At 42.4% G+C, this 288,358-nt stretch overlaps 2 protein-coding genes across 5 annotated transcripts; one reads left to right on the top strand and one right to left on the bottom strand.

Annotated features, from left to right (window-relative positions):
* Window positions 1–68,913: 68,913 nt before the first annotated feature.
* Window positions 68,914–128,746, top strand: neurl1aa (neuralized E3 ubiquitin protein ligase 1Aa). The gene is made up of 6 exons (XM_049567404.1): window positions 68,914–69,192; window positions 89,266–89,516; window positions 89,628–89,949; window positions 108,164–108,892; window positions 122,475–122,624; window positions 125,895–128,746. The coding sequence occupies exons 1-6, from the start codon at window positions 69,159–69,161 to the stop codon at window positions 126,134–126,136; spliced, it is 1,728 nt and encodes a 575-aa protein (XP_049423361.1). The 5' UTR covers window positions 68,914–69,158; the 3' UTR covers window positions 126,137–128,746.
* An 11,027-nt stretch (window positions 128,747–139,773) lies between these two features.
* Window positions 139,774–288,062, bottom strand: sh3pxd2aa (SH3 and PX domains 2Aa). Of its 4 annotated transcripts, XM_049567372.1 has the most exons (16): window positions 287,486–288,062; window positions 266,357–266,437; window positions 243,197–243,272; window positions 240,441–240,517; window positions 236,853–236,944; window positions 212,876–212,901; window positions 198,078–198,122; window positions 191,588–191,716; window positions 169,856–169,969; window positions 163,303–163,386; window positions 154,764–154,881; window positions 151,605–152,008; window positions 151,454–151,468; window positions 150,863–150,912; window positions 150,256–150,375; window positions 139,774–148,516 (listed from the first exon to the last, which is right to left on the bottom strand). In XM_049567372.1, the coding sequence occupies exons 1-16, from the start codon at window positions 287,579–287,581 to the stop codon at window positions 146,498–146,500; spliced, it is 3,546 nt and encodes a 1,181-aa protein (XP_049423329.1). In that variant the 5' UTR covers window positions 287,582–288,062; the 3' UTR covers window positions 139,774–146,497. The 4 variants fall into 4 exon arrangements, with proteins under 4 accessions (XP_049423329.1, XP_049423337.1, XP_049423346.1 ...); XM_049567380.1 differs by lacking the exon at window positions 151,454–151,468; XM_049567389.1 differs by lacking the exon at window positions 198,078–198,122.
* Between the last annotated feature and the right edge of the window lie 296 nt (window positions 288,063–288,358).

Raw genomic sequence — 288,358 nt, 5'->3', positions numbered from 1 at the left:
CTGAACCCTGTCTGGATCTCAGAACAAAAGCTTTAAATTATTTACTCTTTGACTCGGGTTTGCTGTGAACTATCTTTGACTGTGAGAGTTCACGACCAGGGCTGCCGACTCTCACACATTGAGCGTCAAACTCACGCAAGCGACACTTTTCACATGCTCTCACATCAAACGTCCATTTACTCAATACGAGACAGAGCAGCACAGTGGAACAGTGAAACACTGTGGTTGGGTGAGCCGTCCTCGACAAGCCTGCTGCCGCTTTGATTTATGCTGTCATGGTATTGGCGCTTGGAGCAGCCAGGTTGGACTAAGAAAGATTTTATAAAACCATCACCAAGAAGTCCTAATTTGATGAAATAGCTTCCATAATAGGTTTGCTCAAAATGTTCTGACTATGCGCATAAATAGTTGGGTACAGTAAAAATCAGCTCAAATAATATTCCAACACTCCAGCAATGACCTTAAACTTTCATAAATTAAACAAATACATTTTTCTTTCTTAAAAGGTTTGCTGAAATTTTCATTGTAATCCTGTTCAGGATGACACATTGTGGCAGCATGACTCATCAATTTAAAGTCATTTACTCTACGGTAATTATTAAAAGAATATTCAATCGGAAATCACCACAAAATGCATTCTAACACATAGAAAATGTGCTCATGTTTAAACTTACATAAAATCCATTCCTGTGGAGGTTTGCTGAAGTTTTCAATACAGCCTTAATCAGGATGACCTTGACCATGACCATGAAAAATCATTTCACTATCCTGCTCACTACTTATGAGTAATGGGGTGGAGAGTACAAACTAACTTAACATTGGCAGATGACTTAACCTGTCTTTTGACACACTCACATGTCTCCTTGAATGTGTTTGCCAAAAAGCGACAACAAAATTAAAGTACAGAAACAAAGTGTTGGGAGTGGTGCGACAATCTTCACTGGAAGTAGTTAGCTTCAGCAACATTTTGAAAGCAAAAGCTACACAATAAGCTACTCAGAAAAACCTTGCATCATGAACGTAATCATGAAATAAATAACATCTACCATGAGGCAATATTATGAAGAAATGCATTCATTATTTGAGGTGTCCTAACCTACACAACAAAACAAATTTATTATGATCTACAGTAGCAGTCATGCTAATGAGCTACTTAGCAGGGAAAAAATGCTTGTTTTACAGAAACATTAGATGCTATTCTAACTTAACTACTATCCACAAGAAACTGTGAGATGTAGTTATGATAGTAGTGCTTCACGTAATGGGTGATTAATACCTAAGCGTTGAATCAGCACTGCACACCGTACCCTATACCATAACCTGACGTGCACCTCCCCAGAAATGTAACTACTCATAGCGTTGACGCAGAACTCTTGTCTATTTTTGTATGCTGAAACCATTCAGTGGAAACGAAGCTATTATATACTTTAATTTCAAAGATGGAAAAACAATAAATTGTGAAGACAATAAAGGGATTTATCGCTTCATAGTAGAGGAATGCTCCACTCGTTGCTAGGCTAATTTATACAGTGTAAAATGCCATATGCTTGTGCTAATAACGTTAACATGTTATATTTGTTTGGAAGAAGACAGTTGTTTTATCGATGAACCTTGTGAGTTGTAATGGAGCCAAATTTTGTAACATTACTGTTGTTAAATCTTGCTGTTTTCCTTGGCTTCATATGAGAAGAAAAATCTGCTAGCCATTGGGCTAATTTATACAATGTAAAATGCCATAGGCTTGTGCTAAAAACATTAGCATGTTGTATTTGTGGGGAAAATGTGTCCAGCAAAAGACAAATTCTTTGTTAATGCTGTGAGCTATACTGAAGCTGATTTGTGTACTTGTGTTTGAATATTGTCACTATCAAGGCACTTTTAAAGTGTGTTTTGGGTGTGTTTTGAATCAACTAAACTTTACAGCACTTTACAGAAACCCCGTTGCCGACTAGTCTTTTGGAGGTGTAACTGCAGAGTGACACAGACACACCACCGCACAAGTATAAATGCTCACTATGTTGTAGGCCACGTGTGTAGGCTACAGCGTAGGCTTTGCATAGAGCTGATGTACAAGTATAAATCCTGCTTAATGTCTCTCGTACCCAAGATATGTTCATTCAGAAACAGTGTCTCCGTTACATTGTTCGTCCACCAGAGAGCACTGGCACCTTCTCACTGTATCTAAGTCACAATTCTTTGATAAGCTAAGTAAAATGATCCCTATCAGTGACATTTTTTTTTATCTAATTTAAAAAAGGGAAGTAACAGCCGACATATTGATGTGTATGTTGTTGTTGTTTTAATTCAAATACCTAGCATCAAAAAATTCCATATCAGTTCGGCACTTGTGCACTTCACAAAAGTTTGATACGACAAGTCAGATGCTCATTAGCTCTGTTTTTGCACAGGACAACACACAACACACTCAGGGCTGCTCACACACTCCTGCGTCTTTTAGCAAGCCAGAGTGTGGCGCAATGCTGCCCGAACCAATTAAATATGAATGGGCACTCATCTCCTTATACACAACAACGCTACAATATTTAGCACATGATGATCTGTGTCAGGAGTACTCTTCTTTCCCTTGCATCTCATATCAAGAGCCTTGAAGAGCAATTAGGGCCCTTTTCTCAAGAAGAGGGGAGACGGCTGGGACTTTGTTTTAGAAGTAGCAATACTCTAGATCAAAGCCTGCCTGTCAGAGCCTCTTATAAACCATTTTTGTGCTCCAGCTTATGTCGTGTCAATAAAAAGTAGGCCATTGGTCCGTACTTCTACAGCAGCTGTATATTTCTATATATGTGTCAAAATAAGGGGAAATCAAGAGGCAGCACAGTTTCCCTCTGGATGCTGCAGTACATACAGTACACACAAAACAAAAGCTGTGCTTTGGGATTCTGGACGCTACAAGTTTCATGGGATGGCTAAACCAAATTACAAGAACATAAATTTGGTTTAGAGATTTCTGCCTCCACCTCAGTACAATGGAGATCACTTGAATGCACTGACTAATTATATTTTAAAATATCCAACAATGTGTTAAACAATGTCCTCATTATTCTTGGTCATCTACAGAACATGCTGTCAGCAGTTTCCATAAGGACTATTGCTTTGGCCAAAGAGTTCTTGTAAACTGGTCCAGTGGATTATGCAGAGTAACCATAGCCTGATAATTAGAGTGACCCGCCATTTTGTTTTCACTTTATTATTCAGTCTGACATTGTGATCATGTTAACCGTATTCTTCATGTTCTGTCAGCCCGGTCTCAATCAGGTGCTACTGCAAAATTTTAAATCTGCTCTCTCCTCTGCTGCTGTCAGCTGTCCACCCCGTACACATCCAGCCATCGTATCCAGAGTCCAGGACGAGCTCAACAAAGACTCGTTCCTCTACTCATCCAGATCATCAGCACTTTTCCACATCTTCTTCTCATCTCATCTTCACCACCTCTACCACCACCAGCGTCTAGACCCTGGGGAGGTTGCCCTTACAACTATGGATTCATCACCCTCTTATCATACTATCTCAATGGGGTCTAATCGCTAAAGCCTCAGTATGCCTTCACAGTGGTTGGAGTGAAAGACATTCCTTTGCTTTTAGTGCCTAGAACTGTTTGTAGTTTCAGTAGTTAACTACATTTTAAAAAGTGGTTTAGAATAAAGTAATTTAACTAACTGAATCTCTTTGCAAATATGAGTGTAAATGAACTACCAGCAAGCTACTGCAAAGTGTAGTACTAGTTTAACTACATGTAGTTCACAACTCCCCAACACTGATTATTTTTGTCCTAGCCTGTCCTATTGTCCCTTTTTTCTTCGTCAGCAATGGTTTATTGGCACCTGGCTTAATTGTTTATATTAGTGCACAAACTCCTTATATTCACACTAAGAATGGATGTAAACACAGATCAATCCACATTTGCTTCCATAGGTTTTCTGGAAAGTTTGTAAAAATGTGTGTTAAGTTTAGATAGACACTGCACTATTTTCAGTCAACAAAAACAGTTAGCAGTTATCAGTTTCTAGGGCTCTTAGCTCAACGCTTACTGTGCCTATAAAAAAATACTCTGATTTAAGAGTTTTTATTTCTGTAAGTCCATTTACAGAAACTTATATGGCCATGTCAGTCTATTTCCTCACTATTTTTAGTGCATTTCTCTGTTGCCATTTTGCTAGCTCTGTCCCAGAAAGATGACATCATCATTCCTAATCCTTCAAAGGGGGCATATGCCCCCTTTCAGCTTGTTAGTACTGGACCTTTTTCCAGTTGACCTATTACGTCACAGACCATTTCGTCCGTCCAGAAGTGAACGGCTCTGGATGTAGATTTCACCATGTTGTGACCAGCTTCTTCTTCTGTTGTGCATTTAATGCTATTCGACTTTTGAACAAAGCTGGGGTGAAAACTGTGGAGCACACACAGAGCGACGCATGTATGCATGCAAGTAATTCCATTCCCAATTGTATTATCTGGGTGTGTCAGCGTGACTTTGAGAAATTCGATTTGAGAAACAGGTTAATCTGTATTTTAAAAGTCCGGTTTCAGTCAGATTTACACAATAAATCGATTTTCTTTAATTTCATCTAAATGTGCTGAACAAAAACAATGCTAGATATGCATCAAGGGAAAAATAATGAGATGAGGGCATTGTTGCAGAGGCGTGAAACAAGGCTAAAGCGTAAGAAGTACACTGGGAAATGGATGCTGCTGTTGATTTTTTTTTTCCCAAATGTAATTTTTTCAGTGAATGCAACAAACTAAATTCCCTCCTCCATTATATTGGTTTTGGCAATAATCTCAGTGACAGACATCTCAAAATAGAGGCAAATGAAAGCAACACTCTCTGCATGGCTAGATAGAGTAAACAGGTACATTTATGTTTGCTGTTCTTTAACATTTTTGTAATTTGTGTGAACTGACCCTTTAATAAAGAATCACCCAGTCTGCAGATGCAGCACAGAGGAAACACACTTACAGACGCTTTACTGCATGTAAGTAAGAGCTATATGTGTTCCCGGGGAACACATTTAATGACAAGCAGCTGGATGATATGAAATTTGACGCATGATGTTGTGCGTGAAATAACATGCCAGGTAGGTCTTATTGTAGCGCGGCAGTTACGTCACGGAGCTGCAGGATGTGTGACCTTTAGTATGAAACACGAAGGGTCTTCATATGGGCTCAAACAGGAAGAGGTAAATAGAAGTGACAGGCTCATATACCTCGCACCACTTACTTCAGAAACCTGCGGTTTATTCAACATGTCTCTTGGGCCTGCTTCTCTGTCAGCCTTGGCTCTACTTTTGGGGGTTCTCTTCAGGGAGGGTGACAGGGAGTATGTATTGTAGTCAAAACAATTTGCTTGTGACATTTTGATAACTACTATTTTTCTTGCATGACGAGGAGTATGCCAGTATGCCATTTGATTTTGTAGCAGGATGCGGGCTATGAAGTCTGAAAGAAAGCTTACAGTGGTGAGAAAAATCCTATTATTTTTTATGTCTAACAGAAAATGATGAGAGTATACATAACAGAAACAATACAAAGGGAGAGGGATGGTAAAAGCAGGGACGCAGCTGAAAAGCACAAATCTTTTGAAAAAGTAAAAAGGTGAGAGGTGTAAAAAACAGTCGGGAGCAAAAGTCAACCTGGATAAAAACGAAGAGATCTAAAGTACGACAGGTAGATAGATCAACATGAAGGTATGGAGGGGAGAAAGAAAGTGAGAAACAGAATAAAAACAAGCCAGTGATCACATCAGCAACACACAGAGAGAAGAGAACATTGCTAAGTGCGCACAGTGTCAAAAAGCATGAACATCTGGGTTGTCATAAGAAATGGGCATTTCGTGTTCTCCCCTTGGTCGCTGTGCAGTGGATCGTGGCTGCTGACCTCCATGTCAGATCCTGGGCTCCCGTCCATCACCTCAGGGAGACATATTAATGTGGCAGCATGTTTTAGCTCATCCATCACAACATCAGATGGCCCACACAGTGCTCAGGTAAGGACAGTCTAGTCACTCAGACAATTGATTAATCAGACCTCGTCTGACTCTCTTAAAAGGAAAGACTGTGGCGTATTGAAATGGTTATTCAGTCTCTGAGTAGCCAAAGTAGATGAGCTGAAGTGTGTTTATTGCTTTTTTTGTTAGTAGCTGCACCACAAGGTCAGTGTGAATAAAAAAAGAAACGGACAACCAAAGAATAGAAACAGAGTGTGTAAAGATACTTTATTTGGTCTTCTTGCAGGTATAGAGTATGACAGTTCCACAGCTTCCACTTGAGAATCTGTTCCTCAGTGACCTTTTTCCATGACGAAAACCAGACGATGAAGAGCTTAAAAGAGATCTTAATAATAAAAACTAAGATGAAATCTATGTTTCATTTTTGTTGATGAGACGAGGTGTGACGAAAATGTTTGTAGTGGACTATCGGACATTGAAAGCCGAGAATGACCATCCTTGCACTGAATGCCGCGTTACCAACAGGTTGGTAAACTCCAGTAAATAGTTGGCGCCACGGTGTTCCGCTAGCCAGCGAAAACACTCACACTAGAGCAGTGTCAGTGGTTGTTGCAATTTGCAGGCTGAATTTCAGCAGTGTGTGTCTGACTGGATGGGGGAGCTGTTGAATGAATTTGTGGAGGTTGTTAGTTGCAGCAGTGGCTGTTAGCACCTCAGCTTGTTAGCCGCTGAATGGCAGCGGAGCAAGCAAACACCAGCCGCCGGACTTCACAGCTGATCCCCGCAGAATTCCACTTAGAGCTGAACTGTCTTGAGAAAGTTTATGGGTTGATGCTGTTTAACAGCCAGGTAGGAGATTTAGTTATCTGTAAGTGTAGCTGTGCTGTAGAGTTAACAGTCTGAACTTAGCTGAGTTTTGTCTGACAGAGATGAAAGTTTAGTTTTAATCACCAACTCTGTGAGAGGACATAAATCTAAACCTCCAGATTAACATGTTGCAGATAAAGGAAGAATTCAGGCTTTAAATGTTTTTCTGCTTCTCGACAGTGAGATTGATAGGTCAGAGTTTATAATGAACCTGGGTACAATTCCCAGTTGTCTCAGATTAGTTATTTGTGGCATCAAAGTTTCTGAGACCATAAATAGAGCGATGTAGAATTAATCAAATGATAATCAAAAGTGTGTGCTCGTAAATCAGCCCTTAAACCTGTCAAGCACTGCTGGAGAAATTGCAGTTTGTAAGTGTGTAGTAATTATTTGTGGTTGTAGTAAAAAAAAAAAAAAAAAAAAATGTCTTAATGAAATTTGTATCTATTTTATACAACCTATCACCTTGATTTCCAATACATGAATTACCCTCACTGGATTAGTTTACAAATATAAAAATATATAGAAAACATAATGACGAAAAGTAAAATGTAATGAACATTCGTTGACTAAAACTATGAAGGATAAAAATGACTAAAATCTGAGTGTGAGTGTGTGTAAAAGTAACAAGCATTTTCATCTCAGCACTAAGACTAAATCTAAAATAGCTGTCAAAATTAACACTGGGCGCAGCTGGCGTAGTTGTATGATATGATTATTGACGTTGATTGACGTTTGCTCATAGACTCTCCACGTGCAGATACAATGTGCAAGGCACCCTGGGTGCGTTGGTTGCTGACGTTCTGGGACGCCGTGTCAGGTTCTGTCTGTTACATGCATTGTCTTATTTCAAAATACACTTCTGTTTTCACAGGAAGTTTACTGTTCCTTTCTACCGTTTCCTTCAACAAACTCATGTGGTTGGGTTTCAGAAAAAAGAACAGTTTGGCTGTATAATCTTGCAGGACACGAACACCTCTCCCAGGTAAAAGTCCCATCCACCACCCCTCTTGCCCACCATACTCAGACTTTCGCCACCTTAACTTTTGTTCTTGTCCTACAGTGCTTTCCCCTGATGCCGCAGGCCGCATATCATGCCATGCCAGGTGTCTGATGCTGCGAGTCACAGCCTAAGCATCGCATATTGTATATTGTAAGCTCCCTCTGTTAACATACCATTACGTTAGCTACCTCGCTAATCTTAGATATTACTATCAAAGATATTGTTGTGAAAACCTGTGCATAGAGCGCCATTTTAAAAAAGCATTGGGAATGCTTTTTTATGCAGCGCTGGGATTAAGCAGCCTGTTCTCACTCACACCTCGTCAAATACTGCTGCTTTGATGGTGATGTCAGCATCAGAGCGTGATGCACAGAGGCCCTTTTCATGGTGGTATGATATGCACCGTGCGTGTCAGTTTTGGATTCAGCAGGCAACATCCAAGTCTTCAAATACTGCTGCTTGGTCAGTAGACATCAGCATTGGACATGGAAGCAGAGAGGCATCCTTTTCTGCGGTATGATACCGTTACGGGCCGGAGCATCCCCTTTAAGGAGCTGGCCTGATGGGTAGTGTGTGTGACGTAGCCCTTGTTGTCCTGTGTAGGCTCAGACAGATCGTCTTTTGACAGTCAGAGTGATAAAGGCCAGTGCTACAGCCATGAAAACAGCCTGTAATGCTTGAAGGACGAGAGAAGCCAAATAAAGTGCCGGCTCTTGTGTTCAAATACTCCGTATCTACTCCTCCTCTGTGTGTGGGATTAGCTCGGACTGCTAGTTACCAGCACCCAACGAGGCAAGCTAAAGCAAAACGCGACTTAGCATTAGAAACCAGCGGTTCCGTACTACGGTTAGGAACCACAAAGCTGAAGAAGGTAATAATATGCTCTGGTCAACGTTAGTTTGTAAAGCTGCAACTCCTGTGATGTAAAGAGTGAAAAGTCTGTTGAGTGGACAGGAGTGTTGGTGGATGGGTGAAACAAACTCTGGGCTTTCAACCTGGAGCCCACTGTTTGGCTCTGCCATGTGAATTTTCAGCCAAACCATGATGTGTTTTTTAAACCTAACCACATGCTTCTGTTGTCTAAACCTAAAGAAATAAACCAAAACCCCCCCTCCACCCCACTCCTCCGTGACTGTGATTTTCAGCCTGGCAATCTCCTGGCACATCTAGTGCACCTCGTCTTCTTTAATATGACACCTACATGGGAGGGGCAGGGGAAGCTCTAAAGAGGGGGAGAAAGTTATTAGGCTTATCGCTGTATTTTCTTTGTCTCTCTCTTTGACCCCGTCATTTTCGAGAGGATTTGCTCGAGGACGACAGCTATCACACTGGTTTGGAAAAATGTTATCACTTTTTTTTTTCCCTCCCGTGTTTCACCACCCTCCCTTGCCTCTCCTTTCTCCACCTCTATGTCTATCTATGTCTCTTATCTTTCCCTTTCTCCCTTTCATAAATTACTACCTCCAGTTCACAGGAAATGACAACAATCCTGCAGCAGCATGAACAGAGCTTCTCATGTGAAATCAGAATGCATGTCATGTGCCAGCACATCAAAAGCACGCTGTGTTGGCATGCTCATCCGCCTCACAGGACACATTAAGGATGCTTGCTTGTAAAGCTTTCCAATGGTGGATGCATTTAAATGAAATGTAAAGTTAAATAGAATTTTTTTTTTTTTTTTATCATGCTCAAGATTAGAAATGATCTCCCATCTCCTGGTAGTGGAATACAAGTGTTTGAGCAGATGTGGTTGTTTTGTCTGGGGCCATTACATAATAAACTGTGTCCAAGCAGTGCCCCCTTGTGGCTGCATGTGACAGAGTCCTCCTGTGACAAATTATCAGTTGAAGCCTTTAGACATGTTTTCATTCAGAGGAGGAAACAAATCAAATCTTGCCTTGTGCACACTCGATCTGAGAGTCCACTGCCACTTTTAATATCTGAAGTTAAAATGAAATGATTTAAAGGTGTGTGTGCTCCTGAGGGCATAAAATGAGGAATCCAGAAATCTGCCTCTCGTCATAATTTTAAAATGCATACCATAACGTAAAGATGGCAGCAATACTGAGCATATTTAGCTGGGTTTAAATGTAAAATCAGTGGAGGTGGGTGTGGTTGGGTGGGGGGCTGAGGACAGTTAAGCTCCAATGAAGCATGAATCATACCCTACAGAGCAGTTATTTTCGAGCTCGACATGATACAAGCTCACAGTGCAGCAGTTGGATGGCTCCGAATGCCAAACCAAAAGCTTTTCTTCTCACCATCCTGTCGCCTCGGGCTCGAGGAGGCTTCTTTTTTTTTTCGATGGAGGTGAGGTGAGATTTTTCCGAAGAGGAATAACATCAGAAGCTTCTCCACCCTTCCAAAAAGGTCAAATATCATTCAGTTCCTGCCTAGCTGAAAGCTAAAGGAGAGGCAGCACCTAAAAAAGCAATACTGGACTCCCAGGACTGCTTAGTTCTCTCTGCTGGCAGCGCCACTGTCCACGCTTTGAAGTGAGAGCGTTGTGTGTGTGTGTGTCTTTCATCTGCACTGTGTGAACCTATAGTCAGATCTGTTACTCCTGCTCCTCTTTCTCTCTCAGGCTCTCACATTCATAAACACATGTGCAGGCATTGGAACACACAGAGAGAACATCAGAGTCGAGGTGTCCCTCCGATGCACCTACCGCCTACACACTTACACACCTGAGCGGCCTCAGGTGTGTAAGTGTGTTGGCGGTGGAGAGATTACCTTCAGGTCATTTACTGACACTCCATCGAGAGCCGCTCATTGGCCGATGGGAGCAGCTTGCCCGGGCGTTCTCGCTTGTACAGTAACCGCTCGCTTTTTGGGTGATTCAAGATCTGTCAGATGTGGAGGAGGGCCGCAGAGGGGGGCGGGGGGTAAACAACACAGGGCAAGATGACATGTCCAAATGGCAGGTTTGTGTTACTTGTGTGGTGTTTGAGTGCAGGGGCAAAGCAACAAAGAAAAGATTAGATTAGTTTGTTTAACGGTTTTCAACAGCGCGCTCAGCAGTGGCCATTTGCAAAATGTCACTGAACACTTCAAGCTATGGCAAACCACAAATGTCAACAAAAAAAATCAACTATGGCACGCTGACTCAGATTGAGTGCAGCCAAACGATAGAGGCAACAGCTGAGCGTTTATCACTCTCCAAGCCAGCAACACATCCGATTGGCACGGTGGGTAAACTTGGCTCCGCTACGCCTCACCACAGCCACGGGAACAGGCGGGAAGAAGCAATCGACTTTGAAAAAGAAGAAGAGGAGCGGGAAAGATTGGGAGACAGACGGGGATAAGGGGATATGTGTGTGTGTGATTGCACGAGTCTGATCAGCTTTTTATCTGTACTAAGCTAGAGAGTAATTTCCTGTGGTTACAGTGTTGATGTGGTAAAGCAACACACGCTATGTACTTTCCAGAGCCTTTCTTAGTACCTGTTGCCAATGGAGACAGTTTAAAAGGAATTCTGGTATTTTTCAACCTGGGTCTCATGCTCATGTTTTGTCCATCTGGCAAGGGCGACAACAACTGGGACGACAAGGAACACTTCTCTTTGAGTCTGACTAAAAGTAAACACTGGTAGTCCCCTGAGCCGTGGCAGCAAACTGAACAGAATAGCATATCTGCTTCCAGGTGAAGTTGCCAGCTGATGTACCTGCTATATTTGTTCACACATGCTTAAACTCTTGTACCTGACAAAGCGGGCTGTTTTTGTGTTAATCTTCGTTTTGTCATTTTTTTGTCCTCTCTCTGACCATGCCAGTCGTCTGCATCCATGCATGTCTTGAGTTCCAAGTGGATGCACAATGCCTAGTGGAAAGACTGGAGGTGACAGCATAGTCAGTGACCACTAGCTGACTATTCCCCATCAGATATTGCTGTCTGATGGTCAGGGAATGCAGTGCAACTATTCTAAATATAGGAACACTTATATTGATTGATTTTTTTAGCTGGGACTTTATTTAGATGGCTATAATACGTTTTGTTGCTGATCCCTCCACAGCAGTACATTACTTAGCTTCTGTGTCAGCACTCCTGCCTGCTTTTACGAACCAATTACCATCTACGATACAAGATACACTGACTATGGATAAGTACCTCATACAACTCCACTTTAAAGGATCCAAACTATTCCTTTAAAGGGGAACTAATGTTTTTTTCAACCTGGGCCCTATTTTCAGATCTACTTTTGTCTAAATGTGATAGGATGTTCAATATGTGACATTTGTGCATTTTTTTCACACAGATAGGCTCGGATTGTTAGTATAATTATCCGACAACATAACGGAAAGGAGAAATGAACGTCTGTGTTTACCTTTACCTGGATTCGGACATGTTCCTCTGCCTGTTGCTGCTCCTTCTCTCTCCTCGCACGCTCTTCAATTTCAATCAGAAAATAGGGCCCAGGTTGAAAAAAACATTAGTTCCCCTTTAACTGATCATTAAAAGCTGATGAAATAAGGCAAAAACAGGTTTCAGGTCTGGTTCAGGTCTTGCATTTGTCTGTCAGTAGTTGTTGGATTCAGCCTGCATTCTTTGATTTTTTTTTTTTTGACACTGACAAATGATCACCATATAAAGTTGTTGTGGTGAATGTTTTAGCAAATAGCTGACAGTTTGGTTGTGTTTCAGGCTTACCTTTTAGCTCTCTTGTGGTATCCACGAGCACCACAGGAAATATCTGGCTCTTTAGCTGCTAAATGCCCCACTTTGTTCACCAGCTAGTTGCTGGCTTTGTCTGTCTTCCATCTGATGCTGGGCAGGTAGGGTACAATCAGTCCGAGAAAGAGCTGTAGGCTCGATATGTCACTCTGCATTAAAATCCTTCTAAATGATCTGGGAGTCGATGCTTTTAAAAGCAAAGAGGTTTAACCAAAAATGTAAAGTTTTGGGCCACAAACCAAATCAGTGGGCTAAATGAAGCAAAAAAAGCTTTGTTGAGATAAGGGAACTACAGCTAAGTTTGGTTTGTCACAACAAACAGCCTCTTCTGACATTATAAATCTGTAATTTCATCCATTGTTAACAAAAGCAAAAACATTGATTCAAATAGCCTTAAAAATCACAGGTACAGGCTGGGTTGGGGGTCTCGTTTCAAGGAAGTGGAGAACTCTGGAGTATACCAGTGGGTTGTATTTCATGTGAGGCTGTGGTGTGCTTTTGAGTACCAGCTGTAACACCTGCAGAACAGACACGGTGCGACACGCCTTCTGCAGCAGATCGCGTCCATTATAATCAGTTGACGCTGCTACACTGAGCTTTGGCTACTCATTTTTAATTTTATTTTTTTCCTACACATGGTTGGCAGCTCTCCAACAGCTAAAAACTACACAGAACTCTGTAAAAGACAGCACAATACATTGAAAACTGATTAAAATAAATACCCCATTGTACTGTACCAGAGGCAATGCAATGTAGCAGAGCAACGTTGTGGCTGTTTTTACATTTCACAATAAAATCAATCAAATCAGTGCTTCCTGCAGTTAAAATGATCCAGTTGAAGGAGCTGTATCTAAGTCTGGAGAAAGACATCTGATTGTTGAGTGTCATTCCCAGGTCATCAAATACCAATGTTTTGGGCTGGTGGTTCAGTTGGACTGTGAACCCAAAGTGTCAAGTACCAGTTAACAAAGCCTTTGCTTCCAAACCCTGCATAATCAATTGCATTATCACTTGGCAAAACTCAATATGCATACAGTAAGGCTGATCCACATGCTACAAAAAGAGTCTGTGTAACATGTGGAAAATACCCCCAGGTATTTCAGCAGTTAGCCTGTGTGCATATTAGAGAAGCAGCAGCAAACACTGGACGAGGTTAAGAGCCTGCAAGCTTCTGAACTACAAAAATAAAGTGAAGGTACGCACCATGTTTTATCAGTGCAAAGGAATCCATGATACAATTTATTACAGCAGCTATGTAGATTTCCAGGGGGACTACTTCCTGTATTTATTTTCAGCTGTCAGAAGTGTTGAGTTTTCCGTCCACCAATCTGATACATCAAAGTCAATTTACAGCTGCTGGGGAGTAGCCTACTACTGAAAGAAGATGTTTAAGGTCTTCAGTGTCTCCGAAGGGGGCTGTGAGGTCGGATAAATGTCCTCAAGTGATGTCACCTACAGAAGACTAGAAGTTTGAAAATGATAAACAAATCAGAAGTCAGCTTACCAGACCTCTCCTTATCTCTGCCTGAGGCTACAGGCTTGAGGCTACATTAGCTGCTGTTAGTATAACACACCCAAATCTCTGGCCAAAATCTAATGTTTGTGCCAGGTGTTGTCAAGGATGGAAAATATGCTTTCTCTGGTTGCGCTGCCTCAATTTTGATAATTTTTTATTTAAACTGTTCCAAGTTAAGGGTCTTAGGATGAAGGCTGCCCTTTGTCCGTTGATAGAGATGTGCAATTTTGAGCTGTATAAATAAAAGTGCCTTGACCAAAGGTTATATTTGACAAAAATATCATAACAAAACCCAGTTTGACAAATACAGAAATGTCCTTTTCTGACTGGCAAAGATCATGCCCCCATGCTTTCCTACTGTGTAATAAGTGCTGCTATGTGAGTGTGTACAGTACACAGTGAAATGACCATTCCTGTGTGTGAATCTGTGTTTGTCTGTAAGTGGGCCTGTGTCTAAGGCTGCTTTAACACCTGTGCTGTTTGATTCGGTTCAATCGAACTCGAGTTTCTTTGCCCCCTTATTGCGGTTCATTCGAGCAGGTGTGAACACAGCAATCCCACTCAGGTGCGCACCATAACAACCGGACCAAGACCTTCTTGACGAGGTGGTCTCAGTCCAGTTACAAATGAACTCTGGTGCGGTTTGTTTGTGGTTAGAACATGTTCCGACCTGATCTGAACCAACTGCAGTCACATGACACATTGTTTGGGTTAAACATGAGTATGTTACAGTCCTGGAGGATTATTAATGTGCACCTCCTCCTGTACTGCCTTAATATGCACATTCAGCACATCCAATGCATCAAAACATTGTTTTCTAGTTGGAGCCGCGCCTCGTTTTCAAACTGTATGATTTGACTAAAATGAACAATGACAGCAATATAGTCCACGATGAGCAGCGCTAAAATCAACCTGCGTAGTTGTCCCTCCATTGTGACATTAGAAAGCGTCACATTTATCTTGCACGTGTACTCTTCTTCAACGATTTCTTTACTTCCTGGATTTGTCCCACATGGAAATTCTGACCAATCAAGAGCAGCTTTCTTACGCAGGCATTTGATCTGGTCCGCCTGCAGATGAACACGAACCAACTCTAGGCAATTATGTAACCTTGTAACAAAATGAGTCCCTGATTCAGACCAAAGCAAGACAACTCTAGGTCTGAAAGCAGCCTAAGTATCATTGTGAGTGTGTGTGTATGAGTGTGTGTTTCTGCCCTCTTGTCGCTCTATTTACTCACTTTTAGCTCCATCACTGGCGGCCTCAGTCTTGTGCACTCCTCTTGGCCCTGCTCTGTAAAGGCTTTTGAAGGCTGTCGTTGTGGCCTTCTCACCGGCAGCTGCTTCAACTCCTGCTTCTTCATTTCTCTGGAGGACCCGACAGACCTGGAGGTCCTGTTCGAGCTGAATTTGGAAACACCAAAGAGCAAGGGGATGAAAAAGATGCCCAGATTTGGTGTGCTTCACTTCTGGAGTTATATATGCCAGTGATGGCCAGTATGACTGTATCCTGCTGGGGCTTTCTACCTTTCTGACTGCATTCTCTTCAAAACAAAGTATCCTTTCTCCGTGCCAGTGTTCAGCAGTTACTCATGTGCAAAGTAACATTTCCCTTATTGATTTCGGGGTGTTTGTTGAGCAGAAAGCCCAGTGGCACTGTCCTTTATCTACCTCCTTTAAAAATATAGTAAAAGCAAGGTAAAGGGTGGTGCTGATGCAGAGTTATGAGCGGAAAATCAGATTCTCGGCACGTCTGATTTACTGCATCTACATTGCAGTGCTGAGGTCAGGCTTATGCCAATATACTATGATGATTAAAAGCCTGCAGCCACGAGCTCTGAAACGTCTTCACTTTCTACCACTCACTTGAAGAATAATCTACGAAAAAGGGAACTCCACTGATTCAACACGCGACAGTCTAATAAGGAGTACTACTGCTTATGTGGGAAAAGTATTAAAAGGTCTTTTGTGTCTCCAGACGTAGCTGTGTGAAGTCAATATGATAAATTGCCTCAGGTGATGTCACCTGAGTCAGCGTCGGTTGGGTTTCAAGACCACAAGTTAAAAGGAAATAAAGCTGTGGAGTTCGAGAAAGGTGAGCTTACAATACCTCTGTCGCTTGCTGCTAATCTCTGCTCGAGGTCAGCAGCATGAGGCTAGATTAGCTGCTACTAGCATAGCGTACATGCAGATCTGCAACCAAACTGTTGGTGGTTGAGCTGTATCGTGTTGGTGCCAGGTTTTGAACTAGAATGTGCAAAATAGAAAAAGAACGATGTTTGATTCTGCTGCTTCGGCTTTGATCTTTTTAAACTGTCCACCATGAGCTTGACAGTGTTAAGGGTGTAATGCTAAATCAGTGCTTAATATTTAAATCTCTCTTCAGGTGTCAGTGGGTGATTCTTCTTCTTCAGCAGCACTTAATCGTCTTCACTGGATCATCAAAATGCTCATTAAATACAGTAACGCAAAACAGTGAAAGGAATTAACTGTAATATTCTGTAAAGTTTATGCTCATGTTTTTGACCACTTCCTGTTTTATTTTGACATGTGTTCTCATTGTGTTTAGTGTTTCTTTAACTTCCTGAGTTTTCCCGCCTTTCTTCATTACCTCATGTGTCTCACCTGTGTCTTGTTCCATTCAACTGCATGTAGTTAGTAATCAACCCTTGTGTATTTAAAGTCCAGTGTTTCCCCCATTCAGTTGCCAGATTGTCGTTGTCGCCCTAGTGTGGTCATAGTTTCCAGCCTTTTCTTTGTGTTTGATTCCTTGGTTTTCGACTGTGCTTGGATTTATGGACTTTGGTTTTGGTTTGCTTTTCTCATTCCATTAACTTCATCTTTTTGGTATGAGAATAGAAGATACCAAGGACTCACTGGACTAGGGATGATGACGGTTAACTATTAATTGGCAACTGATACATGTTAGTCCATAGGTTCATTTTTCTACTCCTCAGTTCACTGCACTGCACACCACCCATGTCTGGTGGGAGCTAACGTTAACAGCAGAAAAAAAGGCAACGATTAAAAAAAAAAAAAAGAAATTAATAAAATTATAAACATGTACTAAAAGGAAAGGCCTCTTGTATTTAATGTCATTTTGCTTTTTTGTTTCTTTGTTTATAACAACTGTAGGTCATAACTATTGTTTTCCAATATTTTCTCATCTCTTTAAATGCAGAGGAGAGAAATATCCAGAATAATAAGGTGGAATCCCCAAAAGATCCAGAGTGCCTCTCTCCAGAGACTTAAGAAATGGAGTCACAAACTGTCACTGTCAGGCTAATTGTGTAGGAACCACAGGCTAAATCACAGTCTGTCCTCATGCTCATAGAAAAAGACAAATCATACACACCTGAAATTACTGTGCATACGTGGATGCTGCCAGTCCAGTCATTTTTACTGCAGTATAATGATGTGTTGTGAATACCTGAGAGGTCACGTGGACTGTTTATCACAAAATGTTTTTCCTCTTTTCTCTGTACCTGACGCCAACAGCTTTAAAGACAGTCATTTAGCTGCCAAATTACACTACTGCAGTTATGTTGCTGATCTGACACTACATCTGCTGAAACATCTGCAGCTTTTATTGTGTACTCACACTTTGAATTGCAATCACTTTCAGCTGGTTTAATGTAAAATAAAAAAAGATAATTACATGTTGGAAATATGATGGAAAAAAAGAAGTTCAATTCAAATTCATTCAAATTCAACCTCACTGGTTTTTGTGGGGGTTGGCTTTCCTTTTGAAGTTGTAAAGCTAGTGAATAAAAAGTTCAATTTGAAAACTTTTAACACATTATAGGCACCTCCCTGCAACCAAATCACCCAGAATAAAGGAACCCAAATCTTTTAATGCATTAGCTGTGATGGATTTCAACATTGGCGGAAGAATAATGTAAAAGTATGCCATTACATAAAGGTCCTGCATTCAAAATCCTACTTAAATAAAGTATGGTAGTATTACCACCAAATAAACTTAGGCCCACAGTATCCAAAGTAAAAGTAATCATGCTGTAGAAAAAATGGGCACTACAACTGATATACAGTTGAATTAAAGTGTTAATATTGATAATCCATTTGAAACAGCATTTTTCTGGTAGAGGTAGAGGTGTAAAGTAGGTCAGACTTTACATACAGTTAGTTTTTGAGTCCAGTGGTTGCCAACCTAGGGGTCGGGCCCCTAAAAAGTGTCACAAGATTCATCTGAGGGGTCATGAGATCTAGGCAACATGTTTTCATTTATTACCATTTTTTTTTTTTTCAATCAAGTCTCACTCTGAAGTCGTCGAAATCCAATGCCTCAACAGTGGCTTGCAGCGTCAGACCCAGATGAAAAAAGCCAACCCTTATTGTTGACATGCTACGCAGCCGGTCACTGTTAAGTGCAACACACACTGCCACCGGCGCGGCGCTGTGGCCGCCAAGTGCCGCCCCCCAACACACATATTCCCACCCCAGCCCGCTAGGTGTCTGTACCTACACTAGACGGTTGCCAACTGCTAGTAACGGAAGAAGAAGAGGAAAAACTCTAAGGCAACAACAACTTGGATTTCACGGGTGAGTTTCTTATCAAAATCGTCTTATTAAAAATTTGGAAAAACTTAACGTTAAGCATCCAGATACCCCTTTGAAAGCTAAATATCGTCTCTCCTAACAACCGGAGTTGATACTACGGTGGCCGAGACGTACATAAAAGGCTTTTCTTGCAGCGCCAGCCGCAGTGGAAAAAGAGCAGTGGGCTGAAGCAGAGCAGCGTGGCGCATCGGCCGGCACTGGTGTGGGTTTGTTCATAGAATATAATGGAGGCACGGCGTATGGCGGCGGTGTGTGTGGCACTTTATAGTTTAATAGCGTCTGGCGGCATCAGGGGGAAACACAGCGGGACAAGAATAAAAGTTAAGGCATGAAAGTCAACTGGGGTGAGCGAGAGGGGTCCACAAACACCGTCCTTCAACCAGGAGGCTGGTGTTCCCATTTCGTTAGATTGCAAAGCCAAATTCTGTTATCTTATCCTAAACCTAACCATGTGCGTTTGTTGTTGGGGGGGGGGGGGGGGGGGGGAGTCATTTTGCAGTGTTGTACTGATGTGTTGTGTATTTATTTTGAAAGAGACTGTATGTAAACTGTACATTTCCTGTGAAAACTGAAGTGTATTTTGGAAGAAGACAATGCATGTAACAGGCAGAACTTGACACGACGTCCCAGAACGTCAACAACCAGCGCACCCAGGGTACCTTGCACGTCATATCTGGATGCACAAAGTCATGACCAAACGTTGATATGTGATGAGGTCGGAGTGAGAGTGTATTTTTTTTTATTTATTTATTTTTTATTACATTCAAAAAGCTCAAGCAGAAGAGAAATGGTGGAGTGTATGAGGAGAGCCTTAGCGTAAGAGAAAATGAAAAAGCCACAGCCATCTGGGGAGCAGTTCAAAAACAAGAAGAAGACAAAATATGCAAATTTGCACAAACCATATTCTCTATTACTGTTTATCATTATTGTTTGTTAATTAATTTCTTTGTGTTGATTTCTCATCAGCTCTTGATCTTGCTAGTAATAAATACAACAAATATGATAATATATTTTGGGGGGATAGGGGGCGTCTGGGGAGGCTTGCTGAATGTGCTAGGTCCGGCACTGAGGCAGGAAAGAAGAAAAAAACACAAATTTGGATCCAGTTTTTGAGGGAATTGTTTTGCTGTTTTATTAAATATTGAATACTTTCACCCCTTTAGGCCTTGAACACTTATTTGAATGAAACATCTGAGAACTTAGGAGGGTGAACGTCTATTTGGCGGAGTTACTAACAAGGCAAGGCAAGGCAAGTTTATTTGTATAGCACAATTCAACACAAGGTAATTCAAAGTGCTTTACAGAGACATTAAAAGCAACAAGACACAATTTAAAACAATAAAAACAGTCGATTAAAAAGGGAATGATAGTGATAATAAAATACAGTAACATAAAATAAAAACAGGCTCAATACACTGAACAGTCAGGATAAGAAAGAACTCAGAAGAAAGAAGAAGAAAAGAACTAAGAAGAAAACAACTCAGACATCTGAAAAGAGGTCCCAACTACAAACCAAAAAGTTCAGGAAGGACTGGCTTAATCTTTTTGCAGTGTTTTTGTGTATTTTATGTTTTATGTAAGATCTCGATCTGAAAAGTTACTTGTAAACACAACTGTCAAATAAATGTATTGCAATAAAAAGCAAAATATTTTCCTCTTAAATGTACTGGTGTGAAAGTTTAAGCATGAAATGGCAAGTACGAGTACGTTAAAATTTGACTTCAGTACAGTACTTTTAATTTCAACCATGAAACACTTATTTACAGAACTTTACCCAACTGTAGCCTACTTAATGAAAAAAATATACTGTGGAGTCATATTTCATTCTCATTTTTGAGACATAAACAAGACATGAATGTGACGGATGAAGGTCAAAAGTATAACTATTTCTTAAACTTTCAAAGTAATAAGGGCACGTGGAGCTGGCACAGATGACTCACTCATCATTATTGTCATTGTGACTTTCTTTCATTAATCAGCACAACAAGGTCAACTCCAAACTGTCACTGGCTTCTTTTGTTTTGTTGTTTATTGTTTATTTACACTAGATGGCAGCTTTACACAATTCATGAACCATGATAAAGCGCTCATTAGACGTGTGCTCTGCATTTGTTTGATATTTCAAACAGGCTGCACAGAACACTGTGGCTCCACACTGAGCTGTGGATCTACATTAGGCTACAAAGTGCCAGCTGATAGCCAGGCCTTTACCTGCATATTATTATTTTTATTTGTCATTTTATTGCGCAAATTCCACTTTATTAACCGGAGCACTGAAGGAGATTATAATAACGAACTACACTTTAATCTCCAAAATGCAGCACCCTATATCACAGCTGCTGTGTGGTGAACTTTTGACAGTGTGTCTCTAATAAAACAATGTAACAGTGATCTCAGCTGTTGTCCTGGAACAAGAGGAGAGAAGAGGATTATTCAGTCCCGCTGATGAAAAAAAAAAAAAAAGCCAAAAGCTCCATCCAGGATTCAACATCCTCACATCATCGCTGCTCTCTGACTCCACACACCTGTGCGCCTGTTGCCTCTTCCGCTTCAGGCGCTTGCTGCTGACTGCAGGAAACAACAACTACACGTTCACTTCGACTGAGGAGGGAAAGTGTTTATTTCTCTTCTTCATCATCATCATTATAAATAGACCTCCGTCAAAGCCGCGTTGAACTTGTCAGCATCTTGTCATGGGCAACAATGTGTCGGGTATATCGACGCTGCAGAGAGGACAACAGCAGGGCTTTCACAGACTCCGAAACTCTCAGAAAGGTCAGTAACCACCGCAAACGCACCACAAACTCCATTACCGACATCTAAACGCATCATTTCGCACCTAATTATGAACGCGTGTGGTGAAAACGAGTGCTTAATGTGTGTTATACATCCTCAGGCAGATTACTGAAACTTTAATACGGTATGCAGAGGTGTAAGCTTTATATGAAAGGGTGATAAAGTCCCGTGTTGCTGCTGCTGAGGCTTCTGGATATGTTGTCTGGAGGTGCTGAAGAACAGCTCCCGTCTCAGGCTGCAGGAGGCGGGCCTGCTGCTTGTTTGGGTGGAAGGTGGTTGTAGTGACGGGGGCATGTAGGTGAGGTGTGATCTGCAGCCAGTGACAGCTTATCACGAGGCAGACACACCAATGTAATCAGAGTATATCTTGGCTGGATTTAGATTTGGTTTTAAAGTTTGCTAGACTTTGATTATATACAGAAGAAATTAAGAACTGACCTTTTTTTCTTTTTGGTTTTATCATTTCCTTTGACTACACCCTCTCACTCCCCTGTCATCTCCACATTGCAAGTACATATACACAGCACACGGGGCTCCAGTGTTTGTTTGGTTGTTGGTCGTTTAATCAAAAATAACACTTGCATTTGGAGAATATGTATTATACCTGAAAGTAATATTTCAATCAGGAGAGACAGAAGAATGAAGGAAAGACAATATTTAATACAGAAAAGCAGTGTACAGATGTAACAGGGTCAATTATACTGCAGTAATATGTGTGACATGTCAAAAATACATTTGTAATGTTGAGTATTTTAACTTTACAACATTTGGTTCACTTGTTATTACCTGACATATTTAGGCCACTGTACTCAATATATGGAACATCTGATACCCAGTTTATGTATCCCTATGTTCACCTTTGGGGGTACACCACCTATAAAGGTGCGTCTCCTGCCTTGCCTCTCCCCTTTTGCTGTTGTGCTCCATGGGAGAGGTAAGCGACATTGCTCTTGTGGTAATATCCGTGTTGTAGTGCTGTTAAGCTATGTTTATAAGTTCATTTTATGCTAACATCATCTTGTGTCGCTTAATTTGTGTAGGGGCTGGAGTGTGTATGGTTGTGTATGATAGGGGATTTTGTTTTTGCCACTTGCTGTGAGTCAGGAGAGGAATAAACAGCCGGGGCCTCTTTATATCTACACAACACAGACATCACTAGAGTCCACCGGTTGCACAGATTAACAGATGATTTGTGCTCGTATAGATTTACAGAAGTCTTTGGCACTTGGACACCAGAGGGAGATATTTTGTGATGGTGGGACATCTGAGCAGCAGCAGGACAAATCCCCCCCATGGAGTTCGGACACTGGTGGTGGTGGTGGTGGTGGATGAGGACTCTGAGACTGATGGCTGATGAGGCATATGAGGCTGATGAATCTGTAAAGACTAGGTAGTACTAGGGAGGTGGAGAGTGTGCATGATGGCAGCAACAAAGACCTTCAGCAGACAACGAACCATATTTAAAATGAGGAGCAGTAAGATGACAGGCTGACAGAGAAGGTGTGTCGCTGTGCTATTGGTTGATTGTGAATCAGCTGATGACTCAGTTGACCTACCCAGACAATGACACATAGACATAGTGAGTGAGCATACGTGCAAGGAGTGAATGAAAGAAACTTAGAGCCTGAGCATGAAGTATTGTCTTCCTGACTGAACTTTCACTAGAGCTTCATTTGGTGATACTGCAGGATCCGTCGAAGCTGGCATAGTTATATAATCGAAACAAAGTTACAAAGTACAAACAATAACAATACAATATTTTAAATAATGTTTAGAGCTCAGAAAAATGGTGCACACAGCCCGTGAACCTTTAGTTACCAACCTCAATCTAGGGATGACTAGCGAGGGTTGGCTTAAGGATCTCAGGTCACAACTTGGAGCATAGGTAGTGAGAAGTTCAGCTTTATAACTGGCGGATAAACCATGTTGAGCTTTAAATGTTTTTAAAAGAAGTAGTAGTAGTAGCCTTCACATTTTTCATGGAGACATTTTGGCACATCACAGTAGGAAAAGTGGAAATAATAATAATAATAATAATATGAATGATGGCTGAATTCCATTTACTTGGAACACAGTGAATCTGGGGCTTCTGGAGACCCCACCCCACCCACTGCTTTGCTCAGGAACAGTGTTCAAATAATATTAATACCATTCAGAAGGTACAAGTGCATATGTATCACATGGACCTTGTGATGAAGAATATGAGCTGACTTTGTCATTGTGAGGGGGAGAGGAAGTTAAATGGTATGGCACATTGGCCAGATGCCTGCCAAGCGACATACAACTTAAGACCAATAAACAATAAACTGGTTGTGATTTAATGTCTCTCTGCTGTGCTTCCAACAACTTTTTAGGCACCAAACATTGGTATTTATAGCAACCCTTTTGCTGTTTTCCCAGAGGGGATAGTGGCATAAGAAGCAGCTGACTTTGCTGCTTCTGCAGCCAGGATCGTACCCCAAAAGTGGGTATTTTAAGCCAAACTGCGATCCTTTCTTAAATATAACCACGTGTTTTTTCTGCCTAAGCCTAACCACACATTAACCACAGCACTGTTAAAATGTAAAGTTGCAATGTATCAGCTACATAATAACATGCAAATGGCAAATGGTCTGGCCCCATCCTACATCACAGACCTTCTAACCCCCTATTCTATGCCCGGGTGCCTCGGGTCAGCTGACCTGGGGCTCCTGTCTGCCCCACGCTCTCCAGACTTTAGCTCAGGTGTGATCATGCCTTTGCTGTGTCTGCCCCCAAACTGTGGAACAGCATCCCCCTTCCAATCAGATCTCCTCCCTCCATTAACTCATTTAAGTCCAGACTCAAAACCTACTTTTATTCATTAGTGTTTGAGTCCCCCTGATTTTTTATATATATATATATATATATATATATATATATATATATATATATATGTATATATATACATATATATACTTTATTAATCCCCGAGGGGAAATTCAATTTTTCACTCTGTTTGTCAATTACACACAGGTCCGAATATACACATGTACAAACTGGACCTATACATACACTAAGTGGAGAGATGTCAGAGTGGGCTGCCCATGACAGGCGCTCCGAGCGGTTGGGGGGTTCAGTGCCTTGCTCAGGGGCACCTCGGCAGTGCCCAGGAGGTGAACTGGCACCTCTCCAGCTACCAGTCCACGCTCCATATTTTGATCCAGACGGGGACTTGAACGGGCGACCCTATGGACTGAGCTACTGCCATGGTCTTCCCTGACTCGTGCCCGTGTGTGTGGTGTCTCTAAATGTGTGAGCTTATGGTCAAATCTGTCTGTAATTTAAAAAAAAACCCAGTACTTTATGATCCAATTAATTGCTGTTCTGGAGCTCTCTGACATTTCACATGATCTTCATCAGCAGATGTCCATTTCTTGTGGAATTGATCAAAGTTGCATTTTTCCAAGCACCTCTCATCCAATGTGGCTTAAAAGTTGATCTTTAAAGTTTTATTTTTGACTTCTGAAAAACCAGCTGACAAAATGCAACTTTGAAAAAAAGTGCTCAGAAAAAAAAAAAAAAGTTTTAGATCTTCTTCAGCAATTGCACTTGTTAAAGAAGATCATGTGATACGATCTAAAGCTCCAGACTAGCTATGGATTTGAGGCGAGGTTGTTTTATCAGCTGCTGCTTCCAAGATCAAGAATGAACTTGGAAGGTGTCCATAACTGTATGGATGTGATGCTGCATCAGACTTTTGTTTAAGATATTTCCAATGTGTTTCATTGGAGAAATATCCCACTGACACTGTGACCAAAATTGTTGTGATCACTCATGGGGATGTTTCCAGCTCTGAACTAGGACCCTGTTAGCTGATTGAAAGTGGAAGCTTTAGCGTCATAATTACATCACAAGGTGATGCTGACTAGTTTCATTGGTTAGATATTGTAATTACTTCAATGTTTTCTCCTTCTCTTCCCTTTTCTTTTATGGATTGTGTGGGTTTGTTGGAAAAGATGTTAATTGGATCCTCCAAATAAAACAGGGATTCGTCCGCAGCAACAAGAACAAGAGTGGGAACATATACTTTAAATGCAATCCAGTTAATGATCACAGTCATTAGCCGCAATGTGAGAGTGTAGTTTCCAGTGCATATGGGATTAGTTGGGATGCATGCTAAAAATACATTTATACACACGGGGAAATAATGAGCTTAGGCAGGTGTTTATAAGTACAAGGCCGAGCTAAAGTAACAAAATCCATCTGAGCACTTAAATAAAAATTCAAACAATAAAATGTGCAGCCAAACTCGTTCTCACATAACCACTCTTGTTCTAGGACCTTCTGGGCTGAGTCCCATGTGTAATACAATCATGTAAAGTACAAAAAAAGTCCACCTCCACATCCCCCCGTCCTGATCCCCCTGTTACATCTGGATTACAGAGGGGGAGATGAGCCTGGGGGAACATTTTAAAAAGGAGCTGTCATCGGGATAATCACCATAAGTACACAGTTTGCCCTTTCACATCCTCTTTCTCTATCTCGAACACACTCTCTGAGAGCACACGGCTATTTTCACATCGCAGGAACACAGCGCAGAACAAGTGTGTCAGGCGAAGAGAGGCAAGGCGGTGCATGAGAGAAGAGGGACCATTATTCAGCCAGGTTGTCTTGACAACCACCCATAACATGTTCAACAGTTCCCATGGTGATGGTTTGCAGAGTGCGTTATCAGCGGGAGATGATGGCTGATTGGGATGAGGACCAGACGACGTCACTGGCAGCCGTTCAGTAATGAAAGGACAGGGATGTGTTTGTGCTGCTCTGCATCCCAGTTTATTAGGCTGGCATTCGGACAGTGCGCAGAGATCTGCAGATCAATGCTTAGCTGAGGAGATGATGAATGCACTCAGTCACATATGCAGCTTTTAACCCAACAATACACACACGCACACACACACACACACACACACACACACACACACACACACCCCTTTAACTTACATCTGAAAGACACACTCACGTCTTTAGTACAGACATTCATCCATTTTCAGCTGGATAAACGACCTTCTCTAAGCTCTGCTGACTCAGCTTTGTGGTGATGACTTTCAATACATTGCCAGCAATCTCATTTCTTAGATAAACCGCAAAAGTATATTGAAATACTGTGTAATACTTTAACTATGGGCAGTTTTTTCACTTCTGCTGTAATGGGGTTATGCGCAGGGCCTGATACTGTAAGAGACATTAGTTTCAATAATCAATTCTTGGATAAGGTTCAGTTCAGTTTAGCAGAAGGCAACATGGATAACATTGTATGTTTTTAATTAGCTGATAGTGGAAAAAGTGAATGACATAGATGTTGGGGGTTTTATGCTATATAAAGAAACAACCAGTTCTCACTCTCAGGTCATTACTTTGTCATGCCCCTTTGGGACTGAAAAATAAAGCCAAGGTTCCTCAAATGGCGACTTGAGGCCACCTCCAGAAACAAGTTAATCCCCATAGACCCTCCTGTTAATACCCCCAACTTTACAGCAAATTAACATGTTTACAGGCTGTACAAAAAAAGTTTTTGGTCTCTTTAGCTACTTTCAACATTCATGACAGCTGTACACAGAGTTGATTTCTATATAACTCACCTGCCTAAATGTTACTGAAGCTTAAAATTATGCATTTTTAAGGGCCTAACCACTTGAGTGACAGGCTGTCTGTCACTCCATCCTCTCATCCAAATAAGGTCACTTCTGGCTGTAAATAATAAAGCTGGTGAAGGCCAAAATGCCAAACTAGAGAATTCAAAATGACAGTCTACAAACCTGTAACTATGATGTCACACTGACTACATTCTTCACTTTGAGTACTGTATTTTGTACAGTTATGCAGTGCCCTCTGTGTTTATAGATGCACAGGGCACTCTTTGGTGTTTCTATGTGACGCACAGCTGAAACGCATTGTAACACATGGCTGATGTTGTGAAAGGGTCACAGTTAGGTTCAGGTAACAAAAGTATTTTTTGCTTAAAATACAGTTGGTCTCAGCATCAAGTGTTGCCATGGATGGGTTTATACTAGACTTGCATTAAGGCCTGGTGCATCTCATAAAGACGCTAAAGGGTGCCTTTGGCGTCGATATCACACATTGAAGGATGTGACAAAGTGTCGGTATTTGATGCCTTGGGAATAAGAATGGGCTAAAATAAACTTGGCTTGACTTTACAATGGTATTGCAGATGGAAATTGCAAAGTCTTGGTTGACAAATATTATCTGAAGGTACATATTGGTGCTAATACGGTTGAATCTTATGATGCCTCTGTGCATACTCAAGGTTTTGTGGTATTTTTTGGCCTCTTGTGGATCATTTAGGCCACAAGAGCTGATGGCTTATAAAATCACGGAGTGGTTTGCTGTGTTGTCTGTAATAATTGTGCTGTTTCTACTTGTGCATTATTATTATTATTATTTTATTTATAAAATTTATTTTAACAACGACTCAAACGACAATATAAAAACAAGGTGCTAATATGAAAGGGGGCGCTGGTATAGAGCATTTTTAACCTGAATCTGCACCTTCCCTTGGCTTTATGGAGCTTCACAGTGAGTTTCAGCTCATTGTTTTGGTATTCTGGCCCACAACTTTACTATTTTGGTTCAGTCAGTGTCAGGTTCACTGCAAGGCTGTCGCTATCTCCTGAAACCAAACTTGTACTGTAATTATTCCCAAAATAATAAGAACATAACATGCAATGATTTTATTCCTGTGGCAGTATTTTTTGGCCTTTGTACTGGTTTTGTTTCCTCTTCAGTGACTTATTAATGTATGAGCCAGTACTGTAATCTACGATACTTTAAATGCCACAAAGCACAGCTGGTTATGTGACAGAGAGGTAGTGGGACAGCATTTAGACAAGAGTCTTCCTCAGGGATGCTGCAGCACCAAATGCACTTGAACATGGTGTTCAGTCACAGCTGCTGACACAAACATAACGTCTGAAAGCACACGCCGCCGTATGTTCACACTAGGTGCATGCAGACAGACAAGGAAAACTGAGACACAAACAGGTGTAGCTGAAGACGACATGTAGTGAGGCAATGTTTGTGTGTGTGTGTGTGTGTGTGTGTGTATTTGTGTGTGTGTCTCCCTGGAAAAAACAGAGTGAGTGCTAGACAAAGAGAGAGGCTGACATGGGGAATGCAAATGTACCACCAAACAAGATGTAGAGTAATTCCTCATGGGTAAACAACAGTTTAGTTCCAGCCCATTTCTCCATCTTTTTTAGAGCTGAACCCCACCTCACTCAGAAAAGTAATAACTGTGTAATATCAGCAAACTGAAAAAGCAAATTTAATTATCCCTGTTAAGCAGGTTATATGAATAGAATATAGTTAATTTAACCAGCCAGGAAAATGACTTAATTTGATGTCTTCCTCAAGGACATGTTAACAGGGAGACAGAGGGAGAACCATCCACTGTCAAAGCTTTGGAATGGCAGTCGTAACACTAAGAGGTCAAATTTCTGCGGTTGCTTTTCATCCTCATCATCTCGCAGCACCTATGACAGGACAGGAAATGCGCTTGTGGAAAGTGTTTTATAGGTTGGCATGGTTTGCTTCATTGAGTTGTGACACAGCCCATTTAGACAGAGACAGGAGTGCGGCGTTAAACAGCCAGTCTGAGCTGTAGATCATCGCTTTTTCATTAGAGCAAAACTGACTCCAGCTCAGTTCATTCTACTACATGATACTACTGCGAGGGCACCACAAGGGCATGCTGTTACCTCATACACACACTGACACACACTTACACACACACACTTGTAGGTGCACAAACAGTGTGGACTAGTTCACACACTGCACAGCACATATTAGTGACTAATGGGAGCTACTGTCAAATCAAACCAAAGATCAGATCAGATCAGTTTTATTTACACTGCCTGAAATCACAAATCAAAACTGTGCCTCTAAAGGACTCAACACGGAGACAAGTAGACTTAAATCCTTCCCTGATCAGATCACTCAGTGACATCAGATGTTTCAGTGAACTGACTCAACTTCCAGTGTGCAAAATGTGAGTAATAAACTCTTACATATGTGCTGTCTTTAACATATTTTGCCTCATCACGACTCCCAGTTTCCATATATACCTCAGTTACTATGGTGACTGGGCTGATGTAGACTGTTTTTTTGTTTTGTTTTGTTTTGTTTTAATCATAAAATATGTAGATGTTAGTGTTGCATTCAGCTTAAAGCACACACCCAATATTTTCATAGTTGTAGTGGATCGAATGACCACACCTGGTGAGTTTCCTAAACCCATCTCATGCGGAGAACGACCTTTAGTAGCCTACATGGGAGAAGTTTTCCTTACAGGTTTTCTCCAAGAAAGCCCTCTCTGACAAATCGATTCATAATACCCAAACCACGACCCCTTTAGTTGGGGCTGTGTGTCCCATCTGCAGACCTTTAACATCTTAATGTGAGGTCTCCTGGGTGAAACACATGGTTAATGATCTGAAACAGTTGCAGTTAGGTTTAGACAACAGAACTACTTGGTTAGGTTTAGGAAAAAGATCACGGTTTGGCTTAAATGAAGTGCTTTTGTAACTGGGTTATGGTTAGACATAATATAATGCAAATGACATGATGCCCGTACAAATGTTACGTAATCTTACGTTAAAGAAAAAGGTTGACTCTTGGTTTCACACAGGACACGAACTACGGTCTCCTGGATGAAAGTCCTGTGTTTGTTTGGCCAGTCCACCTCCCCTTCCCTTCCTCGGACATCATTTGCTCTCAGCTTCAAGTGTTGCCACTGACAGATTTACACTGGAGTTAATATAAAACCTTGTCTCATAAACATACCTAAGGGTGCCTTTCGCATTTGTATGACACAGTGAGGGTTGTGTTGAAATGTAAATATTTGACATCCTGGAAATGAGAACGGACTGGTTTCCTTCAGTGCTACAGAACTTTTTAATCTCTTTTAGGTCATTGTTTTGAAAAAGGAAAGAAGCTTGATAATGCTACTTTCACACTATGTCAAAGATATTGGAACAAGAGAAAGACAGCCCCATTACAGTGACGTCTTCCACTGTAGTTGCTGTTCTGCTCTGCTGTTCCAAAGGATGAAAACTGGTTATCTTCAATGAACTAAACTGATGATATTAATATGGTGAGTCAATGATGTTGGCATTGACTCACAATGACTTTATTTAATGAAACTCCCATGACGGGCTGTTGACACGAGATTTTCTCCAACATGGCGGCCCATAACTGTGGGCTCAACTGTACCAACATAGCATTAAGACACTGTACACAATATGTCCAACAAAGCAGCCAGCTAAGGCTAGTAAATAGCTGATGACATGGATGTATGGATGGTTTATTTAATGGGCCTATCAAGCACAGGCCCAAAGTTTTAGGCCTCTCCCTGGCCTCTACCCAGAAAATGTCACTTGAAGACCACATACTGATCAGAAAGAGACTCAAAATGATCCCTATGAGACACAGAATGACTATGAAGAGATATAAAGCAACTGCAAAAAGACACAAAATGACTAGAAAGAGATACAAAATGGTGACAAATAGACACAAAGCAACTGCACAAAGACACAAAATGACTAAAAAATTGATACAAAACAACTACAAAGAGACACAAAATTACCACAAAGGGATACAAAATGACTACAAAGAGACACAAAATGACAACAAAGAGACACAAAGCAACTGCACAAAGACATAAAATGACTAGAAAGAGATACAAAATGACTACAAAGGGACACAAAATGACAACAAAGAGACACAAAGCAACTGCAAAAAGATACAAAATGACTAAAAAAGAGATACAAAGCAACCACAAAGAGACACACAAAATTACCACAAGGAGATACAAAATGACTACAAAGAGACACAAAATGACAACAAAGAGACACAAAGCAACTGCACAAAGACATAAAATGACTAGAAAGAGATACAAAATGACTACAAAGGGACACAAAATGACAACAAAGAGACACAAAGCAACTGCAAAAAGATACAAAATGACTAAAAAAGAGATACAAAGCAACCACAAAGAGACACACAAAATTACCACAAGGAGATACAAAATGACTACAAAGAGATACAAAATGGTGACAAAAGAGACACAAAGCAACTGCACAAAGACACAAAATAACTAGAAAGAGATACAAAATGACAACAAAGAGACACAAAATGGTGACAAAGAGACACAAAGCAACTGTACAAAGACATAAAATGACTAGAAAGAGATACAAAATGACAACAAAGAGACACAAAATGGCGACAAAGAGACACAAAGCAACTGCACAAAGACACAAAATGGCGACAAAGAGACACAAAGCAACTGCACAAAGACACAAAATGACTACAAAGAGACACAAAATGACAACAAAGAGACACAAAGCAACTGCAAAAAGACACAAAATGACTAAAAAAGAGATACAAAGCAACCACAAAGAGACACAAAATTACCACAAGGAGATACAAAATGACTACAAAGAGATACAAAATGGTGACAAAAGAGACACAAAGCAACTGCACAAAGACACAAAATGACTAGAAAGAGATACAAAATGACTACAAAGGGACACAAAATGGTGACAAAGAGACACAAAGCAACTGCACAAAGACACAAAATGACTAAAAAAAATACAAAGCAACCACAAAGAGACACACAATTACCACAGAGATACAAAATGACTACAGTGAGATACAAAATGTCGACAAAGAGACACAAAGCAACTGCACAAAGAAATACAAAATGACTAGAAAGAGAGGCCTGTTGTGTCTTAACTTAATCGCTAAATAGTTCTTTCTAAGTTGGTGGAGACCAAAATAGAGCTAAAAGGAGAGTGAATATTCCATTTACATTCATCATGAGGCCAGAAACACAGCGCTTAATGAATGCTAATGTATTCTGTGATTGCTGGATGTGTAAATTTGCAATTTCTTGCTAACAATGTGGTCATAACAATAATATTTCTGTGTTTACAGTTAGTTCAGCACTCTGCAGTGCTTATTTGTGGTCCCGGTTCAGCAGTCTGTGCTAAGCAGGAGCTACATTAATATAAACTAAATCTTTGTTTGATAGCATTTCTTTAAAAAAAAGTGGAAAAAAGCAAACATCTGGTGAAATGAGTGATCTTCAGAGTCTGGATGTAAAAGGAAACTGTTAGTCATATGAACTTAGGACAAAGCCTAATCAGAACTCAGTGTTCTTACTCTTTAGGGAGATGTCGTTAAATGAAATTACACTGTATTTGTTTTGTAATTAGAGAACCTTAGACCATATTTCAAGCGCTGCACAGTCGCGTGGAGTCATGACTACAAAAGGCACTAATAATACACCACAGGAAATATTCAGAAACCATTTCAACCATTTTCCACACTTCTTGCCGTAGCAGTGACCTCTCTGTTTTCTATTTGTGACGGTCGACCCCGCTTATGCAATGTTGGCATCGACAGTACAGCTGCCTGCCCGGGGTGTTCTCGAACATCCTTAACACCTGCCTAAATAAGAAACACAAATACAGAGAGGTGATACAGGCACATTGTCACTCCTGGGAGGATTCAAGCTCCTCGGGCACTGTAATGCAGCATTCACACTTTGTAAACAGGAGTTATAAAAACACACTGCCTGCATTTTCCAACCCAGACAGTTGCTTGTGCTAGATGAGCTCATCAGGTTAGACGATGTGTCATACTTATATAAGACAATGCAAAGGCAAGGAGCTACTGCAAGATTGTTATTAATGCATTTTGAAACTGCTTAGGAGTGCCTCGGTGACACTGATGCATTGTTTTGCTCTTGAAAACACAACAACCTGTTATACCTCAGCATATTCATGTCATGTACTGTCAGAAATATTCGATGGGAATGAATAAATTATGCATTTTTATACCTAGAAGTTTGAAACAGAGACAAATGTATTCATGTAATGGCTCATAGGTGAGTCAGTTTCTTGCTTTCATAACAATATTTGTGTTCCTGCCCTTACACCATGGTAACCAGGACAGAGTTATGGTACTTGTAACTCTTGTAACTGTTATCCAAGAGCACGAATGTATTGACTTCCCCCCTATAAAGATGGGAATATTGCCTGCTTGTACGCACAGCGACAGATGTGGGTTTTAATGGTACTTTGTGTTCTCTGCAGCTCCACGGATTTTATAAGGGAAGAAGAGGAATAATTAATCTCAGCTTGAATCACGATCATGTGCCTTTTCTACATGCACAGAGTGAGTTTTGTAAAAAAAAAACAAAAAAAAAAAAAACAACCTCAGAATAGATGCAGGAAATGGTTTGTTAAATTCAGGAATAAAAGAATGGTGTAAAAGGCTGCTTGTGATTTTACGAATGCTTCTCAAATAACAGCATCAAGGTGAATTGCAAAGTCACAGGGGTCAGCGGGAGTGTCTGAGATCCAGATGGTTCTGTAGTGCTGAGGTTTTCCAGACGGCACATTTTCAGCATTCTGGGCTTCAGGTGCAGTGGTGATGTTTTGTGGGAATGGAGCCATAACTGTCCTACTCGTAGTTTTCAGGGTGAATTATGACTTTCTTTTTGTTTTGTTTTGTGTTACATGTTTTGCCAGTAAAGCTATGATGCAAAGTCTGTTTATTCATTAGCATGAGTTTGGCATTACAAGGTTTTGTCGAGGTAAGGTCTGACAAGCAACCGAAGACGCCAGCAGCCTCGGGGCTACTTCAAAGGCCCCAGGTTTCATTTGCAATTGCAAATGCATTTTTAAATACACCTCTGTATTGTTTTTATCAATATAATGAGGAAACATTCTTTATTTATGTGTCTGGCAAGTATCAAAAGGTTCATACTAAGAGAAAATGCACTAACACAGTATTTTATTTATATTCCCTACAATACAATATCTGCTCTCAGCCACTTGGATACAGTTTGGGAAAGAACGCAGACATCTAATATTAATAAAATCATTAGCATAAGACACAACTTTTTTTGTCTTGTTTTTGTGGCCACTTGGGGGCAGCAGGAAACACAACACTGACCTACTGTCACCTTTTAAATTAAAATGGAAAACTTGTGAGCAGTCTATTTAGGTATTCAATAAGACATGGAGCAACATTAGCATTCATTCACCTGATAAATGTAAGTCCTATATACATTTTTTGAGCTCTGTTTTTGGTCTCCACCACCTCCAGAGAAAATTATCTGCTGCTTAAGCTGCTCAGTGCTCTACTATGTTCACGCACTAGTTGCTAACATCTGCTGTTTGAGACTGAGCAAGCAGTACAGTCAGTTTCTAAATCTGCCTTTGCTTTTTGTGGCTCCTGATGAGGGCGATCAGAGTGTAGCAAATCAGTGAAGTTGTGGGCCAGAAAACCAAAACAGTGTGTGAAGCAACAGCCCATATTGCGACGGGATCATTCCAGCTGCGATACAGCAAACCCCCGACGGAAAATGAATGCACGCCAGGGGCGTAAAGTGGGGGAGCCAGTCTTCATTTCGCACGGTTGTGACACGTCCATGGTGGTGAAATCTGTCCACAGACAGACAGACTTGGACTTTAACACATGGAAAACTGGTCGAAACAGGGTTTCTGTATGTGTTTAATAATGAATTGTAACAGACACTGTAGTACAGCACTTGTGTCAAAATCTAGTTTTAATATCTTTAATTTTTCAGTTGATATTACATTTACATCCACACTCTGAAATCAATGTAAAGTAAATAAATGGGACACAAAAGAAAAGAGTGGGAGAAATGGGGGGACATGGGGGCCCACAGCTCATTTTTGCCCCAGGGCCTCTTCAAAAGTTCATGTATGTCTGCAAGTTATCCACCTATCTGTAATCTCTGACCTTTATATTCTCCTCTTAGAACTTTCTGTTTTTGTTTTTAGACATGTTGACACTATTCAGATGGAACAGTGTTGACCAAATGTTAATTTTTTGGCTGTTGAATCAAATACCTAATGATTTGTGAAGTGGAAATATTTTATGGAGGTTTTTTGTTTTGAATCATGTGTGTGGCACTGCTAATCACTTAATTCATGTTAGATCAAATCTTGCTACTCAACTAGGATCAAATGAAATAGAACATAAAGGCATTCTGTGGTGAGCCGCTGTGCAGAGTGGAGCCATTGTGGTTGGAAAATGAACTGATTTAGAGACCCAGTACCTTGTCCCAGTGTGACCTTATGCTTTAAATGTCAAAAAAAAATAAAGTGTTGTTTTTCTTTCCGACCAGACCACCAGACAAATAGCTTTTCTGTATGGCACCAGATCAAAAGAAGCATATCAACTGCACAAATAGTTTTGATTGCACAATTAAAAAAAGAGAAGAAGTTGGAACGGTTGTCAGAAATGTGAAAGTAAATGTTGGCAAAACGACAAAGTCAGGATGTTAAGTGATGCTTTGCGTGTTGTTGCGTGCTAGCGTCGAGAACATTGTGACAGAAGGTGATTAATTTTAGATTAAAAAGGTTAAATAGCAGCTCATTTAAAATTCATTTTGGATGCTGCTGCATGCTGAAAAACAGTGTTACTATAGTGTGATGATTTTAAAAAGGAAAATATGAGTGTAAAGGAAAAACAACATCTACATAGCAATTAAATACATTACATAAACAATTTCCACTGTGTGCAGAACAGTGCAATTAAGTTGCAATTCAAAGAATATGGTACTGAATCACCGCACTGTCACTGTCTTTTTTTTATCTTTCTTTTGCAGGCAAACAGATGGCTTGATGTACGGTTTTAGCAAAACTCGTTATCTTAGCCCAGAGGGGCTAAATGTACTGATAGTGTAAGACTACAAAATTTAGCACAGAGACTCAGTGTTTGATTGGTAAAGGTTTCGTCAAACTCTAATTAAATTTGCTACGTGGACAAAATGAATGAATGCAGTACCACATTTCAGTTGACAGCGTTTTAATTATGTTAACTTGTGATGAGGTTTATTGACTAAAAACTTTTTTTCTTCTTTTGGATGTGGCCATGATGCTTATCAGAAATAATTACATTGGCCATAGAAGCTGTGACAGCAGATTAGCCAAACCCACGGAAGAGAAAACCAGGGCTGCCAACTTTTCAAAAAACCTTGGAGTGAGATTCAGAGGGGCCGACCACAATTTTGTCGTTTAGGCCTACACATAAATTTATTGTTTGTCAACTGATTTGGTAGATGCGATCCTGATCCCTAGCATCATAATGGATTTTTGGGGTGCCTGCTGGAGATGGATAGGGCCTAATACCTTACATACAAATACCATACAGAGAGAGACAATGGTGGTATAGTGGGGGTGTGGGGGTCCTCCCCCAGAAAATTTTGGATGTGGTAGATGTGATTTCCTTCCTCTGGAGATGGGCAATACCTACATTCATTCAAAGCCACCCTTACTGAACTAGTTAAATCCAGAAACTAGGACTTGCCTATGTGGCACATAGCCTATTACTTTATAGACACAAGACCCATTTTGGATTTAAAACAAAACTCGTGGTTGAATTGGTTTAATTTAGCTGCTGACATAACGTACTCTTTGCTGCTAATTTAGCATTTTTGGCATTTACAAAACTCCAAATGCCTTTACATGCTCTCACAACACATATAAGAAACTACATGTAAAGTTTAAAAAGCTAAGGACTAACTACTTCACAACACACATGCCACAAGACTTGAAATATTTCTTCTTCCTCTTCTTTCTAGCAGGAGGGCATCATTCGTCATTGTAGGTAGTAGTAGCCTAGTTATGTAAGGTGGTGCCACCTACCGTACAGGAGTGGAACGACTACCAGCATTTTTTAAATGTTTTTTTTCAAGTGAGAAATCGGAGGTGTGGCGTGAGACCATGTGAAATCAACCAACTGCATGACTCACACGGCGAATACGTGAGAGCTGGCAGCTATGGCAAACTAAGGAGATCAGTAACATTATTACCAGGTTTCTGTCAGACATTCAATAACCAGCTGCCTAAACCTTGAGCTAGTGTTGCCAACCCTGTGGATGCACACAGTTTTCCTGTTCACTGAGGGATTATTAGCGACATTTTGAGTGTACTCACTTCAGTTTCACTTGCAAAACTGAACTGTTCATTTGTTTGTTGTTGTGTTTTTTGCCATGACAGATATCACTGTAATCATATTGCTGTTTTCCAGGGACTTTCTGTATTGGCCCAAATTTAAGAAGGTATTGTGGAAATAGACAGTTAAATAGTCACATTTGACCAAAAGCAACCCTTCAGGCATGGGACCCTAGCGTTTCCACTGCAAACCATACCCTTAAATGTGCTCCTTCCAGCACTCACTGTATTTCCTCATTTCCAGTGACACAGATGGAAGTCTGCACCTCGTTTATCGAATGAGGACGAAGCAGACACTTTCAGAACAAAATAAAACAGGCTGCTGTGAGAGTCTCTCTCCATGGGATATTTAAAAATAGTGGGTTGGTGCATTTAGTCCTTCTCAGGCAAGCTCAGGGGGTTTAGCGTTGCCATAGAGAATATAGAATATTAGAATATATGAGTGATTTGAATCGGGAGAGGTCGGTGCATTCTTGAATGTGTTTGGGGAGAGTGTTCCAGAGGGAGCGGCTGGCTGTGGAGAAAGCTCTGTCACCCCAGGGCCAGTGCAGGCCCTGAGTGTTGTAGTCAGGAGGTTGGCATCAGAGGAGCAGAGACTCTGGGAAGGAGTGTGGAAGAAGGGGCCCTGGTTATGGAGGGCTTTATAAGTGAGGAGAAGGACTTTGAATTGGATGCGTTGTGGGACAGGGAGTCTGTGGAGGTTCTGGAGGACAGGAATGATGTGATCGCTGGAGCAGGAATAGGTGAGCAGATGGGCAGTAGGGCTTTGGATGTATTAGAGTTTATTCAGTGATGTAATATCACGAGACATACATCATTACCGCAGCATGTGACGCATGATAGCACACTGTGTTGTTCATGAAAAACCTTAATTTACTTCTGATTTCACACAAGACACAAACAGCTGTCACCAGGGGAAAAGTCCAGAGTTGATCCATCCACCTCAACTCTCACCAACCCTTTGCAGACTCTCAGTTCCCGCACTTCATACTGTGGCTGGTGCTCAGAATGCCAAAAACTGACGCCACTCGGTGTGCCTCATACCGCCTCTAAAGGGTGTCTGTGCATCAGTATCTGGCACCATGGGCCGTTGACCGAGAATCAATTTGTGACAAGTTGGGAGTAAAACCAGGTTGGCTTAACCTACCTGAGTTTTTGATAGCCTGTGTTTTGTGTTTGCTGCCACAGAGGAAATATATTTGTAACAAGGCCTCAAGGGTGAAAACTCTTGTGGAACTTTCCAAAGAGAAGACTGAAAGTGTTCCTTATCGTCAAAGATTCTGTGATATTGGTGGGTGAGGCGGTTGATATTCAACTAGCTGTAAATTTTGTGGAGCTGCTGAGCACACAGTGGGCTGTTTGTTTTCATATCACAGAGTGGTAACTGTAAAACACATCTGTCGCCTTGTGCATGTTATGTTCCCATCTTTATTGGGGTAAGTCACCACATGTTTGTGCTCGCACTTACAAGGTGATTCTAAAAGTGTCATAATTGTATCCTGGTTGCCATCCAAGTAGAAAAGTCCCAAAGAGGCACCGAAATCAAGGAACTAGAGCAACTATAAACCACTTAAATGTGAACGGTTTTATTGTTATTGATTTGTGAATCTGCTTTGTGCGCTGATAGATGGGAGCTCTTTATTCCACTAATGATCACATAAAAAAATAAGTAGTCATATGATTTGTGATTGATTTGCCTCTCATCACCTCTGTCACTCATAAAGCACAGGCAGTCGTTCAAACATGCACAGGCACAGCTTTTAAATAATTTTATATGCACACAAAGGGGGATCTCCCCTCTGGCCTGCTGCTCTGCTGTAGTGTTTCTGATGGGATAATCTCTGCGTTGTGCTACGGCCCATGTGAGGAAGGGATTACATATTTATTTGGGGAGTTTTCATCCCGCCTTTACCATCTGTCACCAGTAGAGTGGCCATGGGACATTTACAAGAGCTTTATAGTGGAGTGATAGGATGAGAGTGGGTGTGAGAGAGATTGGATATGAGTGAGTGTGCATGAGTAAGAGTGAGAGGAAAAGAGGAAGTACAGAGAGGGAGATATACGGTAGCTTACTTGCATATCCCAATGTCCTGACTGCGAACCCAGAGGGCATAAAACTACCTGTGTCTGCTGTGGGGGAATATTCAGTAAATGTGTCTTTTTCAGCAGTACTGTCTGGGATGTTTCCCATGCTCTCTGTTGGGAGAGGGAAGTCTCTCCATAGATCCTCTGTTTAGTCCCAGGGTGATTAAGAGCCAACTCAGCGCTGATGTCATAATCCACATCACTGTCGCTTACATTATAGCTGCAGCTTGATGAATGGTCTGGCTTACTTGGCCCTGAACACCCTGGGAATTTCTTTTTATTATATACATTTATACATATATTTTTGAAATCATACTGTATTGTTTTTAAGTAGGGCTTTTATTACATCAAACTCCATGTTTCTGTGTTCTGTAAGTGCCTCTCTGTATAGTACTTTTCATCACTAATGACAGAGTCCTTCTTTCCCATACTAACACATTCTCACTCCGACCTCATCACATATCAACGTTTGGTCATGGACCTTCCACGTTTAGATACGAATTGAAAGGTACCCTGGGTACGTTGGTTGTTAATGTTCTGGTATGTCGTGTCAAGTTCCGCCTGTTACATGCATTGTCTTCTTTCAAAATACACTTCCGTTTCCACAGGAAATTTACCGTTTGCACACAGTCTCATTCAAAATAAATGCACTGTGTCAGTACAACACCGCAAATTGATGTTTTTTACCCCCCAACAACTAACGCACGTGGTTGGGTATAGGGGAAAAAAAAAATAGAGTTTGGCTTTATAATCCTACGGGACACAAACACCATTCTCCTGGATGAAAGTCTGTGTTTGTTTGACCCAAACACCACCACTCCCACCCAAACTACTCGGACTTTCACCACCTCAACTTTCGTTCTTGTCCCGCCACCTACCCCCCAACGCCACTGAGCACCATTAAACTGCAACAGCAACAGGCCACATATCATGCCGATGTAAAAGGACGGCTTTTTTCGTCAGTGTCCGTTACTGCCCAAGTGCCGGATTTTGACGACTTTGGAGTTAGACCAGGTTGCACATGCTGGCTGTGCGCATGTTTTGTAATGTCTGACTCGCTGCTGACCATCTAGGTGCCCTAAGCGTACTTGCTTTGTAGTACAATCATATAATAAGAGTTCATACCAGAGATGAGGCAAAGTCATTGTTTCAAATTTCAAATTTCAAATTTGTAAACTCAAGTCTCCAGCCAAGACTGACAAGTCCTAAGTCAAGTTCCAAGTCCCACACATTAAGTTTCAAGTCCTGGACAAGTCCTGATATGCTCCTCAACAAATGTAATGCCTTTATAACAACAGAGTTCAGTTAAGGACTGGATGTTACAATCCTTGATTCACATACTTGAGCCTAAGAGTGGGAGTAATACTGCCGTCTGGGGGTCCGATGGAGCCAAAGGGTGAGATGAATAGAAAAGTAGGAAAGAGCAAAGGTAAATAGAAAAGTAAGTAGCAGCATACGGAAGGCAGAGCCAAGGTGAGACATCTGAGCTGAGGGTAACAGCTTCACTGGGGTCATCAGATGAGTACCCTCTTTCACTGGTGTTTCAGTGATAGGCCCACGACACCTCCAGAGGGCTCATGGGCAACACCTGCCGTCCCAGGTGCACCCCTGTCTGCTTTTACTCCCTCGTACTCTGCAGTTGTGAGAGGTATTTTGGGGCTCAAGGGGTGTCTTTAGTAATGATATATTAAATTTGCAAAAATCGTAAATGCTTCTCTAAATGTGTTTCTATTTGTTGAAACGAGTTTGTTAAAATGTGTGACTGAACTTAGGTATTAAAAAAGTAGCCTAAACCAGTACCACAACAGAATGAATTTTGTATGATTCTGTCCTGTCTTGTTGTATTGAACTCATCTCATATTGGAAAAAATGTCTATAACTTTCAAGTAAAGTCACGAGACATTGGTGCTTAAGTCCAAGCCGTGGACTTGTGATTCAAGTCCAAACCACTTGTATATAGTGTTTATACTGTATACCACACTACACACTAAGTGTGTTATTTTTGCCCCACAGCAGGGGTGCCAACAGAGAATGGGACCCTCAGTGATTCAGAAGCTTGACCGAGGTCCTGAAACATTCCAGGGAGAGCCCCTGCTCAGCAGTATGCCTTTGTGGTTACAGTCACTGTGCAGCTCTCACAACATCCCTTTTATTAACTTCAAATCTGTTCTGGCAACACAAGAGGGTCCCTGCGCAAAATGCCTAAGCCATCTCATGTTGTTAGCAAATATCTTCCATGTCCCTTTACTGTAAGTTCCCACCTTTGTCACTCCTGAGCAGTGAATCTGCCTCTAATACAGGATTACTCTCAAAAAAACTTTTATTCTAAATGACTTTCAATGAACAACTTTTCCTTAATCTCTTTAATAAGATATTCTGTTGTGACTGAGATCTGGCTCAGTGTCGGCGAGTTAAACCCACTGTGTGTAGTCTCTCTGCCAGACCTTAACTTCTTTAGCCCCTCTAGCAGCCCTGGCTACAGCCCGGGATAAGCTCATATTCTGCGAAATTGTTTGAAATGTTGCCATTTGCTCTGTGACTCAATTTTAAAGGTGTAACTGCTTAAACAGTCTAATGCAGTGATCTGTGCTGTTGTGCAGCCCAGAGGCATACCATGTTTAACAAGGACTTTTAGTAAGGACTTCTCTGGCACACCTTTGACATTCAGATTTCTCTGCTATTCTAGGTTGTTTGACGCATATTTGCCCTGTCAGCTGTCCAAACTCTGTGTTCCTCTTTGTGTTTTTGCATTTTATTAACACTAAAACTGCTGGTCAATTCTCAAACACTTACATATCTCAAGAGAGCAGAACTTATGTCTCGGGACTTAAAGGGCCAGTGTGTAATATTTGGCATGGTTTATTGTCAATCTGAATCTGAATCTGAATATTCTACCCATTAATATGTTTATACAAGTGTATAATTGCTATAAAATAAAATTTGTTTGGTTTTCGTAGCCTTATAATTATGCTTTTATATATATATATATAGCAAGGGCCTTACTTTAGAGAGGTCGCCATCTTGCGCCGCCATGTATGTAAGGCAGCCCGAGCGGACAATCCAGCCAGCCAGAGAACGCGTTTCACGTGTATAAATGAACCAACGAAGACAGCGGAAGGAAGGAAGAAGGAGGAGGATGAAACAGCAGACCGTGTTAGTAGTTCATCGGTAGAGAGTAGTGAAAAGTTTTTTTAGTTATAAAGTTTGCGAATGGACCACACTTACCACGCAACAGGAGAGAATGGATGAGTTCCTCATCTGTATGCTCCGGCTCAAACAGGTGTGGCTCTGGGTCTGTGTCCGCTACAAGAAAGTCTTCAAAATCGCATTCAAAGTCGTCCATTGCAGCTACTATAGTCCGGAGATATTGCTAGGCTAAATAAACAGCTGAGCTCTGTTTACAGGCTACGTTGTCAGTCAGTGTGCGGGCTGGAGATTGGTGGAGCAGAGAGGGGAGGGGGGTACGCACTCGGTATGGTAAACGAGTATGTGTGTATGAAGTGTGTGTGTTACGCTAGAAGAGTCAGAGTTTGGGACGGAGTCTTTTACCCCCTAGAGTGTTACCGGAGTTGCTGGAGTGCTCAAATAAACTGGCCTTTTTCCCGAACGCTCCTCTGGTCTCCTGCTCGTGAGTGATTCATTACAATAACGTAACATGGCTTAGATTTCTAAATAAACATTCACCTCGTCGCTAGATAGACCTACTCCTGAAAAACTCGTGCGCAAGGCTTTTTGTCCCTACGAGCCCACCGTCATTTACCCGACGGGAGGGGTGAGCGAGTGAGCCCTGCAATCTAGAATTTGACCACTGATGTCACTGTTTTCAACCCATTTTACACACTGGCCCTTTAAGGTCTGTGGGACAGTGAGACTGTGGGCAAGAGGTACGTCACTTCTTAAGGCTCCTCAGACGTAAGGCGCATCATTCCTTTTCTGCTCCAAAATTCATTCATTCATTCATTCATCTTCTAACCGCTTCATCCTCTTGAGGGTCGCGGGGGGGCTGGAGCCTATCCCAGCTACATCGGGCGAGAGGTGGGGTACACCCTGGACAGGTCGCCAGACTATCGCAGGGCTGACACATAGAGACAAACAACCATTCACACTCACATTCACACCTACGGACAATTTAGAGTTACCAATTAACCTAGTCCCCAATCTGCATGTCTTTGGACTGTGGGAGGAAGCCGGAGTGCCCGGAGAGAACCCACGCTGACACGGGGAGAACATGCAAACTCCACACAGAAGGGCTCCCACGCCCGGGATCGAACCGGCAACCCTCTTGCTGTGAGGCGAGAGTGCTAACCACCACACCACCGTGCCGCCCTGCTCCAAAATTATAAAAGCAAATATCCCACTAATTTCATCGTTAACTAATTTTTGCTCAGAATGATATGATGTAGTCTGCTATAAGGGCCCTGACACACCAAACTGACCGTCTGCAGTTATTCAATGTTGGGTCAGTTGCTGTAGTTTTTGTGTTGTGTCCCATGTTGTTGGCCCTTCACAGCTTTTTTTCAGCCCATTCAGCATGTTGCATCAGCATCTGAGACACCTTACGAGAAAACTGAGAAAACCACACAAAAAGTGAAATGTTCAGATATTACTCAGCAGATATAGTATTGTCTCCAATCTGTTATAAAGACGTTTGGAGCTAACATTAGCAAGATGTTAGGGAATAAAAGAAGAGGATGCAACTTAATGCTAACGCATTAGTTTGTCAGCTGATGTCAACAGCTAAAGATTGGCTCTTTATATATGATGATTTTGGGTCAACACATTCTCACTCTGACCTCGTCACATATTGACATTTGGTCATGGACCTTCCGTGTCCAGATATGACATATAAGGTACCCTTGGTGCTCAAGAGAGGTTGCACTACATCAATGCGACTACGCAAATTGATGGGGGTTTTTTTCCCCTCAACTTACGCATGTGGTTAGGTTTAGGAAAAAACACTATGGTTCGGCTTTTTAATCATACAGGATGCGAATGCCGCTCTCCCAGGTGAAAGTCTGTGTTTGTTGGACCCACACACCACACCTCCCACCCGACCTACTTTGACTTTCGCCACCTCAACTTTTGTTTTTGTCCCGTTGCGAATCCTCCTGATGACGCTGAGCACTATTAAACTTTTCCTCCAACTAATGCACGTGGTTGGGTTTAGGCAACAAAAACACGTGGTTAGGTTTAGGAAAAAAGAACAGGGTTTGGCTTTGACGCGAACACCACTCTCCTGAAGGTTGGTGTTTGTTGGCTGCCTTAACTTTTGTTGGTGTCCCTGATGCTGCTGAGTGCCGTTAACCTATAATGACAACTGTACAAAGATAATATATATATTAGAATGAGTTTCCCATAGTTTTATAGGGACTTCTGACATCCACCTCTGATTTCACATCTTGACCTAAATGGCTCAGGGATGGAACGTGGTTTCTCTTTGAAAGAGCTGCAGGAAAGCTGTAGGGAAATGAAAAGAAGATAATCTCATGAGTCTTATGACGGTCCTTGAAACATTCTGATTAAACACCACGAGGCTACTAGAACAGAGCAAACAGTGCAACTTTCTGGCATCTGTTAATGTTGTTGGAATACACTAGTATTTGCTTAATCTTGAAATAACATAATCAAATAAGACTGTAGGGGCGGTTAATGCTGTCACCTCACAGCAAGACAGTTCAGAGTTTGAGCCCACTGATCGGCTGGGGCCCTTCTGTGTAGAGTTTGCATGTTCCCCTCATGTCAGCGTGGGTTTCCTCCAAGTACTCCAGCTTCCTCCCACAGTCCAAAGACATGCAGGTTAGGATAACTGGTGTCTTTAATTTGCCTGTAGGTGTGAGTGTGAGCTATATGGTTGTCTGTTTCTATGTGTCAGCCCTGTGACTTGTCCAGTGTGTGCCCTGCCTCTCGCCCAGTGTTAGCAGGGATAGGCTCCACCCCCCGTGACCCTGAATAGGATAAGAGGTCACAGATAATTGATGGAATAAGATTGTAAACCCCCTCATTGTCTACTTCACATCTCTGACATTGTTATTTTTATCCAGGGTCCTTGAAAAAGTGGCCTTGCCTCAACTACTGGCCTTTCCCGGACCAAAACAGCATGTATGATCACTTATAGTGCGGGTTAAGTGGTCATCGTGTTACATAATCAGCTCTTTTATAAGTGCTTAATGATTATGTGCTGATTGTTGATTGTGTTAATCATGCCACTCTCACTGACAGTCCTCAATACTGTTTTGAATTTCAGGATACAGTTAAAAATATTAGGAGGCTTTCATCCTGTTTGTGTTGTTTTTGTATGACTCTTGTAAAATGTTTATTATATGTGCTCCCCTCGGGGCATATCATTGAGAAACACAATGTCTCCTTTCATCGCTTCACTGATGATGATGTAACACAATGACATTATTTCTCTGTAGCCAAAGCAATATTACACACTGGATGGAAGCACATTTTTTCAATGAATAAAATCATTCTCTGGCTTGTTCGAGTCTTTATGAGGGATATCTCGGATTGCAATAGTCTTAAACTAGATGCCAAAAATTACAATGTCAGTTTTCAACTCCACCCTCCAATTTGTTCAGGACTGTTCACTTGTGTTGGTCACTTCTCCTTGGACCTGGTGTGTATTACCTCCACCAAGAAGATCATGTTTTCACTTAAGTTTGTTTGTTTGTCAGCAGAATTACAGAAAAACTACTGGCCCGATTTAAACGACACTTGATGGAAGGGTGTAGCATGGACCAAAACAGAACAATATGGAGCGGATCCGAATCAAGGGGTGGATTATATTTCACTGTCTTTACATTGCTGAGCAGGGCATTTTGCCTCGGTGGAATAAATGCCATGCATCTTAAAATGAAGCAAATCGTAGTAAAGTTCAGTGGTGACAAAACAGAGCCAACTGAGGAACTTTTTTTCTCAAACTAAGTTGTGGCCATGGAAACAAAAACACATATCATGCAATTAATTATACTCTTACTCATACATTGTGTGTACAGAATGTCATTAAAGAAAGTGTTATTTTAATGTAGCCCTGGGATGAAGCACTTACCAACACCCTGCAACCTCTTTTCTGCAAAAGAAAAATGCTATGTGGACACATGCCCACATGCTTCAGGTGGGTTGACTGAGGTGTGACCAGTTAATGAAGCATCGTAGCTTGGGTTAAGATGATTTTTGCATTAAGCATAGGGGACCTTTGTCGTCACTAGGAAACGCTCACGGTCATGGGTAAAACAACAGAAAATGAACAGCAGCCTCCTGTGTCCATGCACCCAACCTTGTCACTCTGTGATAATATTGCTTGACTTCCTTCACTTTAACATCAATGTGACTTTACAGAAACAGTGTTCGCATTGGTCTGGATATACAGCTGTCCCTGTTAAAAGCTTTCTTTGGGACTGTTTTCTCTATAGTGAGTGCTTCAGTTTGGTTCAGGTCTATGGATTGTTTCTGAAGGGAACTGTTGCTGTAAAATTTTAAAGACCTATACATACGATACTAATTTTAAAGAACTTGTGGTGACGGGGGCCAGCTATTGTGTCGCCTTTGTCTCGGCCAAAAAGTTACAAAGACTACAGCCAATGGCCAACTAGCACGTACGTTCTGCACCTGTGTGAGAGGAGATACTCTGCATCCCAGAAGACAGCGGTAGTCTGCATACATCATTGAAAAGGTAAACCGGAAGACTGCCGGGCCGGATTCAAGACGCTAGTTAGTCAGTTAGCACATTAACAACACAACCCGATATAGAAAGAATAAGGATTGCGCATGACTGAACAATAACACACTTTCTAACCATTTCTTCAAAAGAACTTAAAAAATAATGTTAGCTAATTATCTAATATATCTAATATAACAAGTTCAGTCTCACTCCCTCTTGACTTTAGCTGTTTATTTACTTGTTTCTCTTATCGGGCAAAGAGCTGAACCGATAGAGTGATTTCATTCACGGATGGGTTCCACCATCTCCGCCTCTGAACCAACATGCTGAATCATCCGATAAAAAGCCATCAAGTGCCGACTAGTGCCAGCAGTGCAGGACACACCGCAATAACTAGGGTTCAGACACTCACCGATGGCCTGACCAAAGTCTGACTGTGGGCTGCGTGGGTCAGGGCCTGAAAACATTTGCACCAAAAACATTTTTGGTCATTTTTAATAGCTCTTTTTCTTTCTTCCTTCATTCCTTTCTTTCTTTCTTTCTTTCTTTCTTTTCTAAGACAGTTTTAAAAACCGTTTTAAAACAGACACCCTGGAATGAAGTTTCTCGGGGTCTTGTTCACGAGTGAGGGTAGAATGGAGTGTGAGATGGATCAGCGGGTCGATGCGGCTTCTGCAGTGATGCGGGCGCTGCGCCGGTCTGTTGTGGTGAAGAGGGAGCTGAGCCAGAAGGTGAAGCTTTTGATTTACTGGTCCATCTGTGTCCCAACCCTCACCTATGGTCATGAGCTCTGGGTAGTGACCGAAAGAATGAGATCGCGGATACAAGTGGCTTAAATGAGTTTTCTCATTCTCGGGGCTCAGTCTTAGAGATAGGGTAAGGAGCTCGAACATCCGGAGGGAGCTCGGAGTAGAGCCACTGCTCCTTCGCGTCAAAAGGGGTCAGTTGAGGTGGTTTGGTCATCTTATCAGGATGCCTCCTGGACGCCTCCCGTTGGAGGTGTTCTGGGCACGTTCCACTGGTAGGAGGCTCTGGGGCAGACCCAGAACACGCTGGAGGGATTACATATCTCATCTGGCCTGGGAACGCCTTGGGGTCCCCTAGGAGGAGCTGGAAAGCGTTGCTCAGGAGAGAGATGTCTGGGGTGTTTTACTTGGCCTGCTGCCCCACCAAATTAAACCAAAAGCACTGGCAATTTACAAACTCTCCTCCCTCTTTCCTTTTTCTTTTCTTTTTCTAACTGTGATTCAGAGGCATACATTTCATATGTTGTACTATTACTGCATAATAAGTGAGCAATTGTACCAACTTTCCATGGATGTTCCCTAACCTTATGCAAATACTGCAGAGCATGTTTTTCCTGGGAAATGACTGTGTTTTTATCAAGCATGCTGTAACATATCTTGCACCCTGCTCCTCATGACTTCCTGATTCTTGTCCCCCAAAGCTACCAGATCTCAGCTAAATCCTGTGACTCCGATTTCCTTTTAGTCTTCCATCCGTCTCTCAGGCTCAGAGCAAAGCATGACACATCTTCATGCGTTTTTCATGCTGGAAGAGAGACTGAAACTCGGGTCTGAGCTGTGGGAACAAGAGGAAAAGATGCCCTTAAAACTTATCTCTGTTATGGTCCCCAGTGAGACGAGGAACAGATTAGCCCCCGGTAATATCTTTGGTGGCCTCTCTTGTGTCTAATTAAAAGGGCCATTGTTTTAGTGAGTACATATAAAGCAGTGATTGAGGTGATTTTCATTTTGAGGTGTGCCAGCTCTATGGGACAATCACAACACTTTGAAGAACTCCATTTCTTTTGATCTCGCTCAGCTCAGCAGCTCCTCAAGGATCTAAACGCAGCATAAAAACCTGGAGAGGGAAGACTAACGCAGGTTGTAAATGTGATAAATGAGAGGCACGATAAAGCGAGGGCCACAGAAATGGATAAAAGAAAGCTCTGGTAATCTGTCTCAGCGTCTGGAAGTATCCGTTTGCCAAACGTGACATGAGCCAGTGGGTGTCAAGAAGGATACAGTGCGCTGATTCACAGAGGGCACGGTTTGGAAACCACTAAACCAGCAGGGCCACTGATTGATGGCGCCAAAAATCTATGCAAACACATTCATATGTTTCCCCAAGCAGCAGCTGTCCCATATTAATCTAATGTAATGAACAATAAACACCCCATCATGATCGGAATTGCAATTTAAAAGTCGCAGTGATCTGTTCTGAGAGGAATTACAACCACATGTATTCCTGCCCGTAAGAGAGGGGAGAGCTACAGGAAACAATGAGTTTCCTCATAAAATCTATCTTTTTTCTGTGGACACAGGGTTTCAGCTACAGCTTGGCTCTAAAGATGACAATGCTGGTCACTTGTTCAGTCGGTCAGTTGGTCTCTTGGTCAATGCTCCACTTTGGTCCAAACTAAAGTATCCAACAACTATTGCTGTTAATTCTTTGCAGACATTCATTCATGGTCCCTAAAGGATAAATCCTACTGACTTTGGTGCTTCCTTGCGTGGACATTTTTTTTAATGAAATATCTTGAACACTGAATTAGATGAGAAAGATCGATACTATGAAATATGAAGCCACTGCCAGCAAACACTTAAGCTTAGAGAAAAAACACTGGAAACGGGGAAACAGCTAGCTTTGCTCTTTCCAGTGGTAACAAAATTCACCAACCCAGTCTCACTCCCAATTCGTCAAATACTGATGCTTGGTCTGTGGCTGTTGGTGTCAGATAAAGATGCACAGAAGCACCCTTTGACTGCAGTGTGAGAGGCACCGGGAGGCTGCATTTTTTGATGCTTTGAGTAACTGATGTAGTATATAGAGCGAGAGAGTCTGCATAGGGCCGGCGGGTAGTGCGGTGGGTAGGTTAAACAAACTTCGGACTTTGACCCGGGAGACTGCTGTTTGTTTCCCAATATTTTAAGCCAGATCATGAATTTTTTTCTATAATAATGAATAATAATGTACTTTTTATATTTACATTTATACTTATACATATGGGCGGCAGAGTGTGGCAATGGTAAGCTTTGTAATCTCACAGCAAGAGGGTTCCTGGTTCGAAGCCGGGGCGAGGGGTTCAAACCCGGGGTGGGGGAGCCCTTCTGTGCGTAGCTGGCATATTCTCCATGTGTCAGAATGTTTTTTCTCCAGGTACTCCAGGCTTCCTCCCACAGTCCAAAGACATGTACATCAGGTTAATTGGTGACTCTAAATTGGCCGTAGGTGTGAATGTGAATGGTTGTCTGTTTCTATATGTCAGCCTTGCAACACTCGGGCGACCTGTCCAGGGTGTACCCTGCCTCTCACCCAATGTCAGCTGGGATAGGCTCCAGCCCCCCATGATCCCTACCAGGATAAGTGGCTACAGAAAATGAATGAATTAATGAATTTATGCGTGTATCAAGCATAAATTGATAGGCCATCCCTTAGTGTCCAAAACGAATGTTGGAGGGGTACCTAGAGCATCATACTTTGACATATAAGGCCACTGACAAAGTGTCAGTATTTGATGAGTTGGGAGTGAGAATGTGTTGAATCCACCTATCAGCACCTGTAAAGCACCTCTAGAGATTAATCTTGTTGAGACTTTTATTTTATTTTTTTTTTTCTACAGATTACACAAACAAGATATAATGTGTTGATTGGTGAGCTGTGGAAGTGTTAACAGGGGGATTTTGGACAGAGCCAGGTCAGCTGTTTCCTGTTTACTGTACAGACATGAGAGTGATATCAACCTTCTCATATTAATCTCAGCAAGACACTGAAGTGCATTTTACAAAATGTGAAACTATTTCTTTGATTTAAACTCCTGCCATTCTTGTCAAGCACAGCTGTAGTTTGTGATGCTGTTTTTTTATGACTAATGCTAGCATGCCAACACCCCAAACTAAGATGGTTAACATGGTAAAAACTGGGGATGGGTATTTAAAAAACAGTTGAGCTCATCAGTTCCTTTTATCAGTGCTGCCGTGCTTTTCTAACAGTTGCACATTGGGAAACAATGACATCAAACTCATGTGTCTACGCTGCTGGAGACTTGCAACATGAAGGTCCAAAGTGTGGTTTCAATTCATCAAGAAAGATGACAACAGTGCTGCTGGAAATGTCTGTAAAATGATACTTCCAAGTGAGGGTGTAAACACAAGCAATATGCTGAAACATCTTTCTACGCAGCATGGGCTTAAATTCCAGGAACGCCATGTACAGTATTTGACACTCTACGCTCGAGTGCCATTGCTTCCCAACCGAGCACATCCATGACCGAGGATACATATTCTCTGTCATAATAACATTAGCACCATGCTGAGCACATTTTTTCACACACTAAGAAAACAGTTAAACAGTGGAGGTTTTGCACACTTAAGTCACACACACTTTTTTTCTGGGCTGTTTCTACACTGTGTTCAGGCTCTAAGATAATAAAACAATAAAACAGCTGCATTGACGCTGAAAACCTGTGAAGGTCAACTTTTTTCCACACGGGAATCAAAACAGTATCAAACCAATATGCAGAATTGATAATGGACTGATTCACTTCCCTTCCCTCGTAAACATTATACCTGTTAAACATCAACAATGTTAGCAGGCAGATGTTAGCATTTAGTTTAGACCGCTACTGTGCAGCTTTAGAGCCACGAGCGCAGCTGTAGACTCTTGTTTAACTGATAACACAAAATACAGTACTGTACATACACCAGGCAACATGTAGACCGTATTAGATTACCAGCTTTACTGATAATTCAAATCCTTTCATACCACAGTGTTACCCCACTGAAGCCCATCACTCCACACCAGCACATTTTGCGGCAACATATCAGACATAGAAAACGGTATTTTCAGCTTTCAAGCAGCAGAGACAATGAGGCGTTTCTTTGCAACAATCCAGCCCAGGGCCGAGCGGGTCTAAGAGATATTAAAGCAGAGTGACAGATCTAATTATCACCTCCCCACTTCTTCTGCTCCAGCTCTGATGAAAAGTACTACATTACACCAGACATCCTATGCCCTCAAACTAACTTTCACCTTTGCTAATAACTAAAGAGTGTAGTTATTTGGAATACCTGCTGAGGGCATGTCTCAGAATAGACAGAAAGGGATTTGCAATAAGGCTGGATTTATGAAAGGAGACCATCATTATTCCAATGCTTCCTGCTGTAACTGTGCAAATGCCCCCTACCTGCTAAGTCTCACCTTTCCCGCCTCTCTTTTTCCATGTTTCTCATTTTCTTGCCTTCAGATTACATAATGATCCAAAGTCACTTTTGCGAAAATAATAGTATCACAGTTCCCCTGCAGTTCCTTCTCCTCTCTTCCCACCTCTCTTCATATTGTCCTGTTTCTGGACAGGATGAGGTACCACTGTTACTCATATTGCAAATGGCCTTGTGATGGGGCTCCAGAGGGTTTGGTGAATAGGGGGGTTTTGTTTGCACACACACACGAGCCGAGCAGCACTCTCAGACAATACCAACTGCAGAAAACCCACTCCGCTGACCTCGTCGCCACTCAGCATCTGCTGCCAGATTCCCTTTCACTTCCATACAAATCACTTAGAAAGAGGCAGCAGGCCCCATTCTGCTGGCAGGATGTTATGTCGCCCCTGTGGATTGGTATACTTGTGCACAACTCACACCTTGCTGTGCTATTGCTCCTCTAAATGGATTTCTGTTGTATATGGTCCGTATGGTTACTGGTCATAGACAACTTGTTTCATTGGACTAATGGACTCTGTGTGTGTCCCTGTGTGCTTACATATGCATCCCTGTTTGCCATACGTAATTCCTTTCGAGCTGTGGTTGTCGTGGAAACCTTGGTCAGGTCTGGTCTGCAGCTGCTGTCAAAGACTGAGGCATGCTGGGACATGTGGTGAAGAGGTCGGTTAATCATCTGCCACCATGTCGGATCTGTGGCCACATGATGTCTGATGGCTGCACTCAATTTCAAAACCATTAAACTCTTCAGTTTATATGCAGGGACACACAATATGTCAAAGATGTATTTAAATTTGTTTAATCCTCGTTTTTTGCCCCATCTTTACTGGGTATGAACTGAAGATGGAGGCCTGTGGGTGGGAGGACACCACATTCCACTAACTATTCACACTTTGATGGCAATTTGCATTATTCAGCGAATTAGAAATGTAAGTCGAAGAGAGAAACTGAGCAGCATGCCATCATCTGGTTGTACTTGAAACTAGGACGATAATAATAAACCCATGTACAGTATATGTGCCATACAGTGAGTATTTACACCCTTTTGGCATTTTTGATTACTCTCTTTATTTGTCTTTACTCAACTTGCTTTGATTTTAATCATTTTAACTTAAACATAAAAGGGTGCTATGCCACTGTTCCGACGCCCCAAAATTCCAAAGCCCCATTCGTCCAAAAAATGTCCCATTAAACTGAAAACGTATTGCTCCAACTGCCCCTTATCCCAAAAACAAACGCCCATTACTCTGCAGTCCTGTTTTTCCAAAAATACACATTTACTGCAGTTAGTTTCAGTCTCCCAGTAGTTTAAGTCACCGATCCCAGATGTTTTTACCAAACCTTTGTATCATTTCCAAGCAGCATTTGAGCCACTGAAGCCAGGTGTTTATCACTGACCCATCCCTGCTTTTCCAGCAACTCTTCAATCAATCAATCAATTTTATTTATAAAGCCCAATATCACAAATCACAATTTGCCTCACAGGGCTTTACAGCATACAACATCCCTCTGTCCTTATGACCCTCGCAGCGGATAAGAAAAAACTCCCCAAAAGAAACCCTTTAACGGGTAAAAAAACGGTAGAAACCTCAGGAAGAGCAACTGAGGAGGATCCCTCTTCCAGGATGGACAGACGTGCAATAGATGTCGTACAGAACAGATCAGCATAATAAATTAACAGTAAACCGTATGACACAATGAGACAGAAAGAGAGACAGACAGACAGAGAGAGAGAGAGAGAGAGAGAGAGAGAGAGAGATGCAGGACAGATGGTAATGACAGTAGCTTACAACAACATTGTTGAAAGTAATAATATTATAGTTATAGTTCTGGCTACTGTGGTACAATATGTTGAAAGTATGTATTAATATCTGTCAGTATACATGTGTGACAATAATCATATGTGTATAATAACAGTAGAAGTATGACTAATGATAACAGCAGCAGCAGGAGGCATCTGGCAGGACCACGGCAGCAGCACAACCACAAACGTCACACCATCCAGGCACCGCTGCGATATGAGTTAATCTGAGAGACAGTGGAGCACAAAGGCTCCGGAGAAGAAGCCGAGTTAGTGACATCCAGAATGGCCGAGTTAGCAAGATGCAGTAATAAGATACGAGAGAGAGAGAGAGAGAGAGAGAGAGAGAGAGAAGGTGCCCGGTGTATTATGGGGGGTCCTCTGGTAGACTAGGCCTAAGTCAGCCTAACTAGGGGCTGGTACAGGGCAAGCCTGAGCCAGCCCTAACTATAAGCTTTATCAAAGAGGAAAGTCTTAAGTCTAGTCTTAAATGTGGAGACGGTGTCTGCCTCCCGAACCGTAACAGGAAGATGATTCCACAGGAGAGGAGCCTGATAGCTGAAGGCTCTGGCTCCTGATCTACTTTTGGAGACTTTAGGGACCACGAGTAACCCTGCGTTCTCAGAGCGCAGTGTTCTGGTGGGATAATATGGCACTATGAGCTCTCTAAGATATGACGGAACCTGACCATTTAGAGCTTTATAAGTTAACAGTAGGATTTTAAATTCAATTCTGGATTTTACAGGGAGCCAGTGCAGAGAAGCTAAAACAGGAGAAATATGATTATGTTTCTTAGTTCCTGTTAGTACACGTGCTGCTGCATTCTGAATTAGCTGGAGAGTTTTTAAGGACTTACTAGAGGTACCTGATAATAGAGAGTTACAGTAATCCAGCCTTGAGGTAACAAAAGCGTGGACCAATTTTTCTGCATCTTTTCGGGTCAGGATAGGCCTAATTTTTGCAATATTACGCAGATGAAAAAATGCAGTCCGTGAGGTTTGTTTTAAATGAGAATTAAAAGACAAATCTTGATCAAATGTTACTCCGAGGTTTCTTACGGTAGTGCTAGAGGCCAGAGCAATGCCATCTAGAGAAACTATGTCATCAGATAAAGAGTCTCTGAGTTGTTTGGGGCCAAGAACAATAACTTCAGTTTTGTCTGAATTTAACATCAGGAAATTGGTGCTCATCCAGGTTTTTATGTCTTTAAGGCAGTTATGGAGTTTAGATAATTGATTACTTTCTTCTGGCTTCATCGATAAATACAACTGTGTATCATCCGCATAACAATGGAAATTTATAGTGATTTCTAATGATGTTACCTAAAGGAAGCATATATAGAGTAAATAGGATTGGTCCGAGCACAGAACCTTGCAGAACTCCAAAACAAACTTTAGTACGTAAGGATGATTTATTATGAAAGTCAACAAACTGAAAATGATCAGATAAATAAGATTTAAACCAGCTTAGTGCAGAACTTTTTAGGCCAATTAAGTGATCCAGTCTCTGCAGTAGAATTTGATGTTCAATAGTGTCAAACGCCGCACTAAGATCTAATAAAACAAGTACAGAGACGAGTCCTTTGTCTGAAGCAATCAGAAGGTCATTTATAATTTTAACTAGTGCTGTCTCAGTGCAATGATGCACTCTAAATCCTGACTGAAATTCCTCAAATAAATTATTATCATGGAGAAAATCACATAGCTGGTCTGCGACTACTTTCTCAAGGATCTTTGACATAAAGGGAAGATTAGATATTGGTCTATAGTTGGCTAACACCTCTGGATCCAGGGTGGGCTTTTTTAGTAGAGGTTTAATTACAGCTACCTTAAAAGACTGTGGTACATAGCCTGTTAATAAGGATATATTGATCATACCTAATATATGAGTGTTAACTAAAGGTAAGACCTCCTTAAGTAGCCTAGTTGGGATGGGGTCTAAGAGACATGTTGATGATTTAGATGAAGAAATCACTGCGGTCAATTCTTGAAGAGAAATTGGGGAGAAGCAATCTAAATATATATTAGGTCTTACAGCTGTGTTTGAGGTTAGATAGGTACTATCTGAGGACAGGAGGTCATGAATTTTGCCTCTAATAGTTAGAATTTTGTCATTAAAAAAGCTCATAAAATCATTACTGCTGAGGGCTAAAGGAATACAAGGCTCAACAGAGCTTTGACTCTCAGTCAGCCTGGCTACAGTGCTGAAAAGAAACCTGAGGTTATTCTTGTTTTCTTCTGTTAGTGCTGAGTAATAGTTTGCTCTGGCATTGCGGAGGCCCCTCTTATAAGTTTTGAGACTGTCTGTCCAGATCAAACGAGATTCTTCCAGTTTGGTTAATCGCCAATTCCTTTCAAATTTTCGCGATATTTGTTTTAACTTACGGGTTTGAGAGTTATACCAAGGAGCAAACTTTCTTTGCTTTGTTAACTTCTTTTTAAGAGGAGCTACAGAGTCGAGTGTTGTTCGCAGCGAGCCTACGGCGCTATCAACAAAATGATCAATTCGGGAGAGGTTAAAGTCGGTACGGGAAACCTCTGTTACTGAAGGACATGGTATTGAATTTAACGACGGAGTAATCATTTCCTTAAATTTTGCGACAGCACTATCTGATAAACATCTAGTATAGTAACTGTTGCTGAGTGGCGTGTAATCGAGTAAAAAGAAATCAAAAGTAATCAGATAATGATCCAATAGCGAGGGATTCTGTGGAAAGATTGTTAGGTTATCAATTTCAATTCCATACGTCAGAACTAGATCGGGGTTCATGTACACCCTGACTGAAGCCAATGGAGTCTAATAATGAGATAAACGCGGTAGCCAGGGAGTCATTATCAACGTTGACATGAATGTTAAAATCGCCTACAATAATAACTTTATCTGATTTAAGAACTAAACTGGATAAAAACTCTAAGAATTCAGATACAAATTCAGAATACGGGCCAGGAGCACGGTACACTATAACAAATAAAAGTGGCTGCGAGGTTTTCCAGGTTGGATGTAAAAGACTAAGAACGAGGCTTTCAAATGAATTATAATCTAGTTTAGGTTTAGGGCTGATTAACAGGCTAGAGTTAAAAATGGCTGCAACTCCGCCTCCTCGGCCACTGCCTCGAGGAATGTGGGTATTATTATGACCGGGAGGAGTGGACTCATTTAGACTAACACATTCATCTTGACACAGCCAGGTTTCAGTGAGACTGAGTAAATCAATATGATTTTCTGATATTAATTTGTTTACTAACACTGCTTTAGACGATAGAGACCTGATATTTAACAGTCCGCATTTAATTCTCCTGTTTTGTCTTTCTGTCACAGAAGAGGTTTTAATTTTTATGAGGTTGTTATGCACAACTCCTCTTTGTTTAATTTTAGATTTAAATAATTTAGGTGGTCGGGGGACAGACACCGTTTGTATAAAACTATGAAAACTATGGCTGGGTAACTGCACTAGAAGCTCAGAGAGGCATATAGGACTGCGACTCTGAGTCCTGGTCTCAACTCTGGGTTGTCAGGGATTTGAATTACCAATAAAATTTGCCAGGTTCCTGGAAATGAGAGCAGCTCCATCCAAAGTGGGATGAATGCTGTCTCTCCTAATAAGACCAGGTTTTCCCCAGAAAACCCACATTGTTTGCCGGATACCACCTGGACAGCCAGCGATTAAATGATGACATGCAGCTAAACATGTCATCAGTGGTCAGATTTGGGAGGGGTCCAGAGAAAGCTACGGAATCTGACATAGTTTTTGCATATTCACACACTGAGGCAATATTAATTTTAGTGACCTCCGACTGGCGTAACCGGGTGTCATTGCCGCCGACGTGAATAACAATCTTAATGAATCTACGTTTAGCTTTAGCCAGCAGTTTTAAATTTGATTCAGTGTCGCCCGCTCTGGCCCCAGGGATACATTTGACTATGGCCGCTGGTGTTGCTAACTTCACGTTCCTCAGAATAGAGCTGCCAATAACCAGAGTTTTATCATCAGCGGGTGTGTCGCTGAGTGGGGAAAAGTGGTTGGAAACGTGAACAGGCTGGTGGTGAGCCATGGGCTTCGGCTTGGAGCTACGCCTCTTGCGAACGGTTACCCAACCTCCTGGCTGAACAGGCGTTACCGGAGGACCGCTAGCAGAGGCTAAGGCTATACTATGTGGCTCCGCAGCGGCTACAGGGGGCTGGCTAAGTACCGCAGCTACCGAGTGGTTTTCCATGGTGCAGAGCCGCGCTTCTAATTCACTAAGCCTCGCCTCCAACGCAGCAAATAAGCTACACGTATTACAATTACCACTGTCGCTAAAGGAGGCAGTGGCATAACTGAACATTTGGCACACCAAGCAAGAAAGAGCAGAGGGAGAAGCCATCGCTAACTGTAAAGCTAATGTAGCTACCGAGGCTAGTAACGTGCAAACAACAGCCAAGAGATTAGCAAGAAAGTCGTAGGAAGGAGGAGAGCTGTAAATGCTTAAACACAACTAGTGTGGGTTAAGACTTGAAGTAGACATTAAAGCAACTGAAGTGAGAAAGCAGAAAGCAGGCTAGTAGAATTCACCAGAGCAGTACAGAGACGCTGTCACAGAAACACCGGAAATGACACAACTCGCTTACCGCAATACGTCAGCACGTCAGCACTGTACTTCTGATCTGTAATGTTGACTCTTGAGCCACAGGGAAACCAGGACATCAGAGCAAAGGATGTTTGTTCTTGTGGGATTTGGCCATCGGCAAAATGGGCTTTCAGTCCAATGTGACATTTTTCAGACTGATGGGGCTTTGGGATTTTTGGCCATTGGAACAACGGACAGTCCCCCATAACAGAAGCAGATACCTTAATCGAAGCAACTTTACTGGATAAGGAATTTGACTCCAGTTTCCAATAGGCCTCAGTGTTTAATTATCTTATCTTCCTATTTGTTCTCTGCACTGTGTCATAGGAATAAGATACAAACAAAAAAGTCACCAACACAAATTAATACAGATAAAAAAACTAAACAAAAAATCATCTGTGTAAAACAGACATGTTCTGTGAAAATATCAAAGAAGCACATTATATTTTCATTGTTCTAAAAATTAAATCTTTTTTATAATCAAAACAAATGACTCTGCATCAGCATGGACTTAAAATGATGTTAGATTCAGTTGGATACCTTCGTCTCTAGTGACTGATTGAAGAAAATCGAATCTCCCCCTCAGGGAAATCAGTGAAAGTGGACACAATGTCAAGCTTAAATGGAAGCGGAGGGTAACACGTTGACAATTCTGTTTGATATTAAAGAAAGGAAATGGCGATAAATGTCACTTAACTAACAAGTCCTCTGACCTAAATGACAAAATTGCTTGTCATTGCCTCCCAAACTGATGAGAACAGGTGTTTGTGACCTGGCTCTCATCAACAATGATCTTTTGTCAGTGTATTCCAAAACCACTACCATCACAGAGAAACATGTTCTAATCCCAAGTCGTCACATATAGCCATTTTGTCAGTGGCCTTTTACATGTACATATTAGATGCTAGATATCTTTCTGTGTCTGCTTTTGACATTCTATGATGCCACTACCAATGCCCAGGTGTCAACAAAAGCACATGGTTAGGTTTAGAAAAAAACATCAGGGTTTAGCTTTACAGTCATACATGAAGCAAACACCAGGCTCCCAGGTGAAAGTCCAGCGTTTGTTGGACCCATCCACCACCCCTCCCACCTGCCCTATAAGAACTCTCCAGCTATTTATATGACATAGTTACTGGCAGCATTGCGTTGCATCCAGTGGCCTATCATACTGCCACGACAGATGCCATCCAGCAGGCCAGCTGTGTATCATACCGCAGCAAAAGGTGGCTTTTAGCATCAGATGTCTGATGCCGAAATCACTGACGATGATTTGACGACTTCAGAATGAGAATGGGCTGCATAGAAACTATTCATACAAGCCATTTCTGATCTGCCACCTGTAGTTAAGGTTTATGTGGGGAGAAGTCAACTAATACTGCTTGATAATGTTGGGGAAAGATGGGCTTGGTCAAAAGAGGTTTATAATTAGGGTAAGGGTCAGTGGTGGCTTTGATTCACCCTGCAGTCTCTACAGTAACATGACAGCACCTCCAGCTTCACTATTAAAAGACTTCTTGAGAAAACTGTTCATGTAATAAAAGCATACCTGCTCTCAGAAATCCACATTAATATCCAAATATCTGCAACCTTTATTCTAATAACTCTAAAAGCATCATCAGAAATCTTAAGTATCCAGTGCTCAGCGAGGGCACTGCAAACCTAAACGGAGCAGAGCACAATGGCATCTGTTATATGCATGGTCCCCTCTGATACTAGTTGACCTGCGACGAACCATGAGCTCACTGCATTATCTGAGTAAGTTATGTAATGCAATTTTATGTACAGACACTCAGAAATGCACCTCAATCATGTTGCAGAGAGGACTGCAGGGCCAAAGGAGGCTTTCATGTTTAAAGGTTTAGGCCAACAGGGTGCTGGCTGCATTATTAAAACAGGAAGTAAAACATTCTGTGCAAAGGAAGGATGTTCAAGCAATGCATTCATGTACAGCACCAACGTCAAGCCAGGCAAGGAAGTGCACTTTACTTGAGGCCTTTCCTCTGCCATGTATTTACAAGGTTATACGACATAGCCACGGTAAAACCCGGTCTGATGTTTCTTCCTGAAACTCGTCTGGCCAGAGTCCAGTTGTCGCTCTTTATACAGCCGTGTCCCTTGCGTGCCAATAAGCTGTTATACCTTAGTGCAATGATGTCATCCCTGGGGAGACATATAAGACTCTGAAGACTTTCTGGTGTCACTTTTATCACAGCTCTTTGTCAGTAAAGTCAGACCAGAGCATTTTGTGTCTTGACCTTAAATACTTCCATGCTGTTAATCATTCCTACTCCAACTTATCAAAATTAAAAACAATTGCTTTCATATTTTGACACAATGGTTTTCCTGTGATCCAACGCATAAATGATAATGAATGTGATCGGGAAGTTAATTTCAGTGTGGTGATGTCTTTAAAGGCATTGGCATACATCGACGAGGCTACAGTTGTCTGCAGAGGTGATACATAAAACCGAATGTGGTTAGCCTCTCATTGTGCTCTCAGTACTTTCCACCAACTGTCTTCACCTCAAATGTGCGCACCATGTGTGTCTACAGTGTCTCATTTAGCAAACCAAACCTTGAGGTTGTGGTCCTGATTTCATTTTGATCAACATCCCAGGCAGGCAAGAGTGTTTGTTATGGTTACACGGTCGTAATCATTAAAAGTGATGGGGAAATGCTGACATGTAAATATTATTACCGACAGGATTTGCTGGGTAATTCTTTAAACATAAACAAGAACCCACAGTGTTATTCAGCTAGTTGTTTTTCACTTATTATGCCTCTCTGTCTCTTTCACAAAGGGATGGTATTTGAGCAATTTCACCATGTCCCTGAATAACTTATGAGTGCTTTTTCCCCCCAGGTTTTTTAAATTATGTTTTCTATTTTTAATTATTGTACATAACAGGACAAGGGAAAAATATGATCACATCTCAGGGACCAAACATCCGAGCGAAATACATTTTCTATTAATGAAACAATGAAATGGTGATAATTAACATATCTGGCAAGTCGCAAAGTTGTTGATGCTGATAACGCATTTTAGCTGTTTTTCAGCAAAATGGGCAATATTGCAATACAGTATGGTAAATTGTAAATGTACTGCACTCAAAGTGCTTTAACACTACATGTCACATTCACCCATTCACACACACATTCACACACTGGTAGCTGGGGCTACTGTACAAGGTGCCACGTGCTACTCCGTAACCATTCACTCGCACTCACACACCAATGGAACAGCCATCAGGAGCAATTTGGGGTTCGGTGTCTTGCCCAGGGATGCTTTGACATGCAGGCTGAAGGAGTCAGGGATTGAGTCGCCAATCTTCTGATTGGTGGACAACCGGCTCTACCTCTGAGCCACAGTCGCCCCAGTGTCCAGTCAAAGTGACCACAGCAGTATTTTTTTTATAAACATTTAACCAAAGTCACAGTTCTTCCATGAACTTACCCAAAGTGCATTTGTTGCCTTGGAATCTATGTCAGTGAAGATTCTCAGTCATCCAGGTCATGGTAATCGTAAGTGCTAATATCGTAGGCAACTGGACTTGCTTGCGTTTCTTGAAGACGTTTCACCTCTCCAAGAAACCTCTTCTTCAGTTCTAAATGACTGGTAAGAAGTTGCAGGCTATAAATGTTGTGTGGTTGGGAACCATTGCAGAGTCGTAGGGGTCACATGAGCTCTTAGTTTCAGAGTCGTTAAGGTCACAATGTGAGTCGTTGACCCACCTGGCCACCATGTGAGTCATTAGGGTCAGGTGGGACCAGGGGTGAATGGGTGTGAATCTATGTAATTAAATTTTTTATTAAAATGTGACCAAAATCAAGATGTTACCTGAATCTTAAAGTGATTGTTTTTGTTGCCTTTTTAACCTGAGACAGGAGTCTGGATGTGAACCTGAAATTCTGATGTCATGGTCCTGCACTTGGTACGCCCGCCATCCTGTCCCAACCTCCTCTTTGCGAAGCCTGCGCTGCATATGAATGTAGTGTTTTGTTAGCTCAAAAAATACATTGTCTCCGAACACAAACCAGTCACAACATTGTAATTAGGAAAGCAATTTAGCAACATACAAACGATAAAGACGACGATAAAGATGACGATATGTCCTTAAGCCACAAGGAATGCATGGGTGGGGCAGCTTCCTTCCATTTGAGACAAATTGCACAACATGCTAAAAGAGAAGCGAAATCAGCGGTGCTACATCTTACAGCCGAAAGTTGCAATTCCTCCCTGAATGCATGACTTCTACTTGTGAGAGAATATTATAGTTAAAGGTGTGGTAGAGCTACTTTTGCTCAAAGGTTTAACATTTTGTTGAATATGCTTTTCTGGGGGAGAGTTGGATGAAAGGATTAAAACCATTCTCATATCAATGTGTTTAATATAAGGCTACGGCCTGTCAACAACTGGGAGAGCAGGTAGCAGGGGAAGGACCCAAGATCAGATGATAAGCATGGACTGGCGCAGTTCAGTGATTTACTGTATGAAAATGCTTTGAGGCAGGTGTTAGTAGGCGGGCTGGTACAGGTACATCTACTAGTTGACAGACAGATTCAGGTCCAGCAGCAGAGTCAGAGTCAAGTTCGGGTTGTTTGAAATACAGAGTACAATTTACACAGCAACCAGAATGAACTGGCAAAAGAATAAAGGAAGTGCACTGGTATTCATCATGAGTGACTGATGACAGGAGTGAGAACAGGTGAGCAGGAGGCCATGTGACTGCAGGGCTGATGAGGGAAGTGAGAATAGGGCTGCGGTTGAATAGTCAGAAAAATGACTTCCTCTGTTGTTTCCTAAACATGTTTCCTTGACCTTGATTGAATACATTGTGAGGTCAAGGAAAGGTGTGTTACTAAGAGAGTCTGACTGCACTGTAATCATGTGGCAGGTGATGGTGCTGATGCTGTGATACTCTGCTGTGGTGACACTTCAGTGTTCTGACTAAAATATTGTTTAATGCAAGCTATAGAAATGTGGACAATTCAGTTAAAAAAATTACTTCATTATCACGGTTGGAATTGAAATATTAAAGGGAAATTTCAGTTTATTTCAGCCCGTCTCCTATCGTCCTAAATTTGTTTCAAGTGACTAGTGACATAGAATTATAATAAATAAATAAATTATAAATAGTTAGCATGTTAGCCATTAGCTTAGATACAGCCATAGCGTCAGACCTGTTGAAACGTAAGTGAACGGGCATCCCTTCAAGTGCAAAGTTAGTCCACTAAACAAGCTTTTTTTTCCACAAAGACTGCCTCATATCATTAGGATAAATGTCAGAGAACATATAGAAAACGATATGTAAACGTGTTGTCTTACCTTACCGGTGTGCTGCCATGTTTGTTTACCATCTAGCTCTGCTTTCCAAAGCGTGGCCGAAATATATCTCGCCAGCTCTAGATAAAGCCCAGCTGGATACTACTCCAGGTGGAGGTGTCTCGTCCTCGGTCACATCCAGACCTTGAAAATAAGGCTGCAACCGGTTCCATTCCTTGCAACAAAGGCATTCCTCTTCTGTGGGCACTGGGGCACAGCATTCACAGGTACACCACCAATCTCCAGAGCTACGCAGCCTTGCAGCAGCCATTCCTCCTCTCTCGTCCTCTACCTGTGGCGCCTCTCTCTCTCCTCCTCCTCCTCCATTCTTCAATTTCACGAAGCTCTTCGTCAGTGTATTCTGGCTCAAATAAATAAGGGTGGCCATTAAACTCCGCAAAATCAAATTCCTCCTCCACAAAGTTGAAGTCTGGCAAAAAGTCAGCCATTATTCTATAAATCTTTAATAAAATAAATGAATGAACTTTTCAGGCTACTGTCCGGTTCTGCCTTGCAGCTGCTGCTGCTTGTTCAGGCACGCTATGAGATTGCTGCTTGTTCTCGCGATATTTCGGCTGCGCTTTGGAAAGCAGAGCTAGAGGGATAAACAAACATGGCACCACACTGGTAAGGTAAGACAACACGTTTACATGTCGTTTTCTATATGTTCTCTGACATTTATCCTAACGATATGAGGCGGTCTTTGTGGAAAAAAAGCTTGTTTAGTGGACTAACTTTGCACTTGAAGGTTGCCCATTCACTGACATTTTAACAGGTCTGACGCTACGGCTGTATCTAGGCTAACAGCTAACATGCTAACTATTATTTCTATGTCACTAGTCACTTGAAACAAATTTAGGACAATAGGAGACGGGTTGAAATAAACCGAAATTTCCCTTTAAAAGGAATGTAGGCTACCAGTCACAAAAGTGAGTCTAAATGGTCACTCATGCTTTGCTTTCGTGAATGGACAAATGGTCCGTTGCTTTTCATGTTAGTGCTGCAAGAAGTTGTACTGGACTGGCAACATCTTCCAGCCAATAAATAGTCGTGTGGCACTCCCATGAAACAGCACATTTTTTGACATCTCAGTTTTTGCACAGATCACAAAAAACAAATTACATGTTGTGTCGTGAGGTTTAGAGGTGCTGATACATTTATTTTGTTATTAGTTGCTAAAGCTAGGCTAGTTGTTTGCCACTGTTCCCAACCTCTTTGCTAATCTAAGATAACCAGCTGCTGGCTATAACTGAGTATTTAACAGACAGATATAAGAGTGGTATCAGTCTTCTCATCTAACTCTCTGTCAGAGATCAAATGCTTATTTTTCATAATGTTAAAACTATTCCCTAAATGTTCACTAAAAGAAAAAATCTGTAATAAAATATTTTTGTTCATTGAAAATATGGAGTAGAGATCTGGGACTCCATCACAACATCATATTTGATTACTTTTTTACCTCTCACAAGCTTGGACAGGAGCTTCTCAAGAGGAAGCTGATAATGGTAGAAGTATTACCAATAAATCGGCAAAAGAAAAAGAAAAGCTCGGCTGCCTAACTCAGCTGCTGAGTGCGCAGAACAGACCAGTCAATGCCTCTAAGTTTGTGTTCACAGCTGACACATAGCAGGTGTCCTACATGCCAAACACAGGCAGAAATATGGCGGTCATGTGCATGTTGCACTGGAATGGGAGAATCTGTGATCAGGAGCATCAAAAACCAACAATAATAGCATGGTCACACATGAGCAAGTGGAAGCAAGTGACCATCGCCTGTGGAGGTGATATTCGTGCTGAATGTGGGCAGTACCTGGCGTGTCGGACACGAAAATCTAGCTGGTAACCTAATGTTTGCAAGCTTGCTAATAAATACTACATTTTCCCACTCTGTCAGCCATGCAGCATTTCTCATGTGTTGAAGTTTATATTTTTCATGGCCAATATCAAACAATATTAGCTGCTTAAACACAACAACAATCAGCATCTCTTCCACACATACTCCTTTGCTTTTAGTTGCAGGTCACTTAAGTTGAACTCTACGCAGTGCGAACATGCAGATTTGCCTTGCCACTGGAAGTGAATGTTTAATTTCGCCCCTGTGCCTGCACCTAATGGACATAAACGGAAGACAAATATTTGGTAATGTTGATTGTGCTCATGTGTGACCATGACCTAACAGATTACAATGCCATAAAAGGACCATGATTGACTAAAAACTTGTCAAACATGATATATTCTGCTATGGGTTTACTGTATAAATATATCCCTCCCCTCTCACCGCCACCCTCAAGGGGGTGATGCTGTCTGAGGGAGACTGAGGGTTCTGCACAGTATCTTAGCTGTTCCTAAGACTGCATTCTTTTGGACAGAGACCTCACATGCTGTACCTGGAATCTACTGGAGACACTCTCCCAGTTTGGGGGTCACAGTCTCCAGTGATCCGATTACCACTGGCTCCACTGTTGCCTTTACTCCCCCACATCTTCTCTAGTTCCTCTTTCAGCCTGTGGTATTTTTCAAGCTTCTTCCTGATGTTGCTGTCACTGGGGATTGCTACATCTATCAATCAATCTACAAAACAAACAACAGAGGCAGGCAATGGTGATATATTTAAATATATATATATATAATATATATATATATATATATATATATATATATATTATTCTTTTAAACAAAAATCACATTTCATCATAAAAAGAATAACATTTTTATTGATGAATCTGATCTAGTAGTGGCAAATGGCAAATATTAACCACAAGTCCATACCCATTGGTAGCTTTGTCACCTTCTACCTATGCCAATCCTCATTGCCTATGTGCAGTTTCACATAGATTGACCATGTCAGTGAGTAGAAAAATGTGGGACAGACAGAATGACTGACTGACAGAATGACACACTTTCCGTGATTATGTACAGCATACCATACCATGACTTAGTCATACCAAAAATTAGAACAAAAAAAAAAATTGGTCCACAGGGGGAGCCACAGCGATCGGTTGCATTTTAGCCATTTTTAAGCATTTTTCTGTTGTTATAGCGCCACCCAGTTGCCAATTAGAGTTAAATTTCTCCAGTCACCTTGAGGCGTCCTGTTCTACATATCTACCAAGTTTAGTAAAAATCGATATGGCGGATAGGCCTAGATAAGAAATTAGCTCTCTAGCGCCCCCATTTTGTTTGATGGGGTCAATAATGGAGGGGTCCCCTCAGATTATGTGTGGTCATATGTCTACAAAGTTGCATGGTGATTGGTGAAACCCTTGAGATGTTATACACCTTTATGTGATGAGCCACGCCCTCCGCAATATTCATCGCCTTATAGAAGCTCAGTTTTAGTAAGTTTTCCAACTTTTGCCAAGAGGGAACTTTAGATATTGGTCCCTAGATTATGTTCACCGAGTTTCATGCAGATCGGTCAAACTTCCTAGGAAGAGATCAATTTGAAGTGTTTTTCAAAAATTCAAAATAGCGGAAAAACTATATAAACAGAAGTTATGAGTTCTTGAGGCAAATTTGTTCTTCATGAGGAAAGGCATCTCTGTGCAAAGTTTCATGTCTCTACGACATATGGGGCATGAGATATGCCCATTCAAAGTTTGCAATTTCAGTCGGTTGCTATAGCGCCCCCCTTTGGCCAACTGATGTAATATTGCTTCATTCGCATCCTCCCATGACCCTCTACCACTGTGCCAAATTTCACATGGATTGACCAAGTCAGTGAGGAGAAAAATGTGGAACAGACACACACACAGAGTTTCGTCATTATATAGTAAGATATATGCTGTCTAGATCTATATTTCATGCCATTAAGATTAAGTCAACATGGTATGGCATATTAAGAATTATCACATAACTGCTAAGGCTTTATTGTTTTAAAAACCTGATAATGTTGTGGCTCCACCAGGCCCACAAACACTGGGTTAATTACAAAAATATGAACACCATGCAAGGCTTGGAAAAAGATTTTAATAGGCTACTTCTTTATTCTTTATTTTATTTGATAGGGATGATGCCATTTAACATAGCTCCAATACACAATATGGGACTGGTGTGTAGCTGTTGCTAATTTTCAACTCTTGTCCCTGGTTGGGCTTTTATATGTAGACCTGAAATGTTATTAAAATATCCAGTTTAAAACCATAATACACTATAAACATGGAAGCACAATAAAATACATAAATCACTATACACATACCACAATATATCAGTATATACCATTAATTCATATATCTAATTTACCTCACCCTGTCCCTCACAGTGCCATTATCTGAACGCCTGCAGCTTCAGGCCCAAAGTAAACACAGTGGTGTCTGAGATTGAGGGCCATGAGGTCACCACGGATACGTGATGACAGCCCAAGTCAGAGGCCTGACTCCTGAGGGGTCACCCAGTCTGCCTGCCAGGGGCCTGAGGCACATAAGGAAGTATGGAGGGTGAAAGAGTGAGTGCTGAAAGTAAAGAATGTGAGCACTTACTCTGTGGATCCATACTTAGGCTTAGCTTGTGTGACCTGTGTTTGTAAATCAGCAGTGCTCTGTATACAGTAAAATCTATTTTATTATTTCCTTTAATTGGTTGTATTGATCTAAACCTACAAAGGGATTAAATTTAATACAGGTGGATTACAGATTGTAATATTTTGTTTATGCCTCCTGGTCCACCTCGTGCTCCATAAATAGTCCACTCCTCCTCATGGCAGCTCGGTGCGGCAGTGACAGCGTTAAAGACGCTCAGCCAGTCTCCACCTTTTATGTAAATGCCAGTATGAGTGAGTGGGACCCGAGGCGGAGAGAGCGCTCAGTGAATGGAGTTGGGGGGGGGAGTTGCCTTCGCGGATGTGTCCCTGCGCTCACAAGAAGGAGGTGTTGGTCTCTTGTCTCCAGCGTGTGCATCTATTCGGAGGACAGGAACGATAGGCTGCCTTTCGGATGCGAACGTGCAATCATGTCACGAGCGCCGGACTGTGCAACGAGGACATCTGAATAATCCATACAGGCGATAAGCGGACTCTACAGGAATAAAGCAATGGGTGGCCAGATAACGCGAAATGCCTTTTACGGTAAGAAATAAATATTTCAGGCTGCATGTGTCTGTATTAAAATTGACGCTCTATTGTTCAGGCCTATTGTGTTTAATTCATAATGCTCTGAGCAGTGGCTGTGTTATCACTATCAGGTACCATATTGCCACTATAGCTTATTCTTCGGTCACAGTTACGTCACTCCGGCAATTAGAATAAGGGTCGAGACGCGCAGCTGTGCTCACTTTTGGTTAATGCGATGCAACAAACAGGATGTCACCACCTCCTCGCGCTATAACCGAGACCTATGTCCCATATTAAAGTGTTGTGAAGTGTCTTTACTGTGTGGGCTCATGTCAGTTTCAGTGAAGGATGGAAAGTTGCGGGGTTTCCCTCTGCTCTGCTCTGCTCTGAGCTGTGGTGTGGTTTCCCCCTCATTAATAACGAGGCACAGTGTGTGCAGTTGTCCTTTAGAAAATCAATACATTGACTCCCTGTTTCATTATGCTGCATGGTAACAGAAAGGTCGAAGCAGCGTGATTTATTTCTTGGAGCAAAACAGCTGACTGTATTGAAAAAAATGCAAAGTATTTGGTATTGATTGGGTCATGAAGTAGGGGAGTGTTTGATTTTTTATAAAGTGAGGAATAGACCTCAGGGTGTTGTGTGTGTGGATACTGAAGGCTTTGAGTGTGAGGGGCTCCCAGTCCCCTGATGAGCAGGGGAAGTCAACAGTGAGGCTGCTGTGTAGGTCCACGGATAAAATGTAGGCCAGCTTCAGACCTTTCTGTTGTTTGATGCTCCCTGTGGTGATGAACAGCCGTATCCATCGTCATGTTTTTACAGTAAAAGTAGTCCTCTTGCTACTCTTTCTTCTTCTCTACAACAATCTAAGAACGCAATGTCAAGCAGGAGATAAACAACGCCACTAGTATACTTCTATATTCATGCTATGTTACTATAAAAATTAATATTAGAATGCTATTGTTGTATAAGATGTTACATAAGAATATATCTTCTTGATGTATAATTGAACCTATGGGAGTTTAAGCTAAGTCCCTGCTCCTACAGCGTCGTCTGGTTTTGACCACCTGATCGTTCTAATTAAAGCTCCAAGATTAATCCAATTAGTTAAAGAGGGACAGACTAAGACAGCATGAAGAGGAAGCAGCGCCTTCTCTCTGGGATCAAGGTCAAACACCTCATAGAAAATTCAAACACAATATTACCCAATTGGCTCACCATGTAAGTACTAACATTAAACATTCCTAGTTTATATAAAACCTCTACAGAAATCCCTGGGGCTTAAAACATGGTAGGATCCTACGGAAGTAATAGTGATGTCACTCTGTAACAGTTGGCCAATTTTCGATACCATTTGCTATCATTTAGGTGTAGCAGGTGTGTATTTTGCATAAAACCGCTGAACTCTCCCTGTGAGGCTATTTTCAGATAGAAAACTGAATCCAGATGGATCAGTGGTATCTGGCTCTCTTATTTCTAAAAGTATTTGTTGTCAAGACAAGAATCTGAGCAATGTATTTGTGTACATACAGTAGGTAAGCCACGTCTAAAGAGCAGAGAGAGATTGAAGCTGTTTTCTTGCCACACAGTTCTAATGGGATTGGGTTGTATCGTAGCTACTTGGCTACTCTAAGTCAAGCCTATAAGATCATCAGTGACTTCTCTGCATACAGAGTATGAGCTGCTGCCCTCTGGTAGGGGACTTAGGGCACATTCACACCAGGACAGTGTGGGGGACTCGGTTCAATTGGGCGAAAAATGCCCGAAAAATTTCATTTGGTTCAGTTCACTTTCACACTGCATTTTTTAAAGCGAACCAAACCGCCTGGGCAATGTCACACAGTACAACAGCTGCTCGTTTGGGGGCGGTATTGCCCAAAACGACCACTGACCAGGAAGAATAAAAGCATAAGGAAGAAGAAAACCTGGCTCATTGATTGGTCAGGACCGCAACTTTGGTACGGTCCTACTGGACTTTGGTTCAATGGATAGTCCATTTGCATTTTCCACTGTAAGCAAACTGTACCAGGGTTCACTTGCAAAGTGAACCAAGACCCCCAGTTTTCAAGCGGACTAGGGTTCACGCATTTGGTCTGCACCAGAGTTCGAATGAGCGTTCACACCACTTCAAATGAACCGAACTATCCATGGAAGCGGACCAGGGTTCGTTTAAAGTGGACCAAATAGCACCAGTATGAATGCATCCTTAGAGTTCCTCGTTCCAGATTGAACAGATTTAAAAGTTTATTCATACCTCTGTCTATAAAGCTTTTAAATATTAATTGGATTATGACAATTTGCTGATTTGCATTTTTGTATTTTTAGCATATAATGTTATTAATTTATCTTTTTGTGTTTCTTATTGCTACATTGGATATGAAGTTGATTTGTCTGTGTTTTATGTTGCATGTTGTATTTCTATGGCTGCAGTATGGGTGTGGGGCCCATGACAAATTTCCCATGTTGTGAGACATTAATTTAATCTTGAGCTTGATCTTGATCTTAATGTAAATAAGCGAGGAAGCCTCTACCATTTTGTTTACAAATGCAATTGACCATCCCTTTATGTTGCCAAGTTTGGTGATTCTACTGCTGTTAACTGTGTATTAGTTCATCTCTGTTCTCCTACGTGCAAGACATCCATGACGTAGCTGTTGCACCTGTACCAATTATTTTTAGTGCCTCCCTGAACTCGTTAATTACCGCTATTAATTGCACCTGGGCACAGCCACAATGCCTGCTTAGAAACAGCCTCTTACCTTACTGTCAGGTTAACCCACACCAGTGTACTTTTGTCTTGTTAACATTTCCTTAATCTCAGAGCTCATCGGCTCTTGTCTGATGGCGATAAAGCTGGGGGCAAGGCCAATATTTCAGGCTGTGGCCAGTGGATATCTTGGCTAAGACTTTGTCCTCCAAGAGCCAGTAATTTTGGCTAATCTCTGTAAACAGATATCTGCATATGAATGCAGTTGTGTTAAAACAGCTAATAAAACATGAGATGATTTACATTCTGCTTCTCCAAACAGACTGTTTACCTGCTGTTCAAACTTGATTGGTTGACATTAGTCAGACTACAAACCGATTACAAATGGAAACCAGAATGTTTCTGATACCAAAATTTTGTCCCATTGCGTAGAGAGTATAATTCTGTCAGTGTCACATGATGATGATTTTCCATCAACTAATATCTCCACTACATATTCAGTTGCATTGTTCACATACATGTCAACGCATGTGCATTGCTTGAACTCCATCCATAACTTCATTAGCATTTATTATTTGACTCTTAAGGTAAAAATACACAGCAAGCTGGTTATTATTGCCATGTCTTCTCTCTGTACTTAGTCCCACTTATTACATCACTTATTGGGAATGAAATCAGTAATTTGACACAATACAGTATTTCAATAGAATCTTATTCTAGAATCTCTCATTTAAACTTCATTCATAGTGATGTGCAAAGTAACATGCCTGTAACCATGACTACAACTATTATTCTCAAAAGAAGCTGCAATCAGAACAATAAAGATGTCATTTCTTGATGTTTTTCAGCAAGATACTGAGCGACTGACCTAAATTGTCCCTGCAGAGTGATTTGACCGGATGTGAAATATCCATAGCAACAGCCAGTCATTCATAACCATGCATAGTTATTCATATACAAAGGGCTGCTCAAAGCTTTAATAGACCAAATAGAATCAAATATTCAGTAAAGCTGTGTGATAATCATCGCTAACTTGTGTTTGCAAGTGAATGGAAAAAAAGTCTGTTAGTCCAGTGAGAAGAAGAGTGGGTTAACATTAAAGTACAAGCGTTGCTATGGTGACCCACAGCCATTGATAGAAAGCATTTGATTGCTTCTGCTGCTTATTTCTGGAACTGAACAGATAGAGGAGAATTTAAAAAATCAGATATCATATTTGAACCTTTCCAGTGATGTTTACCTCCATATTTGTGCTTTTGGGAGATGCAGCTGGTGAAGAACTGAAACTACCTTAAGTGAGATCTATTATTCAGAAAACTGTCGCCGCTACTCATTACATACTCACTGTTTACATGACGGTAAGAGAAAGGTGTGACTTACTGAGGAACAGATTATGCTTTCTAAAGTTGCACCTCTGCAGGCTGTTGTTCTCAGGTGTGAAGCATCAGAGCACATCCAAACAGTGTTTGCAGAGTTGGTTGCATAATTGAGTCTGCTGAGTATGTGGGAGCTCCACTTCTGTGCTCCCGATTGACTGAAAGTGGGCCAGTGTCTGAGGCTGCACAGGCTGATTCGATGGAGCGTCTGGCTCCACTCGATGTGAATTGGATTCTGTATCCAAATGCAAAGCGGGGACAGAGCTGAGGAGACATTTAACAAAGTTTCTTAGCTGCCTTGGATCAGATCGGATCACAGTAATATCACGGGATATGCCTCAGGTTATTGAACGCTAAATAAAGGCATCTGATATTTAATACAGCATACAGACGACCAGCTGCCTTCAAAAATATTTCCTTTTTTATCACCCCTTTCTCTTTGTGTGAAGGAGAGCATGAGCTAGAAAGACAGAGCTTCAGTCAGGCTTGAACAGTTGCTATGGAGTGACATAAACACATGTCTCAGGGTCAGGTGGCATTGTTAAGAGTGCGTGTCAGTGCCGTCCATATAATTCTTACTTCCTCCGCCTCAGCCGTGTTTTCTGAGGCAACAGTTGGTTACCTACTCAGGGGGTAGCTAAGGATGCACACATATACATGTACACACAGACAAATGTGCAACCCAAACCTTCCTTTGTCCAGCAAGCATTAAAATCATTGTGTGTATGTGTCTGTGTGTGTGTGTCTGCAACCAGCCCTTTCATCCTTATCCTCATGACAGGTCACCTTCAAGGCAGCGCCCACATAATGACTCCCAGCCAGCGCTGAATAGCATCTTGCCTGCTTTCAGTCAATACACACTGCATATCATTACGCCTCCCCATCAGCCTGCTCTCTTTCACTGCCAGAGAAGCATCATTGGATTACATTGTGCTCCACTGTATGCGGCCTCGCCATATTATTACTTATTGATTACTGTTGTGTAATCCTGCTTGTGAAGAGAATGCTGTAATAGCGGGAGGACTAGTGGGCCGTAGTGGATGATGTCAGCCGAAATTCATCATCTCTGTTGTCTCACCTTTCACTGCCAGGTCATCGTGGTTTAAATTATTGATAGTGCGGTGTCTCTACAGTGGGGTAAACCAGGAAACTAGATGTTCCTTTAGGTATAAAGACTAGTCAGTCTACTGCTCATAACTGTATTTTGTAATATGTATTTGTTATTTTTGTGTGTTGTTATGCAATACAGTTGTGGTGAAAGGACTGATGAACAGAAAATTTAAAGACGTCAATTCTGATTAGCAAATAAAGGTATACTGTGCAGGAATTGTCGGTTATTGTAAATCAGAGGTGTCAAACTTATGGCCCATGGGAGCCAAAACCAGCCCACTGGATGAACCTTGCACACCTAATAGTGATGCACTTGTGAGGGTTAAGATGTGCCAGGTTTCAGGTGCAATTTCTTCATGTAAAATGCTGCTTCAGAGGTTTTTCCACCCCGACCAGAAAACAGTTCTTTTCTTCCACTTCAGTTTGGTGTGGTGATGTCAGGACTACTACACAGGAGTGGACATGTACAGGAAAATGCACATGTAATGACAGTGAGTTGTCGACCAACCAAACCTGTAAATGGGTGTAAATGGGTTAGCGTTTTTATAACAAACTTCTTGGACGTGTTTTGGAGGTGTTAGTTATTTTTAGGATATAATGCAATGGTTTTACTGGTCCGGCCCACCTGCGATCAAATCGGACTGTATGTGGCCTGTGAACTAAAATGAGTTTGACACCCTTGCTGTTAAGAAAGAGAGAGAAAGAAAGAGAAAGTAAAAGCGAACCTCAGATTCACACTCCATCGCTATATTTGCAGTTTTTCTGGCACAGTGTCCATGATTTTTGTTGCATCCTCTTGGATGCATGGAGTACGGCACCCTGTATGGCACCTTCTTTTTCAAGTCCTGCGCACTGGGCCCAGAAATGTCCTCACCATAGTTAAATTAGAAGAATATAAGATAACACAGGCAGAGTGTCTGCAGATAAACACACCACCACACACTTCTCGTGGTTCGTAATTGAGAGGGATTAATGTTGCATGAGTCTATAAATTCTTTTCTTAGGAATATCCTGCATAATATATCTTTAATCATGTAAGCCCAAGGCTGCAACAAACAATTATTTTTGATTAATCTACAGATTATTATCTTGTTAAATCGTGTGCTCCATAAAACATTAAAAAACAGTGAAAAATGCCCAACATTAAATCTGATGTAACGTTATGTAAGACCTTGGAACGCAGCATATTGTCGCATTTAATTAAGAACCATTAATAGCAGAAGAAAATTTGTATTAAACACAGTTTTAAAGTCATTTTCTCCTACTAACCCAACATTTAAAGTATAACCAAGGCTTGAATTTGAAACAGGCTAAATTAGGTCCCATTCAGTCATCCTGTCATTAGAAGTTCTTTGGAAGCTTGTCTCTTTCTTTCTTTCTTTCTTTCTTTCTTTCTTTCTTTCTTTCTTTCTTTCTTTCTCTGCCCTCTCCTTCTCTCCTCTTGCCTCTACATGTTGCCTCCTCTCTTCTTGCTCCTTGTATGTCCCTCCCTGAGTTGTCCTGTCCTCGTCCATCCCTACATTCAATCCATGTCCCCTGTATGTGGCGGCCTGCTACAGCAAAACTTTGCAATATGAAGACATCGCTTTGGGAAATTCAGAGGAAGTTGTGATTGACATTTTTCAGTCATAAGACTTTTCTGTTTCACTGCAGTTCAAACTTTATGGGCCAAATGATTGATCGGAAAAAGAAACGTTAGACTAATGATCTGATCATTATTAGTTACAGCCCTGCAATAAAGCAAACACAAAAGATCTTAGCCTTTTCATTGGTGATTCAGACCTCTGATTCACCACCAACAGCTTATTTGTTTTGCAATTTAAATAGGTCTAACGTGCTCATACACAGCTGTTTCTTCAGTCAGAAAAGCAGCTGCAGCAATGAAAACTAAGGCATGATTAGGAACGGGGACATCACCCCACATAACCAGCAACACACCTAGCCACATCTATGAAATGTCGTGACAGGAAGTTGCCATGAAAATGGCCACAAGTCCTCTTACCACAACACAGCAGGGCAGGTTGTTGTCAGAGGACCTGACAAAATAACAACTATTAAATCACCATATTCTTGCTTTTGTTGTGGGAAAACTGCTCCAAGCAACAACAGCTTGAGTTTCAACTGAATTTACATTGGTGGCACTCTGTACAGTACATTATTTTGTGATTCGGTCACACACCCTTTCCCACATAGGAGGGAAAGTCTAAATGTTATTTTATTTTACCTGTTACCCAGCAGCGGTTTGTAACTTCCAAGATATTCTAATGAGTCCATATGTCTACTCACTCAGTCTGCAAACAACACATTTGCCTTAGGCTTTGCAACAGACCTGCTGTATGTAAGTAATAGAGCTGCAACCATTAATCAGTTAATGGATTAGGTGTCAAGTACGAAATAAATCAGCAACTAATTTGATAATCCATTAATTGGTTTGAGTATTTTTTCAGAAAAAAAGTCACAATTCTCTGATTACAGTTTCCTAAATATGAATATTTTCTGGTTTCTGGACAAGACAAGACATTTAAGAACGTCATCTTGGGCTTTGGAAAACACTGATCGACATTTTCCAGCACTTTATAGACCAAACAATTAATTGATTTATCAAGAAACTAGCCGACAGATTAATCAACAATGAAAATAATCAGTAGATGCAGCAGTAGTATGTAAACTGTAAGCTGGTGTGTGGAAATGTTGGACTCAGGGCTGCCCCTGACCAAATTGGGGCCCTAAGCGAAATTTTATTTGGAGGCCCCCATCCCAAATGTATCATAGGTACAAAATGACATTTAACTTGACAACCTTTATTGGCAATAACAAATGTACTGTAGATAACAGTAGTTTGGCTGTATGAGTCAAATAAAATAAAAAATTCAACCTGAAATAAATAAATAAATAAATAAATATTAAATAAAAATAACTTCAAACTGAAATAAATAAATAAACAAATCTGAGTCACAAATAGCCATCAATTACTCATCAAAAGAAAGTAACTTCAACCACCTCAATCCCTCACCCTTGATTAAACACTGAAAATAAAATAAAAGAGGGAGACAGGTTTTTCCTATTTAATCTTATTTTGTTATATTTCTCCCTCTCCCCTCTCTGCAGGTGTCCGATCTCCCTCAGCCCTCCGCCTCTCCCACCTTAATTAAACACTGAAAACAGAAATAAAATACAGAGACATTCTTTTCTATTTTCATCTTATTGAGCTATATTTCTCCCTCTCCCCTATCTGGGAGCATCCGACCTCCCGGCCCCGCACATACCCCCGAGGCTCGGGTCTCCCCCTCCGTGGAGCCCACCCGCCCTCCCGTCCCCGCACCTGAGGCTTTTCTGGACGACATGTCGACAACTCTTCACCTGCTGCAGCTCTGCAAGTGCCTGCCAGCGCACCCCTCTTATTGTTCAGATGTCGAGTGCTGTCAGTCATTGCAGTGACACACGGGCGGTCAGGTCTCTTCTCTCCTCCCTCGAGCTGATTCTACGCGCGCCTCACGGTAGCGCATGTGCGCATCCATTGCGCATATGCGCAAATGCGTCCCCTCGCGCAAAATGTGGCCCCCCATGGAAGATGAGGCCCTACGCACAGCGCGTGTTCTGCGTTTAGGGAGGGGCGGCCCTGGTTGGACTTTTGGTTTGCTTGAGGCAAACATTTTATAATTTAGGGCAGAAAGTAGACATCTGTGAGATCATGCAAATTCCTTTTAAAACTTAATCTGCTGCTGGACTACAGATAAACCTGATAAACATGAAAACAATGTCAGGATGACTGAAACTAAAGGGCAGGTCAGCTTAATATGTAGGCTGTTACAGTGTTAGCTAGCATAATGCAAAAAAAGCAGCCATTAAATGGCAGCTAATGTCAAGTAAACAGTTTTAAATTACGGGATCACCTGATGCTGCTTTGACTGTCAATATGGAAACCCCCCATCATGCAACATTACCATAGGCACGCATCATCTATCAATGCATCAACACAAGATTTGTCATGATGTTGCCTAGGAGCACGTCAAGCCCTGAGGTCAACGGCAACATAATGACTGATGAGTCAGTAATGAGTCCCTGTGGGTACCTGTCCCCAGGTAGAATAGCAGCTACAGTTACTGTTATCTGCCACAGTGGTAGCCTCCCTGTCATTGAACCACACACAGCCTATTGGGTTTCACACACTCTGTATCTGCGTAGCATCTGTCACACATCTATAAACGCACATGCAAGGAACTGGAAGAACAGGAAATGTAATACTCTGCTAGCTGCGATGTAAAAGCACCGTATAAAAGCTGGGAGCGTATTGAGCACATAAAGACACCCTGCCTGAGCTGTATTTTTATGCATCTAAGCCTAAATGATAATCTGTGTGATTAATCGTCACTATTACTGTGTGATTCATGAACAGTTGGTGTTACATCAGGCTGGAATGCCATTTTGTCATGAATCAGTGGGACTGAATACATCATCCAGACACTGCTATGTAAACATCATTAAGACGTTGTTTGTCATTGCCCTCCAGGCTTGTTTGTGGTGTTGTAAATGACACTGTCAACAGATCCCGGCAGAGCAAAATCAAATAAAGAACTTAAGAGTAACAATTTACACTGGTAATCTTTGTAAAAGAGGACGTTCACGCTTTTATTTAATGAAATGGTAATGATTTCAATTATTCCAGGAGAACAAAATTATTGTTAAAGCATAACAGTGTACATGGCCTGGAAATAATGCAAAAAAATGTTTTCTTAACAGAGTGTTTTGGTGATGGGTCTTAAGTACAGCAGTACATTATTAATTTACACTAATGGCTTCATATGTACACAGTGATAGATTTATTTGAAATCCAAACATTTAAGAATTTGTTATCTTGTGTCACACCCAACACTGGGCTGCATGCTTTCATATTCCCAAAAGGCTTAAAGAAGTATTTCACTGCTGGAAAGTCTTTTCATAGAACTGGGCCTCCACTTTGTGTCTCCACTTCCTCCTACTTGAGGCCAAATTATTCTAGATACGGCTGCTGCCATCTTGCTTTAGTGAAGTCATTTTGAACCAGAAGCCCTTTTTAGATAGGAATTGTGCAAATTTGCAGGAAAGCCCAATCAGTCTTCTTTCAGCATTGGCAATATAAAAACAAAATCAGGGAGTGCAGCAAAATGCCACCTACCTACTTTTGTTTATACAGAATGTGCCTTTTTCGGGGCAATGGGGGGCGTGAGCAAGTAACAAAACATGTAGCGCAGTGTGTGACGTAAACAGTGACGTGGGAGGGAAGCAGCAGCTGGTCAGTCCTTTGACAATTCTCTCATTAGTTGGCCCGTTCTTCATCATCCCCGTCATTTGAAGGTTAATGACCTCTTCGTTTGTGAGGACAAGGAGGGTGTGCAATTCCTTGTCTCCCCAGTTGCTCATCTTTACAGTATCTGTCAGGTTTGCGTTTCTCTCTTGCTACTAGCTCCTCGCTAATTCCTGTTTCCTGTTTATCCACCGGCAGTGGCTCACACGTGTGGCGTCATCAACAGCTCCTCCCACAAGTCATCAACAGCCCCTCCCGTGGTGGAAGGGCGCCTCATTCTTTTTAAACCAAAAAAGTTCCGCCAATATGCTTTTCCGTGGAAAAAACACGGCCCAACATTCACGGGAAATCTGGCAGTGTAAAAGGGGCTAGAGTTTACATACACGAATCTGACCAATCACAAGTGGCGCCACTGATCATGAGCACACTGATCGGCAACAAGTGGCAACCTCTGAGGCCAGAATTGCTAAAAACTGCAGTTCATTGAATGACCACTTGAGGCTGGCTCCAAAACAGATTAAATCCCTACAGATCCCCATGTTAAACTGCCTGTCTTTACAGCAGAAGTAAACATGTTGACAGCCTAGTACGAAAAAGCTTTTTGTCTCTATAGCTAATTTAAACATTCATGACAACTAAACAGGGGTGAATTATTTTATAACTCACTCTAGTATATTTTATGAAGGCCCAAATTTCCGCATATTGAAGAACAGGGCTGCTTGAGTGACAAGCTGTCTGCAGATAATGTCCTCGGCTTCTCAGTAAGCTCCATCCTTCACTCTTCCACGGCTCCAACCTCTCCTCCAAATATGGTCACTTCTGGCTCCAAAAAAGCCAAGATGGCGACTGCTGAAATTCCAAACTCAAGGCTTTAAAATGGCAGTCCACCAGTGAGTGCCATCACGGTAGCTTTGTCCATGATTGGTACATATAGCTGTCATGAATCAAACCTCCTTTTTATGGCATCAAATAACTAACTAAAACCAAACTTGTAAGAAAAAAGAACACTTGACCAATGAAAATTTTATTTGGCGTGTATGATGATCTTTTAGTTTGGTCTATGTCCCATCCTTTAACATTGAGGGGTTAGGGTTTATGACCTATACTGCAGTCCGTATTTACAAGAACAGAATCTTGATTTATATTTGATCAGCGCTGCCCTGTTTTTACAGTTTGATCTCAGTTTGGTCTGAGTTTAAGAGCCAAAGAGAGAAAAGGGGTTGGATCTCTGTCGATCTACTTGTGTACTCCCTGTGTCTGTGACAGCGGGAGAAAATGCGGAAGTATAATCTGTTGTTGTTAGATCTGTAATCTGTTGAACTGAGACAGGAGCAGGAAGATCAGGGCGTTGCTAAGATAGAGGGAAGTTTACCACAGTTCATTTACACACACTGCCCACATTGTTGTGATACAAAGCTGGTTGCAAAGTATCCCTTTAAATATTTTAGGTAAGAGACAGACAGATCACAGAGACACACAGGCTGTGTGTGTGTCTTTGTGTGTGTCTGTTTGTGTTTTCCCTAAAGACTTCCAGGATGAGCGTTAAGCTAGGCTTTACATAGCAACATGTACTGGCAGTGGGTTGGTATGTGGGCTACCTGCGCTTCTAAGTGCCGCTGCTGTTGTGACTGACTGCTGTGGACTCATCATGTTTCCATGGAGCTAAGTTTAGCATTGATGGTTATCTATGGCGGTGAAGCAGGTCAATGGTATCTGCAAATTCTAGTCAATAGAGAAAGTTCAAAATAGGAAATGATTCTTTATGTTCATTTAATTCACTCAGTATACTTCCATATGCTGGTTTTTTCACAATTTACCACACACTGCAAGTGTTAAAGCGCATTCAGACCTCTTAGCACACATTTTACTGAGCATCAGATAGCAGGTATTGATTATTTGCAAATAATACTTGACCCAGTTTCATGTAATACAGCTTGACTGTTACCTTACGAGACCATTTCATATGGAGAACAGCGTTTAAGGTTGTTTCCCCACAACCAGGAATTTGTTTGCCAACCAGATCCTGAGCAAATATTTGAATAGTTTTCTCCCACCTATAAAACCCTATTTGCATGGTAAACCACTCAGGTGATGGTTGAAGAGTAACGACTACACAACTCCAGATAATAAACACACACACACACAGCTCAGCCCTCACTCACCCACAGTCATCAGCCAAATGAAATGGTAAGAGATTAGCTTACTGCTCCACAGAGATGTTCATTGGTGTATGACAGGTATTAGCCGCACACAAGCCTGTATATTGTTGTTATTAGTGGGATAAAGACCTCTACGCTCCGGGGCAGAGGAATACAAGCTTCGCACCCTGTTTGCTCATAACAAGACATCCTTGACCTTTGGCAAAATGGCTCCTGCGAGGCTGTTAAAGCTGCTTTTTCTCAGATAACACACACAACAACACTGTGTGCACAAACAGAGGTTTCTAAAAGGCAGTTGTCAGACTGATGTTAACAGGAGCCATTTTCAAGCTGTTTACATCAAGGGGTCACATCTCAGGCTCTGTGGACAGGAGCATAGGCTATTCCAGGATTTGTGTTGCTGAGGTAATTGAAGGACTGAGACCAGCCAGTGGGCGTCAGGCTGGTTTGGTTCTTCCGAAACTGAAACTTAAAGGTCCAGTGTGTAAGATCTGGAGGGATGTACCAGCATCTAGCAGTGAGAGCTGCAGATTGCAACCAGCTCCCGGTTAGAATTCCTTTAATGTTTATTGTTCAGGAGGTTTTTACCAGGAGCCGATTATCTGCAAAGGTCTCCTGTTGATTTAAACCCCTAAAGCACATAATAAAGTAGGTTAATGTTACAAATCTGTGTTTTCCAATGCTTTTATCACAGAGGGGCAGCTATGGTGGCCAACGCGAAAATGCCTGTGGCCCAATCTAGAGCCAGTGTTTGGCTTGTCCATTCTGGGCTACTGTACAAAGCAGCAGCCAGTTTGGAAAATGGAAACCCTTACCTTCAGTGGCCGGAAATATTCCAATTACTTTGATTTTTATCAGGAGAAAAGATAACAATAACATCCTTACTCTACAAAGGCTCTTTCCAGTGCCAAAAACACGACCTCAAACCTCCAGTCTGAAACACCTACTACGAACTTAATGCCAACGAAATCTAATCCAGGAAATTTACCCCCCCCCCCCCCCCCCACCCCCAACCCCAACCCCACCCACACACACACACACACACACACACACACACAAGTGAGCTCTGTGCGGCCACAGGGGATGGCTGTAGCCTGCACTGGCTAAACAAACAAAACTGGGTAATAATTGTGGACAGCTGCAAGTGATAAAGTACTGTTTTGCTGGATATGTGATGGATGACATGTTGCTTGATCCTTTTTTTTTTAAAGATTTTTTTTTTTTGCACTTTTATTGCCTTTTATTACAGTGCATCCAGAGATTGATGGGAAAGGGGGAGAGATAATGGGGATGACATTCAGCAAAGGGCTATAGGTTGGGATCCAACCCAGGCTGCTGCAAGCAACTCCATGGGGCAGACACCCTACTCCCTGAGCTAGAGGCCGCCTCCACATGTTGCCTATTTTTGATATTACTTATACTTCTTTTGAAAAGAGTAATGAGCAATAAATAACATTTTTGAGCCTAACACTGTAGGCCTAGCAATAATTTTCTCCTCCACTGTAACATTTTTTAGCTAACAGTAGAATTAGCACATTGCTACCAGTAACAAGGTGTACTACCTGGTATATGCACTTGCAGGGGATAGTTTGGATCTTTTGAAGTTGGGTTGTATGACGTTCTTTATCGTAGTCAGTGTATTACATACAGTAGATGCCAGTCGAGATGGTCCCAGTTTGGAGAAGCAGCCAGGAGACTGACACAGAAGCTAAGCATTGTACTGCTGTGGAGGGGTCAGCAATAAAACATAACAAAGCCACCTAAAAAAAGTCCCGTCAACACTAGTTTAAATGTACACTGTATTTGCAATATTTTCGCTGCTTTACCTTATGACCAGACAGCGATTTTCAACGGGGAACTGAAGCCTTTATGTGGCTCTCTTGAAAGCCAGACTCCACTGAGAAAAATGGCAATTTAACATCACTTAACACAGTAGCTGCTGGTCTACCGCTGGTTTGGGCTTCTGGGCCGCTGGTTAGTTTGTTTGTATTATTGTGTGACTCTGGATTTTAGAAGGGTTTGTTCCAATTCACCAAAGTCTACAACAACACAGTTTAACTTTCTGATTGAGTCAGTGGTGGACCAGCAGCTTTCATGTTTAGCTAGCTAAAATTACTATTTTTGTTAATGGAGTCTGGTTGCTTTGACGAGAGCAAAGATGGCGACCTGAAGCCGTGAAAATACTCTCAATATAGCGTACAATGAAACTGATATAGATTTTTTTTTCAGTGACTAACATGAGTTTTGCTGCTGCCCTGTCCACAGAAGTATATTGCTTAGCATCTGTGTCGGTACTCCTGCTGCTTCTTCAAAGTGGGGGCTTGCTGACAGATGTTTACTGTATATAATACTGTACACTGACTATGGATAAGTATAACCCCACTTGAATATAAATCCAATTATCTCTTTCTTTTAGCTCTGTTTTGCTCTCCACCAACCGCTTAAGGAAATATCTGTCTGTCTCTTTAGCTCCTAAATGCTGCACTATGTTAGATATGCAGTCGCCAACTTTGGCTGTCTGCTGATGCTGAGCAGGTAGCGTACAGTACAACTGGTTTATCAGAGATTTTTTGCTAAAAATATGTCACTGCTGTAGCTGGAAATGAGTTTGAGTGTGTTGAGAGTTAACCATCAAGGTTGTTTTTACTGTGAGTAATTGAGGTCAAACATAAAAACCACACTCTTCCTTTACCGTACATGTTACCTTGAATAGCAGGAAGGATCCAAATGTCACAAAGCACTTGAAGACACTCACACACTCGCATTTTCTCCGGTGCAGCTGTATTACAGGGTATGAATCAGTACATCCTCCCATTGACCTGCAAATACAGTTATCTGTATACCTTTGTTGTTCATGAGGATATTTGGGAAAGAAGTGGATGATCAAAAGAAATGTACCAGAATGATACACATAAACAAAGTAAACTGACTTTCCACTGTGTTTAATGGCTTCTCAGAAAAGCACACACAAGCTTAGCTGCAAAAAGCTACAATCTGAGACTATAAATATCATTTGTTGTGTCTGAGTAAACAAAAGGCATCTGTTGTGTCCTAGCTGATAGCCACAGAGTGAAAGAGTGCGCCGATCAAGACCTTTAGATACGAGGGGTTGCTAAGGAACATGAATTCACACATAGCCTGTTTGCCTCCACAGCAGCTGCGCCTCTTTAGAGCCCGGTAATGCATTCAGCTCAATCTGCCCAGGACCATGTGCACCACATTCAACAACTGCTCTCCTGTGGCTCTGCCTAAGACAAAAGACCTCCACAGTGCTCCTAGGTTGGGGCCAGATTGAACGGCAGACACGCGTACGGGGTGAAAAACTGGAAGGGTCATTACTAGATAAACACAGATGAGAGGGAGAGGACGGAGACAAAGAAAGAGAGTGAACACAAAGCCTGCTGTTTTTTGAGGTCTAGCGGCGTAGTCTTATCAGGACTCCACAGGACATCTGCTGCTGCCACAGTGTTAGCTTTCATCTGTTTGTTTGTCAAACAGCCTCCTGTGATTATGACAGTGGGTATAGAGTGAGTCCAGAGCTCTATAAACTGAATATTAACTGTAGTTTAACTCAGACGTTTACAGTTATAGCTGTGTATAGTCTGAGCACCTGACACAGGTGGGAATTAAGCTTAAGAGCTCTGTAAAACATTGGCAATACTGTTAGAAGCAGTCATATATCTTATATATTAATGCTTTCTTATTTGAAGGAATTAAGTAACACCTGCACACACTCTATGCCACAACAGTTTAATGGAGACCTTTGATCAATTCAATTTCAATCCTACTTGTATCTACCTATACCTATACCTTTATATATACCTACAGTCTGATTAGCTCTATGATGACAGGTGTGGTTAGCCATCTATACCACTCAAGGTGGTAAACAACTGACAACAAACAATTGAATAAAATACATTGAAAGAAAGTGCATAAGGGAAAACAAAGTAATGCAAAGGCTGTACTACAAAATATCAAACATATATTAGTTAATAAAACATTCTATCAAAATTTGTTTCTTTAGAATGAGCTGCTTATATCTATATAGGGACCGGGTCCTCATCCACAGCAACACGTTCTCACTCCTACCTCATCTTTCCACGTCGAGATATGACATGTAAGGTACCCTTGGTGTCTTAGTTGTTGACAATCTGGGTTTCAACTTCAGCCTGTTACATGCATTGTCAGTTTCAAAATAAACGCACCATGTTGGTACAACGCTGTGAATTGGTGTTTTTTCCCCCTTCAACAACACACGCACGTGGTTAGATTTAGGCAACAAAAGCACGTGGTTGGTTTTAGGGGAAACAAAACAGGGTTTGGTTTACAATCTTACCAGAAGCAAACACCAGCCTCCTGGGTGAAAGTCTGTGGTTGTTGGACCAATCCAACACATCATCTAGCCTGGAAATCCAGACCCAAATGTAAAAAGATTTAGGGTCTGGCCATGAGTAATGAAAATGGCCCAACTCGAGGGGCGGCACCAACCATGCATTTGTAAATATCACTGCACGCAATTGGTTAACACTACAACCAATCAGAACAATACACGGGGTAACGTATCCAGAGCGCTACCAGCTAAGCTAACTGGTATTTTACACTCTTGCCGTATCCGGTCGGCAGAACAGCAGTAACGTCCTTCTTGCAAAGGAAAGATTCGAGCACCGTCTTCTGTTCCTCTTTTAGAGAAAAAGCCAAGTCTAACTCGTTCATTGTAGCGGCCAAAGCTGTTTCAAACAACTGGTGTTCATCCATAGCCATCTTGGGGTCCATGTCATTGGTTCGACAGCCCATTGGTTCGACATCCCATTAGTCCGACTGTCTGCGGTGCTGAACAGCTCGCGGCGCACGTATGGTGCACGTATGGTGCGCGTATGGTGCAACCGGCTTGAGGTGGAGCAGGCTCACGGCTTATGTGTTTGTCACTTTCTTTTTCATTTTAACCCACACCATGATCTTTTCCTAACCCTAACCAAGTGTTTTTTGTGCCTAAACCTAACCAGACCTTAACCACAGGGCATCATGATGATTTCGGAACGGACTTAGCAACAATGAGTTTAATATGGTTGGAACAATGGGCTGTCAAACCAATGGGCAGTTCCCGCCATCTTGCAATGTTTACTGACTGATTCCGGACTTTGTCGTTGCAGCGCTGTCGTCATCTGTTTAGCTCGCCTCTGGCCCGCCTATATCAGATACACCGATGTGATTGGTGCAGCTCGGCTACAAGGGCATGGGTAATGAGCATCATTACTGATTGCCAGAGTGACTCGCTGAGCAAATTCAAATTGTGTTCTTGCGAGAACTCTGGATTTCCAGGGAACACATCAGGGTCTAATGCCGGAAGTCACTAACCAAGCACTGGTATTTGACAACTTTGGATTGAGACCTTTGAGACTAGATGTCTACAGAGATCCCCATGTTGCACCAGCTTGTGTCTTCAATAGTCAAGAATGAACAAACCTAACCCTGGCTCCAGATACACCATCCACATTTTTACATTTTCTTGCAGCTAGTGTAGTTAGCAGCCCCCAGCAATGAGCAGTGAACACTGCTTTGTAACATGAAACTTTATTCAGTGTTTCTGCTGGTTTAAATCACCGGTTCTGTTTATTTTGTAGAAGAAGAGACCTCTGCTGATAATTCAGCTCCTGGTAAAAAACCTCTTAAACAATGAATACAAAGTTTCAGCTGGTTGCAATCTGCAGTCCTCACACTAGATGCCGTTGCACCTCTCTAAGTCCACATAACCTTTGAATACATTAAATTGGGTCTTAAACACCCTTCTAAAAACTAGTTTAAAAATCCAAACAACAGATAGCCTTGCACCAACGTGATGTGTGTATAATTATTCTCCCTCAATACTTTTTCTCATGGATAGGTGGCCCAACATTTGGTGCTGTAACGTGTCCAGCATAGCTGACCAGAGTTTGGTTGGAGAAAAAAATCAGGTAACTGATACGTCAGGGTAAACATCGGGTTTTACTGCTGTTTATATTGATGTATCAGTTCCTCCAATTGGAAGAGGGCAGTAAATCATAAGAACTGTGTTTTTCTGCAGTGACTCTGCCCTCTGCTTGGATTTTCCTATTGTCTTCTTGTTTTCAGACATGCATCCCTGCAGCACTCAGGTGAAGTCGGGGCTTTATAAACCAGGTGCCAGAGCATAAGCAGCACCCAAGAAACACAGCACCAAAATAATGCATTTATAGTGAGGCAAAACGCCAAACAAGAGGGAACTCGGCATTGGCTTTTGCTTTCACTTTTGCTTGCGACCATGTTTACAAACAGTAACCGACAATCCCGCATAGTATACCTTTAAGTGGCAATCACGGTTGCTATTGCTTGGTTTCTGTAGCCTGCTGGATACAAAATATCCAGGTGAGAAATGTGGATCACCAACTGGCGTAAAATTAGACCGGACAAGTTGAGAGCAAGTGGGCACAACAGAGAGGTAAATTAAACCACCTCACTGCAAAGTACTGGAATGCTCAAACACAAATACTGAAACTTCTGGAAATCATTTAGGATCACAGGATGATGATATATAAGAAATTGAAGGAGTATCAGATGGTGGAATTTTCTGGATTCTCTGTCAAAGCCAAAGACTTCAGCTCGCTCTCAGAATACTAATTCGGATATTTTAATCTGGTAGCTCTGGAAGATCTGTGAAATAGCTCCAGTACATGTTCTTTCTAGTAGCTCCTTAAGTGTTGTGGTCATACCCCCTCAGACACACTCACCCAGACTCCATTCAGACAAGTTTACTTGCCATGCATCTAATTATCAAGTCGGTCAAGCCTTTCTCTGCAAGTTGGAGGGCAAGATGAAATTATTTGACTGGTTAGTATTTATTGAGCTACGATCTTTTCTATGCAAGAATGATGTCTTAATGAATCAATTTGCCAAATAATGGATCCTGTCATTAATATGTATGTGGTATGTAATACTGCATTATGCTGCCAGACAGTGCAAGGCTTCTACTTGAGACTTGTGTAGACAGATGCTCAACTGAACGGCTCTCAGTGGACATGGACCATCTTATCATTTTGGATTTCTAAAGGGCTGTTTGTCTGGGAACAGTTCAGTATGTGAAAAACTGAAGAGCATAATTTCTGTCTTGGACATGTGTTGCAATCTAGACGTGCACGGAGATTTGCTTTTCACCCTGTAGGGCCCAAAGTGATTATGGCTGATTAGCTTATTACTCCATTGCTCACAAATAATCAACAAAGAAGCCAAATACAAGAGCTCAGAAATCTTAGATTATGCAGTAATATCTGATGTTATTTTCTGTGATGCAAAGCTTTTCATCAAATTTGAAACAACAACATCAGACACTAATTACAGTGACTAAACCTAACCTCCTGCTCCTAATTAGGACTCTTTTGTTTCATAGTAAAGCTCAACCCTCTCTGTGCTTCGCTCTCCTTTTGTTTCTCTCTGCCTCAGACTCCCTCGGTGGCCCGTTCCCGTCCACGTCACACAGATGCCACCACAAACCCAAGAGGTGCCTGCCCATCCAGTGTGGCAGCGTTGGCGGGCCCCTTCCCATCAGCCCACTTCTGTTCCATCCAAACGCCAAGGGATCCCAAATCGTCATGGACCTCGCCCAGAAGACAGTCAAGAGGCAGGCCAGTTTCTGCAACGCCATCACCTTCAGCAACAGGCCCATAGCGCTCTATGAGCAAGTCCGCCTCAAGGTATTTGATGTCAGAATGGAGGTCCTAAAAGTAGGGGAGTCACAACTCTTGTTTTCTTTTTTTTTATCTTAGCTTGACCAATAAAGCCACATTCTGTCCTCTTGTTCCCAGATTACTAAAAAGCAGTGTTGCTGGAGCGGGGCTCTACGTCTGGGCTTCACCGCCAAAGACCCCTCCAGGATAAACCCAGACAACCTGCCCAAGTATGCCTGCCCTGACCTGGTGTCCCAGAGTGGCTTCTGGGCCAAGGCCCTGCCTGAGGAGTTTGCCAATGAGGGCAACGTTATCGCCTTTTGGGTAGACAAGAAGGGCAGAGTTTTCTACCGCATTAACGAGTCCAGTCCCATGCTGTTCTTCAGCGGAGTCCGCACAGCTGAGCCCCTCTGGGCACTCATTGATGTTTACGGTCTGACCCGCGGAGTGCAGCTGCTAGGTAAGATGGTTGAAGAAGCATAAAATGCAGAACTGAATTACAAAACAGGCAATGAGGGCGACTGCCTTAGGGACCCAGATCCTCTGGGGCCCTAAAAGCCCCCCATTCACTGTGTGACAATTAGTTTGTGGTAATTTCATCAACTGACTAATAATCGTAAACTAAGCATGAAGGGGTTTAACAGAATAGTATGAAAAACAGGGTTTATATAAGGATATGTTATGGTTATACTCCAGACTATTTCTTGACTATTTCTATGGCTAACTACATAGGCATCGGAATCCCGCGAAACTGTGTGACAGTGTGTGAGGCTGTGGATACTTTACCATTTAGCGTGTGTTCATGCTAGAGAAGTAGTAGCAAACAAACCAAAAGTGTTTGTACCTGCAAGTTTCTGAATTGCAAGAATAAAATGACAAGATACACACAGTTTTCAACTCTACTGCTGGACGATAGAGATCTCACTTGAGCAAGCAAATTGTCAGAAATTTGAGCTTGTAGTAGGTCCAGGAAAATGTATTACCAGATGATAGTGTTTATTACTGCTGGGTCGCACTTACTGGAGCCCCACACAGAGCATCTTACATGCTGTAATCACTTTTTCTTACTGTGTGAAGAGGTGACTGTTTGGTCTAGCTAGCTTTGGCCTTTTCTTCCAGTTGATTTGGGGAGTTTCCAGACAACAATTTTGATAAGTGCTGCAAATTCTTCAGCTCAAATAGATATGGTCAATCATCAAAATGCAATGACTCACAGTGCTTAAAGGATCACTTCAGTATTTTTCAACCTGGGCCCTATTTCCCCATGTGTATGTGTGCGTATGATTCATAGGTACAGCTAGTTTTAAAACTGGTTCAGTATTGAGGGAGGTGGATGCAGCCGGGAGCCGCAAAACAAGCTAAAATGGTAACGGGGGCAAATGTGTCCCGTATAAGTTTGTGCATTAAAAGTGCTTTTTTTCTCCACTGACCGGTTCAGATCGCCAGTGCTATCTCTGTAAATAGCATACTAAGCATTTGTCTTACCTCTGGGCTGTGTGACGTCATTTCGCGAGAGCTTTGCTTGTTGCCGGAAGAAAACAGAGCCATGCTGAGCGCCGCTCAGAGTGGCGCTGGTTGTCCTGGAGTACAGTTGAGAGTTTTACTGCATTGATTGAAAACAATGGATCGTGTTTGTGCTTATCCGAATTGCAAGAACAGGATGTCGCGCAAAACCCCATACAGCTTTCACAGGCTGCCTTTGTCGGACGGCGAGATGTTGAAGTTGTGGCTAGTTGTGCTACAAATGGATGCTAACACTCCTGTCCAGACACTGCGCCTTGCAGACCATCGGGTCTGCAGTGCTCACTTCTCCCAAGATGACTACTGCCAGCCGAAGAAGAGAAGACATCCAATCCCGAAACACCTCAAGAGTAGAGAGAGCTACAGACACAGTGGAACAAAGCTCGTGACGTCACACAGCCCAGAGGTAAGAGAAACGCTTAGTATGCTATTTACAGAGATAGCACTGGCGATCTGAACCGGTCAGTAGTAGAAAAAAAAACACTTTTAATGCGCAAACTTATACGGGACACATTTGCCCCCGTTACTGTTTTAGCTCATTTCGCGGCTCCGGTTGCATCCGCCTCCCTCAATACTGAACCAATTTTAAAACAAGTTGTACCTATGAATCATACGCACACATACACATGGGGAAATAGGGCCCAGGTTGAAAAATACTGAAGTTATCCTTTAAGATAATCCATAATTGCATTTAGTCCTTAGAAGGCAATAACCACAGTGAGAATCAGCACCACACGTGTTAAGAACGATTGAATATGGAGGGTGATTAGGCCAGCCAGAAAGTTGTAGATTCCTATTAGCCATGATGGCCGTTCTAGGCAGCTACTTTCTGTGTTTGCTTTCGCTCAGACTCAGAGACAAGCATTTGAAATGATTCATGTACAAAACATGTTTATTTGGAAAGCTTTAGGAAGGCTCGCTCAGCGTGCCCAGATAAACACTGTGTCGTGTGAGTCCTCATTACCTGAATCTCTAACAGAAACAGAGGTGGTGAGTGCAAACACACAGTCCAATGTGCCCTAAGGCCTGCTAGTGTGTTAATTCGGCCCTCATGCTGTGTTGTAAATGATACACTGCTGGTATTACCTTCTGCCTAAGTGTTCTGCTTATGATAAACTTTGATTTGGATTCTCTTTCCTATCAGGAAAATAAACCAACAAAGCTATACTAAGGCGACGTTTCAAATCACGAGACGTTACGAGCAGTAATAATTCCTGTTATATTCAGTGTTAGACCCAGGTACACTAAGGCTACTTAGAAGCCACACTCTGATTTATTAGGTTGACAGACTGAGGAAGTTCTAGGGCTGTACATGACTCAGAATTGTGTCTGTTGAATCAGATTTGGCCATTAAATGCGAATATTCGAGGATTCCTTTTCTTTCTTTTTTTTCCATACATTTTAAAGTTTGAACGGGCTCAGTGGGACGTTCAGTGTGTCAGCAGCATCCATGAAATCAGATCGCCAGAGACTGTGAGCTGTAAATTCACCACTTCTAAGCAGAAGAGAGAAGATAGTTCTTCCTCCTCTGTGCTGCTGCATCACGTCCTCAGTTGCTGTACCAAAGAGTAGCGTGAAAATCAAGAGCGCTCCCTCCGCAGCAAAATCTGGGGACCAAAACATCCCCAGAATGCACTGCTCAGCACACTGACTATCAAAAAAAAGACTGCTCGACTTGAAGCAATCTCAGTCGACAAAGGGGTCTCTGACTGGCAATTTGAATCCCCGACTTTCAAGGGGCAGCCCTACGAAGTTCCTCAACCTGTTTCATCAAGCATTTGGGACTCTAAATCTTCTGAGTGGTGGCAAAAGCTGATGAAGTGTGAGAGAGCTCTGACACAATATTACCTGCCAGAGGCAGCATTCTTTTAGTGTATGCAGCTTGAAACTTGAGTCAAGTGTTTGAGCCATAATCTTTGAGCAGATTCCTAGCAGTCTAGCCAGTCTAGCTTAAAATGAACAGACACAACTGACAAACCGTCAATCGTCCGGCCATCACTCTGAAAGCCAAGAGGTCTTATCCCTGCAGGTTCTTCGGTGTCCTTGTGTTTACTGTACACAGGTCCTTTGTAAAAGTTACCCTTCCTGTTTTTTCATGTTTAGAAGTAAGCCTTCCATGAAGCAATGGAACATCAGTGAACAATGAATCTATATCTGACCAATATCTGGCCCCCGTGTTTACATGAAAGCAGTGATGGGGGAGGGTTGCTGTGCATTATCAAGATATGCTGGGTAGCTTAGCATGCATACCACAAAGACATAGCCCTGGATAGTATAGCACAGGCTTTGATGTGAGAGAATGTATACACATATTTGTTCTCTGAGGAGATTCAGTGCTGTCGTCCCCTCTTCTGTTGTAAAAATAGACGCAGGGTCACATGTCCCGTAGATAGAACAATTGATTGTAATTGTGCACTGTGTCGATTGATGTCTTCAGGGTGGTGGGGGTGGATGGTTCGTGTCTTGAACATGAAGGACTCCATAGTCTTTGTTTTCCCCTCTCTGTGTTTGCCTTTCCTTTCATGACAAGTGCTACTTATGGTTCACAACTCAAAGTCCTCTTGCCATATTCAGTAGTCTGTCCTGATAAATTATTGTTTGCAGATGGGGAAAAGAAATATCAGATAATGGGACATGCAGAAAATGGTTCAAATATCAAATAGTGGAGGCCCACTGGCCGAGCTTACCACCCCGAGGTTTGCTCTGATTGAAGTCTCTGTAATGCATCTTTCTGAGAGATGTCTGACCCCTTTGAAACACTGCTCCCAGCACCATTTCAATCAAAACGCTAGCTTCTGCTTAGCTCTACTTAAGTCATTTTTACTGTCTTTTTACAGTCAGGCTGTATGCAGGGCTGCCTACAGAGCAACGCTCATGTTCCTCTGGGGGCCAACTGACTGACATCTGCCCTCATAAACAGGGGCCTGTTCAGAGGGCTGGAACGCTACCGAGGGTCGAGATAGAAATACATCACCCAGACTAGACACGGCCCTTTGTGATGCTGAATGGGCAATTGTGTCAGCTCTGTGCATCACGTTTCTGCACGCAACGCTCCATGAACCTTTCCCTATCCTCAGATAAGCCCTTGGGCTTTCACATCTGAGGCCTTCCCCTCGCTTTCTCTCCTTATTTTATCTGTCATTTGAGGAGCTGTTGTTTTTTTTTCCAGCCTAGTATTCTCAATTAAACCCACAGCTTGAGAGGCAACATATAGCAATAGAAGTGGTAAAAATGCAGAATTTCCTCATTACTTTTTATTCTTTCTAAATCCTCCAATACCTAAATAGCCATCTTAGAAATGTGCTACAATTGTGGACATCTTTAAACCCCCCTTTTTTTACATTTACCTGGATCCTTTATCATATTCTCACTCAAAATCTCCATTTCTCCAGCCTACGCCTCTATTCTCTGCCGATGTGATGACCAAATTTCCCCTGTAGGATCAATAACATTTATATTCTCTTCATTGCAGCGTTTTTCAGCAGTGAGGGAGATTATTCATTGTGCCTCCTTGGAAATACTATAATCCTTGCTACATAAAGATTGAATTAAAATTCTATGGTGGATTAAGTTTCTCGCTCAAAGACATTTTGTACAGCTTGTGTATGCAGGTTTTTCATAATGCAAATTAGCAGGGGGCCTCTGGTAGTGTCTCTGCTGTCTCCATCCAGCAGGAACAGCGCTACACACTAACATGCAGCTTCCACCACCTATTCACATCAGCTCTTCTACCTGTCTTCATATCATGAGCGTCTTCTTCCAGATGTTGCATTATGTTGCTCATTTCACGTTACTGATTTTTCTAATGGCTCCTGTGTATTGTCAGCTGCCTGTCAGTGTATTTGGTGAAGGTATTTTCATGAACACACTGTGTGCTTTGCTTCATTATCACAAACATTTAGACAAGCAGAAGATGAGTCTTGTCACGGGAGCTCACAGGTTGGTACTCTACCACCTCTATGCACTTACAATGCAAAATGAATTGTATCTTTTTTCATCCTTTTCCAAAGACAAAATGAGCTTGTTACAACCTATTCATAAAAATGACATCAGCATTCAGCAGACATGGAGCAACCCAAGCATTCACTAGGAGTATTGTCTGTGTCCACTTGGTGAATGCGAATCCAATACTCACCTTCCTTTTAACTCAGTTTTGTTCTTCACCAGCTGCTTAAAAACATCTTGCTCTTTAGCAGCTACATGCATCATGTTCACCTTCTTGATACTTTTAAGACATGGACAGAAATAACCCATTACCAAGTAGTATCAAAACGTAGTCAGTCAAACAATACCTGCATTCGCTCCTCCTGTTTTTGCACGGGGATCTGTTCCCGGACCCTCTCAACTCCCAGTTAGCATAAGCAAAAGCATTCTACAGACTGTGCTGTGAGATTTTAGCAATCTGACAAGTTTAGTGCAAGCTTCACTGTATGACAAGGATCTAATAAACTTGGTTACAGCATCAAGTTTGATGTAAGCAGACTGTGCGATGACAGCCCCTACTGAATTGCAGGCTACGACGTATGTCCATTGTACGTTGATCGTGGTCAGTACGCAAGAAGAAAACGTCATCAGTGTGTGTCATCCATCTACGCCGCCGTAGTATTAGTAGATTAGTAGATGTAGGTCATAACAGGGGTCACACAGTGAGATGGTCATCCCAAATTTCTGACACTGTCAGAATTTTATCCCAGGCTGTCTTTGATTGCAAGAACACAACAACGGCCATCCTTGAGCCTCTCTCACTGTGCGACGTAGGACCAACGTTTTAGAGCCACGACCAAAGATTCCAATAAGTTTCTGTCAGATTGGTCATCTATTGTCTAGGACAGCCCAAAATCACACAGTGTATACTGGGCTAAACACAGCAGCAGGGGCTTACATTCCAACACCAAGCTTTTTAAGAGTCCCAACAAACTCACACGGACACTAAAATCGACACCGCTTAACTCTGTCGTTGAACCCTTTTATAACAGTTAGGTAAAGTTAGCCGGGTGATGCTAACAGTTAGCCCTGTCACTAGGCCTGCGGGTGGCAGGCAGTCCCCAGCGCGGAGCTCAAATTCTCAGCAGCTGCATGGGTTGTAGTCTGTACTGTCTGTGTTGTGGTTAGGTCAAGCATGTCGTGTTTGACGGAGTCGGCAGATCAGCATGCCAAAAAGGTTGTCTGCGTATAGTGTCCTCAGCTTCTCAGTCAGATCCACCCGTTGCTTCTCTGCCGCTCCACCCTCTCGCCCAAATATGGTCACTTCTGGCTCCAAAAAAACAAGATGGTGACAGCCTTAATGCCAGACTTGAGGCTTCGAAACAGGAGTCCACAAACCAGTGGGTGACATCAGAGTGACTACGTCCATTGTTTTTACAGTCTATGGGTTAATGATCCCTTCTGCATTGCACTTAGTCATTTGAACCATTTCTCATCTAGAAAATACTAATTAGCATCTCTTTAATCTGTTGGACTATGTTGCATTAATGAGCATTCAATGTCAGGTATTCACAGTTGATCATAAACATCCCCTCACTACTTACACTACTATGAAAATATTAATTATAGCCTATTTATTTTCTTTATATCTTAGTGCATGTTCAGAGCAACATCTTACATGTGCCGTTATGTCTTGAGATCTATCATCTGTTCAGCATCCTGAGGCTGCTCTGAGGTCAAAGCAGAAGTAGAAGAGCGAAGGATGACCCCAGGGCGACATTTGGAGCGGCTTTGATGTAGAAAGTTTGAAATAGGAGCCATATCATGTGATAATCCTCCCCAAAGGATTCACAGGGGGGATACATCTTACATGACAGGAACAAGAGAGGCAGGGATGATTTTGTGGTTTCACACCTCTGTAAGCATGATGACAGCAATTCACAAGTTTCTCCTCCCACCTTCCAAATTGCTAATGAAGCTCACACAGGGGAAAAAAAAAATGATGTGGCATTGACAGTGACTCCATAAACAAATGCATGTGGGCGAGTATACTTGAGCACATCCACGTTATTGTGCTTCTGCCACAAAGAAAAGGTGTCACATGCGGTGACGTCTCTGCCTAGATGCCTGAGGTAGCGGGTGATTGACTGCACCCAGCCTTGAACTGGGCAAATACAATATTGCAGAGGTTTGGCAGGATAATCTTTGGGGCAGACTGAAGCCGTCCCCATAGGCTTGAAATCCAACAAGCGAGAAAAGGTTGTTTAATATATACCCGTGTCCCAGTTCCTAAGGTTAGCTGTCACTCTCAAATGTACACACACATACACACACACATGCACACAGCAGAACTTTACTTGACACCGGGAAGGAGGCTGAGTTACTGAGTAATTCCAGCTGTTATGAAGCCAGCAGGACTCAGATTGTATGAGTCAGTCACAGTGGAGCTTTAATCAAGAGGGGCCCTGTGGGACTTCCCTGAAGGACAAGAGAATAAAGTCTGATTGCAAAGCCTTGAGGCTGCTAACACCTTTCAACCAGGCTGATTCAGAGAAGGGGTTTACCAATCTTGCTGTCACTCCAAAGAAGCAAAGCAGTTAATTTACTTCATACAAAACCTAGTGTCGTGGAAGAGAGGCTATCTCTGTAGTTCATCAGGAAAGCTGCATTTACACTCTGCGGTGGGAATACCGGAGAGCTTCTGACGTCTGCGGTGTTATGAGAGATTGTGCTCAGGTGATGGATTGAATTACACGGTAGCTCTTGACAGGAGAATGAGATCCCATTGCACCATCAGGAAGCAACAATGTTTGCTGTCACTCCCGATGATTGGCAGAGCTGTTGCAGTAACGAGGGAGCATTTTTAAAATTTCACAAAATGAGCCAGAAAATATGATGCAGGTTTGTGAGACGCAAAACAGCGTCAGCAGCTCTCTTCCCATGTATCCCTGCATTTAAGATACCACAATGTCCTCATCTCTTCTATGTAACTGTGCAGTGTTTATTTTGCAGGACGAATCTTCATTTGATTGTAGAAGTGTGCTTTTGTGTGATGATGACAGGGCTAGGTGAAAGGAAAACTAACCCTGGAAACTGAAGTGCTTCAGCGAGAGAAAAACAATGTGTGAAGGCTTGATGGATGAAGGCGCGGCAGGCCCCGACGCTTTGTTTACGTCTTTCACAAGACGTGTCAGAAGAGCTAGCTTATCTCTGACAGCGCGTCAGCTCGTGAGGCAGGGTCGTCCTGTTTGAACCTTTCACAACATGTCAGCGTTGGCAAGGCTAAAATGAAGGATGCCATCTCTGATAGAAATGACATCCCTCATGTGTTCCAGTGTTGCTTTCCTGGTTCGCCCGACGAGCGGTTTCCACACCTGCACGTGCTCAGACTGGTTACCCCCGTACTGATCTTACAGGTGTAGGAAATAGCGATCAAGCACGATTTGTCTGGGTGTCAAAATAAAACGCAGGCCTTGTCAAGCAGCATTTAACACTGAATGTGTTGGAGCCCGGAGCCAGCAAATCCAGTTTAACAATACTCAGCACAAAAGCAAAGGAATGAAAGGGAAATTCAAATACTGTTATATACATGGAGCTTCTTGTAGCAAGTGATATTACAACAGCCTCTTTACAAACCCTCTCAGTCTTGATTATTATGCATGACTAGCAACTCAATCAGAACCGGCTGTAGAGCATTATCCTATTAACGTATTAATGACATATGAAATTTTTGGATTAAACCAGTTAGTCTGGTGTTGGCTCACATGTAAATGTGATGTTAGCCGTAGCTTGTTGCTGCAAAGTGAAATAGAAGTAGGTTGAGAGAGCAGGAGTGTGTGAGTGGATTAGCCCAACCTTCATAAGTGATATAATGTGGTTTGCTCTTCCCTTCCCACGTCAGTTGAAACTGTTTTCTTTAGCCCACGGCCACAACAGCAGAGACTAATTACCATGAAAAACTTACAGAATATCTAATGACAATTAAAAGAACTTAGCAAAGATGAGAGAAATTTCAAACCCCACCCTAATTATGAAAGTCCCAAAGTGTTCAGAGAAACAAATACTTTTTAAATGTTACTGGATTTTAGACTTTTATAATTAAAAACTATAGCAGGGTTTTCTCAGGGACTGTGCTATGGATCGCTGGCTGTGCTTTGGCTCTCTCTCTGTACTATTCTCTGGATCCGCTCTGCTATCATGAAGTCATCTGGAATAACAGAAGTCTATTAGGAACATGTTGTGTTATCCAGCTCAGAGAGATAGACACACCAGGGCTCCCAAACTTCTGGGAGAAACCGATTACTTTCAGTGAAATGATGATTTGATTATTGCGCACATTTGACTGGCACTGGTGTTTGGCTTGGCAGGACGCAGCCTCCCGGTTAATAGCAGCACTTTACAAATCCTGACGCTTCGCACAGACCCTCCAAGAAAAATACACAAAGCTGAAAAGATGGTGTAAATCCGACTTTTCCTTGTACTCATTTAGGAAATGTAGTTCAGTGTTGAAAAGACCTCTAGGCATCAAGCAAAGCAAACTTAGCAACTGTGTATATCTTGGCTTCAGTTCGCTTCATATTATTCATGATGGATGTTGGTCAGAAGGCTCAAAAGGCAACAAAGAGTAAACGGTATTTGTATGATTTGGCATTTAGGATTTTAAATGGCCGTACTCCAGTTCAGTAAATCCCCCTTCAAAGAAACAGATCAGAAGAAATAATTCTATTTTGAACTTTATCAGCAGGGAGAAATTCAACAGATAATTCTTAATGGGGGTAAACTAAAGGCTGGATTTATGCTGTGAGTTTCCTGTTTTTCCTCAACTCTACGTGTGTTTCCTCCGCTCAAAAGAAGTTATTTTACCAAGATTTCAAACTGTGATGTTCAGTGAAGCTCCTCTGAAACATGCAGCCATTGAATGCTGCTCTCCCTGTAAATTAGCGCCAGGGGAATCAATTATATATTCATTGTTCCCTGCTTATAAACGTCTGGACCGAGACAGAGTGACAACAGCTGTCTCATGGTTTATGAGTGTTCCTTCAGGACACAGTTTAAGCAAATGGATGACTGTCAGCATTCCTGATTGCATATACAACTCAAAATGAGGCAGCCATGTTAGTCATGTGCTGTGATTATGCTCCTATTTAAAGGATAATTCCACTTGGGTCATATTTTCATAGTCCTGGTCGTTAATAAAAACACTGTACTCACCAAGTGAAGTACTGAGTTCTGTGAATTCTGCAACAACAATAAAAAGAGGTCTGATGGGACAAGAAACCTGAGCATGCAGATGAACGTACGTGTTTTAAACAAACCCTGAGGTAAGCCAAAAGAAAACAAGGCTGAACAATGAAATTATTACCTAGGCTCTCTGTTTTAAAAAGTCATCCCAGGTTACAGGCCGACTCCCTGGTTTTACTTTGACCTCCTGATTGTTACAGACTAGGGCTGGCACGATATCAGATTTTTACTATGCTATTATCGTGGCCAAAAGAGTTCACAATAACAATATTATTGAGACATCTGTAGAATATTTGAAATAATAATAATCGTGCTATCAGTCAAATTCATCTTTAACTGGGTTAATTGTGCATTTTTTCTCATTTTTGGCAAATTAATTACGCTCAAAATATGAGTGCAGGGAGTTGGTGTGAGAGTTTGTAACAATAACTGTCCAAAATCTTGCAAAAAATGGCAATTTTTATGGCCCCCACTAGCTGCATGTCATCCCTCTCTCTCTCCCCTTTTCACACTGTACTGTATATGTCAAATTAAGGGAAAAATTCCCCCAAAAAATATCTTAACAAAAAAAAAAAAAATACCAATTTTTATGTTTAATGGATAGTGAAAAGGCAACCAAATGGCGTAGGAGGAGGGAGACAAAGTGAGTATGGACAGAAACAGAAATGGTTTAAGTAGTTATTTTCATGATGTTATCATATGTGTAATATTAATCCATACATTTTCTAACCACTTAATCTCTTGAGGGTCACAGGGGGGCTGGAGCCTATCCCAGCTGACATTGGGTGAGAGGTAGGGTACACCCTGGACAGGTCGCCAGACTATCACAGGGCTGACACATAGAGACAGACAACCATTCACGCCTATGGACAATTTAGAGTCACCAATTAACCTGCATGTCTTTGGACTGTGGGAGGAAGCCGGAGTACGCGGAGAAAACCCACACTGACACAGGGAGAACATGCAGATTCACCACAGAAGGGCTCCCACACCCCGGATCGAACCAGGAACCCCCTTGCTGTGAGGCGACAGTGCTACAAACTACACCACCATGCCGGCTGTAATATTAATAAGATTTTATGATGATAATATGTAATTCTCACCTTTGTTTTTACCTCGAAATAAAAATATTTCAATCAGATTTGCAGTGATTAGTCAAACGATCAGTCAATTGACATAAAATGTATAACTATTTTGATTATCAATTTATCGTTTCATTCATTTTCAAGCATAAAAGCCAAACATTTCCTGGTGTCCGCTTCTCAGTGTGACCCTTTTAGACTGTAAGGCAAGTAAGCAAATTAAAGACACTGCCATTGCACTTTTTACATTTCATAATCAATTCATTAAGAACATAATCTTCAGATTTATCCATAATGAAAATAATCCTTAGTAGCAGCCTTAATCTGGATAATGTGTCTAAAGTCTTGGCTTGTTTAACTCCAGTGTAGGCAGTTCTGGAAAAGGCAGCTCTCCCCCTCCTGTCCTAAGCCCCTCCCACCAGACGAGCACACAGTAACCCTGTGTTTCCCATACATTTATTAAGTTAATCTTATTTCATTATGGAGTTACCCACAGTGCATTTGCTTCTCTCTCTCTCTCTCTCTCTCTCTCTCTCTCTCTCTATCTCTCTGTTTATCAGACCACAGATGAGACAAGAGACAAGAAACCCCCAGTGCAGAGTGTCACAGCAAGCTGGGTCAAACTTGTATAACTGCACGATTAGAAAGTTTGCTGATCGGGTGGGGAGTCGGGACGGTCCGGTCCCCCAGGGCTCGCTAGATTGGGTTGCTGTTCTGGGGGTCTGTCTCCAGCGTTGCTGCCTACTCTCCTCCTAGCGAGATGGTCTGTGATACATGAACTTGAAGCCACAGCTGAGAGCAGTTAGCAGAAGGCTAAACTATGAGCAAAATTTTCACTCTATCTCTTAAACACTTCACTGATACTGACACGTTTTATTTCTTTTACTGACAGACCCTCTTTTAAACTGTCTCTTTGAAGAGCTGGGTTGCTTCGCAGTGTTGGCAGTTGTTGCCAGTGCTGTAATTGCAACTTTTTCTGCAGGATTCTCCACCATTAAATCGGGCTTTCACCATGTGCTGTCTGCACATCTGCATTTGCGAGCCAGTAGGAATGCCCTCTCTCTGAAATGGCCTGTGGCCAAAGCCTCTAGCCATGGGCTTGATTTTCGAGAGCCTTGTTAACACCGTTAGCTCTGTCAGCACTGTTGCCATTGTTAGCGCTGTTCATGCTGTTAGCATCATTAGCTGCTAGCCGCCGGCTCAGCCACCTCCATGTTGTGTGTAGGAAATCCCGACTCTGTATCATTATGCTCTGAATGTCGCATATAGCTCCTTTGTTTTTTATTTTATTTATTCATTTTCGGCCACTTTGGTGCAGCATAACAAGCTGCAAACATAATGCTGACATATTATATCCTTATAAGGTTGACATAGCATTGCACATCAGCAGACACAGAGCAACATTAGTACTTATTTGGAGTTGTGTTTTTGGCTGCAAGTGACAGCTTTTGCAGTGCACGAAGACACTGGATCCGTTATGGAAATAAAAAAATGGGAAACAGTGCAGCTTTAACAGTTGAACTAGTTTTCTATTAATATAAATGATAGAAGGGGCTGGACGTGCATGTGCTGAGGGTGTCAGACTTCTCCCAGTAATAAATAATTAACCTCATATCAGCCCTCCTCTGTGCTCGAGCACAGGAATAAAACAGGGGGGCTTTAATGTAAGAACCTTATGATGGAGGTTATTAACGCCGAGATCCTGGCATGCTGATTGGCAGAGTAGGAGTGGCACATGCTGAATTCTGCCGATGACCTAAGGGACAGGGCTTTTGTGACTTACCGGGCGTTTTGCCTGGCTCTTTGTTATGGCCATGTGTCGCCCCGGGAGCCTGCTGCTCTTTCCAAAAGCCCCGGGTTCAAAGCTGCCCAGCCCGATCAGGGACTGGGGATTGGGCCAACGCCAGGGAATAAAGAACATCCCAAACATCTAGCACAAAGACCCCTCTGACTCCATCTCGTTTTTATACTACCCCCCCCCCCCCTTCTCTCTTTGCAGGTTTATATCTCAGCCTCTCACTTGCTTGGTCGGTCAGTTTGCGTCTCTTAATCCCTGGTTGGTCACTGAGCTATACGCTGCCTCTTTCCCCCTCAAAGAAACTGTGCTGTCTCCCTGACTCAGGGCTCTATCTGCTCATTGCAACATCTCTACCCTCTGCCTTCTCAGCTGATCCAAACACTTCCCTTTACACCTTCTGTCCTCCTCTCCCTTTTCATTTTCTCTTCCTGTTTGCAGCTCTCCCTTCACCTTTTCCGACATCAGATGAAACCCTCCAGAGACTATGGATAAAGATAAGCCTTGTGAGATAGACTGTGTGCGTGAGACAGAGTAAATCCCCCCCCCCCCCCCCCTCCCTCCCTCTCCAACCCTGGCTCAAGCCCCTTGCACGTTCCGTCTGCTCAGGCTAGCAAAGCCACTAAGCCAGCCTCTGCCTCTATCCACCTCCCTATGCACAGCATTAGCTAACCTGCTTTGCGGCTATTCCCTAATCAAAAACATTTACAGTGCGAGCCAATGCCTGTGCGGGCCAAAACAGACACGCCGCCATTCTCCCTCCCTTGTCCGTGTATTTGCCATGGATTAGCCCAACAGGTGCTTTATTATTCTCATCAAAAAATGCTCAAAGGAGGAAGAGGGAGAAAGAAAGGCAATCCAAATGGGTTTCAGTTTTTAAATAGTCCAATGAAAGAGCTGACCCATAACTCTCACGCTCCCCTGCATGAATTAATTAGTGATTGAGCCCAACAGGTGCTACATTTGGTTTGAAATTCAATCAGAAGTGAAGAATCAGGTGATGAATCCACCCCCCCCCCTCCCTTCCCCAACCCCTCCAGGCTCACAGTGTCAGCAGCTGCATCTTCCATGGCCCCATTACAATGTCCTCCTACATGAGAGAGGAGTGAACACACACACGCGCACACACACGCACACTGTTTAATGCTGCTTTCAAAGTGCAAAATTCTGGCCTCAGCCAATGGGAGAGAACATCTGTGAGTGGTGGATTTGAAAGGGACCAATAGGACAAAGGGATTGTATCAGCTAAAAACGCAGGTGCACCATGATTAGCGGGCAGCAGCTGGTGAGGTCACAAACGGATACAGAGTGCACAAACACACACACACACGCACACACAAACTTTTTCAAATGCATGGTAAATGTCCCTACAGTCCTTTCATTCCTCTCTCTGTCCTCCACCCTAACAACAAGCATTAGGGGTACATACAGTGCCTCCATCTCACCAGCCTTTGATGACTAAAGAAGCAAAAGGAAGAATACATGGTGCACAGGCCAATATGGGTTTGAAATGACTACTCTTTGAATAGGGAGTGAGGAAGAGGAGAAGGGAGAGAGGATAAAAAAGGAACATAAACCCTCAGAGAAGCTTTTTTGAAAATAGCTGATAAAAGACAGATATATATATTTTTTTTTATGAAGGAATCAATTTACTGTGTGCGCGAGTTTGTGTTCACACATTCTGCGTTTGAGTTAGAGTCGGAGTGACACACACATAGAGAGAGAGTGAGATGATTTGCGGCTGTTTGGATGCCTCCACTGACTCCTTTCAACATAAATCCGGCATTGTCACACACCAGCATCCCTCCCTTTCTGGCTTTACCTCTCCTCTGTGTTCTCTCTCCTATCCACTGTTATCCCCCAAGACATGTCATCATCCTCTCAGCAGCTCCAGTCCTCCCCGTGTCCCGGAGGTCTTGCAACAAAGTCTGTCCCATCGTAATCCAATTTAGGATGGAGTGATGGGCAGCGGAGAAATGGCCGGCTCTGGAAGACACACACAGATACAATTTAGTTTGATGATGTCATTCAAATCCCCAATAACTCGCACCGCCGCCGGCTTGGCATCACAATTTGTGGTTGAACAGTTAGCATGACTGTTCCTCCATCTATGGCCAAAGGAGAGGCCTTCCCTAATCATTCGAGAGCCACATTAAGGTTTCTCTTTTTCATTAAAGGCCTCCCTTCAGCAAATGGCTCTCTGTCTGAAGAAATGGCATAAAATCAGGAAATAGACTACATGGCAGATTGAGCTGTTTAATTACAACTTAACAGCCATACGTCGTCAGGCTCCGTTCATTTCCACAGCCTGTCCTCTTAAGTTCAGGCGAGGGGTTTTCATGGAGGCTGACAGTCCATCGGGGGATTGATAGCAGAGGAAATAGTAGATGAAATCCGAGCTGGCATGCTAGTCATCTTCAGCTAGCCTCTGGGACCCAGAGTTAACTGCTGCACATCTGAGCAGAGAGGTGTTTAATGGTTGATTAGCAGTCTCTGGGAGCTGCCCCGCGCACCAAAGGCACTGTCCTCTCCATTTTATGCCTCTGTGAAAAATCAATTAGCACAATTACAGGGCCTTAGTTCTATTAAACATTAATCACAAGGCGCCGTGCTCTGGGTTAGCAACTAACATTAATTGATGTCTAAAATGACTTTGAGGGAGCGGTGATAGCATCACAGCTTTATGGTGTACAAGGACTCATCAGACAGCATTTCAATGATGATGCAGGAAATCAGACACGTTCGTGGAAGGGGAGCAGACACTGAGGACATCGCTGTCGTCTCAGGTTCAGTTTAACAAATTTGCAGCGTGACACTTGATGTCAGCCCCTGTCTTTGATCACTAAGGGACCTGTACTCTTAGTTTAAAGATAAGGTAGGCTAAAATCTGGAAAAGGCAAATAAATGAAGCAGCAGAAATTGAAAATGCGCCCTCCTCCTGCAGCTCACCCCTTTCTGTCCCTAAGCCCCTTCCACCAGACAACCAAAGGCACATGCACACGCTTTATACAGTAACCTAGTGTTTCCCATACACTGATTAATGATATCTTACTTCATTATAGAGTTGCTCACAGCGCATGCACCCAGCCCCTCTTTGCCCTGCTCTCTCTCTGTTTACCAGACAACAAGTTAAGAAGAATTAGCAAGCTAACGTTAGCCATCCCTTCACCATCACTCCGCACTACTTTTGACTGCATCCCCAGGAGGAACTTGAAACCGCAGCCTTTAGCTCTGGTTAGCATGCTAAACTATTAGCAACATTTTCTTTCTATCTCTGAAATGCGTCGCTGATGCTGACACATTTTATTTTCCTTTATCTTCCTTTTTTGGGGTTGCTTTGCTGTGTAGGGAGTTGTTGCCAGTTCTGCAAGGGCAACTTTCTCTGCAGGATTCTCCGTCTTTGAATCAGCATTTCATTTATTTGTGATTGTGTCAAGTACCAGCTCAGGAAGGACCCAAATGCAGAGCAGCAGGCAGGTTTGAGGTTAAACAAAAAGTGTTGTTTAATTAGGCTGATGAAAACCATACAGACATGGCAGGTAACAGAAGGTGCAAATGATAGAAGAACCAAAACCAACTGGAATAATACGATGAACTCAGGTTAAAAATCCAAACAGAGCACAAGTCAACAGGCAGGAACCGGAGCAGGGAATGACACCAAGAACATGGAGAAGAGCACAAACAGAAAACCTCAAAACGAAGTCCACAAGATAACATAATACTAACAAAAACTTGCCTAAAAGTTGCCTACCCTAGCTTTAAGAGATGTGGTTTTAGTTATGATGTGGAGTTGGATCTTGGATTGTGGAGTGATTATGGAGCTGGGTCAAACTGTTCCTGTTTCAGCCGGTATAATGTTGGCTTTCTTTAGGGCTGTCACAAATCTATCTTCCTTTGGCTTGTGTCCCTTTCAGCTGTGGGAGGGCATCATAAGAGGCTTGGCTGCTCTGTTTTCACTGCTCCAGCTTACAGTCAGCGGTGGTCCCACAGCCCGGGTAATTGAGGCTGAGAGGTTTATCTTGAGTCAGGCTCTCAGGTCCCGGTCAGATAGAGGGGCCCAGAGCTGACCAGGACTGGAGAGACTCTCCAGAGACAGTCAGCAGCCGCTCGTTGTCTTTTATCCTCAGTTCTCCCCCCAGGCCTCCCTTTTTTTGTCTCAATGGCTCTCCTCCACCTCTTGCTTTGGCTGAGGGGAGGTCTTTCATTATCTTCATAACCTCCTGTGTGGGGGGGGGGAGAAGAGGTCATCGCCTCTCTCTTCTCCGTCTCTTGTTTCTTCTGTCTGACAGCCCTACAAACACACATGTGCATACATCACTCCCACTCAAACTCAGAGTAAGCGGGGTCTCTCTCAGGACGACAGGCTAATTTTACCCCTGCCACCAGGCCCCGAGGGAGGAGGCGAGCTGGAGAGGGAGAGCACGTTTGGAGGTGTTATTTTCAGCCGCCGTGTCGAGGCGTAGGATGAGACTGTAAGCTGACCTGAGGGCAGCTTATCCGAGGTGGAGTCATTTGTGTGTGTATGTGAGTGCATGTGACCACTGTTGCTATCAGAGACATGTATTGGCTGATATTAATGGCTTGCTCTAAAGTGATACTGTACTATGGATCGCAAGGAATGCAACAAACACACCCTCACACTCACATCCACATCCACGCCTGTATTACATTCTGTTTTAGGAAAGTAATTTGCTCTTTGCTTATTGACACCATACAGCATTTTCCTGCCTCAAACTACTGTAGATGATTCCGCTCTGCGCAGATATAGGAGCAACCGACTACTTTCTTTAATTTCGTTATCTTTAAACACACTTCCTGACACTCTCATTTGCAGCAGCGTTGAGTAATTACAGCTACCCTACACTGCATTCAACTTGTGCAACTGAAGTTAAATTGCTCTCTCTTTTTTATCATTATCTTGTTGTCAGACTAGCTGCAGATTCAGCTCTTCTCAGAACTCTATGCTCACAATTGGGATTCAGCTGACTGCAAACTTCATCGCCACAGGCCTCGGGCAAATTGCTAATCAAAGCAAAACACAGAAAGGCCGCTATTAACCGCTTTTCTCTCTCCGTCTCAATCCCACTCCCTTTTCTCTCCCCTCTTTCCAGACAGCGAGATTGTTCCTCCTGACTGCCTGCGCCCACGCTCCTTCACCACAGTACGCTCCTCCTCTCTCCGGCGTGAAGCTGACGACTCCCGTCTGTCCGTCAGCCTGTGTGACCTCAACCTGCAGCAGGAGGACGGACGTAACGTCCACAATCACTCCCACCGCCACACCCTTCACCTGGCCTCAGCCTCCTCATCCTCCACCTGCCCCATTCCCCAGAACTCCATCAACTCCCAGCAGTCCTCCCTACTGCCATCCGCCCTGGAGAGCGACCTCCACTTCCACCAGCTGCGTGGCGCCCACATCAAGACGCTGGACGAGCAGACAGTGGCAAGATCTGAGCATGCACGAGAGGAACGCACTCTGGTCTTTACCAACCGGCCCCTGCGCACTGGAGAGACTGTCTTCATCAAAGTCACCAAGTCCAGCCCAGCACGCTCGGGCTCATTGTCCTACGGTGTGACGTCCTGTGACCCAGCGGTGCTGCGCCCCAGTGACCTGCCCTACAACCCAGAGGCTCTGGTGGACAGGAAGGAGTTTTGGGCGGTGTGTCGGGTGCCGACGCCTCTCCAGAGCAGCGACATCCTGGGCTTCTTGGTCAACCAGGAAGGAGAGGTCATCCTCAGCCACAACGGCACTAACGTGGGGATGCAGGTGTGTGTGGACAACTCCCGCCCACTCTGGATGTTCTTTGGTCTCCATGGGGCTGTGACTCAACTGAGGATTCTGGGTAAGTAAACACCACATGAAGTGACATTAGATACCGTACTTTTATACAGTCAGAAACTTGTGAGAGACAGAGAAGAAGGCCAAAATCAGTGCAGGAGAGGCTGAGAGATCCTGACACAGGATCCTACACTTCCCATAATGCAACCAGTAGCTTCTGTTTGGCAGACTCTCCCCACCTGGTCTCAAAAAATCATGATGACAAATGTCTGGGTCAGATTAAGTACACTGAAAGCTTGAATGTTTCCCAAAGTGTTAACAATATTTAATTTACCTCCTGCAAGTGTCCTAAGTGGAGTAATGACCACGCTTTTGTTCTTCGACCACACGCTCTATCTTGTGAATAATCCTACTTGAAAGAGTAATTTATGGTGGAAATAACCATCCTTTCAGCCCAGCGATGTGTCCGGGGTCAGGAACTTACAGATCGGGATATTGATCTTCATTTGGCTGGGCACACCACTGGTGAGACCTCTGAGCTCCATGCTTAATTCACTTTCTCCCAGGGGCTGAAATCTATTTGCGCTAAGTGTTGATTGCTCTGACAGTATGCCAATTGAGGCAAACCACGTCTGCCCGTTTAGAAATTACAGCCACGGTCACGGCCAGTGCCAAAGGGTCAAGAGCTTCAGAGTGCACTTTGTTGCTTTGTTTGCAACAATATTTACAGGAGACAGGAAGCATCTACATACATCCATAGCGTTAGCAAGACAAATAGATGCTCTGTCACGACCCGGCGAGATGAAAAACAGGAAGCGAGCAAGCAGAGGTGGAGAAAGGCGGCGGGAGGGAGGGCCGTGACCTGCACACAGCAGGGACAACAAGATGTCTCAGCGGGTGGACACTTTGCCTGTCAGTGGTGTGCTGTGACACCTCATTTCGCCCTGCCAAGCATATTGCCTTTCCACGAGGAACAGGCAGCCGTGGGGGGGCTGCACTCATGAACATGAAAAGTGGAAGACAGCTCTGCAACATACTATCTGGAATGAATGCCACTCTGAATGGCATTTGTTCCCACATCTGCCAAAGTCAGTGAAATCCTTTTTAAACAACAGCACCGCACAAAGTTACATGTACATACGAGGCATTCTTAAAATCATAATTTTAGTTATTACTGTATATTTTCACCCAGTGATAGCAAAGGGCTGACAGTAACATGGCAGCATCTTTGTCAGCTGTGTAATGCAAATTGCTGCGTGCAGAAGTGGATGCTGTCTTCCACTAATGCAGCTCTTAAGAGGCATAACAGCCAAAACAGCACTGGCCTTTCAAAGGTGTCACAAGTGTTTGTCTGTGGAGGAAGAGGCATCTATAAATATATCCTGCTTTTCTTCAGTGACAGCAGAGGAAAAGGAAGCATGGGTTAAAAGAGGTTAGAGAGGAACAACCTTTGCTTTAGCTAGACATGCAAGACAGAGAGAGATCTGTGAAGGTGAGGCTTAAACTTTTCTCTTGTCAGAGGTATAGAAACATAATGTGAAAGGATTTTAAACCTCTTTTCATTTTACACAAAGGGATTTACCAAGATGCAGCCGCCAGGGCTGAAAAATGAAGCCAATGGTGAAGTGCCAAAAACTACAGTTCTTTGAAAGACCACTTGAGGCTGGCTCCAAATCCAGTCAATCTCCATAGACCCCCATGTTAAAATGCCCAACTTTTCAGCAGAAATAAACATGTTTACAGCCTGATACATTTTATTAAGGCTTAAAGTTATGCAAAAATGAATGGCTTACCACTTCGAGTGATAGTCTTGCTGAGAGGCATCGCCTCCATGAGTCAGATCCACCCCTTGCTTCTCAACAGCTCCACCCACTCATCCAAATACGGTCACTTCTGGCTACAAAAAAACAAGATGGTGATGACTGAAAAGCTGAACACCATAGTCCACGAACCAGTGTATGACACTGTGGTACCTACATCCATTTTTTTATGTTATTTTATAGTTTGTAGGATTCACTCAAGCCCTCAGGAAAGGCACTCAGGCTTCCTTCCAATTTTTCTCAGTGGCCATTCACGGTATTGCAGTGAAAACATCCCCTGCCTCCCAAAAACCATTTCCCCCTTAAACCACCATTGTTAAAGAGACATCTGTAAACCTGTTGACAAGACAACTCAATCTGCAAACAAGGTCAAATATGACTCTTTCTGTTAAGCTAAGTTATTTTGAAACCTGTGACATCATCATGATGCAAAGCCTATGACCGTGGTGGGAACTCCACGGGGGGGTCAGCGTGAGAAACACTACTGTGCATATTCAGTGGGCTGCATACCCCGGAGATAAACCTGGAAACTAGAAACTTTTTTCACGTATGTATCAGGTGAGCACTTGGGGTCCAGTATCCAGATCCAATAATAAATCCATGGATTCACTAATCCAGGCTAATATTGTTGGCTTGACCCACTTAACACCAACTGACAGCAAAGAGATCATGACAGCCATGTCAATAGAAATGACATTGAGCCTTAATATACAGTAGCTTTGCAGTGTAGAGAAAGTGTCAGTGATCAGTTAAACTTATGCAAAAAAAAAAACGCTATTCAGCTTTCATTTGTTTCCATCTCCTCTTTACCCACAAAGAAGAAAACCTTACCTTATTTTCCATTGCAACAAATCTAAATGTCTTGATGGTACAGTGAGCACTTTTGCAAGATCCTTTGTTATCACACAGAGAGATCACCTACTTTACTGTTAAATTACATTTTGGCTTTGCAACTGTGCAGAACAGACCACCTGGTTTTTCCATGTACATTTCTAACAATCATACTGAAACCAGAGAGCCTTGGCAGCACAACAAATCAGGAATAGCATAACAATGAAGCAGGTCAGAGGCACATCTCCTTATCAGAGCAGATCTTGGAATTCCCACTGAGGTGTGAATCATCTTTACTTTCCAGCTGCTTTGAATTAGGAAGCATCTCTTATCTTGCTCTCGCAGCTCTTGATCTATTGCTTTATGTTGACTGGAGAGCAATTTAGCTTTCAGTTAAGCTGAATTCAAGCCATGCCTTCTACTTGGAGTGAGGGATGTTAAACTTGAAAGCTTGACTCTCCCAGTGGGCTTCGGCTTTCAGGATGGCAAGATAAAGCAGTCATCACAGAGGCTCCTCACTTCAAACAAAGCATGAAGCAATGGACCTTTCTAATAGGAACAGGCACGCTCACACAGATGCATCAGGGTAGCACAGGTCAGCCAGGAGTGCTCGGACAGGGTGATGATGGTGAATGAAACAGTGGCGCCCCTAGACTTTTTTTAGGGGTGGCCAGATGGGGCCACTAAAAAATCAAGGGGTGGCACATCATAACCAACAGCAACAACTGGGTTTCAGGAATTCAATTATGCTGTTAAAGAATAGAGGCTAGATGAAAACCATGTCAGCGTAGCTCATTTCCACCAAACACTTTTGTCATAGTACCTATGGAAGCACGTAACCCCTCACACATGGTACCGAAACCCTAGGTCTGTTTAGTGTTTCCACCGCAAACAGTACTCTTAAATGTGGGCGGGGTTGTTGTCACTCACTGCTCTGTCCAGCACTCACTGTATTTCCTCTTATCAGTCTGTACCTTGTTTATGGTTCACAGAACAGGTGTGCACGCCTTGACTGCAGTGTTTACAGCTCCACCTTCTAGTACCAGATCTGATTGCTAGGTACCCCAAAAGAGGGCTGACTAAAATGGGGACAGTACAGAGCGATTCCATTGGTACCATCCACAACTTTTCAACGGAAAAATAGTGTACCGAAATGAAGCATACCGTACTGCTCAGTGGAAAGGGGGCGTTTCAGTACAGTTAACATTTTGAGTTCCACAAAATGATTTAATGGTTATGTATTTATACATGTTATGCAACACATTTACTGGGAACAAGCCTTCTCAAACAAGTCTTCTTAATAGACCCCTTTGAAAATGACCATACCAGTTGCTCCTTTGCCAAAGTCCTTAGCCCCCTTCTTGACAAGTTATGCTGGCATGCTTGGTACCAATGAATTCCTTAGGTTGTCTGGTTTGACAAAATACTGCTATCTTCAGGCTAGCTTAAAAAATGAGCATTCCACAGCCTCTTAAAGAAAATAATGTCCTTCGATTATTTTGCAAGAGGGCATGGGGCAGTATTTACATCAGGTGTATGCCCCCCCCTGGCCCCCACTTGGAGGCACCACTGGGATCAAATCAATACTGCATATGTTCTATTAATAGCAATGGTTGTTTAAGTAAATGAAAAACATCTGCCTTTCTGTTTTAAATCTATACATGTATCAGGATATACTGCGAGTATCCTTGTGACTTAACAAAACGTGGTAAATGCATGTCCTTCTTCATAAACCTTTTGCAGAGCTGAGTTTTGAACATTTTAAAATTCTGTTTACAATCATGTCTGCTAGCTTGTAGCCTTCAACTTCACTGCTTTTGTTGGCACGTCTTTGTGCATCACTCCCACCAACTGTCGACCAGTGGAATAGAGTGAAACCGACTGCATGCTTGGGCGCATGCTCGTGTCCTCGTGCGTGACACAAACAAAACTGTGACCCACTTTAAAATAGTATTGGTCTATGTAGTGGTCACAATCCCCACAGGGTAGAAGAAGAGAAGACTAAAAGCAAATTGTGTGTGTAAAGTTGTGGCGCCAGAAGAAAAACATCTAAATAAAGGGCTATTTTAACAGGCTGAGTCCTTTATTGTCAGAATTTAAGCTTGACTTAAATCCAACTAAGATGTACTTTTGTCAGCCTGAGCTCTACTTAGGCTCAGCTGTGCTTTGAGCTTAATGCTAACAATGACATACATGTTAAAATGCTAACCCTTAGCATGTTATAGAGGACGCAAAATGGCACCCTATATGTGTGGTTTAGTCTGACGTTTTTAAAAACAAACGGTACAATTTGTGTTTTCTGAGCTCTCTATCCCAAGATATGTCACCCACAAATTTACCCACTGGGATACACCAACTCATGGACAGCATGCCACACAGTATTTTACTCCATTGTCCATATTAGTGTGATTATACCGAAGAAATCTGAAAAACAGAGCAGCTGACAAGTTGAACTTTGCGAGAGAGAGATATTGAGGGGACCTTGTGCCTTGTGGCGTGGAAATAGGACACCCATCCAGTGACCCACTTCGCATGTATTATAGATTCCATTAAAATGTCAGCGTGCTCATGCTCAAGTGAAATGTCTCACCACCCACATCCTCATACACTGCAGCTGCCACGCTCCTCTCTCCTCCTCTTCTCAACTTCTGTCATCTTTGTCAGTGTTGTGTCTCTTCTCTTCTCTTCTCTTCTCTTCTCTTCTCTTCTCTTCTCTTATTACTGATATACACATAAGCCCATATGTATACACATAGACACTATAGGCTCTCCAGTCATCTATAATAAAGTATGAAAGGGCAGCATATGATTTGATCATGTAACACTGTGCTATTCTAATAACTGCACACAGGCAGGACACATGAAAAACTATGTGAATGCTATTTCCTGTATATAAATTTAGCAAATGACATATGCTGGAAGTAGTTATCAGGCTTTCCACATTTATAATGCATGTCAAATGCATGGAAATCATGGTATTATTAGCGTACTAAGACCACTTTAAGTTTTCCGTACTTGATAAATTAACATTGTATGTATCCTTGTCCTTTCCTGCCTTATCTTTGACTACTGACTATAAATAATGCAAGGCGTCTATGTCCCAAGTGTTGGAAAACGCATGATTGCATGGCAGCATTCGCTTTTTTCATCCTTCCATTATAATAATTTTTTCATGGTTTTTTTGCCATTTTCACAAAGAGACATAAAAAGACAGAAGCCTACACAGAATATTATGAAGTCATTTATCATTGTAGATCTTAGATTATAATCTATCTACCCGTCACATGTTCATGGTGCAGACTTTGACCTTAAATGCTGCAACAGGACAAATTCTAAATGACTATAACTAACTTCACATTATATATTAAATATTTAAAATATATTTTAAATTTAACCAAGTGAAAAAATTAATCAAGAACATCCTATAGAAAAATAATAATTAATAAATATCTTTTTTTAAATAATCCATAAATCACTTATTGTTCTGTGTAAAACACTAGAGCACCCTGTAATACAATGATTCTAGCGAATATCTCAAACTGAAGTCTTAAAAGTGAGGTTAACAAGAGTGTAATTTCCAATGGTGATGGGTAAATATGCTCATGGTACCACTGCCTTACAGTATAGTCCAGAAGAAATGAAAAACATACACCTTACTACACACAACAGTATTGCACATCAGCCACTCATGTAGTGCACACAGCAGAGCACCATAAGCAAAACACAACACCTAAGCATCATATGACATAGTTTAAAATCTTAATTGAGGTTGGCACAAATTAATTTTTAAAATTTTATCCAATATTGCAAATTGGCTAAAACAGATTTTGTTTATTATTTTACACCCCTGGAAAATGTTGGCAGATTTTGAGAAAGAGACAGTCCATCTTTCACACCTCAGTTGTTGAATTTTGTTGTTAATATTGCTGGTTTTATTATTTGTCGGTGGTTTTGCGAGGTTTGCGAGGGGCTTGTTTTCCGCTGCTGCAGGCTATGCAGAGGATAAAATTAAGGACGAAAATTAAAATGAAAAACAAGTTGCTCCTGATTATCATCTTTAATTCATAGACATATACTAAACTTTCAAAAAAAATTCCTCCGATCTTCATTCATCTTCTAACCGCTTCATCCTCTTGAGGGTCGCGGGGGGGCTGGAGCCTATCCCAGCTGACAACGGGCGAGAGGCAGGGTACACCCTGGACAGGTCGCCAGACTATCGCAGGGCTGACACATAGAGACAAACAACCATTCACGCTCACATTCACACCTATGGACAATTTAGAGTTACCAATTAACCTAGTCCCCAATCTGCATGTCTTTGGACTGTGGGAGGAAGCCGGAGTGCCCGGAGAGAACCCACGCTGACACGGGGAGAACATGCAAACTCCGCACAGAAGGGCGCCCGGGATCAAACCGGCAACCCTCTTGCTGTGAGGCGAGAGTGCTAACCACCACACCACCGTGCCGCCCAATTCCTCCGATATCTCTCTCTATCTTTCTCAGCATACTGCTTTCATACACATGTGTACATGTGCTCAAACATGTGTATGGAAGCACACACACTTTCCTCGTTGCACTTATTAAAGAGATAAACAACTCAAGGATGTACGACCGTGTCCTCTCTCCAAAACAGCTCTTTTGTCTCTTCAGATAATATCTCCACCACAGACAAAAAGAGACTATTAACATTTTATGCAGCAGGGTAAGCCATGACCTTAAACTACTACCCTCTGAGCTGCTTTCCTCTCATCTGATCTAAATACACACACACACACAAAAAAAAACTGAGTGCACATTTGTCCTGATCGCGCCTCAGAACGAGAGATGCACAGCAATTAAATTAACAGCCTCTCATTCTGGAAACAGTTTGTGTTTGAGGATTACATTTCACCGGTATTAATGTAAACTATTTCTAAAGGGTCCTTTCCCTCTTCTTCTTTCTTTCTTTATGTTGCGTGTTCAGTCTGTAAACAGGCCTGGAGATTTACTGTTTAACCCCTTCTCTTCTCTCTGGTTGTATTGTAAAAAGTCACCATAATTTGTGACTCACACACCCTCTGACATGGGTGATCCTTATACACACGCCAAGCCCCTAACCCTCGCCCTCCACCGCCCCTTCTTCCCCACCCACCTCCCTCGTCACATACTCTGCATACCTCCCATGCTTTAAAGGAAGAGGCTGTCTCCATAGATGTTCCCGTACAGTATGTGCTAAAGCTGGATGGATGGCTGAAGTAGTTAGCAGCAGAGATGTGGCCACAGAGAGGCAGCCTGCCTCTCACAGCTGTTCACACAGGTCGGTTTAATCTAGTGGTGAACAGGCGGGATCAGGGCTGGGCACCACACATCCTGCCTCAGCTGCCCTGGATGGGAGGTGTCCGCCTGCCAGAGGGATTAACAGGGAGAGATGGGCAGAGAGTGATAGGGAGGGAGGGGAGGGACGTGGGGAGAAAGAGGATTCAGGTCCACAGGGGAAGCACTCATGCTACAGGGCTGCAGGGTGATCAGGCTCCAGGAATCAGATGAAAGGTGAAACATGTCGAATTCAGTAGAACCATAGGGGTGGCGCAGCGAATTACCCATCAACACTTTGATTCGGAGCCTTTCGACACATACTGCTCTATTGCTCACATAAAAACAACATCAACACCACCTGCGACATTTATCTCAGTATAATATTTTGGCAATGGCACTCATGGTTCTTGACTGGGAAGCAGGACTTTGTACCAAATGAACTGTCTGACCTGTCCAAGTTGTCCCCCCTCCAATCCCTCACGGTGTCCCAGTCACCAGCAACCAGTGCCACACTCATGTTGTGCGTGTTATGCCACCCCAGTGTGTCATTTTAGATAATATGCCACTGTTCTGGAAGCAAAAGAAGTGTGACGGATGTGGCATCTAACACAACAGCATTGGCCTCTAGTGTGCCATAAAACATATGTGTCTGCAGCACTTTATACACAATAACAGTAGCAATGATCTGTGATACGGCAGCTGATCTCATATTCTGATCGAGTATAAAGACCTCCCGGACCTCACTGTTTTCCCAATTTGCTGACAATTTCAGCTGCTGTTTTTCTTCCTTGAGTTAGCTGCTAACTGCTGCTAGCTGCTTTTCCAATCTTTTGTACAGACATTAATTCGGCGCTGTTGCTACCTGCGCTGTAGCGTGAAAGTGAGACAACTTGATCACCCCACTCCAGGACTTTACTTTTAATGAAGAACAGCAAGGCGGAATAATGGCATAACATTCCCGCCAGTGTCAAAGGGGCTATAGGCTGTATTTAAAGATGAACGACATGACAGATCCCCAGTGCTTTGCAAGTTCAGCTGTCAACATTCACAAACGTTTTCTGCAGGAAATGCACTTTTGAGTTTAAAATTGGGCTCTGTTTTTTTAGCTGATGGTTTCCCTATGCAACAAGGGATTTTTTTTAGCGTAATTATGAGTGGCCCTATCAAATAAAGTGGTTTAGAGAATCTGAGTAAATTGCCAGTTGTTAAGCAGTATGATTGTTTGACTGCTTTTACTAATTACCACTTAGTAATTACCACCTAGTTTTTAGTGAGGTTGTCACACGATTAATTTGGTAAGAACAGTGTAAATACTGTATAACTGAAACTATGGAGGACTAGATCTGCCATAAAGAATAAATAAACAAATGACTAAATTGAGAAATTATTGAAATGATAAAGAAATTTAGAAAAGTCTCAATTATCTAATAAATATGTAGATTTATTTTGAAAATGAATAACCATCCACAGAAATAAATAAAATGTATTTATTTGTTTTACAAATTTTGTTTTTCTGTATATTTATTTTTGTATTTAATTATTTCCCAATTTATTATCTCTTTACATTTATATCACATTTTAGTAATTTCTCTATTTATTTATTTCCCTGTTTATTCATTTATTAGATAACAGAGAGTTTTAAATCAAAATTTCTTTCTTATTTATTTAGCAGTTATTAATTCATTGAGTCATTATGTATTTATTTTTAATTACAGCAGATTTGGCCCTTTGTATAAATTTTTTTTCCAAAGTCTGTTTATTCATTTTCTCATTTTCAATGATGGACATACAAAACACTCATAACTACATCCCTAAATACAGATTCATAGTTTGTTCGTGCACTAATGGCCCTTCGTTGAAGTAAGACTGCAAAATTTTTACCACATGATTATGGGGGCCAAAGGAGTTCATGATAACTGTTGTTATCACAATATAATTTTTTAACAATATACATATATCAGTGAAATTCATCCTAAACTTTATTTATTGTATATTTTACATTTTATTGTATAAAAAGAACAATCAAACTTAATGGATAGTGAAAAGGCAACCAGATGGCGATGGAGGATGGAGACAAAGTGAGAATGGAAAGAAGTGGAAATAATTTAAAGGCGTTCAATTATTTACCCAATATTATCATGTGTGTATTATTTACATGATATGATATTTTTTTTTTTTTTTTTTTTTAAATATCATAAATACCAGTATCTTGCAACGCTTCTAGATTTTGAGTTGGGACAAAAAGATTTCACGATTTTGAAATGAAAAATTAAACATAAGACACATGGTCTTAGCAAATAACTAGTATATTTAAGAAGATTAGAGACAGTAAATTGTGGGTTTGTCCATCAATAGTGTTTCCTTCCTTTATGTCCAGTGTATGTTTATTGTTTCTATACACAGACAATGAGTTGAGGTTCTCACGCATACTGCCTGGATAAAGAGTGTGATCCTGACTGGGGTGTCCCCTTCTAAAGATTGTATTTATGGTGCCCCAGATGACCTGTTACATCATATTACACACTGCACATACTGTACAAATCATACACACATGCACACAGTGAGGCGCCAGGAGCACCAGGGCAACCCCCGGTATGCAAACAAAAGAGAATCTTGACTAACACCCCCTCGACATGCCACATCAAACAGCTCCTGATATAGAGTCATGAGCTGCAGCGACACGATGACATTCCAACTGTGACAAAAACACAGCTCGTGTTTATGACCTGGAAGTTATGGGACATTTTCTCTAAATTCCAATGACCCATTATTGGCTGGCCCTGGAGAGGAGTCGGCCTCTGTGTGTTGGCCCCGGGCATTAGTTGGATTGATCAGACTGCTGGTGCAGATGGCGACAGAGAGATGCAGTCTGGCAGGCTGCAGGGACATTCATAGAGTGGGGCTGCCATCATGATGTTACTGGTCAGAGTTGATGGTGACTCTGCCACACCAGATGACTCCGGTTTTACTTTTTGTGTCAGCTGTCCAGGAGAACAGACACAGCATGAAATGTTCCACGGTAGGATTTAGCACAGTGGAGGGAAGTGTTTTGAAAAAAGCGGGGCCAGAAATAGGATGGTTAAATGTCTAATGTACAGCAGCTGATTTGTGATGCAGTTGTTAGTGTGCTATTTTTTGACAGCAGGCTTCAGGGAAGGTAATTAAAGTAATCTGCATTTACGCTGAGAAGCAGCAAAGCATTTGATGGGAATTCTTTGTTGATGATTACATGCTTGCTCTGCAAGACAGCTAATTTGCATCTTAATTTGTCGGGTATTTTGGTGTCTCTGTCCTACCTGTGACGGAAAACTATTAAAGATATTTAAATGAAAGAGCATACCATACATTTATTAGACATTAGACATTAGACATCACCTGTCAGAAACACACAGTTTACTTTTGTATTTAATAATTTTGCATAAAGCACCATATATTGCACAGCGTATCCTGTTGACACTGCACTTTCGGGTAATATGGAAATGCATTTTAAAGCAGCTTTAATAGGTTTGTTGCTGTTGTTTTTTGAGACTTTGAGGCTGAAGGGCAGGCAAAAACAACCCGGTCTCACTCATCAAAATCCAGCGCTTGCAGTGTCAGACACTGATTAAAAAAGCTGTCCTTAAACATCAGCATGATACGCAGCTGGTTACCGTTATAGTTTATCGGCGCCCAGGGGTGTCAGAGGGAAATGCGCCAGGACAAGATCAAAAATAAGGTTGCGAAAGTTCGAGTGGAGTGGGCGGTAGGGATGGTGGATGAGTCCAACAAACGCCAGCTTTCACCCGGGATAGCGTTGTTCATGACTTGTGAGATTATAAAGCCAAACCCCATGCTTTTGTTGCCTAAACCCAACCACGAACGTTAGTTGCTGAAGGAAAAAAAACGTCAATTCACATTGTTGTACCAATGTAGTGCATTTATTTTGAAAGAGACTGTATGTAAATGGTAAATTTCCTGTGAAAACCAAAGTGTACTTTGAAAGAAGACAATGCATGTAACAGGCAGAACTTGACATGGCATCCCAAAACGTCAACAACCAACGCACCCAGGGTACCTTGCACACCGTATCTGGATATGAAAGGTCCATGACCAAATGTCAACATGTGACGAGGTCAGAGTGAGAATGTGTTGAATGTATCACCCTATATAAAGCTGCTTACAATAACAGGTTTGCAAAGAGTTGCCTTCGTATGCACCCAACAGACACAGAGCAACATAAGCAATTATTTAGTATTTGTGCTCTTGGCTGCCTGACAGATTTTAAGTGCAGTATTTACTCTACTTTTAGCTCTGGTTTGGTCGCCATCAAGTGAAATACCTGGTTGTTTAGGTACTAAATGTTCCACTTCTCTTTATTAGCTAGCTGCTAACTTTACTTCCTGTCAAAATTTGTTTACAGCCAAAACACTGAACCTGGTCTGGTTAGGTTTAGGCAGAAAAAGCACTTAGTTAAGGTAAGGTAAAGATGATTTGGGTTAAAGTGATCACCTGAAACATGACGTCCTGCAAGACAAGCTGTTTCTTTCACAGTCATCTGAGTCATTGTTTAGATATGAATATTGATAAGTGCAGCTTCAAAGTCACATTAAACTTGTGTTATGTTGAAGGAGAACTACGTCAGTTTGCAAAATTCATGCATATTATTCCTGTGATCTGAAACGGTCCCAAAATATTTTAGTTAACATGAACAACTCTCCACCAAAACACAAAAAACTTAAGTGCTAAAACTCAAATTTGAAGCTGCAAATTATATTCAGCCAAAAATAAGAACAGAAGTACAGAGAGTTGTTGCATTGAGACGATACACCGTCTCATCTGGTTGGAGTATGTTCTTTGTATGTGGGTACATTTTGTGCTTCAGGACTGAAAATACTTCATTGTGTTCTCTGTGTTTCGACGTAATCACTCTTCTATTTATTGTCTATGGAGCAGCTCCAGACTTTATATCTGATGACATCACAAGTTTGAGATTTACTTCTCTGGTTCCTGGCTTTGAGAGAGAGTAGCTCATGTGCACAATGACGTATTGAATTTAACAAGGCCATGGAAACAACATGCTGGAATTCTTAATTTAAGTAGTGTTCCCCTTTAATGACTTTGGATGCAGCCTGTCATGTCAATCACACAGCAGCCTGCATCAGCCAGACCTGTCTTTCTAGGCATCATCGGCATTCCAACATGTGTTCCCTAAACTTGTTCCTGGTATTCCCATTTGTTTCCCCAACCGTCATGTCACAGACGGAATGTGGAACGAACGGGAGCCTGCTTTGAAATATGCTTTCCCAAAAAAAAGAAAGTAGGAAACAGAACTTCAGTGATGAATATGTGCATACTTATAAAAGGACTGCTCTCACAAATTGGAGTGCTCTCCGTGCACTCTCATGACTATAAATGTAACGCCTGGATAATGGAAGAAAGTGAATCCTGCTCTAGTTCATTGTCTGAACTATTGTGGACAAAAGAAGAAACAAAAAGATGGGAAAGGGAGTAGCCGTCTATAAGAAGACCTATTTGCTGTAATGTCTTGTGTGTATATATATATATATATATATATATATATATGTATAATATTAGGACTACAGTATTTATTTTTGAGTAATGTCACCAAGACAAATTCCATTACATTTATTGCAGCTGGCTACTGAAGAAACTGGCGTTGTGATTAACATCTATTCCCCTGCCTTTATCTATTCTGACTAGGTTCCACTCATCTCGGGGATCCGCGGGCCACATCGAACCCCAGCTCGCCCTCCTCCTCTCCGCACACCCCGAGCGCCCTGGGCAGTGGCAGCTCTGATCCAGTGCTTAACGGAGGCCTGTGCTCCGCTGCTTACTGCAGCTCAGCAGGGGGTAGGTACACCCAGATAGGGAGCTACTACTACAGAAGCTGAGAATCAATCACCCCACAGGGGACTTAGTGGAAACCATTATGGGACAGTGAGCAGATGTTATCCTGCAGTAGTTAGGAACAATGGCCGGCGCTTCATGGTCCCACCGCTGCCTCAGCTGCAGCTGGATGTAGGAAAATGTTTGGCACGTGTTATGTCACATGGGACTGTTATGTAAATGAAACTGCTGCAGTGTCGTATTTTTAGGTAGTGCAAGACCTAAACCTGATAGAAAACTTCCTACACGTGGTCGATTTTTCAGCTTGCGAATCAGATTGAATTGCCATTTGGTTTCACTTCATTCACTCAGCTGGATGTTTTTGTTGCACAGAGGGAGGTATTTTTTATCTTTAATGTACTTTTTTAATAGGAGATATTCACCCACTGAATTATCTCCGATGCAGGTGCATCGGAAAGCATCACCTAAGTATTGAGAAAAGAATACCACACTCACTGCTCTTGCTCACCATCACAATTTATTGGTTATACAGAAGCTTCAGTCCCTCAGGACCTTTGTCAAGCGTATTTAACACTATTTTTTACAACACTGATCTTTGATGGACGGTGCAACGCCCATTTTGTGTGCATAGGTGTGGGACAGTTCGTCCCCTGTGTGACAGTGATGTGTGTACCTTCTGCCACATAATATTCCACACTGAAAGAAGAAAAAACATAAAACATGGACATAACGAGGTCTTTTTACAAGATTATTTGCAAAGAATTATGAATAAACACATCAGCCTTTCAGCTTGCAGCAAAATCGTAAAATACTCTTGACAAAGGTCCAGAGGGACCAAAACATTAGTATGACCAATAAAATGTGAGCAAGAGCAGTGTGCCTCTTAAATGTACCAAAAAAAGTATTGGAAATTATTTTGGCAGGCTGGATTGGCTTACATCACTTGTTGGCTAGGCTGCTGGCTAGGAACTGTTAACTGGGATTGATACAGCATTGTGATATTTTGTGTGCCAATATTCTATCTGTAATCGAACACCACATATATATAATATATAGAAATGATTAATATTGCAAATGCAAATAAAACTTTTGACAGCCTACGTAAATGATAAAATCAATTGCTTTTTCAGTCCACTAGATACATTATGCTGCAATAAAAACAACTAAGAAGTGAAAAATCTGCATCTTTAAAATTTTATTTCATTAGCTAACTCAGATGTTGACTTTACAGTTCTTTACAGTTGAAGACTTCCTCATATAAATATCTGGGTGTGCATGTGGACTGTAAACTGGACTGGAAGATGAACTCTAACGCTATTTTTAAGAAGGCCCAGTCCAGATTATTTTTCTTGAGGAAACTCAGATCATTTGACATCAGCAGATCTCTTCTAAATGTTTTTTATAATGGTATTTTAGCAAGTGTCCTTTTTTATGCGGTTGTTTGTTGGGGTGGCAGCCTAACATTGGAGAACAGGAACAGGATCAACAAACTTATTAGAAAGGCGGGATCTGTTATTGGTATGAGCCCTGCTTCTCTGGAGGTCATAACAGAGCAGAGGACTAGGAGGAAGCTTAGAGCTACCTTGTCTCAGGATGATCACCCCCTGCATAGCACTTTTGTTAGAAGTGGCAGAAGTAAGTGGCTTCTTTTGCCCAGATGCTCCACAGAAAGATTGAGGAAGTCCTTTGTTCCTGCAGCAACCAGGCTTTTTAATTTGGATTGCTGATGTCATGTCTTGCTGCTATACTAGTCCTTGAACATTGCACTTTAAACTTTAAATTGTAGCTACACTCTCTTGCTGTCATGTCTTGCTGTTATACTTTTCCTTGTACATTGCACTTTAAATTGCAGCGACACTTTCTTGCTGTTATAACTTGCTGCTATATTTGCTTGTACATTGCACTTTAAATTGCAGCTATACTCTCTTGCTGTTATAACCTGCTGCTATACTCGTCCTTGTGCATTGTATTTTTAAATTGCATTTGTACTCTTTTTATTCTTTTTAATCTTTATTTTTATTTTTTTTTAAATTTTTTTTTCTGGTCATTTTGCTATTGTTGTATTGGACCACTGCACTCCTATGTGACGTTCTTGTATATGTATGTTTTGTCTATGTCTTGTTGTTGTACTGTACTTTGGCCATGGTGGCAATCCAGTTTCCCCCTTGGGGATTATTAAAGTTAATCCAATCCAATCCAAGAACTGCAAGAGCTTTGTATCCAGGGGTGTAAATATAGACCGTGCAGGCATGGCAGTTTCACTGGGGCCCATGAAGTGAGGGGGCTCATAGAGAGAGAAAGCTGGGCCTTGTGAGCAATTCAGATTGCCACCTTAGATATATTAAATTATTAAAGAGAATTACTGCAATTTCTGAGGCTATACATGCCTTTAAAAAAGGGAAACCCACCACCATCATGGGTTTCTTTTGTTTTATTGTTTCGTAAAATAGTCAGTAGCAATCTATAACAATTTTTTTTTATAAAATATATGCTCATTTTACATAAACTGTAAATGAGCCATAACAAATATTCAATTAAATAAAAATTTTCTTCTTTTTCTTTTGACATATACATATATGTGATGATGATTTCTGGTAATATGCATGTTGGTGCTATCCACCTTCAAGTCTCTGATTCATGTGATGAGATGGTCTCATATGGAAACTAGTTTAACTAGTTTAGGTGCATAAATACTAACTATGTAGCATGCACCAGGGCCTGTCATTATGGCATGAACTGGGGCCCACTGTAACTTCCTTATGCCACTGATTATATCGAGACTAAAGTATTGTGGGACCTCTGGTTAGACTGGTTAGTCTGGTTAGTGTTAACTCCTATAAAAACAAGGACAATGTTAATTCCATAAGTGGACTTGCAACAACAGCTGCGTTAATCTTATCCACATTTGACACACATCTGATTTTTGACCATTTTTCTGTTGCTGATTTGTAATGCATATAGCAAGGTAGCTTTCTAACTATGTAGGAAAATGTTAATCCATCCCATGAGGCACCGATTGGTTGATTGTTTTTATAACTGCAGGAATTATATGTTTTTCTCTACGCGGACAGATTTAGTCATTTAAACAAACAAAAAAAAAACCATCTTACTTTGGCCGACATAACCACAAGTTTTCTCTTTGTCACCACCATTTTCTTAAATTTGCATCTCTCTACATAAAATAAAAGTATATCATAACAAGTTTTAATTCATATTCCTACTTTAGTTTTCCCATTTTTCCTTAATTAACATTTTATGTTAATCTCACCACAGGAACAACTCCAAATTCACCTGTCAGCCTCCCCAAGTCACCTACGTTTCCAGCAGGCCGTGGGCCTTGGTCCGACGAGTGCTCCATCTGCTACGAGAACACGGTGGACACGGTCATCTACGCCTGTGGACACATGTGTCTGTGCTACACCTGCGGCCTCAAGCTCAAGAAGATGTCCAACGCTTGCTGTCCCATCTGCAGAAGGCAGATCAAAGACATTATCAAAACCTACCGGAGCACGTAAGGGGACGATGGCTGACGAATGTACGGCCTCCCTAAGAGCAGCAAAATCCCAGAGTCAGGGGAAGAAATGTCTAAGTTCAGGGAATACGAACTCTGGTACTTTAATTTGGTATTTTCATACGGTTATTGCTGGTTGGTTCACTCGCCTGACCTTTAATCAAAGTTGGTGCCGCCTTGCTGGGAAGGTCTCTTGTCTCAGCCTCCACATGTGATCGGAGGTTCCACTGAGAACTTTACTCTTGCCAGAGGTGTTTGCTCTCTCCTGGAAGACTTTGAAGGAAAAACTGAAACAATTCCAAAATTCTTCTTTTGTTGAGCCATGTAAGATTTAGGGACTGTCACCCATTTGCACCGAAGCAAATGAGTCACTTTGGGGCTGAATGTCTCGATAATAGTTCTCTTAGAGGATGACTGAAGCTCTGAAATACGCTGTCAACCTGATGCGTATTTCTGACATACACTCTGACAGGTAATCATCTCAGTATGTCACAACTTGTGTCTGTGTGTTACTGAGCATTGGAAGAGAAGTCAGTCTGGCATCGTAATGAAGTGATGGATTTCTGTAATTGTCGTGGTGATTATCAGTGTGTGATGTGCTTAGAGATGCAAGGCGGTGCTGGGTATACTAAGTAGGATTGTAACACCTCTTGTACTCGTATAATCTAATGTACCTTTATGGTAGTTCTATTGCAAATGTCGGTGGTAGCTATATTGTTGTGCTAGCTAGCTGCTTGCTCTGCAATGTGGTATGTTGCACTGAAATCAGCATTGTCCTCTTAGAAACTCCCCGTTATAGACAGAGAGGATAAAGACACTTATCGGTTCAAATCATACAAACCTGCGTCCAGCAGACTCAGCAGCTCCGAATCTATAAAAGGAAGCAGGAAGTGAAAGAAACATTTGAATTCTCCTCAGGGCCAGCAGTCTTTTTTTAAGATGAAGTATTTTCCCAAACTTTACCTATAACCATGCCTAATACACTGTGAGCGCTCATGATGAATTGACAGGACCTCTAAAATAGATCCCATCAGTGGTGTAGTGGTAGCTGATGAGATGGTATACTGCTAGGTAGAGGGGTAGGTTACCAAGAAGGAAGTGGGTATACTCTCCTGATTATTCCAATGACTTTTTGACTGATGGGTGGGAAAAAGAGGTGAGTATACCCCTTATACCTACATATACCCTCCACTATACCACTAACTCTCATACCAACACATAAAGTCAAAGGATTGTCGCCACCACAGATACAACACAGCCTCCTGCCTTAAACCAGAATAGGTTCATTTATAACACACGGATGTATCATATTGTGTTTCCTGCCGTTTTCCAAAACTCTCAACACGCTACCAAATAATGCTGTTGTGTGGCACAAACTGTCACAAAATGTTTACTCAGAGGAGAAAAAGCACACAAATTTAAAATTATTTTTGTAACGCAAATCAATGACATTTCTGATGTTTAACTGAAATGTTTAATAACCTTTGTGACAGGCCTTTCACCAGCAGCAAAGATCCTTTACAGAAATCAGTTCAGGGTAGGGATGCACCGATTGTTAAATTCTGAGCCGATAACTGGACCGATATTTAAAATAAAAATTTGGCCAATAGCTGATGCTGATGTTTTTTAGTTCATTCATTCATTCATTCGTAAACTGCATTTCCTGTTGGGGGCCTCCCCAAGCTGATATTGGGCAAGAGGCAGGGTACACCCTGGACAGGTCGCCAGACTATCACAGGGCTGACACATAGAGACAGACAACCATTCACACTCACATTCACACCTACGGACAATTTAGAGTCACCAGTTAAACTGCATGTCTTTGGACTGTGGGAGGAAGCTGGAGTACCCTGAGACAACCCACGCTGACACAGGGAGAACATGCAAACTCCCTCACCCCGGTTTCGAACCCCCCGCTTTGGGTTTGGATCAGGGAACCTCTTGCTGTGAGGTGACAATGCTGAACACTGCAGTACCGTGCCACGTGATCCTTCGAGCCTGGATGAACCAGCAACCTAAGGATCCTTAGGTTGCCTTTTTATCGACATATATATTATATATATTTATAATGCCCCCAATATTTGTCTTTTATTGCCTTGAAAAAGCAATATAAACTGTTTTTATTCCAATTTTTTGACAAAAACTACATTTTTCACAATTAAATTTAAACACACCATAAGAACGTTAGAAATTACCTTCAGCTCCAGCTCTAGCTACCAGATGCTAACAGCTAACATTCTCCCATTGATTTTAACATTGGTTTGTTGTTCAATGTAGGATTATCAGGGAATAAAAATGGTGCGTAACCTGACGTGTCATAGTGAGTTTACAGCGCTCTTTCGTCCCAGTGGAGTCCCTGGGAAGATCTATGTTTGTCCCAAACATGTTTTCTGTCGCCCCTGGGAAGACAGAACAGCATTCGTCTCAAGTCCTGGTTTTTAGCCTGCGCAAAATTGATGTGACACAACAGAAAAACACCGGCCACTGCCATTGGCGAATGTCATCTAATTTGCCGATCGGCTGATGGCAGTCAACAAGGCGAATATCGGCCGTTAAGGATCGGTGCATCCCTAGTTCAGGGGCAGGGAAATTAAAAAAAAAAAAAAAAAAAAAAGCTCATATTTTGAATATTTGTATGACTCTTATCCCCTAATTTCAGAATAAAATGTCTTGATACATCCCCCACAAATTACACCTCTAAATACAGCAACTCAGCAGTAAGCCATAGCTTATAACACGACACCACTTGAAGCTGAGAGGTTGTTGTTTTTTTTAATGACATGTTCTTCATTTTGTAGATAATCAACGAACGGGGCTCAAACCTATGCTGCTATGGTATTTGCCAGCTGTCCTTTCTGGGCAAATGCTGACAGTGATGTTTCACACATCCCTCCTCCCACATTACAGTTTGATTACGCTACTGCTTGAAGTGTTAATTCACATTTGAATGTTAACTTATGTATTTAGAGAGATTTTTATCGGTGTGCTTGAATTGAAAAAACAAAGAAAAAAAAGTTTTGTCTGTTTTTTGTTTACTTTGATTGATAATTACAGTTTTGAGATTTGTTTTCCTGTTTATCCAAAACCATGAGAACTAAATTCTTTCTTTTTTTCTAGTAGTGAGAACATAAAGAGTTTCTTGTACCTTTTGGCAATAAGAGATATTGCAGTACACAATCAAAACCTCTTTGCTTTGGGGTGCAAGATATAAACTCTTGGTTTTATTACAATCCTTGAATTTCAGGAGCTCTTTTTTGTAATTTATCTTCTTGTGTGTGAGCCCACGTTAGGAAGCCCTGTGTTTATATCTCCTATCATTATATAGTCTAAAAGCCATCACTGTATGGCAATGATAAATGTCACTTTATAAAGCTACTGATTGTAATCTTGTAAATGTTAAGGCCAGTGTTGCTCTCTGAGACTCAACCATGGCATGTATTATTTTGACACTCCGACCAAATTGAATCTGTTTTTCCTTTCTTTTTTATACATTGTATAAATGTAAGTCCCTTGGTGCAAGACCTTGTATTCAGTTTGGGCTTTTAACATTTACATTCATCATTTTTTTTAACCTCATTAATTAATAAACACAAACCACAATCCATGCAAAGCTAATTTTTTATCAGTAAATTGTTCTATGCGTACATTTTAATGGAAGGTAATTTTATTTTCTGCATCCAGAAACTCCACAGGCTCCTTGAATGTCACTGATCCTGTAATGTACTATTTATTTGTCCATCACTGACGTGTGGACTAATTCCTCCAAACTTGCTTTTCCTGTGTGTTTGCTTTCTTCTACATTGCCACTATATATCTCCTCTGTGTCCGGCCAATCGCACAGCAGCACATTTAGAGGTTCTTTCTGTAGATCTTAGTACTTTTCGTCATGCATGAGTAATCTGTTTATTCTGCGTGAACAACGGGACCAACCAAGTAGACGAGCATCAGAGTGGAACGCTGTTAGTGTTCGTGTAGACTGGAACCTGCAGTGGCTAGAAGTACTATATATATATATATACACACAGCCATTGTTGTGACAAAGCAGCTGAAGTACTTTGCAAACCTGTATTTTCTTTCTTTTTCATTTGAAACAACAAGTGTTTGTTTGTGAACTCTGTTCAGTGTGAGTCGGATGATTGTGGTTAATAAACTTTCCAGATGTGTTTGAGCAAAAATAGTTGGTTTCGTCACTGAATTAACATTTACACAGATACATTTATTTTAAAGTGACAGCCATATCTGTAGGTTGTGTACCTTAAAGCTGCAATGATTTATCTTAATCTATCTTAATGTATCTCTACACTTGGCATCATACTTATGTTTGGCCATGTTGTCAAACTAGTTTGCTGTCTCTGTCAATTACTTAATCATTAGTCTTTCTATAGCAGGAAATGGCACTTAAACGTAAAGGTATGTACCTGAAATTAACTGTACTTCAAAATAAAGTGTGTTTTTTACATACTTGATACGTTTGCAACTGCAACTGCTACTGCCACTGCTTTAAACAAGCTCCGATTTGATGACTTAATCAGATGGATATGGTAAATATTAAACATTTGACACAGTGTGTCGGATGTTCATTGTTAAAAGCCGCAGGCACTGAAAAGATGGCTGAATCCAAGTCACTTCCAAAGAACTTCCCGTCACTTTAAAAACTAAATTCATTGGGGTTTCGGTGGCTTAGTGGTAGAGCAGGCGCACCATGTACAGGGCTGTTGCCGCAGTGGCCTGGGTTCGACCCCAGCCTGTGGCCCTTTGCTGCATGTCACTCCCTTTCTCTCTCCCCCTTTCACACTTGTCTGTCCTATCAAATAAAAAAAATGCCCCAAAAATAAATTAAAAACAAAAAACAAATCTAAATTCATTTATTTAAAGGACTCAAACATTGTTCTGAATTAACTTCTTACAGAAGCAAAACTAATACTTCATTAATGTTATAAAAACAAACAGGGGTCAAAAGACCTAACCATGGCTTCAGCTGCTCAACAAATTACTGAAACCACCTTCATATTACCTGCGTCTAAGTGGGGCCATGCACATTTATTCATTCAAACTGCTATGACACGCAATGTTAGCACTGACATATTATTACTAGGTCTATATAAAAGATATTCTCACGACCATGTTACCAAACACTTGAGCAACATTAGCATGCAGTTATAGTAGTGCGTAGCCAAAAGTAAGTCTAATATTGACTCTCCTTTTAGCTCTGTTTTGGCCTCCACCAACCCCTGAGAAAATATCTGGCTCATTAGCTAGTAAATGCTTTGCTATCATTATGTTAGCTGGTTGCTAATCTAATCTGGGAAGGCAGCACACAGTTTATCAGAGCTTGTTTGGTGAAAACAGCTGCCTGCTGCGGCTAGATTAGGGTGACCATATTTTGATTGCCAAAAAACAGGACACTCGGCCCGGCCACGAGATAGCCTACTTAAATGATACTCAGAGTTTACTCAAAGATGCCTTATAATTTTAATATATTCGCGTCCAACGCCTCATCGCTCGAGTTGAAAATATTGAACTTTTGAGGCGAATTCGCGTGACTCTGTACCGCGAAAGCCAATCAGCATTGAGATTCTCCCGACGTCATTGGCGTGTGTCAACAACAATAAACTGCTACTCACCGGAGACAGATGGACAGGCGCTCCGCAGCTGAAATGGAGCGGCTGTAATTGGTGTCCTGCCCGGAGATCCTGGCGCCAACCCTCGCCAACAGGTCCTCAAACTGGGCCCCAGTCAGCCTGAAGTACCGCTGAAAGCGGCTATCATCCAGACGGAGTTCCTGGAGGAGGTGGTGAAACTCGCCGAGCTGGATGCGCTTCTGCAGGATAGGGTGAACCCAAAAACGACGGCGTTTGGCCCTCCGACGCTTCTGGGACTTCCAGAGGAGGTAAACAACAAAGCAGCGATGGTGGTTATCTTGCCATGGTCGTCAGTGACGTCTTGACGCCCCGACGTCCCGACGTCCCGTTGTTGATGCCGAAATGAAGGAGAAACTTATCATTGCGGTGTGCGGCTACCCGGAGCTATATGATACTACGTGTCTACTCTACAGAGACTGCAACAAAAAGGAGCAGGCTTGGGTGAAAGTTGCCGAGGAGACTGGTCGACTTGGTAAGTTCTGTAAATATGTGTGTTTAATTAGTTTGCAGAATGGTTGTACTATGAACGTTAGCACTAGCTTAGCTCCGGTTAGCTTAGCTCCGTCATTCCCGCTACTCGCGCGGATGACGCGATGACGCGAATGAACAAAATGGTCAGGCGTCGAAACTCGGGCGTTACGGGCGGCGCGTTACTCGCGTCACGCGCGTGCAATTCGCTTCACTCGCGTCCGGTGTGAACGCACAGTAACACACACACACACACACACACACACACACACACACACACACACACACAAGGAAAACCGGACATTGTCATCAATTTATAAACACCCCCTGGACGCCCCGGACAGGACGTGAAAAGTGGACACGTCTGGGCACAAGAGGACGTTTGGTCAGTCTAGCCTAGATGAATAGAGTGGAGAGAACCAAACAGTAAAGCTGCTGGAAAACCAGCAGCAAAATGAAAACTGAGGAACTGCAGATTTGGGTGAGCGCTATCTGACAGTTGTGTTTCTGTTCACCTGAGAAATGTAAGTCCAGTACTTGCTTTAGCTACTTAGGTTGCTTAGACTTAGTCTCCACGAACTCCTAAACCCAGTAGACCTGAGGGAAACAGCAGAGTCAGGTGATAGCAATGCTTTTTATACTACATATAGTCATTTGATCCCTTGATAGGGTAAACATATTGATTAGTGCAGCTTTAACTGAAAGTAGTCTATATGTTTTTAAATCTTAGCATCACCAATACAGTTTGTGCAATGACGGATTGCAAATTACCACTCACACAAGTGCTCATCAGGTGCACTACCTACCTATACAAGGTCCAGCGGGAATGACGCCTAATCAAGTCATCTGTGAATAGCCAACTTATTTAGCTCAGGTCACTTAAAGAAGAACGCCAGATGACATAAACTCCTTGCCCTATGTCTGACAGAAGTGTCAACTTTTACACTGTTTCCATCCTCAGTCTGACATTGCATCCACTCAAACCAATTTCCATGGGGAAGGGGATCCAATTTTCCTGATCCAATCACCAGAGACCAGCATATCTGCCTGAATCTAAAGTTATTTTAAGTCCACACTGATGTGTAGCCATGCCAACCCACTGCTTTTGCCAGAGTTATAAGAGTACAGCAAAGCGAATTAAATCAAACTATGATGCTGTGCAATATTGAGAAGACATCGATTTAGAACAGCCTTGATAGCAGCCTTTATCTGGTCCACAGCGCTCGCCATTGTTGTTATCCCTCATTGGCTTTGGGACACAAAGCGTGACAGCTTGACAACAGCGTCAGGCCTACCAATGGCTCTTACTGGCTAATCAAGTCCTCCCTCACAGCACTCATTGGTCGTTTTTATTTCAACTGAGAAAACCCTGTTTCACGTTACAATGCCAGAAGAGTAAATCAAGAAGGACTTGGTGGAGAGGGCGGCTTCAAAGGTCTGGACACAGGCAAGCAAACTTCATCTGCTGATGAAGATCATGTAATACCATCAAAAGCTATGGACCTTGAGCAAAGTTTGTTTTGTCAATTATTAATTCCAAGGTGAAGAGTGAGCTGTCACTTTGAGTGACTTCCTGTTACAAAATGTAATGGCTCACGCTTTTTCCCCTTTAAGGACAATGGCCTTGTGGGTAACCTGTGAGGGTGTGACATGTACTTCCTTGTGTGGATGGAGGAAAGCAGCTCTCTTGGGGTGTCAGACAGCGGGCAGCAAAGAGTGATGATAGTCAGCAGAATTAAGTGTCTAGAAGAGCTCTGGGCTACTCCTTAACCTCATTAGAAGGCCAGGTTTATTGTTTTGTGGTGAAGACTGCAATAAAGCCACTGTCGGTGAACGGCACCCAAACACCTCACTGTCCTCCTTTCTGCAGAGTGGTCAGGATTGCTAGAGGCTAGTTACCTGCTAATAACAAGCCAAGAAAATTTAAATTAATGTTAATAAGCCAGTGTGTTCCCAACTACAGTAGGAGCCAGTAAACTGTCAGCAAGAGAGGTAACAAAAAGTCAAATTCATTGTGTGGCTCTTGCAGTACAAGTATGTACAGTTGCCCATATGACAGATGTGTCAACTGTTTGCCTCACACAGATGGTCTTTCTCTTTGCTGGTATCGCACTGGTCATCCTAAATGGAGTGTTAATAGTGTTTGTTTGCACTTGACCTACGACACTGAGACCCAAGAAGCCGAAATGTGAGTTGGCTTGTAACAGATGTAGCCAGCCGTGCCCTTTGAGGTCCGCCTGAAACACAATGCTAAGTCATCTGGGGGGCCCCGGCCCTCCGTTACATCATGTGTAATGGCCTCCGTCCCAGCCACAGCTGCTGGGGGGCTTCACAGTGACAGGTAGGGGATTAGGAGATGAGTGGAAATACGCTGCACTCAACTTTGAAACATAGGTTGTAGATGTGCTCCTGCTAAAATGACTACACTATAAATTCATGAAGCACCTCATCCAGATGTCTCGTCAGAGCTCCCCGATAGCCATCTGTCTGCAATAGAGCGACTCATGACATCTCCATATAAAAGAAGCGACTGAGGGATATGAATAAAATGAGTAATATTCTCATGAAAAGAATAATCCCGATGAGTGTATCTAATACTTGTCATTGTTCGGCTGAGCATTCATAACCCTGCCACAGATCATCATCCTTCAATGTTCACAACCAATGTTATTAGTTATGGTGTATAAAAAAGGACCGATCATAATAGAATTTCATTTTGAGACTCAATGTCAACGTACATATTGAGTTTGTAATGTGCAGGTCTATTCATATGAAAATGTCTGTGTGCTCACCGTCTGACATATCAGCACTGATGTTGTCTGGAGGGGCAAAGCGAGACTGGTTCAACAGAGCCACCTAGTGGAGAGACGCTGGTATGGTTACCTGTATGTATGCAATGCATGGTTAAAATAATTACTTTGGATAAGATAAAATGTAATTACCAGTTTGAAAAAAAATTAACTCAAGGTCCACTTACTGGTTTTTGTGCTGCTTTCAAAAGCATCTCAATGTCTCCTTCAGTGAATGGAAACGCTCAGTGGTCCTCATGTAGAGAACTAGAAGGGCACTCGATGTGTCTGCCCTGTTATTCATATCTGCTCCAAAATGTATTTATATTTTTGGCATTTTAATCTTCGATGAAAGACAGGAAATGGGAGGAAAGAGGAGAACAACATGTAACAAAGGTTCCAAAAATGGAATTCTACCCAGGAGATTGCTGTAATGTGGTACAGACAGTAACCACTTGGCAGGCACTCCAGATCCAACCCAAAAATTAATGGGCTCTTCCTTGACCCATGCTTCATTCCTCCACCGACATTCAGGAAAATCAGGGCAGTAGCTTTTCCAGTAATGCTGCTGACAATCAAACAAACAAACCAAAAACAAAACCTCATAAACGAAGGTAATAAAGTTTGAACAGTGAAAGGAGTTGCAGTCTCACCTATACTGTATTTTGTGTCCAAATTCCATAGCCTTTTGTGACATGATGACGATTGAAATGTCTCTATGACAGAAGAAAGCTCTGGAAAAACGAAGTTAATGGTGTTTTTGACCCTGGAAGATTTCCAAGGTGATAGCTCGGCAGTTATTTTCCAATTATAAATGTTCAATATTTACAAAATTAAACCGATTAAAGCTGCACTGATCAATATCCTTACATCAACAACGGGTAAAATGACTCTTAAAACCACAGAAAATGATCACCTGACTGTGCAGTGTCCCTCAGTACGGAGTGTGTTCACATTTTCAGCTAATTGTTTTAGTTTTACATCCCGTCACTTTGCTGTCTCATACTGTCACCATTTTTATCATCAGCTATGGCAGGGAGCTGTTTCCATCAAAATAAGCTACCCAGTGTTGGAAGGGTTACTTCTGAGATGTAATAAGAGTACAGAAGACTAATTACCCTGTAAAACATGCAATTAGTAATGTAACTATTTAACTATTTGATTACTTCCCTGACAAATGTTTTAAACATTAAGCTGAAAAGACCTGAAAAAATATGGGTCAGTGTTCTTGCACGGCAAAAGTACGCAAAGCAACAGATGAATGTTATATTCCACATATAAACTATATGGAACTGTGTGTAACTCCTTTGTAATCACCAACATTTTGATTAGTAACCGAAATTTAATTACATTTTTTTCTCATTAACTGATTACAATACATATATTTTGTAATTCAATGACGTAACTCCATTACATATAACTAGTTCCCAACACTGGATATGTCCACTGTAAATTATCTGCCCAGCATCAAACAGCTGAAAAAGTTAGCAACACATAAAGTGAATGATAGAGTGAATATTGGATTTAAACTAATGACTAAGGAGAAATCTGTACACCATGGCAGGACCAGTTGGGAACCACTGTGTTAGCAAACACTCGCCAGTCTGAGTTATGTTTCTGTCATGAGGGATGTTAAGGTCCACAGTGTTAGATATTCAGTGTCATCGACCTATTCTGCTGTCTCTGTTCAATAGCTGCTGTGACGCCCCTCCCACTGTCTCTTTGAGAACGTTCCAGCCTCATCGGGCAGTTGGTTGACATGAGAGGGTCGTTGCCTTGATTAGGCTCACCTGGGCTTCCAAGCTATAAAAGCTGCCTCATGTGTTCACTTGGCTTCTCCCTTCCTTTCAGCTGATATCCACTGGGCATCACTGCGTTTGGTTTGAACCTTCAACACCTCCACAGCACACCTGGCTTTCATAAGTGACTTTGCTGACCTACACACACAAGTTAATTTTAGTTTAATAAATTCTGCTTGTTTTAAGTGAATCTTCTGTGTGGACTCCCTTCTTGAGCCAGTTTGTGAGACTGTACATTAGTCGCTCTTTCTACAGCACGGAAACGGCACTTCAAAATAAAAGCTCTGCACCGAAAATTCACTGTACCTCAAAATAAAGTGCGTTCTTTACAGATTTGACACATTTGCGAGTCACTTGCGGCCCATTCAGAATGGACCTGCGACCCACCAGTTGGAAACACTGCACTAACATATGTCTAACGTTTAAAAAATGCATCAGCCTAAAGGTCCAGGGTGTGGGATTCAGTGCCATTTAGTGGTGAGTGTGTGAAGTGTTTAGAAGAACTAAAGTTGCCAATGCAAATGGCCCTGTTGAAAGCCAGTGTTGGGTTTCTCCATTCTGGGGTACTGTAGAACAACTAGCAGTGGGAATCAAGAGATGTTACATGATTTTTTTTGTGTTCCGTTGTATTTTAGGTAGCCTTGTGTAACATCTTGGCCAAGGGACTAAAGATGAAACATAGCCTCTTGGCTGATTCTGGTATTTTTATACCATGTAGCCTATATTTATTAATTGACACTGTCCCGTACTGTACTAGTAAATTGTACAATTAAAAGAACAAATGAATAAATACTCAGCGTACATGTATCGATATAATATTGCCAGGAAATTATCACAATACTAATGCTATGATGAATTCCCCTCACCCATAAAAACAAAATGGTGGACTCTGTGGAAGAGGACCTGCTCCATATGAAGATAGAAATATCTTAAGGTAATGAAAACATGATTCTTATTTGCAGGTGATTATAAACTAATGAAAACATAAAATGCATATATTAAATAGCATTACTGCTAATAGGTGACCTGTCATCCAGTAGTCTGTGTCTCTGTCTCAGTCAGAAAAACATGAATGATTGTCTGACCTGCTGAAGCATAAGACCATTTTGTTTTAAGAGTTTCGGGTTTGTGTTGCTTCTTTGGGCCGGAGGTGTAAGCATATATTTCATATAACTTAGGACACAAGTGATAAATCTTTCCACACACATTTAGATACACAAGAGCAAAAATCCCTGTCTCTTCTCTTTAGTGGGAAACTGGGGCTGCGGGAGCTCGTTCGTCTTCATTCATCGCTCTCAACCTCCTCACTTTTCTCTCATAACTCATACCTGGCTATATATAACCAGCTGCACACTTCTGCTCCTCCACATCTAAACTCACTTAATCTGACCGGCACAATAAGGAGGATAAAGATAAATGTCTCAATCTGTAATATTACTGTCACATACTATCTAGCCATATCATGAGCAGGAAGGTGGGGGTTGCTGCTCTTTATCTGCAGTAGCACATGTAACTGGATGACGTGCGAGACAAATGAAAAGGAGTCGGGTTCAAAACAACAAAGATAATACATTTAATATTGTTTCTCTTTTGGGCAATGCGAGATACAATGTAAACATGTACAAGATACAAAAGAAAAAGGAACAAGACTTGTCAAAATGAAACGGTAGATAAGAAAATGTCCTGTTTTCAAAAGGAATGCACATGTGCAGAATGTCTCCAATCAGAAAGAATTTTGGACAGTGTTTGCTCTCATTGTAGTTTGTCCCAATGTGCACTGGTGTACAGCACGATGACGCTTTGAAAAGATTAGGGTGGCCGTGTCACCGTGACTCCTCATTGGATAATTCACTGACATTTACAGTGGGATAAAGCCTCCTTGGTCTCCTCACGGCATATCTTTTGAAAACAAGGAGCTTGCAAGAGTTAAACACAATTTGCATAACAACAATGGTAATAAAAAGGAGAAATAAAAAGAGAAAATAAAACAATAGCACCTCCTTTGGTCCAACTCGAGGCCTGTAGTTGTTATTGTGTTTGTTAGTGTGGCTGACGTGCTGGTAACGGATTGTTTCTGTCAGAATTTACAGATCAAGAGCTCGATGGCATCCGACTTCCAAGTTTTTTTTTTGGCACACTGCTCTCCTCAGCAGGGTGATGACGAATTCTATTCTATAAATGCATCCAGGCTAAAAACAGGCTCTACCTTCTCACATCAATCACGTCTGACAGCTCACCTCCACCACAAAAATATGGCTGAGCTCTGACCGTGACCAGAGGCTCCCACGCAGACTGGCAGCAGCCGCAGTGTTCTTGATTAGGACGCTGTTAGCGCCGGAGTATCGTCTGACTGGCAAAGGTTAATTAAGACACACTGTTGTGCTAATTAGAAACAGGGATTCAAACAGAGACAAAGAGACACAGTTGCGTGCCTCATTCCTCGACACAGCCTTCTTTTCTGCGGCTGGGAGACAGCTCCCGCTGATGCCCGCTGGCGCATCAAACAACTGTGAGGAAGTTTTCAGAATGACAAATAATCAGCATTCCCTAATTCACAGGCTTTGGGATTTTATTTTAAATCCCGAAGCCCCGCAGCTTCGCTTATTCTTTTTTCTTTCTTCTCTCACACTTAAACAAAAACTACATATTAATTAAAACAAAACCCTACAAAATCAACTCCCTAAATACCTCAAACCTGCTCCCACACACTTACTAAAACTTTCTTATCAAACCTACCCCTCCTTCTATCAAGCAACTGCCTTTATTAACTCAGCAATCGCTGCCTTCCAGAGCTGGGTGCTGTTGACTTCTGAAGCCCTTTCTTTTGATTCCTTTAACATTACGAATTAAAGCTTGTTTCATTAGATGTGAACGCTTCAAATCCTGTGTTACACTTTTACAACATTCAATTATTTTCTCAACAGAAACACTGAGGAATAAGGCAAAAAAAAAAAAGACTCCAGTGTTTGAAGTTTTTTTTTTTTGTCTTATTCTAAAAAACTTTTTCAACACCAAGCTCAACTCTCACACCCTCAGGGCTACATAAGATCTGAAGACACTGACAGTAAAAGAAGCTACAATCAGACGTGGGATCAGTTTTTAAAGTTATTCTATGGACGGATGGTGAGAGAAGCTTCTGCGGTGTGAACTCATTTCTCTCTCACTGACTTGCAGTTTCTCGCAAAAGCAGCTTCAAAAAAACATCAAGTGCCGCAATTAAAACATTGTTTTGGAGTAATGAGATCACAACTCAGGTTCGGAGAGCTCATTAGGTTTGCTGAAGGTGGGTAGAGGGAGTTGAGTTAACACGGGCTCCCTTGTTGGATGGAATTATTTTTCATACTTTTAGAGTGGAAGCAGTGCCCACAAGCCTTTCATCTTCCTCCTATCCAAAGCTCCTCTCACCTCGCCCTCACCTCGTCTACTAGAATCCACTATCTGATCCATCTTGTGTCTCCCTGCATCTTGCTCTCGCAAATCTGCTCCTTGACCTCCAAATTCTCTTCTCCTGAGTGCACCTGCAAACAATCCATCTTATCATGCAAACACACACACACACACAAACACACACACCCTCCTAGATATCTCAATCATTTCACCGGGAATAGACTGCTCGGCTGTGTCGAGGAAGGAGACGGGAGAAATAGAAGTGGGGAACGGAGAGGAAGTGTAGCCAGGAGGAATAGCTAGTGTTTGGGATTACAGAGCTTAAGATGCTTCACGCCTGAGAGGTGCCGTCCATTTGTTAAAATAAAAAGGAGAGCGAGGAATAGAAGAGGGGGTGCTGTCTCACCCGACTGACCTCCGGGAATATGTCGGGGGAAAAAATATCATATATTCCCTCTGGCGCGAATGACTCCTCATCATCATTGAGTGTGCGCTGGCATGTGCACACACGCAGAATGCAAAAATATCACCGCCGCCAATTCCATTTCTATCCCGCCATGCAGATGCACACAGGTTTTGGAGCGGTGTCGCTGACATAGGCTGAGCTGGTATGATTGAAAAAGAAGCCTGTAACTTAAAGGAACAGTTAGAGTGTTTGGGAAATATGCTTTTCGCTTTGGATAGGAAGATTAACACCACTCTCAGGTATGTACGCTAAACATAAAGCAAAAGCCAGGAGATAGTTAGCGTAGCTTAGCTTAGCTTAGCAAAGAGACTGGAAACAAGGGTAAAGAGCTTCTCTGGTTTCACACCTCTAAAGCTCATTAATTATCATGGTATGTCTCATTTGTTTAAGCAATACAAAAATTAAAGAGTAAAAAAGACAAGTTGTGTTTTTTTGGATGGTTAAGTGCTGGACTATTACCTGGCCAGGTGTAGTGACTTCTTTGAGTCTTGTCATCAACCACTAAAAAACAAAACTTGGTCATTTTAACAAGTTAAGTTGTTTGTACTAAGCTTTTTTTTTTTTTTTTTTTTTTTTTTTAAATCTCTAGGCTAGGTTTTTGCCTCTCAACTCCCAGTCATTATGCTAAGCTAAGCTAAATTCAGCTAAGCTAAGCTTAGCTAAGATAAGCATACTGGACCATGATTGGCTTCCACTTGTGAAGTCACAAAATCATGCTGGCACACACACGCCTTAAACTCAAATTTAGTCTCTGTCTACACACATACAGATTGTTTTTAAACAGATATTTCCCACTCTGTTTAAAAATAATAATTCAGTCTACACCATCTTCATTTCACAAAATATCTCTGTCCACACTACAACGCAAAAACGACCTCAAACACTTGCCAGCGCTAACTTTCTTTAGTGGTCTACCACTTCACAAAGGTAGTAAAGCGTACAGGCTAACGTTACCTTTTTAAACACACCAACTGGAGATCTCATCACTAACTTAAACACAGCTAACTCAAACATACGACTGATGCCCTGCACATGCTCAGGTTTTCCTTCCATTCCTCATTGACAACAATCCGACCCTTGAAAATGTCCCACCATCTGCTGGTTCGACCCTTCCTGATCCAAAACCGCTGTTTCTGGCAGAATTTAAGCCACGGACGCTGAGGTGGACGCCTCAATTCATCTGTGAAGTGGTGCAGCAATACTAAGCTTAGGTGTTAAGTAATCATTAGACCAAGCAGTGCTAACATAAACTTAGCAAACTGGTAGTCCACCGTTGTTGTTGTTGTTGTTGTTGTTGTTGTTGTTGTTTCTAGTGTACGCTCATTACACAAACCAACAATGGGAAATTGAGGAGATTATGTCATCATTTCCCAAATGCTCTGTTTCACATGTCCACATGGATAAACTGTAACCAAAGTTTTGGAAATATCTGCACCGTTCAAGGCCTTTAAGAAATCTGTTTTCGTGACCTTAAATTTTGTCTGCATATCTGTATTCAAAAATATCCGCATAGACAGGGTCTTAATGTGAGCTCAGCATGAAAGTGAAAAAAGCCTTTTAGCGTCAAACTCTGCACAGACATCATTCTGCACAGTGGAGCTCAAACATCCATGTGAGGTGACAATAAGTGAACACATTTTTGAGTGAAGGAGGGACTTTAACGACATGTCTAAACATCATAAGAGTGGCATCAACCTTCTAACCCTCAGCAAGAAAGTATATCAGGGTAATTCTCTGACTGTTCCTTTAAGTTGGAGTTTAACTACAAACTACCCCAACAAAAAGGTTTATGGACACAAGCCCCCTTTACAACAGAGGGAACTCCGTGTTTAAGCCTGTACACGCAGGACAGTCTTTAGCACAATGACGTAATCGCACATGGATAAGGCCTGCCTGGGGCTAAGCAAAGAGAAAAAATAAAGGTTTTTCTATTTTTGGCGTACATCCTGGAAGTTGATGGATTGAACTGAAATGGCCTGAAGGAGCGTTCATCTCCCAGCTCTCTTGTTTACCGCCAAGACTCTCCCGTTGAGGTCTCTTTGCCCGCCGTCTCCGGCGGTTCAAAATGTCACCCTTGCCGTGGTGATTGGTGAGGAAAAGTCTGACTTGGTTTGACAATGATGGGGTAAATGTCAAGAGAGGCATCCGCATAGGTGCAGAGAGGACACACTCCAGAAAACAAAGAGAAAAAAAAGAAAGAAGAAAACAACAACAACCCAAAAACAAGAAACTATTAAAATTCCATTCAGGCACGAACGTGACAGCTCAGAGCAGGGCCGCTGAGGCCCCTGATGATGGGCCCATGACTCTCCATCTGTGAAGAAGACCCCAGAAGGCTGTAAAGTCAATACAGAATGGGTCAGCGGGTTTCTGCCATGCCATTCACAAATCGCCGTCCCCTGCTGATCCGGGGCAGGAGAAGCAGAGATTCTCATGCTAGTTATTATAAAAGTCCATCACGTCAGGAGATAATGAGATGTCACATACGACTGCTTTGGTCCAATGAGTTTTCCAATGATTTTAGGGCCTTTCACATCTGCTCTTTTAAGATCAATTTGAAATGATACACTTGAAACGATGATAAAAGCTCATGACTGGCAGTTTGACTGGGAAAATCTACTCCCAGCGGATGAAATGGCATTGTTCAGGTTTTTTTTTTTTTTTTTTTTTTTTCCCTAAACCTGTGATATCTTTCGTCTTGTTGAAGGATGATGTGTTCTTATCTATTGCACATTTCCTCGCGGGTACATTTCAGAATTTGACAAAAAAAGGGCAAAAAAGAGAAATGAGAAAAAAAAAAAAGATAAAGCATGAATAAAGATTGATGCTACACAGCAAAATGTATGCTTGACACAGAACGTTTCCCTTGCTATTTCAGCCAAGTCAATTCAGCTCGATCAAAAGAAGCAATATGCAATAATAATATGTGCTGGAGCGAAATGTACAAAGTGATTTAACACATTTACATAATGCCGTCGTCTAGATGGGAAGGGGCCTTGTTGCTGGACATCATAGAGTTAAAATTGTGATATTTTTAAACTTAAATAAATGCAAATATCTCACAAATGTGTCCAAATGATGATATTTTTGGATTTTTGTTGACTTATGAGTCAGAATTTTGCATATTAAGGTGACTGAAGTCCAATTTAGGTATGCATAATGCTATGCAACAATAATTTGAGTGGGGGAATAAGATGATTGTCAAACCATGATAAAATACAAAACTATTCATAAATATATATATATAAAATCAGGCATTATGTAAAGCACAATAAAGATGAAGGAAGTGCCCATGATTTGCTAAAGTTGCAGCACACAGCATAGAGAAAAAAAAAAGAACTTTTTTTTTTAAATTTTCAAAAAAAATAAAAATAAATTATTGCCCAAAACAAAACATGTGCTACAAAAAATATATTTAGCTGCACTGAGATTAAAAAAAAAAAAGAAACAAAAAATTCTGTACAGTTTTTGGTGAGACTCACTGACCAGCAGTGCATTTCTTATTGCACTGAGGTAGGATGGCTGTAAGCCTTGTGGATGGGAAAAAAATATATTGTTGTAGCGCCTTTGACCTCCCACAAGAGGTCGCTATTAATCCAATTCTACTCAGACTTTGTCATGGAGAGAACTCATGGAAGAGTTCCACCTCTAGTTTGAGGTGAAGGGGGAAAAACGAATAGAGAGAAATTAAATAATTATGAGAACATATTCAATAAATAATATGCTGAGTATTTACTGCACCTTTACATTAATGCACTATAAAAACAGGTTTAAAGTGCACTAATTCACAAAACAGAACCACTTCATTCCTCATTATTGCCACTGTGTGATCACAGAGTAACAAATAATAACAAACAAAAAACAAACAAATATGGTTTCGCTAAAATAGATAACTGCAATCTAGCAGGTACTGTACTTTGTTTAATACTGTGATACTGTCCAGCAGAAACATAATAAAAGGTTAGTGTTCAGCCTCGCACAGAGAGCTCACACCGCTCGTTAGAAAATGTATTTCAGCAGTCTTGAACATCAGCCGTTTGAATTTGAAAGTTGGATTTCAGCTCAGAATGCCAAATTCTCATATTTCACTTCTGCATTTGGGGAGAATTATTACTAACTCGATAACTTAGGTGATTGATAAGTCTTATTAATCTGATGACCAACTACAATTTGGAAGATGTGAAAAAATACCCAACTTTGAAACTAGTTAATACACTATGTTGTCTTCTATTCAATGTCGAAGCCCGTACTGCACAGCTATATCTAAAGTTAAATTTGTTTACCTCTAGTTTCATAGATCTAAAATTTTGAGAAAATGTATCAAGTGCTTCCAGGTACTGATTTCTGTTCAGTTCAGAAACCTCATTTTAGGCTTTTTGTTGAATACACTATTACTTGTACCATAATAAATAAATAGTAAAATCACATAAAAATAGCCAATGAAATGACATTTTTCTTTGGTTCGATCACATTTTGGGATAAATGCTGTACAAATACGTCCCTGGGATTCAATTATTTCACCTCATTTCCAGTACTTGTTCAATATATCTCCGCAACAGCGGGATTATTATATGTATACAAAACAAAATATATACAAAATCAATTGTTCCTGGAACTAAAAGCACTACAGTAAACCTAAACCATTGTAAACTAATTGTTGTTGTCTTTTTGAGGTTATTAGCTACACATGAATGAGGTGGTTTTGTTCTGGAGAGCACTCAAGTTACAAGTTGTTCCTTTGAATTTCCAGAAAACTCAACCATCTGACTGTTTTTTTCAAGTTTCACAGTTTTTTAAATACATTTGCTATCCCACATAGTTACATCTGGGATCAAAAACATGAATATCAACATATTTTCGGGGCTTGACGATCTACGACAAAACTACGCCAATTTATCAAACCTGAGCACATCCTGTGTATTTTGCCAGTGTCAGATGGTACTTGACAAGAGGCAGGAGCTTTTCCAATTCTAGGCTGTCGGTGGAAAACAGATGTCACAAGAAAGCAGAAATAATTCTCTAAGGAAGACTTGCATCAACACAAGACATTGTAACATGAACAATGAAACTAAATAAAATACTGATAATGAGATTAAACTGGTGTTTTAGTTTGCTTGTGGCGTAAAACAAATAAATTCTCTGGTGACTTGGGTCACTTCAATCTTTGTTTTTCTTCCTTTAATCTACGTCGGACCAATTAGAGCGCTTCAGATCGAAACTGTGCACTTTGTTTGCACTCTATAGTGGACTTCTTAATTGGTTATGGAAATACTCTTGGTGGTGTTCATCGGCCTATGGCACTCTTTAAAAGATTTGGTTGATTTAATGTTTTGCCATCCACCATTTAGGACCTCCATTCAGGTGATCAAATACAAAAGGCACTTGTCGGCCATCAGAGTCAGTGATGGGCAGGAATAAGCGTAACCATTATCCTGCTCAGTTTTACATGATGCAAACCTCTTTAAGAGGTTATCACTCCCATTCATACCATTTTATATCTCAAAGCCTCTTCAAATTTCCTCACTCAACGTTGGCCAATCCCACATCTCTGTCTCTCATTCCCAGCCAAAATATTTAAAATCTTTACACTCCTCTTTGTGTTCATTTTAGTAAACCAGCACTAAAAGTGTCCTTCCTTATCAGATTAAAACATCTTTCTTTTTACACCCAGTCATTAATGTACATTTTCATTTTGACATATTGCTTACAGGAGACTGCGGGTAACATTCTTAAGGAGTGATACCACCCACGTCCTTGGAGACATCAAAAGGGGGAGGTGCGGGGGAAGGGCGAGGGAGGGGTGTGGGGTGGGTTTTATTTTTTCCGCTCTAGGTAGTTGGAGGGGACCCAGCCCTTGCGGGGAAGCAGGCTGTCCTGCACCTGGCAGTACCACCATCCATTGGGGTTTCTTTCTAACACTTCCAGACAGGTGCCCTCAGTGAAACCCATTGTTTCCTCATCGCCACGATAGTCAGCAATGGAGACGTACACATCCCTGCCAAGGTTATTGTGGATCAGTTGATTCTTCTCTATAGGCTTGGGTCGAACTGTGGACACAGGGATGCCGTTGCGTTGGTTAACTCTGCTAAGGGTGTCCTGGACATTACTTGTGCTGAATGCGCTCCCCGAGGACCCCAGGCTGGAGCGCTCTGCGGGCCTCGTCTGACTTTCAACAACTACATGTGGCCGCACGGTGCTGAAGGAGGCGTTTCGGCGGACACCAAGAGTGGCCGAACCAGAGCCGTAATGATCACTTCTACCAAGAGAGTCATTTCGCCTCAGAGACCCCGTCATGTAGTGCCCATCCTTGGCTGGCTGTGTTGTGGTCACAAATACAGACTGAGGCCTCACTGCCACCTGGCGTACCCCGTTCCTCATTCGAACACCCCCGTTAACCATCCCGGATGGTTTCGAGAAGCCACCAGGGGGCTTAGAAGGAATTGGTGGAGTGTTCCTCCTCATGCCTTGATGCTGCTGGCTCAGACCCTGAATATTGATGTTATTGAGGGCCAAAACGTGCTGCTCATTTTTCTCCAGGCTGTTTGACTTACTGCTGCCACTCCCGTGACCATCTAGTTCTAACCCACCTACATCACCCACTTGTCTAACAGGTTCCAGGTAGTATGAGGGAGCCCAACCCTCCTCGGATCCCCAACGGATGTACCACCAACCACTCTCTTGCTTTTCCAGAACCTCAACCTCCACCCCGGCTGGAAAGCTGATCTCAGAGTCCTGGACCTTCTTGTAGGCATCCAGAGAGCGGTACAGAGTGGGGCCTTCTACATCTGAGTCCCCACGGCTCCCTTTGGAGTAAACAGAGGAGAGATCTGAGGTACTGCGTGAGCACATTGAGTCCTCTGATGAGATGACAGAAGCTGTTTCAGAGTCGTCCCCACGAGTAGTTTTAAGGCCATGTCGAAACTGACTTGTAGGCCTCAGCTGCCGTCTCAGAGAGCTGATGTCCATCCTCTCGGGACTCTGGGGCTCTGATTTGGTCAGAAGTGGTTTAGGTCTGACAGAAGGCTTGGGCCTGGTGGAGGGGCTCTGGCCTATTCTCTGTTCCACATCCCGGGTGAAGACAGAGCCTTTCTTGGGGCCTCTGCTCAATTCGTCTGATGAAGAGTGGGGGCTGTTGTCCTGTGATCTAAGGCTGATATCTATGTGTCTGCCCAAGGTCTGGCTTCTCCGGGTCATCTCTGGTGTCATGGTCTTCATGGGTCTACCAGCTAAAGGTGAGGATCCAGAGGGTTTGCGTGGGACTGTGGAGGAATGGTAGCTCCTTGGGGAACTTGGCTCACTCGAGACTTTAACTTTAGTTCCTTCAACACCACTGCTTGGCCTGAAGCCATCGTTCTCATAGACACACTCTTCTTTCGCGACGTCCTCTCCTGACCTGAAGGAAGCTCTTCGGTGGGTGAACACAGGTGATGCCTTGCAGACAGGAGGAGAGGCCTTGGAGGAAGGAGGTGAGCTGCGGTACTTGTCGCTGACAACACTGCTGATCTTCACATCCAGGGCGCGGTCATCCTTCAGGGAATCTGTGTCCGATTCACCTTCACACCCGATTGCAGGAACATCATATTCAGGTTCCTCGTACACAGGCCTGCTTGGTGGCTCGGAAACTTTAGAGGCAGAGTTGGCGGGAGGGGGAGCCTCCTCGGACTCTTGTTTTTTGACAGGCGGAGCTGGGGGTGGGACTTTGGGCCGGGTCAGGGTGCTGGTCCTACGGCTGAGGTTTGGTTTCTTGCGCTTGTCGATGTAGGAGCAGGGGGCCCAGCCCTCCATCTCGCCAATCTGCACATACCACCAGCCTCCGGGGTTCTTCTCAATAACCTACACAACAGAACATGAAAGATGAACAATCAGAAAGGTATTTTTCTTTCTTTAGGACTGGTCAAACCTGCTCAACACTAATATGTTTTAGGGTTTAAGGGTAGGGGTGGGGATGCACCGATTGTGAAATTCTCGGCTGATACCTAAGCAGATGTTTACAATTTTGCCGATATCCAAATCAGTGTTTCTATCTTGTTGTTTACTTTGTTCTTGTTGTTATTTGTTCCCCCTTTTGTGCCAGGGAAACAACGAAAATCTTCATTATAAAAAAAACCCCTTCATTACACTCCCTTTGAATGAGCACAAATTAAATTAGAGACACTTATGAGACAACCTGCAAAATAACCTTATTTCACATTAATAAACATTTGAAAAATAACTGCTTCAAAAGCCTTTTTAATATGACATATCGTAATACCTTCTCTAATATCTATTTTATATTGCTGTGAAAACATCAACAAATTTCTCCTTCAAAGAACTGTATTTATTAAAGTTGCTCTCATGTAATTAGTGGTACCAGCTGACTGATTCATTACACCTGGTAGTAATCTGCCTGTGCCTATATATATGTGTGTTCTGTGAAGCTCTCACGTCAGTGGCACTGATGATAGTCAAGGACTGAAACGTTTGCTGCTACTTTTATTCACTTTTTATATATATTTTTTGCACTTTGAGCACCCTTCTTTTTGTGCATGGATGTTCTAAACAAATCAACATTTTTTTGCATTGATCTCAGCATGTGAACCTTTTTTGTGGCCCAATTAAATTGGTGTGTGGGTGCTTCTTCTGCCGTCCTTTCTTGGTTATCCATTGTACCGACACACCCAAGATACACTTTTTTGTTGCCATAAGTAGGCACAGTTTCACAGCAGCCCTAAAACTTTACAAAATTACATCAGAACACATCATGAGAATGTTATTTACCTTTGCCCAATATCCATTTTTACAGAGCAGAACTTGAACGCATCATAATGTATCTCAACATCATCTCATCATTAGCTGCTGGTTCTGGCCACCGGCTGTCAACAGCTAATGCTACCTAGCTCTTCTCCTGCCGGTTTCAATATGGATATGTTATTCACAATCTTTATACAGTCTATGTTCACAATGTAGCATTATTAGAGAAACAATAGGGTGCGTCCACTGGTGCATCAATAGAGAGTTTACTGCATCCTTTTGTCTCTGTTCGTCACAAACACGTTTCTTATTGTCCCCCGGATGACGTTGGTCTCGAGCTCTGCTTTTTAGCCTGTGCAAAGCTGATGCAACACAACAGAAAAACATCGGCCACTGCCATCAGTGATTGTCATCTTATTTGCTCAAAACCAATTGCAGTCAACAAGGTGAATATCGGTTGATAATGACGTGTGGTTGATAAATCGGTGCATCCCTAGTTAGGGGTTAGATGATCAGATGATCCAAGACATGCTGTTATTACAGCTGATATTGCAGAGATCTTGCACAGACATTAATGACAAAAGTTAACAACACTGTCTTGAATAGAACTGCCAGCTCAACATTACATAAAAAACCTTGAAGGAATCTATGTTGCTATCTTCATCTCTGAGTCTCCACAGAGCGAATTCTGTCTACATCATCACGTTCAAACAGAAATCTCAAGGTCGCATCGCTATCGCCTTAGCTTTCCTGTCTGTCTGGGGAGCATTCAGCTGACATACATATTCAATGAGCTCTGACTGTCTAATCTCAGCGACAACAGTGTTGATCTAGCCTCTTACATCAGCCTTTTGTCCTCCACGGAAACTGATGCCATCAGAGATCGAGGACTGGAAATCTGCTATAGTGTAATATTCTGCTTCCACAGCAGGGGGCTCTGGTGGCTTTGGTAACTGGAATCCCTGCACAGCAAAGAGGAGGGGAGAGGAGAGCAGCTGACATCATATCTTGCCATCATTGTATTGCATCTGACTAGAATAAGTATGTCTAAAAACATAAAGGAGGAGACATCTTCAACTGTGGGGAGATGTAGTTTATGACTGGATATGATAATGTACACATAACATAGCATGTGTTGTGTTCAGGTGTGTGCAGTGGTGGATTCAGATGATCAAAGATATGCTGAAATTATCCTTGTGTTGTTACTGTGCTTTAATGGTTGCTATGCCAACCCTTGCAGTAACCTGGGAGCTAGTTAATAATACTTCTTTTCATGTTGTCATTCTTATTGACTGTGTTTATGCTGCTTTTAAAACGCTTTTCAGCTAGAACCAGTTTTCTGGAAATATGCAAGATTATTCTTTACTGCAATCAGTTCTGTGATGTGTTCGTGTCTTTGTCGAACATACGATCATATCAAAGAAAGTCTTCTTGGGGATTGTGTCTTACCATGTTGGGTTCTCTTCGTGGGGGAGGTTTTTGTCGCAGATTTGGAGATCCTAACAAACAAAGAGACATCCTGTTATTTGCAATCAGGAACTATGGATTGTTGTCAGGTCTCTTTCAAAGCACTTGTTTCAATGTCTCTATGGTATACGATGAGAAAGTGTGAGGCTGTGGGCAAGTGCCAGCACACAGCAGGGAAAATTGAGGGGGGATATGTGTAAGACTGAGTGAATGAGGTTATCAGTGTGTATTTAATGTGGATATTAGCAAACGCGTAAACAAATTAATTGAGCACAAAACAGATTTCTGTTTGCTCAAATTTTCAGTGTTTTATCATTTCTGGACACAATTTAATTTATGCAAACTCTCGTTCTGTGCTCAGCAGTAATGAGGCACACACATAATGCCATATGGAGCCTCAGCTATTAACACAAACTAACTGGACATACATTCTTAGTATGTGAGTAAAATGGATGTCCACACACCAAACACCTTAATATCCCATGTTAAATCCCCTCACAGGTTAGCGTGACAAAGCACATGTTAGATTACACCACCATCACCATTAGATACATCATTAGCCATGTAGCTTACCTATAGCATCAAAGCCTACACAACAAAAGGAAAATGACAAAGTCTTAATGTCTCATACAAAGGCTACACATCCTCCCGTCTTTAGCTGCAATGCTGTTTACTCACTGATACAGAAAACTCAATTGCGTCCTAACACACTACAAATACTCACCAATTTCCACTCTATGCGGCGCCACTCTTGCGACAGCTGGGGACCCTGGCTCACCCCTTGTTTTATTTTCATTTAGGGCGGCGCTCGCTGCTATTCCCAGACACGGGCTGTTGGTGTCACGGCCCGCGCTCAGCCTCCTGCCTGTCTCGGCGTTGATTTCAGAGTTATAGGGCATGGGCAGGCTGATCTCGCTTTTGGAGATGTGGCGCTCCGGCGTGGTGCTCCCCTCGCCGTCTGTCTGGATGTCCTTCTCGCTGACTGACTTCTTTTGTAACAGGTTGCTGATCTCCATGATGTTGCCGATGATCTCCACGGGGCCAGTGAGGGTCTTCTTTCGGGGGGAGAAGTCCTCTTTCACCTTTTTCAAGTAGGAGGCAGGAGCCCAGCCCTCTTTTCCTAAGTATCTGGGGATAGAATAAAACAGCTTAATATTGTACCTTGTTGAAATTGTCCCTGTCGTCTATGGTCAGGTGTGTAGGATTTAGGGGCATCTATTCAAAAATGGCATACAATATACATAACTATGTTTACATTAGTTTGTAATCACCTGAAAATAAGAACTGCTGTATTTTTGTTACCTTAGAACGAGCAGTTTATAACTACATAAATAGCAGGTCCTCTTCCATGGAGTCCACCATGTTGTTTCTACAGTAGCCCAGTAGGAACAACTCAAACACTGGCTTTTAAAAGGGCCATTCATGTTTTTGTATTTGCCGTCGTATTTCCCCTACTCCCTTGGCACACAGGAGAAGTTTCAGTTCTGCAACCTCTGTGCTAGATGTCACTAAATCCTAGACACCCAACCTTTAAAAGGGCACTACTATACTGCACCATTTTTTTCACATAAATGTCAGTTTATGGGGTCACGGAGTTTGAAAGGCATGAATATTTACTAGGCACAGGAAGGATGCTGCTCTTGGTTGCATTATGGGAAATGTAGGATCCAGCGTTTCTAGGGCTTGACAAATACAAGGGACAAAAGTCTGGATATCTGAGTCATTTTGCATGCTTTTGATGCACTGATTTTACTTGGACCATCAATCATACTTTGAATCTCTGTATGGATGTATGGATGTTTGTCCTTTGCATATCTGAAGAACCTTTCATCCCATCTACTTTACACTTAGGGGGTGCATTGTTGGAGACCTAAGAACATGCAGTGCCAAATATGGTGCATCCTAAACACAAAACACATTTAATTTAGACAAAGTCTTTGTGCAGGAGTGGGGTTTTAGGGCTTCAGGGCTCTGCACAAAGACGATCATGTCTCTCCAAATGTATTTCACCGATATCTCGGACTGCGAGGATACATTTTTCTTTGCCATACTAACTGATAACACTAACAACAATGCCACCAGCAAAATGCCCCCACTGATTAAATCCATGCTTTACTTTATAAAAGCAGTGGTCATATCAAAGCAAACTACTAACACAACTATTTGCTATTTGGAAATTACTTCCACTTAGTGTGTTTATCCTGTGATTCTGACTGTGAGTAGCTGTAACTTGAGTGTGTTTTTACAAGAGCGGATTTAATGATTCAGGGCCCCAGGCAAACAGCATCTTACTCTCACCCTTTCTCTAACTGCAAATGTTGGTATTGGCAGTGTTAGGAAACGTTCACAATTTTTTTTTTTTTCCGAACTATTAACTATTAATAGTGAAATTATTAATAGCCCTAGGAAAAAGTCCTGAAGACTGATAGCGAGAGAGTGAAAGAGATATTGATAAACACAATGTGCATAACTTTACTTAACATCTGTTGAAGGTGGAGCTTTCAATTTTAATTCAATGCTGGATAGTTCAATATTCATAATGCATCACGAGCCAGTTACATGTCTCTGTCAGGTAGCTAGTAATATAATGTTTTCCTCAGATGTACAAATACACAGGAAGTAAATGGTATACCACAAAGTTGCAAAGTCTTAAGTGCTTTGGGGACCTTTTGTTATGTTATTTCGGAGTTCAGTGAGCTAGAATAGCAAAATAATTCAATATTTTTCATATCTAAACATCACAGTAAATCCATAGCTGTTTGGGGCTCAGGTGTCAGGACCCAAAAAAGCGCAGGGTTGAGTGTGAAGCATGAGCAGTTCTCTAGAAAGCAATGCCACAGGCCAGGCATTCAGCCTAGTCGGTGTGTAGTAAAACACACCCAGTAAGATCATGTGTCGTAAAAAAAAAAAAAAGACACTATTTTAGTGCTATGACGTAGAGGTAGCCAAAGGCAAGTAAACAGACTCAATAATATATGTAAAGAGACATTGCTACCCTACATTTCAATATTCATTGTTAGGCTAAATGAGTCACTTTAGAGTGCTCTGTGAAACAATAAGTAATGTTTCCAAATGCAACTCTGAGTCATTTGCCTCTAGGTGGGCAATTTTCTGCTCAGATGAGATGTGATCATCTCTGCATCCATGTTGCATGAATCCAACTGTGACCACAAGGAGTACCCATAACAGAAAAGGCCCCACGCTTTGACTTCCCTGTGTAAAAATATCCCACTGGGAGCAGCATGACACCGACATACAACTGGAAGATTATTCCCTGTTGGACAATGTGCTCTAAAATGGGTCATTGTGTGTGGCAGTGAGAGCTGAGAAGTGAACGAGTAAAGTTTATTTATGTAGCCACAGGTAAAAACTCCCCAACAAGTGGTTTACACTTACTATAAATATCACACATGCACACGTGAGTCCCTTTAATATGTTGGTGTGTATATGAGCATGCACACTGTTACAGTATGTGCACATGTGTATGTGACATGCCACGAGGCAGCATGTGATAGTAATCAGCTGTGCAGTGGAGCTCCACACTCTTTTGCCCCCGGGGACGCAAGGAAACAAACAACTGGCAGGAAATACACACTGGCTGGGTAAACAACACACACATGTGAAAACAGGCAGACAGGCACACACATACACATTCGGGATCTCAGGGAGCTCACCCGCTGGAGCTGTGGAGAGCGCCATATGGGGATCTCAATATTGTTACACAAATAAGAGCTGCAGGGGGCCTTGATCACGGCACTAAGCGATGATGACTACCAATAATGTCACTGTTTCAATGAGGACTCACTCGCTTTGGACAGGTTTGGACATTTAGCTGCTGAGTGTTGATGAACCAAGCACTTTGTAATCATCCGTGTTTACTTACCTGATGTACCACCAGCCCTCCAAGTTCTTCTGGATGACCTCCACGGTGACCCCTTTCTCAAAGCTGACTTCATCCTTCCCTTGACTGGTGTGCGGCTGTATCGTCACGTATTTCTCCTCTGTAGGTCAAGAGAGGTAAAGAAAAGAGAAAGAGGGGCAAAGTGAGTGAACTGTTATCATTAAACAGTCTTAACTTAAGGGGTTAAACCACTGTTTAGCTTACATCTTTCCAGAGGGCCTTATGAGGGGAAAAATGACGAGCGTGACCTACTTAAAATGCTCTGACTATTTCCATACCAATACAAACACAACCCTCTCCCCCTTGTCCTACACAATAATAACAACCGGCTCCCTCTGCTGGCTGAACCTCTCTCTCTCTCTGCTTGTGTCTTATCTACACTCAGCCTCGGCCTGATCCAGCATTCAACTCTCTCCAGAGGGAGATTCATCTTCAAGCAGCAGGCCTACATCAGGGCCTCCCTTGAGGAGATAAGATATTTGGACCGATCTCTCTTCTCAGATCCCTATCTGACCGCCACTCCTCTCTCACGCTCTGCTAGGCTTCCAAGACCCTGTAGGGAAGGAAATTCTACAATGGGCTTAGAAGGTAGCAGTAGAAAGTTGGGGGGAAACGATGGGAGCAAAGGAGGAGACAAAAGATAACAGATAGATCAGACCGAGCTTCCCAGCCTTGGGAGAGATGGTAAATGGACAGCAGCTCGGCTTATTTCAGGGGCTGATGAACTGGTATGGCACGCAGAGGAGGGAGAATCATCTGCATGTGCAATGTGATGACTCAAGTGGCAGAAAATATGACGGAAGAAAGGGGGAAAGAAATGGCTGTAGGAAGGGATGTATAAAATAATTAAGACCTGAGGTTAAAAGGAGAGAACAGCCCCTTTTACACTGCCTGTTATTATTCTGCCTTGCCATTCTAGTATAAGAGGTACGATCTCGTTACGGGGGACAAAGTTGTCTCATCTTTTAAGGTCCAGTGTGCAGGACTTAGTGGGACATATTGTCAGACATGGAATTCAATACAATAGGTATGTTTTCTTATATTGTTGTTGTGCTTTTGTACCTTTGAATGAGCTGTTTATATCTACATAGGGAGCAGGTCTGCGGATCTCCATGTTGCACCACCATGATTCTAGGCGGAGACCCTTTTTGGATCATTCGACTGCTGGTAAAAAGCCTCCTGAACAATAAATACTGAAGTAATCCTAACCAGGAAAAGTTTAAGCTGGCTGCCATCTGCAGTCCTCACCACTAGCTGCTACTACACCCCCCTAAATCTTACACATTGGATATGTGTGCAGGTAGTAGCAGTTAGCAGCTAACTTGAAGAAGAAAATCATCAACTGAAAATGTCGGCAAATTGAGAAGACAGTGAGGCCCAGGAGCTCCTTACCCTCCCAGCAGAGGACGAGATCAACAGCCATATAACAGGGGAAATGAATTTTACTGCTATGTTGTGCCATTGTGTAGAAAGTGCTGCCCGATACACATATGTCACTCTAGATGCCAACTCTGTTTTGTTACACGTCTTTTGCTTCGAGTACACAGGCATGCTGTCTAAAATCACACGCTGCGGGCAGCACAGCAAAAGTTGTGTACAAAAAAGCAAAGGCGGCATAATGACGGGTCTTTGTCTTTGTGGTCCTTATGTAAAAAGGTTAAAGTGACCTTAAGATGGCTGAAGGTGATAAGACTGATTAAGGAAATGTGAGGTGCAGATGATATATAAGAGGTAGGTGTGCTTATTCATCTGAATGCATGCTTTCGATAGGTGGGGTACATCCAGACGGCGGATTCAAGTTCCTCTCCTGCCTGTCACTGGAGAGCAGCTGAGGTCAATAATGTGGAGCAGAGAGGAATGTCTGGCCCTTAACCTCAGCTCGCAATGCATGTTGTGTGAAAGTGTGTGTGAGTCTGTCAGTGTGTGAGTGTGTAGAGGTTGTGGCAAGTGCTTGCAGATGGACAGGGACTAGCAAATGGGATAGCTTACAGAAGAATCTGGAACGTCTATGCAAATGTGTGTGTTTGTTATGCGTGTATTGATGTCCTAACAAACTCTTTGGCACTGTGTGTGTTGTGGTTGGTCATGTAGTTGATTTTATTTCACTGAGGACCAGGATGAAAAATGAGAGATTGGATTAATCGCATCTATTAATCACAATGTGTGTGTGTGTGTGTGTGTGTGTGTGTGTGTCTTTAATGAGCCCCAGTGTCCATCTGTGTGTGTGTCTTTAATGAGCCTCAGTGTCCATCTGTGTGTGTGTCCTGGAGCTGGCGTCACACTTCAGGGACAGAACAGTGAGTTGAGAGGGCGGTCAGTGGGATTCTATAAATCAGATTAGGGACCTGCTGTAAATGATAGCACTCTGTGAAAGCACAGGCCACTGCCAGCAGGGCGGAGGGAGGAAGGCTTGCATTGAACCTTAGAGTCCAAGACGCCACCCCTGTCGAGCACACAATGAGGTAATTTCGCAGTCAGCAGCCAATCAACAACCCAAGAGAGGTCAAGACACCCAGACCTCGCTTTGTGTCAGAGCGCGGGGGAGTCAAAAAGAGATGTGCTGTGAGTCCCGAGCGCACCCTTATTTTATTGTCAAGATCTTGGGATGCCGTCCCCGTCTTCTTTATGAAGCGTAACTTAAAAGGCAAAGAAGCTTGTGTCAGCAAATGGGCCGCAGAGTATACGACCGCTCTCTTCCATTAGCAAATTACATCCGGCGAGAACATAAATCCTACGTGATCGCTCTTTGTTTTTGTCCTTTGCCAGCGCCACTAAATCAAACTGTATCTCAAGTGTTGCCGCAGAGCTGTAAAACCTCACTCACACGTTTCTTATCGCTAGCTCAGCAATGCATTATCAGGCAGGGACAGTGGCGCCTCCATTCACAAAGTTAAAAAAAGGGGGGAAATGAGGATGAGTAGAGAGTGGGGTGGATAAGAATATGGAGAGAGGTGGAAAGACGAAAAGTTGGCACAGGGCAAATACTAGCTGCTGAAACTTTCAGGATGAAATACATGGAGTCTTTCTTGTGGCTGTCTTAACTTTCTGGCACTCATATTATTCCCAATAGCAAACCCAAGCCATCTGGTGCACCGAGCAATTAAACACTAACACAAACCACGGCTGTGACCACTCAGGAGGTAGAGCAGTCGTCTACTAATCAGACGGTCGTGTGGTTCAATCCTTGGCCACGGCAATCTACATGTCAAAGTGTCCTTGGACAAGATACTGAACCCCAAACTGTGCGTGTGAACGTTTGTAGCTCCTGATGAGGAGACTGCATCTTGCATAGCAGCCTCTGCCACCAGTGTGTGGACGATGCCTGTTTTGTAAAGTGCTGTAATAAATTCAGTCCATTAACTGTACATTTACTGTACCTGCACAGTGGTTTGAAGCACAGTTGAACCGAGAACAGAGACAGACTGCGCACAGTAATTGGACAGCCTGTCGACAGACAGTAATACAGTCAGACAGTGGAGAGTGGTGGTGAATGAAAAAGTTGGAAAATCCACAAAAGTTTGACATGACTCCAGTCAGCAGTAGCTGCAGTCTTTTTTTTATGCTGAGACTATTTTTGATGGTGGAAAAAGAGCTACTGGCCCAGGAGCCGTTAGCGTGTTTGCAACGCAGCCAGTAAGACTTGCTGCCATGTGAAACTCCTCTGTCCTCAGGTTCTCTCAGGTCCTCTGTAACCTCACGTGTGGCTGTGTCAGCATGACACATTTCTTTCAACTGACGAAACATAACAGTCACACAGCAGTGTTTAAAAATCTCGAAGCTAAATTAAGGCTGCCTTACTGGGATATGTTTAAACAATACCCTCATCAACAAAACTCCCCTGAACTCCAGAATACATGGTATACAAAGTTGTTGAACTTTATATTTTTTGACCACATGTGGGCCAAATGCCAGTCAAACACCCAGTGATGTACTTCATATAGAGTAGAGCTGCCTCCAATTACAGGTCACATGCCTTTCATCTAAAAACATGCAGAAACTGGAAACTACATCAGACTGTGTGTGTGCAGATTTGGCCCAAAGTATCGTCTGGTTATTTTGCCACCAGACCATACTTCGCATCTCTGGTGGCCAGTAATGACATTAGCAATGTAGCAATGCTAAATCAGGCTAACAGGAATAGTGATCAAACACTGTGAGTTTGCTATTCCCTGCAAACACCTGAATGGTCTGCATCTTTGCACCTTAAACTGTATAAACACAACGGACATTACTACCCTAACATCAGATGTTGGTTTGTGGACTCCCGTTGAGTTCGGCATTTCGGTTGTTGCCATCTTGGTTTTAAGGAACCAGAAGCAACCATATTTTGACAGATTTGGATGTGGCTCATAAGATGAGGTGACGCCATACCTTTACATATATGTGTAACTTTAAGCCCTAAAAAATTTAAATGGGTAAATTATATTATTATAAAATTCACTCCCAATATCATGAAGGGGTGAATTAGGGAAACCAGGCTGTAAACATGTTTATTTCTGCTGCAAAGTTTAGACATTTTAACATGGGGGTCTATGGGGATCGACTTCCTTCTAGAGCCAGCCTCAAGTGGCCATTTGAGGAACTGCAGTTTCTGGCACTCCTGCTCGGTTTGCACTGACATTCGGCAAATGTATGTAACTTTGGTGTGCAAGAAGTGACAACAGAAAAGACATCTTTCCATGATGCCATGAACAGATTAACCTGCCAGGGAGCACCAGGGCGTAAATGACCATCATTAAAGGGGGCCCAGAAACATATAATTACAAAATTTGTCTCTTCAAGACAGATTACTTTATAACGAGAACAGGTCATTTCTGCTTTATACCTCCTGATTATTACAACACAGGATAAAATAGTTGCCGTTGTGTTAACTTTCCAGAATTATAAAATCCTGTCTTAAAATATTGTAAACTGTTAAGCAGCATTTATGTGCCTCTGTTACTCAAACTTCTTGGAATTTATGTCATGTCTCGCCTGCACCTTAAGCAAAACACGCCCACCAATACAGTCCCATCTGGTTTTAACGTTAAGCTGTTTTTGGTCTCAAAACCTGCTAAGCCTGGAGCTTTTAGGACCCAGTGGGCTGTTGGGCACGGATATGCAAAAGGCCTTACCACTTCTTCTACAAAGGAGCAAGACACACGCTGATGTCTGATTGATAATGATTATTTTGTCTCTTTTTGTTGTTGTTTCAGGTCTTTTTGTAGTTGCCCTGAATGTTTTTGTGGGTTTGTATCTCTTTGTGTTAACTTTTCAGGGGTCATTTTGAAACTATTACAGTCATTTTTTGTCTCTTTGAGATCATTTTCTGTAATTTCTGGTCATTTTGTGTCTCTTTCGAGTCATTTTCAGTTTCTTTCTGGACAGCATGTGTCCAGAAAGAAACTGATATATTGCAGGTGACGATCTGGGGGGTCCCCTAACACTAAGAGTGGTGAGTTGCCTGCATTGCTCAGATGGAAATCCAGCTTTGCAAGGCAATGACTGTAAAAGTTCGCATTTTGAAGAGTGTGATACTGTATGTTCATGTGTTTACAAACAAGATTTACAAAATGGGAGCGCCATCACACTATGCAAGCTAAAAACATATATAAGTACAGGATATATCATATATAGTGACACCAACATGTGCCCTGAAATAGTACCTCTACCCCACAAAAGCAAAAAGCCAGGCATCTAAAAAAACATAGTGCTGGAATTCAAGAACATGGCCTCCAAAAATGTTTCATGCCCTCATTCTCTGGTGGCGACAACTCGCCGGATGACTCATACGTGCTCTGTAGAGGTTGAAGTCTGTGTGATTAAAACCAGTCCGCAGATTGGGCAGCTGTCCCACTTTCACACTTTCCATTCTGGCCAAGCCTCACTGTTCTAGGAGACGACTCTAGTTTGGTAACATTCCTGTAGACCTGGCTAACACCATTCCTGTAGACCTGGCTAACACTCTTCCCCTATCCTGCCATATGCTTCATACAGTATGCTTTGATTCCAGCCTATAAACAATGATATAATGTAAATGGGGACCATTTAATATTCTAACTTAGACTTCTGACAATAAAGTTGCTGGTTTGAATTCCTAAATCAGCTCTGTGGAGTACGTGAACGATTAACGTTCCCCTGTCTGCTGCTATTCTTCCCCACAAAACCAAATAGGATTAAGTACATGGGTATGTGGCCATGTGTGTAACTTACACTGCATCAACTACCTGAGGCTGTTGACTCTATAGGAATGTTTCCTGTCAGTCAGTGCGTGTGTTTTTAGAAGGAGCGGGGGCCCGAGTTGTTTTTACACCAAAGTATTTCACTCCTGTACAGTATGAGTTACTACATGCTCTATAGAGTGGAGGCTCGTACCATTCGACCTGAGTTTGCCCTGTATTCAATCTCTCCTGATTAATCACTGATGCTTGCTGGTGAAGGCGAAGGTGGTAACACAAGCCAGTGCGGCTAGACTATAGTATAATAATGAGAAACAAAGCGTGTTTTTAGAGGTTTTACAGAGGTTGCACAGGTCCAGGAACAGCTTCCATAAACAAATTATAACTACAAGGCGTCTGTTTGAAGTCCTGACTAAGCCTGGAACCAGACAGGTGCCGAACTGACAGTCTGAGAAAAGTTTGAATTAGAAAGCGCCCACTCGCCCCCCCAAAGAGAAGTGACTGTTTTTTCAGACATAGACTCATGTCTCTCTTTCGGCGTTAAAGCAATAATGACTCGACAAAACCGCAGGTAACTTGCCAAATGTGAAAGTTAAAAGCGCACAAGAGCTTGTTTATGTTTGTGTCTTTTTTTTTTCTTTCTTCGAGACAGAATTACAAGCAAAATGCTAAAGTAATTAACAGCATTTTAAACCTAAGGGAACTTGCTTTAATTAAGCAGCAACACTGTTATACAATCATTTATGTTCTCATGGCTCAGTGGCCGTCAAGGTTGTTGCGTTTGTGCTGTGGGAGCCGAATAGCCTTAATTATCTAAATCTGTTTAATGCAGTCCAATTATTTTGCTGCTCTGTGTGAGCTGAAGAGCGTTCCAAGTTTGATGGAGTAACATTTGAGATTTTACTGTCAGAGCTGACTCATGGCCACCCAATATGCTGCTCCCGGTAGATACTCAAGGCTAGTTGTTGTTGGCTGGCGAGGCTGTAAATGAGCTTGTTTACCATGTGGCAGCAAAATATGAGTACAGAGGAGAGGGGCTCAACAGTGGTACTATACATTTGTTTCTTACAGTTTATGGGGAAAGTGTGTATTGTATGTGTCGGTGAATTTCAGACACTTAATTATTGTGTCTTGTTTTTTCTTGCTTTTTTTCTCCCTTATTTTTTAAGTGATGCACCGACCTCTTGGCCGAACATAAGTATTGGCATCGTACAGTAGACTGCCATCAGCCTGGCAAATAAGGTAACATTCACTAATGGCAGTGGCGAGTGCTTTTCTGTTGGGTCACATCAATTTTGTGCAGGCTTAAGAGCAGGGCTCAAGACTAATGGCGTCTTGTTGTCCCGGGGAGAATTGTCAACAGAGACAAACAGAGATCTTCCTGGGACGTCTCCTGGATAAAAGGATGTGGTAGACTCACTATCAGGGGACACACCCTATTGTTTCCCTGATAATGCTTCATTGTGAAAAAGTCCATGTTAAAACCGACAGAGGGAGAGCTAGTAAACATTAGCTGTTAGCAGCCCATGGCCAGGTCAAATCGCTAACAGAGGCTGCATAGAGCGCTCTAGGAATGAGTCCTAAAACCTGGAAACGAGTTAGCATTTTAGCTCTCCAAGTTCCCTTTTCTCAAAGTTAATGGGTTTTCTGGTCAGATGTCTAAAATGCCCATGGTCAATACAAACTAAAGAGACTTTCACCTTTTTGTTCTACGATATAAAATATGTCAGTGAAATCCCCATTCATGCTTCTTCAAAAGGTGGTTCCTTACAAGTGGCTAAATGACACTCTGTTTTACACTGCGTATAAATTTCCTATGTCACCTGGTTTAATCGGGAACCATTTTCTTCTGTAATCAACTCTCATAATCATTGTATTTGCAATAAATTGCCCACTGTTGTTCATACATAAATGTTGTTCCTTTCACTTTTTATGTAACACAATGGAAAATCCAAGTGGCTCTTTGACGAGAGAACCAGGGCGATGGCAACTTCTTTGTCAGCCTACAGAAAAACGTCATCCCTGTAGCATTGTATTGAGTTACATTATGATGCCTGAGGGCAGACCTATTCAGAGATTAAACAGTCGGAAATAACTACCAAGTCGATCTCTGAGTTGAGATTTTGCCATGCTTAATCTTTCCAAGACAATAACGCACCATATGTGTGCGTGGCCATATGCATGAGCTGGTTTGTTACCCTATGTGGACAGAGAAATGACTCAGCGTCTGATTCCTTGTGCGTACATGTGTGGGTCTGTATTGATGTATGCATGTGCAGGCCCCCCTTCATGTGGGACACGTATGCATTTACCGTAACTGTGTAATCTGTGTGTGTGAGTGTGCCTGCTGTCTCCATGTTCACCTCTGCTCTGCTGGCGGTTGACTATACCCCCCAGGGTCCAGCGGCGGTCCAGCCTCTTCAGATGCGCCTTGCGTCTTTTGGTAACTGAGGATGATGAGGGGTAACCAAGAAGAAAAAAAAACAAACAAATGCGGAGTTAGTGTAAGAAGCAGAGATTAGCAACGTGAACAAAGGCAAAAAGAAGCTGTTGTTAGCTGCACCAGAATAGTTTCAAAGGAACAAGGCGAATAATTTCTGTACATCCAGCATGAAGCCAGCGGATCATCTTGGATTTGTCAGTATTTTAGCAAAGGATATGTTAAATGTAAAGTTAGCTGTGTAAAGTGTTTTTTTTTCTCCACAACTTAAAATTCCTGAACAATGGAGTGTATAGAGTCAAAACCAAAAATCTCAGTGGCATATGAAAGATCCATTTGAGGGCAGAATCTTGATTATATATTTAGTATGCATTACAGCTGACCAGTAGGCTTGGGCGGTATCTTTTTTTGTAATACCTATACACCATCCTGACATCTCAACAGCCACATGGTACATGACGGTATTAAAAAAAAAAAAAAAAAAATAGCTGAGCTACTAGTGATAGAAGGCGTATATGTCACTCTCTAGGCTACAATGCTGTTTTTCTAATATGCAATTAGCCTATCTAGACAGGTCCTGCTGGGCCTCACATGGTCCTGGCTTTGATATTCCATCCTGAACTCCATCATATCACCCTCAACATAATCCTACTGTCTAAAATGAGCACCACAAACTGCCGCATTTTTCATTACCCATGCCACAGTGAAGTCCCGCCTCTTAACCTGCACAAACTGCACCCTGGCACACTAGCTAGCTTCATTCTTTTTCCTGTCAGGGACACTGTGGACTCGATGTCCTGACAAAACGGAATTTGTGCAACCAGCACAAATACAATACTTCACCATGATGAAAATGATAAAACACAATGTCAATATACCGAAAAGTACCGACTCATGACCACTTACAACCAATAATGTCTTCTACTGTGCTCAGAATGGGAACTTCTACCTTTGAAATTCTGCCCTCGTGTCTTGTGAAACACATAAAGACCTGCATTCACTTTTCAAAAGGCCATTTTCTGGAAAGATTAAGTATACATTTAGCAAAAACATCAACCTGCAAGTTGCTCTTTAAATACTTATGAGCAGCAGAATAATGAATAGATAGGAAATAAGCTCTCCTCTCGCTACAGGGCTCGATGACATCCAAGATACAAAAAAATCAGTGGGCTGAACGGAGGTGATGTGTTGAATCAAATCATGTAGCTACTGCTTTTGTCTTTGAAAGAAGTCATTTATATAAAGTTATATGTCGCAATACTCTAAAAGAGTAGCAGCAGCATTTTGCTTTTTTAATTATGTTCTAATGTTATCCCCACCACTCATATCCCCCATCTTTCTCAGCTCCTTCTTCCACCAGTAATGACTGACCTCTGGTGGCGCATGCTGTGCACTACAATTCATTACATCAATACAGCACCTCCACATCATCTTCTTCTGACCGCTTCATCCTCTTGAGGGTCGCGGGGGGGCTGGAGCCTATCCCAGCTACATCGGGCGAGAGGCAGGGTACACCCTGGACAGGTCGCCAGACTATCGCAGGGCTGACACATAGAGACAAACAACCATTCACACTCACATTCACACCTATGGACAATTTAGAGTCACCAATTAACCTAGTCCCCAATCTGCATGTCTTTGGACTGTGGGAGGAAGCCGGAGTGCCCGGAGAGAACGGGGGACGGGGAGAACATGCAAACTCCACACAGAAGGGCTTCCACGCCCAGGATCGAACCGGCAACCCTCTTGCTGTGAGGCAAGGGTGCTAACCACCACACCACCGTGCCGCCCCTCACCTCCACATCAGTTTAACAAAATGAGAAGCATCTTTGATACCACCCAAGACTACTGAGCACCATGCGTTACTCTGTACCATTATTCAGTCAATGTGTAGTGTATTGTTCAGTGCATTATTATTATATTATGTATGTAAATTTAATAAGATATGATGTTTTGTTTCATTTTTATGGAGCTTTTTTTTAACATATGACTGGTACAAAAGACAACACCATGTACTCTAAGCTGCTAGTTATTTCAAACCACTGTATGACTCAAGTTTAATTGTCAGAGGTCTCATGATTGTGAAACAAAAACAAACAAATTCCCTGCTGGCAGTCAGCAAGGTTTTCCATATTTTTCTGCTCACATATCATCAAAGTCAGTGGCCGAAGTGGGCATTGTGGTCCGGTGTTGGGTTTAAAGCAAGGTAAGCCACAGTAGGATTGTCATAAACACACAATGTTCTGCTTACAAACAGACAAAGTTGCAAAAAGAAGGTGTTTCAGTGTGTCTTCCAGCAACGAACTTCAGCTGCATGAAACCTCTTAAATGTGTCAAATCTGTTTAAGTACATTTTTATTTTCCCCAATAAAATGTCTTGGTCAAGAATCCAAAGGTATATATTTTACAATGATATGTAACAATAGAAAGCAGCATTACGACATATGGTGTGTAGTTTTGACGCTAAATCACCACAAATTCACATGAGATGACAAGAAATCTATAATACAGAATTACTTTTGCGCACCTCGTTAAGGATCCATTTATATATGCATCTGTCAACCTTCATCTGCAACTACGTCCAAAACGTTATATGTTTAAAATAAGCAACAGGAAAGGAGGACAAAGCACAGATCCTATTGATATTAACTGATGACATTTACATACAGTGTCTAGCTGTTGTGTGTTGAACTCTTGAACTCTCTCAGTCTCTATTAGTTCAAAGTCTGTATGATAAAGCATCAGTAGTAACATGATGAGTCATGTCCCTATCTTAGTACACTGTCTGAGGCCACACGAAGAGCAAACACATTAATGAGGGGACGGATAGACAGAAACAGCACTCATCTTCTATCTATCCTCCGACTGTGGTAATCTAATTCCTTCTCCATCTCCTGTCCTCTCTTCACCCTCTTGTCCCTCCATCACTCCCTCTGCTCGACATCTGCCCTCTTTCCCTTTGTGTGCTTCTGCTACTTGTCATTTCCGCTCCCTTTTGATTCCTGTCTGCCTTCCATCCATCCCACTGAACACCACCCTACTCCTGTTGACCTCCTAATTGAAATATCAGCTAAGGGAAGGCACAAAGGGAAATGTTATTTCGAGGTAATTTCAGCGGGGCCAGGCTGCGCCTGTCGGTTCCTCTCCAGCGAGCTGAGCTGTCAGTGGAATTAGGTTACAGACCACGCAGAGATAATGAGATGTAAGGGACGACAGGAAGCGGGAAGGAGGAGATCAGAAATAAGAAGTGACGATGTGTGCAAACACAAAGACACCAGGCCTAATGGGAAAATGGGGGGGCCCTGACAGAGGGTGGGGATGGAGGGGAAGGTGTGTGTGTATGTGTAGGTGTGAGCTCAGGCACTTCCCACATAAATTCACTTGAGTGTATTGGTTAACAGAGGAAGAAGACAGTGAGAAAACCAAATGTGTGAGAGTGTGTAACATGACTGCCAGATCCAACCCACAGGCTTAAAGCATAAGTCTGGTTTATTATAACTTGGGTCTCATTTTGGGAGAAGTGGTCATGCTTTCTATCTTTAATAAGCCGATTGTACCAACTGCATTAATATCTGTGATGTGGTAAAACTAAGATGTGCATGTACAGTTTTCTTGGGCATCGAGGAACTATTATAAACATGGGGTGCACGTTCTTTCCACCTCTAAATAAAGTGGTTTTGAGACCCTATTTTAAAGTAATACCTTTGCCCCAAATGACCATTTGTATATCAATTACTCAACCTGTGTTCTGCTGAATTCATGACAAAAAATTTGTTTTTCTTGCATGCCTCCACGGGGAACGAAGAATCCAAAAAGGCTAAACATTCTTGATGAATTCAAGTCATAGTCGACTGTGTTTAACAACAGCAACATTCTATTAAAGCATCTGTTTACAAGCTCTCAATTTGTGCAGTTTAATCCAAGTCTCCTTTGAATCCAAATCTGAATCAAAATGAACCGTTTAACACACCAAAGTCACACAATGACACACACAAACTGATTGAGGCACAGTCTGGCTTTGAAGAGAGCATAAGTCTCACTTTTAGTTCAGTTCCCCATCTGACAGGGCTGCTTGTTTGAAATTACTGAGCATACAACTGGATAAAGCCAGTTCACGACACCAGGGATCAGCATGCCCAGGGACTCACTCTTGCCTGCCGGCCAGCACACAATACACCAAACCCTGATTCCTGTCCCTGCAGGTGGTGGGCCCACAGGGCGAAGATCTGGAGGGATCTCGGAGTAGAGCCGCTGCTCTTTTTCCCCAAGAGGGGTCAGTTGAGGTGGTTCGGGCATCTGATCAGGATGCCTGCTGGGTTCCTCCCATTAGAGGTGTTCCAGGCACATCCCACTGGTAGGAGGCCCTGGGGCAGACCCAGAACACTCTGGAGGGATTACCACTCTAATCTGGCCTGGGAACGCCTTGGGGTCTCCCAGGAGGTGCTGAAAAGCATTGCTGGGCAGAGGGACGTCGGGGTGCTTTGCTTTGCCTACTGCCCCCACGATCTGGCCTCAGATAAACTGAAAACGTATGGATGGATGGACAACTGGATAACTGAGACTTGGATTATCCTGCACAAGTTTTGTGAGAGTTCAGAGCCTGGATTTCAGTGCAGGATTGTAGGAATAGCAGATGATTTCATTGACTCCCACAAATGTAAAATGTGGGATATTGCTGCCCGCACACATTTATAGAACTGCCAACAACGTTTCACCGGCATGAATGCAGGCGGACAGGCCAGAACACTGCACAGACTGACTTCCGGCCTGGACAACACACCTGGCATGCTTTCTCCCTCTTTATACAAGGGTACAAGACCGCTCTGCTTTTGCAACATCTCTTGCTAGCATACACAGACAGGTTTCTATAACATGAAATTGAAGGTATGCAAGCATGATGGACTGCTGATGGAATCCAGAAAGACTAGCCCAAGTGGCAGTGCCAGTGATGTCAATGTTAACAAGGTTAAACCTTAAGTTACTGAGGCAAAGCAGCAGTCTAAAGATACTGTGGAGGTGGGTGTGGTTAGTAGTCAGCTGCAGGGGGGAGGGGGGTGGCTCATGAGAGTAGTACCAGGTGAGATTGATACAGCTGCTGCTGGTTTGTTCTGATTACATCCCTTTTTAATGCAGCCACAAGCACATGTCTCCCAGTTTTAAACCAAAACGCAGGCAGTGACACTACTGCTTACTGTTATTGGCTTGTTTTAGGAGTAAATAGGAGAACACTGACAAGAGAGCAACATTGCCTTACATGTGTTGTTTAATTCAGTGATATGTTTCCAAACGGCATGCAAAGCAGTCGCCCTTAAGATGCCACTTTAAGGGCCTTTACTTGAATTAATGTCATCACAGCTGACAGAAAAAGCTACAAAATAAGACCCAAGTTGTAATAAAGCAGAATTATCCTGAAAATGGATGAATCAAATGTAGTTTGTTAGTGTTTAATCCCAGTTTAATATTCTATAGCACACTAAATTGAATCTAAGTACACTTGAAAAAACAAATGCAAAGACAAATAAAAAAACCCATTAAAAACACCCAATCTGTAAGCAACCAACGCTCCATATCCATTAAGCTGTTATTTCGCCTCCAGGATACAGCACTGTAAGAGATTCCACTGTTACAGGCACTGACAACATCTATTAAGTGTGTGAGAGTGTGTGCAAGGGGAAAGAAAAAAAAAAACTCAAGAAACGAATGAGAACAGCAAATAACAGTGACTGTGGCAGCTGTGCAGGAGCTGTCATCGTTCTAGCAAAGTGTGTTTGTGTGTGTGTCTTGCAGAATGTGCACAGTTCAGTGAAGCATGGAGGCTTGCATGTCTTAACGAGAGACAGAAAATGTCTGTTACATAATCCAGAAGCACTCTACAGCATAATAAACTATTGCACCACTCCTGTGTCATTACCAAACACTGCTGCAGGTAAGCTGGGTGCATGTGTGCTGCAACCATGCATGTGAGCACCACTTGTGTGTTTCCACTTTATTTATCTCTAATGGATTCCCCCGGTCTAAAAGCAGCGAGAGGCTTATGACCCAGTGATGAAATGCTCCATCCCAGCAGTCAGACTAAACATGAGGGAGGAAAGGGTCACAACAAAACAAGACTCCTGCAAGAGTTGCAGCCTCCCGGGGGAGTTGAAAGGAATTTTCTGTGGTGCCAAAATATTGCAAACCCTTTTGGCTGCGGTCTGGTACCATTTCACCATGGAGCTGCGACTGTGGTCTTCAAGGTTCCTAATGTGTGACTGGATGTGTGTTTGTGAGTGTGTGTCTGGCTTCTGTATGCTGCTTTTAGTCTTAGATTGAGATATGAGCACAGAAGAAAACACCCACCAAAAACCATTATTGAGAAATCATGGCCTGTCCCTCGCACACGTTTCTCCAATAACGACTCAGCCAGAATGACGTTTATGTCTTTCTGTGTTTTATGAATCTAATAATGCTGCGTCTGTGCATGTGCCTGCGCTAACCTTCTCCAGTCCTGGATGTGCCCAGATCCAAATCGTCTCTGGTTACATTCTGGGAGTCCAGGTATGTGGCCGGCACCCAGCCCTGCTCCTCCGCTGTGCTGACAAACCACCAACCTAGAGACAGGGAAAGACAGAGGAAAGAAAGATGGGAAAAAAACAGAGAGAGGGACATATTAGTATTGCAAACAACACTCCAGCCCTGAGAGATGACAGCGAGCATCATTCCCACGTCGTGATTTCACACCAAACAATGGAAATTACACGTCATTGTCGCTCATCTCTGAGATGTTGCACAATGTACTGTGACTGTGGATGAGCCAGTATTTGCACTACAGCACATCCCGCCTGCGTTTGGACAGCAAAAGTGTTTTCATCTGATACATCGGTCTTGTCTGTATCAGCGGGACGGAGAGATCTGAGGCGGACTCAGAATGGCTGGAAGTTTCACCTACTTGGAAAGCTCTCATCATTACTAAACCAGACACTGAAAGAGAAGACAGACACTGGAGGGAAGAAAGTGTCGGAGCTTCAAGGGAAACATAGATCAACGCAGGTTTAGAAAAGTACTTGTGTGAAGGAGTTTCTTCTCTTTACACTATCACTCATTATGAAATGTGTTGTACTGCTGCTGTTTTGGCCAGTCCTCCCTAACACCCCCAAGAATAAAGGTCAATACAGTACTGTGAGGTTGTACTTAATACTAGCATAGTGACAGGCTCACAATAATAATGCTAACATGCTAATGTTCAGCAGTTATAATGTTTACCACGTTCTCTGTCCAAGGTACATGAATGATCTTTGGGCCAGAGTTATAATTGTTTTGTACTTTTCATTATTCATTTTATTCATTTTCAATAACCGCTTATCCTGTTAGGGGTCGTGGGGGGGCTGGAGCCTATCCCAACTGACACTGGCCGAGAGGCGGGGTACACCCTGGACAGGTCACCAGACTATCACAGGGCTGACACAGTAGCCCTTTTTGAATAGGAATTGTGCAAATTTGCAGGAAAGCCCAATCAGTCTTCATTCAGCATTGGCAGTATAAAAACAAAATCAGGGAGTGCAGCAAAATGCTGCCTACCTACTTTTGTTTATACAGAATGTGCCTTTTTCGGGGCAGTGGGGGGAGTGAGCAAGTAACAAAACGTATAGCTCAGCGTGTGACATAAACAGTGATGTGGGAGGGAAGCCCGTCCTTCACCATTCCTGTCATCTAACGGTTAATGGCCTCTTCGTTTGCGAGGACAAGGGGGGCGCGCAACTCCTTGTCTCCCCAGTTGCTCATCTTTACAGTTTCTTTCAGGTTTGCCTTTCCCTCTTGCTACTAGCTGCTCATTCCTGCTATCAGCTGTTTCCTGTTTATCCACCACCAGTGGCTCGCAAGCCCTTGTGGCTTCTCACACAAGTCATCAACAGCCCCTCCTGAAGGCCACCTCAGTCTTTTTAAACTAAAAAAGTTCCACCAATATGTTTACCCCTACTCAGCGAAAATTGGGCGCCTTGGATCAACTCGCCAATCCGGCTCTGTGTGTCTAAACACTCACAGTTTGCCAGCAAAACGGCTCAACATTTGCCAAAAATCTGGCAGTGTAAAAGGGGCTATAGAGACAGACAACCATTCACACTCACGTTCACACCTATGGGTAATTTAGACTCACCAATTAACCTGCATGTCTTTGGACTGTGGGAGGAAGCTGGAGTACCCAGAGAAAACCCATGCTGACATGGCAAGAGTGTCCAAACTCCACACAGAAGGGCTCCCTCACCCCAGGTTCAAACCTTTTCATTTTTGTTTCAATTCAGTTTAGTTTCAGTTAGTTTTCAGACTGGGTTTGCTCATTTCAGTTTCATTTTTATTGTTTAAAAATGTTTAGTTTTAGTTTAGTTTTGATGAGTTTCAGTGTTAGTTTTACTTTTTGTATTGTATCACGGGACAGGAGTGTGTCCAGGCTTTGAACTCACCAAAGTTTTTATAATTCATCCTGAGGGAAATATGAATATCTGCAACAAAATCCATGGTGGTCCATGCAATAGTTGAAGAAAAAGGGTCATTAGGAGTCATCCGGCTAAATCATCTGGAATCCATGAATGTCTGTAGCAGATATTGTGATAATCAGGTCATGACTGTCCCTCAGGTGTTGTAGTCTGGACCAAAAGGTTGGATCAAGCCAACTGACTGACTGATGACAATTTTTTGCAACATTAATGCTGAATTACTGCTTTATAAAACAGCCAAAGAACTCTTACTGGACTGTCTACATCGTCCCAGGCTATCGCTCACATCCTTTTGACACTGACTGACTAATCTTGAGTCTTGAGGGAGGCTCACAAAGCTGGACAAGTTTCCACTCATGAATGAATTAAATATCACATCATCACCTCACACTGCACTTCACATACTCACTTCATCCAAACCCTGACCAAAGCTGTAAAGGACGGATCGTGCTTTGAGTACTACTGACTAGTGAGACATTTGTGGCCGTGTGTAAGTTATTCTGTTACGAGCTGACTTGACACAATTACACAAACACTTGTCACTTTGGGCGGCAACCAAAACTAGAAGAACCAGAACATTCGTCGTTTACAGTTGGATTTATATCAACGGTACTGAATTGTACCGTGAACATGTCACTTGTCTTAAAATGGGAATATGTGACTTTTTATTGTCGTCGCTCCAGCTCCTGGCGAGAAACCATTGCATGACACATTCTTCCATTACAGTACAGTGCAAGCTGGCATGATAAACTGACTGTCTGAGGCAAGAGTGAGATTAGTTTTACTTCTTGCCATGGAAAGCTGATAAAAGACATACTCCAATTTCCAAGTGTGTGGCACTTCTAATAGTAGATGTTGGGTATTTTATGTCTGCTACACTTGAACTACATCTGGCCACTATCGTTGGGATCTAAATGAGTAACCGCCTGCTCTCAAACACTCAGACTGGCCTCAAGTGACATTTTATATGCATGTATGATTGAACATGTGAGTACAGTAGAAGTGACAGAATAAGAGAGATGGGTGGAGAATGAAGACAGACAGAAAAAGAGAATAAAAATGGCAACAAGCTTTTTTTTCTTTCTCCAAATGAGTCCAACAATTAGGTCATCGCTGCTCTGATGTATTTACAGCCATATGGCTCATGCTCTAATGTGGTTGGAGAAGCCCGGGTGAATCAACCCCATCACGCCCTTTTTCATTACCCGGCACGACACCAATCACATTAACACATATGTGAATGATGTGGAAAATATGCCTGTTAAAGAGCTGTATCATAGGGAAAGTAACAGTAATGGCAACAAGGGGAATGTGTGTTTCTACTGTATAAAGCAGCCACAGTATGAGCAGCTACAGTACGAGTATACCATGGTGACAGGTACACTGATATTTGGTTGTTACAAAGAGTGCACGTTATTTTCAGATCAGTGCATGACTGCATTATAAACGAATACTCATAACTACTTCCAACATCCACCTGCAGGATTCGGCTAGAGGGGGTATATTTAATCATCGGTCCCCAGTATCTCATGTAAACATATCTGCAGGGAGCAATGAGGCCGGAGTCTAGACGCCACACTATAACTATATTCTGCTGTTGAAATAAACATTTAAAACATGAGTTTTCTGACAGAACTAGAAAAGTACACACAGTTGGTGTGTTCCAGCTGCCAAAGCTGATCGCAGCGACTCTAGACATTTCTTGTACTTCCACATTTTAAAAGATACCTAAAAATATGAGGACAAATGTATTTTTACGAGGTGAAATACAACAAAAATCTTTCGTTCATTTAGTTCCTGTAACCACCTATCCTGTTAGGGGTCACAGGGGGGCTGGAGCCTATCCCAGCTGACACTAGCTGAGAGGCAGGGTACACCCTGGACAGGTCGCCAGACTATCACAGGGCTGACACATAGAGACAGACAACCATTCACACTCACATTCACACCTACGGGCAATTTAGAGTTATCACTTAACCTGCATGTCTTTGGACTGTGGGAGGAAGCTGGAGTACCCGGAGAAAACCCACGCTGACATGGGAAGAATATGCAAGCTCTACACTTCAACAACAACAAAGTAGGAAATAACAACAATAAACACAATTAAATTGGCAAAGAAAGAAATATTTTAACTACATAGCCTACTTACTTATGGTAAAAACAATCTGCAAGTCTACAGAATTAGGGAGGCAAAATGTTCCACTTCTGAAACACCCCCGCAGTGGTATGAGGCCCTGTGGCGGACGGAACAAAACCAGGTCGCAGCCGGAAAAATGGTGCAGCTGCATCCAGTGATGTTACACTCAGTTACAGTAGAAATGATGGCGAGGATAATGACAATGGTGATTTTTTTCATCTCGTATTGTGCCTAATTGCAGACGTTCCAGTTCAAAATGAGAGCAAACTTTTCTATGGATGTGTTTTTGAGCCACACTGCCAAAATGTGGCCTGCAACAAAGCTTATCGGTGAGGCTTATTGTTTTTAACCGAGCCCCTACCTGCTGGCTGTGAGGAGTAAGGAGTCAGCAGTCAGTGACGGCATAAAGCAGTCAGGAAAACAGGATTTTTTTTTAACAATTGTGAATCACCACAACCACAAGACATCTTAAAACATACAGTCAAAATATTATGCTGCTTGGTCCAGTAGTTTGCGAGATTAGCTGCAGACAGACAAATGAACACACTCACACACAGACACACACATGACCAAATGCATGATCTCCTATAAGCTTACAACTGACATATATTTACTTAGTTTTACGACTGATAATCAAAATTATTGCTAATTATTTTTGTGTTGCAGCTAAAACAGTAGAATTAGAGAAAGCTGAACGTTCCTCCTAAAAGACTTGTGCTGAGCTTAGTTTATGCCAGACCATAATAACAACTGCACTACTACTATCAGGTTGACGCATAACGGACCACAGTAGAGAAGCCTGTCCAGCCCCCTGCATGCAGCCTCACCTCTCCTTATAAGTACAGTGAGGCCTGAGCCACCCCGACTTTGACAGCTTGTGTGCTGCATAAAAACACCGTCTTCCAACACACACAAAATCATACTGAAACACTGTCTGCCTTGAATTTCCCCACAGCGGGTCATGTCTCGCAGTCAGCACAGGAGTTAATTCAACCTGAGGGCCTACAGACACACGGGAGGTTCTCCACAGTAGCTGCAGTGTAGCGCTTCCAGCCTGAGCTTCCTCGCAGTCACAGAGGCTTTCTGTGGATGCTCTGTACCCGCCTGTCGACTGCTGTGGAGACGTTACAGCGCAGTTTGGCTTCAGGAGGTCAGTGTAGTTCATTTTTGACCCGTCAGAGTCAATTTGGGACCCCATTTGGCCTTGACTGGTGGAGGTGGTGGTTTCACATGAAATTGTATTTGACACCACGACAGTTATACTGTGCTAATTAAATCTTACACCATACCACCTGGTTGAAAAAGCCCAGTGTTAGAATAAAAAGGTGCCTGCCACAGTGTTAGGACTTTTAAACTCAGGAGGGACTGTCAGGACTTTTCTACCACAGGATTCTCTGCAGGGTAGATGTTAAATTATGAATTTAACTCTGACTTTCTTTCGTGTTTATATATGATCTGTTTGAGCAGCCTTGGGTGCTTCAGTGGAGAGTTTGTCTTTTGATTCCTGAAGGTTTTAATTTATTTTCTGTTTTGCTGCAGTGTGAAAGGTCCGCCTAGCAGTAAGAATAGCCCGCTCCATGTGAAACACATTAGGGCTTTCATAGGCTGATTCATTGCAACTACTTAAAAAGCTAAGGAGAATTGGAGCCACCTGTACGGAGGAGAGCAGTAGTTCTTCACAGAGACAAATGCAGGAGTCCTTTTCTCTCTTTAACCCACCTGACACACGGTAAAAAAAACAAAATGGTAATTCTCCTGCGCTAATAGAGGATTAAGGTAGCTGTCTGCCATCATTAGTGGCAGGTGTGAGACCCCCAGCTGCTGAACACCTTCAGTGAGTACGCTGATAGTGCTGGTGTGAAAAGGTCTGTTAATGTGGGGATGGCATTATCATACTCCACCATGCAAAAATCAGGAATGATATGAATTCATCCATGCGTGCTGGGTAGAATCACAGCTGCAGCACTGTCCACAATAAAGACATTTTTCATTGATGCCAGAATGAGGGTTGCTGAAGTCCAAATGTGGGTAATTAAAAACATGAATGGCTTTTTGATTCAGTTTTTAAGGTTGTGCTTGATTTGGAAAAAGACAGACTATACAAGTCTACACTGTCCAGATGGATTCTTAGTTTATTATTAAATTACTGAGTGTATTTAGGGGAAACTTCAAATTTGGAGGCCAGCAGATAACTCCATTAACAGCGCTAAACGATGGCAACAACAGTGCTGACAGGGCTAACAGTGCTAACAAGGGGGGGGCTATGTTTCAGCAACAACGCTGTCCTGATATCAGCGGTAACCATCGTATGACTGCAGTGCAAAACAGCAGCGATCAGCTAGCCAGTGGGATACGCATGTGCGCTAACATGCACGCACCAGTTTACCACAACAAACCACAGAGAAGCTCGGATTACAACACAAAGATGGAGTGTGTCTTCATTCTCTGCTCAGCACGCCATTACTCTGCAATATCTTTACATAGCAGATAGCAGTGTGCTCTGAATGTGGCATACACAACATTTACATCATCTACACAATCACAGATTTTCAGGGGGAAAATATGTTGTACAGAGATGGCAGGACCAGTTGTGCAAACGGCCAAGTGATGAATATCACATGGCCAACGCCACACTGGCAGATATTTTTTTGCTTTTCTGTCTTCTCCACATATGCACACCGAAACAAAACATCCCACAGGCCCGAAACAGTCAAGCAGCCTCTCTACCCTTACTCACACACAACAAGCTTCAGACTCCATCGTGTGCACACATGGTAGTGCGAGGCAATGTTTTGACAGGGCCCAGTTCCCCCATAAATCCAGCTCTGGAGAAAGTGGGCACAGTAAAAGCAGATAAATGAGGACCAGAAACAGTGCTGGACCCCCTCAGATACACACACACACACACACACACACACACTACTCTCACAGAGGGTCGGACAGACTGGAGACACAGGGTAAGAAAAACAAAATTGAAATGCAGATGTGGGCATAAGAGACTGACCGAGAGAGATAGAGAAGCAGTCAACTCTCTCGCTGTAAAAGCCAGTTGGCAGCATGGCAAACCTGGGCCCTGAGAGAAGTGGGCTGACCCTCATGTGTGGGAAGCCTGTAGTCAGATTACAGTTTTCACAGAAAGTCTGTCCCGTAGGAGAAGATCTGGGCCAAAGATTGGTAGCCAGATGGAGAGAAATTACTCAGAGTCAATTAAGGCAAAGCATAACTTGGCTCAGCATATGCATGGAATGATGCAGAGACTGACCGGTGAGTTTCAGTGAGGGTGTGGTGGGCCGAATTACTGTAAGAGAGAATATGCTCACTTGCAAAGAGATTGACAATGTACAGTAACCTTTTTTGTCCTGTTCGTGGAAATGCTTCATGGTCTGGATAAGCTTCAGAATCTGACAAGCACTTACTTCGAAGCATACTGACCCGTTGAGGCAGTCTTCAGAGTGGTATTAAAGAAGCTGATGAAAAGCACATTAAGACTACGGCATTGAGTTGGGGTGCAAACAAAGAGAACTGGTTAAACTAAACCTTGACCCTGACTCAACTTTTGCTGCAGCACAGTACATCATCAACACTTTGTAACATAATGAGGTAAATCTACTGTTTATGTCATGTTTTTTGGCATCTGATAACTCATGGATCGACTACTCAGATGTGCATCCCTGGACTGTTTGATTTGATGGAGCAACATGCCCAAAGCAACTCAATGTTTTGTGTTTTTTCAAAACAAATCTGTTTTCAGTCTGAACTTTGGGTAAGGATGGTGATACGGTTCAGTCGCATGGTTTGTTGCACCATTTTTCTTTCTCTCCCTAATTCGAGACCAAGATATCCAAACAACCACCAAAAATTAGACACAGAACACCACAGGCATCCACCCAAAGGATCAATCTTATGCTACGTCTTAAATCGGATACTTCTGTAGGTGTATTTGCTATTTTGAGTGCCTCAGTGTGTTCAAACTGAGAACTATGCAATACACTAGGAGAACCCGGATGGTGCCCTCATAACAGTCAAAATGTTGAGTGTGGAACGTTGGACACTCCTAACCCTAAATGGTCGCCGTGCTGCCGATATGAAGGAAAAGGGGGGACCACAAACACATTTCAAACTTGTGAAATGTGAACACCAAAGCATCGTACAAATATACATGTGTATTTTTCACTGCCACTATACTGTTGTCAGACATACTGTAAGCCATTAGTTTGCTTATTGAGTCAGTTCTGTAATGATTTAGTAACGCAAACAATAATGCAAATGCTAATCGTAGCTTGCTAGCTTGCTAATAGTGGCACACTTTTTCATAAGGCACTGACGTTACATGTGTTGTTGTCACGACCCTGGCTGTGTCACTAGTTTCCCTGTGTTTTTCTTGTCCTCTGTTTCCCCCTCCCTGTCTCCTGTCTCTCTGTGTGTCCTTGCTGTGGGCGTGGCAACTCCCTCACTCTCCTGGGTTCCTGATTACCCTCATTCAGCTCACCTGCTCCCTGCTGCTCACCTGAGAACCATGCATTAATCAACCCTGCAATATAAGAGGCCGTTTACACGTACACGGTGATTTTGATAAACGGAGACATCTTCCTTCGTTTGTGCCCTTCGTTTACACGCAAACGGAGATTTCTCCTCTGAAAACAAGTCTTTCCAAAAACTCCAGCCAGAGTGGAGATTTTGGAAAACTCCGGTTGCGCGTTTGCATGTAAACTGAGATAAACGGAGATAAACGGAGTTATAGGCAGCCCACGTCACAGTATTCGCCGTAACTTGCGCCTGTGTCAAAAGTGCGACCAATGTTGCTATGGTGACAGTGGATACATGGAAGGCTTGAGCTTCTCGTTACACTGCCACCTACAGGTTTGGCGTGCTCTTGTGTATATATACACAGGTAAGTGTAAACGAAGATCTTTTTGAAAACGGAGATGGTGAAATGTCCGTTTATGAACATAGCCGGCAACGTGTAAACGGCCTCTAAAACACCAGCTCTCCACTCCACTCCTTGCCAGATCGTTGAGTCTACCTCTGTGGATCACCGCATGCCTGCCCACTTGTTTGTTCTTCTGCCATACTTCCAGCCAGCCAAACCCCTACAACCTAGTTTGCTTCCCTGCCATCAACCCACTCTCCTCATCCTAAAAACCCCTGGATTTTTCCCTACTGCCACATTCATTATCCTGGCCATAAAACCCCCTTTTAACCACTTTGTTTCTGAGTCTGTGCTCTGTGTTTGGCTTCACCTTGTTGATTGTAGCAGTTGTGGCGTAACCTATACAATCTATGGACGCAAGTTACATTTGGCATTTATGCATGCTAAATTGTTATCTTTACTTTTAGCATTAGATTTGTGGTCAGACGTAAATATTCGCGAAATGCAGCAAACATCATTAACTTCATAAATCAGATGGTGACAGAGCCAGCCAGTCTCAGCCACGGACTTTCTTCACATGTTGCCGCTTTGTCAGTGGCCTCTCACGTCTACATATTACACGACTGGTATCTTAATGCTTCTGCTGTTGATGTTTCAGGATGCCACTACCAACGCTGGGACATCAACAAAAGCATGTGTTTAGGCAACAAAAACATGTGGTTAGTTTTAGGAAAAACAAACAAACAAAAAAAAAAAATCATGGCTTGGCTTTACAATCACACGGGAGATGAATACCAGGCTTCTGGGTGAAAGTCCAGGGTTTGTTTGACCCATCCACCACTGCTCCCACCTGCCCTAAAGGGACTTTCCAGCTCCTTCTATTGTGTTGTTATCACCAGCATTTCAACCCCACACCGTCCAGCTGACCAGCAGTTATTCTAACACCATGAAAGGTTACTTCAAGCCACATGGCATACTGACACCGCCTGACTGTGTATCATACCGCCACAAAAAGTGGCTTTTGGTGTAAGGCATCTAATGGCAAAAATACTGACAAAGCGGCAGTATTCGACAACTTCTTAACGAGAATGGGCTGGACATTCACAAATATAGGAACATGCCGTAAAATAGCATTCATATTTAATGCATAATAAACACAGAAGAAGTCAAGTGAGCAAACAAGCAGATATAGCAAGCATATATTTTGGTGAGTGAAAATCATTTGTCAAATGTTGGCGATAATGCTCCGCCCATTTGCAATTCACCAAGCAGAAGAAGAAAAGCTACCAGATCTTGCCATTGTCATTAAATGGTGACATTGGGACTTTTCCCATAGCAACAACATAAGGCCAGAGGATCAACCATTTCCTATAGCACCATTCTCAGGTTTATCTCATCATCTGAAAGTTACATTACCCTGATCTTGGTTCCACGATCATGCTCCAAAGGGGATGTACCAATCTAATTTTAACATCCATAAACACTGCTTTTTAGCCTCAGGACAATGTTTACAAGGGTATTTCCAGTCTTTGCTGGAAGAAAAACAAAATTGCTAACATGTTGCTCACTCTGCACACGCACTTCCAACATATGGATGAAAAACAAATGTGTTATGATATTCTTGAGTTCAATTTGGCTTCAAAAACAGCCTGAATTCACCCTAAAGGAGGCTGAAGTTGTGATCAAAGACCAACTATAATAGAAGAAAACATATCACATTTCCACTGAAACATGACAAATAATTGCACATGTTCACGTACATGACCTGGCAAGGAAAAACAAGAGTCACGCTGGCCAAAGCCAGTTGGTGGGGTGGGTGGGCTCAGCAGCAGCAGCAGCAGTGGCAGCTGTGAAAATGGAGAGTAGGATGAATAAAAGGTGTTCAGGTAATGAAGTGCATACTGTAGAGCCATCTGTATATACAGCAGAATGCAGGGGTGGACTATTATTTTAACAGGTTGAAATCATCATACCTTGTTATTGGTGGCTGGTCTGCTCCGTGTGTGAGTGCGTGTGTGTGTTTGTGTGAGTCACATCGATGAGCAAAGCAATCCTAGAGTCCTCTTGACTTGAACCTGAGCTATAAAGCATAGTATTGGGTGGGATGAGAACACGAGTGCTCATTTCCTGTTAGGTGTCAGGTCTTTTTATTGTCCAGGTGCTCTGTGAAGTGGATCCCGGCCTACTTCTTTACCTAAAGCACACACTACAATAGAACAGGTCCAACAATCGTGTTATTGTTCTTTCTAAATTGATCTACACGCTCTCACTAGTTTGTCTGACATAACAGACCCAACTATGCTGGAGGATTTATGAGGCGCTCAACAACTGATGACTAATACTCAAAAAGGTTATGCAGCAGCACCTGCTGTCTCCCACATTAGCACACACACACACACACACACACACACACACACACACACACACACACACACACACACAGCACAAAATATGTAAAACAGTAGAAGGGCTGTAATTGACATTTCTTACAGTGTTGGGCTCTAATTGGAGTTTCTAGCTACACCGTGTCTTGGCAGACATAATTGGCTGCTTTCTCCCGCGGAGGGAAAGTGGAGGTCACGGTGAATACAGCGGTAACAGTAACTGAGCGGAGCAAGATTATCATTGACCGTCACAGGCCTGGGCCTCTAGGGAGACGTAGATGCATGAAGTGACGCAGGATCCAAAAAAAAAAAAGAGCCAAAAAAAGGAAAGAGGTGAGAAAGAAAGCAAAATATTGAGGGGGAGACAGAGATTACAAGAGTGGTGTAGGGAAAGTCAGAAAAAACAGACAGGAGAGAGAGAGCCAGCAGATGTTTGGCAGGGGCTTCAAAGTAGTATTCCATACTAATTCCTCATCCAAAAACAACATCGCACACTTTCCTTTTGTTTCCTTTGTTTTGGGGGGGGTCGTCAGGAGGGTCAGCAGATAGCTTTGACAATGATGTGTTAGAAATGTGTCATTCAAGGGGGGGATCCACGAGGTCACTGTCATTCTTGTGTCGCCCTCCCAGCGTCTAATTAGGAACAGATCCCCTGGAGAGCAGCGAGCAATGGAACGCAGAGCTGCTTTTCTGTGCGACATATTGAATCGCCTTCTTATCTTTCTGCAGAGTAAGCAGAAGGGGAGATTCAAAGAGTATGGCTAAAATAGCAGCACAACAATTGATGCTGTCTAAAACCAGCTGTGAAATCAGCCACAGTATTATTTTTAACATCGACCGCACCAGCTCCATTAACAGGATTACAGTGCAATAACGTTTTCCTGGCACAGATGCTCCTCATCATCAGTTAAAAATATGCTTTTGATTCATGCAGCGGACATAAAATCATAGTGAGTTACTGAATCCCAATTGAAATCCAAGACCAGATACACTGTAAATAGCTGATACTTTTTTTTAATAATAAAGTTGTGTGGCACTTTTTACCCTCTCTTAAGATCGTAAATGTCACATAATAACTCATCAGAAAAGTACTCTATGCAAATAGATGAGTCAGCAGAACAGTGTCACCCCAGACATCCTTCATAGGGGTGGCCAGATGGTGGTGGCACACCAAAAACCAAAGCCATAACTGGGATTCTTTTATGCTGTTGATATGCTCCTTGAAAAGTATGTTAAGGAATCACATACTGATATACTTTGGTTTTGCATTTCATAGACTGTATGAGAGTGGCTGTAGACCCCCGTCCATCTATTGGGGGCATCACTGTTGAAGAAATCCCTCATATTGATACTCCACACAAAGTCTGTAAGTTCAATGGAAGATGTTATTCCAAGCGTTCAGGCTTCCCAAGGCAAACTCGTGTTCATTGTCTGCATTGCAAATACCAGATGACTTGCAGCTGGAGCACTTCCAAGGACTGTATAGGTCAAGTTAAATCATCAGTGCTCAAGATGAGCAACCGTGTTGGGAAATACCTGGTGCTTTGACAAAAAGTCAAATGCCCAAGCCTTTGTGCATTAAAAAAGTAAGAAGGAAAGTCAAGTCTAGGGCTGCTCCTTGAAGTTCGGAGATTCGAATCTTAAGTCGGAGACCCCTCAGTCGACTGAGATTGTTTCAAATCGAGCAGTCGTCAGTGCTCTGTGCAATGTAGTTCTGGGGAGATATCGGTCCCTGGATTATGCTGCAGAGTGAGCGCTCTTGACTTTCATGCTACTCTTTGGTACAGACAGCTGCAGACGTGATGCAGCGGCATGGTGGAGGAGAGAATCTACACAGTAAGGCTCCAAGACAACAGTATCTTTTCCCCTTTGCTTAGAAGTAGTGAATTTACAGCTCAAAGATACCTAACACGACCTGGCTCTGGCTATTGTTTGATATCCAGTGTCGACAAAAAATGTTGTTGCACATTTCCGATACGTCGTTAGTGCCATTAGCTTGTTTACTATATTTCGTGAATGCTACTGTCACACTGAACCGCCCGCTGAGTCCTGTTTAAAACTTTCTATGAACAGAAAAAGCCGAATTGTCGAATATTTGTATTAAATGTCAGAATCCGATTCGACTGACATAATTCCGAGTCGGGTGCAGCTCTAGACAAGTCAACTGAGTCTCCCATTTCAACTAATAGTTCTTGAGAAGATGCAGTAGTGGCTGTAAGATACTCACGTTTGATTCATCAATGTGCATGGACGATAAACTCTTTTTTAACGTGTACTTTTTCTTTATGTCGCATGCCATTGTTAAGTTGGAAATGGGTATTCACGGCAGTGTGCATTTCTTTTTTTTAGTTGATTTTCTTGATTGCCAAATTAATTTATTAACCGTGAGTCAGGGAAATATTTAAAACTTAGCACCCCTTAACTATAGTATGGTCAAATTACCCAGGAGACCCCATGCTTCCTCCTGTGTTGAGAAATGTTAAGGTTATCCAGATAACCTTTAAATGTCAACTTACAATGGGGAATAAACGCCTCCACACACTTCAAGACTTTATGACAAGTTTGAATATGGTGAAACTTTTTTTTGCTGTGGAAAACTGTCACTATTAGAATCCACTTTAACTCCCATTCATCATGAAGAAACAACAGCTCTGAATCCTATAAGAATGAGATAGAGTCAGAAGATTGAATTTTTGGGTGCACAACCTTAAGACACTTCAAAGCTCCTCTTAAGTTAAAAATAGGATATATGAGGGGGCACCCAGCCCCTTCCATGCTGTTTCTTCCTAGAAAGTCAGTGCCGATTTCAAGGTTCTGGTCTTTATTGACACTGTAAGATTGAAGCATTACATCCCAGTTTGAAGCTCATGTTACCTGGTTGAAGTTTTCATGAAACGCAGGGGTCTTGTTACTGAGCCAGACTTGTTACAAGTGAAAGGGGATAGCCAGCAGTGGGGCTTTCAATAAGCAGTGTTGGCTACACATCACGTTCAGTGTGGTCAGGCTAAACCTCATCATCCATATGGCGTATGTGTGTTTCCTCACATGTGCTGCCACCCTGTAGCTAAAATATCCTCCTCTGACAGTCACACACCCCTCTGTGCTGAAACTATCATCATGCTCATTAAGGAAGACAGAAATATCAGGTTTTTTTCTGTATCTGTACACACCTCTTTACTATGCTTGTTAAAACATGCTGCTTTTTTTCTTTCCTGGTCGGCTTAAAGGAGACTCCCCTGAGCCTCTGCAATCCCCAGATTGTCTGAGCTCAACTCTAAGTGAAGTCACTGAAGCAGTTTTGAACTGTTTTACTGCCTGAGGGTGAAGCCAGCTAACACAGCTAAGCCAGGGCGGTGTGAGAATGATACTGGGCCATCTCCTCGCTCAAGACGTACCACCCTGATTGATGCTGGCTGTCTGTTTTATAGCCTGGAGGCAATGCTAATGACTGCCTCCGGCCTCCCATGTGAACTCTGTCCAAAGCAGCCTCCTCTGATCCGGAACATCATTTAAGATAGCCCTCAGTGCACCTTGATTAAACACACAGGATACATTTGACAGCCTAAGGCGAAGGAATGTCAAGCTAGTTTCTATGCAAAACCTTTTAAAGCTCCTTCCAGAGAAAACTTTAAAATGGAAATGATGCTTACACATTTCGGCACTTTGATCATTTTAGTATTTGGCAGTCCAGGTTTAGTGTTTGAGATTTATTTTACAATGGTTCCATAAACCAAATATATGTAATTCATAGCTTTGGGCAACATTATTGGATGTATTTATGGTATATGTTGTATTCTCAATATGCTATTAGTGTAGTTCTGGAACAAGTAGTTGTGTCATGGATAGGTGGTGTTTATTTTTCCATTTTATACCATAATAAATTGAACATGTTGATTTCTTGTTTGGTCTATCAACATATAATCGGCATTATTAGTGAATGATAATGCTCAGGGCAATAACAAAATACTTCAAACAGCATGTGTAAGCTTTCAGGCTACATTTTCGTATGACCAAATCACCATAATAAATGTTGGCATTGTACTAACTGCAAACCACAAGTACATTACTTTTATATGATATTATAAATTAAAAATATTAAGTTTCCTTACATTTCAACAATGCTGGGGTCAACATCTAGTATGGTTTGGGCACAAAAAACACTTGGTTATGGTTAGAAAAAGGTCATGTTTCAGCTTAAAATAATACGGCTATAAAGCCGCTCGAAATGCAGCAATGACTTGTTTAAAAAAAAGACGTTTTAGTGGCACTATCCTCGATGGAAGAACAGTGATGTGTCACTAAAAATCACCCACATTTTGTGGCACTGTCCCAGCTGGAAACGCAGCGACAGGTCCTTATAAAAACTACTGTTTTTTTCATTTGTTGATCTGAAACAGTGTTGTGCAGCTTAGGTCAGCATCTCGCCTTGGTGTCAAGCCCTCCACCATCCTCTCCACTCTCCCAATGACAAACTGAGCTCATATAATACGTTGCTTTAGAAAAGTTGATATGCTACGTATGAAACCTACAAATGTAACGTATCTGGGGTTTGCAGAAACCTAAAGTTGCGACATTTTCTTCTCACAACTGCTGCTACCAACACAAGGGGTAGAGCCTTAAGGGGCAGGTAGTCCAACATATTGGTAATAATATAGAAAAAGTGAACTCATCAATGCTTTAATTCAGAGGGATTTCTTCATTTTCCAGCCACTACAAATGCTGTAATAATTTCATAGCCTTAAGGTTAGGCTTTCCCAAAGCTAACTGGAGCTTGTAGTGCAAATGACTAAATGCAATGTGATGTTCTGATATTAAATTTTAGCTCAAGGCTTTTTCCTTATGAAACTGATCCCCACTGGGAACAGTCTCGAGCCAGCCCAAGCATAGCACTGAGGACAAACCGTTGGAAAGGCGTTATGGGTTAGACTGAGTGCTGCCAGCCTCACCAGATCTCCTGGGCACTGAGAAAGGTGTGGTGGGAAAGTGTTGCCAAAACTCCTGGCACTGATTCTGTCTCAAACAGCACAGTGCTTGCTGACAAGCAATGCCACATAACCGAGAGATGTCTTTGATGTTTCCATGTACACCATAGCAATTTCTGACTGAAGTCCACAGAAACACAACTGTTATCATTTTCCAAAATAGAGGCTTAGTATAATCTGACAACACAGCAGGAGGTCAGACTACAGGAGAGGTGCAGAGTGAAGTCCAGAGTGAGGTAAGCCAATCTGTCTAATCTCTTTAAATCAACTGTGACAAAATGCCCCTGAAACTTGGCAGCGAAAAGGGCCAAGATATTTGGGCAAATGGCTTCTCCGGCTGGTGCTGTGGCTTGGGCGGTACAGTAACCCAAAGGATCCTGTTTGCAGTTTAGCGTCAAGGTCCTCCTGGCAGATCCATTAGTCTCGGCTGATGAAACAAGGAAAAAAAGGGTATTTTTCCCCCACATTTATCCCCCCCCTCTGTCACTGTGGCCACAAAGTGGAAGGGTAGTCACTTGAACTTTCAATTCATCCTCTGAGGTGATACCAGAAAGTAAAGAAAAAAATATCCGTAGGGTTAGTGCTCATGAAGACATGCATTCTACACAACATCAAGTATTTGTTTGTGCCTTTACCAGGCAGTAGACAGCAGAGCACAAAAAGAAAATGAAGGGAGAAATTACATGCAACAAAGGTCCCTCAATCAAACAAACTTGTACACAAACCCAAAACAAGTGTACAAATTAATAACTGAAACAAACACTCTGTGTATAGTGTCCTTAGAGACCATAACTCATACAAACATGTACCTAAGCCCTGGATCTGTTCCATGTTTCCACTGCAGGTAGCACTCTTAAATGTAGGCGAGGTTGTTACTGGATGTTAATAACTGTGTAACATACACAATGGAGAACATCAGACGTTTCATGTACATTCTTCTCCGTAAGTGGCTGTCTATTACAAGAAGGAGACAAGCTTTGTTTGAGAAATGGCTGCAAGCACCAGGAAAATACTATGGAGCAGCTTCGGTGTCAGCAAACCAACAGTGTCTGTGCTAGGTACTTCAACGTTGCGATTACAAAAAATTGGGATATAACGGAGTTGTTATATTAATACCATCCGCAACTTTTGACAATGGAAATGCAAAAATAACCATTCTAATGTGTGACAAATTGAACTTGACCTGGGCTGGTTGGTTGAAGTGAAGCTAAAGAGACATGACCTAAAAGGGATCTGAGAAAAGTCAGGGCCTTTCCAAACAGATCCAATTCAACCAAAATCTGATAAACCTGTAGACTCACAAAGAGCTCTACATGGCAGGAAGTCATTTTTAGGGATAGTGTATAGACAGTGTCTCTAGGGATGATAGTGATTTGTTACAGGTACCCATTGTCCTCAGAGGATAAATCCAAAGATGAGACGAGACGAGACGAGAAGAGATAAGATGAGACAAGATGAAACTGTATTTATCCTGGTGAATCTCAATGACTTTGGTGATCTCATGACATTTTCTCTACTGCCTTGACAAGGTTGACATTTGTGGTTTTAAGTGAAATGTCTCAACGTGTGCTGGATTGTTTGCCTTGAAATTTTAAACAGATATCCAGAGTCCCCAAAACATGAATCCAAATTATTTTTTTGATCCTTTGTCCTTTTTCAAGCATCACCAGCAGGTCAAAGTGTTCACTTATACAGTGAAATATTTCAAAAACTAAATGATGGATTGGCACAAAGGCTTTTATGATGGGGAGGATTAACCCTAATGACATAACCTAGGTGATCCCTGGATGTTATTGTCAATAGTCTGTTGGATGGATCACCTGGTCTAAATTTAAACTTGTCTAATACTTTAGTTTATGACTAATAACTTGCAAAACAATTGGCATTCCTATCAGAATCAGGTGATCCCTGGATGTTATTGTCAATAGTCTGTTGGATGGATCACCTGGTCTAAATTTAAACTTGTCCAATACTTTGGTTTATGACTAATAACTTGCAAAACTATTGGCATTCCTATCAGAATCAGCTGTACTTCTTGTGAAGTGTCATTAGCATGTGTTAGCATTCTAACACGCTACACCAAGCTGGTGAGCCGGGTGATCTTTAAACCTGCTTCGCACTAGCATCTTAGCATCGTCATTGTGAGCACAGCCCAGTCGCCAGACGAAAATGTTCACATTATACATTTCTGCAAACCACAACTATGTTACATTTACACAGTGGGATGCTGAATGGCATGTCACATAGGCGAGACACCTACAAAGCTTCAAAACTACTGTTGAAACCAACAAACAACAACACCGGTTGTCTTTTGTCAGCCCTTAAAGGCATTCTCACCAGTGTTTTTGGCGTCACCCTGAGTGTTTTTCAGCTGCACATCACAGCAGCGTTTGAGCCACCAAACCTTGAAGTATTTCAACAACCCATCCCTGCCTTTCCAGGAGCTATTGTGCAATCAAATGTGGGCGTTTAAGCCAAAAACATAATCTCTTCCTAACCAAACCAAGTGGTTTCTGTGTCTAAACCTAACTACACCTCACAAGAACACAGAATTTCAATGTATCAGCGACAAATTGTTGTACAAATGTAACATATCCATGGTTTAAAGAAACATTCAACATGTGCATTTCTTCTGAGCATGTTAGTAAACTGATGTTAGCAATCAGCTAATGTCAGTATGCTGTGCCTGAGTACATCCTCACAGAGTTGTTAGCATGGCTGTAGACTCTTGTTTTCATCTGCCTGCTCTGCGTCATGCGTAAGATTGACCAAAACAGAACAATCTGGATTTCATCAGGTAAATTATCAATCACAGAGAAGAAAAATAAACATGCTTTTAGAAACCTGAATCTTAGCCTTCTAGTATTTCTAAGTACTACTCCTTCCAAGAGGCTTCTCAGAATTCTCATCAAGTGTATCTGACACAGGTTAGTCAAACACAACATATCATTTAACTGGTCACATATGCAGATTTATTTTCTCCAGCTGGGACATTCCTCTCTACAGATGCTCAACAGTTCCCATGTCCAAGGAGGAACCAGGGGGAGAAAACCAGGACAGTGGCCCAGACGAGGCCTCCACTCCTCTTTCAGGGATGATTCCGGCCTGTCCAACCCCCACCCACTTGGTGCTTCATAAATCTCACTTTACTAGATAGCAGTTCCTAAATTGCTAGTAAGTTGTGCTAGGATACAAAGGCACAGAAGTCAAACATGCAGGGGCATAACCACCCACAGAAAGTCAACCATACACACACACCAACCTCAGTCTTACACACAGCTTATAACTGTATCAGTTTTTACTGTGACAATGGGTCTTCTTGACACTGAACAGTGAAGCAGCCGGGTCTAGTCTTCCAAGGTCAATGAATTCTCACAGAGGCAAAACAACAACGTCTGACTCTGGAGCTGAACCCATAAATATATGAGGTCAAGCCTGCAGACACCTAAAAACTGGTTAAAATATTCCGTGCTGGGATGAGGAACAGCATTTTAATGCATGATAGCATTTGTGAACAATGTGTGAAAGAAACAAATCAGCATTTGAAGCGAAAAGGAGGTAAAAATATGGATTTCAGTCTTACTTGGAGATGATTAAAAGACACCACGGTTCAACGATGGCAAGTGATGACGGAGACGTTTAAGAAAATAAGCTCTAATTAACAGCCGGACTGTCAGTGTCTCTACAGTGAAAACGTCAAAGAAAATAAGCACGCGCAGAACAGGAGGCTGCAGTAAAGCCTTGGAAGCGGGAAGGGGGCTGTGGGATATTATACTAGCTCTCAGATGTGTTTGTCTTGGCATAGCCTCCGAGTGATGTCATCATCATCATCATCATGGCTGTTGCTCCACTTCTTTGGCCCAGTAAATGACGACAGCACACATATCCACCTCTTGGGCAAAAGTTCCTCTGAGTTCAGGAGTTGCTCATGTTGCTGTAAGTGCATTGATTAATGTTAAATATTAACATTCAAAATGGAGCTCTCAGATGGGTCTGGTGAGCAGATGCTGTCAGGCCAGATATTTAGAAATGGGATCACAGGGGAAAATGAGTGTGTGGCTTAGGCACAATTATAAATATTCATTAAACAAAACAGTCAATGACGCATGTACCTCACTCAAGAGTTTCTGGTGATCAAAGCTGCATGAGGGAAAATGAATCCCCTCTCAAGTCAAGAGTTAACAGGAACTTGACATTTCAAAACCTCACAAACAAAGCTAAGAGGAGGGCCGGAAATTAGGACATCCTCATCCATGGAGTCAATTTCGAGAAGACATCGACTTCTTTGCGTGTGACCAAAAGCCACATCACAAAAGACAGAACTTCACATGCAACTTCTTTACTCTGTCAAAACTTAATTTAACAATTATCTCATTTCTGCTGACAGAGGACAAATTGGAAATGCACCAAATGCTATGTGAATCATGCACGGAGAGGACGAAACGACAAGCTGTTCGAAACTGACTCATTAAGGCGCATGATCGCTCAAAGATGTGGAGGCCAAGATAATTCGAAGAAAATTAATTCAAACATGGAATAAGTGTATAGATAAGAGCAAAGAAAGGAAGTGGATGCACTGTATTTGTTCTCGTGAGTTGTGCAAGCTGCTGGCTGTCAGTGACTGCTTGCATGGAAAAATCAAATCCAGCTCTGGGATTGCTAAACAGAGTTTTCACCATCGGGGGAGGCGAGGTGAAAAGTGAAGTGCTGAATCTCTTGGTGATGAAAATACTACCAGTGTTCTCTTGATCCGCATTGTTAGCCAAATATCGTCACCGTAGTTCACAGTAAATGCGCTGGATGTTCATGCTTGTGAACACAACACCTTTTGCTCCCACTTCAACCAGTCAAACATCACAACTCTCATTTTTAGAGAGCTGAAGACTGGCTTTTGAATTTACTTGACATTCCTGTTGCGAAAAGCAAGAGTCTGGCCTCCAGCCATAACACTGCCTTCTCTCCATACACTGACTGCTGCCAGCCAAACAGCACCTCCAGGTGGTGCCAAGCCCCAGCTAGGAGAGCAGGAGATTGGGAGAAGAGGGGAGAAAACAGAGGAGTGGGAGGGAGGCTGGAGTGGGGGAGTCTTGCGGACAAAGGGGTTAGAAAAGGAGGGAGACAGAGAGGTGCTGAGTGAGCATGCCTCTCTGAATATGTTTATTCTACTAATGTGTACTCAGACTGACGGAGATACAAACAGGAAGAAACAAACCAAATGTCAAGCAGTTCTAACAACAGCAGTTCTTCAGCTTTTCACCCAACATGTGTTAATAATAATGTTCTGTTATGGATCTCAGTGTGTGGATGGTTGTCAGGTCCACAAAAACATGCTTGGCACACAAACAAAAACAAGAGTCCACTCACCACTTTCACTCTTCTCAATCACGTCCACCGTCTCGCCGGCCTTGAGGTTGATCTCCGAGTTCTCCTGCCTCTCGTAGTTGGCCACGGCCACGTACTGCTCCAGCACCATGGGCTCCGAGCTGTCAATCCCTGAGGGGAAGAAACAGGCTGTCAGCCACCTGCCTGCCGTGGCACCCCGAGATCGCCCCCTGCAACCAACTACACTGCTGCCGCTGTGCACCCGGTGTGCCGCCATCGGCCAACCCCCGCTCCCTGCCGCCGTTCCTCCCTGACCAATCAGAACGCGAGCTCACGACTTGGCTGCATAGTCCCAAACGTCTGGCCATATAGCTGAGTCGACCCCCGGCCCACAGCAAAGGACTGAGGAGCATCGAGAGGATTCAAAACAAAAGGAGGGAACAGGATGGAAATGTTTGCAGGGGCTGCATCTCATGCCTAAAGTGGATCCATGACCTGAATCAAACTTTAAGATCCAAAAAGAAAGAAACAGAGAGGTAAATTTAAAAAAAGGGAGAAATAGAGGAGCTTCTAATGTTTGGAGGGGAAGACTAGGGAGCGAATGAGTGGAAGAATGGTGAAGTTTCCCTGTGGAAAATCAACAGTGCGGTTGAGAGGAAAGGCCTCCCCTCCACTGCCTTTGGGAGCCAGCCGTTGGACGGCGAGTCAGGAGGGGGGGTGAACACACCAATCATGGCAGTCGGCACTGCTGGCCTTAAATAGAAACATATGAGTGGACTAGAGAGACGGAGAGAGAGAAACAGGGAAGGAGGTTGGGTCCATGTTTATGTGAAACAAAAGAAGAAAGCATTTCAGTTGGGGTTAGGCCACTCTGTTTTCTCTCTCCCTCCTTCTCTGTGATGTTTAACCTTTTCAGTGTTCAATGTTTCAGTGTTTCATCTACTGAGATCACGTGTTGGATCTGAACCTGAGTTGCAAACACTCTCAGTGACTTGTTTGGCCATAGAGAGATGAGCCACACAGATTACACTTCACATCCTGTTTCGTCTCAGTGTGTCTGTTCGGGATGTGATCAGCAGACCCAAACTGAATCTGTGGAGTTTTCTTTTTGACAATATGCAAAGTTGTTCCTTTTGCTTGTAATGTGATAAACAATGTTCATTTACAACTGCTGAAGTGTCATTGGAATTCTGAGGGCGAGGATTGTGTGTGGGCCTGATGATCAGGAACAGAACCCTTATACAGTAAGAACAACTATCTGGGAGTTACGTGACCAAAAATAGATGATGAATTACATCTATTTATGTAAAACAAAAGACACATAATGAAGACCAAGACCAGAAGAAGAGCACACATCACACTAATCCTAAAGTCCCTTCATTGGCTGCCTATTAATTCTAGAATAAATTTTAAGACCCTGTTGTTGGTGTTCAAATCACTCACTGAATTAGCTCCTGAAAACTTGTCAGACATGCTCTCAGTGTATACACTCCCTTGAGATCACTCATGTCCTCTGACAGTGGCCTTTAGTTAGTTAGTTGTTCCCTGGTGAAGACAAAGTACTACAGGAAGGCGGCATTTGGTGTTTATGGTACTAGTCTGCCAGAAGAAAATACCTTCAAAAGCAACTTTAAAATGTACCTTTTTTAGCTTAGCATACTCTTTATCAAAATTTGTTTTTTAATCATTGTGTCTTCTTTTTTTGAAAACGACATGTAAAAAAAGCTTGTTTAGTGGCCTAACTTTGCACTTAAAGTATGCCCGTTCACTTACGTTTTAACAGGTCTGACGCTACTATGCGTCCCGGCTGTATCTAGGCTAACGGCTAACATGCTAACTGTAGTTTTTATGTCACTAGTCACTTGAAACAAATTTAGGACGATAGGAGACGGGTTGAAATAAACCAAAATTTTCCTTTTGTCAAACACACTTGTAATCCATGAACTAATTAAGGATTGTTGCCTCGACTACTTTTCAGACTGCCAGCCTACACCATTGCCCTTAAATTACGAGTAGGCTGTACAGTCATTGTTTTCATTGTTATTAATATTTGACTACTTGCCCTATCATTGAAGAGTACCACAGTTTTTACATCAGCATCACTAACGCCGTTTCTTGACCCACTGAATCACTCCCTCTTTTTTTTCTTTAATAATAACAGAGGATTCAAACCACAGTATTCTGATGATTCACTGATGGCGATCATGAACTTTCATTGCCATTTTTAGAAATAAATTATTTTTACATCATTGGCACATTACAGCTGCAGTACAGTTATGGAATGGTTAAGGGTAGAGACAACATCATCGATGTTAACAAGCAACTTCACACCTCCCTTTTACTGTAGCTTCAACACAGCCTCTTGAAAAATGCAAAACTTCTCAGCATTTTTAATGCATAAATGTAACATTAACATTCAACAGTTTTAATGTCTACATCAGCCAGTAACACATACTGTTTTACTTGTACGACTCAAAGCAATAACATAAGCTAGATGGGGGGTGGTAGACGACAGACTGTTTATTTATTTATTTATTTAAAAGGGAACATTTGGAGTTTTAAACACAGGCTAGATGTCACCATTTGTTGCACCGTACCAGACTGTGGCTTAAAGCTAATTAGCATCTGTGTTCCCTTGGCAGGTCAAAACCCAATGGGCCAAGTCAGAAAGTGACCAAATATAAGTTATTAACTCAAAAAGTGGAGTTTGGAGTGTAGTTACCTCTTAAAGCAATAGTTCAATATTTTGTGAGACAAATATGTTGAATCTTATTTTTTAATCACAAACTTTTTAATCACTCTAACTTATAAGGGGCCATAACTGCTCACATGCCGCGTTTTTTTGGCATGTGTACGATTCATTGTTTTTAATGTAAATGTGCGGCAGGCATGCTCAAACACAAGAGCGACGCCATTGTGGTGCGCATGCATTCCAGAGCGCCTTTTTTTCACAGCGCGACGAGATTATCAGAGTTCAACTTTTGGAGCACGCACCGTATCTCATGTGACAAGGACCAACCAATCACAGCCAACAGATATCTTTTCCTTCCTCCATAAATATCAGTGTGTGATAAATATGGAGGCGAAGTTGGGGCATCAGTAGCGTAGTGGATAGTGCCGGCGCCCCATGTACAGAGGTGATGCCTCGTTGCAGCGGTTGCAGGGTCGAGTCCGGCTTGCAACCATTTGCTGCATGTCACCCCTGCTCTCTCTCTCACCCCGTTTCACTCTGTCCTGTACATTAAAGGCAAAAGCCCGAAAAAACAACCTTTAAAAAATATGGAGAAGTTAATCATTTTAGCGCAGAGCTACTCAGAGCTTTACATCTGTCCCACAGACAATAGGCTGCTGCCGCACTCTTGAAAGCTGGCACAAGACACAAGACAAGAGTAGCACCCAGAGCCTGACCTTGCGTTTTCCAGGCTGTTAGAGACGCACGGCCCCTAAAGCAGCCCTATCGCCAGAAGGAAATGTTGGCATTGTATGGCATTTCTGCAAACCACAAATATGTTACATTTGCAAGTTTCACGGTATCATATCTACATTTCTAAGGTAACACAGTGTATGAGCTAACTTTGTCCTCTTAAGGTGGAGGTGATGGTGGATTAATCACCTAAGCGAGACACTTGCCAAGTTGCAGACCACTGTTTGAGACCATCAAACACTATGGGCCCTATTTAGATGGTCTAAAGTGGACAGCAGAGGGCGCATAATCCATGTTGCAAGTGTCATTGCTATTTAGATGCCGGCACAGTTGTCATTTTCACACCCTGCGCCCTCGTCGTCTAACTAGCAAATGAACTTTCGCTTCTCTGGGCGTGTTCGTCTAAAAATGAGGAGTGATCAGGCGCAGTCATGGCGTGTTGCTAATTAGATGACGTAAAAAGCAAATGCGCCAGTGACCAACAAAAACCTGGTCTAAAGTCAACGGTGCAGTATTTCGCTGTTAAACAAGTTAGTAATATGCGTCTCTAGGCGGGTGCACAACACGCGTGCACTCTGCTCAGACACACACAGAGCAGCCACGCATATGCAAAAGATAACAAATAAAAATATGTTTACAGTGTGAAAGGTTATTATTGTGCACATTACAGTATTTATCAGAAACACGTCTTAATGGTCAGTCAATAATCAGAATGATCTAATCGCAGTAATAATGATCATCATAATCCGGGAGGTCCAAGCTGCAGCGTCCGAATATACAGAACTGCGAGCAGACCTCCACGGGCTGATGATGCATAGCCTGTAAAATGAACTTGTCTTTCCCAAATGAATTGTGATCATTTTGGCATGTAAATCACAAAATCAAAGATGTGGAAACGTTTGATAAACTTTATTTTGACATAAACACAACAATAACCAGCTTCTGTGAACTGAAAAGGTAAACTTATAGCCCTACAAGTAGGCTACAAATGTATATGTAAAAAAAAAAAGCTTTTAGAATGTAAAACTGAAGATCATCTTGTCAGGAGGAAGAGGAGGAGGATGACCCCAGCTCCGCAGCCAGCACGCAGCCAGACCAGACGGCCCGGGTGCAGCCACAGGACCAGCCCTTCCTGCACCTCCGGGTTAAAATAAAATACATTGAATAATTTACAATTTGTTGACAGCATGACAGTGTTGCTGCTCTTCCAGCATCAATGGTGGCACAAAAACCGGTTGTTTTTTAACAAGATATTGCTGCTTTACCCACAACCAAGTAGTTTTTGTGCCATAACCTAACAAGTTTCAATATAGCTGCTCCATACTAACGTACATGTAACATATCAGTGGTTTGCAGAAGGAAAGCAAATAATGTCGAACTACAAAACTGGCATTAATTGTTGGTCTGAGTCTGGATGTGAACCCAGGTCTTAAGTGTCAAACAAGAATGTGCTAACACACCTATCGACCAACTTTGACTCTGACTGCATCAGTGCATACATCATACACGAAGGGAAAAGGCATGTCAGCACAAGCAGTGACACAAAACAGAAATCACATGGAGCCTCTGATGAACAAAAACATGAATGCTAGATAATTACTTTGGCTCAGAGGAAAAGTAAGTCGCATACTTTGTCAGCAAATCTCTCCATCTCCCCATTTACGACTGCATCTAAGACGGTGAATTCTCTACCGTCAGCCTCTTTGTCCTTTTGTAAATGGGATTGGACCTTGAACATGGATTGCATTGTTAGAGTTAAGATGTGCAAATCCTGCACATCCAATGCCACTGTCCTTTAAGATCTAAGAGAAGATCTTCCTTTCTAAGACCCAATCAACCCTTAGATGAAGTCTTGCATGTCCTGTGCAGCTCACAAGAACGAGCGCATCCATGTATCTTCACAGTGTCCTTGTAATATATTTATGACAATGAAACAGGTTACAGTGCGCTCATGTATTTAAGCAGCCTGGAAGAATTAAAAAGTATGCCTAAGCTTTTGCGCAGTGCTTAAAACACAATTAAGCATCTCTACATGTTGTTACTCAAATAAACAGGCAGGGAACACCAGGGAACGCTCATAACCTCACCTCCCCACTGGGTGAGGCTGGGCATTCATCCCTGTCTTTCTTCAGCATTCTCCCGCGAGGAGAAATAAAGAAAAGGAACATACTGCGGAGAACGCAAGGAGCCTATGTGGAGGGAGCAATCAAAGTCAGCCTGAGGTAATAAAGCAGCACAGATCCAGCTATTTAAATGCTTTATACTGTTGTAATGGCAACCACGCCTTGTTGAGAAATGACTCCTGAAGACCTGTTACATTATGGCTTCAATATTCCAAAAACTTTTATTGCACAAGATTTGTTGTTGAAATTAGGGGAGCGGTTTTCTTCATGTTCTATACACTTGAAGGATGGTAATTGTTTTAGTTTCGCTAAGTCAGTTCAAAGGGGATTCGTCTTTGTTGATCCTAACTCGTACTGACACACTGATAGCTTTAATTGAGGGAAACAACATATCTGCGTCTTTCTCCATCAATGCCTCAATTGCAGTTAAACGTCTCAAACAATGATGGTTGAATGGTCACCAGATGGGGAAATCTGTCATTGTATTTGCGTCAAAATGTGTTTATATCTGCACGAAAACCATGTTCTTTCCCGGGATGTTTATTTGCAATAGCGACAAATAGGGTTCATCTTGTCCCCCTCAACTCATCATTCCTTTACACCTAAAGCTGAATGAGGTCACACGCAGTGATCTACAGCCATGTCGCAGACAAATGCAAAGAACCAGACTTGACACCTCATTTCAGGCTAAGGCGCTTTGCCACATGCAGACCCAAGGTGCACGCTCTGGCCCTCTGGCAACGTGCCCAGCTGCTGATGGCCAACTGCGGAGATGGATGGATAGACTGCAGAGAGGAGAGAGGCTGACTTTGAGCAGATGGGTGAGAGGAGAGGCTGATGACAGCGCATGCAAAGCAGATGTCGAGAGAAAGCTGAAGTGTGAAAAGAAATAAACTGGGAAAACCAAAAGGCGGATGCGGCTGGGGTGTCGCTGTGACAGTAGAGCATGCATATTCAACATGTTGACATAGACACACAAGTCTACCTGAGGCCTCTTTCCTCGGGCTGTCTGTAAAGCCGTACATCCATACTGGAGACAAAGAGAAGGAAGGAAGGAGAGAAGGAAAGAGAGATTATTCAGTTGACAGCATGCAGAAGCAACAGTATGGTAAAGCACACCTTTTTCACATCTACTGAACACAAAATAAGAAGCAGCAGAGATAAACTGGATCCAAAGTCCGGGCCGACTGATCTGGGGACGATATGTCGTGGCCTGTGTTATTGAGCTCAGTGTTTTCATCATGCTGAGGAGTATGAAGTGTATCTGAGGGCAAGCAACTGTTATATTACAACCAGCCTCAACCCAAACCCTCCCTCCTTTTGACTGCAAGATGCTCACTCCACCCTTCCTATGATCCCCTTTCCTCCATCTCTTCATATCATTCTCCATTTCTTCCATCCCTCTATCTGCACCTCGTGGAATGTCTGAAATGGGCGTCAGCCACTTCTAAAGTCATTCCTGACTCCCCAACCCCCCCTTCTTCAAAAAACATCTCAGCCCCCAACCAGGAAATTAAACGCCATGCATCAGAAAAGACAGGGACAGAAGAGGTGGTGACCGAGATCTGGGGAGCAGCAGATTAAGCTACCTCGGTATATATGACGCTTGATTTGAGACCAAGATAATATTTTATTGTCTGGCTGTCATCTTGTCCTGGAAGTGAGCTACATTAGGGCTGCAGCACTGCAGCACACAGCCAGAAACAGGCCATAATGATATTAAGGAACTGGAACAGGAGCAGGGCAGGGCAGGCTACTGAACGCAAGAAGGAATGTCTCTTTCAAGACTACAAGAAATGGCCATAATCATTTATTTACTTTATTATATTTTGTTTAAAAGTTTTGCTGAGCTTTGGCATACATAATGAACATTTTTGCACCAGCATTGTGTTATCTGTGGACATTAGGGAAAACTTTTCAACCTACAGGCATTTCAAGATGAGAGAAGTAGGTGAATACCCTTAAAGGAGCTGTATGCAACATTCAGAACATTAATACAGCAGCAAACATCTATTTGCTATGTAAAGATATAGGGGAGTAATGGCATCCTGAGCAGAGAAGTCACACTACCTCTGTGTGTGTAATCCAAGCTTCTCTGTAATTGTTTTGGTAGCTGGTTTGGCTGCGTATTGACGTTAGTGCATGTGAGTCCCTTTGAGTGTATCCCACTAGCTAGCTTATTCCCATTGCTTTGCACTGCTCTAATACAACAGTTAATGTGTATCTAGATGGCTTGTCGTCCATCCGTCGCTTCCCCCATGGTAACAATGTTGTCACTGTTGCCACTGTAAGCACTGTTTATTGAGTTAGCACTGTTAGTTGCTAGCTGCCGGTTTAGCTACCTCTATGTTGAGACTATCCTGCCCCAGACTCTCAATTATAGATATGCTCTGAATCTCAGCTCCGTTAAATGTCTGCAGATGTATATGGACTTTTGCTGTATGAACAAGCAAAAAGGGAGGTTGTTTTTTTAACAAAGTTCAAGCCAGTTGCCACAGGGGCAGGCAGGTTAAACACACCATAACTAAATCATCTCACGATTCTCTATTTGTGAAAATGTAGATTTTAGGCGCCTATTAAAGCTGCAGCAAGTAGCATTAACCTTTAGTCAAAAAAAGGGGTCAACTTCAAGGCAACAGGCATTTACGGATTGGAGGTACTTATTCATAGTTCTATGAACACCTCTTTTGATGTGTCCCCTCTGCAAGAACTAGGGACTATTGTAGTTCTTATGCCATTTTGAAGGACATTTCAGCTCCTACTTCAATACCCTCTCAGCACAAGAGAAACGTTAAGTCAAATAAGTATATATATGACTGCCCTCTCTAAAATTCTTTTAGCCTTGCGAACAACAGACACAAAACACAAGCAGCAGCTCGTAACAAAAAAAGAAAGAGAACATGGACAAATGGGTCAACAGGCTTTACTATGCATATATGTGACAGAGGATATACAACGTGATTTTTACTCATCAAAGCGAAATATGCCAAGGTTGGCTTACGTCACTTCAGCGTTCCTGTTTGCAGTGTGATTGCACACAGAAAAAGCTCTTGGCGGTATGTAGCTTTCAGGAAAGCTCCCCAGCTGGCAGTTCCTCTCAGGGAGTCCCCAAAACTGTGGTCCAAAAAACGCCTCATAAAACTCCACAAATGTGGGTTGATCTGCTCTTTATTTTCTTTGTTTTGTTACATCACTCACTCCCAGCCTGTCCCACCACTCTCCATCCCATACAAGCCTTCATCTCACTGTCAATCCCAGACACACTGCATAGTAATGCGCACATTTACACCTAGAGCTTCAGTGATTAATGTATTATTCACAAACAAAGACCATGTCAATAGAGCTACAGATTGCAATTAGTTTATTACATATAACGGATGATGGGGATGAGGGTTGAGGGATGAGGGTCATGGGATGGAGGGATGAGGGGATGTAGGGACAGGGAAGGAAAGAAGGTGGGGGGGGATCTGCTGGCGGTCCGGTGTCGGCTGAAGTGAGGAGGGGGCAATGGAACCAGGGAAGCGAGAACGGAGTCAAAGTGGAGGGAAACCGATAAGGTTTGCTTAAATATTTTTAGTGCAGAAGTGCATGAGATTGAGACGTGGTCTTTGCTCCCGAACTTAGTTAGAAAATTTCATTTCATTTCATTTCATTTCCAATCTCTGTGGTCGAGGAATAATACAATTCCAAACAACAGTATTGAAAGTATTTTAAGTTGGCATTGACGCTTGGTTAGATACTCTAAGGCTTGTGTACATGTTCTTTTATCAGATAGAGGTCCAGAGGTCTAGAAGCAGACGAACTTGCTGGTAGTTAAAAGACCATTTATCCCACCTTAAAAAATATCTTCATATTTCTCTTTAACTCATTACCTTTCTTCAACTACAGCCCATCTCACTGTACCGCTGTGACAGCTTTGCAGAACTCAACATTGTCGCTACATCAAATATTTTATGTATGCACTATAAATTGTATAGTAATGTGTGAATAAAGTATAAATGTAGTCAAACAGAGTTAAGGTAAATGGATAATGTTTCTGAAAAAAAACTTTCTAACCTCAAGTTTAGTTTTCCCTCAAATTGAGGGTTTATGGCCTCTAACAAGTGCATCTCGTTTCATCCCTCTAGGATCTATAAAAACATCCAAAACCCATGGAAAAAGTCCAAAATTTAACAATCTGAACATAGGGCGGTTTCCTAAACAATCAACTCGTCTTTTGAAGAGACCAAATTTGTATACTTCATGATCCTGGCGAGCGCTGCTCCTGTTGTGAAGCCGACAGCTCCTCTCCGTTGACTCACGTGAGATAATAAAAGCCAAATCCCCTCTCGCTATCCACCAGAGCCTCGGGAGCTTTGCTGGATTGATGTTGGCCCCAGAGGGAGGGATACGGGCTGGTCCCAGGTCAGCCAGGGTCAAACCCCGCTCACTAACGCCCTACCGTGATTATTACCCACCCGGCTGCTCTCAATGTAGCGCTCAACATCTGATTGATATTAACTCCACTCTTGGCCCTCCATGCTAACCCACTCCCCCTCCGTACAAACACACACACACACACATACAGATGCTTAATTCCTTTCAGGTTTGGGTGATGACGCCACAAACCAGCCGAACCAGCAGTGTTTTCTCTGTCCCTTTGCTGCTGTGGGTAATTTTCCTAGAATTCTGACCCCAAACGTCTCCATTACTCCGCAATTGAGGGCCCAGGGACGGTGAAAAATGGCATCTCTGATGTCTGTCTTGCTAGGTTTGGATTGGAGGGGCTTATTAGCCATCTATCTTGTTTTTCTGTGGACTTAGTAGATTGTGTTTTCAAAGGAAAGTTCCTGTTGCGGACGTCACCGCACATCCCCCCCTAAAAACCACAGTCAATCAACAGGCTAAGACCAGCGACCTGAAGACTGTAAGGAGTGAAATAGTGAAGTGTCTGCTGAAACGTCCTCACATAATAGATCTTTCTGCTGCTTTGGAGCTTACACAAACTAGCTGATGCTGAAACTTTAAAGATGCACTCCCTGTTTTTGATATAGTGCCCCCAATTCCCTTCAAGCTCACTGTTGACGGACTGTCAGCAGTGTTGAGTCTCCATGCGGCCTGGTTTGCTTGGTATTTCAACCCCTACAATTACTAAATCACTCACTCAGATTTAGTGGCATCCAGCGGTGAGGTTGCAGTTTGGAACCAACTGAATCTTCTCCTGTGTGCCAAGTGTGTAGGAGAACTACAGTGGCTGACAAGAAAACAAAAAATGTGAATGGCCCTGTCTTGAGCCAGTGTTTGGCTTGTCTGTTTTGGGCTACTGTAGAACAACATAGCGGACTATGTTGAAGAGGACCCAATCGATATAAACGGCTCAATCTAAAATAACAAAAACACAATGGTTCTTAGTTTGAGATGATGATACACTAATGAAAATGCTGCAAACGTCTTGAACCAGTGGCTCTTTCTTCACTTCTGAGCATTAAAATCCTCTAAAAGGAGCTACTTGGTGCAGATCTAGCTGTTTCTACTCCGCCACATATTTCTAGCATCCAGACCAATCCATTGGACACTGGGATGTGCATGTCTTTTTTTAAGGGTTTTTAGCTTTTAAGATTTAAAAAATCTGAAAACATCAGTCGTAGGAAGGGAGACAGCCTGTGGCTCTGTGGTGCTGAGGGACACTGTTAAAACATCAGGGGGTGTGTCTTTAAAGAATATGAGAGAAAAGAGAATAAAAAGCAAGGCTGAGAGAGTGGGCATAGGTGAAGATAGAGAAGCAGAGACATCTTTCACTGCAAGCTCATGGATTGATTACTGAACAGGCCTACAGGGCCAAAGCACAGGGGTCCAAAGTGTCAGGGCCCCCCCAAGCCTTCATCTACAAAATGTCACTCAAAGTACAGGTATTGACCAAGAAGAGACTAAAAAGTATCCCAAAGAGACACATAATAACTGCAAAAGGGGCAAAACAACCACAAAGAGAGTGAGACACAAAATAACTACAAAGAGACACAAAAGTGACCAAAAAAACAAAAATAAGCTCAACAAGACACAAAAGAGACACACATTAACTAAAAAGTGTCAAAACAAAGACCAAAAAGACACAAAATGATGTCTAAGAGACACAAAATAACTATAAACACACACATAATAAACTCAGACACAAAATAACTACAAAGAGACACAAAAGTGACCAACCCCCCCAAAAATAAGTTCAACAAGACACAAAATAACCACAAAGAGACAAAAACTACCATTAAAGACCCAAAATGATCTCTAAGAGACACAAAATAACACACACAAAATGAACTTGAAGACAGAAAAAGACTACAAAGAGACACATAATGAACTCAAAGAGACAAACAATGACTACAGAGACACCAAATAAACTCAGAGACACAAAATGGCTACAAAGAGACAACACGAACTCAAAGAGACACATAATGACTACAAAGAGACACCAAATAAACTCAGAGAGACGCAAAATGACTACAGAGACACAAAATAAACCCTGAGACACACAATGATGACAAAGAGACACCAAATAAACTCAGAGAGACACAAAATAACTACAAAGAGACAAAAAATGACTGCAAAGAGACACCAAATGACTACAAAAAGACACCGCATAAACTCAGAGACAAAAATGACTACAAAGAGACACTAAATAAACTCAGAGAGACACAAAATGACTACAGAGACACAAAATAAACCCTGAGACACACAATGATGACAAAGAGACACCAAATAAACTCAGAGAGACACAAAATGACTACGAAGAGACAAAAAATGACCGCAAAGAGACACCAAATGACTACAAAAAGACACCGCATAAACTCAGAGACAAAAATGACTACAAAGAGACACTAAATAAACTCAGAGAGACACAAAATGACTACAAAGAGACAAAAAATGACCGCAAAGAGACACCAAATGACTACAAAAAGACACTGCATAAACTCAGAGACAAAAATGACTACAAAGAGACACTAAATAAACTCAGAGAGACACAAAATGACTGCAAAGAGACACATAATGAACTCAGAGAGACACATAATGAACTCATAGAGACACAAAATAACTGCAAAGAGATACATAATGAACTCAAAGAGACACATAATGAACTCAGAGAGACACATAATGAACTCATAGAGACACAAAATAACTGCAGAGACACATAATGAACTCAGAGAGACACATAATGAACTCAAAGAGACACAAGAAGACTGCAAAGAGATACAAAATGACCACAAAGGGAAACAAAATGACAAAACCATGCATAACAACTGCAACACAACAACAAAAATAACAGCAACAACAGAAAAAGAGGCAAAATCACCACAAGTCCGTGAGTCTTACTCCTCTGCAGGAGAGGTGATAGTGCCTTTCACGTATCTGTGGCTCATAGGAACCATTGTCTCATAATCTGCCCATGTGCAAGCTTCAAACTACAATGTTTCATGTGGGTGGAGTATACACATGAGATTGTAAGCATCAACATAATGTACTAACTGTGTTCCCCTGAGTTTCCTCACAAAAAAATAACAGAGAAAAACAGGGAGAAAGTAAAATCTGAACTTTCTGAATAGATAAACAAAGTCATTTATTATAAAACAGCCGGACTGAACCTCATACCTCACGATGGCACTCCCTGCATATCCTCCACGCAGCTAGCTGTAGCTGCAGCCAGCACACAGTCAGGAGCTTAAATGATAAACCCTTGTCACCTGACACCAAGACAAAGGCCACCAAATACAAATCACAGCTAACCAGTATTGATTCGACACTTGTGAAAAAGCACGGCTGCCCAGAGTGACACCCACGCTAACAATGTCAAACCACAGGCAGAAGCTAACTAGTATTGATACAGTGTTTAGCAAGGAGCGGGGAGAACAACAGAGACGAGACAATTCATCCCCGACTGTGACACAAACGTTTGCTGTGATAAATGACATTTGTGTGCAGACAGAGCAGTTGGGGGGAAGTAACAATCCGCTGACGGGCCCTAGCCTTGACACAACGCTAGCAAAATACAGCCGTTAGCAATGACAAACAGCGCCCAAACCAGGCTGGGAGAGTGACAAGGTGTGGGTGAGGTCAAATCACATCACAGGCCACATCTGTTCCGCAGTGAGCACTGTCACGTCTGTCCAAACTCTCTGTTCTTCCTGTTCTCTCGCTCCGAGCCTCTCTCACTTATTTTGGCTTTAAACATCACCTCCTTCAGATTTAATGGAGACCAGCCACAGAGATACAACACGGTCACTCCCGGGGGAAGAACTCTAACTGCTCCGACATATTGAGATATCTACGACTCGTGGCTATAAAGCCGGAAAAGACAATTATCATTTTTCTGCCTAAATCAATACTCACTTTACTGTATCTTTAACACTGATGTGATATGAGTGTGCCGGCGTTATTACCGCCGCAATTAAGAGCTCAGTGTGATGCTAAATGTGTTAAAGTCAACACAGAGAGCGGTTTTAGTCTCATTGGTTTTACAGAGGCAGGTAATGGAGGGTTTAAGTGTCATATAAATATGTCTATTGACAGAGGAGCTTGTGATAATACAAGCAGGATCCTAATTAGCGCTGGCAGCTGAACAGATATGTACAAACACAAACTGCCCCTGTCCACTAAACCTACACTTGTAAAAACAGTGGCACACACACACATTAACACACAGCCCTGCTCCGTGTAAATACAAGTGGCCATTCCGACGTCAGCCTGAAATCATATCCATTGTGCCACGTGAACAAACTAGCGCCTGTCAGACAGTCTTAACCCCCGTGGCCTCCGTTCCCTCTCAATCTGGCCCTCACATGGAGGAGGACGAGCTCCATCTGCACTCGGCAGAGCAAAAGGGGGTAGTGCAGAGCTGTGACCCCTGAGACTCATTGGACCTGACCCTATGTTTTTAAAAAAACACAGTTGACATCTTTGTGTCACGCTAACTAGAGGTGAGATAAATCAGTGTTTGGTTTCTGCTGGCAGGCACCAAAAAAACATTTTAAAGTCCAAATTATTTTGAATTATTTGAAATGATTTCAGCTGCTGCAATGACACTTTCAGAAATATCTTCACCCCTGTCACGCTGTCTTAAAATCAAAATTTGGTATATCAAGATCATGACTTTTATGGCATTTGGTCTTTATTACACAACAAACACAGGACAAAGGTTCCTAAATTGACTTGCATGGTGTTAATCTCTAGGCTTGTGCCAACTAGTGATTGGATTGTATGACGATGACTAGGGGGATAATTGACAATAGGATTTTCCTTCGCCAAAACTGAAGCGATTTAAACTAACTCACTATCACAACTAAGATGTCATTAAAAATCATTTCTAGAATCTGTGCCCCCCAATGCTTTTATTGACGCCTGTATTTTAAATCCTAAAGTGACCCTTCGCCTTTGCAATGGCCTGTCAAGCTGTCGCAGTTAGCATGGAGCCCACACTGTAACTAACTGCACTCCCTGATGAAATATTATCATATTTTTGGAAAAATGAAACAGTGATTCCAGAGAGAAGCAGACAGAGGGGTCTACAGTCTGTGTTTGAAGGATATATCCAGGATGTCAAACTGACTCAGCAGCAACAACAGGTTAAAAAGACAAAGATAGTTAGAAGCTAAAGCCGAACTATAGGCTACAGATCACAGTGTAAAAGTGAACCACCACATCACTGCTGATCGCCACACAAGACAATGAATATAAAGGGAAACTTCACTGATGTTGAACCAGCTGTGTGGCATCACAGTGTGTGTAGATGAGTGTGTTTGGCTTTGCCCTCTGTCTGGGACCTCAGGGGGAAGTCACACACCGTTCATCTGCGCACACTGCGATGACACACAGCTGGTTGAATATCAGCAAAGTGTCCCTGCTTCTCTTCACTGGTTCCTGTACAGCAGGGTCGGTCTTTGTTTCACTGTTATAATCATTAAAAAGCAAAAGCAGCATGTGTATACATTCAGTAGGCTATATCTTCAGTAGCTAGCTAGCTAACCCTACACTTTTCAGGGTTTGATTTTGGTTTCGGAACAGGGAAGAAATGTATATCTTTTTCCAACCTCTCCAGGTAACGAGTATCATTAATACACGACAACATTTAGCTCCAAATCCAGAAAACCAGCCTGAAAATGAAGGAAATCTTAAACGATTAAATTAGAGTCAGTGGAGCACAGCTGTGTTGTTGCCGGACCCTGGTCTGAGCCGGGCCAATGCTATGCTATAATGGGTCTGTCTGCTTCCAGAGACAGGGCATTTTTTTCTTTTCCACTTTGCTTTTCTCTTTTAAACAGTAGTGAATAACAAATACCCTGTTTACATATGCTGTCCCAATTATACTCAGAAACGTGCTTTGGTGCACTGGAAGTGATGCAACAGAAATTTGTTTATTAACAGAAGAACAGCAGGGTGGATGATGAAAGCAGCAGTAGTCATCATGGTTGAACAGACCAAATCAAAAAAAACACCAAAGACACTTAAATTAACAGTTCAACATTTTGGCATTTTGAAAAGAATACTCTCTTTCTTTCTTACAGATTAATGAGCAGATCTTTATCAAAGTCGTGTGTGTTCAGCCTAGCTTAGCATAAAGACTGAAATCAGGGGGAAACAGCTAGCTTGGCTCAGTCTAATGTTCAAAACTTTCCCTACTAGCACCCCTAAGGCTCACTAGTTAACATGATGTATCTCACTTGTTTAATACGTTAAAAATCGACATGTTTGTGGTGTTAGAGGGAGTTAAATATTTTGTGACAAACAGCAGCGTATCCATTCGCCCAGCACTTTTTTGCCATGTCTCCAGCCATGACGTGGGTGGCCAGATACAGTTGGTGAACAGGTTTTGGTATGGATCTCTTTATGAGCACAATGGTACCAAAATTGGCAACCTCACTACGACAAGTCACTGTCACTGTTCCCAGCTGGTCGACATGCTTTGTTTTTGTTTTTTGCTTTTTAAAATGTGAACAGGACCATTCTGTTGTTCCCCTGGTGCAGATCAGTAATTATGTTGAACAGCTTCTCCTTTTGCAAAAAAGACGTTTAAGTCCTGGAGTGGACACATAGTTTGCACAACAGTAAACGATGAAAGGAAAAAGAGGATTTAACTAAAAGATGATGGATGATACACTAACGGCTACGTTTATATGGCAGCAAATGAACGGGAGCAACCACAACGAGCAGACACTGTCAGTGGTGTTGAAAGGGGATGTAATGGTTACTCAAAACTTTTAGCTGGAAACCATCAAAAGCATCTCAGGGATTTACACTGAGAGCAGCAGCAAGAAAAGACCATAAACACAGCGACGGAACACTGTAATCTTTCCATTAGCACATGGCCACAGAGAGTATCACACTTTATGTCACCACCTCTACACACAGTAGGGGAGTCACCTTAAATGTGATGCGTTACCATTCTAACATGCACATTTTCTCATGCTATGTAAATGTCATCATGATGTAATCACGTCTGCATGTGGCCAGTGTAGTAGCAAACATCTCTGAGAAATATCAGCAGGATGCATCCACTCTGCAGAAAACAGTGGCTGGAAAACTAGTTGACACAAACTGAATAAAAATCAAGATCCAGGGGGATTTTTTTGAAGGTAAAGTTGTGTTTGTGTGTTGTGGATCTGTTCTCCATTAGATAGTGTAGCATGAATGCATACAGCAGCTCACATGTGACATGTTTTGCAACTGCCTACATTTGTGAGCACAGTTTGATTGCTAAACTTTCATTCATTCATTCATTTTCTGTAACCACTTATCCTGTTAGAGGTCAAAGAGGGGCTAGCGTTTATCCCAGCTGACATTGGGCGAGAGGCAGGTACACCCTGGACAGGTCACCAGACTATCACAGGGCTGACACATAGAGACAGACAACCATTCACACTCACATTTACACCTACAGGCAATTTAGAGTCACCAATTAACCTGCACGTCTTTGGACTGTGGGAGGAAGCTAGAGTACGGACACAGGAACATGCAAACTCCACACACCCTGGGGTTTGAAGCCTCCACCATGGGTTTGAACCAGGAACCCTTTTCCTGTAAGCAGACAATGCTATCCACTGTACCACCCTGCCGCCGCCGACTTAACTTGAATCTATATAATATTGAATACATATGACTTGTACGTCTGTTTTTGTCAACAAAACTTGCAAATATAAATGGACTGTGTGACTGTAGCATAAACTCAAAAGCTTAGTGACGTAAAATGTTGCTCCATTTTTGACTTATCAGGGGTCAGTGCACAATTTCACATGGCCTCCCCAAAACGCACGCAGTCTATGATCTGTCAGATGTCATTACTTATATTCTAAATCAGATTAGGGTTGTATGGTGTCTTTACAACTTCCATCAATTAGATTATCTAACTGTGTAGGGGTCCACAAGGAAGGACATGAATATTCCAACTGCAACATTCGGTAAGGTTTTAATAATATCATTAAGTTATCTGATCCCATGCTTAGTATAAATCAACATATAAACAGTTAATTGACTGAAATATTGTTGATTTTCCATGAAAACTATTTGCTTATTGCCATTTTTTAGCTTCTGTTACAATTAAGACCGACATGCGCTTTATTTGTAGCATCAGACAGCGTTCATTTTTGGTTTAATTCCTCAGAAATAGTTTTCTCTATTGAAAAACTATGAGTGGTTTGTAATAGCAGACACACATGTAGGTCGTCTACCTTAAAATATGACATAGGTAGGTAAAAAGAAATCTCCCCTATATATAAAAACATAATACCATACATGTAAAAAAACAATACTGACATACTTGGTGTATGGAAATTAGATTTGTTCCATAATGCTGACAAAACAATTTTAAGAATAAGCCATAGGAGAAATGATGTGCCGAGGGCACCTCATTAATGTGACACCTTCCCTTCATTAAGAGACAATGTTCCTTCAGTTTCCATTCATAGAAATAATGCAGATGTTATGTAACTGTCCAAGGGTTTAAAAATAGCCAACCTCTTGCCACACAGACTCAATCTGTTACCTCAGGTGGAGCAGAGATCACTGGGTAAGTGGGGTGGCATCCAACTGGGCAACATCCCAAAAATTTAGGTTTGCTGACACAATAGGTATGAAAACCACCTGTTTCAAAGCATAATGCGCTACACTAAAGGGAAGTAGAGAAAAAAAATGCCAGCTGGCTTATCTGCAGCAGCAATCAGCTTCCAAGAAATCAAATCACTTTAAGGAATGTGGATGTAATTGAATTGGTAGTGAGCTCCCTCTGGGACTACGACAAACTGATTCCCTGCAGGAGGGTGAAACAGTTCCTGTGCTCTCAGTCCAAAAATAAACTCACAATCAATTTCAAGAGTTGTTTACTTGAAGGAAGTCACATTACTTAAAACTACTATGAATGAGGTAAAAATCAAGGGGCCACATCAAACAAACTAGGTTTTGCATTGCTGTGCTTCTGCCCATAACCAAAAGCTATCTCAAGATATTTCCATTCCCCAACACAACCTTTAAGCTACTTAAATATAACGACAAAGGAGTCTTTGAGGGCATCTGTAGCAAGAGAACCATATTCTCCATTAACCACAAGCTATTTCCTGCATTTTCTCTTCAATAATTCATGAGAGGTATGACTGATATTTCCCTAAGTTTCCTCAGTCTACCTAACCATAAACACACAGGGCTCCCAGATGCATATATTAGTGACTCACATGTACCAATGCTTTTGTTAAGCAGCTATACTGCAGCTAATACCCTCTAAGAGCCATACGTTTGCTAAGATGGCTAATGAGGCTAAAAATCCTTGACAGGAAGGAGTGGATGAATAGTCTTTTAGTGGTTTTATTGGCCTGTGCCACAAAATTCAAATGTGGGATACAGTTTAACAGATTCGGGACCTGTCAATAGTCGGATGTTTTTACTCTGTATTATGCTGAATTGTATGTGTAGCATCCAATTTAAGTATTAACATAATGGATGTCAGTTTCGGTTAATTTTGCTTTCAACAGCCCGACAACCATTAACTTATAATGACACGGTTCATTTTTAAAGAAAAAGAAACGCAAAATGACCCAAATACATGAGGCCTTTTCTTTTACGCTGGCACTCCTGTGACTTAGTGAGCTTTAGCATTGCACTTCAAACGCTATCTATTTAGAGGTAGTGAAATCTTGATGTTTTGTGATGTAAATGTCTTGCTGTCGATTTTATTTTCTGTTGGCTTTGCTGGCAGCTAGCCAGTTAACCTGACTCCCAAAAAATGGAATTACAACTTCTAACCCCATCACATGATGCCATGGGGCCCAGAAAGACTTTTTCCAATAGACTAACTCGGGAAAGAGACATCTGTAAATCAGTGGATAATTAGCTTTACGACCCCTTCGAAATTACTTGCTTCACTATCTGGACTGGATCCATCTGGTCTGATAACATTTGAAAAGTCTAGTAGAACCACAAGACTAAATTATTTTATCCCCTTTCAAGTTAGCAGAGGGCTAAACCGAAAGTAGCCGGCTTGGCCAGTGGAAGTCTCCAGTGCGTTCACTCTATGGGTCCAATGATGCGGAAACAGCGCCGATCACCTGGGAAATTTCATACACGGCAGTTGATCCTGAGCAGCTTTCAGAGGAATAAACAGGGTCTTGCCTCCAACGCTGTATCGAGGTCTTTTAATACATCCATAGTGTTAACATGTGGAAACATTTGGCCCACTGGCCTTCCCCTGGTCTCCGCTGTATGTTAGCCTTGGCCGCTCAGCACTGCACACCACCTGGATTGGGTGAGAGCGAGCTAGTGGCGCCACACATTTAGTAACACCATCCCAGTGGCAGGACAGCATTGCTCGAGAAACACGGTGGCCACCGCCCCCCCTCCACTAACCACTGGTGAGTAAGCGTCTTTATTTTGAGCTTCAAACCCCCTTTAGCATTGTTAACTACGTTAGCACCACTAGCCATGGTGACACTGCCAACAGCGCTGACAGAGCTAACAGTGATAATAGTTAACAATGCTAAAAGGGGTTTTGCGGTTCAAAATTGAGACACTTACTCATCAGGATGACTTGGGAGAACAGAGGGTGGGCACAATGTTGCAATCGCCAAATGAGTGGTGCCCCTAGCATGCTCCCACCAGAGAGGGTTGGTGCACTGTGCAATAAACTACAGAGTTGCGAAATTAACAGATATACTAACATGTGTGTTGACATCCCTATTTACAGCCAGGTCTTCAGTCCCAGGAAATTAGACCACACAGACCAGGGTGAAATCAAAGCCCCTTACAAGCACATACCTTCAAATGTATTTCTGTTATTGTAAAACCATCTTCCCTATTGAATTATTAAGAATACTAAACATGTGTCATACAAAAAGCTTCGCCTAGAACTTCAGCTGAAGGCTCAGAAGCAAACACTCCTTCAAACTGCCACATCAGAGTATAATACTTTCTCTTAAGAAAACATAGGCTAATGACTCTGTTTTGACATCCCAAAGAACCATCAGGCAATTCTGAAACCCCACCCTATACTGCGAGGAAAATCTATGGCCAGGAGGAGAAGGCTTGACAGCTTTTTGATCCCACCCCAAAACAAAGTCGACAGCAAGTCAGCGTCCCGCAGCGGGACAAGTAAACAAACCACACATTAATATCACATGGATAACAGACAAGTCGCAGAGAGGGTTAAAGAGTCATATGTCATGCAGCATAACATCCTTTGGATCTAAAGGAGCGGCTCTATTAGGAGCAACAAGTTGATAGAGAAAAGAGGGTGAATTAGCTGTTGGAGAGGAAAGTGAAGAAAAACAAGGGACTTACCCGACTTGCGCTTGGAGCCATAGTCCCTGAGGGAGAAACAACACAGGAGGGACATGGTTAGTGACAGCAGATGCCGCTCAGTCAACAACAAAGCATGTGGTCACCGCATATGGATTGTGACACTACTACACGGCAAAAACTGGCAACTGCACTAAGGAAGAAAAAAAAAAACGTGCATGCAATCGGCTTTAGACCACTAAGAAACGCATGTGTTTGAGAGAGAGGGAGAGACGGAGAGTAAAGGATGGAGAGGAGGGAGGAATGACTTTGGCCAGCTGCCCGTACTCCCCGCAACAGACACAAATTAGTCATGTGACTCCAAAGCGGCACCACCATCCTCTTCCTATACTCCTCTTCCTCCCTCCCTTCCTTGCCCTGTCAGAGAAGAAGGCGACCTCTCCCCACATTAAGAAGAAGGAGGATCAGTTGCTTAATGGATTCTAATGGGATTATGCCACAAGGCTAAGCTATAGATGGGGGGGTGACACAGAGCAGTGTGTGAGGTTTGCTGTGCTGAGCTTGTCTGCTTCTGCCCTTGTCTATAGCAACTTTCGGACTCTGGCGGTGTGGCAATTGAGTTAAAAAAGATAGAAAGCAGGAGAGATCGGGTGAAGACAGCCTGCGCTATTTATAAAAACGCAGACCTGACAATCTGTCCATCGTCACACCCAAGTCTCCCTCCCTCTCTGCCTTCCTCCGGCCCTCTTTCTCTAATGCTACTAAAAATCAATGTGTCCTTTCCCGAGGCCTAATCAAAACCCTCATCTAACCTCAAATTCAGCCACGTCATCCTGCCGCAGTACAGATGAAAATGAGACACAGGCAGCACAATAAAACCAAAGCACGATGCTGTAGTGAAGAGCTGAATCCCACTAGAACCTTCTCTCCATACCCTCTGTCATTTAAAAATAACCACCATATAGGCAGCAATATCAACCCCCAGACAGCAACAAGGGATATAGAGACCAGAAGGTGAAGTGTTTTGTGGATGACTAATAACAACATGACTCTCATTTCAAGAGGAGCACCAGATTGCAGATAATGGCTGTCGGTACATCTCAGTGTAACAGAGGGATGTGTGTGAGGCGAGTAGGTGTATGTACACATATTGGTGTCGATGCTAAGTCAGTGAGCATCTGCCCACCAACAGGCAATGTGTGTAATCGATCACAGGTGTACTGCAGGAGCATCGTTCCTTGGGACAGTTGACCTCGCTGACCCTTGTGAAACAGCCCATTTCATTAATGAGGGACCTCTTATTTTGCCAGATATGATGTGGAGCAAATAGGTCTGGAAGTTTATATTGCAGTGCCAGGAGAGCAGATAGTGTTCAGGGCAGCGTAGCCAGCAGTCAAGGTAGTGCCCTCTCACTGTATGAGGTTAATGAAAACCTCCTCCTGGCTCTTGCTGCGACCGCATTGAGGCTAATAAAGAGACATCCTGACACAAGTGCTCTACAAGAAGACAGCTTAAGGGCAGGCAGCACACACGCATGAGCAGCAACCATGTCTCATTTCAGATACAACGGCTCCGGATTCTTGAGTGTCACTGTGCTCGTCCTCGCTGTCTTTTTCTCTACCCGTCAATCCATTCCCCTGTGATCTGATGTGTCCGTCTCTTTGTGACTGGCCACAGCAGATGAATAAAGCCTTTATACCGACATCTCCACCATGATCACTGCGTGCTAGCAACCAGAATATGCTTCATTGTCACCAAAGTGGGACGCAGAGGGAGCGGGACTTAACCCCTAACCTCACCCCATCCATCTCAAGCCATGCTGGACACATGACCTCTAATACCAGGGGAATGGATAGTATTCAAGTCAATGGCCAAAAACTTTCAATGAGTTGTACTGCAGAGTGTCTGGATGTGTCTCAGTGGAAAGTATGTTGTGGACAGACCAAGCCTCAGAGTTGGCAGGGTTGTTTGCCAGGATGTTTGCCCTTTTCGCTCTGGGCTTGCCGCAGTGGCATTAAAGATGCTGATATCCTCTGTTGGGGCACAAAGGAATGTTTTACATATCCAGGGAATGTGAAGTGCTGTGTTCACATTTCCATTTGCCAAGGACTCTTCTCTTGTCCACTCTCAATTTTTAGCTGTCTCTATCAAAGTCATTAGCAAAAATTTGGTGAGCCAAGGCCTAAAATTAGGTACTACCTTTGAATTCATTCCAGTAAGGGCTCATTTACGGTCTATGTTAGAGACATACACAGAGAAAACAGAGCCTTTTGTCCATTTTCTGCATTCATGTTGTTCATATTTGTGCACGCTTTTTAAAAGCTTACAGACACAGACGAAATGGAGTGGTACCACCAAAAATAGTTGGGGAAATGTAGCCTAGTTTAAACATGACAAGACTGTAAAACACAAAGGAAGCATTTCAATAATGGCGTGATGGGACGAATTGGCAATATAGGTAAAACAATTCATGCCCACATGTCACAATGTATTTAAACACCTCACAGACCACCATCTACAATGCTGCGTCTGTCAAAAGGTACATTATTACAACCTTCTCCTTCGTCGCCATGTTTGTTGTTGTCAGAAACTTTTGACTCTGTATCTAAGTCAACTTCAAGACGGATACAACACTTGAAATTGACATATCTGTTTCCATAAACAAAGGGAGTATAAATGAGCTTTAAGTCTTACTTTCATGTCACAAAACAAACACTTCTTTTTTTAGAAATTGATGGTCTAATGGTGGAATAAAACACAGGAAATTCCTCAGCCACAGAAGCTCACCTTAATGGAAAACATCCTATTACTTTCACTGCTCTTGGCCATTAATTTCATTTCCCAACATAAAATACTAGTATACACTTGCTCTTGTCCACTCTTGTAGGACTTAACAGAGAAGCAGGGATTCAGGTCATCTGCGCAAGAGGCCAACATTAACAGCCCTAACAACAGCTAGTGCTGTTTACCCCTTTATAAATCTGAATGCCTGTCTGGTTTACTAACACTAGGAAATGTTGGTATGTTTCTGCAAACCATAAATATGTTACATTTGTGCGTTTCATACATATTATATCAATGTTTCTTTCGTGACGTAATAAATGAGCTTACTTTGTCATTTTGGAGGTGATGGTGAATAGTGTGTCACCTGCAGACCATTTTGACACCAAGAAACAACAAAACTAGTTGTATTTTAGCAAGTCACGGCTGTGTTTCCGCTAGCTTTTTAGGCTCCAAACGTGGGTGTTTTATAGCGACTCATCAACAGGGATAGTACCAAGACATCACTATGATTCCAGCCAGGATTGTCCTACCAAAGGTGCGTATTTTAAGCCAAAACATGATCTTTTCCTAACCATTACCAAGTGTTTTTTGCACCTAAACTTAACCACATCTTAACCAAAGTGTTGTTGAAATGTAAAGTTTTAACATATTAACTACATAATAACGTGCAAATGTATCCATGGTTTGCAGAAATCTACAATGCCACATTTTTTTTTCTTGCAATTGGGTGGCTAATACAGGGATGGAAGACCAAACAGTCATGAAATAATTCAACATTTTTCACGCTGCTATTTATGTTGTTTTTTCAGCAGTACAGAAATGGTACACATGTGGTTTGAATAAAGAAAAAAGCCTGCTAATAGTTTATGTATACATGACCAAAGTACAAGTGACCCAATGTGTAAAAGGATTTCCTCTCCATCAGCCGAACTGCAGAGGTAGTTTTTATATGCATGCTGGATGCCTGCTGGGTTAATTGAACAAGCGAATGGTAAATGATCTACATGGAGTGACAATACAATAGGTGCAGGCGTGGGACCTGGAAATGGCTGGTTGTAACTTATCAAGGAGGTGAGGACAGGGGCCAATGAATGAGTTTTGTTTGGTGGAGAACAGCAGCAGCATGAAAAGTACTTTGCTATAGCAAACTCCCAGGGAGCCTGTTAAGCTATTCCTGCTGTGCATGGTTTGAAAGGCAAATACGACCTCGAAGCTCTATAAACAAGTCCCAATCAAGAGAAAGGCAGAGGCGTAAGCAGTTTCTGGTCCAACTGGAGATGTCTATACAAATCACTCAGCCTCCGAGTGAGTGTCTAAACTGAATCTGCCCCGTATTTAAATCTGCGAGGGTTAATTGTTGTAGATAAATGATCAGATGTAGTCGCAGAAGATAGAGCTGTTGAAGCCTTTTGTTAATCCTTACACTGCTGATTGGATCGATAGCATGTGCTTTTGCTGTTGTTATGGAAAGCAGGTCAAAGTAAAGGTTAGCTTGTATCACGTGTAGCATTAAGCATTCACAAAGGGCTTTAGAAGAACATGCCTGCATGACATCCAAGCATTATCCCACTGGAACCGCTCAGGAGGCAAACAATACTCAACACACAGCCACATTCGCCATGCTAACAACTAGCTAGCGGCTCATTAGCAGCAGCATTAACCTAGTTTTGAGTAAGAAGGGACATTAATTCTGCAACAAAGCAAAACAGAAGAAAGATGTTTAGCTTGTTAGCTAAGCAAGTAACATTTAACATCACATTAGGACTTGCCAGCGGGAGTGCAGCTGACTATTTTTGGCTTTATTTTCAGAGGTATGGGTTTGGAGGCATCTGCAAAGCATTAGGGCACAAAGGAGGGGCAGGAGAGGGCAACATGTAGAGAGAGGGTGGGAGGATGAGGAGGGAGTGCAGAAACACAAGGTCCAGACTCCATCCAGTGACCTGAGTCCCTGAGGCTGAAATCAAACGCTTCCCTCGAGGGGCTGAGCAACCAGCTCCGGCTGCCAGCTCTCTTTCCTGCGTCTCCTCGAGGTACGGGGAGGAGGAAGCGAGGGGTGAAAGGCGACGTGAAGAATACATACTGCGGTGGTGGAGAAAAGGGTGTTTTATGTGGCTAGGTGGAATCTCAAGGCCATATTTTACAGCCTGTAGAAAAACGCTGCTGACTCTAGTGACAGTTTGTTTTTGCAAAGAAGCTGGATTTTACAATTTTAAGTACACTTCCAGCTTGAAGAGCAGAGAGAATTTCACAGTCTTGAAGTGATTTGCTAGTGGTGAGGTGAGATATTTAACATGCTCACATTAGCACGATCCAAATGTGAGCCCAGAAGAATCTGCTGTGATGCGACTAACATTCACACACCTTTCCTCCCGTTTTAGAAATTAAGTTTAAAAAAACAATTTATGGTGCAATCAAGATATTTCATATCTGATACAAGGGGTCCATATTTTGGGGGGCGTAGTAGCTAAAAGAAGCATTCCCAAAGGTTTTTATAGTGACATTAGGAAAAGAGCAGCTGCAGAGGATCTCAGGGATTTAAGGTGATAGGGAATCTATTATATAGGAGGGGCAAAGCCATTGCATTAATAAAAGTGAAACAAGAGCATGAGACTGGCAGAGTTAAGACTCGTTAATTAAGACTGTTGAAAACTCCTTGTAGTCCCGTTAATAGCAGTCCACTTTTGTGTTTTGGTACAGTTGGCGTTCACACTTGTTGTACTCGGATCTAGGCCCTGGTCACTGATATGACAGCCATCTAAATGTCTTAGTGACACTCAGTCTAAAGTCCATGCTAAGCAACCAAATGACGTCCATGTTAGCGTGTGTATAAATCTGTCAGACATAGTAAAGACAGGTATGTATATCCTGAACAAAAACATCAACAGATGGGCCTGTTGAAAACACACACACACACACTTCGTCACACTTTTCAACACACACTGACATTTCGTCACAGTGTATTCTCTGACCACAGCTCCATGAAGCAGGAGTGCCTGCATGCACGTCTTATCAGTTCCAGTGCTTCAACCTCTAGACATTGACTGTCAAGCAAGAACAGATGTGGGAGAGTAGGGTGAGGCGGACCATGTGGTGTACATTAGGGTCAGGGAGGTCAGCTCAGCGGTCAGCTGACTACGGTGATGTTAGTCAACTGTTTGCTCATGAATGGCAGTTCTTTTGCCTTTTGTTTTTCATGACATCATCTATTTCTCATCTGGTATCTACAGCACATGGGAGTGTATCTGAGCGAGGATTATGTTGGCTTTTAAGGGTGAATGAAAGAAAATCACCAGCTATGATCACATAATAGCTTTCATAGTTCAGGTTTTATCCAGAGACACAGAAATAAATGCATGAAAGTGCCATTTGTGTTTTGCAAATACTGTATGACTCAATCCCTATTGCATGCTAAAATTGCTTCGATCAGCTTGGAGAAGTGGGAAAACTTAATTTTGATTAGAATTTTGTTGCTCAAAGAAAACCCAAACAAGTCCAAAATACTGTATTTAACAGCAGGACATAATGATAAAAATATTTCACTTTCTCTTCCCGATCGCTCTGGGCCAGTGGGGTTTGAGTAGTCTTGAGTGTTTGGATCCCATGACAGTTCCTTGCAAGTCTGGCAGTGTTATTATGGTTAGATTTGTTTGTGAACAACAACAAACTCCAGCTACAATCTTTATAGAAACTTTCAGTGGTTTAAAATTGTAAATCAACTTAAAAACTGTTCCATGAAGGAAATGGATTTACTCATTAAGCGCATATGAGTGTGTTGGCAGATAAAAGGCTGATCAATGTGTTTACAAGTATTAGCATATATGGCTGCAAGTTATTGGCTCTTAATGGCCCCCCGCTAGGCTAGCCTTCAAGACCAGTAAATAAACACTTCCCGAGATTATCGCCTTAGCTCTTTTCTCTCCCTTCCTCCCTCTCCCTCCTTCGCCTCGTCCCTGAACAACACACCCCATTTCATCCCTCAGCGTCGCCAAATCCGGACTTCAGCCCTAACCCTCCCACCTACTAAGTCCCACAAGAGCCCCAAATTACCCTCAGCCGTCCCCTGTCTTCTAGCCCGTATGGCCGTGACAAGGCTAAAGCTCACTGTGGGCATTAGCACTCCAGATGGGGTTCAAGGAATCAATTAACCTCAACACTCTCCTGTACACACAGTGCGGACACACTTATTGTACACACAGAGACATGCGGAGGTTGCAGATATACAAAAATATTGGCAGCTGAGGAATATTTTTGAACAAATAAATACACACAGTTTTCCTCCCCTTTTGAGGAGCGTCAAGGCCCTGATATACCTGACACAGAAGTGTGCAGTTGATAGATTTTTTACTTCATTAAATATGTGCACGTGCAGTCGCTGCAAACTATCCATATCTACAATGGGACACAGATACATTTTAGTCTGTGTGGACTGCAGTAAAAACAACATACACTGTTGTGGAGGTGGGTGTGGTTAGTGGTCAGCTGCAGGGGAGAGGTGTGGAGGGGTGGCTCATGAGAGCAGTACCAGGTGAGTTGATTGACACAGTTGCTGCTGGTTTGTTCTGATTACATCTCTCCCTTTTTAATGCAGTAGTGTGCTGGCCCTCAGAGGACTGCAGCCAGACAAAGGAGAAGGACACAGTCTGAGTTTGAATGGACTGGGAGACATGTGCTGGAGGAGCCGGGCAGTCATAGGCACATGTTGGGCAGTAGTCAATAAAAGTATTGCATATAGACAGAGTGCTGAATCTGTTCGTCTGTGCTGGAGAACTCACAGAGGTAGCAAGACGGCTACAGCTACAGTATATAATGTAACAGTGCCACAAGGCAGTGATAAAATGTAAACCTTGAACAAAGGTAAAAAGATATTATTCAAGAAGACACCTGGTTTATATTTTACTTTTGGATTACAATATTATTCTAACACAGATCGCAATTCCTCATTTTTGTATGCTCACTGCTAGTCTAGCTTAGCCAGACTTTTCGCCACAACACTGTATGTAGCCAGCTGCCTTCACGGACACTAAGAGTACAGAAGCAGATTGAGGGAGCCATTCTTCTCTCCCTCTGAGCAAACTCCGTCCAAACTCTGTTAAACGTTAAAACTAGGTAGTGCTGCACAAATATAAACCAAGACTCTGTTACTGTATTGCCTATTTCTCGCCTATTTACTGACTACGTCTCCATGAAGCAGGAGCGCTTTCATGCACTTCTTATCAGTTCCAGAACTTCAACCTCTAGACATTGCTTGTCAACCAAACACAGATGTGAGAGAGCCTGGTGAGGTAGGCCATGTGGTGTTCATTAGGGTCAGCCAGGTCAGCTCAGTGGTCAGCTGACTAGAGGTCTTAGTCAAGGGATTTTCTACTGTTTACTCATGAATGAGCATGTATACAACAAACTTAGGAGTCAGTGCCTTTTGTTTTTCATGACATCGCCTATTTCTCGACCTGGCTGTCGGGCTGATGCTCAAACTACAGATTGGTCCAGGGGTGTGTTTTAGTGCTTGTGGAGGAAGAGGAAGAATGTTATTTCTTCTTTCAAAAGGTACATATTCTCTCTTTAAATATAAGCTTCTAGTCAATATCAGTAACTGAGCTGGACACAGTTATGTCACAATACTCCCCCTCACTCAGTAACACAAACACAATACCACTGACTTATTCCTAATTAGGCCAAAAACACCCAACGTGTCTTCACCCCCTCACCAGGAACAATCCCGCTCTTTAGGCGATCCCCTTAAAGAGCCCAAAAGCTGACCAATCACAAGAGTTCATGACTTATCCCAGTAATAATCTGATAATCTTGCAGCATCTCTCTCCTCCAGGCACAAGCCAAGGTCAATTCCTATTGTTATTCATGGGGAGGGTTGTGAGGGGGCATGATGAATGATGATAACATCACCCGTGTCTCGCACTACGGTAGCCTATGGGGGCAGTGGCCAATATTTTCATCATGGCTGAAATGCGGTATGCGCATATTAATAGAGAAATTTGTCACTGTTATGGTCTGTAGAGGACAGATAATGCCATTTAGGCTGATAGTTATATGATTGCTATACCACGGCCCAGACAGATAAAACAAATCACGGCCCACGTCCCATGCAAATTGACTCGATAAAAATGCAAGATGTTGGAGAGAAAAAATACTAACTAAGACAGGAAGAAAATCATGTCTCACAAAAAGGGAAAGGGGAGTCTAGTTTTGGAGAGAAATTCCATCCAGTGGAAATAGATCTCACACAGGAAGAGCGGGGCGCCAAAATGGACATAAATAGAGAGAGAAAGACAGAAAAAGACTCAGAGAAATGCTTGAGAAGCTGGTCAGACAGTGGATACATTTATAGAGGAGGGGAAACCCTGGGGAGGTTTCTGAGTGGACAACAGATTAGACCAGAGGCTGAACTGGATACAGCAGCTGAGGGGTGCAGAGAACTCCATTTACAGCTGTTTGTATTGTGAAGTGCGCCACCATGTGGAGAGTTACCAGAGAGTAGAAAGGGAGATAATGTAGCTTGATGGAAACCTGTGATTTCTTACTTTTTGTCATTAGTCTGATGCAAATGCAGTGCATCACATTTTCAAGTTCATCCTTTAACAACACATCACACTGGTCACCTGGGCACAGCTTGGTCTCGGTCCAAAGGATGCAGCTGAGTATTGCAGCCTCATTAAGAGCACCCCGAGGTGTGATGGGAGTGAGACAGGGCACGTCTATGTTAAGGACAGGCAGGCGTGCGTCAGGTTGATGAGTCAGGTTAGCCATGAATATAACAGTGAATGTTCGGTTTGAGGTGTGGAGCCAAGCAGAGTTCCTGAGGTGTGTTCACCCCCACCACCTGGATACAGGGACACAGGGGTTATAGCCCTGACATTAGCTATAATGGCGGCAGTAGCTCAGTCCGTGGGTACTTGGCTTGGAAGCCAAGGATCGCTGGTTCACGTCCTGCATGCACAAAGTACAGAGTGTGGACTGGTGGCTGGAGAGGTGCAAGCTCACCTTCTGGGCACTGCCAAGGTGCCCTTAAGTAAGGCACCAAACCCATGGAGCAGTAAAGGAGTCTCCCCTCTGATTCTAGACTACAGTCGGAAGGATGAAGCAGATCATTTCTGACGCACCAGTCTGTCTCTCCATACAGTAAATCAGAAGTGTTATTAAGGTCTGTTTCAACCTCTTCTCATATCATGACCCTAGCCATCTCACAAACCCCTTTAACACCAACATGGAACCAGTTCTGTTCTAATACCCGCACCTAATTTTGAACGACCAAATATAAACTGGTTCAGAACCACAAAAGTTGGTTCTCTCCTGGAACCAAAAATTGCAGGTTTTCCTTGACCTGAAGTGTGAACTGTGATAACATCAGTGGTTGTGTCATATTCTACAGGCTGGAAAGAGAGGATGGATGAGTCAAAGAAGAAATCACTGGAAAAAAGCTTGAGCAGTGGTCTTAGTAACAATTGGTTCATGCTTGGTTTTTGGGTAAAAACAAATATCTCTAATAACAACTAAAGTTTGCAGATAATCAGTGTAATCAGCGCCGATTCACTACTACTGTTATTTCTTGTGTGCACTCTGCAACACCCTCCACTGATGACACATCCTTGATTATGATGGTTCCACACAAAACTTCTAGAAAGGCAGGCTGGTTCCCTTGTTAGAACCATGTTTCCAAGGATCCTGAGAAGAACCGGGTCAAGAATCAGGGCTAATTTGGTGGAAGAGGCGTAATAGTGATGCACAGGACTCTCTTTAGTGTATCTATGCAATGCACAGCTTAAACACAATGTAACACCTGGTTAATGTGTGAAACAGTTGCAGTTAGACAAAATAAAAGGTTGGTTAGGTTTAGAAAAGAAATCATGTTCTGGGTTAAAATAAGAACATCACCCTAAATGCATCACTTGACTGACGTCAGTGCGCAACAACTGTCTGTAAATTACTAAACGTTACATTCAAACAATGGTGACTTTTGGTTTGACTCGGGACGTTGGTACATAAATGACACAACGTTACCTTAAAAAAAAAAAAACACTAACTTTTGGTTTCACATGGGACACAAACTCTCCTGAGTGAAAGTCTTGTTTTGTTTGACCCATTTACCTCCCCTCCCTCTCACCCTGCGCAGACTTTTTCACTCTTTATACTACGTCAGTTGCTCTAAGCATCATGTATTGCTGCAGATGGGGTTGCAATGGAGTTAGCTGGAAGCTTTGTGTGTCTCATAAACACAGTTAAGGGTGCTTTTGGCGTCGATGTCACACACGGAGAGGCTTGGAAAGTGAGCCTTAAAATGTTCTTAACTAGCAAATATGTTAAAGGAAGGACTTAAACAGAACAGACAAACGTTTTATTTCAATCATTTCAGAGAGAGTGATATGGAGAAATAAAACTACACAGTATTTTCTAAGAAAGACGCTAAGATTAGGAAAAAAAAATCGGAAAAATAAACATAGCAGAACATTCTTCTTAAACTCTACCCCAACAATCATGTCTTCACCCCTCAGATTCACCCACGTCTCCTTGCGGGGGCCTGAAACCACAGGTTGGGAACCACTGAACCAGAGGGTATAACACTAAAAAGAAGAACTGGGCGGTTCCCATGTGTATGAAAGCGCCTAAAAAATGTCTCCAACTGGGTAAATGTGTGCACACAATGTCTGCGTTTTGACACATAAAAATGTCATGAAGCTGTTATGATGAAGTCAGTCCTTTGATATCAGCCTTTTGTACTGCAGGAGAGAAATATCCATGTTTTTGTAGTTTTTGCTTCTGCAGGACATCAGAAAGCAAACAAAAAGACCAGAGATCCTGCTGAAGGGTCCACTCAAAATACATTAAACATCAAGGGCGCTCGGCTTCAAAAAGCAGCAACTGATTGCACAAGAGTGACATCAGATTGGAGTCTCACTTCCCACTGAGCTGCAGTGCTGTGCTCCGCAGACAGGGGTCGGTATCCCTCAAACGCAGGCTGAGGGGAGAGGAAACTGCGTCTGGTGGTGGGATGTGCTCGAGGTCTGTGTGCTCTCTGTGAGCTTTGATTGATGGGATAGTTCCCTGTGCTGCACTGCGAGGCACGTGGCTCCTTTTTCTAATTAGATCATAGTCAGAAAATTCAATCTTACAAGGTAGAGCAGGAGAGGAGCTGGCTATTGTCAAGGCATGAGTCATTTAATGAGATTTCATAGAGACAGTATACGAAATAAGACGTCTCGGTTTGATTCAGTCATAAAAAATGGCACTAAGGCTACTTCACCTTCTACACTTTATCCTAATTTTCAATATATTGCATCAGCTGCCTTGTATATAGTCTTGCGCCTTGTGCTCTCCTGTTTCTGACCTCCTCATCTCTCTAAGGATCATCCCCATCAGCCTCATCTCCTTCCTCCTTTTCCAGGAAGTGATGAAGTGGACACATTTCATCACCCTGGTAGATACAGCTGTCCCAGCCCGCTCTATTCATCACACTCATGTACAGTCCGGCCCTCCCAAAGCTATTACTGTAGCAAGCCCGAACCCCACCTTGACAACACCCTGTGAGTAAGTATGTGAGGAAGCTCAAGTGAGTCAGACACTGCATCGGGTGGGTGGATCGGTGGGTGAATGAGTGCATCCATGTAAGATGATGGCGAGGGAGAAAATAGAGCAGAGACTGTAGAACACAGACGGGAGGTGCACTGAAATAACCTGATAACAACAAAGCGGCTGCACAAAACAAGCACAACCAAATTAGTCCCGGAATAAACACTCAACTTTTGTCTTGCCACCGTGTCTCCTGAACGCGAGCATTTTGAGATATAATTGCCTGAAGCGTACAACCGCTCCGTTTCAGACGGATCGATAAATGCTCGCACATGAGAGCACATACATGTACACATAAAACCTCCCACAGGCCACACGCTCGGCTGACCACTCCTCACCACTCTGACACACTTAAAGCGTTTAACCCAGTCCACGCCGGCGCTGTGCACCGCTCATGTTGTGCCGTGCGGTCTCCAGTGAGTGCTATTGATCCTTATAGTGAAGGGAATGGAGCAGCTTATCCATTAAGGCTGAGTGAGTCTGTCGCCTGTCTCCTGCTCGCGGCAGACGGAGTGGAACGGACAGATGACTGGGAGGAGGAAAACAGAGGTGGGAGACTGGGAGGGGAGGAGAGCTGCTTCATAACTCCTGGACAGTGGAGAGGATCAGCACAAGATGGAAAGAGATGGGAAATCAGTGAGGAAAGAGAAAAGAGAAAACCTGCAGCAGGAGAGGAAGTCAGTTTATTTATAAAGCACCTAAGTGCAGAACATCAAGTGCTTCCCAATAAAACTAAGGCAACAGACTTAACAGGAGTCAGGAACAACATAAAATAGAAATACAAAAAATAATCTCCAACAGCCTTTGTCGTCTACAGTCCAAAGATTTTACAGAGTTCATAAGTTCAACAGCCACAACCTCAAAAGCACAGTCTCCTTTAGTGTTAAAGGGCCGTCCACACAAGGAACAATAACTATACGATGTGAGCAATAACACTGATGAATGATAATGTTCTCTAAACAGTGGCGCCAATCACGCGCTGCGCACTCCCGCTGTGTCTGCAGCTTAGCAATAACAAAACACCTACCACTGATTGTGAGGAGGAGCCCAGTTTCCTTTCTTCTTGATAGCATCTTTATGAAGTCTTTGTTTTATTAAACAGAGGTGCGTTTTTCTTAACCTCAAAGATGATTCTCTTCACAATGTCACGCTGCCGTAAATATTTAGATGGATTTTGATTTGCTGTCAGTGTTTGTCGTTCATCAAATCCCTCTTAAAGTGATCCAAACAATATGGACGCCACTGTTGGCCTTGTAGTTGTGGTGTGGACTGTGGCATGCACTAGAGTTAGAATTATCGTTCTTGGTGTGACTGGCCCTTTACAATGACAAAACAGACATTCTTCTTTCTGCTCCAGCCAGCCTTGATCCTACAGTAATGGATAGTCTCGGTTCTCCATCGTCTGATGAATCTTCCCAGTGAAATCAAGGTGTCATTCTGGACCAGGCATTGACTCTTGATCGAGTGTTAAGTGTTTGATTCGTTCCTGTTTTCTACAGCCGACAAACGTCTCAGAATTAATTGTATCTCAAGCTGTGATTATTATTCAAGCTTAAGTCCCTTCCCTTGTACTTCACCTGTCTTAGCAAAACATCCCTGTATCGCTTATGATGTCCAAAAAGCTGCTGTAAAGCTTTTGATCAGCTCATCAAACAGGTGTGGCTCTGCATGGTCAGGTACCAGCTTACATTAGAGATCGACTGCAGCTCTACATCACCAGCAGGTCTCTAGAGCCCTTTCCACACAGACATCACGCTGTAGGGCCGCTACAAAGTCCCTTCTTCATGCTGCCATTGCTTCTTTCACTCAGAACCAAACAACGGTGGCATCATGCCACTCCAGTGTGTGATCACAGACAGCACGCCGGCACTACAGAAGCAAATGAGGCGTGGCAGGTGTGACATGTAACGTAGCAGTGCCAGCCTCTAGTGTGACATTTAACATATGCGCTAGCATAAACATGGCAATAACAATCATTTACTGTTGCTTTTATATGGTGGTTGATCTTGTCCTCTGCTCGGAGGGTAAAGAGTACCGGACCTCATTGTTCTCCTAGTTTGTGGACATTTTCTGCCGCTGTTCTTTGTCTTTGAGTTAGGCGTTAACTGCCATCAGATGCTTTTTAAATCTCCCGGCAGCAGGTTGCACACATCCTGCCAGCTGTCCCTTTTATGCAGACATTGCTTCGGTGCTGTTACTACCTCCGATGCTGGCTTAAAGGTGACACAACTCTGTCCCCGATTCCATGATCGTACCTTTTCTACAGAACAGCAAGGCGGTGAAATTTTCGCCTTGAGGAGGCTGTGTAAAAAGGGGCTTAAGATTTCTCTGATCAGGGTTTGAAGGTTGTTCCTTGCTCTTGACTTAAGCTGTAGGATCTTCTAGGATCCACTTTTTTTAGAGTTCAGGACATTACGTAAAACAGACAATTTTGCCACATTTTGAGGCTTAAATAAGGAGTACAGCTGAATATCATCTGCAGCAGTCACAGGAGATACTTTTAAAGTGACTTGTTATCTGTCAAAGGGGAAGCATGTATGAGGTAAACAACACAAGACCCAGGACAGAACACTGAGGGACACCACAGTACATGTACCAGCAGTACCCACCCACTGCTGATTAGGATACTGTGGTCTACAGTGTCAGAAGCTGCACTGAGATCCACCAATGCCTAAGCAATATTCTACTGCATCAACATGCATCAAGATATCATCTGAGGCTTTGAGAAGAGCTGTTCTTGTTGAGTACAAGTGACGAAAGTAATCACTTATTTAGTGGTAGCCAAGCAACCCTCCTACTGTACTTAACCTCCTTACACAAGGAAGAATAAAGGTTTCAGTTGGATTCTGGATTCAGATCTGCTAAAACGCCTTGTAACCAAAACCCCAATCAACACTCAGTATTGATCAATATTAACTCTTTATCGGGACATTCTTAAAATGCACAATGTTCTGCATAAAGTCCTGCACCTCAAAACACAGAGTAAACAGAGGAGATGTATGGTGAGACGTCAGCACCAGATTTGGATATAATAGATGAGATAACAGTACACACACTCAAACACACACCCACAACCCATGATGGATTAATATTATTCTTCAGCATCCTCAGGGTTTCAAATCACGTTTCTTCCTCCACAACACTCGGGCCACATGTGTACTTGCGCATAAATATTAAAAAAAATAAATAAATAAACACACACTACAAGCACACAAACACCACTTTAAATTAACGGCCAATCTCATTCCTGAACACACTCCCCCATGATTTATTTTAATTTAGCAGATGCATTATGGGTAGGGAATAGAAGCAACCCATCAAATTTAGCCCTAACACAAGTCAAGTCCTCTGGACCATGACGTCTTACTAACCATTAACTGAGCAGTCTTTTCCTTTTTTTAAGCAGAGAGCGGGCAGTTCACCCTCCTGTGTATTTTCTTCTTTTAGTGAGACAGAGCAAGAGCCTGCAGGGATACAGAGAAGCCAGAAGAGGTGCTGGCTCCATTTGATCTGGAGCTGACTGGAGTACAGCACTTCCTCAGGCAGAGGTTACCAGCAGCAACTGAGAGAGTCCCATCAGAGAGGTAGGAGGAGAACCAAAGATCCCATCCACTGCCTAGAGTCTGTTGATTAGGATACTGTGGGTCTACACTGCCAAAAGCTGCAGCTCAGATTCAACAGAACCAAACTAGAGTTTTCTCCTTCATCACAAAACATCAAGATATCATTTAAAGGGACAGTTACTGTTTGTAAATACGCTTGCTGGCAAAAATGAAAGCGAAAGCCTACCCCAGATTCACTCTCATGTTGGTACAAGCTTTGTCTGCTTGGCGTTTCTTCCTGCTGTGTGTTTTTCGCTGCTGTGTCTGCGATTTTTGTAGCTTCCACTTGGATGTACTTACAAGTGGTTGCTACGTTTTGGGGACCAACCTCACCTGCACGCTGTGCCTAGGAATATCCCAAACGGAGCAAAATAAAATAAAAAGTCGAAAATACAGGCAGAGGGCAGAGTATCTGTGGATAAATGTACTGCCTCATATTTCTAGTGGGTCATATGTGTGGAAGCCCTGAGAGACAGGGTGAAAAAAATTAGTTCACAAACAGTGTTAGCCAAACCCAAGTTTATCTCATATTTCTCAAATGTACAAGATCAACTCCTAGGCCTAATTAGGCTGTTCTGAGAGTGAGAAAGCTGCACAGAATGCAGCGCTTACTGCATGAGAGAGAACACTTTTGTATGAGTCACATTGGGCCTCATTCACAAATAGTGTGGGGGGGAGGCAGGGTACACCCTGGACATGTCACCAGACTATCACAGGGCTGACACATACTGTAGAGACTGACAACGATTCACACTCACATTCACACCTACGGGCAATTTAGAGTCACCAGTTGACCTGCATGTCTTTGGATTGTGGGAGGAAGCCGGAGTACCCGGAGAAAACCTTACACGAGGAGAGCATGTAAACTCCAAACAGAAGGGCTCCCCCACCCAGGTTCAAACCAGGAACCCTCAAAACCCAATGATGCTAACCACTACTAACCCGTAGAAATCTTTAAACCAAATGTACAACATACTAAAACAGTAATTATTTAAAAAGGCTTTAGCAGATGATATTTAAAACCGTTAATTTTCCAACACACTGGTCAAATGTATTAAATAATTATGAAACTGACACCCTTTCATCCTCATCAACTATTAATGAAAAAAATTCAACTATGAAAATAGAGTGTCCCAGTTTTTAATTTATAGAAATTGTGTTCATTTGTAGCCAGTGGGTTAATTGGTAGCCTATTAATAGACACGCTGGGGCATATAAAAAATTCTGATTCACTGCCAAGCAGCATTAAGATGACATATCTAACCTTGCTGGAAGATGTTGCAGTCCATGCCTTCAGCAGAGCGCATCAGAGACCGACATGTTTGAACATGGCTGAAGAGAGTGACGAATGGTTTATCAGCTGTTTCTGACTGCCTTCACATTCATACACGCTCACTGACGGTCCGACACTGGAGTGTCAGGGCCTTAATATGTGAGTAGAAACAACTTAACTGCTTTCTCCACTATACACTTCTAGGCAAACTTAGTTCTGTATATAGAGAAATGAGGGTGTGGCAGTATGCTGATTGCAGAGAGTGGGCACGTGCCTCTCAATTTAGAAATATTCACCAAGACTCACCAACATATGCGAGGTGGTAAGAACAAAATCAGCCAGTGCCTTCATGCACTTATTTTGTGTGCACATTAAGAATGTTCCTTCTCACATAGTAAATGAGGCCTATTGTTTTTTAGGAAAATCCTGCATAGTAAGAACAGTCACCAAGAGTCTATTCATTTCTTCTGGAGTTGAAATATCCGGGAAAGCAGACAGTCTAAGAGATTAAAAAAATAAAAACTTAACCACAACTGGGCTTCTTTCATTTATTGGCAGTTTTCCCAAACTTTTTTTTCTGCTTTCAGGAGCTGTGGCTCAAAGTGAATGAGAGTTTGATGTCATTCAACTGCTGCCTAATTAGTACTCGCGGGCAATTTATGTTGACTCGTCAAAACGATACGCCATTATGCAGCGTGAGAGGAGAAGCAGGAAAGGAGAGAAAATATCTGTATCTGTCATGCATCTGTTCAGCGTCAGCTTGTGAATGTCTGACTGTTTTTGTTTCTCTTGATGTGTTTGAGTCAATTCATTTTTTATACAGCCCAATCACAAATCACATGTCAGTGCTGCATTGAATATGTTATTTTTTATAACTGATACACCTTCTGTTTGGGCACAGCTCTGTTAGTTGTCTCTTGTTGCTGTGAAAAACTCATATCAATGTGTTAATTGCCAGAGCTGTTATTATTTTTGCGGTCAATCTACTGTAACTTGACTTGGTAGCAGTATTCCTAATTGAAGTGGTGTTCAGATCCTTAACCTAAAAAAGTGGCAGTACCATGATGTTCCTAAGAACATTGGTGTTATCAAAAAATTGTGTTTAAGTATCACAAGTAAAATTCTCATCAGAGAAAATGGCACCTTTTAGTTTGTTCCCTTATTATATCATATTAGATTTGTAGAGATACAAGTTGAAACAAGTGCAGTGCAAGGTGCTGTTCTGAAGTCCCAAGATACAAGTCACCTCCACTCAATCTTTTCTGAAAACAAAACAAAACAAAAAAAAAAACAACACGAAGGTCCTAGATCCTAGTTAACAGTTAACGTTTGGAGTTTGTACAGAAAATCTTCTTGTTTGATAAGTTCTTCTCCTCAGAGACACACATGGCATCTTGTTGCAGTCCAATCATAGTGGAAGTAACAGTTACAGTTTAGTTCCTCCAATTAAAGTGCTGCTTTAATCAAGCACTGATTGTTGGCTGTAGTGGGTTTGGATCTCTGGTAACACACTTAAAGGAATTTCCTCCTATTTATCTAATCACAAGTTCTTTGTATCTGATTGTGCTCCTTTGATGTGTGGAGTTCCTCAAGGGTCAATCCTTGGTCCTCTATTTTTTCATTCTACATGTTTTCTTTAGGGCTCATTATTGGTTGGTTTGGCTGTGTCTCTTTATCCATAGTGAACTTCTATGATATGTGCTCAGGTATCTTTTCAGTTGCAGCAAATGACAAATAAATGTCTAAAAGATTGTCTGTATGTCACTGTGTGTGTCACAGATCCATTAGGGCTCGTGGATAGTTTATAATCACCCTTTTTGCGTCAAGTCCAATGGCGTGAAAAGTTGTTGCAGTCCTTGGTCATGCAACTCTAAACTTTTGTGACTAGGTAGCCACTGAGTGTGCCGCACTTTGCAGTTCAATAAGGAGGACTGGCCAAGAAGGTTCACCTATAAATATATTTTTACAACTCTACATTGAGAGACCACAGGGACAGTCAAATGGCCTCAAATTATTGGAAACAGCCCACCACAGTGGGGGGAGTAGACGCTTTTTTCTGCAAGGTGTGGAAGAACATAAGAGATGGCTGTAAAAACTAAAAAAAAAGGGCCTGAGGCAACAATAACGGTACACAAATGCAATGTTTGGCTGTACGTTGGCGTTTACTACTGTTGCCAGGCAGCCTACTTTTCTGGTAACATTCTTCTAGTAACACTCATTGACTTCCTGCTTATCCCAAGAAAACTTTGTTTGTACACCATCTGGCATTTCAGAGCACATTGCAACGAATAACGTGTTAAGCATAAACTCTACTCTGCATGCTCATAGCTTACACACCGTCTATTAAGGCCTGTGCCACTCTGTCTTGTGGAATTATTAGCAAAGCTTAACACACAAGTACAGCTTCATCTTTCACAACTCCAGCAACAACATTGGTGCCATTTCTTTATGAACCAAAAAGGCACACTGGCAACCAGGCATATACAGGACACAGAGAAGAGTGGGAGAAGAAAATAAAGAATAATAGACTGAAGGAGATGAAGGACATAAGTCAAATGAGAGACAGAAGGAGAGACAGACAGTAAAAGAGAGATGAGAACGCAGGCAAGATGGAAAGCTGTATGGACAGGAAGCGAAAGCTGTTGATCAAAGAATGATCGCGTTGGCGTTTGTAACCTTGAGCCGTCGCGTCAATTAAACGTATCTGAATTTATGAGGCTGAGTTAGATACAAAGAAGTAGAGGAGGGAGGATGATAGGGAGATATAACCTATTACGCTATGCTTAAAAACACTGGCAAGCAGAGGTCACCAAATCCTGCCTGCTTCACTCCTCTCATCTCATCCGAGAGACAAAGGTGAGGACAAAACTCTAAAATACAGATTGACAGCAGAGGGGGGAAGCGCTGAGAAAAGTAATTAAATTACAAAAAAAGCCATAGCCTGGGTCTAACAAGAGTACTCGGTTGCAGCGCCTCGGGTGCAGCTGTCTCGGTGCATACAGGAGCACATTACAAATGAATAGTGCGATACTGGCATTTGAGGTTTGGAGAGGAGAGTGTGTTCTCTAATTAAAAACTACCCAAAGGGGCTATCTCCTGCTATGAAACAAGTCATTCTCCTCCTCCCACTCTCACATCCATCAATTCCTCTCTCTCCATACCCCTCACCCCCCCCCCAACTGCCTGGCCTTGTAGGAGGTTTTAACGAACTCGGAGAGAAAGAGCTGGTTTGGGAATAGACTAGAAAGTGGGAACAGACAGAGAGCTAATGAGCTTAGCCACTGTACAATGATGCTGTATATTTGAGGCGATGTGTGACACAATAACATGCACAAGATGTTGAAATTCAGAACATGATGCACAGGTGTTCAGGCATGTGTGCTAGGCCTGTAAGCATCTGAGCTATTGGAGGTAGCATAATCAATCAACAAAGTCATTATTTCAACAGTTTGTTTACATGTCGTGCCTGTAATTAGTGTGAGCAAGTTTACATATTGTATGTGTGAGTGTGAATCTGTGTGTGCATTCATATGTGTCTGTATTGACTGATCCAGGTTATGGGCAAAAGTAAACAAGCCATCGTTACTGTAGTGGCACCTCCAGCGCCGCTGCCAGAGGAAAATGTTGGCTTTGTACATTTCTGCAAACCACAAGTACTTTATATTTGAACATATCACACTTATCATTATCAATGTTTCTAAAGTGACTTAGTTATGAGGTGACTTTGTCATTGGATGGTGGACGGGATAGTGGACAGTGTGTCCACTTGGCAAGATGTCTGCCAAGCTGCAGACCACGGTTAAATTGCATTTCGACCAAGCAGTACGGTACGGTTCAGTTCGGTACGCTTTTTTTTCCGTTTCCACTGTGAAAAACTGTGGATGGTACCAATGGAACTGCTCCGTACCGCCCCCATTTTTGGTCCCCCCTCTGTTGGGGTACCTAGCACACAGATCTGGTACTAAAAGATGGAGCTGTGAACACTGCAGTCTGTTGATTGGTCAATAGTGGACAGTCACTCTGCTCAGGGCTGAGTTGTAGCTGGCTTTGAAGGTTGTGTAATCACTGTTCATACCATGGACAGTTTTACTTACATTAGTAAACTGTAACTACAAAACAAAAGGATGGTTTGCTGCCTCTCACAGCAGCTGTAGTCTGAGAATAAAATAACTTAATTCACTGGGCCGACTACAGGCAACTTTTAAGGTGGAACGTTAACTTGTAGTATTACTCAATGCATGAGGTGATGACTTTGATTTCAATAGGACAACTGTGATCAAGTAGTTTTTATTGTCTCTCTTGGATGACATACACTTGTAGTAGTGAGTGGATTTTCAATCGTTCAAATATATATATCAATTTCAATTTGATTATGTGAACTGCATATCTTCTAAGCCTCACTATGAGAAGAAAAAAGTGTCCCGGAGGGTCATCCCTGTGGGCTAAGGCAACGCTAAACCCCGGCACTTGCCTGAGAAGGACTCAATGCACAAGCCCGCTATTTCTAAATAGAGACTCTCACTGCAGCCTGTTCTATTTTGTTGTGAAAATGTTGGTATGAAATCTCGTTCTATGGACGACAAACAAGGTGCAGACTTCCATCTGTGTCATCGGTGATGAGGAAATACAGTGAGTGCTTGACGGAGCAGTGAGTGACAACAACCCTGCCCACATTTAAGAGTACTGTTTGCGATGGAAACGCTAAACGGACCTAGGGTCTAAGTACCATGTGTGAGGGTTACTGTCAGTCAGTCAGTCAGAGAGGGGGAGGGCGGCCCCACTGGGTACTGTAAGTGAGTATGTGTGTATAAAGTGTGTGTGTTACGCTAGAAGAGTCAGAGTTTGGGACGGAGTCTTTTACGTGCTACCCCCTGGAGTGTTACCAGAGTTTTTGGAGTGCTCAAATAAACGGGCCTTTTTCCCGAACGCAAGAACAGGATGTCGTGCAACACCCCGTACAGCTTTCATAGGCTGCCTTTGTCGGACGGCGAGATGTTGAAGTTGTGGCTAGTTGTGCTACAAATGGATGCTAACACTCCTGTCCAGACACTGCGCCTTGCAGACCATCAGGTCTGCAGTGCTCACTTCTCCCAAGATGACTACTGCCAGCCAAAGAAGAGAAGACATCCAATCCTGAAACACCTCTTCCTCAAGAAAACGGCTGTCCCACGAGTGGAGAGAGCTACAGACACAGTGGAGCAAAGCTCGTGACATCACACAGTCCAGAGGTAAGGGAAAGGCTAAGTTAGTATGCTATTTACAGAGATAGCACTGGTGATCTGAACCAGTCAGTGGCAAAAAACACACACTTCATACACACATTCTCACTTACAGTACCCAGTGGGGCAGCCCTCCTCCTCTCTGCTCCAACACTGACTGACAGCTGACTCCACTCATAGCACTGGCGATCTGAACTGGTCAGTGGCGAAAAAGAGCATTTTTCTTTTCACGCATTTGCCCCCGTTACAGTTTTAGCTTGTTTTGCGGCTCCAGTTGCATCCGCCTCCCTCAATACTAAACCAATTTTAGAACGAGTTGTACCCATGAATCATACGCACACATACACATGGGGAAATAGAGCCCAGGTTGAAAAATACCGAAGTTATCCATTAAGCACCCCGCTGTTGTTTTTCCACCAGGGATTGTGCCACGAAAAGAGGTTGCTCTTTACCAAGACCACGCTGGGTGGAATAGTGCTTCAAAAACTGAGTATCTTAAGACAAAACATGATCTTTCTCTAAAATACCCAAGTAGTTTTTGTACCTAAACCTAACCACACATCAACCATGGCACTGTTGAAACGTTTAACGTATGTAATGTAAACATACCCGGGGTCTGCAGAAACATACAGTGCCACTAGTGTAAAGAATTCAAATTCTTAGCTGATTTTGTACAGCTTTTGCTAAAAACACATCCAGGAGATCTTGTACAAACTGATACATACTCAAATATAGTCATCAAAATTCCACTAAAGTGTGGACTTGCACTTGTATAGTGCCTGTCTAGTCTTCTCACCACTCAGAGTGCTTTTTACACTACAAGTCACACTCACCCATTCACACGCTGGTGGGTGAGGCTACCGTGCAGGGTGCCACCTGCTACATGCTACATTTAACACGCTCACACACCGATGGAACAGCCATCAGGAGCAATATGGGGACCAGTATCTTGCCAAGGGATACTTCAACACGCAGACTGGAGGAGCCAGGGATCAAACCACTCATATTCCCATTGGTTTACGACCCACTCTACCTCCGGAGCCACAGCCACCCCATATGGTTAGAATGTAAAAAAAAAAAACTCATCTGCAAATCACCTAAATGAACTCATGGTGCTGTGTGATTTTAAGCTGCTCTCCCTCGATACAATACAGCAATACAATGCAAACAATAAACTTCACCCACAGGCCTCTGCTCCACACTTTCATTTTTATTTTGATAATCAAACCTAACCTATCCACATATTTCCTGGTCACAAAAATTCTGGGCTATTTCTCTTTTACTATTTCAAGTTCAAAATGTTTATTATATGATCTGTGTTTCATATGACTAGGATGCAATAAATAATGGATTACATGTTTATCTATTTATGGTCACAAGCTCATCTCAAGCAGAGAACATCAAAGAGCCTGTTTCTACTTGGTATTAACACGCGTTTTGTTGTGTAATGATTTACGTCTCAAGCTAGAGAGCTTGAGACATAAATCTGATGATGGATTAGTCTGCACACATACAGTACAGTATGCGTTTAGGTGTGTGACGATACAGTGTGTGACACTTACTCCACAGGGGGGTTGACGTCCTCAGCTTTTGTCTCAAAGAAGCGCAGCACCTCCTCGCTCTGAGAGATCTGAGGGGGGAGTCGCACCAGTGCCTACAGTCAGCGACAGAGAGACAACGGGAGGTTAAAGAGAGAGCATCCTACAGGTGATTGACAGGTCACATTCTTGTTCTTAGTAGTATTAAAAGCTGCTTGTTTATATTAATATTGTATCAAATAGTGTGTGTGTGTGTGTGTTGTAAGCAACAGAGAATTATCAGCCAACTCTGCAGTTCTCCTTTAACTTTACGGAGCCTTTAAGCCTCTTTAAACTAACTGTTTAAATTGAATTTGTTTAACTCTCAACAGCCTCATTCCTGGATGCAGCAGCTGTTTTCAGAGGAAAACGCTCTGATAAACTCACTGCACATGAGCTGCCCAGCATCCACAGGAAGGCAGAGTTAACAATATGTTGGTGAAGAAAGCAGCTGAGGACAAAGAGATGTGTTTCTCAGAAGCTGGTGGAGTCAAACACAGAGCTGACAGGGGAGCAAATACTTAATTTACTTTCATTAGGTTGCCAGAAACATGGCTCCTACTTAATGCTAATATTGCTGTATGTCTGTTGAATAGCCAATTGTTTGCATGCACAACAACTGTATAAGGTGATAAAATGTTTGTGATGTGTTTACTATTGCAGCTTTAAAGATGTTTAATCTCTTTAAATCACTGGGTTTTCTGGAAAAATTGTATTAGGATCTATGTATGATATACTTCAATATAATTAAAGGGACAGTTCATCCCAAAATTAAAAAATCATATATTTTCTCTTACCTGTAGTGCTGTTTATCAGTCTAGATTGTTTTGGTGTGAGTTGCAGAGTGTTGGAGATATCAACGGTGGAGATGTCTGCCATCTCTCCAGTCTAGTGGAACTAGATGGCACTCGGTTTGTGGTGCTCAAAGTGCCAAAAAATACATTTGAGAAACTCAACAGCAACGTCTCTTTCCAGAAATCATGACCCAGTTACTCAAGATAATCCACAGACCTTGTTGTGAGCAGTTTCATGTAGGAACTATTTTGCTGTCGAGTAAGGATGGGTATTGTTAAGATTTTGTCGATTCTCTTATCGGTTGAATAATTTCTCTTTAGAAAATAAGTTAATTAAAAAATAATAAATTCAGACCAGGATTACTGAACATTTTAAGTATAACTAAATGTTCTTTCCAGAGCAGCAACAGTAATTTTCATAACAGCAAAGTCACTATATTAACAATATTCCTGACATGACAATATTGCATGAAGTTTAGTTTTTATAAGTCACTATAAGTCAGTCTTCCTGTCCTCAGTCCTGCTCCCTCTCTGCTGATGTGTTCACTGTGTGCAGGTAGCATTAGTGCTGTTAGAGGGAGGAGGCGCTGTTTGTGTCGGCCAGCCGCTTAGTATAAAAGAATTTTCCCAGTTTTAAGGTAAGCAGCAAACTGAGCTAAACGCTGAACCTGCATACAAACAGCTGTCATTTTAGCGTATTTTTAACAATTCACTATTAGCCAAACTAGCGTGCTGTCCTTGTGTACAACATAATGTTAGTGACGGTGGATGAGAGACTGTGGACGGAGGAGAATGAGATATTGCTGTTTACATGTTTATGCTTGCTGAACACAGGCATTGGTAACGTATTGGCTTTTTACTTGCAAGGTTAACTGCACTTACAGTCACGAGTGTAGCTGCTGTCAACTTGAGCTGCGGCCTCTCTGCTGTTCTCTGACCTTACTCCATGTCATGTGGGTGTGTGTGTGTGTTTGTGTGTGTGTGTATGTGTATAAGAGGTCAGCAGGTGAGAGACTGCTGAACAATTATGAATGAAACCAAAATGTTTAAAGGTGCCCATAAAGAACAGAGCTTATTTATGCTACAGTCTTTGCTAATTTAGCCCCAGGGCTCATTTTATACCAGGTTTTGGTACCCATCCCCTACAGCCGATATCTCCAGCACTCAGCAACTCACACCAGAACAGTCTTGATTGATACACAGCACTACAGGTCTATTGGGATTAACTGTCCCTTTAAGGGGATGACACGGTGATGCAGTGGTTAGCATTGTCGCCTTAAAACAAGAGGGTTCCTGGTTCAAGTCTGGGGTGGGGGGTTTGAAGCAGGGTGGGGGAGCCCCTCTGTGCAGGTTACACATCCACCAAAAGATTATCAACCATCCTTCCTCCATTCTGTGCTCATTGACAAAGCCACACTGCAGTCAAAGACGGGATCATATGTCTGACCTAACATCTATATTTAATGATCTGACCAGCTCCAACCAAAGGAGTCGCTCATGAACAGTACCAGGGTGCTGGACCGTGGAGATATGCGACGACACATGTACGGCATGGGATTTTCATTGGAACCGGCGCAGACTGAGCTACCTTCATATTTCATTCATCAGATCCTATATTATTGAAAGAGCCTTGCGGTTGTGATTGAAGAGTCCGTATCTCGCTGTGCACCCACAGCTGGCTGGACTCAGCATCCTGCAATCTCCAGAGAGCAGATCCTCTGAGAACACTGGGTAATTACTCTTCCTCTCTGTTGTTTGCCTCATAAACAGGATGCAGGAAGTAAACAGTGCGGCACACTCCAGCACTGGACAAAAAAACAAAACAAAAAAAAAAACAGGCTCTCTATAGTAACTGTAAACATTAGAGCCGCTCCAGGTTATTTGGGTAATGAGGAAGCCTTTGCCTGTGCTGAGCTAAGGATCAGGTTCATTTCAGATGTGTGTAATTGCTTTTGGATCCCAAACTTCTTTTGGTCCCAATTACTAAGCTGATACTGTGGCTAACCTTTCCTAATGCAGGCCAACGATACTGCTCCCTAATTGTGTGTACAGAGACAATCACAAGAGTCCAAATCTGATTTTATGCACCCTCTCCCTTCTGTTAGTGTGGCTTTGTGCCAAGGGTAAGGAAGGAAGGAAGTGGGGAGGGCAAGACAGAGGAAAGGATCTGAATCCGGCATTAATAAAAAAAAACTAATAAGAGAGAGAACAGGAAGTGATAAGGCGACTCTCCCTTGAACTAGAGAATGACGAAAGGCCGTCGCTTTCAAGGTTTCTTTTTTCCTTCGGGAAGGGGACGCTAATTTGAAGGAGAACTTTCTCTCCTGAGTTTATCAAATGAGGGGATAAGGTCGTTAGCAAGTGTGACTTTGAAATAATGGAAGAGCTCCGAGTCTGTCTCATGCGGTGCAGTGACTGAGAAGTTTGACGCACAACTAGGTCGCTCCGCTTCCCTGACTGTGGCACACATGAAAATAAACAACCCTTCAAACTGTGGTAGGAAAAGATCATAACATTTCCCCACCAAGACGAGTCCTTCACAGCCTCAGAAAACTCAAGCGTCAGGGCGCATTACAGACTCTTCAGATTCCTCAGAATAGCTCAGACGCTCTTCACTGTGAGAGAACTTTTCCGTGACCACAATTAAGTCTCATGTACCATGTTCAAAGCATGTGAACGGACGGTATGAGCCGTGACCTTTGACCCCCCTCACAGGCTGGGGGACATTCCCCAGAGTCAGATGTGGAACTTAAGGATGTTTACAGTAAGGCCTCTTTACCCTGCAGTAGTCGTCGATGAAACGCAGGCGCTTCATGGCCACGTCTCGCACATGACTCCTCCGGAACAGGATTTTGCCTGGAGGGGAGGACAAGGAGAAAGGAAAGAAATCAAAATGCATGAGGAAGTGACGCAAAACAGAGAGAAAGTGCAATGATAGATGCAAAGAAAGAGGATATAATAGACAGAGAATAGAAATCCTCCTCAAAAACACAATAGATTTAGCTCTGGCTGCTTCCTGTAATACCCTCGCCTAGCAGCAGATGTCACTAAGGTACACTGGTGATTCTTTATGGCTCAAGCAATCTCAGTCCCACACTCCAGGCCCCAGCTGTCCCCCCTATGGATTCCATGACCTCTGCCTGTGACATGGCTTTCAATATAACAAATAGGATTTAGTCATGCATTTTAAGCGCTCCTCTCATCCCACCCAGGGGGGGAACGTTAAAGTATCCCAACCCCCCACAATCAAAATGTTTGCACTGCATTCTGTTTGAGAAGTGTACAATGATGAGTGTTTCTAGCATAATAAGCTCATTTGGCTGGACTATTTAAGGAGCTGCACTTATGCAATATGGTAAATAATAGTTTTTTAATCACCGTCAAGGCTTTCTGCCTTAAATTACCAGATGAAACCGGATTATTTCAAGCACATATGCTATCAGTGCATTAGCATAGCTGGTCCTCACGTTGTATGTTAAGAACGAAAATGAGACGAGGTATTATTTTACTGGTCGTGACCAATGGTGGAAATAAACTCCGTACATTCACTCAAGCACTGTACTTAATCTCTTCCACTTTGCAGGGACGCCGTTGTCCTTGACCAACATTACTCTTTCAGGGGTTGTAGTGGACTTTTAAAGCTAGAGTAAAACCAGATGACCTAAGGAATCCATCGGTACCAATCATGCCATGCTATCTTATTGGGAAGGGAGTTAAGTAACGCTCCAAAGTTAGGCTGCTGAGTTCAGACATGCCCACTTTGCGAAAGTCTCTTGCAGTTTTGGGCAAATCCATGCAGTACAATTGTGTTAGTTTTGCCTATTGTATTTGAATATTTCTGCATACTGGGGTCCCTGAACAGTTTTGGAATTGCATAAATTGTGTATGACTAGAAAGCTGAGACTCTTGTGGATCCAATGAGCCCAATTTTATTCATGTTCGATGATGCTGGAACCTATACTATCCGTTTCAATGTAGAGAGACCATGTTTTGAAACTTGACCTCATCGACCATCGACTTGACCTCTGCAATAATGACAGCCTCATGAAACTTTACAGCCACAAACTAGAGGCCTAAAGCATTCAGAGGATGGATGGGTTTCAATGGTATGTTGGCAATAACGGGTTTTTTTTAGCAGTTTTCAGAACAGAGGTGCTCACCATCCAATTGCTAGTAATGTAAGCCTTACAGAAATCTCCAAACGTTAAAAGTCTTTGATACCAGATCACAAATTTTTTTTCAAGGTGTTGGTGTCTTACTGTGGTATTTTTTGATCACTTCTAGGGTAATCAAAAATGCTTAAATTTAGCATCAAATCTGTATAACAAATGATATCAAGACGAAAATTGCTGCAAGACCTCATGAGACATAATCAAAAATGGCCATCATATACTTCCGTCACAATCTTCTAACCCCTTGTACGCTCTAAACCAGTGGTTCCCAACTGGTCCACCCACAGGTCCAGATTTCTCCTTACTCATTAGTGTGTTGTACTTGCGTTTGGCCATGTCATCGATCTAGTTTGCTCTCTGTCAAGAAGCTATCTGTTAGTCACTTACTCTACAGCAGGAAACTGCATTTAAAAATAAAAAACCTGTGCTGAAACTTCAGTGTTCTTCAAAATAAAGTGTGTTTTTTCAATGCGACCCACCAGTTGGGAACCACTGCCCTAAACTCAGCCAGGGCAGAGGAGTGTATCCACAAACAAACGCACACAGTCAATAACGTTTGCATCTGGCGCCACTCACTTCATAGACAAGAGGTAGGTGGACGTTTGGTTGGTTTCCAAATTGGTTTTATGTGTGAGTGTGTGTCAGCAATAGGGAGAAAGACACAGGAGAGGAGGAGGAGGAGGAGGAGGACGGCTCGAGGGGAGATAGAGAGCATTTACAGTAGATGCTGGGACCATGTGGTGGCCATGGTGCTTAATCAGAGCATTTACTAAAATAAACTGTAGTAAACAGACAAGAGTGTGTTACTCCCAAATTAATCTATGTTTAAGTCTGCTTCAAAAACATACAGGTGCGCGCACACACACAAGACACGATGTGATTAGCAGAATCCCTGTCAGCCCTCCTGCCCCAGACACTGAACTGCTGCAAACACCATCATCAATCACTGCCATGCTGTAGGTCGCCATGAGCCTGAATGTCATGACTTACAGCAGCAGAGACACGCATCTGTGGCATGACACAAATCCACACTAGGACACACACACACACACACACACACACACACACACCGTATATCTGTGTAATCAAAGGATCATAACCTCAGTTAGAAACATTCAAATTGATCCATAAATGTCCTAAAAACAGAATAATCTCACAGACAAACAGGCATGCAAACACAGCTGAGATCTGAAAGTCACAGAGAGTGTCTCGTCAGCATTACCACAGTAACACACAGGCACACACACATGCAGCACAGGCAGGCATCAGTAACCAGCTCATATTGGCGCCCCGCGAGTGCCAGCCATACATTATTAATATGGGAGCCTGTTCAGATAACTGGCGCTCTGGAGCAGGCTATTACCTGGGAGAAATGGGATGATCCTCTTCTTTGGGTCTTTCTGCCCTCCCTCAATTGGGAACTTGTCAAGTATCTGCATCTGTGGAAGAAGGTGGAGAAAGAGCCATTTTAGTCACACAGCTTCAACAGTTTGGTAAATGTGCTTTCTTTTCTGAGAGCGAGATGAGAAGATCAATCTCGCGTGTCGTGTGTTGAGTATAGAGCTGGAGCCAGGAGGCAATTAGCATAAACACAGCTGGCCTTTCCAAAGTTTAGAAATATGCCAACCGGCACTTAATATGGTGTTTAGTTTGTTTAATCCACACACAAAGAAAAATCTAAAACAACAATAAGTAGTTATACAAGGAGTTATGTCTTGTAAGTATTTCTCGGCAAGCGTTGGCTACAAGCAACAACTTCCCTGCAGGTCCCGGGCAATCATCGATGACATGGACAGGAGTGCTGTTCATTTATTGTGCTGGAGTCTATCCCAGCTGACACTGGGCCAGTGGCAGGGTAGACCCCTGGACAGGTCGCCAGACTATCGCAGGTCTGACACATAGAGACAGACAACCATTCACACTCACATTCACACCTACGGACAATTTAGAGTCACCAATCAACCTGAATGTCTTTGGACTGTGGGAGGAAGCCGGAGTACCCAGAGAAAACCCACGCTGACACGAAGAGAACAAGCAAATTCCAAACAGAAGGGCTCCCCCACCCCGGGTTTGAAACCGGGGTGGAACCCTCTTGCTGTGAGACAGCAATGCTAACCACTGTCCCACCTTACCACCCTTCTGTTTGTGTAAGAGCTAGCCACTTTCCCTGCAACCATTTTCTTTGCTAAGAAAAGCTAATTGCCTCCCAGTTCGGGAACTGCCCATTGGTTTGACAGCCCATTGGTTCGACATCCCATTGTTCCGACCATATTAAACTCCTTGTTCCGAAGTCCGTTCCGAAATCATCATGATGCCCTGTGGTTAAGGTCTGGTTAGGTTTAGGCACAAGCCGTTCAGCACCGCAGACAGTCGGACTAATGGGATGTCGAACCAATGGGCTGTCGAACCAATGACATGGACCCCCCAGTTCATACTCCATACTCACAGACCTATGAGTTGTATCAATGCTCGCATGTAAGTCTCTCCAAGAATCCAAATAAGCATTGAACTATAGCAATATAATAATAGAAAACAAGATATTGTGGTTTAATAAGCAGTAAATGTATAGTTTGGAGGTATTTTCTGACCATCAACAGCTGGCTTAGCCACTGTGACTGGACACAGCACTTCCTGTGCTACCTTTATGAAAGCTTACCAGGGGCTAGCTAGCCAGCTAAGAAGACACAACACATAGGTTAAAGAAAGAGGCCGGGGATAGCCACTTCCCTTTATAAGACTCTCCTGATGCATGATGTTTGATGTCACAAATTCCTCATGACTAATGGAGAAAACACGGTGGCAGACATTGCAGTTGGACTACACATTCTCACTCACCCATCCTACCCTCCAGTAATCATTTTTTCCATTCCCCTCTATATTTCTGTAACCTTCTCTCTATGGGCCATTTCTTAAATTTTGCGCCACTGTGCCACTCATCATTCATCATCACAAAATCAGGCTCCCATTCATCGTCTATGGAGCATATTCAGACTTTATACTTGATGACATCACAAGTTTGAGACTTCTCGGATTTCTGGCTTAAAAAGACAGAAGCTCACGTTCACTGCTATTGGTGGAACTTTCCGAGGAAATGGAAATAACAATAATGGTGTTCATGGCATTGATACCAGAGTTATTACTGTACTCTCAGAAAGAAAGCAATATGCTTTTGCCTGATATCAGTCAGAATTGTCAACTAGTTACACTCTGTTTCCATCTTCACTTTGACATCGCATCCACCCTAACAGATTTGATTTTTCCTAACCAATCACTAGCGACCAAAGTACTGGCATAAATCTGACATGCTGCTGGGAGAAGACATGTTTGATTAGAACAGCCTCATTAGCAGCGTCTATCTTGTTTATAATGTTCGTCATTGTTGTTATTACTTCTCTTTGGTTCTGGTTCTTCCTGACAACACTTGACACCAGTGTCAGTCCCATCTTACTGGAACATTTTTTATTTCAACTGAGAAACGGCTGTTTCCTGTCACAATGCCAGACGAATCAGTCACATTGATTGAGTGGGCGGATTCCACACGTCTCGACCCAGACAAAATACACTCAGTATTCCTTTAACTTGATGTTCAAGTCATTTCAGGTGGTTTATTATACGGCAACAAAGTCTCCCGTGGAGAAACGAGAGATTCTTTACTTTTTTTTTTGACTAGTAAACATCAAGTAATATCTTTCCCCTTTAAAGTGGGTGTGCAGCATTTTGGCATGGCACCCTTCCTATGCACTTCATCCCCACATGAGCATATCACACATATTCTAAAAATCAAAGCCTGTCAACACGTCTTTGGTCCCAAGGGCGCGGAGCAGCGGTGGCTCGGTGAGCTGTGGGGCTCACGGGAGTCAAACGAGCTCCGATTTATTCATAAAGCACAGCGACAGGAACACGGTGAGAGGAGAAGTGCTGACACTGGAGCTGGAGGTGCAGGCGGAAAGAAAGGGAACGGGAGGATGGAGGGAAGGAGGGAAACAGAGAGGAGGTGGAGACAAAGCTGGGACAAGGGAAAAGAGGAGAGGGAGGCAGAGAGAGAGAGATGCGGCGGAGGTCAGGGGGTGTGGATGAGTGTGTCAGCCCTATTGTGTTTACCCAGTTTCACCCTTCAAATAAATCATTCAAGAGAGGGATTAGAGAGAAAGTAAAAGCAAAGCAGAGGAGAGATGCAGAGGGCTAGCAAACGTACTGTACAGCAATGCAGCAAAGTGTTTGCTACAGTCATGCGTAGGGGGGGTGGAAGTCCAGAAAGGAATATAATTAAAGAGAAGAGAAGAGAAGAGAAGAGAAGAGAAGAGAAGAGAAGAGAAGAGACATCATTGTGTCTATATCTGATGGCAGAGGGCTGTAAAAGAGGGGAGCAAACAACCAGGTCGGACTTGAAGACAGCTAGTATCGAGACATCCACATGTTCACACACACACACCTAAATCCCCTGTGCCCCCTGTCCCCAGGTCGAGTTCCCTCTGTCCATCTGTCAATCAGTATGAACCTCTCTATTGAACTTCTGTCTTCTTCTTTACCTGCTTCCACTTGGGTGAAGAGTAAGAGGACACCAGGAGAGACAGAGTCAATGCTACACTCATCATGATGCAGATTCATGATCCAGTCCTAACCACCCGAATCCTATGCTGTGTCTCAATTCGGACACTTCAGATAGGACACTTACATGTAGTACAATGCCTACACCAGTGGCTCCCAACTGGTGGGTCCCAGTCCAAAACTTTGTGAATAACACACTTTATTTTGAAGTACAGTGAATTTCTGGCACAGACCTTGTGTTTTGATTTGCTGTTTCCTGTTGTAGAGTGAGTGAATAACAGACAGCTACTTGACAGAGACAGCAAACTATCCTGACAACATGGCCAAACCCAAGTATGATGCTGAATATTAAGCTGTGTGGACCTTGAGCTAATGACTAAAGAGAAATATGGACCCCGTGGCAGAACCATTTGGGAACCACTGATCTACACTATGAACTGAATTGCGTAGTGCCTAAATTTCCAGAGGGTATTTTTGTCTCAAATCGAACGACTGTTGTGCACTTACTGGAAATCACAAGCACAACATTGGATGAGTGGGTCAGCTCTATTTCTGAATGACAAATTGCAACCGGACGCAGCATTACCGCCAAGATTTGACCACGATTGTTGCCTGCCAAAATATTTGCTGGCTTTTGTGCTTGTTCTCTAGAGAAACCACCTCCGTTGCAGCTTCCTCAGGCACCGTTTTCACAAGTTTGGGTAGGAGTGGGAATCGAAAACCCATTCCAGTTGCAAACTGGTCACAGTTAACCAGGAATCAGAATCATGTGCCTTCAAGCTTATCAATTCCTTTTATCTATTACGGCAAGTTGTTCATACAGTTGCAAAATAATGACTCAAACTCACATGTCTATGCTGCTGGAAACTTGCAACAGAGAGGAAAACACGGACCGAAGAATTGCTTCATTTCAAGACTACAAATGACAACAGTGCTGCTGGTAATGTCTGTAAAATGATAGTTTCAAGTAAGGGAGGAAACACCAGCAATATGCTGAGAACACGAACAATATGCTGAAACATCTTGGACTTAAATTCCAGGAATGCCATGTATTTGGCACTAAATATCCTCTGTAATGATAACATCAGTGCCACACGGGCAGGCTTAGCGCATTTTCTGTTGACTACGGAAACAGTTTAACAATGGAGCTATTGTGTGAATGAGCATGGTTGACTGGTATCAATGCCATTATCAGTTCCCATTCCAAAGTTTGGCGGTCCCTCGCCTTCATCTATGTAGCCAAGATGGCGACCATTGCGGGCCAGAAATGCCAAAGTGCACTGCATTTTGCCATACTGTGAACGCACTTATGCACTCAAACTAGCAAGGGGAAAAACAAAAGAATGCAAACTGAGACACAGCACGAGTCTACATGGGAAAGATTTCCCTTAAGCTGCCAGGTTCCTGCATCCATAACTTCCACTGCTGCGACAGCACAAAACTTGCAGTGGACCCAGCTGTTTGGACCCCCCTGCCCATGCTGCCCGGGAAAAAAAAAAAAAAAAAAAAAAAAAAAAAAAAATCCTGCTGAATTCACAAACCACTCTGAAACACACAGAGGGACGGATGGATGACGGACCAGCAGCCAAACATTTAGCAGAGAAGCAAAGAAGCAGGTGCTGAATTTGCAGCACAGATTTAAAATGTGACAGCACCCTTTTTTCCCCACTTTCTTAACAAAAGTGAATGATGAGGTGGGGGAAAAGTGAAAGCCCACGAGTGTGTGGTTGTGTAAGTATATAATGTATGTACGTGTGTGTGTTCGTGTGTGTGCAGGTGTACTGGAAAGGACAGAGGCACCTCCAAGGCTTGACGTGTCAGCTTTCGGCCCATCTTAAATCAGCTGACTTTTCATAAGCGTTCTTTTTGCCAGAGTTCAACATGCTAAGCAAGTGCACCCTCCCATCCCCCCATCCTCATTCTCGGACTACCAGTCCGGCTCGAACTGACCCACTTGGATCAAGGTCAACTCATTAGTCAAAACGGTCTCCAGTTGGTTCAAGCTCACCCTAAAATACACGCTTTCCTGATGCTGCTGACAGATTCCTGGCAAGAGGAAGTGGCTCCCATCACGCCAGGAATTGTGAGATCACACAGAGAGAAAAATGGTGAGAACAGGTGGGACGGTTGGAATCGGGTGACAGAGCCTGTGACATGACTGCTCTTTTACATGGATGTAGACATGCTGCAGCACTGCACGGAAAATGCTCAGCACCTCATGACAAACACAGTCTTTAGTCCAGGTAGTAATATTCCATCCTCACAATGTCTACAGAGAAAGAAAAGAAATGAAATAAATAATAATAATAAAAAAAAAACACTCATGCCAAACCATTGCTCCACTTCCCAGACTTCACTTCACTGTCTCCTTGGTAACCAGCACAGAGAGAGTGTGAAGAAGAGTTGTGAACGGACGTGATTGGATGATGCTGCACAGCTCTGGACCACTGGTGTAAATGTTGGGAGTCAGGTGTAAAAAAAAAAAAAAAAAAGGCAAGAGGATAAGGTTCTTTTATCTCTTGTCGGAGTGAGTAAAAATTATCATGACGTAATGTTTACTCTGCTGTCCAATTCATACTTTAGCTTTTCTGGAATGCTCTTACACATTACACTTTCGAGGAGATCAGGATTTTGTTGTTGTTTTTTTGCTTTAACACTTAATTCAAGCTGATTCGAATGCTGGACTACATAAGATAAGAGCATTAGCTTAACACACTGACAAGAAAATGCAATATTAGAAGGGTCAAACAATAGTTAATAAAAGGAAGATGCGTTATCTCATCAGTTAGTGTTTGGATGCTTAGTATTCATTAACCCGGCCTCACTCAGTGGTTTGGGGTCTTTATGGATTCAGACATTTTGGACCTGATACAAAGGGGCTCATAAAAAAATCTACTCAACCAGACACCCATGAATTTATCTCTTTAAAAATGAGTCTGATCCAAAAGAGACCTGAAGACTCAATAATGCAAAAGAAATGTTGGCATTTGTATATATGGTAAGCATCATATCAATGTTTCTGAAGTGACGTAGCATATGAGCTGACTTAGACAACTTCAGACCACTATTCGAGGCCGACAAACAATATAACCATAATTTTTTGGCGAGTTATAGCTGCGTTTCCAGCTGCTTTTTAGCCATAAAACGTGGTTGCTTTTTGGTGACCCATATTGTCATGAACAGTGGTTGATTATTACCGAGACATTGCTGCGTTTTCAGCCTCTATAGTGTCACGATTAGCTGTTGTTTTCTTACGTAGACATAGTTGTATATACAGTGGAGACCTTGCTGACACAAGTGGGGATTTTAAGCCAAAACATGATCTTTTCCAAACCATGACCAAGTGATTTTAGTGCCTGAATATATTCACAAGTTAACCCTTTGAAACCTGAAGCAACATCACTTCTCTTGTGCTGCTTTCGGGCGCCTTTCGCAAGTATCTAAACCTTTGAACCCTGAGTTAAGTGCGATTTCTTTCACCCATCGATCCTGGGTTTCTGTTTATTCTGTTATCTTGACGACTTTATTTTAGAGTCTTCTGTTTGTGTCCCTTGTTTCATGTTATTCATTCATGTGGAATCTGTTTCCTGTTTTATTTTGTAGATTCTCTCCTCATGCGTCGTGTCTGGCATCACTTCCTGTCTTTGTGTGTTTTCCCGCCTGTTTTCTGTCACACCTGTCTCGTTAGTCCTTCCCTGTTCCCTGAGTCTTCCCTTCACACCTGTTCTGTATTAGTCTTGTTTGCTCCACCCTGGTGTTCCCCTCCACACCATTGTTGTTAGCCAATCCTCATCTTTCTCCTTTTGCCCGTGTCCACCTACTCCAGCTGTGTCTTATTCTTGTGATTAGTTTTCTGTGTATATATACCTGTGTGTTTGCCTTTGTTCTTTGTCAGTTTGTGTTGATCCTGTGTTCATTATTCGATCGGCTATATTCAAGCTTGCTTTTTGTTAGAGACTCAGACTGTTTAGGTCCTATCAAATCTGTACCTGTGGTTTGCAGAAATGCACAAAGCCAACATTTCTGCTGGTGACTGGGTTGGATAATCATGTCTCATAGATGTGTTCAGGTATTGATCATATTGACAAAAACCTGAGACTGATAAATAACTTGCTTTGTCCAACAAACAGTTCAAAATCCAAAGGTCTTCAACTTACACTGATAAAGGACAGAAAAAAAGGGGTATGAGCTGGTTTCGGAAAATATTTACCACTATTATACTTGACAACTGAGCTATTTCCGAACAAACCGAGCCACCAGAACGGTTTAAAAATTCAGAATTTTGCACAAGAGCCTCTCAAATACTTAAAACAACTTCAAATTCAAGAACAAATTGCAATTGTGCAGTTGAAACATGTAGAGCCAGAGCAACTGACATCAGGGCCGACGCTGGCCTGAGCTCAGAACGAGACCTACAGCAGCTCCTTCTTCATATCATGTACATGCGCTAAGAATAGAGCCTCCATATAAGGAACTGTGAGAGTCAGTGGGCATAAACTTGGGGGATGCCATACTGTTATTGTGCAGTGGATTGATGTCTCACTTCCTGTTGGTGGTCATGTGACTGCGAGGGTTTACCCCAGGCTTTGCAGCAGTGGAACAGAAAGGAATGGAAATAAACACACCCACACACAAACTCTTGATCAACTCATGACCGGTATGACAAGGCGGCCATGTGATCTTCACGCCATTCCCATGGCAACGTGGTGATAGCGAGCAAGGCCACAGACTCAGCGTGCTTGTTGTCACTGGTCTCAGGGCAGGACGTGACAAGGTCACTGCGCTTCATGCACTAATCTGGAAACAAGCATACAGTTAATGATAAAGCCGACATGTATCCTGTCTCCAGGATGTAAACATGTTTTTCTCTGACGTTTGCTTTACCCCTTGTCTCCCTGACCCCTTTTTCTTCATTTGTGAACACACGCTCAGGAAGGAAGATTTTTCGAGTAGATCTTTGACCCAAGAGGATCATCTATAGACCAACATTTACTTTCTATATGTTTCCGCTCAGCTCAAATCCTAAAACCATATGGATAGAAACTAATGGAGCACATGCATCAAGCCTCAACATGCATTAGCACCCAGCAGTATTCAGTTTCAGAGAGACAGATGTCTGCGATGGGCTCAAGGGGGGGAAGGCGTTCCTTTCCAGCCACAATCACACACAGTTGTGCCTCTAAATATAAACTGGCACCAGATCTGGACAAATCACGGCCCATGGTTGGCACAGTATTTGGATGCAATATGATATCCTTCATGCTTCTACGCTGTGATTGCATGTGAACGAGTGACACATGGGGTTGGATTTGTCCAAAAAAATTTGAGATCTGTTTCTGGTGTTGTGCCCCGTGTGGCATTTCAGGCTCCCCTCAGTTTCAATAAGACAACAGGTGCAGGGATGTGGTAGCTTGTGTCTGTCCACAGTCGCTCATTTGTCACTCCCCCAGTCTTGGGCTGCACAGCCTTCTGTTGCCTTTGGAACAAAGATCTGGGGATGGGTTTCAACTGGGAAACACCCTTAATGGAATGGCATCCTATTTTCTCTGGGGGTCCAACCGGAATCCTAGTTTGTCTAAAAACATGGTGGCATCTGTGGCTATGAGTGATATGAACCAGATGGTTTTGTATCAGTGATGTAGTGATGGGGGGGGGTGGGGTTATTTGAATACTGTTAAGGCTTCAAGTGCAACAAACAATCTTTTGGTATTATAGTTATCTTTTTTCACTTCACTGAGGAAACGTTAAGTCTTTAAAATGTACAAAAAGTTAAATAAAGAGGTAAACTCTACCAAAAACATATAATTTCATTTAAAGAACCTTCACAGGCAACCTATTTGTCACCGTTCGCACATAGGAATTATTAGTGTGTGACACATCAAAAGCCCTGATTGGCAGCCAGTGTAAGGGATGATTATATTTAAAAAAAGGAAGCTGTAATTGGGACAATGAATGGTTTTATTGTATAGAGCAAATTACAAGAAAGCACCAGCGAAGACGACCTACCACTGAAAGAAAACAAAAGAAAAATGTCAGCAAAAAGTATCATGAAAGCTACCTGTCTTATTTTTTCTTATTTTTATTGTCTTATGTTGTGATAAGATCGATAACACACGTTATAGAAGCTACTGTGCACAGATATAAATACAGGTGTGTCTTGAAATTTTGGGGCTCAAAAATCTGAAAACCACTAGTGTGGAAAACAACGCTGCAGACGGACACTGCTGCCTTGCAAACCATCTTAGGCTGGGACCAGTGAAGCAGCAAGGCAAAGCTCTGCTCCTGCTGCTGCTGCTGCTGCTGTTGGATGCAGAGTCCTCCACCTTCCACCAGAGCTCCAACTTCAAGCCAGATCTGGGTATGTGCGCTGTTGTCTGATACAGGGGCATCAGTTTTTAAACTTGGACTGTTTCATAACAGGTTAAAAAAATCCTTGTAGTCATGTAAAATCGTAGTCCACTTCCCTGTTCTGGTACAGTTGTTCTTCACACGTGATGTGGTCCGTACCAGAGTGCACATGAACCCTACTCTAGACCACCTTTTCAAGTGAACTCGGGCAGAGATCGGCATATTGTGCCCGGGTACTTTACACCGTGTTCACACCAATAAAACGATTTGGACTTTGGAATAACGTGCACTTGGATCCATGCCTCGTCTCTGATGTGAAAGCCTCGCAAATTGCTTGTTTTGTCAAACCATCCAAAACTCAATAACATTCAATCTGCAATGAAATGATTTTGGAGAAACCAACAAACACTAAATCATTTGTCAAAACTGTGGTCATTTTTTTTCTGTTGACAGACTAATTGATCAATTAACTAATCCTTTCCACAATGTTTGCAGCGGCCAATTTTGTGTTGCGCTTCCAACTCTGGGTCAAGTATAAAAAGTAGCAGTGGAAGGTGCTGATGAATGATTTCAGTGAAACTGTGTAATTAAATTTCATCCAAGCGCTCACAGTGAAACAAATTGAAGACCGAGCCAGTTTGCTAATTGTGTCAATTGTGTTAACACTAAACTTCGCCTGCTGGAGGAGAACCTTGGCAGGGAAATACAGAGTTTTCAAACCACTGGAACAATCTATGCGTCTCTCTCAGTCTCCTGAGTTCAGCAGAAGCGGTGGTGTTGAAGTTCGGACAACTGGATGCTTTACTCACATACACGCACACACACACACACACACACACACACACACACACACGGTCATTAAAAATACATTAATCAAAGAGATAAAACAGCATAAGCTGTGAGGAAACCTTGAAGACAGAATAGGTCCAGTGGGCAAACAAGGGTAGTAGAGAATGAAACACGAGCAAGCTTTTGATATTCACCTCGCATACTGTAATTTACAGGCATTAGGGCACACATGGCTATTTGTATTAAGCTCATAATAAACTGCATTTTTGAAGGGATGAGAAAAGAAACCACGATTCAATTTAAACAAAGAAGAAACAACACTTTTATCCCACAAGCTTTGCCCTTCATTCATGCCCAAAATTTTTAACCTGCCTTCACATTTAATAGAAGCCCTGGCTAAATGTTCCAGTGGCATTTTCAGGCCATTTACTACCTCAACCGCTTGGCTGGGTTCTGCCCGAGCAACCGAACAACAGTTTCACTTTCCAGAGCAACCGCAACCTCAATCTGAGGAAAGGAACAGTGTCGGCTTACACACACACTCCCTCACTTTGGGTTAAGTAAGTAGGCCGGCCAACTTACAGTTCACTACAGGCAAAGGCAGGGAGGAAGGGCTCTCACCTGTGCCAGGGTTCAGTGCTAACAGAGTAGCGTAGGACCTAATTTAGCCATGCTGACGGTCTCAAGAGTTTCCATACTGACAGCCAGGACAAGCCTTGGGCAGTGTGGCCAAACCACAGTCTCTCTCAGAAGGGGTGAATCAGACGGCAGTGCCCTCCCTGTGTGTATGTGTGCGAGTAGGTGCTCAGTGCACTCCATGGCCGACACTCACAAGGGCGTGGAAGGGAAAAGAGAAGTGAGGTTTGGAATATTACCACGAGTGGGCTGGGAGAAGTAAAGAAAGCATGAAATAGAAAGACCAAAAACACTGGAAACTAAATGAGAGGAAACTTAATGATGAAAAATGTGAATTCAACTTTTCCCTGTCTTGTCATGTTATCAAACAAAGAGACTAGTGCAAAGTTGGAAGTGTTTTATTGATTCAAAAAGACACTCTGCAGTTTGCTTTCATTGACCGATAGCTAATAGCTAGGTTTGCAGTTTGAAAGATTGGGACTACCTGCACACCTAAACCGGCTACTTTTGAGCAACACTGTCCTGCTAAGATAGTGATTTTGGATGCAATTCACATCTCAGCTCTTGTCATATTTCATAGTGACAATTTTGGTTGCTGTTACTGACCCTTTGCTAAGCCCCACCCCTTTTTGATGGTCCAACAAGCTGCCCAGAGTAAGCATGAAGCCCACACTGTAACTAACTGCACTCCCTGATGAAATATTATCATATTTTTGGAAAACTGAAACAGTGATTCCAGAGAGAAGCAGACAGAGGGGTCTACAGTCTGTGTTTGAAGGATATATCCAGGATGTCAAACTGACTCAGCAGCAACAACAGGTTAAAAAGACAAAGATAGTTAGAAGCTAAAGCCGAACTATAGGCTGCAGATCACAGTGTAAAAGTGAACCACCACATCACTGCTCATCGCCACACAAGACAATGAATATAAAGGGAAACTTCACTGATGTTGAACCAGCTGTGTGGCATCGCAGTGTGTGTAGATGAATGTGTTTGGCTTTGCCCTCTGTCTGGGACCTCAGGGGGAAGTCACACACCATTCATCTGTGCACAATGCGTTGACACACAGCTGGTTGAATATCAGCAAAGTGTCCCTGCTTCCCTTCACTGGTTCCTGTACAGCAGGGTCGGTCTTTGTTTCACTGTTATAATCATTAAAAAGCAAAAGCAGCATGTGTATACATTCAGTAGGCTATATCTTCAGTAGCTAGCTAGCTAACCCTACGCTTTGATTTTGGTTTTGAAACAGGGAAGAAACGTATATCTTTTTCCAACCTCTCCAGGTAAAGAGTATCATTAATACAAGACATGATTTCATTAGAGTCAATGGAGCACAGCTGTGTTGCTGTCGGACGCTGGTCTGAGTCGGCCCGATGCTACATCTGTCTGCATCCAGGGGGGTGGGACTTACCGTTGGATCAATTGTTGGTTTGTTTGCAGCAACACATTCTATGACGTTTCTTTATTTTGACAAAATTAATTCCACAGGGGTCACCCTCTGGAACAGGCATCACCAAATGGCAAACTGCAGTCCGGACCTTAATCAAGTGACGGTTCTGTCCCGAGCTGCCTGCGACCACTTTGTGATAGATGACTGAGATTAAATAATAATCTTCATGGAGCATAGGTATTCTATTCCAACTGTCCCGATCAAACCAATTGTTTACCGCGCGTGGACAGATAGCTAGAGAGAACGACAGTGTAAGAGAGATGTGATAGAGATGACAGCATGAAGCAACTAACCTGCTAGTTTCTGGCTACAGACTGCACTGTAAAATCTGACAAGTTGATCTTACTTTTAAAAAATCTGGAAAAAAACAACTGCATTAAAATAGGTAAGAAAATATAACTGTTATATAGATAAAAAATAAACCTAACAGTTGCTGACTTTATTTGATAGATGTAAGGGTAGGCTATGGGATGCAATTTAGACATTATGAGATTCGGACTACTGCTGGGAGGAAATTTTAGTAACTTGACCTCATTGAATTTTACCCATCCTCCAGAGGCTAAGTTTCTCAGTGTGATGGTGCTGCGATGTGTTGAAGGGTTTTAATTTGAAGGTCTTTTATTTCCTTTACAGCTCATTCTGTGACTACAGTACATAATTGAATCTGACTGAGATGGAGAGGCCCCAGTGGAAGGAAATTGGATCATCAGGTAATAGAAAGACTGCTAGGGTAATCAGGAGACCTGTAATGCATCACACGTTCACCCACGCACACACTCACACACACACTAACAAGTAAAATACATGCATGTAAAAGAGCCTAAGATAGAGAACAGAAACCTCTGTAGCCTGTAGCTCCAGTAAGCTAATGCACTTGACCCGAGAATGTGCAGGTTGTGACGGATTAGCCAAGAAACACTCACTCAGAACAGACTGGGGGGGTGGGAGAGAGACAGAGAAGGGTTTCTGAGGAGAGACAGAGACGGATGGAGCAGAGGAGAGAGATATGCGAGCAGTAGGGGGAGAGGTAGGGTGAGAAATTGTGGGAATAACGTATGAATGGCAGCGGGTAAGACGTGACTGGTCGTGTGTGTAGGGGGAGCCAAAGACAAATAGGGAGAAGACTGATGTAGACAGCAGAACGAGAGATAGACACCTGGGTTTCACTTTGAATTCCAGTGGCAACTCTCACGTTTTATCTCTGCATGTCTCTATCTCGGTTTCGTCTCTGTCTTTTTGAACTTGACTGGGTGGCACTGAGAGCCTGCCTCCCTCATGTCCCGTCCTGCCTGCTGTTTACCCAATCACTGTTCATTAACCTGCAGACTGAGAGGCGAGGCAGGGCACGGACTGGACTGGGACTGGCCGTTGCCACCGATACCTAGATAAGCAGAGGTAATCCATGGATTCTGCACAATCAGCAATAACCCTGCAGGAAGTTTGTTTTTACATGTTTGGAATGCTGGATGGGTGAGGTTACAGGCATCAGGAGAACACAGTGTCCGATTGGTTAATACACACAAGGAAGTGTGCTTGATTAACTTTCAGTTACATGGATTTTGCCTGGTTTTGTCTTTTGGACTTTATTAAGTTGCAACCACACAGTAGCTACAGTATCAAGTGGTCAGAAGAAGTCAAAAAGAGAAACTGGAGCCTGAAATCTTACATCACTATGTTTTATATTTCGCGATTGAGTATCTTTTAACTTGTTGTGGGCTAACTGTGTAGTGTGAAGATTCGTACGGCCTAGTGCCAGACAATATGGCCTATACATAAAAGTAATATTTGGAATAAATGGACTTGCACTTGTATAGCGTCTCTCGAGTCATCTGACCACTCAAAGCCCTTTTAACACTACAAGTTGCATACCCATTCACACAAACATTCACACACTGGTGGCCGAGGCTTCTATATAAGGTGCCACCTGCTACTTAGCTTTTAACATACTCACACACTGATGGAACAGCCATCTGGAGCAATTTGGGGTTCAGTATCTTGCTCGATAAGGATACCTCGACATGTAGACTGGAGGAGTTGAGAATCGAACCGCTGGTCTTGCGATTAGTGGACCCACAAAACACTTTATTTATCTCATTATTTTGAAATCTCCTATAAACAACTACTAAAATACTATTTAATAACCTACTGTTATAATAAAGTTAATAAACTATTGTTAAAATGAAATAACCACTGGTGCTTTTATTCTGAAGCACCTGGCTCATCTTGGGCAGGAAGTGTTGATATTTTTGCCATGAACTTGAAGCATCCGATCCACAGTTAGTGTAAAGTTTATCATTAGAACGGCATCATTAAACGTGGATGAAGATTCATTCACTGTGAGCGGGAATGGTCCAGAGCCCTGCAGATACAATAACAATACAATAACTCTCGTCTGCTCACACTATCGCTCAGGAGGGAGTGGTCTGGATGAGCAAGGTGAGTGTGTGCGACGAATCATCTTTTCGTGAGTCTGTGAGAGAGAAATGGCCATAGGAGAGAACGAGAGAACCAAAATGCCAAACGAGTCTCATGCCAATGGCGTAAAAAAAACCTGCCAATTTGATCTCAGTGTTCACAACATAGTCATTTTATACATCCCACATGGAACAAGCTGCGATACATCAAGTATAATCGACATATCGCCCACCCCTAGTGCGGCTTATTTGTTGCTCATTCTCAGTGCTCCCAGGTCAAACCTGTCTAGGACTTAGAGGTACCTTGTGGAGCTTTTGACCACTAGCAGCGCTATGGACCGATTATAGTACTGGGTTCTTTTGTTTTCTTTTCTTTTTGTACAAGGATGCACATGTACTACGGAATTGCGGTACACATTCCTGCCAGTTTCACACTACTCTGCTAACTGACAGTTGGTGCCCAGTAACACAGGCGGTAAAGAAGAAGCTAACAAACATGGAGGAAGGATATGCTCTCAATGCAAGCCTCAAGAATGCTGTATTTCAGTGAGTGTCCGAGAAAACTCCAAAAGGCACCTTTATGTTCCCAATAAGACTCAAACAAAGTTCTTGTTGGTTAAGAGCATCTGAGCATCTATATTTGGTACAACCAATAGTGGGAGCGTAAGAAATATTAAAAGTGAAACACAGCAGTTTTAAAAAGTAGCTTGAGCTACAATTGATGCGTGAGCATGTAATTATTGCTCCAGAAAGCAAACAGGATATGATTTCTTTGAAGGTGTCAATATAACATATTTAATATTCACTTAGTTTTACTATTTAAGCAAGGGAAAAGTCAGAGGTCCTCTTTTCCTCGGCTTGTTCCTACACATCCGAGGATGACAGAGGAATTCACCTCACACAGTTTCGCATTCCTTTTCATCATATGCTCCTGATAACATATGTCCTTCAGCCATTCAACTGTGCAAGCTGCTCTGTGCTCAATATCCGCACGTGCAGAAAACACAACCCCTGCCCTCTCTGAACAAGACACACAGCAGGAGTATAAAATAAGTACTGCGTGATTTATCAAACGGTGAACAAAGGCAGCAGAGGCTTGGCTGGAAATGTAATGAAAAAGAAAAAAACCTTGAGCAGCCTCTCTGTTCAAGGCTCAGAGTGAGGCAGAGCTGCCAAAGATCCAGGAGTGCAAGGGCTCAAAAAGTTTTCATCGACTCTCCTTCCCATCCTGTTTCGGGTGGAGGAGACCTTGAGCTGAACAGAAACATGAGGGCTGTCCAGCCGAGCAGAGAGAAGAGAGGCAAAGAAAACAAGACAGACGGATAGAGAGCAACAGTGAACGTCTGTCTGCTGCCACATACGTCTCCAGATAACAGGCAGCAGTGTAAACAGAGGAAGCAAAGAAGGGATATATATACTCTGTCTGTTTAATATACTGTATGTAATTAAATATGATGATCACCACCAGCAGAAGTCACAGGAGGAGTCAGGGATGAATGTAACAGAGGAAAGATATAGATGCATAGAAGACAATAACTCTACAATAAAAAACAGATGCTTAAACATGCTGTGACCTCTTCAGAATTCAATAGGGAAACACTGACAGACACTTTATGAACTCCAGGCTCGTGTTCCTCTGCCTTCATGCTCCTACATGCAGAAGCTGTCACTGGGAGAAACTCTCCACTTCAACACAAAGAACACAAGCCCAGAGAGGAACAATGCTTCGCCTCTTCTCCGCACGCTCCATATAAATATATGGCATCAATGTAGCAAAGCCTCTAACTTTAGAGTGATCACTGTATTGATCGACTACAGCACACGTTTGGCTGCTTGTTACGCTGGTGTTCTGAATCTGTTTCTTCACTCAGCGTAAATCATTATGAATAGGAGGCTTTCAGTTTGAGATGTGCTGTGTGACAAAACTCTGTCTTGATGTATGCATGTCAGTGTCCAGTTAACATCTCCTTCAAGTGATTCAAATGTGCCTGGCTTATGAGATTTCATGCCAGAAGATGTGATCTGGCAATAGCCTACCATGTGGAGCTGTTTGAATGCATGAAACAAGCCCCACACTCGAGCCACGGACGAGGCTAATTTGAATGAATCCATGGGAGAACAGGATGCAACTTGAGAGATGGTTAACATTGTTTTTAGTTTGCTTATTTCAGTGATTGTGTCTTATGCACAGTGCTCTGTAAAAAGTCAATCAAAGACGCATTTATAGAATGAATTTCAAATTATTTGAGTGATAAATGTCATCATACTTTTCATTTACATTCAACTCCCTGTTAGTGATCATTTAACTTTATCTTTCAAAGCACTTTCAAAAGTCCGTTTCAACATGAGCGCTATGAATGCATCGTTGATCACCCCTCTGACATTTAATCATCATGATGATTCAGACTTTACTGTGACGATGGTTTGCAGAGATGTGATGAATTAGTGGTAGGGACGCCAGAGATATCCACAGCCGCGTATAACGACAGCTGCTCTGGCATCATGAAGAACCTCGTCGATGTGACATGATCAGTGAAATTGCACTTGCTTTGATTTTCTTCTCATTTTTAGGTCGAATGACTGGTGGAGGAGCACGAGCATCGATATGCAATGTTTAAGGATGTTTTTACATTCATTTATGGAAATGTGTGGGTGTGGAAATGAGGCTTGTGCCACAATGATTGAGACTGAGATGACCGAGACAAAAACAATCCCATCTCTCTCTTTTTAGATCTTCCTATGAAGTTTTTATCAAACTATGCCTCCTTTTCTGGTGCCAACAATCTCACAAGGCTCCTCCAACCACTCTGCACACTATCCTCCTGTCTCTCCGACTCCGAATGTGTCCCAGTCACCTCACAGTCACAGTGCTAACTTTCCTGAGCCGTGGAAATGTCCCACAAACGGCTGAACTGTGCTCATTCATCCTAAATTTAGCCCACTCTCCTGATCCCTTCGCAACGGCTGTGGGAAACACTGCATACTTTCCCCCCTCTGCTCCCAACTCAGTGAGGACCTGGCCCGGGCCGTCCTGTCAAGTGCCCGATTGTAACTCACAAGAAAAGTTCCTGTGTTTGGCGTGTAGGTGTCCTTCCTCTGCCTCTCAGACGGGGCTAAAAAGTATGTTTCCCACTCTCCTCACCCTCTCACACACATACATAAAATAAAACAGTCCTTTATCCTCGACCTGAAACAATGGGCTCCCTCATCCAGCTGAGTTACTGTACGTCCACACAGAACACCTCAAGGACAAAGAGGCTGAGCGAGTGGCCTGGCTCTTCAGCAATTTATCCTCGAGGATGGCATACCGATAATACCTTGTGGTCTAGACATATGTTTCCATCAGACGGCCCACTTAGAGGTTAGAGATTCCCAATTCAGTGACCTTCCTTTTAAGCGCTTTGACCACAGCTACTGTATAATTTTCTGCGCTGAATATAAGATGCCGTGTGCCGACAGCCTGCTGCTAGCATCCGTGAAGCTATTTCCGAAAGGACTGGATATCGACCTTGAGACTGACTCTGTGAGCAAACCAGACTAATATTGTCTGTTGGTTCTTCAAAGATGCACTAAACACTTAAAAAAAAGGGATTTTAGAGAGATGCAACATGAAAATCTCCCCAAACTAAATATTCAGTAGCTTTGGGCAGGCTCATACGAGGGAAGACTTGGAAAAAGAAAAGAGGGTTTGTGTGAGCGCGTGCGGACAGAATACAAACCAAAGGCTCGTAAAAAGCTTGAGTCAGAGTGCGTCCTTCTTTCAAATGGTGAGCCACGCCGCAGCTTTAAATATACCAACTTCGCTTGGGGCCCAAGGACACCCAGGGCACATCACCCACTCCTCAGAGGATCCTGAAACACACTAATGAAGGAGTCTTTGTAATAAGTGACCCTGAAGAAGCCCACAGCATCACAATATCTTTCATTCCTCCCATCTGCATCATCAGTGCCGTCACCATCAACAGCCTCAATGTTAGTCATCGGCATCACTGGTGTCTCTGGCATTCTCATTATCATCATCGCTTTCATATCTTTCATCACTGTCCTCCTCTGCCTCATAATCACCACAACAATCACCATCATCCTATTCTAACTCCTCACTGCTCCTCTCCTCCCTCCAGCCGCCCTGCTCCACTCCCTGTCCCAGTTTCCTCCCTTCCGACGAGTAACTTGGGCAGTCGACTTCTGACAGAAGGACACACTGTTTGACTCACTAGTCTGCCTGAGACAAAACCACATCAGAGCACAGCAGAGCAGCCAGAAAGAGCTGGTTACATCCTGACAAGGAAGATGAGCTGTTCATTAGCGGAAAAGAACAGGGAAGGGCTAATAGCTAAAGCATGCAGTGTTCTGGGTATTTAGGGATGGACATGAGTACTCTTTCTTGATTTGGACATCACTATTCATTCAACATGTAGAGTAAATGCCGCCAAACGTCCTACATGTGAAGCATTCCTTTTCCTTTATTAGTCTTTATAGTCTCTCAAGGGGAAATTCACTTTTTTCACTTAGTTATTTTTTCCACGTTACACACACACTGGTCTGAAAATACAGAAGCATGCACTAACAGGACCTGCACATGCATTCATGGAGAGATGTCAGAGCGAGGGGGCTACCCACAGACCGGCGCCCCGAGCAGCTTCAGTGTCTTGCTCAAGGGCACCTCAGCAGTGCCTGGTAGCATGAACTGGCAACTCTCCAGCCAACAGTCCACATTCTGTATTTCTGTCCGTAAGGGAAGTTGAACAGGTGACCTTCTGGTTCCAAAGCCAAGTCCCCACGGACTGAACTACTGCTGCCCAAAGGATCAGTGGCCCATTTGGGGATCGAACCCATGAACCTGACTCCGAACTTTTTTAATATATCCTTGCCCAGCTGTCGCACTCTGTTTATTATGAGACAGTAGTGCTACAAGAGCGTGAGCTCCATGCCAGTGTAACAAATCTGTAACCCAGTACCAGACTCTGTTGAGGCTGAGACACACTAAACTAATACCAAAGAAATAGCAGCGATGAAAGCAGATTGTTGCATCGCCTCACATCACCTGTGTCATCAGCCACTGAACACACCGAAAAGACAGCAGCCAGCAGCCAGCTGCAACGTATGTTCTGCATCTGCGTTAGAGGTAATAACTCTCCATAGTAGTCTGTCCAAAGAGGGAAACCAAGAGAACGGCAGGTTGGATTCAAGATGCTAGTTAGCCAGTTAGCACATTAACAATACAACCCAATGTATAAAGAACAAAGCATATTTATTTTTGAACAACAACAGAAACTATTTCAAACCGTTTCTGCTTAATGGGCAAAAAAAATTATCTTACCAAATATGACAAGTTTGTTTTGATCTCACACCCTTGACTTTAGCCATTAGTTTGCTTTCCTACTTTCTATTTCTCTTCTTGTGCACAGAGCTGAACTGACAATTACACTGATTTCTCTCACCAACAGGCACCGACGACGCTGATTCAATAGGTGTGTGCCGTTTCGGTGTCTGTGACAGTTTATTGGGATCGTTAAATAGCTCAGTGTCAGATGTTAGCTGCTGCTGCTGTGTTAGCTTATGCCAGCTCAGAGACGATCCTTCAGTGCTGCGTCTAACCTACGTAACAGTTTTTTTCTTATGTAAACTTTGAATTTATGGCTTAAAATAGGCTAATTAAAGCCTTGACATAAGTATTCTATTGTGAGTCCTCAAGTATTCTGTAATAATTTAATAAGTACTTTAATACGGGAATTATTTTAAATGCCTATCTTTAGTATAAACTGTATGTTCAGATGTCGTACTCACATGTGTACAAGACTCTTGACTTGCTTTTGTCTTCCTTCATTCCCTGCATGTAATTGAGGTACGTCAATTGTTCGAGTAACAAAGGGCCACTAATAAAACAAGTCAAAGCCCCCAAAACCTCCGTCAATTAAAGAACTAATGGAAAGACGATGGTAAAGGTTGGCAGAGAGAGAACTGCTACTTTTCCCCCAAATAAGTGGACAGTGTGAGCTCCAGCCCACTCTTAACTGAATAAAAGTGCACAGACAAAATGGCTCCCCAGAGGGCAATTCTGGCTACATTTCGCATTAATATATTCATTCTATTAGCCGTGAATTACTTCTTTTTCACAGAGGGCCACTAAATAGCACTAATATGGCTCCTTTTATTTTTACCTTAATACATTCTCTACATCGCTGGCGTCATGCTGGCAGAGGCACTTTGGAACGTGACTGGATCCATTAAATTTCATCATTTTCCAGGAGGTGTTGGCAGGAGGCAAGCATGTGCACGTGCAAGGCTGATACAGGTGCTACAGACAGAGACGAACAAACACTGCATGGTCAGTGCTACATCCAATGCATTATACGACTCTTCGTGTGTGTGTCTTATATCAAAGTGTGTGATTTTTAATTATCCGTGTATTCTATGCAGAATATAAAGAGTCAGTTTTAGGGACAAAACCTAAATAAAGTCGGTCAAAACAACATCTGTGGCCCGTCTCATTCTCGACTGCCCAGAACCAAGGCTAGTGTGTTTCCAGGAAGACAGCCTGTTCTGGTTATTACTAGGACACAGTCTTGAAATCCCCAGCGATCTTTGCCAAAGCTTCGGTTAAAGCGCTCTCCAACGGTTTCAGAGCGGCCATCCATGTTTTTCTCCCCTAAGGGTTAGTGGGGCTGCTGAGAGCAGCAGGGTCTCTGCACCAGATAAATGTTTGGACAGGAGAGGCTCCAGGTTGCTCTGAAAACAATGGGATCAAACAGGACCATCAAAGGCATCTGGCAAGTTCAAAGGCTGGCAGAGAGAACTTTACTTTCGGCCCATATACCGGCAGAGACAGAGGATTACTGAGCATTAGAAAGCCGGCCTGTCAGTATTGCCAGTGGAAGTTTTATTCATGAGTGTCACAGTGCAAATGGAAACATCAAGGAACCAGGCAAAGTAAGATGTGAGCAGTGAAGTGCTGGTGGTGATATATTGCAGTATGGTTTAAAAGGGACATCTGGTAAATCCTATAAATATGTAGCATTGGGTTTTGCACAATAGAGCTCACAAATCAGCACCTTGGCCAAACTCTGCCAAACTTTGGCCGTCTGAGAGCCGCTTTCTTTGACAACTCAATAAAGCACCAACCAAGTTGGGTGACCTTTGCCCTGCGCCATCTGACAAAGCTAACAAAATCAATCTTGCTGCTGCTGACTGGGAGTGATTTTGTGCCAAGCCATCCATGAACCATTAAGGTTCATTACTTTCCTCCCAGGCAATTTACGGGGCTGAATACCGGGAGGAAGACACAAATCCACACCTATGTCTCTGACTTTTCCAGAACGGAGGAGCATGTTTATTATTCTACCTCTGTCTTTTATTCCACGAGTAATCAGTTGCAGGGGGGCGTCTATTTTCCACCTCACACTGCCCCTTTGGTTATCAATGGGACCTTTCAGAAAGGACCTTTCCTCCACTGATTGAAACATCATTTCCTGCTGGCCAAGCACACTGGGGCTATTGAGATGTGCCCCCTGTAATGCTCTCACTACGGCCCTTTCATATTTACTGGTGACCCAGAGACCTCTGGTCCCATATACATATGGTATCAGCTTGCAGTGGGCTGAGGGTGCAAGGCGCATAAATGCACACAAACATTCTCTCAGTATGGAATAGTCAATCTGAGCGACACAGGGCAGGGTTTTCACTGCAACTCCTGCTCCATTCCAAAATAAATACTCCCGAAGAGAGAAGTCGACACTTTAAACATGAGAGAAAAGCATCTGAGCCAAGTGAAAAAAAAAGAAACAGAAAAAGACCTCCTCCGTATAAGACTATATTTAAAGAACCCACCAATCAGAGCAGCCCGCACTGGAGAATCAAACAGCGACCCACTATAAAGCATGGTACATTAAATTGACTTCCATGTGGATTTCTTGCTTGTACTATAAAAAAGGCCTGTCAGCTCCCTGACGTTTTGAGGGTAAGGCAGAGATTAGATGAGAGAGAGGAAGAGCAAGAAGGAGGGGTGGAGATATAAAGAGAGCAGAGAGAGAGGGAGAGATGCGGTGCATTGCTGCATCTCTACGAGGCTGAGGGATACAAACCATGTCTCCCCCGCTCCCCGACCAATTACTAACACACACATTGATTCACTGAGGCGACGAGGTGTGGAGAACATGGGCATAGACACAGCGGCAGTGAACAGTCACAAGGCATACACATTAATCTATACAAAACAATGCTGCAAGTTCACAGGGTTGACATGTTCAAAATACATCAGCATCAGTGTAATTAGGGATTTCTCTGCAAACATGCCCCATAAGGAGCATGCAGGGGGGGAACATGAGTGATGGAACATTACCTGTAGGTCAAAGAATTTGCTGTATCTTCTGTAGATGATGTGCGAGGTGTTATCAGAGTAGGTGACATTGATGAGATATACCTGCCAAGAGAAGAAAGGCAGAAGAAAGTTAGAAGTTGGGCCCCAACTTATTTTTTATTTCATTTTTTAACTGGCTAGTTTTGTCCAGCCAAAAGTGCAAAACCCAGATATTAAACTATGTTGATATGAAGAATCTAGGGATGTCAGTTTCAGTTAATTTTGCTTTCAATAGTCCGACACCATTTAGCCGGTAACTTACCAGTTAATTTTTAAGGAAAAAACATGAAATGACATGATATAAGAGGCCTTTCATTTAAGTCCAGTGCTCCATTGACTCAGTGAGCTTTAGCACCTCACTTCAAAGCACTATCTGTTTAGAAAGCGTGAAATTCGAATGCTTTTAGCTTTGACTATCTTGCCTTTTATTTATTTCTCCTGTTAGCTTTGTGACAGATAGCTGTGAACATGCAGAGACATTAAGCCCGCTTCCACCTTCTGGTCTCTACTGGTTAGCTAACTTTAGCCTTGACCACTCTGCAGTGCAAACCAGGTGTGCTGGGTGGTAGCTAGCTAGCAGCCATGTTCATTTGGCTACTATCCAGTGGCAGGTAGCCTACAGCACCGCTATGGAAAAGTGGTGGCCACCCTCTGGTCTCCCCCAGGTAGCCCTGGTGAGCAAGGTTTGTAGCATTGTCAACTATGTTAGTACCAGTACTCGTGCTGATACTGCTAACGGCACTGACAAAGCTAACAGTAGCTAACAATGCTAAAAGAGTATGTGGCTCAAAATCGGGACACTTACTCACTGGGGCAACCCTGCAGGGAGACCAGTGGGTGGACACATTATACCCACAGCAATACTGTCGGGACGGGTTTATAGTAATCACTGTTTACGAGAGGCCTCTATTTGTAGTCCAGAGCTCCATTAACCCAGTTTTAGTAGTTCATTTCACAGAGCTATCTGTTTAGAGAGGGTGAAATTTTAATGTTTTGTGTTTTGACTGTCTTGCCTTTTATTTGTTTCTCCTGTTAGCTTTGTGACAGACAGCCGCTGGAGACATAGAGCCCACTTCCCACCTTCTGGTCTCCACTGGTTAGCTAATGTAAGCCTTGACCACTCTGTACTGCAAACTAGCCATGTTGGGTGGTAGATACCAGCACCGCTCATTTGGCAATTCCCGCTAGTTACGCCATCCCAGTGGCAGTAGGCCTACAGCATCAATATAGAAAAGTGGTGGCCACCCTCTAGTCTTCCCCAGGTAACCCTGGTGTGCAAGTAGCTTCATTATGAGCCACACAAACCTTTAGCATTGTAAACTATGCTAGCACCAGTAGCTGTGCTTATACCGACACTTACAGAGCTAACAGTCGCTAACAATGCTAAAAGAGTTTGCGGCTTAAAATTACTCACTTGGGCGACCCTGAGGGAAGACCAGAGCAATGCTGTCGGGACAGGTTAACAAATGGAGATCACCACATGTGTGACACTGCTAGCTAATGTTAGCTTCCATCAGACCTGAGTGGTGTGCGGTGCAGTAAACTGTAGAGTAGCAAAATTAACCTATAGGCCGGCATGTGTAACCAGTCAAAAATGTTGGTTAACAGACGAACTGATGACATCCCTTAAAGAAACCAATTCCCACATCTGAGACGCTGCAACTCATAAATGTCATTTTTGCTTGATAAATGACAAAAGATCATTAAATCACATTGGCAATCACTTTCTGTCAATCCTTCCAGCACTGAAATAACAGATGCCAACAAATTGATTGCAACGGCATGTTCTTATACAGTAGTACCAACAAGCAAATGCTCACACAGCCCAAGACCAATTCCCCCAACATGAACATTCATAAATCCAGCACTCATAAATCTATCAGTGGCTGATACATTGGGATAGATGGTGACATCATCCCTCCTTTGTCAGCACAATGACCTGCTGGCCTTTACCCTTGACTCCAGCAATGCCGCAGCCCTGTGAAGCCTGATAAGATTGAGACAGAGTCCATTTATCCGTCAAGAGGAGGTAAGTGATGCTGCCATCATGTCTAATCTAATGAAACATAGATAACCAAGGTAACACATCCAGAGGCCTGGAATTTTTCATCAGAGACGTTAAGAGAAGGTTGGGTCTTTCATCTGCTGGTATACAGTGGTTCAGAAAACAGCTCTGGATATCATACTCATGTGGATAAGTTATGACATTAGGATTAAAAGCTTTTGAAGGGGAAATTACACTGAGTATACAATTTATTGGTACGCCTCCAGCAACTAATCTAAGACCCCAATCACACTGAGACATGTCATTAAAACCACATTGCCAGCAAAACCATTGTTTTCCTATGGTATGTCGGGCCTGGTGTGCACTCCTCTCTTGCACCCCATGTTGCTTTTTCTAGCAGTTTTCAAACACCATAAAAATTCTAATATTCTCAACTTCTCAGCGCAAGGTGTGGAGTCGCACCACTCCTAAATGTCCCACTTGGCTCAGGCAGCTGAATACATCAAGCAAGAGGTGGGCTTTGATGCAAGTAGATGTGGTAGTCTTAATCCTAGCCTGGAACATTGGCAAATGCAGACGAAAGGTTGATCTTAGTTGCATTTAATTACAATGAAGGTCACCCCATTATTCATATACTAATCTGCAAGCATATGTATGGAGTTGCCTGAGGAGCGGGAGCTAGGTGAATCTCTGGTGAGTATAATGTGCTCTACTACATAAATAGGTTAGGTCATTCGTAGCATTGTGGTTAGGGATGTCAAAGGTTAACCATTAATCAATTAACCACTGAAAGTATTTAGATGTTGAGCCACTTCCACCTTTGCCTCTGAGATATGATGCATGATGACAAGAGGCCTCAAAGAAAACTCAAATATCCAAGCATTCAAGCATTTAAACAAATGCTTTTATCTTTCTGGTGAGGACAGACTCAAACTTTTGTACAGGTGACTGGACATTGATGAGTGTCAGCCATTGAGAGCTTCACAGAAAATTGGTATTAGATTCCACAAGTGTAATAAATAACTTGGTAACTGGGGATTTTATTCTTGACTGGTGTTCATCAATACAACATCATGTTTTTTAATTAACACATGACATAGATTTGCCTTTTTCCCATCGTTGCTGCCAGATCACAGCAACGTAGACAAAAAAGCATTTATGGTTTACCATATATCTTATACTAAGCACTTCAAAGCTGTATACATTTAGCATGTACTCAACGTACAGCTAAAATAGCCATTATGAAGTGATTTGCAATAAAACAAGATGTTGTCACCCAGCCAAAGAATTCCAGCTAAGTGGCCCGGACACAGCGCAAATAGAAATCCACTTAGCATCAAGCCGCCGTGAACACAGAAACAATTGACTTTGCCTCTTGTATAGCATTCAGATTAAATAAATGTGTTTCCCCGGTGAGGTATTCCTGCTCCTTATTCCGGCAGGCTCCATCTTTCTGACTGATCTTATACTGTCACTCCAACCCTCTGTACCTGCCAAGAGCCTCCAGAGCAGAGCCGAGATGAATGAGGTCGAGTGAAAGACCCTGACGTTGACGTAAGAAGGGCAGCAGCTTGAAACAAAAAAGGGTTCCACAACAAAGCCGAGGGTTAAAAGGCCTTGTTGCTGCTGGAAGGGGCTCAGCTGCTGCTGGCAAGGAGCCACCCCAGTATGTTCGCTCCCATGCAAACACAGCTACTGGCATCCAGAAGCTGTGACTGTCACACTACACTGACAACTTGTTCTTAGCACGGTAGGGTGTCACCACAGCGATTAGTGTTGGCATTTATTGCTATGAAAATTTGCTCCCCGGGGTACCGCCGAGTCACAAGAATCACAAAAGTCAAAAACTGGCTTACTGCCACAGTCAGCAATGTTACCAAGTGTCTTTGTGACTTTTAGTGCTCATTAACAAAGCATCTTTTAAAGAAATTAGCGTACATTTCAGAAAACTGAAAGGGCACACATGGAAAAGTGAGCTAACTGGTGTCTGAAGTGACCTGACGTCACATGAATCTTCATCTTAGCTTTTAAAGCTTTGTGGAAAGGCCAGATTTGATTTCACTAGTATAAATACCCAAAATATCTTTATGCTGTTAGTGCATACCAGTCAACACTGATGGGAACATATCTAAATGACTGAGAGAGATATGCCTCAAGGGAACAGAGGGGCTGCCCCAGCACTTGTCAGAGCCTGTTTGTGTGTAACATTTGTGCAGCGTAGAGTGTGTACTATAAGCCTACAAATAAAAAATATTTTAAGACTGATACGAAAAAGTATACATAGTAGCTTGTGGCTTTATGGATGGCAGTGTCTAACATTTAGCGTTATCATCAGGTCCAAATTTTAATTTTTCCCAAATATTTGTTTTTGATTAAATACCTGCAAAACTAATGACTTTCGATCAGCCTCAGCTCTACTTTCAATTAGTGCTTATATGCAGCACAGTGGTGCAGTGGTTAGAATTGTGGGTGGTTTTGCATGTTCTCCCGGAGTTTTTGTCTGGGTACTCTGGTTTCCTCCCACAGTCCAAAAAAATGCAAGCGAGGTTCATTGGTGACTCTAAATTGGCCGTAGATGTAAATGTGAGTGTGAGTAGTTGTCTGTCTCTATGTGTCAGCCCTGTGATAGTCTGGTGACCTGTCCAGGGTGAACCCTGCCTCATGCCCAATGACAGCCAGATGACTTGGACATGAGTCAGACTCGTATCACAAATTCTAACACTTTACACTCAACTTCACAAAATCAAAAAAGAACTTGACCTGGACTTTACCACCAATGACTCGTGACCTCACTTGGCCTTGAGCCACTGGAGTTAGAAATACTGAATACCCTCCCCCACAAAAGTTGAAAATTATGTTATTCAACAAGTGTGAAACAAATCAGTTAGTTTCCTTATTCAACGTTCATGCTTTTCATTCCCATTTTTCCATTTTTTATTCAGAATTAAAGATACATTGCTTAACAGTTCAAAATAAATGATATCCCGTACAAAAAATATGCAGCGGTCAACAAAAACTAAATTACAGTGTGAAAAACGTGCAGGTCGAAAATTACAGACGGAGACGCAAAAACTTCATGTAAACAAAATAATTTCTCAGTTGTTAAAATGGCATTACAGTTGGTGAAGAGCACATTATGACTTCTTCGGACTCAAAACTCAAAGTTTAGGACTAGAGTGCAAACTTGACTTGCAAAACAATGACTTGGTAAACTTTGGTTCGAATATACCTTCTGCATATCTGTACTTCAATTTCTTGTCACTTATTGGCCAACATACACACTAGGGCCGTAACGGTACATGTATTTGTGTTGAACCGTTCGGTACGCAACTTTCGGTTCGGCACGACCCTGTACTGAATTATTGGGCGCAGGATATTATTTTATTTTATTTTGCTTTATTTTAATTCCGTTTTTGCGAGCCGAACCATTTAAAATATCTAGTTCCCCGACGGACATAATTGAGTGATGGACCGAGTCCTGTAAATCTCCGCTTTCACTTTGTGCAGCGCATTCTCGCATTTTGACAACATGGCAAGTGAGCCTGACGAACCTGAAGATCCACCCGCAAACCTTAAGTCCTCTGTTTGGGAACACTTTGGTTTCAGGGTAAAATACGAAGATGGAAATAAACAAGTGGACAAGACAAAAGCAGTGCGCTGACACTGCAGAACAGCGGTCGGGTATGTACTTGGAAACACGTCTAACATGCTAACGCATCTAAAGCGACACCACCCGAGTTTGAACGTTAACCGGCACGACTAGAAAAAGCAATCTGGTGCAAACCACGATATCGTCGTCGTTTAAAAAGAAAGACCGTTTCCCTGACCATCGCGGTAAAGAAATAACCAACGCCATTGGAGTTGAGTAAAATTGTTTAAGCTGCCCTTTAGATATAAGCATGTTTTGTTTACTGCACTTTAACAAAGTGGGAAAGCTCAGTAAGTTCCTAGTTAAACTGAATCTGAGCAGGCTTTAAAGCTGACCAGCTGCACTATACTTTTTATTTTAATTGAGTAAAACTGTTAAAGCAGAAATTTATATTTAGATTTTTCATTCAAAAAATGTGTTTAAAAAAACAGCAGGATTTTATTTTACACTTTTATATTTCTATTTTCATTCAAACAACATGAAAAAGCAGGATTTTATATATATTTGTTTCATTCAAAAATTGTGTAAAAAGAGTTAACTGCTGTGGTATGTTTTAATAAGGTTACCAATAAGTAAAAGATATTTAATAGTTGTCTATTTTTTTCATTACTGTACCGAAAAAAACGAACCATGACTTGTGTACCGAGGTACGTACCGAACTGAGATTTTTGTGTACCGTTACACCCCTAATACGCACCCATACAAAAACATCTGTACTAAACAAATATCAGCTGCTGCATGGTCAGGCTCTAGTGTACATGCACACATTAGTCATATTTCCATGTGGAACTTACTCCATTTTTTACTATGCTGTTGTGTTTGTGTGCTCTACAAACTCCTCCCATGAAGCCTCTGGGTCACTTTACACGACTCAAATCGCTGAGCTGAGGTATAAGATAGAAACCAGGCTGGAAGATGTGGCCTGAGTGAACTGATCCAAACCCCAGAAGCAGATGGGTATGTGATGGCAACCGCAGTGGAAAACACAACCAACAACCATCCATGGTCTGCCCATGCCCAAAATATCAAGCTTAAACCTAATGCCCCCCCGGTCCCCAAAATAGACTCTATTCACTCAACACTCCCAGTAAATTATAACAGTCTGAGCTGCTGCCTCTCACGATAAATGAAGCAGTAAACATCTTCTTATCTGTCCAGAAAATGAAATCTGAGTATTTCATTTTGCATATTACATCGTAGCTGGATTTTTTTTTCACCTTTTCATGAGGAAAGGGACACACTCACGCAACAACTAAAATAAGCTGACATAGATAGACTGACTCAGAGCTTGAGTACATTTAGTCGTGAGTGCTAAGTACAGACAAAATGCCCTCAATCAAGCATCTGTTGAACAATATTTAACACTTTACGTACATTTACATTTGAAGACACACTTTATATATCTAAAACTGTCTGCATCCACTCAAAGCTGCCAAAATTAGAAGTTATATTAGTTCACAAATGCATTAACTAACACTTATACCTGCTCACACCTACATTATGATGTGCTATAAACTATTTATTACTACTTATAAATGCTTAATAGGGGTAATGTGTTAGCAATAAAAACAAATGACTCTCCTACACCTCAGTTAAGAAGTAATCTGTCTGTCAATTATGTAATTCCATAAAATAACATGAAATGGAAGATGAGCCATTTTCACAGCAGCCACAGAAACAAATTCAGACATTTGCAAGCGTGAAAACAACATTAACAACAAGCCCCCGATTTATCCTCCATGTTTCTGTGGCGACATTAGAACCACAGAAATCAAGATAACAAAGTCCAACATTATCTTGTGATTGCTGCAAGACATTCTTGCACAGCAGGCATGTCTGGACCAATAAGGCATTGCAGCAATTTTCAACATGAAGGCTGAGATTTAGGCAAGGAGGCAACACCAAAACTCACGTGGAGAAGCGTGATCTGTTGATTTCTAACACTCAGCTTTTAATAACCACACCTCCGTTTGGAAACAGGAAGGTGTTCGAAAATAAAATGGGTATCGAGGGATTAGGGAACAATGAGGAGGCTGAGCCATAACTCACTGTAGATGACTGTAAAGGGCCTAACAAGAGTACGTTTGACCACATATACTACCGTTTAAGTGCTTCTTAAAAAAAAAAAAAAGGCAACTACATTAATGAACAACATCTGCTGTTCAAGAGACATTTGAAGGTCCAGTGTGTAGGATTAAGGGGAATTTATTGGAAGGAAAACGGATTATAACTAAACAAATACTCTTTCTTTAGTATATAACCACCAAAAATAAGAATGGTTATGTTTTCTTTACCTTTGAATGAACCGTTTATATCTACATAGGGAGCAGGTCTTTGTCCACAGAGATGGCCATTTTGCACCACCATGTATCTACAGTAGCCCAGAATGGACACACCAAACACTGCCTCTAGATAGGGCTACCGTAAAACTTCAATTAAAAGCCCAGTCCCAATTAACCGCCTAGTCCCTTTTACTAGCTTGGTGTGGCTACACATTTTGACAAATAAACGCCTGACACAATTAGAAGCCCGGCGTGGTTGCCAAGTAGTTCATTATTTTTAACAGTAGCTCATTTGATGTTTAAAAGCAGGTTGTTGGTTGCCTCAAATTATATGTCCATTCCTGGATTACCCTGCAAATTACTCATATTCCTTTAGTCTGTAAGGGTTTTTCAAGTTTTAAGTATTGCTTTAAAGTGACACTTACCTTTCTGGAAATTTTACACTGTTTTTTGTTTAGGTTAAAATGCTGTTAATAAGCTGACGGCACACTAAAATGTAAGTGAATTCCACGAGAGATAAAAACTCATAATTGTACCATTCTCAGGTGGTCCTCAGAAAACTCCGGCTAATCATTGCATTCTGGCCGAGCGTCCTGTCTGTCTTCCCTACATGGAGGCCTCCGACTTACATAACCACTCGCGTAACATCTCCCCCCCATGTGAAAGGAATTAAAGGCCTATCTCAAATAGGCCTGTTGATTTCAGTGATTAAGGAAATAATAGCTACTTGCATTTTCCCATTAGCCAGAAAAGCTTTTTTTTTTTTTTTTTTTTTTTTTACTTTAAACTGCTGTATTAAGTGTTTTTAGCGGTTTAAATCACCTGGTCCGTTTGTTTTGGAGGGGAAGAGACCTCAGCAGATAATTTAGCTCCCAATAAAAACTTCTGAACGTCTGGATCTTAAGTTATCAGAGAAGAAAAATGAGCTCACATTAGCAACCGCTAGGCTAACAGCCCATCTGCTATGCACCAAACAGCATCGGAGAAACACTGATTTGTTACATGAAACTGCTTTATTCAGTGTTTTTATGCTTTTAGTCACTTGGTCCGTTTATTTCGGAGAGGAAGAGACCGCTGCGGATAATTCAGCTCCCAGTAACAACTTCCTGAACGTCTGGATGTTAAGTTATCAGAGAGAAAAACTAAGCACACATTAGCAACTGCTAGGCTAACGGCCCATCTGCTACGTGCCAAAGAGCATCAGAGAAACACTGATTTGTTACATGAAATTGCTTTATTCATTGTTTTTACTGCTTTTAATCACCCTGGCCGTTTATTCTGGAGAGGAGACCTCTGCGAAAAATGCGGCTAAACCTCCTGAACAATGAAAACTGAAGGAATTCTAACCTGTAGAAGTTTCAGCTGGTTGCAATCTGCAATCCTCACTGCTATATGTCTCTATGTCCCCCCTAAATCTTACACACTGTTCCATTAATAAACCATATGTGACATTTAAAAGACATTGAATAATTCAGTGAAAAAACGTGTCTTGTCTCGATCAGACTAGTCAAGTTTTCCTCAGATTCCACAGCAGTCACATGCCAACACTCCATTCTGACATGTCAACTTTCTTTTCAAAGCAGTCTAAAAATTGATTCATAAACAGGGAAAACACAAAGGAGGGAGGAAAAACTAAACAATTCAAAGAAGGCTTTGGGGGCTTGAATGTCCCAGATAGCAAGAAAAGACCTTGTACGTCTGTTATTCCCACAGAGGAAGCGGGACTCGAAAACAAAAGTTTTATTCATGCTCAGAAGCAAAGAGAGAAACATGAATTCTTACGACAGAACAAATTATACCTCTGATTATTTCATCATGTTCTTATGAAATAGTTAGGAATATTCATGTCGAGTTTACAGCTTACTTTTTCCCATCTGACTGAAGAATCATTTCTCTAATGACATGATCATTAACAAAATCAGTGACCATAGTGTAGATAGAGAAAATAACTTACAGTTTCAGAGGAAAGCCAGGAGCCAGTCTCAGTTTTCAAGCGAAGAAAGCAAAAGAGCAGAGTGCTCCGAGGGGCAGAGAATGTGGGCCTAGCCACTAAATGCAGTGAACCCCGCCTAAACTACTATATTTAAATCCAACTATGAAACAGACACACATCATACGTTCAGACCATAAAAAGTGCAAATGTTCTGACTACAAAAAGTCAGGTTTGAAAAAAATCTCTTTGCATGGGAGTGGAGTCTTTCCACAGCCTAAATATACTCTAATACACTCAGTTATTCTTTCGGTTCAGCCAGAGAGGTTAACAAATGACAATAAAGCCTGACAAATTCTTCTAAGCTGTTTCGCAGCAAAGCCAACAAAAATGTCACAAGAGTGAAGTAAACTGTAGGACGATTCCATTCATAAGCGTTGGCAGGGGGTCTCTGGAAACCCCCCAAAGACGGGGTTTTTGTATTCGCTGCCAAAACAGTGCCCTTTATTAACCACACACCAGGCCAACGCCTCAGCTTTCCTTAACTGCGGTCACTTCCACTTTGAAATGGACCAATCACGCCGTCTGTGCCTTTGTGGTGGGCGCAGGAAGTGTTAGTCAGGGGGGTGCTGAGGAAAAGTGTCTATTCAGCAGCCACGTCCTGTGCACCTTTGATGGCGTCTGATACCATTTCTTTTTCACAAAAGAACAATCCCAAAGGGAATTTGTATCAGATCCCAGCAAAGGTAAAAGAAGGACAAGGTCATGTCCTCATGCAAACAACAACATTTATAATTACAAACACTGCTTTAAGGATGAATCCAATTAACTGCATTTTTAAGTGGGAGTCTGGCTATATGTGAAAGCATACAGACTTCCAAAGAGGCCCAGACTGTGCCAAGATAATATATTACATAATAATCTGTGCCACACAAAGACAAACTGCATCAGCAGAGGAACTGTAGTCACAACTACAAACTAAATACCAGGGATACTACAGGTATTAAGCATAGTGCCCGTCATAGCTGTTTTTTTGGTGCAAGTCCAAGTCAAGTTTAAGTTCAAGTGTCAAGTCTGTCAATGGAAGTCTCAGTACATGTCTCAGGTTCTTGCAAGCAAGTCTTTCATGTCTCTGAGTGAAGATTAAAATGACAGCATGTGAACACTGTGCTCACAAAGCTTTTGACAAAATTATTTCAGTGTACAGGCCTAGTAATTAAGTACATTAGGAATGCATGATATTGGATTTTTTGCGAATGTCTGATATGCCGATATGTTTGATTGTTAACAGATAACCAATACCGATATTTTTTCCTTACTTAACTTTAGTGATCATTGCATCTCTTTTGCAGTGAAATTAACATCATATTATGCAAACCTTTATCATGATGGCCAACAGTCAGTTGGAGACTTGAAGTACAATACTTTTCAATGTATGTAATATTCATTCATTGCACGACTTAAGCAATGGCATATTGGCCAGTTCTGATGACTAATTTAGTCATAGCCCGGTCCTTAAGTACAAACATCTCTGTATGTGATTGTCTACAGTCTATATGTTATACAGAAATGTATTTTGTTCACTCACAAAACAACCCTTTACATCGAATTTATATATATCAGACAGAATATGACAGCAGATACAATGATTGTAGTCTTCGCTTGAACGTTACCATGGCAACGAGTAAAAACAGTCTCAAGGGCTGTGTAGCAGCAGCTTGCACTCTCTGCCCTCGCAGATTTTACGTGATGACGGTGAACTTGTCACAGTACGTACAGCTCAGGGTGGACTTAGACTCTCAGTTTTAGGCGATTATAAATTAATGAAAATGTACTTAAGAACATTATATTCCATTTCTGCCAATATGTACGACAAAATCCTACATACTGGACCTTTAAGTTGAAGTATTTGTGTAAATATTTTTGTCTTATTAACCGGATCAAATATTTCTTATGAATCATCTTTGAGCGCTTTGGTAAAGAAAAGAATATCTTGTCATGCTAATCAGGCCAGTCTGATTCTAATAACTTTTTAGCCAATTTCCCTGACTATCTAGTAATCTCATAAAGAGAGCTGCGAGCAAGACAAGCCCGTCTCTTTTTCTTCCCATTTCTCTCTTCTCCCTCCTCCGTCTCTCAGTCTTCAGCACACACCAGACCACACTAAACGACACGACTCATCCAGTGATGTTAAGAGCGATCAGTTTAGGTCATTCTCCAAATCAAAACAAAACCAGAGCCAGCGCACGTGATGCCCACACATGCTCTGTCTCTCCACGGAGCATCACCATATCTGAGTGACGTCATCCTAAGTCAAGCTGTTGAAGAAGAACGCCAGAGAGCTGGAGGCCGTGTTCAAGCACATGTGAGTTTATCCTGAATGCAGACAGAACAGTGTAGGAGGCAAAAAGAACTGCCGTCATGCTTTTAGACTTCTGCAGGAGACAAATAAAACGTTCCGCAATTACAAACAACATCTGGCACTGAAAACATGAAAACAACCGACAGCATGTGTGTGAGGTCCTGGTAATAACAGCGCGAGAGCATCCGCCACTTTTGTCAACCACTCCTGTTGGTGTATGCAACACTGATACACACTGCTGTCAGTATCAGCGTCACAGAAGGGCTCTGCAAACCAAGCATCAAGAACACTGACTTTGCTAACAGACGTCAGCAAAGCCTCTAACTCTTCTCTGTTTCTCACACACGCAGCCCCTGAGCACTTCCAGCTAGCCGTCAAACTCCCCAAAACAATGGACGATCCAAAAAAAGCTCGCCTCATAAACCTCCTCGCACATCAGCCTCCCAGTTAGGGGTGAGCATCTGAAAACAGGGACCCTTTTCACCGAGATATCACTCTGTGTTTGATAGGCCAATAAATATTTGAGTGGGGAACAGCTCTCTGAAGAGATGTTTTATGGTGCCAAATAACAACATCGTCTTCCAGTCTGGGCCTTTGCGCGGCACAGGAGTCTCTAGAAAATGAAATGTTATGGGACTGGGACTTGTAGGGGAAACAGAAGCTTAAAGTAAACATGGCCGTGCCCAACCTCGCTCTCCCTTTTATCACCTCCTCCTGCAAACACGTACACACAGAAACCGTTCGCGGGAGGAGATTGTGTGTGTGATGATGTGTGTTTGCGACTCAGCAGTCCAGCTTTCCCTTCGGTCCAATGAGCACTTCCTTTGACAAAGCCCCGAGTCTCATTCCCCCTCGTCTCACAAGATAAGCATTTCCAGCTGGTTTCACAAACATTACAAATGAGATTCAATGGGTGCCACAGATTGTGTCGTTCTCTCGTTCTCTCTCCCTCCCTCCTTCTCTCCCTCGTTTTTTCTTCTCACAGTGACTAGCCTTGTCTCCTGAGACAGGGTAGCTAGGGAAACTAGGCCACAGACTGGCCCGCTGAGACAGAAGAGCCCAAAACACAGTGCAGCTCAGCTCAGCTCTGAGAAGCTCCTGTTACACTTTAACTGTACTTAGAGTGGCCTGGATACTCTTCAACAAGCCTTTCTATAGAGTTGGACAGATTTGGGAAGCTCATGTTACTCTACTTAACTACTCTGTGGAAGCAACTGCCGTGCATTAAGAGTCCAAGGTGCATTAAAAACATATTTCTGTACACGTCATCTACAGCGGATCATTAATTCACTGTCTCTAAGCACTAGAGGATTCTGCCTGTGAGTGTGTTTTGTCACATTAGCTTGCCAAGAACAATTATTTGTTTTTAGTATGTGTCTTTTTAAGGAATACTCTGACATCTCTCTGAGTGAGACGGAGCTAGAGATGCTAACTGGCATAAAAACAGTAGGTAGCCTGGCTCAGAAAAATCTTTCTTTTCAGAGGCAGACACTTTTAAGCCTAGTTCACATTACACGATTTGCACTGCGATTTTGACGTCGCAGAGGATCTTGAGAGCCACCTTGGGTTTGAGGTGAGTCGGCAGATAGTCTGCCACGAAGAGTCCTCATGTGTGAACAAGCCTACGAGCAAGTTGCCCCCTCGTCTGCGACTGGGACTGGATATCTGGCATGCTAGAAAACTGGAGAAGCCTGACACGACTGACAAAGAGCATCAGCCAATGAGAGGCGGGATACGTCCCACATCAGCACGCAGGAGGACGGAAGAAATGTGAGGAGGACAAGCCGTGACTTTGGGCTTGTTTTTTTGTAAAGTCGCTTACAAATATTGGTAGTCACGGGTTGCAGTTTTTTGGGCTTGTTTCTAAAGTGGAGTTGCTTACTTCGGCTTGCTCTCTAAATGCCATAGCCCTGGTTGCTTGTTTCTCTCCCAAGATCTGGCAAAACTGACAAGTCGGCAAGCAACAACAACCGTGGCGGCGTCCACAGGATCATGGAGAGCGCGTTGTGTTTGGACCCAGGCCCTGGAGCCAGATCTGATTCAACACTGAGAAGAATATCCATGCCTTTACAATGTGTTGTCTCCCAAGTTTAAAAACATAGTTTGGTAACATCACCGCATTATCTGGGGCTCTGTCAGCGAGGGGTCTGTGGAGAAATGTTGTGGGGTGCACACACAGGTCGTAACGCAGTTGGCAAGACTCCAGATGACAGAAACACACGTCGCCAGGTATGAACACTCAAAAGATTACGATAGTCTCCGTGACACATTTTGCGGGGTGAAAATCTTGTAACGTGAAATAGCCTTAAGCAGAACCAAGCTGTCAGTGGGTGGCCATCTGCCTTGACCAACTGGGATAAGAGAGAGTTGTATACAGTTATAATGATGATGGAAATATGACTAATAATAATAGGTAAAGTGAATAACATTGATCATCTTATTGCAATGCATATTCTGCTGGGAAACCCTGGGTCCTGGCATTCATGTTGATACCACTAGACATGCACCATGCAACCAAATACTGTTTCAGACCAAGTACACCAATTCATGGCAGCAGCACTCCCAAAAAGCAGTGGCCCCCCCCAGCAGGACAATGCACCATGTGACTCCGCAAACACTGCTCAGGAATGGCCAGAGGAATGTAACAAAGAGCTCAATGCATCAACCTGTCCTCCAAATTCACCAGATCCCAATCTGATCGAGCATTCATGGGATGTGCTGGTACCCCACCTCACAGCCCACAGGACCTAAAGGATCCGCAACCAACGCCCTGGTGCCAGACTCCAAAGGGCGCACCCCAGAGGTCCTGTAGCCAAGCCTCAACAGGTCAGAACCAAGTCTGATCCAAGGCGGCCCAACCCTGGATCCAACTTTGCTCTTACCTGTTGAGGCTTGGGTTCTGGCACGTCCCAGGGATTATTATCTGGGGAATTTGGAGGACAGGTTGATTCTTTGAGCGTTCTTCTGGTGATTCCTGAGCAGTTTTTGCATTGTGGCATGGTGCATTGTTTTGCTCCCACTGCCACTGGCGGGTGCCGTTGAGTACTTGATCTGTAACAGCGTTTGGGTGGGTGGTGTGTCAAGTGGCATCCACATGGATACCAGGACCCAAAGTTTCCCAGCAGAAGATTGCATTATAACAAGACGATCATTGTTATTCACTTCACCTGTCAGCGCTTTTAATACTAATTATATGTATATCATATAATCATCTCCATATTTAACACATAAACATGTATCAGGTATCAATCCTTTCATCGAACTCTCCACATAAATCGTATCGATTTATCAATCGTATTTCCCAAAATGTCAAACTATTCTTTCAATCATTACACAAAGAGAGGTTAATGGTATTTAATTGAAATTGTGTTTGTGGTGCTCACAGTACTGAAACGTGACATTTAAAAACTTGCATATCTGCATATTCCACTGAACACACTTTATCTTTTTTCAGAGCGACTATTACAAGTAGAAAGTAGTTCCAATGAAACTGTTGAGTCTGTGGATCATCAAGAGTATCCAAGATTATGCCTGGAAAGAGATGTATTATTATTTGTCATTACATACTTGTATACAAAGTGACTAACAAGAAGCATATAGCATGTATTAACATAGATGTTATTTTCTGTTTCTTGCCCAAGGACTACAGATGTAAGTTAGTGTATAGCCAGCTCTAGTACAACTAAGAAGCTGTGCATTGTCCCTGTCAAACAAACAAGTAAATAAATACACATTCAACCTTTATAGAAACAAGAGCTGCATAGCATCAAATATCATTGTTGGTGTCGTTGCTGTTGAAATTTTGGTGAACCTTTCATAGAACCACCAATTACATTTATACAAGGTTGGGTTAGAGTTGGGGGGGTTAGGGTTAAGGGTTAAGGTTGAGCGAGGATTAAGCAAGGTCGACACACCAACCAGGCTCAGCTGATATATTCCACTGAGTCAAAGCCAATCTGGGGCTCTCATACCAAACACTATGTTTAGTTTCATTTGAATCCCCGCCTGTATAAATTTTAATGGGAATATGCACCACTAAAGCACAATATAAGCTGAAGTGTCTTGAGGCACATTTTGCATCATTATCTCAGCTTGACGCCATGTCGACGTCGAGTTTTAAAACCATTATTATTTCAGTTTATATCATTCTTACATGGGGCGTAAATAAGTTTGTGTTTAATCAAATTAACACAAACTAATTGGCACACAGCAAACCTGGGGGGCAGGTAGTACTCCAGTATGGGAGTGCCGGTGGGTTTCAAGAGCTCCAGGCGAACTATAATTAAGCTGTCATGTGGAGTCTGCTGCGTGCACTGTACTTGATGGGTACTTGAAGGCAACAGAGTACATACACAATACCCAGGGAATGGGAGGAAGGGGGGTTGGGGTTGTCAGTCTGGGCCCAGAGCTCATTTTTGCCCCGCGGCTCAGTACAATGATGCTTCGACAGCTTCAGAGTTTAGGTTTAGGTTTCACTGAGGCCACCCCATGTTAAAAATATATACACTAATAGTCCAGTGCTGTGTTTAGAGTGGTGTTATCCACTAAGTCAAGTTCACAGATGCAGTTTTGTTCTGGATGAGAAAATCTTTGACATGTCTAAAATTCATATCGTACTTCCATGTCTTGTAAAGCAGCTACAGTACATCTGATAAAGGGGCACATATGGCGAGAGCTCTGTGAATTCCTCTTTTCAAAGCAGAATAAGTGTGCTAATTGCGTGCACATATCGTTAGACCCAAGGGTCCGCAGGGCTGAAATTGCATACGAGCAAGTCATTTATTATGACTTGTTTATGGGCTCAAAATAGGATCTGAACTGGGGCCATGAAGTGCACAGGCCCAACACAGCCTCTCACTTATAACAAGTGTGGAATTGATGAAGAGGGCCACGGGAGGGAAGGATCGGGGAGGTAATAATAATCACCGAGGCCTCTCCTGAGGTTTGTTTGGTCTGAAGTGTTGAAAATGAAGTGACCTACATTCTTTTAAAAAATGATTGACACAGATTTAAAATGAAAAAGGTACATTTGAACAGTTATTAGAGTTTACACTAACAGCTCCAGAAGCTACTAAATAGCTGTTTCCAAGGTCACTTACATCTCAAATTTTATCACAGAAAAGGAGTCCGTTGTGTGCATAGTATGAACATTCATAAGGTTCAATGGGGTAAAACTCCATCTGCTGATGAAGATCATGTGATATGATATGATGACACAACCAAATGGACCTCGTGGTGAGATTATTTTGTCAACTGGTCACCAGATAATTTAGAATTTTATCATTTCAGGGTCTGGTCATTTTATAAACAGACCATCTTGATTTTAGACACGAAACATAAATGAAAGATGATGCTTTTCCATTTTTATGGTAATATAAACAGTATACCACTATATAACACTTTATATTAAGGTAGACATATTCACCATTAACTAGGTGCTTAATAGCATACATAGCATATTGGCTCTTTATTAGTCACTATAGAGTGCTTATTAATGCCTTATTCTGCACAACTGTATTTTAGGCTGTTAACTAAAAGTTTTCCATCAATTACCTCCTAATTACTGCTCATTGATAGTAAGTGAGGAAGTTAAAGGTCCAGTGTGTATGATTTAGGGGGACATATCGGCAAAAATGGAATAAAGTATGTTTTCTTTAGTTTCTAATCACCTGAAAATAAGAATCATTGTGTTTTCCTTTGCTTAGAACTAGCGGGTTATATCTACATAGGGAGCAGGTCTTGTCTGTGGAGTTTGCCATGTTGCACTACCATGTTTTCACGTCAGCCACCGTAGTTAGCAGCCTCTTTCCGAGAGCTTCGGAAAAACCCATTGTTTTAATGTCAAACTGCTTCATTCACTGTTTTCACCAGTTTAAATCACCGGGTCCATTTGTTTTGGAGGGGAACAGACCTCTGCGGCTAATTTGACTCCCGGTTAAAAACCTCCCAAATAGTGAACACTGAAGGAATAGTAACCAGGAGAAGTTTCTGGTGGTTGGAATCTGCAGTCCTCACCACTAGATGCCACTAAATCCCCTTAAATCGTACACACTGGACCTTTAACATGTTTTGAGCAGTGGTAATACCACAAGAATAGTCATTCTCCTTTAAAAATACTTAATCAATATGATCTATTGTTACCTGACAAATAAACCTACGAGTGTTAATAGTGTCCAAAAAACTCATAATAATGAATTAAATTACATTTTATAGAGTGAATGCTCTCCATTTTAAAGTGAGGTTTTTTTTGCTCATAACTAAATCACTAATAGTTTGACACTTATTAACCTTCACATGCTCCCTGTTCTGAAGTTGACTCCTCTTCACACTCAATAAATCCATCATAGCACACAACTACTGCAATTCATAAACCCTGTTCTTAAGTGATAAGGCAGTACATTTTTGATGGATATGTTTGAAAATCTCTAAAGTGGTCCTTTCAATAGGAGATATTGATACTTGTGATGACTTTGTTCTTCTGCCGCTGCAGGGGAGTAGAACCCGCGCATCTCAATTGACCCAGTACAGGGTGTAATCACTTAGGAATGAGGAACATTGGAGAGAATTAATTTGGAGTTTTTTGGACACTACTTGTAGTTTTGTGTTCTGTTACATAAGAATAAACCATATTTGTTTAGTCTAATTTAAGGGAGAATGACTATTCTTGTGTCCACCTTGTAAGGCCCATACTGAGCAAATCATATCAAGATCCTAACTCATGTAAAACAAGTTCCCTACTAACTATCTATAAACAGTAATTAGGAGGTAATTGAAGGGAAACTCTCGGTTAATGGCCAAGTAATTGTAGAATATTGCCATGCTGAATAAGGCATTAATAAGTGCTTTATAATGCCAATGAAGAGCCAATATGTTGTTAATATGGATGCTAATAAGCACCTGGTAAAGGCTAAATATGTGTACCATAAGGAGCAGTGTGTAAGATTCAGGGAGATTTAGCAGCGTCTAGCAGTGAGGACTGCAGTTTGCAACCAGCTGAAACTGATAAGAATTCCTTGAGTGTTCATTGTTTAGGTTTTTACAAAGAGCCGAATTATCCGCAGAGGTCTCTTCCACTCGAAAACAAACAGACGAGGTGATTAAAAGCAATAGAAATACTGAACAAAGCAGTTTCACTTTAGAAATCACTGTTTCTTCAATGCTGTTTGGCAAGTCACAGACCGATCTCAAGCCCAGCTCCTGAGATGTGTGCTCACCTTTTTTCTCTGGTGACTTAATGTGTGCTCAGCTTATTTCTGATCTAGACATTCAGGAGGGTTCTACCATGAGCCAAATTATCTGCCGAGGTCTCTTCCTGCCCAAAACAAATGGCCCAGCTGACTTAAACCGGTAAAACACTGAATGAAGCAGTTTCACATTGCAAATCAGTGTTTCTCCGATGCTGTTTGGCATGTCGGAGACGGGCCAGCACCTGCTAATGTGTGCTCACCTTTTTCTCTGAAAACTTAAGATCTAGATGTTCAGGAGGTTTTTAGCAGGAGCCAAATTATCAACAGAAGTGTTTTCCTCTTCAAAACACACGCAGCACTGATTTAAACTGGTAAAGTCACAGGGGAAAAAAAGCAGTTTGACTTTGAAATAAAGTGGTTTTTTGACTCTGCTCCTCATGGAGGGGCTGCTAACTATGTCGGCCGATGCCTGTGAGGCTGAAACTTTGTCTATCTGGCTGCGGATGTTTGGTTTCCATCTTTAAACTCAACGGAAAAATACAGGTTAGCTGACATTGCTTGAATTAAATCATTTGGTTAGAATTATGAAATTCCTCAAGTCTGACGGCTTTATCCTGAAAACAACTTAATGTTTGTCGTTTCAAGGGCATCATTCATTTAATCTAACTCCAAGAGACGCTGCATCAGAGAGACTCGCTCAATGGCACCCGAGGATTACAGCACCTGGCATACTGACACAACAGCACTTTATCCTGTTAAAACAATACTCACAACTTTCAATGAAAAACCCAGTTGATTATCCTGATCTGAGGACCCTTATAGTTTAAAGGAATATGAATAAGTTACAGGGTAATCGAGGAATGGACTCATAATTTGAGGTTGCCAACAAGAAGAACTGCTTGGCGACCAGACCAGGTGTCTTATTGAGACAGACGTGTATTTGTCAAAATGTGTAGCCACACCGGGCTAGTGACAGGGACTGGGCATTTAATTGGGACTAGGCTTTTAATTTAAATTTCACGGTATTAACACCAGACTTTCACAGTTGTCACCTACAGTTGAGGAGATAATGAAACCTCTGATCGGAGTGGTCACTTTTATGCCTAATGCTCACATTGGGCTCTCTTTGATGGTGAATTAAATAGTGACAATAAACAAATTCCCATTTTTTGGGGGGGGGAGGGGGGGGGGGCACCTGAACTACCCAAATTCTGTCTATATGCACCACAGTTTTAACTCACACATCAGTGATTTGTCTGAAGACCAGCTCTGAAGATGTCATGATGATCTTGACATAAACATATAATAACCTGCATGACCAGGTGACAGAGCTGATGGTGCCCAGGCTGCTTGTGTGACAGTACACAGGTATGACAGCTGGCTTGTGATGATGAACTGTGTGTGTTGAGACACTATATGGAAGGTAAAGCTAACACTTGCTTTGTTTATTATTTATCATCTCCCCTGAACAGGAGTGTAGCAGTGAGCTTAGCTTAGCTGTGGTCTCCACATAACAGCTAGGCTACATTTAGTGGACTAAATGCAGCGTTTAGGTGTCACACAGAGACTGGGAACAGGCCAGACACACACACACACACAGCTGACACATCTGAACGGGACAAGGTAAGACATAAGGTGATATGGATGAAGATGAGGCAGACAGACAGACAGACAGACAGACAGACAGGCAACTCACGTAGTGTTTGGACGGATTGCGCCTCTTCTCCACGTCCACGACTTTCACGTCCAGCACAGTCCGAAACTGCATCTTGACCCTGCAAAGGCTATGCATTAAAAGCGACAGGCAGGCAGGCAGGCAGGCAGCTGCTGCGGCTCCAGATAAGCTATCTTGTATCACGGGAGGGAGATCACAACATTCATCGCTGTGTCATTTAACCATTCAGCGGTCCATTAAGAGATCAGCGCGCTCGCGGCCAATTTGGCAGCTCTGACTTCCCCTCCGTTAACGCAACCACCATCAATCTGAATAGAAACTTATCGATGAGCCCGTGCTGATCGCTCACACACACACATACACACACACACAGCAGAATATCCAAGCGATGTTCACGTTGCCTTCAGCCACACAGGCTGGCCGGTGGCGGGCGGCGCGGCGCGCTGATGAAGGCGGTCACCTTAAAATAGAAAAAAGAAAAGTGAAGAGTTCCTTTGTGTGTGCCGTGATGCCTACACAGGGGGCATCTGCATACCTGGAGGTAACAGGGGGGGCTGGATGATTGCAAGGGAGCCGGCAAATCCAGCGCCAACCGCCTCCTGTGTTACAGCAGGCGCAGTGAATTTAGGGAACAGAGTGGGATGGGCTTCACGCGCGTCCTCAGGGCTACTTGGAATAAAGCACAAGCACTGGAGCACAAAAAATATATTTGTCTGTGGCTTCCGAGACAAGAAACGTGCTGTTGTGCGACATGAATATGAAGCAGTGTTTGCAGAGAGGTGGTGTAACAATCATATATGTGCCTTACGCATAACTTTTCCTCCCAGCTCAGGAAAAACGTGCCATAATGTTACATAAATCTGGCACAATGTGTAGCCTACCAAACTGTGTGCT

Source organism: Epinephelus fuscoguttatus, linkage group LG3 (assembly GCF_011397635.1).
Source record: "Epinephelus fuscoguttatus linkage group LG3, E.fuscoguttatus.final_Chr_v1".
In the NCBI taxonomy this organism is placed as follows: Eukaryota; Metazoa; Chordata; class Actinopteri; order Perciformes; family Serranidae; genus Epinephelus; species Epinephelus fuscoguttatus.
Note: the sequence above shows the minus strand (reverse complement) of the source record. Positions and strands in the feature narration are given on the sequence as shown.

Coding starts and splice junctions, on each gene's coding strand:
- neurl1aa (XM_049567404.1), top strand. CDS start 69,159: ATGGGTGGCCAGATAACGCGAAATGCCTTTTACG. Junction 69,193..89,265: donor AACGCGAAATGCCTTTTACG/GTAAGAAATAAA, acceptor TCTCTGCCTCAG/ACTCCCTCGGTGGCCCGTTC. Junction 108,893..122,474: donor GACTCAACTGAGGATTCTGG/GTAAGTAAACAC, acceptor TATTCTGACTAG/GTTCCACTCATCTCGGGGAT.
- sh3pxd2aa (XM_049567372.1), bottom strand. CDS start 287,581: ATGCATAGCCTTTGCAGGGTCAAGATGCAGTTTCGGACTGTGCTGGAC. Junction 236,945..240,440: donor TCATCGACGACTACTGCAGG/GTAAAGAGGCCT, acceptor CGCTGACTGTAG/GCACTGGTGCGACTCCCCCC. Junction 154,882..163,302: donor CAACCGCCAGCAGAGCAGAG/GTGAACATGGAG, acceptor CTTGACCTACAG/AGGAGAAATACGTGACGATA.